At 50.0% G+C, this 228,351-nt stretch overlaps 2 protein-coding genes across 3 annotated transcripts; one reads left to right on the top strand and one right to left on the bottom strand.

The window, feature by feature from the left end:
* Positions 1-24,502: 24,502 nt before the first annotated feature.
* Positions 24,503-153,563, bottom strand: SHROOM4 (shroom family member 4). Of its 2 annotated transcripts, XM_043974887.1 has the most exons (12): positions 153,429-153,563; positions 90,845-90,996; positions 47,844-47,981; positions 44,018-46,331; positions 41,364-41,425; positions 34,005-34,598; positions 31,722-31,852; positions 31,368-31,650; positions 30,038-30,245; positions 27,820-28,089; positions 26,915-27,199; positions 24,503-26,235 (listed from the first exon to the last, which is right to left on the bottom strand). In XM_043974887.1, the coding sequence occupies exons 1-11, from the start codon at positions 153,546-153,548 to the stop codon at positions 26,936-26,938; spliced, it is 4,536 nt and encodes a 1,511-aa protein (XP_043830822.1). In that variant the 5' UTR covers positions 153,549-153,563; the 3' UTR covers positions 24,503-26,235; positions 26,915-26,935. The 2 variants fall into 2 exon arrangements, with proteins under 2 accessions (XP_043830822.1, XP_043830821.1); XM_043974886.1 differs by having other exon boundaries at positions 24,503-27,199.
* A 55,988-nt stretch (positions 153,564-209,551) lies between these two features.
* BMP15 (bone morphogenetic protein 15) lies at positions 209,552-219,404 on the top strand. The gene is made up of 3 exons (XM_043973961.1): positions 209,552-209,575; positions 211,404-211,794; positions 218,578-219,404. Exons 1-3 carry the CDS (start codon positions 209,552-209,554, stop codon positions 219,402-219,404), a joined length of 1,242 nt encoding a protein of 413 aa, XP_043829896.1.
* Positions 219,405-228,351: the final 8,947 nt, after the last annotated feature.

The following is a 228,351-nucleotide window of genomic DNA, read 5'->3' as shown; positions in this document are numbered from 1 at the left end:
GAAAGGGACTGTCATTGAGGTCAGAGGTCACTCCGACCTGAAGTAAAAGGAAGAAAGGAAATTGGGGCAAGGAAATGGCTTATTTGGTTGGGTTTGCTTTGGGGGTTTTTTCCAGATAAGAGACCAGAAGGCAACATTGTGTATAGTGGGAAAGAGAAGTGGGCTCTCATGAGAGGGGCTGGGCCCAGCTCAGTCCCTTATTGCCCACGTGAGTCTAGGCAAGTTCCTCAGCCCCAAGAACCTCAGATTCCTGAACTATACCCAACACCTCGAAGGTCCTTCTGAGCTCCAGACCTAGGATCCCGTAGGCCTAAGTCCACCCAGAAGCAAAGGAGAGATTGAAGATGCTGGAAGAGAGAAGGGTTAAGGGATGGAGCGAGGGCACAGAGAGGAAAGGCAGGCATGGCATCCAGGCCTAAGACCAAGACTGGAAGGAAAGATGAAAGAGAGAAGTGGTAACTAACATGCAGACAAGGAGAGAGGCAGAAGCTTGTGCCAGAGAGCCTCAGTTTTCTCAGTGAAAAAGGAGGCCAATTGTGAGCAAAGGAGGGGCAGGGGTTGGGAGGGATTGGGAGAACATCACCAAAGGCTTGGGCAAAGTTAATGAACACAGGCAGCAGAGGTGGTGCTGGTGGTGGCATTGGTGTCTACAAGGACCCAACTGAAGTTGGGCAACTTCATCTTTCAAAGACAAGGTCTCTGGCCTCCAGAGTTCCTGGCTGGAGTTGAGACCAGGGGCATCTACTAGTACCTATTAAGGATGCGCTTATTTCTTTCCTTCAGGTCTACTGGAAAATGCATGCAGGGGAGCCAGAAGCCTTGGGTTCGAGTGCCAGCTCTGCCAGTAATTAAGTGCTAACTGGAGGGGAGAAATACCAACAGGAGCTTCTGCTCTGAGTGGAAGAGATGCCTCAAGTTTCCTAATCTGTATAATATAGTTTCTGGAGCTATGATCACATGGTCGCCAGGGGCTCTTCTAACATCCAAATCTTATGAACTTTCGAGCTGTGTGGAAAGGAAGGCGAGACCAGCAAATCACTTGATCTATCAATAAGCATTTATTAAGCACCTACTATGTGCCAGGCCCCGGGCTGAGTGCTGGGGACACAAAAAGAGACAAAAGACAGTCCCTGTCCTCAAAGAGCTTCCAATTTAAATCAAGGGAATGCTGTAGGCCCAGCACTATCAGGGCTTAACAAAGTCTCTAGTGATATCCTTGTGAATGAGATGGACAGATGTGAGCAGGAGGATGATACAGTGGGGTCAATGAGGTCAACTGGTTGAAAAATCACATTGGGAAAGAAGGTGGGTAATGGATCTTTAATAACCTGGACATAGGTCTCCGGTGGAGTGCTACGTGACTCTGGCCCTGGCCCTCTTATAAATGTTCTGCATGAAGGCAGAAGTTCATATAGACCTAAATCTGGGACTCCATACACCATACAGTCCACATGCCCCCTAATTTTACACATGAGGAAACTGAAGCACAGGGAGATGACCAAAGTCACACAGCTGGTAAACATCAGAGGCAGGATTTGAACCAAAGCCCTCTGACTCAGAGTTGGGCAACAATGACCCCCTGGCACACTCATGCCATCTGTGAAGGACACAACATGAACAGGCATTGTTTAGTCTTTGGATAAAGGAAACAGGATACAAAGCTATTTCAACAGGATGGAATCCTGAGCCAAATCTATTGAGATGATATTGGACAGGAATAAATGGAAAGTCCTGCTCTTGGGCTCAAGAAACTAAAACACATGAGTACAAGATGGAAAGGATGTGACTAGATGGCAGATTGTAGGGAAAAGAACTGATGTTAAAAACCCCAAATGGGGTCACAAAGAGTCCTACACGACTGAAATGACCGAATGACAACAAAGCCCCAATGAGGGAGGCAGGGCAATGGAACCAGATTAAAAGAAGGCAGTAGCTACTGTCAACAACCCCAAGGAGGCTACCAGCCCCTCTCCCTCTCTGAGGCCACCCACAAACACCTCAGAAAAGCAGAGGGAACAAAGGTCTCCAGGCAAAACTGGTTGAATTGACAAGAGGGAAACAAATGAGGCTGCGGAGAACTCTTGGTGGCAGAGTAGGGCAATTCCAGGGAGTCTGTTGGCCCGGCTGGATTGTCCAGTGTTCCATGGGGAGTCTTGGGTAATAGCTTGCCCTACAATCTGCTGGAGGACTTATGCTACAGTAGACACCATTTGGAGCAGAAAATGCTGATGATATTCTTTTGGCATTCAAGCCCTTCTCTTCGATCCCGTGTCACTGGCTTCCTGGCTGTCCCCAGAACATGCCCCTCCATCTCTCAGCTCTAGGCACTCTCTCTGGCTCTCCCCCAGGCCTAAAATACTCTCCCTCCTCAGCTCTGCCTACTGACCTCCTTGGCTTCCTCTAAGTCCCAACTCAAATCCCATCTTCTAAAGGAAGCCTTCGCCACCCTCTCTTCATTCCAGTACTTTCCCTCTGGTAATGATTTCCTATTTATCCTGTAGAGAGCTTATCTTGTATATATTTGTATGTTGTATTTCCCGTTAGATTATGAGCTCCTTCAGGGCGGGGATTGTCTTTTGCCTCTTTGTCCAGCCTTGCCAAAGCCCTGAAGGGAGCTGATAGGACAGGCAAGATTAGACCTTTATCAAATGGGCTAACCAAGGCTTAGAGTCCACGACTTGCTCATGGTCCCATAACCAATAAGGATCAGAGCAGTATCATACATATAGCCTGCAGGCCTCATAAGGCACAGAACACCACAGAGGGGGACAAAACCAGATGAAAATGTCATTGGGAAACACTCGACAAAATAAATAAAAACACAATAAAATATAGATAATGTTAATATGTGGTTTTCTAAGCTAATATACTGCCTGTAGGGGGTCCTTATGTATGGGTTGGTGGCCACCCTTTCTGTTCGAGAGAAGCGATTGGGCTTGGACACTCAAGGAGGTGGTAGGAAGGAAGAAGAGGCTGAGTGACAACAACAGAAAGAGAAGTTAGACAGGAGCAGACTTGAAGAGAAAATGATGAGCCTAGGTGGGAGGTGCCCAAAACAGCACCTGGGGGAGGTATCTAGCAGGTACATGGAAATAGGGAAATGAGCGCTGGAGAGAACCAGTCCTGGAGATAGCAATTTGGAGGGCATCAGCGTCAAGCTGATATTAGATACCAATGGGACTTGATAAGATCACACGGACTGAGAGACTCGAGGGCAAGGAGATAAGAGGACCCAGGACAGACTTGGGAGATGCCCATAGGTTGAGAAGGAGCTGTAGGACAGCAAGGAAGAGAAACAAGGGAGGGTGGACTGTCATGGTTGCCAAGGGAGAAGAGAAGAAGAGAGGGAGGATGGGCAACACAGTCAAATGCTGCCAAGGGCTTAAAGGGGATCTGACTAAAGGCCACTGGCCATGGTACTTAGTGACCTTAACCAGAACAGTTCAGCAAATTGGAAATTCTACTGAGCAGGGACCATTCTGTCTTTCTCTTGGTACCTCCAGTGCCTAGAAAAGTGCCCAGCACATAGCAGGTGCTTAATCAGTCCTTTTTGGTTCATTGATTGATGGAGGCTACATTGGGTGGGGCTAAGCAGTAAACAGGAAGAAAGGGCATCAAATGCAGAAGACTTTCTACAAGTCTAGCAACAAGGAAGACCAAAGAGGGGATGATGGCTTTAAAGGATGGCTGGATCAGCATCTAGTATGAGGTAGGCATCAGTTTCCAAAGAGAAGGCTGGGCATTGTAAAGACTTGAGAAATGTCTACAGGAAAGGGGGAAGAAAGCAAGGAGAAGAGACTTGAAATGGATGAGAGAGGAGTGGCTGGCTGACTGAGGTCACTCCCAGAGGAGATGAGAGGGGATAGGTCCAAAAGCAGAGGTGAAGGGTTATCTTTTGTTTTTTTGTTTTGTTTTGTTTTTGTTTTTGTTTTTTAGTGAGGCAATTGGGGTTAAGTGACTTGCCCAGGGTCACACAGCTAGTAAGTGTTAAGTGTCTGAGGCCGGATTTGAACTCAGGTACTCCTGACTCCAGGGCCAGTGCTCTATCCACTGTGCCACCTAGCTGCCCAAAGGGTTATCTTTTGAAAGCAGAAGGAATGAGGAGAAGATGGCTCTGGGCATGAAGAGCTTCCTAAGAATGGTATGTGGGAGCTGGGCAACTCAAGGTCTTCCCACTGGGATACAAATACAGATCATTGGATCCGTATTGTATCACACCACCACCACCCCTTTGAGGACAAGAGCTAGCTCACTATTCCTCCTTGGAGTCCTTCAGCCAAGCACCAGCCCATGTACACAGAGGCAGCTTTAGGACTTGGTTGGGGTGGTACTCACTGGATTAATCAAAACAGAGAAGCACACACAGACTCCTACTGTGGCCAAAGACCAATGAGTTCATTCGTTCCAACTCTTTAGCGGCAACCACTTGAAGAGATGGGAAAGCAGGGGCAGCTAGGTGACACGGTGAATGAAGCACCAGCCCTGGATTCAGGAGGACCTGAGTTCAAATCCAGCCTCAGATACTTAACACTTACTAGCTGTGTGACCCTGGGCAAGTCACTTAACCCACATAGCCCCACAAAAAAAAAACAAAAAACGGGAGATGGGAAAGCATCCATCAGACCAAACCACAACTAGGAAGTCACCAGGTATGAGTGAGCCAAGTTCCTAGTAGGCAAGAAAGACCAATAAAGAATATTATACCCTCGGGGCAGCTAGGTGGCACAGTGGATAGAGCACTGGACCTGGAGTCAGGAGGACCTGAGTTCAAATCCGGCTTCAGACACTTGACACTAGCTGTGTGACCCTGGGCAAGTCACTTAACCCCAATTGCCTCACCCCCCAAAAAAGAATATTATACCCTCTCTCTGGGCCTCAGTTTACTCCCTCTGTAAAAGGAAAACAAGACTGGACTCAAGGATGATCTCTTACCCCAGCTTTACAAAATGAGGGGGGTGGACCCATGATTGCCAGGGATGCTGATTCTCCCTCTAACACTGTATATTCTATAGATTGAATGTCCTACTGGCTGCCTCCAACCTAGGCCTGACCCAAAGCTGCCCAAAAGAAGGGAGGGCAGAGTCACCTTCCCAGGAAAAGCCTTGGCAAAGAAAACAGCTGGTCCAAGGTTAGATGCAGACAAGGATGTGTTAGGAAGCCTTTCCTCACTAGGTAGCAGTCTTGTTGACTACTGAGAGATGTGAGTACCTATAGGGCCAAGAGGGAGCTTTGGGTTGTCCCAATGCCCAGGCACGTGCTCTTGGAGGGAGTGGGGTGGGTGGGTGTCCAAAAGATGAGGTGGCCATGGGCAGTGTATGGCTAGTGACCCTGGGGAGAATGAGCATACAGCATGAGGGGGGGGGGCGGGAACTAGGGTTACTATTTCAGCAAACATGGCAATCTGCTCCATAGGACTCTTTCCTTCTCTTTTTCTGGAATTATGAATCATGATTACATCCACTCTGACACTGTCCCTGGATGGGGTGTGTCAATTACTTCTCTCTGCCCCATACACCATTTCTTTCTGGATACCACTCCCCATTGTGTGTTGACTCCCCCACTAGAATGTAAGGTCCTTGAGGACAAGAGCTGCCTTTACTTTTTATATTGATATCCCCAGTGCTTGGCACATAATAAGTACTTAATAAATGCTCTTTTCATTCATTAATTCCTTCATTTAAGGTGTTTTTAAAATATTTTATTGCTATATCTGTTTTTATACCACCTACACTTTCTCCTATATTCCTCTCCCTTCCCTTATGCCCTGCAGAGAGCCAGCCCTCATAACCAAGATTTTCTAGACCTTCTTTTACTTGTGGGTTGGATCAATTGGAAATTGTGCAAACATACTCTTCTGATCATTTGGCCCACTAGTGAAAACTCTTAACTGCCATTGAGTGAGAGTCAGGCTGGGGGGGGGGTTGGGGTGGGAGAAGAGTTTGGCAAGGCAGAATGGGGCCAGATTTCAAGCAATAGTCCCAGGATATGGGAGTACTCACTGTGGTATATAGTGACAATCCCAGCCATTTGACCATAAGGAGAACTTGGGCCCTTGATCTGGGCTCTCCTAGGAATATGGGAATGTGGCACAGTCCTATAACAGCAGTGGCAGGAATACTAAAGCTCAGAGCTGAGCTTAGTGGGCAATAGTCATTCAGTCATTCATTCGGTAGTGACCATGTGGCAGCTCTGAGGCAAGTTGTTTAACCACTTAGTTCTTGCAGGCAAACATCTAATACTCCAAGCTACACAGCAATTGTGAGCTGTTATAGAATGGAATGGAATAAGCATTTTCTATGTGCCAGGCATTGTGCTAAGCACTTCACAAATATTATCTCATTTGATCTCATTTGGTAGAGGGAGTTTCCTCAAAAAGGGTATACCAGTGAAAAAGCATAGATTCAGACATTCAGGTAGTGGGGACAGAGAGACACACAACAGCCCTTGCCCTCAAGGAGCTTATACTCTAATAGAGAAAACAATGCTTCTACAAATGAGTCCATACAGAATATATACAAATGGATACAAAGTAATTCTAAAATCTTGGTGGAGGGAAGGGAGGTGGAAGATCATGCAAGGCCTCCAGTAGGGGTCCCCTAAACAGAGCCTTGAAGGTGAGAAGGGAAAGCATTCCAGAGAGGGAAGCCGCAGAGGCAAAAGGTGGAGCTAAGGACATAAAAAGAGGGATGGTTGCTCAAGATACAAGATAAGGAGAAGAGAGAATTCTCAATTCTTCTTCTTCCCTCTGCTGTGGCAAGAAGAATGATCTTTGGGCTGGGGAGGACCAAACCCAAAAGACAATTAGGAAATTAAAACTAAAAATAAGTAAAAGGCTAAGAAGAGAATGTCTAGCTGCAATTGATGAGTTCACATTGCCAAGCCCAGAACAGCTACCTTCCAGGGTCTTGAAAGAACTGACAGATGGGAGTGCTGGGCCACTGTGTTCGAAAGAATGTGGGGAATAAGTAAGGCATCACTGGACTGAAGGACCAATGGTCTGACTTTCCAAAAAGGGAAGAGAATGCAATGTATAGGCCAGAGATCTTGACTTAAATTACCAGCAAAATTCTAGAACTTATTAAAGAGTGATTAGTGAACATCTAGAAAAAGCAGTACACTTTAGGGTCATTTGAGCAACAAGATGGTGTACTAGCCTTCTTCCAATACCCACAACCTCTCAAACCTTTCCAAAACAGAAATGATGCAGCAAATATAAAACAACTTCAGCTATTTCCACAGAAGAAGAAGAAGAAGAAGAAGAAGAAGAAGAAGAAGAAGAATGGTTCAAAATCCACCCCCTGCATCCAGTTTCCCCCTCCTTCTTTCCAATGCCATAGAGACATTGGCTCCAGGATGGAGATGTTTGCTTGGACCTCAACAGCCAGCCTGGCCACACCCCTTCAGGAGCAAAAGCCTACTGGGACCTGCAACCCAAAAGCACCTTTGCTACAAAGCTCTGAACTGTCAGTTCTGGGTAAAGCAGTCTTTGAACTGCTGGTGCTGAGCCAGAAGACTGAGGAATAGAAAGAGAGTAGGACAGGTCGCCAGAAAAGGACACTCTGTGCAGGTGGGTGGGGGTAAAGTTTGGAGACATGGAGGTATGTGACATACCACCATACCTGAGGGAAAATACACAGCATCCAGCTGGGGCCAGTTCTGACTAGCCAAAAGTCAGTGGAGGCAGATACCTACACTGCTGAAATGTGAAATACCCAGAGTAGGAGAAGGTGGAGACACTTTGAGATCTGGCCCCCAAGGGAACCACCATAAGAGGGGAGGGAGTCAAGAACTGAGCGATAAGGAAAGTAAGGGGGAGGGGGAAGTACTGAAAATAACAAAGATTTCAGGAAGAAAAAAACCCAAAGACCTTGAACATAAATAGGTAAATCAACAGGGAAAGCATTAACAAACAGAAGGAAATGTGACCTCCAGATCCAGTAAACGAGTTCAGGCATGGATGAATAAAGACTGTAAAATGAAGGAAAATGATCTAGAGGAGACAGAGGATCCTGTGGAATGTAAGGAGAGCATGAAGCCACAATACACTGTTCCTGAGTGACTTAAAGGAGAAATGAGAATTATGAGAGCAGAATTTATGTTTTGCACAGCAAAAATGATGAGAATAGAAAAACTGGAATCCACAATGGCAAGCCTCACTAAAAAAACAAAAGAGAGAACAATAGATGGAATATGTAGATACAAAGAAGTGAAAGAAAACCTAGAAGAGAAGCAAAAACCAAGAATATTTTTTAAAATATATCCTCACTATGCAAGCTTATACACACTGAACTTGAAGACAGGCTGCGTAGAGACAACCTAAAGATCATAGATCTCCCAGAAGAACACGAAAGCATAAAAACCCTTAACACCAAAATGAAGGAAATAATAGAAGAGAACTGCCCAGAGCTTCAAAACATAGAAAATGAAATTGCAATTGAAAGAATTCAGACATTGCCTCCAGAAAAACAAAACCCAAGGCTGCAAACTCCAAGACACATAGTGGTTAAATTGAACAATTCAATTCAGAAACAACAAGAAAGACTTTCAAATACAAAGGAAAAGACATTCAAATAACATAAGACTGTTCCACACCTTCTAGAAAGAAAAATTGAGAGAGTGGAATAATGCTTTCAGAAGAGCACTGCAGCTTAGGATGCAGCCCCGGGTGACCTATCCTGCAAATCTGAGCTTAGCCATACAAGATAAAAGATAGACTTCAATAATAAAGAAGAGTTTAGAAAGAAAACCAGAGGAGCCAAAGCAGTACTTAGGGGAAATTTCACATCTCTAAATGTGTACATCAATAAAAGAGAGAATTAGGCACGCAACAAAAAAAAAAACCTAGAAAAAGAACAAATTAAAAATCCTCAATTATACACCAAAATGGAAATCCTGAGAATCAAGAGATTCATAAAATTAAAAGTTTAAACAAAATCATTGAACTAATAATTAAAAATAGGAGCTGGTTTTATGAATAAAAATAATAAAATAAACCATTGGTTAACTGGATTTTTTCAAAAAGAAGAAAACCAAATTACCATTATTAAAAATAAAAAGGGTGAATGCACCACCAATGAAAATGAAATTAAAGCAATTATTAGGGAGTTCTTTTGTCCGATTATATGACAGTAAAACTGACCATCTAAGTGAAATGGATGAATATTTACAAAAATGTAAACTGCCCAAAATAACGGAAAAGGAAATATAATATAATATAATATAATATAATATAATATAATATAATATAATATAATATAATATAACAACCCTATCTTAGAAAAAGAATTGGAACAAGCCATCAATGAGCTCCCTAAGAAAAACATCTCCAAGACCAGATGGATTTCCAAACGAATTCTACCAAATATTTAAGGAACAATGAACCCCAATATTTATATAAACTATTTTTAAAATATGTAAAGGAGCCCCCCCAAATTCCTTTTATGACGCAAATATGGTTTTGATACCTAAACAAGGGAGAGCAAAAACAGAGAAAGAAAACTATGGAGGAAAACTTCTAAATAAAATAGCAGCAAGGAAGGCAATTGGGGAATATGATGGAATAAGGCCCAAAATGACCTGGCGGTCCTGTCCCAAACAGAACTGCAAATATTGGCCCAAAGTTAATGTTGGCGAGGCAGAAATCATGAAAAGCGGGGTCAAAGGTCAGGGAGCAGAGACAGGAGTGGGGGGAGGGTGACGGGAAAGCTCTTACCTTCGGGCCTCATCCACGGGTGGACACCTCCAGGCCGATTCCGGCGAGCCCTGGGGGCGTGGGGGGTGGCGGCGGCTCGTAGGCCTCATCCTCGAGAACTTTCCCCTCAGACTGACAGTGTGGGGGTTGGGCGGCTGCTGGGGGTGCGGGGGGGGGGGGGGGCTCCGCTATGCCCCAAACGTGTCCTGCCACTGGACTCGGGGTTCCGGTTCTGCTGCCACTGACCTGACTAGGCCCTGGGCTGTGGAGAAGCGCGCATGCGCCTCCCGTGAGGCCTCTGGCCGAGGGGCAGAGGTCACCCCCAGAGAGCCAAGGCCCTGGTTTCAGGTCCGAGGCAAAGGGGAGAGCTTCCGCCTGGAGCCGCCTGAGGGTCCGCAGGGAGCAAGCGCACTTGGGGACCCAGGCTCCTGGGGACCCAGGCTCCGGCTGGGCCGTGGCTCCGGGCCATGGCTCGGGGGCAGAGCGCTCAGGAGAGAGCACCCAGAAGCCCGAGACCTTGTCCCCTACTCCTTGGGACTGCACACAAAGTTAACAGCCAAGAAAGCAACAGCTCCCCAGAAACCCAGAGTTAGCAAAAGAGAAACCCCTTCCGGGGGTGGCTGTTAAGGTGCTAGAGAAGATCCAGGTTCAAGTTCAGAAAAAGACAAAATAGGAGTGGGGGTGGGACAGCAGGATGGTCACAAGCCCAAAAAGCATTCTTGGAGGAGCTTGAAAAATGTTTTAAAAACCAAATAAGAGGGGCAGCTAGGTGGCACAGTGGATGAAGCACTGGCCCTGGATTCAGGAGGACCTGAGTTCAAATCTAGCCTCAGACACTTGCTACTTCCTACCTGCGTGACCCTGGGCAAGTCACTTAACCCTCATTGCCCTGCAAAAACAAACAACAACAACAACAAAACACAAATAAGAGAGGTTGAGGAAAAATTGGGAAAAGAAACAAGCGTAATGCATGAAAAGCAAGAACATTATGAAAAGAAAGTCAACCAATTGGAAAAAGATCCATAAATTTATGGAAGAAAAGAATTCCTTAAAATTGAGAATCATACGAGAAGAAGCCAATGCCTTCATAATAACCATTTTTATTTATAGTTTGGGGTTCCAATTTTTATCCCTCCCTCCTCCCTAAGTTGGCAAGCAATCAGAATGCCTTCATAGGACATTAAGACATAATAAAACAAAATCAAAAGAGTGAAAAAATAAGAGACAATGTGAAACATCTCATTAGAAAAATAACTGACCTAGAAAACAGATCAAGGAAAGATAATATAAGAATTGTCAGACTACCTGAAAATTATGATTTCAAAAAAAGTCTAGACACTATACTTCAAGAAATTATTAAGGAAAATTGCCCTGGAACTAGAGGGTAAGGTAAAAATTGAAAAAAATCCACCAATCACCACCTGAGAGAGATCTCAAGATGAAAACTCACAGGAACATTATAGCTAAGTCTCAAAGCTCCCAGGTCAAAAAGAAAACTATTACAAGCAACTAGAAAGAAACAATTTAAATATCGTGGAGTAAGGGTAACAAAATATTTAGCACCTTCTACATTAAAAGACTGTGGAATATATATAATAATTCGAAGAACAAAGGAGCTGGGTTTGCAACCTAGAACACCCTACCCAGCAAAGCTGAGTATAATCCTGTGAGGAAAAAATAGATATTAATGAACTAATGGACTTTCAAGTACCCTTGAGGAAAAGATCAACGCTGAACAGAAGATTTGACGTAAAAGAACCAGGAGAAACATAAGAAGGTAAACATGAAAGACTAATTTAATAAGGTTAAACTGTTTACTTCTTATATGGGAAAATGATATTTGTAACTCTTGAGAATGTTATCATTTCTAGTGTAGTTTGAAAGAATATACATAGATAGAAGACTTGGGGTTGAGTTGATTATGATAGGATGATCCTAAAAAATAAAACTGGGTAGGGAGAGGTAAAATGGAGCAAATTATCTCACACAAAAGAGGTGTGAATGGAAGAACTGTTATGGTGGAGGGGAGAATGTGGTGGAAGGTAGATAATTCAGGGAAACCTTGTTCTCATATGAACTGGGTTAAAGAAGGAATTACATATATATATTTATATATATGTATATATATATAAATATATATATTTAGTGGGGTATAAAAGTCTTCGTAACTTACACAGAAGTAGAAGAGTAAGGGGATTAGAGAAGGGAAAGACTCTTAGAAGGGTATGCAAAAAAAACCCCAAAAGTAATTAATTAATTAGTTAGTTAGTTAATTAAAATTTTTTTTTAAAAAAAGAAGGCTGTGCAGATTAAGAAATAAAAGGGCAAAGGGTAGGATAAGAGAGAGACTTAGAGATAAGCAGGGAAATATGATAAAAGGTACATAAATAATGAAGTGATATCAATACTAAACACATATCATTTACATTTTTAAAGGAAAAGATAAATGAATTACAGGTGGAAATAGATAGAATAGTGGGGGATGTCTACCTTCCCCTCTCAGAAGTAGATAAACCAAACAAAAGTAAATAAATAAAAAAGAAGTCAAGGAGATTAATATAATCTTAGATAAGCTAGATATGATAGACATCTGGAGAGAACTGAATAGAAACAGAATGAAATATACCTTTTCTCAGTGGTACACGGCACCTTTACAAAAATTAACCATATATTAGGCCATAAAAGCTTTATAGTTAAATGTAGAAAAGAAGAAATATTAAATGCATCCTTTTCAGATGATAATGCAATACAAATTACGTTTCATAAAGGACCATGGAAACACAGATTAAAAATCATTTGGGGACTAAATAACCTAATCTTAAAAGAATGAGTGAGTTAAAGAACAAGTCATAGAAATAATAAATAATTTTATTAAAGAGAATGATAATAATGAGACAACATCAAAATTTATGAGATGCAGCAAATGCAGTGATAAGAGGAAAATTTATATCTCTAAATTGTTACATCAATAAAATAGAGAAAGAGCAGATCAGTGGATTGGATATACAATTTTTATTTTCTCTACTTTTTTTTTTGGTGAAGCAATTGGGGTTAAGTGACTTGCCCAGGGTCACACAGCTAGTTAAGTGTCAAGGGTCTGAATCCAAATTTGAACTCAGGTCCTCCTGAATCCAGGGCCAGTGCTCTAGCCACTGTGCCACCTAGCTGCCCCTTGGATATACAATTTTTAAAAACCAGATAAAAGACAAATTAAAAATCCCCAATTAAACACCAAATTAGAAATATTAAAAATTAAAGATGAGATTAATAAAACTGAATGTAAGAAAACCATTGAATTAATAAATAAAACTAGGAGTTGGTTTTATGAAAAATCTTTTAAAAATAGATAAACCACTGGTTAATATGCTTTTATAAAAGAGAGAAGAAGACCAAATTGCTAGTATCAAAATGAAAATGAAATGAAATCAAAATCAAAATGGTGAATACAGCACTAATGAGGAACACATTAAAGCAATTATATGGAGTTTTTTGCACAATTATATGCCAACAGATTTAACAATGTAAGTGAAATGGAAGAATACTTAAACATAAACTACGTGGATTAAAAGAAGAGGAAATAGAATATCTAAATATACCTATTTTAGGAAAAGATATTGAACAGGCCATAAATGAACTCCCTAAGAAAAAAAGCATAAGGACCAGATGGATTTACAAAGTGAATTCTACCAAATATTTAAAGATTAGTTGATTCTAATATTAAATAAATTATTTGAAATAATCAGCAAAGGAGTCCTACCAAACTCCTTTTATGAAACAAATATGGTGCCAATACCTAAAGCAGGAAGAACAAAACCAGAGAAAGAAAACTATAAACCAACTTCAATAATGAATATTGATGCAAAAATTCTAAATAAAATACTAGCTAGGACACTACAACAATATATCAAAAAGACTACATATTACAACAAGTGGGATTTATACTAGGAATGCAGGGCTAATTCAGCATAAGGAAAACAATGTAATTGATATCAATAACAAAAATCACATGTTTATAGCAATAGATGCAGAAAAGGCTTTTGACAAAATACAACATTCATTCCTCTTTAAAATACTTAAAATCATAGGTATAAATGGATTTTTAAACCAGCAGCAAGTATTATTTGTAACAGGGAAAGTTTTCCTCTGCCCCTCATCTCTTTCTGAATTCTTCTTGGATTTGGGTCCAATTAGTAGTTTTCTTTGAGGCTTTGCTTGTAACTGTATTCACATTGTTGTCCTTATACCTTACTCATCTCAATGTACCCTGTGATACAGTGACACTAGCCTCCTTGATCCAGGCTTGAAATGTTCATCATCCTCATAGCCACCTCTTGGTTTCCCTCCCTGGCTTCCTTCAAGTCCCAGCTAAAAAAAAAAACAAACCCTTCCACAGGAAGCCTTGCTGTATTTCCTTCAATTCTGATGCCTTCCCTTTGTGATCTCCAATTTATCTGATTGATATAGGGCTTGTTTATAGTTGGTTACATATTATCCCCACCCCCATTAGACTGGGAGCTCCTTGAGAGCAGGGACTATTCTTTTGCCTTTCTTTGTATTTGCAGCACTTTGCACAGTGCCTGGCATGTAGTAGGTTCTTAGCAAATGTTTGTTAACTGACTGAGTGAAAGGCTCTAACATGTTTAGTCAGAAGAGGAGGTTTCTGTGTGTATTGGGGCGGGGGGAGAATGGACTCGATAGCTGACTTCCAGAATTTGGAAGATTGTTATGTGGGGAAGAGATTAGATTTATTCTTCTTGGCTCCACAGGGAAGAACCAGGCACAACAGGGAAAACTTTCAGAGAGGCAGATTGAGGCTTGAAGTTAGAGAATTGCTTCCCAGAAATGAGAGCAAGTGAAGATAGAATGGGAGAGGTGATGGGCTGCCTGTCCCTGAAGGTCTGCAAGGCAAAGTTGGATTCCAGTTGCTGAGGAAGTTGTAGATGGGATTCTTGGTCAGGGATGTGCTGGACTAGATGGCCACTGAGATCCCTTTGGATTCAGAGAGTCTGGAATTGCCCATGGAGTCCCTGCAAACCCATTGCCCAGGGAGGTCTAGGATCAAAGGCCATGCCACTCAGCATTCTGTAGCTTGGTCTGTTCATGAACCCCTCTTTCCATGTTCAGGGTGGTGTACCCCTTGTGACAATCAACTGCTCCAGCCCCCAGAGGCCTCACTGCCCCCAGGGAGAAGTTGATTTGGGAGACTTTGGGGAATAGGAGGTCCCTTATATTCTATCAGGCAGATCAAGGCTTAAGAGAAAAACTCATGGCAGCAGCAGCAGCAGCAGTAGCAGTAGCAGCAGTGATAGCCTGAGAGAGCAAGCCCCTGCAGTGGCCAGCATGGGTAGGAGGAAGATGTCTTTGAGGGAGCAGAGCTGTGGATCATCACTGGGCTCAGAGCTGTCAGCCCAGCCCCTTTCCCCAAGTCTCTGCATCTGCTACAGCCCTCAGCAGAGAAGGGCTAGGAGGGGAGCTTCCCTTGGCCCCACACAGAAATGTTCTAGCCCTCTAGGGCTGCTTTCTCCTCTGCCTCACTGAACATCAGGTCCCTTTTTTTTACCTCCAAGCTGGGGTGATGCCTCTTAACCATGGAGCCCCAGCTAGGTGGTGCAGTGGATAGAGCACCAGCCCTGGAGTCAGGAGTACCTGAGTTCAAATCCGGCCTCAGACACTTAATACTTACAAGCTGTGTGACCCTGGACAAGTCACTTAACCCCAATTGCCTCACTAAAAAAAAAAAGGACAGGTGTGCAGGTATAGCCACACAGGCACACACATACATACAGCACACACCACATATACACATGTGTGCACATGCACAACCACAATATATATATACATGCCACATACAGACTTCATGCGCATACATACCATACACACACAAACACAGCTACACACACCACAGTCACCCACAACAAACACAATCCACACATGAACATGCCCTCTTCTCTTCTGCCTCTTGAAGATGCTGGTCTCCCTTGGACCACTCAGGGCCCCCATGATGATTTCATATGTGGGATCTCCAGGGCCCTTAAACACACAAGATAATTGGATGTATGTGTACATACATACATACACACATACAACACACATACACACTTTTTACACAGCTGTAATGTCTTCCTCTCCAGTTGTCATCAAAAATAGAAAAAGGGAAGATTTCTCTTTTTCTGAGCTCCCAGTATCTGCTTTGGGATCTGTGCTACTTCATCAAGGTGACCCCAAAGTAGAACAGACTACTCACCCCCCCACTCCCACCCCGGGGCTGCCTGCCAGTGTCCCCCACCCTCTCAGGAAGAGCAGGTTTGGCCCAGCAGCCCCACTCAGTCTCAGGGCAGGGGAGCCTCAGTAGTAGTTAGGAGAGTTGAGTTTGAATTCTGACCCTGCTTCTAGCCCAGCCATGTGACCCTGGGAAAGTCACTTCGCCTCTTGGGCCTTTAGTTTCCTTGTCTGTAAAATGAGGGGGGAATCATTTTAGATTCATACTACCTCGAAAGAACATGAGGATGGGCCTAGGCTCATGGAATGGTTACCTCATGACCAGTCTTAGGGTAGGATCTAGGATGCAAGGTGAGAATTTGAGAAGGGTTTGGGATCTGTACTGTTGGAGGGAGCATATTCCTCAGCAGTGTCCTCTATTCATCAAAGCGCCCCATCCATCCCTCCTTCCTGGGCCTGCTGGAGGAAAGCTGAGGTTTGCAAACCTCAGAAGCCCAGCAGGAGCAGGCCCAGGGGCTGCCTTATGAGCTCCCCAGCCTTCTGTGCCCCTCCAGCCCCAGGCCAGTCCTCTGGGAGATGAAGGGGCACCCACCTTGCCTTCGGCCTGGGCAACCCTAAACTCAGGCAGCCTTTCCTCAGTGCCTCTCATCTTTGCCCAGAGGGCAGATAGCAAGGTGCTACCCAGCTCTGCAAAGCTTCTAGGCACAAAGGGGCCAGGCAGGAGGCACAAGGTTCGCTCATCAGGCTAGCTGGGGGAGGGAGCAGGAAGCCTCCCAGCTAGAAGGATGCCGCTGGGCAGAGGCCAGGCAGAGCTGGGCTCACTGCACTGGGAGTAGCCCTGGCCATGACCAGGGCGTTTCTCCCTCCTCCAAATCTGCAGGGCAAAGTAGCAAGGCTCCCCTGCCCCCTCCTTCAGAGATAGCCTGGGGTGGTGGAAAGAACACAGAATTGGTGATCCCAGGCCCTTCCCTTGAATTCTTCCTCTGCCACTGAGTTCCTGTGTAACCTTAGACCAGGCCCTTTCCCATTTCCTGGCCTGAGACTCATCGGTCAAATTAGGGGAGTAGACATGGTGGCCCCTCCTCTTTCCCAGGACTTTGCTCCTCAGAGCTTTCTAACCAGAAGTCATGCACTACCCTCAAGCCTCAGTTTCTCCACTGGTAAAATAGTGATGAAAATGCCCCCCCCCCCCGAAAGAAAGGGGAAGGGTTTGTAGAGGCCTCTACCCACTCCTGGCTCAGATCATCCTCTGAGGCCCTCTGTCTAGGCCAGCCCATGCTCAGCCTGAAGGCCCCCCCCACTAGTGCTTAGCCAAACTAGGGGGGGCAGCTAGGTAGTGCAGTGGTTAGAGCACTGGCCCTGAAGTTGGGAGGATCTGAGTTCAAATCTCACCCTCAGACACTTATTAGCTGTGTGACCCCGGGCAAGTCACTTAACCTCAATTGCCTTAAAACATCCGGGGCTGAGGGGCAGTTAGGTGGTGCAGTGGATAGAGCACCGGCCCTGGAGTCAGGAGGACCTGAGTTCAAATTTGACCTCAGACACTTGACACTTACTAGCTGTGCGACCTTGGGCAACTCACTTAAGACCAATTGCCTCTCACACACACATACACACACAAACAACAAACTTCTGAGGCCATCTCCAGTCATCCTGATATATATCTTGTCACTGAACCCCCAGATGGCTCTGGAGGAAAGAGCGGGTTGGTGACCTTGCACAGCCCTCCCTCATTTCAGTCCAATTCAATGCAAGTCATGACATCACCCGATGTCATGGTCCTCTTGGAGAATGAAAGACAAACACCAACAGCTGAAGTAAGCCTGGGAGCCCCAGGCCTAGGGAACTCAGCTGCCCCTGAGGCAGTCTACCAAACTAGAGCCTCTCTGCTCCTTCCTCCTCTCTTTCCCCTCCTCTTTCCCTTTTCCCTTTATTTCCTTTCCCCTTCCTTTCTCCTTCCCCACCCCTCGCTTCCCCTTCTCTCTCCCTCTCCCTTCCCCTCCCCCAGCTCTCGGGCCCAAGCAGAGCACACAGGCTTCTCTTCTCCAAGATGCTCTTCTCCCCAGACTGCGCACGCATAGCCCCTTTGGTGACAGCATCTCCCGGCTCTCAAGGGCCCTTAAATGCACAAGATAATTGAATGCGGCCTGCTGGGGCAGGAGAAGAGGCCCTACGGTGTGATGGTAACCATCTCCATGGGGATGTGGGGATGCAATGCCACGCCCATGAGAGGTGGTGGAGGCCTGGCCAGTCCTCAGGCTGATTGCGGTGGGGAGCCACCAGCTTCGTTCCCACCACTAGCAGTGGCAGGCAGCAGGAAGCTGAGATGTGGCTGCAAGGCTGTCCCACTGGCTGGCCTCTGGATAGGGGGGCACAGAGGCACATCTCCGGAGGGGGAGAGGGGAGAATTGAGAGCCCTCCCTATTCACTGGCCACCCTCTCCCCTCTTTCTCATTGTTTTCTAGAAGGAAAACGTATTTAAAGGACAACAAAAGTCCCCAGAGGGCCTTCCAGGAGTAGCCATTGGTCCCAGAGATGTCGGTGATCCCCAGTCACCACCACCACCCCCAAGCCCTCTGGTGGGACAGCCCCACCCCTGCCCCGAAGCTGCTCCAAGGGCCTAGGGTTGGGAAGAGGAGCATGGTGACCAGAGGCTGCCAGCCCACGCTCACTCCACCTGTACCATTCTGGCCCCAGGGGGAGGGGGGGGGGCTCCTTCTCAGCGGGGGTCTCCACGGCTCTCCTAAGACTGGCTAGAGACACCTTGATTCCCTCATGGAGCCACCCCAGGTCCCGGGCACCTTATGAGCCAAGCCTGCTGCTGGACCTCCCTGCCTCCAGCTCTAATCGGAAGGCTCCCTATGGCTTGCCCCTTCCTTGGGAGGCAGTCATGGGGCTCCTTCAAGGACCAAACAGACAGGCTGCCACCTGGTGGTGAGCACCAAGAAGTGTGGGAGGTTGCCCCTGTCCATGAAGGTCCTTCCTAGGCTCAGTGCTGAGCCGCTGGGGCTGGAATAGATCAGAAAAACAACATAATAGAGAGGAGGTGACTTGACCAAGATCACAGAGGGAGTAAGGGGAAGAGTTAGGATTTGAACCCAGGTCTTCTGTCTCCCAGGCCCAGGGCAAAAAGGACAGAGACTTGAGCTGGCACCTCCCCCTGCTCCAGGGGAGTCAGTCCTTCATAGGGTGGGAAGCCAGATTTCTATCCAGCCGCTCAACAAAGTCCCTACTTGTACCTTAGGAGCATTCATTCATTGCGTGTCACAAGGATGCTGTGTCCAAGGGAAAGACCTGAGGCAGGGAGACCAATGTGAGGCTAGAACAAGAATGTGAAGACTGAGGAACGTGGCTCCCTGGGCCTAGACTCTTGTCAGACAACTTGTTTTTTCATTTGTCGTCAGAGGGATGTAAAGTAACATGCTGTAGTGAACAGAGTGCTTGCGTTGGAAACAGGAAGAGCTGAGTTCAAATCTGCCTCAGACACTTATTAGCTATGACCTAGGGCCTCAGGCAATTCCCTAGAACTTGGCTAATAAGCCATGGGCAAGTGGTGATCACTTGAGTTGGTAGGAGTGCATTCCTATTCCAGGAGTTCCTGATGCTGACAAATTTCCAGACCCTTGGCCTTTTCCTGAGCATAGCAGAATCCCACGGGGTTTGGATTACATGGCTTCTGAAGTCCCTACTTTGAGATATTGTCTTCCTGTGAAAAAATCCTTGGCCCAGGAAGTGGGGATGGGCTGGAGGGAATGCCCAGGGCTCACCTTAGACTGTGTTCCAGTAGACCCAGGCTCCGCAAGCCTTCACAGAAGCAGAAGGGTTTATTCTAGAGGGGGATAGATAACCTGCCACCTAGAGCCACAGCCACAGCCCTTGGGGGAGAAGACAGTGCCCTGCCAAGCTGCAGCAGGGCAGGAAGCCACCTCCTGGAACACAGCCCTGGGCCTCCTCTCGGATTTCTGCCTCTGGAAATGAGGCTTCTGACAGTGAAGTGCCTCGTTGGCCCAAAGCCTCTTCGTTAATAGGGGGATCAAAGCGACTCATATAAATGCCCAAATGAGCAAATCAGCAAGGTAAGGCGGGATTCTTGGTCACAATGCCAGGAAAGTCCCCCCCCCGCTCCTTTGGGGCTACAGCCTCAGCAGTTCTCCCCCACTGGGGGCTCCTGTGCTATTGGGGGGCTCCCATACTAGCCAACTAGACTTGAGCTCACTGTCCCCATGCCTGCCTTCTTGGCCCCCCTTGGGTAGGCTGCAGTGCTGCTGTGAGGGAGTCCTGATGAAGTATCATCTGCAGAGGATTGAAAGCTCCCTAGAAAACGCTCTAAACTGCTGGGTTACTGCTGCCCTGCCTGCTTCTCAGCCTCCCAAACCCCCTCCTCCCCAAGCTCTCTAGGCAAGCTTGTCCCCTGCTTCACCTGACAGGCCTGGAGGGAGCTCTCCCGACCCCACCTCAGAAGATCAGCTTTGCCCTCTCCTCTTCTCTCTTTTCAAAGGATCAGCGATCCGAACCCAGAAGGGTTCGATGAGGGCCATTTCTTAGTGTAAACTCCTCAACTGACAGAAGAGGAAACTGAGGCACTTGCCCAAGGTCAACTAGGCAGGAAGTATCAAGGCTGAGCTTTGATGCTCTGCCTCCCTCTGTCCATCCAGGATCTATCTTACTCATTTTCAGTCTCAGGGATTCACGTAGGCCCTTCCCATTCCCCACTTAGTAAGCACGGACTGTGTGCCAGACGATGGGGAAGATGCCAAAGTCACGGTCCCTGCCCTCACGGAGCTGTCAGTCTCGGAAGGGGCCTGTACCCATCCACAGATAGCTTTGGTGTTGAACAATACACAGCAAAGTGCTAAACGAGGGACGGCTTTCACAAGGAAGGAGTTGGCACTTGAATAGGCCTTTCAAGGATGGCAAGATATCCAGCAGGTGTCTAGGGCTCTGGCCCACCTCCCCAGCCTGTTCCTCTCCTTCCTCCTGCATCTCACGTGTGGCTGTTCCCCACAGCTCTGACTTTACCCCCTCTTTGCTCTCTCTTCCCTGATTCCGCAGGATGTAGACACAAAAGTGGGAAAGCACGTGGTGCCAAGCTCAGTTGGGCTGAAGGGTAGGGCGTGTGGTGGACATCATGGAGGGTCTGAGCATCTGACACTTTGTTGAGTGGGCAATAGGGAGCCCATGAATAGTGTTGAATAGAGGAGTGCATCCCTTTTTCCAGGCTCAGCAGAAAGCTCCCCCTGGAACTATGGCTAAGCCCTTCCCTGAGCTCTTGATGTCTTCCTCGTCCCCACTCAGTTCTCCTGTTTCTCCCCATCCACAATCTGCATTCTGCCCCCCTCCCCCACTCCTGAACATTCTCATTCCAAAGTCACTAATGACCTGCTCATTGTTACATTCATTTACCTCGGTTGACAGCTCCCTCCTTGCAGCACTGCTGCACGGCACTCTCTCATATCTCCCCTTCTCGGATTCCTCTAAGGCTTCCTCCTGCCCATCCCCACGATCTCATTTGGAATCGTCACTGGAATACTGGGGCCCCGCCTGCCTAGATTTGCCCCTCAGCCCCAAACTGAGCTAAGCCATCATTATCCCGCCCACCCATTCTCCTGGGGATCGATCTGGACCCCTCCCACTTTGCATTTCACTGCTTTGCTGAGGCTAACATTTCCTAGGTGCGGGACTCTGTGCCACCTCACCATTCTAAGCCTCAGTTTACTCGTCTGTAAAATAGTGGTGAGAGAAATCTTCACACTCCCTCCTTCCCAAGGTTGTTGTGAGGAGAATGCTATGGGAACTCCCAAGCCCCAAAGAAATGGGAGCCATGACCCGGAGGCTCCAGACAGAGGGTCGGGTCGGGATGCCCCAGAACCTCGGTGAAGGAGGGGAACTTGACTCTTGGGCAGAGGACTGTGACTCTCCATGGGCCAGACCAGGTGGCCTTTAAGATTCTTTTACGATTTCCTATGGCCAGTGCACTCATTGGCACGTCAGTAATGTTGTCATATATACTTGAACCTCACAATTGTTCTGTGATGTGGGTTCTAGAAGCATTATTACCCCTGTTTGACAGATAAGCAAAGTGAGGCTCAGTTTGGTAAGTGGCATGCCCAGGGTCATACAGCTGGGAAAGGTTTGTGCTGGATTTGAACCCAGGATATTTTGCCTGACTCCAGGGCCAACCCTCATTCCACCTAGAATGAGTCGAATAGCCAAATGTGTGAATGAGCTTTTGTGGTGCAAGGTGAGGGGGTGAGGGCACCTTCCCCACTCCCTCCGTCCTCCTCTTCCCCACGTCTGGGCCCCTTCTGCCTGTGGTGAGGCACCAGAACCGCAGGCACAACCCCAGGCTCACGCTATCACTGCAGCCTGGGACCTGCCCAACAGAGAGAGGCAGGGTGGGAGGGAGAGGGGAGGGGGAGCACCAGAGTAATTCTGAGCTGTCAGCAAAGGCCTCTGGCCAGGGAAGCTGATCTGTCTCCTTCCATCACTCCCTCCTCTGGCTCAGGGAGTGCCTGCAGATTCCCTTCCCCGCCCCAGGGTGCTTGAGAGGAGCCTCTGCTGAGGGACCGCCCCAAGGTGAACAAAGGTGTGGGGGGCACCTGACAATCTGTGCAATGAGTTCGAGGGAAAGAAGCAAGGACCAAGGAACCCCTGCAGGGTCTGCCCCACTCCCTCCCGTGGATGTGCCTGCAGAGGAGGGAATAAACTTCCCCTAAGCCAGAAGTGAGCTCAGAGCCTACAGAGAGGGAAACTGAGAGCAGAAGCATTTGGAGCCTTCCAACTCCAGGTCTCAGGACCCCTGCTGTGTAGCAATGGCTTCTAGTGGAAAGAGAGCTAGTCTGTGGAGCCTGGGTAGATTTGGACTTAAATTCAACCTGTGTGGCCCAGGACAAAGGACACAACCTCTCTTGGCCTCAGTATCCTTATCTGTAAACTGTAAGTGGGTGATGAGCCCTAGGGTGTGGTGTTGTGGCTGTGGGGGCTTGTTAGTCTGGAGTCAGGAAGACCTGAGTTCAAATCTAGCCTCAGACACTCACTAGCTGTATATGACACTGGGTAAGTTTGCCTCAGTTTCCTCATCTGTAAAATGAGCTGTAGAAGGAAACTCCAAACGTGATCACAGAGTAAGACATGACTGCATAACAAGCAACTTTGCACACCTGGCAAATGCATGAATTAGAAAGAATGCTACAAGCTTGGGAATCACTTTGCTCAAAAATTTCTAGAATACATCAAATAGACCTAAAATGCTTGTTCTCTCCCCTCATTCTAGAACTGATTCCACGGCTGCTAGCTACCTGGCTATCCTGGGGCTGAGGCCAGCTCCTGAAGAGGCCACAATTGGCCCCTGGGCCTCTGCAATTACAGCTTTGCTCTGCTCTCTGTGTATCAGTGGCCCAAATAACAGTCCAACGATGCCCTCAACAAGCTGGGGGCAGGGCGACAGGCACACAGACAGACACACAGACACAGAGAGATAGACACAAAGACGCAGAAACAGACACAGACACATAGAGCCCTTTGCAAAGTTGGCCCAAGAGGACTTGTTGGGAAAGAGGTCTCCTACTCAGGCCAGGCTGGAGACTTACCAACTTCTTTCAGGCTAATCACTCAGTGACCATCTTGATCTCTCCCTTTAACACTTTATTCTGTAATACTGCCTAATGGGAACTTGGTCTCGGCTTTCTGGAGGCCACTACGATCCATCCTCTTGGGATTGCTGGGTCAGGAGGACTGGGCACCAAGAAAACATCCTTCAAAATGCACTGGGGGACGATTTCAGAAAAACCTGGAAAGACTCATATGAACTGATATAGAGTGAAGTAAGCAGAACCAGGAGAATGTTGTGCACAGTGACAACAATACTATTCTATGAGCAATTGTGAATGACAACTACTCTCAGCAATACAGTGATCCAAGATGATCCCAAAGGACTAATGATGAAGCAGACTATCCACCTCCAGAGAAAGAAATGATATTGATGGAACACAGACTGAAGCAGGCTATTTTTTGCTTTCTTTTTTTTACTTGAGTCTTTTTATATAAAATGACTAATATTGTAATGCTTTACATAATTGCACACATATAACCTATATCAGATTGCTTACCACCTCAGGGAGGGAGAGAATGAGAGAGGGATAGAATTTGGAACTCAAAACTTTAAAAATAAAGTGTACTGGGGGCTCTTTGGGTCATGAGGGCATCTAACTCAAGGCTGTATCCAGACAGTATAGGGTAGCGCAGAGTTCTGAACCCAAATTCACAGGACCTGGGTTCCAATCATGCCTCTGAGGCTACTTACCTATGTGGCCTTGGCCAAATCCCTTAGCCTTTTGTGGGCCTCTGTCAAATGAGGAGGGGGTGGGATGGGTTAGATGACCTTAAAGTCTGTTGTGTCGAGCTCAGATGGTCCTTACACTCTAGGCACCGTTGAAGGGACATCATGAAATCTGCCAGTGCCAAGTGCCCATCTGTCTGGCCCCAAGTATGGAAGGGGGCTCTTGGGGAAGGGGGTCCTCCTAGAGGAGATATGGGGGGCCTTCCCCACCACCAAAAGAAACACAAGACAAGTTCGTTCTTAGCACCTTTTAATGCAGTGGGCCCAGGGATACAAGGTAAGGGTTGGGGCTGGGATACAGATTCTGAAAACCAAAAAAAGAATGAGGGCTCACTCCCTATTGCCAGGGTCTCTCCCTGGGACTTTCATGTGGCTTCAGGCTGCTGGGCAGAGAGGCTCAGCCATCTGGGCCCTGCTTTCTGCCGGTCTCCTTCCCGCACTGTGTCTCTCTCACCATCTTCCTCCTTGGTCCCAGCCCCACCATTGGAGCTGCCCTTGGGTTTTTACTGGTAGGGTCTCCCCAAGTGGGGCGTCTCCCGCTGTGGGCTTAATGCATCTCCCTGCTGAGCAGTTGGCTGCCCAGCTGTGATTTTGTGGGTGTGGAAGCAGCCCAACAATCCAGTCCCCCCACCAGGGCTGGTTCCCAGGGTGCATGTCAGCAAGCGCAGATTCAGCAGGGTAGAAGAACCAACCTCTCCTCAGCTGGCTCCCAAGGTGTCGTGTCTGGGAGTGGGCCTCAATCCTTGGGGCTCTGGCTCCGGCTCTGAAGGGCAGGTCACAGGGTTTGACCTCTCCCCCCAGCTCACTGCTTCAGGACCAGCCTTGGTGCCCCTAAAGGGCCCACTCCGTAAGTGCCAACGCTTATTATTATTACTGTTTTGGAAGTCCTCCATTCATCCCCAGGGCCTGGTAAAGAAACCAGATGCCTGTCCTACTGCCCAGACTGTGTGCTTTCATTCATCAGTATTACATTTAACATATCCGCCTGCCCGCCTCACTTTGTCTTAAGTAAGGCCTCATCTTCAGTGGCAAGCATACTGTCCCCAGCCCTTGCTGTGGCAGAAAGGGCTTGGGGGCTGGGGAGAACATGGCTGCCTGGGCTGGGGAGTGTGGCCCAGCGGTGGGAGGGGTATCTTTGGGCCCCTTGTTTCAGTGCAGAGTCTCAGGGCCAGCCGGAAGCTTCCCTGGCCACCTCAGGAGGGGTTGACCCCGCATCAGGTCCAGTTGGCTGGATTTCTCCCCTTGGTTTCAAAGACAGTCTTTGTAATAGGGCAGCAGCCCCAACAGCGAATGCCCTTGCAGATCCCTTCACCCCCAAGCATGCCATCCCTGGGAGACCCTTCACACAACATCCTGGGGAAGACCCCAAACCCTTCCAGTTTCTGATGGATGAGGAAAAGGCCTTAGCAATCTCGGGGGCCAGGCCCCACCTGCTGTCCACTCTACTCTCTCCATGCCAGCATCCACAGGATCCCAGCCTCTGCCTGAACACCCCCAGTGAAAGTAAAGTGCTAGCTTGGGAGAAAGCCCCCATCGGCCCAAGTGGATCCAGGCCAAGAGCAGGGTAGGGCTGCAAAGGAGAGGGCCCCCCCCAACTTCTGCCACCAGCCCAAACCGGCAGGCCTTGCTGGCACAGAAGGTGCCCAAATGGGACTGAAGAAAGAAGCACTCCTAAGCAGAGAAGGCCAGGTGCCTTGGTTTCCCTCATGGGGTTTTTTGAAGGGATGTTCTGCATCCAATGTGGGGAAGGTGCTGGCCAGCACATCGACACCAATGAGGGAGAGACAACTTGTCAGACTGAAGACCCAGAATGTAGCTGTGGAGGTTTGCCAGCTAAGGGGAAAACAATCAACCTGGAGTGTGAGCACCCACCTTGCAGCAGGCTCCCTGGGCAGGCTGTACAGGTCAGGGCCATACTTTGAGTGGGAGACAACTGGTCTTTCTCAGGAGCCTTCTCTTGGGGCAAGCTTTGACTCTCTTCAAATGCCTGCTTCATTGCGGTTTTAAAGCATAAATAAATAAAATGGAAAGAACAACGCTAACATATGACAAATGAATGATGAACTCTTTTCTCCCAACTGTAATCCCAAAGGGGGAAGCGGCATGGGCCTCAGTAGACCTGGGCACCCACACACTGCAGTGTGGTGCCCTCAAGGGTAGGCCTACCCTGCTGCCTCTCCACCAATGTAGACATCTGCTGTGAGTGCTACGGGCCAGATCCAAAGGCTACGCCCTCCATGCTCCTGATGTGGCACGCAGAACATAGACAAGGAGCCCTCCAGCCAGGGCCTGCTGTTGGCTGGGGGAAGGGGCCGTTCCATGTGCGTGCACCAGGGGTAGTACTCGGTCACTGACCCTGGCTCTTTCTAGCAAGTCTCTAGGGGAAACTATCCTTGGTTTGGCTTCTTTGAATAAATGACGAATCACCCTCTCTGCCTCTAAGTCTCTCCAGGGGGTTGCCACGTGGGCAGAATGGCCCACTAAGTAGAGAGGGAAGTGGGCATAGATAGAGCCAGAGGAGGCCATGGGCACAGGGAAGCCACCTTGGCAAGTATCTGTAAGCAGGTACTGGGGCTGGGCAGGGGGCGGGGGTCTCTTTGGGTTCTCAGCGACAGAAGGCACAAGGTGAGTGGCAGAATGGAGGGAGGGCGGGGAGGGGAGAGTACCTCCCTCATGCTCCCCATCTCTCACTCGGGGCCCAGCAGGAGGCTCTCCCGAAGACACTTGAGCTGCTCCTCCCCAAGCTTGATCTTCTCTTCCAGCTTCCGCTGCTCCATGATGAGTGCTGACTTCATCTTCACGAAATGCTGGTAGTCTTGGAGCTGCTCCTGGAGCAGGTAGCGGGACACGGTGCCATACACGGCTTTCTCACGCCGGTCCACATGCTCTTTCAGCTCCTTGGCATCTTCTAGCTGCTCCGTCAGCTGTCGCTTCTTCTCCATCAGTGCAAGCTGGGGGGAAAGGGCAGGGGGTCAAGGGGCATCAGGAGCAAAGATTAAGTTCACATGAGAAAGAGCCTGAACTGGCTGGGTAACTGTCCCCTCTGCTCCCAAAACTCACGTCCCAGTCTCCAACCACTAGACTTGTCTTTCTTGTTTCACAATAAGGAGGATGCTAACCAGGCAGCAGGAGACAAGAAGACTTAAAAGGTATCATAGGAGCCCAGGTGCTGAGGCCCAGACAGGGAAAAAGGCATAGGCATTGGCTTCAAATCCTGGAAGGTCTTTCACGTGGCAGAATAAAGGGTGAGCCTGCCTCTGATTGGCCTCAGGAGCCATGGAGGAAAGAGGTGGGGAGGGGGGGAAGAATTACAGAAGAGCCAATCAGGGCAGGCTGCCTCACAAGATAGGGAGTGAGGTTCCCGTCATTCAAGGTGTTCAAGCAGGAGCTGGATGATAACTTATCAGGGACACTGGGAAGGGGATTCACCATTCAGATCCAGCCAGGCTTAACCCAGGGCACTCTTCGAGCTGCTCTTGTGACCCACCTGGGACTCCAAAGTGGCCGCCCCTCCCCAGCCCCAAGCAGGGCACACAACCCACTGCCTCCCCACCCCCACCCTGTCCCCTACCTTCTCCTGAGTGGATTCGGGATCCAGGCTATTGAGGGCATTCTCCACCCTGGCCAGCCTCCCAGAAAGGGAGAGCAGCAAGTTAAGCACCTTGTCCAGGTCACCGATAAACAGCCGAAACTTGTCAAACTCATTGGCCTTGCAGACGGCCTTAAGCATGGTCTCTACCTCCTCCCCTAGGGCCACGTTGGCGCTGATGTCCTCCATCAGCCCCCGCTGGGCCTCCTGCAGCACAGACAGCTTTTTGCTGATGCTGGAGATGAGCTGCAGCTAGTGGAAGGGAGGGATAAGGGGAGATGAGAGAAAGGCAGAGATGAAGCAGGCCCGAGAAAGGGCCCTGTGCTCGGCACCCAGAGGGAAGCTGCAGACTGGCTGGAGAAAGGCAGTTAGCCTGGGTCTGTGGGGCTCGTGGCTGGGGGGGGGTGTGGGGGTGTGGGGGAGAATAGCCGCTTCCCAATATCTGAAGAGCAGTGAAAGCCGCTGGGGAGGCTACAAGTCCCACTCACTGGGGAGTTGTAGTGGAGAGCAAGTGGGGGCTTCTGTCAGGCACAGACTGGCCTGGGGCCCAGAGCAAAAGGTTGCCCAGAGCTGCCAGTGAGGGACAGTGTGGGCCCATTTTCTGGGCAGGAGCTGTGTACTCTCCCAAGGTGGAACACACTGACTCAGGAGATAGTGAGGTCCCCGTCACTGAAGGTGTGCAAGCCCAAACTTCTGCCTGTCATCAGTCAGAGGAGCCCAGGCCTATCATAGATCAGAAGCTGGAAGGGCTCTCCAAGCTTTCCTATTCCAAGCTCCTCATTTTGCAGAGGAGAAAACTGAAGCCTGGAATAGGAAAAAGGACTTGCTCAAGACCACACAGAGACTAAGTGGCAGAGCTGGGATTTGAACCCAGTATTCTTGGACAGGTACAGCTAGGGTTGGCTAGCCTCTGAAGGCCATCAAACTTTCTCTAATCCTGGCATGGCTACATCCAACTGTGGAACCGGGGTCTTCCAAAGCAAAAGCACTTTCTGGTGCTTTGTGGGCCCCTAAGAAGAACCTCCTTGTCCCCGGGCCCCAACTCGACTGCTCTGTCCTTTCGTGCAGCTGCCTGGCCTAGGAGCACCCAAGGAGAGGGAGGAGAGAGGCCAGTGACCTTAGGCCTGACCCAGGACAAGATGCTAAGCCCTCAGCTTATTTTAATCATGTTTGGACAGTGGCTTGAGAAGAAGAGGTTTCCCAGAGGCCTCCATGGCAGCCCTGCTGACTCAAATGCTGTGCCAAATGGGAGATCTGGTAAGCATGAACTAGACTTCCCAGTGGAGAAGCAGTCCTGGGAACACCACAGCAGGGAGGACTCTGCCCCCCCCAAGTCAAAATAAGGCTTCCTGGACCCCCCTCCCTGACAGTCACATCTCTGGCTCTGGGTTTTGTTATCTCTTGGCCTCTTTTTCCTTCTTTATTCAATTTGCTCCTGCAGAGCTCATGGCCTGAGTAAGCTAGGAGCAGACAGAGATAGCCCATGTCTGTGTGCAGCTCCAGGAAACTCACGAGGAGGCAAGGGCTAGAGGCGCCGGGGTTTGCGGGCCCAGCCGGGGGCCTGCCCTTTTAGGAGCTGGGGTCACCTCCTTCTCACGCACTGCCCCCAAGAGGACCAGGGGCCCAGGTACAATTTCCAGGAGCTCTGGCTAGCAAGAGCCGGGAGAGTCGCCTGGCAAGGTTACCATGGTAACACTATTTGCTTATGAAATCGTCCGGACAGAGGGCGCAGAAATTCCAGGAATCAGATTCACAAAACAAGTTGATTGTGTTTAGAGGAAAAATGGGAGGGGGCATTGTTGTGCTTCTGGAGAGAGAACATCCCGCGTACCTGTTCTAAAGGCTCCCAATGAGCACTTAACTTGACTAATGCCTCTGCCTGCCCAGCAATTTGGACTGCTCGTGGGCAGGGGCTGACTAACAAGGCCAGCTCAGGAGGGAGGGGGGCTCATTAAGGGCCAGTCCCAGGAGGCCCTGGGCACAGAGGCAAAGTACAGGGGGCTGGGCCTGGGCAGAGAATAGAAAGGCCTGAGGACTAGGCGGGGGAGTTGCTCACCCAGGTGGCCACTTTGGGGTCTCCATGCTGGGCAATCTAAGTGCAAAGCCTACTGGGGCTAGCCTTGGTGCCCAGGCAGACCTTTCTGCACAGGTCTGGGATGCCCAGAGAGGAGGTTGCCCCTTCCCGAAAGTCTTCCCCTACCTTCTTTTGGGCCAGCTCATGGTCCACTTCGGCCTCTCCCAAGGAGTCCTTGGCCAACTGGGACAACTCCTTCATCTTGTTCAACAATTCAGCCTTGCCGGCCGAGGTGTTGTAATATGCCGAGTAGGAAGTGGGGCTGGTGGGACTGGTAGGGCTGGTGAAGCTGCCAGGTGCTGGTGGCGGTGGGGAGATGGGTTGGAATTCTTGCCTGGGGAAGTGGAAAACCAGAGCTGAACTGCAGGGAAGTGCCCCGGGGTCGACTTGGGCATCTGGAGAAAGGAGCTGAGCCCAGGCCTGCCTCCCAGGGCTCCTAAGTGAGGAGCTACCAACTGACCAAACTCTGCAAGGTTCTCCCCACTCCCACCCCCCACCGCACCATGCTAGATGCATGTTAACAGGAAGTCTGTGAGAAGCTAAAGGCTCAGGGCACATAAATCATCCATGATAGCAGCCTCTTCCCCAAGAAAGTCCCAGGAGTCACCTCGGGGCTCTCCCCAGAAGGGCAGGAAGATTTGGGGGACCTGAGCCTTGTACCTTCCAAACAAACCCAAGAAGAATCACAGAAGGCTTCTAGGGCGAAGCTTTGTCTACTCTGTCTAGGAGAAAACCCATGGAGCTTCCACCAGGACAAGTCTCCGGTTGGCCCAGACATGACCCTGACCTGCCCTTGAGCCTGCAGGCAGCAGCCCCCACCAAGGGCCAGTGATCACACTCACTCCCAGCCCCTTTTCTCCACTCCCTTTGGGCCTGGACTACAGACAGAGCCTCCTCATGGGCCTCCCTGCTCCCACAGCTGGCAGAGTGATCTTCCCAAAGCACAGGGCTCTGGTCAAGGACTTTCAGTGGCTCCCAGTGACCCCAAGGAGAAAATGTCAGCTCCTAAGCCCCCTAGGCCTCCTGCCAATGACTCCCCTTTACACAGAAAGACACGCTGGTGATTCCTCAAACGTGGCATTCCATTACCTCCCAACTCATTGCTTCCCCTTTTCACTTGCAGCTTCCTTCAGCTCACATGCTGCCACCTACAAGGAGTACCCCTTTTCCTTATTCCTCAACTACCTTCCTACTTAACTGATTACAGCCCCCCCACACTTATCTATCCTCACCCCACCCCCACCAGTTGAAAGTAAGTTCTCTGAGGGGAAGTACTGTTTTTCATTCTATCTCTTTGTCCCCAGTGTCTGACACATAGTAGGCACTTTAATATATGTTGCTGGGTTGGACTGGGGAGAAATCGGAAGGTTCAGGAGACACGGCAGCCAGTTGGAAGGTTATTCCCACCACCATCCAGCCCTCACCCAAGTCTGCCTGCTTAGAACAAAGGCCCTACCTTTCCTTGGCTACCTCTTGTCTTCTTCTGACCAAATGCCAATCCTGGCGGACATGTTTTTTCCAAGGCAGATCATCGGTAGGGAAGAGGTCGCCCATGACCTCTGCAACTGTCACTATGTTGGAAGCTGAATTCAGAATGCCAGCCAAAGACCGATCCCTGTCTGCCACATCTCTCATTAGTTCCTCTGAGCTCATATGGGTCGAGGCTGACCTCCGTGTTGAGACCAAGCGGCAGGTCTCAACCTCTGTGATGTCTTGAACAGGCCCAGATTCCTCTGTGGCTACAAAACAAAGTGGGAAGTGAGTACTTGTCTCCCAGATCTCCCAGTATCCCCCATTAGCAATGACTCACCAAGGCCAGCAGGGCTGAGCCGTTGCTGCTCTGGGCTCCAGTTAACTAGGCGGTACTGCTCCTCAGCAGCCGAACGACCCTGATTCCAGTTGCCTTTGGCTTTGGGCTGGTCTTCTACCAATGCTTCAACTCTTTGGAGGAGGAGAGAGAAAAGGAAGAGAGGCCAGATCATCAGCTCTCAGAACTGGGGAGCAAATCATTGACTCCATGGATTAACCAGGAGGTTCCCACTTAGACTACCACAATGTCAGAGCTAGAAGGGATGGAAAGTCAGACCTGGAAAAGACATGTCAGATTTGGAAGGGACTTTTGAACTTTGGAACCAGAAACGTTAGAACTAGGAGGGACCTTAGAATATAGAATGTCAGAAGTGGGAAGGACCTTAGAACTTAGAGCAAAGAACATCTGAGTTGGAAATTACCTTAGAATACAAAATATAAGCCCTAGAAGGGACTTTGAAACATCTAGAACTAGAAGGACTTTGGGACACATTTGGAACCTGGGTATCAGATCTGGAAGAGATCTTAGAATACTTAATGTAAGAACTAGAAGGGAGTTTAGAACGTAAAATGTCAAAACTAGAAGAGACCTTAGACCATGGAACACCAGAGTTAGAAGAGACGTCAGAACCCAGAATTCTGAACTGGAGTGGACCTTAAAACATGGACCAGAGAATGTCAGAGCTGCAAGGGACCTTAGAACATGGAATATCGGAGCTGGAAGGGATCTCGAAATAGGACTCAATCTCCTGAGCCCAGAAGCAGGAAAAGGGCTTTGTGGGGGAATGGGCAAAAGGTGGGGGTGGGGGTGGGGGAGAATGCCAGTGATTCCTAAAGGCCTTTACTCCCTCAAATGCTGGGAGAGATGGCCAACAAAAGACTTGAGCCTCAAAGCTCAGCCTTGCTACGAGTAACCTTGGGTCACAAGCAAGCCCCTTCCCCTGTCAGGGCCTCGGCCTCTTCTGGAAAAGGAGGGTGGGGGAATGAGAAGATCTCTCTGGTCCCTTCCAGGTCGGATGGTCTAGAATTCGAAGTCCCTCCTGACCTGCATCCTCCATAAACTCAGGGGCTTGGCTATGGATGAGACAAAGCAGCACTCTAGGCTGCCCAGTGCTTTGCTCAAGACTTCCTTGTGGTGCTCTTCCTGATGGCCCCTCTGGCCACCACTGGGCCCTGTGCAAGAGAATAGTTCTTCCCTTATGATTCACATTCATGTGTATAGACAGAGCCAGGGAAGGGGCTTCTGGGCACCATTGTTCCTTCAGCTCAGGTTAAGAGCATGGGAGTAGAGAAGCTGGGCAGGGGAGAAAAAGACCAGACGCAGGAGGTGGACGAAGGTGTCCTGCTACAAACATGTGCCCTTGACACCACCCCCATTCCTGGGGAGGGTTAGCTGCCTGCAAACAAGTAGGAGAAAAGGAGGCTAAGAGCATCCAAGACCTTCACAACTGAAGGCATGAAGAGGAGGGGAAGAAGAATGGGTGCTTGGCAGTTTATCCGCTGGGGGCTTTAGAGCTGATGTGACCTTGGGGCCAGCCAGGAGTAGCAAGATGGGCTTCAGGGAGAAAATGAGATTCAGCCCAGGCTGAGAAGTCCCACATGGAGCAATGGCTCCTCCCAACAAATTCGGCTGATCCATTTTCCAAAAACCAGCTGATTATCAACAAAAGGCCTTGGAATGTGAATAGAAGCAGTGGACTTGGTGCAAGGGGAGGGCACCTGGCTTAGTGGCCTGGTGAACCTGTACTGGCCCCTCTCTCTTAGAACTTTTCAAGGTGCCTATGACTGTAGCAGGCAAGAGCTTCTGCAGAGCATTGATGGGCTTCTGAGAGTGAACCAGGGAGTCTTGGTAGCAGGGACCCCGTTGGGGCTGGGTCACTATCTGGGGGCCGCTAGGGTGGGCAGCACAGTATACAGAGGCCTTGGAAAGATGAGGCCTGAATGAAGAGGGAGACGAGAGAGGAGAGAAGAAGCTGAAGTGCACAGTATCCAACCTGTTCAAAGCGAGGTAAGGGGATGAGGGAGACTCGAAGCCATGAGGAGCCTTGGGGTGCTTTTATAACCTTTTCCAGAAAGAGCCTGTGAGCCTGGCTGCTGTCAGACATCTGCCTCAACTGCCTGTGCTGCTCATTTTGGAGGGCACAAGGGAGACGAGAAGAGGTCCACAGCCCGATCAGGGCCAGGTTTGGGGGAAGTCGCCCAGCTCAAGGCCTGCAGAGCCAGCCTAGAGCAGTCTCTGGGCTTCCTGCAGAAAGACCACCCTGTGCCTTACAGAGAGACTTGCCTGGCTGAGCTTGCAGGGTCTGCCTTGAGGCCCGACTGCTCCGGCATTCTCCATACCCCAGCAGGCTGGTAGTACTGAGGACCGTGCTGTTCTGGCCCAGGCCTGTCGCCCGCACACTGTGGAGGGAAGTCTTTGGGCAGTGGCTCGGGAGGGAGGCTCTGGGATCGCTTCCTCACTACCTCCATCTGGCCCCCCGGGGGGCGAGGCTGCTCCAAGGCTGTGGAGTGGTGAGACGCCCGGGGGCCCCTATACTTTGCCCAGTTGGGAGGTGGGGGCCGCGGGGGAGGCGGGGCCTTCTTTCTCGCACCAAGAGGATCTGGCCGGGTCTCATCCACTTTGTCCAAGAGCTCTCTTCTCTCTCTAGCTCGTGTGTTTGGGGGATCCAAGTTGATGTGACTCTCTGAGAAGGCCCGACCCCGAAGCGGATGGGGCAATGGTGGCTCATAGACAGCACTGCCCATCAGGGGCCCCACAGGGTGATCGTAGTCGTACAAGAGGTCAAGGGAGGATGCCACTCGGTAGCACGCTGACCAATCACGCCCAGGGTTCTCGAAGCAAGAGCGTGGGCAGCCAATCTTATAATGAGTCCGGTCCCTGGAAAACAGCAGAGAGGCCAGTTGGATCCTTGACTCCCACACCACCAGAGGGCCAGAGCTGGGAGGGACCTCCCCAGTCACCCAGCAAGGCAGGAGCCCCATCCCTCGACTTCCAGGCCAGTGTTTGTCCAACAACAACATACTGCCCCCTTCCAGAAAGCACAGACATTCTTGTGTGCTATCTACCTAGTCATGTGGCTGTGTCCAAGCTTGGCAGCAGGCACACCATGCATCTACATGTGCATGGTCATGTACATGAGATATTGGGGTACAGTGGAAAGAGTCCAAAAGAGATCTGGAGTCAAAGGATCTGAGTTCAGATCCTGGCTCTCCCACTCACTAGCAGGGTAACTGGGGGAACTAGTGATAACAGCTGACCATTGCATACTGCATTAAGGTTTGCAAAGCCCTTGATAAGCATGACCTCATTTGATCCTCACAGCAATTCTGGGAGCTAAATGTCATTATTATCCTCACTGTACAGATAAGAAAACCGAGGTAGACAAGATTAAGTGACTGGCGCTGGATTTGAACTCTGGTCTCCTAGCTGTCCCTTGCCTTTGTTTCTCTAAAGCTCAAGGGTGAGGAGGCATAGCCGCATATGGTCAGCAACAGGGAGTCTGCAATGGGGACTCCACTACTGGCTCTCATTTTGCCACTTCCCAGAATTCCCTGTTTCCCACTAGGGTGCTCTGTAATCTGAGCTCTAGCCACGGCCTGCCTCAAGGCATTAGTTCCCTCTTTGCTCTCCCAGGTCCTTCACAACTCTTAATTAAGAAAAGAGAGAGTCATTGGCTTTTAGATCCTGCCCCATTGGGACGTGCAAGGGAAAAGGAGCAAGTACTTTACAAACATGGCTGCCACGGGGCCCAAGCCCTTCTCTCCAAAGATAAGCCTCCAGCCTTCAATTCATGGTCCTGCTCTTTAGCCTGGCCCAAGAAAGGGCCTGGAAGGAGGCAGGGAGAAGGGCTTGGGGCCTGGGCTCTTGGTGTCAAGTCTATGCCTTCCTAGCTAGGTGTAAGCCCTTCGGCCTCTCTAGGTCTCAGGTGGCACATCTGAAAAATGGGAAGATGAAGGAGGTGTAGCTCCAGTTCTCTGTGGGGCAGCTCCCATTTACACCACTTCTTTCACAGGGGTCTCCAGACTCCACTGTGGTTCTTCTTTCTACTCCTTCTTTGCCACCTTCTCTCTGGGCCTCACTATCACCCCGACAGCCACCACCCAATGGGTTGAGGCCCAAGTGGTGTCCAGTGGTGCCAGCTTCCTTTGGTTGAACAACTCCAAGGGGAAAGATTTTTTCAAGCAACAACTTCAGCAAGCAAATTACTTACTCCCCTCCAAACACCTGTGGGAAGGCTCTGTAGGCAGACCCTGAGTTCAAATTCTACCTCTGACACTAATTGCCTGTGTGAGTTCAGGCAAGGCATTCTACCTCCCCAGGCCTCGGTTTCCTTTTATGTAAAATGAGGTCATCTCCAGTTTCACTTCCTGGATCCTGGAGCCAGTGAAAAAGGCTGGGGTCAAGCCCTGGATCTGTCCCCTGCCATGGGCCTTCGGTCACATCTTTGCCCCTTCCCTGGACCTCAGTTTCTTCCCCTAGAGAGCTAGATGTCTCCCTCATCATCACCTGATTTCTTCCCTGCCTAACCTAGAATAGAGAGTTATTAGAAAGGGACCCAGGCCGCTCTTCCCACTTGTGTCCCTGATGAGTCTACTCAGGGGCACATGGAGAGCTGTGACCTAGATGGGAGGGTACGAATTTTCCAGACCCAGTGAGTGCTGAGCTCTCTAGCCCAGTGCTTACGGATCTATCTGTCCTCATCCTCACCCTGTGCTCAGCAGCAACTTTATTCATGATTTAGGGAAGCCACAGACAGCTTGTTTATCCAATTTGTGGGTGACATGGCCCAGGAGGGAGCACTAACCCGCTGGATGACAGAACAAGGTTCCCCAAATATCTTAACAGACCAAAATGAAGAAGCTGAAAGAAACATCACAGGCACGAATGTCAAATCCTACACTTGGGTCCAAAGAGTCATCTGCACAAGTACAAGGATAGGGGAGACAGGCCAGGAAACAGATCCTGTGAAAGGGAGTTGGGGATTTTAGTAGTTGGCAAATCAATGGCCAAAACACGGGGGAAGAAGCCCAGAACATTCCATTAGGGCCCCAATGGGTCTGTGATCTCACGGAGGGCAGAAATCGCCTCTGCTACTCCAGGTTCTTGTCCTGGTCCCAGCTGCTCACCTCCATCCTGAAGTCAGCCACACTCGGGCCACCTGCCAGCCTGCCTTCCCTCCACCAGTGGGAGCTCCTTCTTTTTGTTTGCCCCTTCCCTGGCATTTCAGGCCTCTCCTCATGCCCAAGCCTCAGGCAGCCAACTCGGAACAAGGACTGTGACTGGAAGCTTGTGTTCACTTCTGGGTCCCACAATTCAACAAGGGCATTGAGAAGTGCCATGGGGACAGACTGTTGCCATCAGACTCAAGAACTGAGGGGTCACGTTCTAGATTACTTGAAGGAACTGGAAAGGTTTAAGAGATTCAACTGCAGAAGAGCTTGCCATTTGCCCATCAGGAGTGTTTAGGTTCCCAGAGTGCCTGGCCCAGGACCAGAGCAGGGACTAAATCAATCCTTACTGAATTGTTGAAATGAATGAAAGCTGGTCAAATGGGTGGGCAGGTACCATACCCCTCCAGGGAAGTATGCTCCTTCATTCAAAGGCATCAGAGCAGGGAGCAGCTAGGTGGCACAGTGGTTAAAGCACCGGCCCTGGATTCAGGAGGACCTGAGTTCAAATCCGGCCTCAGACACTTGACACTACCTACCTATGTGACCCTGGGCAAGTCACTTAACCCTCATTGCCTTGCAAAAGAAAAAAAGGCATTCTTTAAGCACCCACTATGTACCAGAATGACCAACCGATTAACTGCCAGACCCTGTCCTGGACCAAGACAAAAGCAACACAGGCCCTGCCCTCAAGAAGCAGACATCGCATGTACAAAATAACCTCGTGGCAGGGTTGGGAGGAGGGAGGTTCATGCAAAAACAATAATGGCAACTAACATTTACATAGCGTCTGATGGCCCACAACTCACTGAAATAGTGCAGAAAGCGGCATTTCAAAGTAAGGCTAGAAGGAGGTGGAGACTGGGGACTGGTGGATGCAAAGGCATGGAGATGGTAGATGAGGCAGCAAGGAGGGCTGGCTCCTAGAGCTGGTGAAGGGGATGAAGGGCAGCTTGGAATGCTCCCAGATGTGGAGCATTGGCCTTAGCCTTGGGGGAATCACTTTGGCAGCTGAGTAGGGAGAGACCAGAGGCCAGGAAACTGATTAGGAGACCATCACAATTGTCCAGGTGAAAGGAGGTGGGGCCTGGACTAGGGCAGTGGCCCTGGGCGGGAGAAGAGCTATACATGAGACACGTTGTGAAGACCTCGAGACCGTTGGCATTGTGGAGTGAAGCCCTCTGTGGTTCGGCCACCATATATCTGCCCTAAGCACAGGGTGCCCTGGGACAAGGGGGTGACAAGGCAGCCTCCAAAGGGCAGCCTGCTCATCACGGCCTCCCCACTGGCCCACTGGTGCTCTCAGGCCAAAAGCTGGATGCGTCTAATTTTGCTGAGTGGCTCAAGTGGGCAGGCAGTGGCTTCCCTTGAAAGGAAAGCTCCCAACCAGCTGTGACCAAGTTCTGATTTCTGCCTCTGGCTCCCTGCTGTGCCAGTTGTGGCCCTCATGGGAATCCTACCCAGGCTCCCATCCTTCCCCTTTAGCATTCATGAGGGAGGGCCCGGGCCTTTCTTGGAGCTGACCAAGCAGCCCCTATGGGCTGCCACCATCCTGCTGGAATACCCAGTGGCTGACCAACAGAAGAAGAAAAGCCCAATGAAACAAACCGCCAAGGGACAGAGGAGGAGGCAGTGGAGGCAGCTCCAGGACAGCAAAGGGGAGAGAAAGCTCCTGATGCCAAAAGGAAAACTGACAGAGCAGCCAAGGGAAGGGCACTGAGCTGGCTTTTGTTGGGAAAACGGATTCTCACAGTTGGTGTCAAGGTGGACTCCATTCCCAGGCTCAGAGCTCACTGCCACTTTTTTTCCCCAACCCCAACTGGGGTTTGCACCCCAGGGAAGAAAGGAGGTATAGCCAGTTTGGTGGTACAATGCAGAGAGTGGGCAGGAGGGAGGAAGACCTGAGTTTGAATCCTACTTCAAGCACTATGTAAGACCCTGGTAAAGTCACTTAACCTCTATAAAATGAAGCCAATGATTTGGCCTACTTTCCAGGGTTGTGGTGAGGCTCCCATAAGATATGGTATGCCAAGTTCTGTGCAAAACTTGAAGGTGCTGTTGAAATGCTCACCATGGCTGTGATGATGAATCAAAGGCCTACCCACAACCCCCTTGCTTAAATGTGACTGAGCTTAGATCCTTCTGTCCTGTCAGCCTCAGGACCTAGACTGCCAATATCTGCTTGGGCCTGATCTACAGGTGGAAATCAGGACCCAAAGTGTTCACAAGGCCTAGATCTTAGGAGGCAAAGTTCTCTGGGCCTGAGGCCCCCGATTGCAACCTGTGGCTCATCAGGAATCCCCTCCCATCATTGCCGTTCAGGAGGAGAGAGCCCAGCACCTCCCCAGGAAGCCCTGAACACTCAGGGACCACTCTAATCATTGGGTAGCACCTCAGCAGTCCTGAGTTCGAGCCTAGACCCACCTCTCTGTCCCTTCCTCCCACTGCTCCTAGCTTTGCCCTCTGGGGCCAAGCAGAGCGAGGTGAATCCCCCTTCTACAAGAAGGCCTTCAGTCCATTTCCTTCCTCCCGGTACGGAGGAAGAGGGGTTTCTGGGCTGCCAAGGCTAGGAATCTCAGGGACCTATTCCCCTCCCTTCTTGGGGCTCCAATCTATAGGTTCCCCAGGGCTTGTCTCCAGCCCAGTCCTGGGGCTCACCTCCTGTTTCCCTCCTTCCTCTCCCCAACCACCTTCACCCCTGCTCCTCATTTCCTTGGTCCTTCTACTGGCACTGCTAGCTGCCTACCCACCATGCCACAAGTCTTGCCCACCCTGGCTTCTGCAATCAGACATTACTCTGATTCTTCTCTGTTCTCTGCTTCTTTCCTTGGCTCTACCAGCAGCTCTCACCACTGCCTCCAACTCACAGCCAATAATAACAGTCAAGAAACATTGATTAAGTGCCCACCATGTGCCAGGTACTGTGCTAAGGACTGGGGAATACAAGTATGGACAAAGAAAGATAATCTTTGGCCAAGTCTGCCTTCCTCATTTTAACTCCCCCCCCCCCCCAGACCACATATGCCCCTCAGTCCTCAAGTTTTGTCCACTTGTTCTCCAGAACTTCCCCCACTGCTGCCTCCTGCTCTGTCACCACCTAAATCCAGGGCCTCATCACTACCTGACCCACCACCCATGCTATGATCCTCAAACAGTCCTTGGATGATTTCGTGGCTTGGTCCAAAAAGCTTTCCATGGATCCCCGGCTCCTCCTTCACGATCTAGTGTCAACTTGCTCATCCTGGTTCCCCAGGGTGATTTTCTAATCCCGTGTCACACTTGTCTCCTTCCTGGTCCGTGGCAAAGACATGGCTATCCCCACCCTGGGCCCTCTGCTCAAACTGTTCCTCCTCCTGGACGACCCATACTAATATGGTGGCTCACGTATCTTTAGCACCATCAGGCCTAAAAGGTGCTTTTCCCACAATACCACTGGGCATTAATGAGTGTATGTATTATTGTCCCATTCATTTAAAGATGAGGAAACTGAGGCACTGAGAGGAGCAGTGAGCTGTCTGTGGTCACACAGATAATATGTGTCAGGCCCCTGGACTCTTACCTTGTCCATGAAGCCATTCCAGAGTATTCCAGCCCCCAGGCATCTCAGCTCTCTCCTTTGGGGGCTCATGGGACTTCTCGTCCTTATTTTTCCTTTGATGCTCAGCACACAAAGGCCTCCTGGGCTGTTTGCACATTTCTTCTGTTCTCAACCTGCATCCCCAAGTAGACTGGGAGCTCCCTGAGGGCAGCCTCACCTTCTCTCACACAAACTCACAGGGTAGTGCAAGTGTGCTAGGGTTGGGCTTCTCTCTCTCTCTCTCTCTCTCACACACACACACACACACACACACACCCCTCTGAGACCTTGCACATGTCCCCAAAGCATATACCCTCAAGAAACTGGGAACAGGGCTTCCCTGGGGAGGAGAGGGCTGATGGGATGAAGAAACAGATACTCTCTTAAACAGTTGTAGGAGGCCACAAGATCTACTGCAAAGGGCTCCCTACTGGGAAGGAGGCAATCCCCTCACCCAGTCTAGCTGCAGGGTTGGCATGGGCCTCCTGTTCTCCTCAGCACTAAAAGGCATGGACAAGGAGGACAGGTGTGCCCGCCTGCTCTGGGGCCTCCTGGGCAGGGTCCCCTGAAAGTGTCGCCTTTTCCCACCTTCCAGCTGGCAGAGAGAGCAGATGCCAGGCCCGAAGCAGCCATAGCTTTGTTGTGCTTTCTAAGCTTCCCCTCTGACCCCAAGCTATCCCTGTAGCACCCAAATAAAGCTCCAATTTGGGCTGTTCCTGGATGCCCCGTTGGGCTCCCTTGCCCCCTCCTGCTGTTCATTCCTTGGGGCAGTGGGTCAGGCTAGAGGATCCTGGTAGCACCAGGGGAGGGGTCATAAGCTCAGCCAACTGGCCGGCCTGATACCTGAACCATCCCAGAGACATCCCCGGGCCAGAGGTTCACTCATATGCCACCTACCTCACAGGCTGGCCGGCCTTCCTGGTGATCTTTGCCGATTCCCATTCATCTGCAGAAACTTCCTACAAAAAAGACTCTGACAAATTAGGGAGCCTGGCTCTTGTCTGATGCCTCCTCAGGCTAGAAGCGACCACCCACTCCAGCCCTGGAGGGGCCCAGGGCCTGCTCTACCTCCATGGTGGGGCACGCCATGCAGAGCCTGAGAGGGAAGGCGCTTGCGGACTGGGACCTCGTGGCCTGGGGGCCTGGCAGGGCCCCCTCTCTCCACCCCCTCAGAAGCCCTGCCCCAAACCAGTTGGGCATGTTTGCTGTTTGCTATTTGCTGTTTGCTGTTTGCTGTTTGCTCTGGCTCTCAGTGCCCCCAGCCCTCCAGCCTCACCAGCAACTGCACAGGGAACACTAGGGCCACTGGAAAAGGCCTTTGGCTACAAAGGGCCAAGATGCCAGCCTGGAGGCATCTGTCTCTTGGCTGTGAGGACTGCCTGTGGGCTCCCTTACTCTCCTGCTGGCTGTGGGTGGACCGGGGCCTTGCCCCTTTTCGCTGGTTTACCGAAGATCTAGAAACTGTGGGGATGTCAGCCTGGCCCCCTTTCTCAAGCCAAAGCTCTGTGGGTACAAGACCTGGGGTTGAATCCTGCCTCTCAACACTGCCTCACCTCCTGGGCTGCCTCACTTTCCCAAAGGCTTTGGGAAAGGCAGGGGTTCAACTAAGGCCTCCAGAGGGCTCTCCCAACTACAGATGCAAGATCTTGGGACTTAGCATTCTTCTGGCCAGGTGCTTCTAGGCTACCAGCTCCCTGGTTTGCCCTCCACACTCCCCATTGCCTGCACTCCACCCTGCCCACCTCCAGGCAGGTTCCCTTGGGCCTCATTTCCTCTAGCTGGCTCAGTTCCTTCCTACAAACTCCCACTGAGCTCATTTTCCATCCTCAGAACCCCAGAATAATGGAGCTGGCTAAGACCTTGGAGGGCCCACTTTGCAGACGAGGAAACCAAGGCCCAAAGGGGGAAGTGAGTCCCCAATGGTCTCTGGCTTCAGGCCTCCTACCTCACTCCCTTATACAGGTGTGACTTACAAGCACCATTTCTTTCTCTCACTATTCCCATGATTCTGTACTTCACATGGCAAGGCAAGGCAAAGCAGGACAACGAGCATTTGCTAAGCACCTACTGTGAGCACTGGGGGGACAAAGAAAGGCCCAGTGAGGAGGATCACCTACACCCACATATGAACAGAAGAATGTGGAGGTGATCTTAGAGGAAGGCCAACTCAGAACTTTGCTGTTGTGACCTTAGGCAAGTCATTTCCCTTCCCCAGCATGACTTTTGTTTCCACCACCAGAAAATGAGGCTGGATCAGATGACCTTTGATGTCCTTTCCAGTGCTATGCCCATGATTCTAGTGTGTCGATTCCCAACAGTGGGGCCCCAATTTCCCATCTCCAATGCCCTGTCTGCCCCCTAGGTCCTACCCCACAACCTGCTGCCCTCCCTCCCAGGCCTCCCCAACCTGCCTGTACTCCTTCAAGCCATAAAGCCCAGGGTTCCACAGGTGCTAGTGGGGACAGTGGGAGGCAATAGAAATTCTGTCCTATGGGAACTCAGGGCCCCATTTTGTGTTCCTCCAGGCAAGTGGCAGCAGCCCACCACAGTGAGTAATCTTCACAGCAGAAGCCTAAGGCAGCCACGCTTCCTAGTTGAGCTTCCCATTCCTCCCCATGTTCTGAGAAGGCAGACCCCCTTCCCTGGGCAGGGGTACCCAGAGGGCCAGGATGGAAAAGGGACCAGAGCCCTAACAGGGTCCTCCCAATTCTCTGGGTTGGGCCAATTCAATGAGGCCCAAGCTGACTGGTGGGTGGGTCAGGTCATTTGGGCCACTTTCTCCTCCATAATACATAGTGCAGAAGGGCACACCCTTTGCTATGGTGGCTGATGATTCTTAAGGACAAGTTTTCTTGGCCCTAGGGCTTGGCTGCCACTTGCCTCTCCAATCAGCTCTTGACACCATCCATCCACGTCCCACCCAAGCCTTTGGCAACCTCTCCCTCCTGCAGCAACTGTCTCACAAATCAAGAGAAGCTGAGCCAACAGCTCCTTGCAAATTAAAAAAATTAAAACAAAACAAAAAAAAAAGCTGTTGCCACCCGTGGTTGAATGCGGCTCTGGCACTGTGGCTGCCTGAGCTGGGCACTGTGCTCGGGGGCCCAGCCCTTGACTGCACTGCCCCCTCCATCCCCACAATGCGGTCCCTTCTGGTGCAGAAGACAGATTGCTCTACTAGGCCAGTGCCAAGCCTATGGGCCAAGGTGGCCAAGAGAGACAAGGAACAAGCCCTCCCCCAGGGGTTCCAGGACAAGGTGGAGCTTCATCCCACCCACTGTCACAAGAACCCCAAGCGGTGCCCGAGAAGATAGACAGACACAGGGATGGGCTACCCAGGCAACCCTGGACAACTGTCTGGGACAGGAAGGAACACGGCCTGCCTGAATGCCTTAGTAGAGAGTGGAAGTGGGGAAGCTGCTGGGAATGAGTCACCCTGAGGAGCGAGGGCTGGGCAGAGGGAAGCAGGAAGGAGAGCAGACACATAAGCCCAAGCCTCAGTTGGCAGTGGGCAAAGAGCACCCCCAACCCACTTTAACAGGCTCGCTACTGACCTTTAGTGAGGAATTTCGGGCTTTCCAGAAAGAGCTGCTTTCTTCCCCAACCTTGTGCTGGGGACCGGGGTGACAACAGGCTGTACAGCGAGCCCATTGCTGGTGGTGGCAGTGATGGTTCCGGTGGCCGCTGAGCAGGCTTCTCTTCAGCAGGACGGGGCAGCAGTTGCATGTGTCATGGCCCACGGCTCCCTGAATGCCACATGAGTAGGAGCAGGGCCGGAGACACTCGAACTCCCCACAGTGTGCCAGGGGCTGGTAACACACAGGCTGCTCCAGCTCCTTGTTCACAAAGCATTCTGGGAAAGGGGCTGCCTCAGGGGGCAGGGAGGCAGAAGAATGATAAGCTTGGTCCACTGAGTGGCGCCTCAGATCCCTGCAGCCCACTCCCACTGGTGGGAAGGCAGGTGGCTCGAGCGGTTTTGGCCTGAGAGTAAAGGGTTTACTGTGTCCAAGGGATGAAGCTGGTGGCGGCAAGGACTTGCTGGTGTCTTCAAAAAACTTCTTCCTATCAGCAAAAGGCACAAAGATGCCCTCGTCCCCAGAAGGGCCACCTGGCTCCTCACTCAGGTTTGGAACCTCGCCTGGGACTGGTGTCAGTTGAGGCTGTAGTTTTCGCTCTGGGGACCACCTCCAGCGGCCTCCCCGAACCCCAGGTTGGGGCCTGGGCTTGGAAGGGCCATGTCCAGGAGCTTTGCACCATGGGTGGAGCCCAGCTGCAGGCTGCCACGGCCTTTGGCCAGGGCCCTCCAGAGGGGTCCTCAGTTCTCGGCCTTCTGTTGCCTGGCTCAGGCACTCTGAGGATCTGGCCCTCAGCATGTTACCATTGAGTCGTGTCTGGTTGGAGAAGTGGTCTCCTGGGCTGGGCAGCCTCTGGTGAGCCTCCGCTGCAGGTGACTGCGGAGGGGTGGGCAGAGGTGGGGAGGCCCTAGGGGTGGCAGGAGCTGGGGGCTGAGGAGCCAGTGCAGCTGCAGGGGGTGGAGGCCTTGGGACCTCCTCAGCAGGCTCCTCTGTCTCCTCCACGGGCTCTGGCTCCTCCTTGTCGCCCTTGATCTTCTGCAGCTGGGCCTTCCTTCTCTGGATCTCATTGCGCAGGTTGGTGGCAAAGCGCTCGCTGCGGCGCCTCGGCTGGGCAGAGCGGTAGCGCGTCCCGCTGCTCCTTCGGATGCCTCCCGGGCGGCCGCTCTTGGCCTCCAAGCCCTCGTCGGAGCTGGACTGCGGACGAGCATCCTCCAGACCAGAGAGCTGGCTGGTGGCAGCTTCGCTGGAGGGCCCACAGGGAGTGGGGCTGCTCTGACCCGAGATTTCTGAGGCCAGCAGCCTCTTCTCACCAGGCTTATTTGGGGCTTCTGCCACTGGATGGCAAGGGCTTTTCTGTTCCAGCTGGGCACTGTGGAGGGGGGACAGGGTCCAGTGATGCCCCTCTTGCCTGGCCTGCAGCTCAGCCCCTTCACTGTCCCCATCCCTCTCAACACCGAGGTGCAGCGAGCGGATCTGGGAGGCCAGCAGCTGCTCAGGAGCACTGTGACGGTGGCCCGTCAGCCCAGCAAGGTGGGCAGCAATGGCTGCCTCTTCCTCTTCAGTCTCTCCAGCGGGGCTGCTGGACACTGGGGGCTCTTCCATGACTTGGTCCTGACCAGGCCACCCTGTGCTCTGAGGGCCAGGATCACAGTACTCCTTCCAGGGGCCCTCGTGGGACTCTAGGGCCTGGCTACAGGGGCAGCAGGGCCCAGTGGAGAGGCCTGAGGAGAGCAGGGTCTCAGGGTTCCACCGCTCCTTCAGGTATAAGGCAACACCAGGCACTGAGGCCCTCCGCTTCTCTGTCTGGTGGAACTGGGCCTTGGAGGCCCGAAGGCTGTCCCGCCTTACTGGAGGCTGGGGAGGACCTGTGGGGGCCACAGGAACTTGGGCAGGGCCAGAGAGAGGACCCTCCTGGGGGCCGGGTGAAGGCTGGGACCTGGGTGTCTGGTGATCTGATGGCCCTGTGGCCCCAAGGGTCTCGGCCCCACTGGGGCCCGAGTGTAGGTAGAGACTGTTTTGGGCATTGGGCGGCCCAAGGCCTGGCGGGCTGCAATCTGAGGCTGCCGTCTCCTCTGGCCGCAGGGGGAGGGCATAGTCTGATGCGCTGGAGCCCGCAGAGAAGGAGCTGTAGGCCGAGTCCCGCTGACTCTGATACGTGCTCTGCTCCACAGGGGAGACACGGCCTTCTTGATACACTTGGCTGGGCTGCTCCAGGCTTTCCATGCTGCCAATGGAGCTGCTCTTTTCAGTGCTACCGTGGCGGGACAGCGGGCACCACTGCATGCACAGGTCACTGAGGAAACAGAGAAGAGGGGTGCTCAGAGGTGTAAGGGCCAGGAAGGACACATTCTGAGGTGGACTCACTAAAATGCAAGGTCCAGTCTGGGCAGTGGGAGCTGAAAGGCAAGAGTGTCAACACTAGAACCACAAGGCCTGCTCAGGCATAAGTCTGGGCTCAGTGACCTTAAGCACTTCTCTGAACCTCAGTTTCTTAATCTCTCAAATGGAAATAATAACCCTTGTATTCCCTCCCTTCCCCACCCTCACACCCACCCCCCATTCATACTGCTCCAGCCTTACTGGTGACTGAAGAAGGGACCTTAGTAACTGGGAAAGACAGGGATAGATCCACAGGAGAAGGGAAAGGCAAAGAGAACAGATGAAGCGATGGTGGAAGGAGGGGGACGGAGGACAGAGACAAACAGTCTGACGCCACTGGGTCAGAGGACATACACAGCAGGAGGGTAAAAGAGGCTGAGCGTGGGAGAGTGAAAGGCCAGGGGGCACACGTCCTCCCATGGTCCTCCCTTCCCTGTGAGCCAACGATCTCCTGGCTCAGTGCTGAGGTGTGTAGGCCGTCCCCTGACCCTCATGGCCTTTGTAAATGGGGGACAGTGACAGCCATGCTCCTGCGTGGGAGTCCTTAGTGGGGGCACATTTTCTCCTTCTCTGTCACCAGGCCCATGGACACCCTTGTCACCTCTTACCCTGGGCCCCTTAGGGGAAAAGCCTCGGCAGGCTGTCAGAAAGAGCACTGAGCTCCAGGACCTGGATCTTGGGGTGGGGGAGGCCCAACCAGCCGGCTCCTAAGTGCAGAAAATCTGGCTACCCATTCCATCCCTCTCTGACAGCTGCCAATCATGTGACTCCAGGCATACCCCTTCACCTGCCCACATAGCCTCTCCCCACTACAGCTCACCAAAAGAAAGAAAAGGTTACTGGGCCAGAGCACTCCGAAGGAGCTTCTCTAAAGCCCAGCTCATGGCTCAAGAGCCTCCAGGCATCACCAACAGCCCCTTCCTGGCTCCTGGCCAAAGGCACACCTTTTCCCTTGGCTTTTGCAGGGACTTCCAGCAAGCAAAGCCCCGTCCCCCTCTCTGCCTCATTTCCCAGACAGCCAAAGGCTTCCCAGCCACAGCCTCGATGCTGTACATTACTCCAGAGATTGTGAGATTGAGGAGGGTCCTCAGACACCAACAAGTCCAGTCCCCTCATTTTACAGGGGAAGAAACAGGCCCAGCAAGGCTGGCCGAGCAACTCCCTCAAGCCAGGTGCTTTGACCCCAAAGCTTTTGACCCCACCCATCCCTGCCTCCCCTTCCCTGATACACTCTTTTGACAGATAAGGAACCTGAAGCTCAGGGGGGCCACAGGATTCTCCCAGCAGGACAAAGCTGAGAATCCAAGCCAGAGCAGAATGCTGATCCCATGCTGGGATCTAGAACATGTGGCCCCCAGGGACTGTCAGGCATAGGCTCTCAGCCAAGGGGCACTACTTACCAAGGGAGGGACCAAGTGGCACTCACCTGGTGTCACAGCCCGAATGCCAGGATAAGCTGAAGGGGTCCTCAGGAAAGTTCATGGCGGCAGCCGCCGCCTCAGAACGCCCCTCCAGCAGCTTGGCCATGTGCCATGAATGCGGCCTGGCCAGGGGGGTGGCTCTCCTGCCAACAAGAAGAGGGAGGAAGTTAGCCTGGGGAGTTGGGGCTGAAATCACTTCCCAAGCAGTTTCCGGCCCACCCCACCTCCCTTCTCCACATGCATGAGGATGCCTTGGGAGGAGGGGGCAGCCTGGCAGGATGGCCCGGCTAGCCTCGTCTTCAGCCTTCAGCCTTCAGGTGGCCACTGCGCAAGCTGCTTCCCCCGGCTAGGGAGAAAGCCATCTGGCCAGGCCCTTGAGAGGAAATGAACCTGGGGCTCAAGGAGGCCTCAGAAGAAGACTTGTGAAGATCGGCCCCTCCCTGCCTGCCCCAGGCCCCTCAGCCGCCTCCAAAACCCAAGCAAGAGCCAGGGTCCCCCAGAGGCAGCATCACCTGATACCCAAACTTCAAAAGGGGAGGGGGCATCCCAGCCACCCTCCAGGCCAACCAAAAGCCACAGTAAGGGGGCCCCAGCCTCTGCTCATAGATCTTCAGGGGCTGCGCCCCCCTCTAGGGGTGGGCTCTGCCCATGAGAATGTCATTCATGGTACGTGGCCCATATCTACCTTTTCCAACTCCCCCCACCCTCCCCAACCCCCATCCCTGCTCCTGGTTCTGCTCCCAGGGCCAAGGAAGACACGACAGCTTATCCAAATCTTTTCCGAAGACCATACTGTCCCCCTGAGTGTTTGCTTCTCCAAGTCAAACACGCCTAGCCCCTCCAAGTGAGGCTGCTGCTGTGTATTTCTCAGGAGGCCCCAGCCCCACTGCCTTCTGCAGCATCTACTGCCCCAAATGTGGAAGTCTGAACAGGGCAGGGGCTGTAGAACTGTCGTCAGCCTCACTCTGGACCCTTGGCCTCTCTCAGTGCAGCTTGGGAGCACCCACTCATGTTGGAACCCTGCAAACATGCACACGCAACACACATGTGCACACATGCGCACACGGGCACACATACACTGCCCCAGCTCAGTCATGGATGATAAGAAAAGGGCTTTCAGCCCAACTTCCTTTCACCGGACAAGGTGCACTGATATGCTGACAGCCAATCTGGTGTCGGTCTGATACTGTGTGCTGGATCAGTAGCACAGGACACCTTTGCCAGAGTAGTACCAGACAAAACACATGGTGGCTGGTGGGGATAGAGTCTAGGACCACGAATGGAGCAGGAGGGGATCTCAGAGAATATCAAGTCCAGCTCCTCCTTCCACGAAGGCCTCATTTGCTGAAGCCCAGGGAGAAGAGTCAGCTAAGGTCACACTGGAAGTGCACAGCAGACCAACAATTGGAATCCAGGTCCTCTGACCTGAAATTCAGCCCTCTTTCCACTGTACCATACAATGATGTGGTCTGTAGCCACTTCCAGAGGTGAGGGGAAGGTAGGCATGCAAGGCCCAGCTGGTGGGAAATGCCTTCCCAAGGTGCCAAGGAGTACCTGGGGAGGTGGTCACAGAGAGACCCGAAGGGTCTGGAGAAAAGGGAGGGCCCTTGCAGAGGAAAATGGGGGGATTTGGGCAAGAGCCACTAGGGCCCAATGGCAAAATATGGAGTTCCAGAATCGGAATTTGAGGTCTGGCTCTGCGCTCCATTCACTGTGTGACCATGCTAGGCAAGGTGGGTGGAACCAGGCTGGTGAAGAGAAGACATGGAGTGGGCAAGAGGGCTGCCCTCGAGTGTTTGGAGGGTCATCCTATGAAGCAGGGACGTTTGGGCCCAGACAGCCAACCCAGGAGCAGTGGGAAGAAGCAGCCAAGAGGCCGGCTGAGGCTGGTCATTGTAACAAACTTCCCAATACTTAAAGCTGCCCCAGAGGGAAATGGACCATCTCCAGGGGAAGGGACCTCCCCCTACTGAAGGGCTTTGAACCTTGGGAAGGCTCACATAGTCTGGTGCAGAATGAAAAAGGGTTAAGCAGAAAAACAATTCATTTGAGTGCCCAAAGGGTTGCAGAAACACCAGGATTCTTATCAGCAAATACAGCAACAAGCCTGGCTTTGACAGGAGAGCGGCAGGACCCAGCCTTCCCCCTATAGAGGCTGGGGACTACGGGAGGAAGCAGCCACACATCATGAGGCACAGACAATCTCCTGGCTTGTTTGGTTTCACCACACTTTTTAGGCACAGATGAGAGTCCAAGTGAACATGGAATGCTGGGGAAGTAGCAACAATGGGGAAAAGCATCAATAGAATATTTCAGCCTTTACAAGGACACACATGCACGCACACACGCATACACACACACACACACACGCACACATGCACCATGCCCACTCCTGTCTCACCACATTTGCTTAGCTTGCCTGCGATGGCGTGGCTGAGGATCACAGGAACAAAGAGTTAGAGGCCTCATAGGTCACCTGGTACAAGGGAGGAAACTGAGTCCCAGAGAAGGTGGGAATGAGCCAGTGAGTGGCAGGACTGGGATTTGCTCTCTCTACTGCCCTACCCTGTCACCTGCCGTTACTGCCCCAGGCCTGGGATGGACTGACTGCACTGAGGGAGTCTGGAGTCTGGGCCCCACCCAGTTTTGCTGCTGGCTGGCCAGGCTCGTGGCTGAAAGCTGGGGGTGTGCAGGCTGCTGTCATTAGGCTGAGGCCTCCCAAATTCCAGCCCATCTGGGTTAGAAAGCCAGAGCCCCACCTGCTTTAGGGGGACTTCGGTATGACTGTTGTTTTCATTAGAGAAGATCCAAGCTCCCTGAGGAATGCTAAAGGAGACTCTTAAAACTGAGATCCAGCCAGAGCCTCAATCACCATCCCCGGGGGCGGGGGGGGGGGGCACCTCAGCCGTGGCCAGGTGGAGCTTGGTGAGGGGGCTTGCAGAGCTTCCCACTGTCCTCGACATGGATCAGGAGGGCTCAGGAGCCAGTTAACCCAGCCCCTTCCCCAGCATTTCAACAGCCCCATCTCCTTGGTTAGCACAGAGTCAAAGGAAGAACCGTTCAGAGCAGCTGAATGGGGCAGGGGCTGGGGACAGATCCCAGACAGCCCCTGAGGCCCAGAACCTCAGAGGTCCTGCTGCCCCAATTGGATCTGCCCAAGAATCCCCACTGTTAACACTGCCCCCTCCTCAAGTGGGCATCCGTCCTCTACACCTCCCGACTGGCTGCTATCTCTTGGTTGGCCTTTCCTTCCAGGGAGCCGCTATCTGTCTCTGCACCCATGTCCCCCCCGCCCCTGCCACTTCTGGTTCTGCCCTTGTTATGGGTCATTCTTCACCCCATCAAATACTTGTCTCCTAAATCTTCTTCTTTCCATATCAGTGAGCCTTAGTACCTTCAGCCAATCGTGTGGCAGAATCTCCAAACCAGAGTCCACTGTGCTCCTCTTCCTCTGGACACTTGTCTGGCTGGCGGCCCCCAGAAGAAATCTGACCAGGACAGAGGATAGAGATAGGGACTGACACATCCCTAATCCCAGCCCTCTGTCCTGGGCTGCGTTGGCATTGGCTTTCAGGAGTATCATATTGCACCAGATGTGTTTGCAGCCCATCATGGCCCGCAGATCTTTTTCAATCACTTTCATTTACTCTAGCTGTTCAGGTCTCTTGAGATCTATAGCCCTACTGTTCCTAGCATGGCCAGCAGAGAGGCCCAGGGGTCCCACAGACAGATCAGGAAAGTCCGTCAGCATCTTTTCTAACGGTGGCAGACAAATAAGGCAGGCTTGGCTTCCCCTAGACTCACAGAAACAGAGTGGACGTGTGTAGGTCAGAGGACATTCTTCAAGCTGCTCATGTGCTAGCAGCAGGAAGCTACCCAACAGGAGCTAAGGGTAAATACTTGAATCCTCCTAGCTGAGCATCACTGCCATCTCTGGGACTCAGTTTCTTCTTCTCTAAATCCTAGGCTTCTCAGGAGGGAGAAGGATAGGGATGGGGTCTAGACCTGCAACTTCACTGGGAAAGGGTACTCCCAGTGAGGAAAATCCCTCTACCAACACAGGTTGGCGCCTTCTCTGTAACTCTGGGTCGCAGGTGGCCAGGACAGAGATAAGGGTGAAGTAACTTGCCCAGGGTCAAACAATAAGGATGTGTCAGAGATGAGACTCAACCCCAGGGCTCACTGGTGTTGAGACCAGCTATCTGTGCCATACCATTGCTGCCTCACCATAATTCTATATAATTAGGTTAAGATTATATCATGATGCCGCTAGACAATCGGTAAAACTTTTCTTTTGCCAAAAATCTCAGTGTAACCTCACTTAAGGGTCAGGTAGGACTTGGTTGGCCCACAAGCCTGGCCACTTGGGAACAAAGAGAATATGGAAGCACGCCCCCCCCCACACCTTATCTCCCTCTCTTGCCATTATCCTTGATGATGCCAACAAACACTTCCCTCACTACTCCTCCCAGCTCTCCCACTGCCTCTACCCCATGTCCACCCAATGGCCTTCCTAAGGGCAACAAGAAAGGGTCTTTAGGAAAAGAAAAGAGGAGCAAGGCCCAGGGCACCTACCATGCAAGTTACCCAGGGTGGAGAGTAGGCCCTGGAGAGCCTGGTGTCCAATTCGCTGCCCCCTCACTCAGTAAGGCACCACCTCATTGGGGCCATTGGGAGCGCCACATGTAGACCTAGGCAGAGCCTTCCAGCCCTAATCCCGGGCCTTGCTGGCTCCCCAAACAGAGAGAAGGGAGCTCGCGGGCTGGGTCGTAGCTTCTCAGGGAGCCTGGGTACCAGCATCCTCGGCAATGGGGGCAGAGAGAAGGATGGGAGGATAGGCAGGCAGCATAAACAGCACCCCCACTCCTCTGGCCCTGCCCTATCCCGGCAGCCAATGAGCAGGCTGGGCTCCCCGCCATGCCGAGGACTCAGGAAAGGAGCAAGGAAGTGATGTTTGGGAAAGATAAAGCGGGTGTCCAAAAGGAATTTTTAAAAATACACGTTTAAGTGGGAGCGACAAATACTCGAGACACAGACGCACTTCAAAGAATTCCATGGCTTCCTGGTCCAAAGGGACCCCACCCATCCAGGCCTGAGGATAGGCAGCTATGCCAGAGACTTGACTTGGGAAGGTGGGGGCACACGGAGCCAAGACATGTTCTCTTGACACGCCAGGGCCTCCAGGCATAGGAAGGGGAGGGAAAGTGCCCCCTGAGCCCACACTGGGGAGCTAGAAAGACCCTTAGTGGCACATGGCTCCACCCTCCCATTTGACAGAGGGGAAAACTGATGCCCAGGGAGGGGAACGGGAGTAAGTGGCAGAGCCAATGGACAACCCCAGCCCCATAGCCTCCAGAAAAGATGGGCTCCTGCTCCCATGCCCGCCTGGCCACCTGCCTGTCTGAGGGACAGTGATGCTGAGAGTTCAGGGGCCGGCCAGGGCTCTAGACTGAGGACCGCTTCCCAGGTTCTAAGCTCACCTCTGCTACTAAGCAGCCGCATTTCTCTGGGGCCTCTTTCCTTCTCTGGGGGCACTTCTGTAGTGTGGGATCTGAAGTTCAAGGAGCCCATTCCAATCTCTGCTCTTCTGCATGGCCTTCCCCCATCTGCACTGCCTCAGTTTCCTCCTCTATAAAAGGAGGGGTTGGAGCCTTAGCCTGGGACAGCAGAGACCTCGCAAACCCACGTTTGTGTTTCCTTTCCTGGCTGGGGGCCAGAGCTTTCCCGCTCTGCTCCCCAGCTTAGTGACCCTGGTGGCTGGCCCTAGGCCCATTGCCCCTGGGGCATCTTTCGGCCCTTGGCTCAGAAACCGTCAGGCCCCCAGCCTCCCAGGCCCTTTGCCTTCCCTGCTGTGAGGGGTCGTCAGGAAGCCCAGGGGGAGGTAGGAGGAAAGTGCACTGTCCCTCCGAGTCCAGGTCATTTCATTTAACAAGCATTTCTCAGGCCGAGCCCTGTGCTGGGGGCTGGGCTCACAAAGACAAAATCCGACCAGTGTGTTCTGGGGCATGGGGGTGGGGGCAGGGTGGCTTGATATCGTGTACAGAGGGGGAGGGGTGGTTGTCTGGAACAGAGTGTATGAAGGGGGCTGCTGTTCAGTCAGCTTACAAAGACAGGCAAAAGGACCTAGACTGTGAAAAAGGAGGAACTTATTTTTTATCCTAGAGGTAAGAGGGAGCCACTGAGTCTTCTTGAGCAGGAGACTAGTATGGTCAGATTTTGATGTGCTTCAGGAACCCTTATGAAACAGCTGTGCCAGGAATGAACTGGAGGGTGGAGAGGGGAGAAAACGGAAGCACGAAAATCGATTGGAGGGGCTAGGGGGAGAGTCCAAGCAAGAGGCGATGAGGGCCTGAACGAGGAAAAGGAGATGGCAAGGAAGTGGCATTGCCCAGACCTGGCCACCACTGAATAAGTGGGGGAGGGTGGGGGAGCAGCTGAAGGCAGCACTCACTTGGTGAGCCTGAGTGACAGGCAGAATGATGGTCTCATTGACAGAAATAGGGGACTTGGGGAGAGGGAAGATTGGCGGGCCAAGAGAACAAGTTCAGTTTTGGACGGACCCCATTTGGGACATCTGGGTAGAGATAGCAGGCCTGAAGTTTCAGTAGGGTTGGGTATACAGATCTGGGAATCATCATCAGAGATCCGAATGGAAGCAATGGGAGCGGATGAGATCATCAAGTAAGAGAGTATAGAGCAAAAAGAGAAGCCGGACCGGGACAGTCAGGTCTTTGCTTACAAGGCACTTGCCAATCCCTTCTTTGTCTAGTGCTGCCAACTTGGCAGCAGCTCTGACCCTTGGGGATCACCTGGTGAGGCTGGGCAAACGTGAATAGGCCAGCTCTATCTCCCCAGTGCTAGCTAGCTGGGGGCAAGGAAGGGAAGTGTCCTACAGCCCAGCAGCCTGACGATCCCTAGTGCCTGGTCTTGACCCCACGGTGCACTGGAGCCCCCCACTATTAAACTTCTAGAAAGAGGAGCCCACCCTCATTGTTGGCATTCCCTCAACACCCCACTCTCTGTTCCACTCCTGTCACAACAGCCCTGTGAGGTGTGGGTAAACACATTTTAGCGTTCCCCCTTTAAAGATGAAAAAATGGAGGCTCTGAAAAGCTCACTTCCTGGCCTATAGTTGCCCATGTAGAGTTAAGTGGCTGAAGCAGCATGGGAGCTCAGGTCTCCTAACCCCAAGTCTGACCCTTCAGTGGGCGATCTAGCTTCTAGCACCATCTATCCTTTGCACCAACATTCTCCCCCCCCCCCACCCCATCCAATGACTGACTGACCCCCTTGTCCATTGGTCTTTCCTATTCCTCTTCCTAAGCTGTCTGGAGAATTTGACCCTTGAACCTCCTTCTCCCCTTGGTGAATTTCTCCCCTCCCTCCTTTCATTTATCCACAACAGTGCCCCCTCCTCGGGCCCCTCCAGCTCCTCTTCTTCTGCCTGTACCCAATACTGGTTCTGTCCTAGGTCCTCTCCTAAGCACCTAATAAATGCCTGACCTAGGTTGATTGCTGATTTCCTGGGTGATTTCCTCTCATCCTGTGGCTTGGATGCCCCCTTTGAGGGGATGAGCCCCAGCTCTCCTGTCGTTCCCCCTCCCCACCGCTGAGCTCCGGGACAACAGGGACATTCTCACTTTGGTCTGTGAGTCCTCAGTGCCCAGCACATGGTATGTGCTCAAGTGAATGCACACTGATGGATGGCCTGAACACATCATCTTCTCCCCAGATAGCCAGTTTGTTAATGCCCCCCTTGTGCCCCATGTCCTCCAGAAACAGAGTCCTCTCTGCCTCCTCAGTCCCCTGTGCATCCTTAATGGCCAATCGGTTGCCCAATGCCAAAGAGTTGCCCTTCCCAACCTCCCTGGTCACCAGCCCCACTGCCAACCCTTATCCCCCCTCATCTGGACTGTAGCACCCGGCCCCTCCCTGTCTCCCTGCCCCTGCCCCTGCCCCAGCCAGCCTGCACACTCTGCCAGACTAATCTGCCTAATGCATAGTTCTCATCACGGCATTCCACTGCTCAAAATTGGCACCCTCCTTCTCGCCAAAGAAACTCTGCATTCCTCAGCTCTGCCCCCAAGGTCCTCTGCAATCTGGCTCTGACCACCCTTTGCAGCTTTACCTCGGGCACCGCCAGGGACAACTTCCTCTTCTCCAAGACCCATCCTATGCATCCCTGTGCCCAAGTTGGGGCTGCCAAGGCCTAGTACCACTGCTACATGCCCCCCCAATGGCCCTGTTCTCTTCAGCCTTCCATCATCAGAACCATCTCCTTTGGACCATACTTGCTTTGGAGCGCCCTGGAGGCAGGGCCATCTCTGGGTCTTCATCTCTTTAAGGCTCACATGGCCTAGGAAAGGACGAAGTCCCTGGCCTGACCTTACCAGGCTTTCTGCTTCTGAGCCTCGGGCACTGCTCAAAATGGGGGGGGGGCAGGGGAAACTGAGCTTCAAAGACTGAACAGTTTGGTTATTGTGTGCTTCAGGGAAGTGATGAGAACAATTCAAGGCCAGGTCAGGTCAGGTAGGGGTGGGTCTCAGCATGGGCATAAAGAATGTGGGCATGCCAGCAAGTAGAGGCACTTCCAGTCCTAACTGTCCCCTTAGCCCTGGCTTTAGGCGGGCAGAACTCAAGGCTTTGACCGAGACTAGCCGGCTCTGAGTCAGGGTCAGTCTGCAAACCTCCCACAATTCAGCAGAACTGAGAGCCAAGAAAAAAGGGGGACCTGGAGAAAAGGGAGCCTGAGGAAAAGGCCAAGAAGAAAAGGGGGCCTGAGGAAGTCCTTCTGGTCATTCACTTAAGTCATCTGACAGCCAGATGGGGATCCAAGAAGGGACTGAGTCAAGCTCACAAAGGAAGCGAGTGGTTTCATGGACCCCAGTCCAGGGACGGTGCAGGTGCAATGACAGGGGGAGCTCGGGGATTGGCAGCACTAGAAAACAAAACAAGGCCGAAGTGATCGTGCCAAGAGGTTAGCCTCTTGTGAATGCTTGAAGGATGTCAGGACAGGAAGGTGAGCAAACTGAAGCCCAGGGAAGAGGAGGCCTTAGTGCAGGATGGTGGTGATGATGGGGGTGGTAGTGGTGACAACATGGATATAGTGTTTACTATGTGCCAGGTACTGTGTTAAGTGCTTGATGATTATTATCTCATAATAACCCTGGCAGGTACTATTCCCATTTTACAGTTGAGGGAACTGAGGCAGAGAAAGGTAAAAATGACTTGCTCAGGGTCACACAGCTAGGGAGTGTGTGAGGCCAGATTGGAACTCAGATCTCCCGATTCCAGGCCCAGCTGTCTGTCCCACTGAGCCACACAGCTGCTCCCAGGTCTTGGGACTTTGGGCCCCATGCTCTTTCTGCATCCCTGAGGGCCAGGAGCCCGGAGTTCCTCTTCAAGCCCAAGGGAAAGGCAATCCAAGCAACAGTGGTTCCTGTTGCTCAGGAAAAACTGGGATGAAGTGGAGGAGGCCATAAGCTCATGGGGGCTCTTTCCTTCTTTGAAAGTGTTTGGATAAGGATCCACACAAAGGACTGGCCTTGATTAGCCATGTTTACTTTCAGTGGTTCTTCCCACCTCCCCCAAAGAGCACATTCCATGGAAACCACATGAAGGAACGGCAGGGTAACTGGCCTGGTGCTCCGGGAAGAGGACCCTGCAGAGGGCGGCCACTGGACAGAACAATGCTCTGCTTGTTTATGGGAGAGAAGAGGGGAAAAACCCAGTGGCCCCTCTTGGGAGGAAGGAGGCAGCTCAGCCTTGCAGACCTCACCCTGTGGGGCCAGGGCTGCCTCCACTGGCCCTAGTGAGGTGCTGTCATTCCCAGCTTGGGAAACCGCTTTTGAGGGGGGCACCAGGAGGAGTCAGACAAGCTGCATTGGCTTGCAGGAGCCTGTGCAAGTAATTGCCCCTCTGCTCTTCCTCAGTTTTCTTCTCTACAAATGAGGAAGCCAGACTGCTCGAACCCTGCTTCTGTCTTCTAGCTTGACCTGTGTGAGCCCATGAGCAGGCCCTAAAATGGTCCAGGAGCTCCCTTCTCTGAAGCCGATTGGCAACTCATATGCTATTTACGGATCAGAGAGCCAGCCACTAGCACTGATCGGGAGGGGTGCGTCACTTGTGTGACCAGGAGCTGGGTGTGTGTGTGTGTGTGTGTCCAAAACAGGAGTTGGACCCACATCTTCCTGACCCCAAGGCCATTTCTCTATCCATTATCCCAAGCTGCCAGCATCTAGACCCAGGTCTGCTGACCAGAGAGACAGAGACAGAGAGATAAGCAGAGAGAGAGAGAGACTGATAGACACACAGAGAGACAGAGAGACAGGGAGGAAGACCGAGAAACAATCAGAGAGATATGCAGAGAGAGACACACACAGAGAGTGACACAGAGAGACAGACAGGTAGAGAGAGAGAGACAGAGAGACAGAGACAAAGACATGCAGAGAGAGAGAGACAGGCAGAAAGAGACAAACAGAGACAAAAAGGCAAGCAGAGACAGGCAGGGAGAGGGAAAGACAGAGACAAAGAAACAGAGAGAGAGAGAGACAGGAAGGCAGACCAAGAGATAGAGAGACAGACAGACAGACAGAGAGACTTGCAACTGGCCTGGTGCTCCGGGAAGAGGACCCTGCAGAGGGCGGCCAGAACAGACAGAGACAGGCAGAGACAAACAGAGACAAAGAGACAGGCAGAGACAGACAGGCAGGCAGGCAGAGGAATAGACAGGGACTTGCAGAGACAGACAGGCAGACAGATACTTAACAGAAAACTAGATTTCAGAACAAAAACTCGGTCTGTGTATAGGGTCCACAGTTCTGAGACTGGCTCAGCCCATTAGCACTGTGGGCCAGAAGTCCTGAGAGATGGCAGTAAGACCTTGAGTGAGTCTCTTGGCCTCATTTTCCTTGTTTGTGAAAGTGATTTCTGAACTGATCTCCAAGGTTCCTTCCAACGCTGAGAGCTGATGTTCCTATGATTACCCTCTTGTCACCCCACCCCCACATGTACATTTTCTGATATGCCCATGAAAAAGGAATGGAAGGCCTATTGCTGCCTCAGTGGAACTGGCAGGCCATCTGAAGCCCATCTAAATCTCCTGCTTTCTTCCTTCCCCCTGCCCTGGGAAAGCCCCTGGGGCACCTGGGGCACCAAAGCCCACGCTGGACCTCCCAGGAGGCGGGCAGAGTTCAAGTCCTGGCTGTTTATATACACGATGTCTGGCACATGCTAAGCACCTAATAAACCCTGCCTGACTGGAACGCTGGCAAGTAACATGACCTCTCAGCATTGCCGGGGAAAACTCTCCATCATTTGCTTGTCAACACTGGGAGAGGGATTCCATCCTGTGTAGGAAATCACATCCTGAAAAAACCAGAGACTTTCCAGGTGAGGAACTTGAGGTTGTGACAGGTGACACAGCTCACCTGAGGGCCCCCAGCGAAGTATCTGGTGATGCCGGGCCTGGATCTGCCAATGCGGGCTCAGGCCTCGAAGGTCAGCCAGGAAAACAGCAGAGAGGAGGGCTGGTCCCTCAAGGGACCAAGATTCCGCAGCCAGGCCCTGGGTCTCAGTCAGCCCTTCTTTACTCCATCCAGAAGGCAGAGCTGCAGCTTTAGGACGGAGCTGTGAGAAAGCCCGCTGCCTTGGCAGACTGACATCTTTCCTTGGCTGGGGCCCCACCATTGGGACTGGTCCCCACTTTCCCATCTCTACTCGAGCCTAAAAAATGGGGACACCTGTAACGCTAACTAGCCTCAAAGGCGTGTTTGAAGCAGACTGGGCTGGGGAGGACTCCAAAGGACTCTAGTTCTCCCCCAAGATGTCCTCATCCTCCAGCCCAGCCATTGCGCTTCTGGGAAGAGAAAATAACCCAAAATGGGGGAAAATCTCATTTATCCCAAGTTCTTCCCAGCAGCATATTTCTAACAGCCAAAGATTGGAAAGAGCCCAAAGAGGAAACACTGGGGCCTGGGGCCTGGTTAAGTCGACCTGAGTTTGGTAACACGATGGAATACTCTGGAGCTATGACAAATGAGTCATCTGTGGGATGTGTCCACGCGCCGAGACACATGGGAACTAACACACGGGAGAAAAAGAGAGCCCACAAAGCTGGGGCCCACTCCTAAGGACCAGAATGCAGTGGGTCAGGGACCAAGAGGCTGCTTTCTTGGAGGGCATCCAACCCAACCCCCTTTGCCAAGGCACACAGAGAAAAAGTGGTCGCCCAAGGGTACCCAGATGAAATTCGAAGCCGGGATCTCTGGGTCAACTCCAGCTTCTGGTTTAAGAGTTCTTACTGGCTGTATGATGGTGGGCTGGCCAGAGGGGTGAGGATGGCAACACTAGAGAGCCCAAGCACCTATGGACATGGGGAGGAAGATGAAGGCCCCCAAGAGATGCCAGAGGTGGGGGAGGTTTGCTTTTTCTCCCCTTCAGAAAATCCTCTGCTTCCTTCTGTGTCCTTTCTATAGGAAGCCTTCCTTGATCCCTCTCAATGCTGAGAGGTTGTGCGACTTTCCCAGAGTTCCAGTCAGCCAGGGTTTGTTAGGTACCTCCCACCTATACTCCTATGACAGCCTCCTGGTTTCTGCCCTTGGCCCTCATCAATCCAGCCTCCCCGCAGCTGCCAGCTCTGACCCTACCAGTCCCCTGCTCAGGGTTACAGGGAGCATTATCTGTGAACCCTTGGGTAAATTACTCACCCTCCAGGCCTGGCCTCTGGCCTCTAAGGGGCCCTCCCAGCTTCCAAGGCCCTTTCCCACTCTGGCCTTCTATGTTTCATAACCCCAACTCTCAGACCCCTTCCTGCTCATAGTCCCCTCACCCTCCCCACAAAGCTTCTGAACTCATGGGCTAAAAGCTACCAATATCAACCATATTCGAAATGCAAACATCTTATTATTGTTAGGAAAATAATCTCAAGTGCACAGACTCCCTGAGAGGGTCTCACAGACACCCAAGAATCCTCAGATCCCACTTTGTGTTCTCAGGTCCCTCCCTCTCCATTCAACATTCTATGACTCCTTGCTTTCTCTTAGAACTGTGGTCCAGGAGCAGCAGGCCTGGGTTCAGGCTGCTGTGGTCATGGGTCGAGTCTGAAATGGGGGACCATCGTTCTAGTAGAGACAGGCCTGCTCACACTCACTCAGGATCAAAGCCCCATGAGGTCATTCACTTTACCTCCGTCGCTGTGCTGTGCTGCCCTCTGCCCTGGGCAGGCCTCAGTTTAGGAAGGTCACTGGCAATATGGAGAGGGCTTAGGAAGGGAATTACCATAGTACAGGGCCTTGAGTGGAGGGCAGGCATTTAGTCTGAAGAAGAGCTGTTGGGAAGAAGAGGAATTGGGCTCCTTCAGCCTGGCCCCAGAGGCTAGAACAAGGACAAAAGGGGGAAGTTCCAGAGAAGTCAATTTAGATTTGGAATCCGGAGAATCCGTTGCAAGTTGGGAGGCACAGGGAAGAAGCCCCTTTGAGTATGGGTGGCACTAGATGGCCACTGGGAGCCCTTCGCATCTTCCCGTTCTGCCTTCTTTCACGGCAAGGTACAGAGCCTGGGCCACTGTGCCTGGAAGCCTAAATGAGGGAGAGGGTGAAGTGGGGCAAGGTGAGGACAGCCACTCGACAGAGCCAGTAGAGGGCCACACACCAGAGGTTCTCTGGCACTCGGCACTGCCAAGGGCCTGTCTGGGGTGAGCTTTTGGTGGAAGCAAAGACAAGGCAAAGCCTCTGGGCTCCAAAGCCAGGGCACAAGTGAAGGAATAAATGGAGGATGGCTCTCCTGGAGAAGACTAGACTGAGAGGGGGCATGCTCACTGTCTTCGAGTATCTGAAAGATGAAAGCAGGAAAAGGAAACTGGACTTGCCTTAGTTGGCTTGGCTCCAGAGGGGCCAGGGACAAAGAAATTTCTTTGCTCAGTCACTATTAGAGGCAAAGGCTCCTCCCCCCCCCCCCCCCCCCCGCCCAGGTCCCTTCCAGCTCTAAAAGTTTAAGGATCATGGAACAATGAGAAAAAGAGCAGTTCTGGAATCAGAGGGCTCAGGTTCAAATTCCAGCTGTCATTCATAAGCTGTGGGTCCTCAGACCAGGCCCTTCCCCTCTCTGAGCTCCCAACTTCCTCCTCTGTAAAATCAGGGGGGGGTTAAACTCAATGGTCTCTATGTTCCCTTCCAGCTAAGCCTAAAGCCAAGAACAACAAAAAGACAAACGTTATTCGGGGTGTGGAAAGGGGTTCAGGAAAGACCTGATGCCTGCCTGGGGGGGGGGGTCTTGGTGGGCCACAAAAGGACTTCTACACAATCAAGAAATTCCCTGAGGCAAGCAAACTGAGTACAGGACGCCTTCTCCTTGGTGAGGAAGGAGACTGGTTGGTGTCTACTTGGCATGCGGCTGGCTCCCCTTCCCTCCTTCCCTCCCTCCTTCCCTCCTTCCCTCCCTCTGTTTTCAGATAGCTCACGTACCGAGGCCTCTAATTGATTACAAAATGTTCTACAAGAGCCCCTAGGGAACTCCCAACTCAGATATATTTATACCCACAAAGGTCTGGTGGTTCATCAAGCTATTTTCTTTTTCTTTTCAAGGACCTTGTAATCGGACCTAAAATCCCAATACCAATTTCCAACAGGCAATCTGTCGATGGAAGATGAAGCAGCCACTTTTGAGGGAGGACAAGGTCTTCCCTCTTCCCCTGCCTCCATCCTCATGGCCAGTCCCCACTTGAGTATCACTCACGCTTTCTCTGAATAGAGGTAAAATCGATGGGGTGATTATTTCGGGAAAACAAAATTTCATTTGAATTGAATTTTTCAATGTTGTCAAAATGCTGGGGGGCTAGGGGGCACGTGTGTAAAAAAGTGCACCAGAATGCAACTGACGAGGACATCCAGACACCGAGAAGCAGGGGCTGGGGTCAAAGGACCTGGCTTGGAATCCCAGCTGAGTCACCTTGGCTACTCTGGAACTCAGTTTCCTCCTTTGTAAAATAATGTTAGCCTCAATGACCTCTAAGGACCCTTTAAGTTCTAAGTCTACGACCCCATGGATGCCTACTGCTATGTGCTTAGCACAACTGCTGGGTGCTGTGGGAAAGAAAAAAAAGCTATATAAGACACCAAGCTTGCTCTCAAGGAACTTATAATCTAGGAGGAAGACCAGTCACATATGTATGTGAAAAAACCAGGGAGCAAAAATAAAAACACCATCAGACAGGATAACCTTTCAGCTTCAATTACATCTGTGTGTGTGTGTCCGTATGTGTGTGCACCACTGTAAATTTCAACCCTACTCCTAAACAAGTGGCTCTGCTACAGTGGACATAGCAGTGACTCTGAGGAAGCTGGGAACAGAGGATCTTCCTACCCAGCACTCCTCAGAAGCCTTGGAGATGTGTTTCCCAGAAACGGCGGCCCTATTTGTCTCCTTTGCTATCCCCCCCCCCAATATTCCCATCATTTCCAGCCTAGCAACTAGTCTCTCCCTGTTACAGAGGAATGCGTCCAGTATAGAATTTTCCCTTGTTAGTTCTTCCAGCTTTTGAAGGATGAAATTATCATTAAGCAAAGACGAGAAGCTATTAGCTGCTCTACTTTTGGCAGAGAGAGAGAGGGTGAGCTCCAGCAGATGTCTGGATAAGTGAAGTCTCTCATCCTTATTATTGCTGAGTACCCTCCTCCCTGCTAATCAGCTCAGGGCCCCCACCTCTGAGAGCCGGCTTGATGCTCTCTCTGGGACACTGGAATTTGATCCCCAAAGGGCCAGCCTGGGGACCCCAGCCCGGGGGCCTCCCACTCCCAGGCCTGGAACCCTGGAGCCCCTTCCCCACTGATCAGCCAAGGACCCCTGACCCACATCCTTGAGGCTGCTAGAGGGAACAGGATAAGTGTCTTCTGGTGGCTGAAAAGCCATCCTGTGGTAGAAGAATCAGCCACAAGGGCAGAGCTGGGAAGAATGGGGGAAGGGGCAGCCAAGAGACAGATTCGGGCTAGAGAATGGAAAGCTAGAACATGCTAACAATTCAAGCTGTCACCAAGGACAATGGGCTGCCTTGGGAGGTGGTGGGATCCTCTACTGAAGGGGCTTCTGGGAGGCTGGGTGAGGGACACAACTTCCAACCCTGACATTCTGAAAATCAGTAACTGGCTGATCTCAAAGGTCCCTTCCTGATAGAACATTCTGTGGTGCTAACAAGTGAAAGTGTTCAGCCAGACATGAGAGAACTTGTGCTCTTTTCTCAGACCTTGTCCTTACTGACCTCCCTGTGGCCTTTGACACGGTAGATCACTCTCTCTTTCCTTGGTTCTCCTCCTACCTCTCTGACTGCTCCTTCTCTGTCTATTTGCTGGATCCTCCTCCAGACCACACCTGCTAACCGTGGGTGTCCCCTCCCAAACTGTCTGGAGCTCTCTTCTCCTTGTACACTCTCACTTGGGGATCTAGGTTCCCACAGCTTCAATGATCATCACTGTCTTGATAATTCCCAGGTCCACTGAGGCATCCCTAATCTCTGCCTTTTGAACACCTCAAGCCAGATTTCCCATGGGCATCTCCAACTCAACATGTTATCTGCCCCCTGCACCACGTTCCCCTCTTCCCAACTTCCCTATTGCTACAAAGTCCACTCTCATCTCCCCAGGCTCCTAGGCTCCCAGACTCTTCATTATCACTCACTCCAGTCAGTCCTCATTCCCTCACTAATGGACTATTGCAGTAGTTGCTGGGGGGTGGGGTGGGGTGGGGGGGGTGGTCTGCTTGTCTCCAGGCTATTCTCCACTCAGCTACCAAAGTGATCTTCCTATAGCACACATTGCTCATGTCACCTCTCCCCCACCCCTGGTTAAGAAACTTCACCAGCTCCCTAGTACCTCCAGGACTAAATGAATCCCTTCAGTTTGGCCTCTGAAGCTCTTCACCAGCTGGCCCCTTCCTACCCTTCCAGTCTTCCTATGACTTTGCTCCCATTCACACAGTCTATGTTTTGGCTCCACTGGAACAAGGGAGTCATGTCAAGAACCTGGTAGAGTACTGGAGCACGGCTAGGAAGGATGCCTTGAAAGTGGGGAACAGAGGGGCAGCTAGGTGACATAGTGTATAGAGCACTGGCCCTGGAGTCAGGAGGACCTGAGTTCAAATCTGGCCTCAGACCCTTGACACTTACTAGCTGTGTGACCCTGGGCAAGTCACTTAACCCCAATTATCTCAACAACAAAAAAAGAAAGTGGGGAACAGAAAGAACACCTCAGATGGGTGATGCTGAGGCCCCCAACTCAGGTAGGCTCTGGCAATCGGGATGAAAGGAGGAGAGGGAGCACCAAGGTCCAACCCCTAGTTCTCACACTGAGGTCTGGAGAATTGCCGCCATACATGAGGTGGCGAAAAATGGCCTGGATTTGACATTCATTTATTCATTCAACAAACACTGATTCAGGATTTCCCGTCTACAAGGCCTGAGTGTTGTGCACTGGGGATACTCAAATTGGTAGAGCAGAGGCCCTGAGGGGAAAACCATTGTACATAAATAACTCTGGTGAGAGAAGAGCTAAGGAGAGGCCCAGACCTATGGCTGGGAGGAATTCTGCAAGGGGATGGGATGGGAGGAGAGAGCAGAGGAGGCCTGGGGAGGCTGGGCAAGGGCTTCATTCATCTGGGAGGTGGGGCGGGGTGGGGTTGGGGTGCACAGGGCTTACTAGGCCTTTAAAGAAGGGAGAATTTCAAGAAACTCAGAGTGGTGAATGGAGACCATTGTAGGGAGACAGTCTGAGTGAAAATAAGATGGCGGGCAGAGTCAGCCAATATGGGTAGAGTGTAGGAATAGGGCATAGTATGAGAAAGCTGGAAAGGCCAGAGGGCACTGTGTAAAGGCCATAGTCGGGGGAGAGTTGAGGAGGGCCTGAGCCAGGGTGGCAAGAGCAGGAGTCAAGCAGAGTAGCTGAGGCAGCAAGACTTGGCACAATGTAGGCAGCTATGGGACCAATGCATTAGAGTACTAGACTCAGAGTCAGGAAGCTCTGAGTTAGAATCTAGCCTCACACACTTACTAGCTGTGTGGCCCTAGGCAAGTCGCTAGCCTCTGTTTGCCTCAGTTTCCTGAGGTGGAGATAGGGGTGAGGTGGGAAATGGGGGCACAGGGCTAACTCTCCCAAGGAGACAGGTCACCACTTCACTTGAATGGACTAGGGTTTGTGGGGACATCCCCAGGGATCTATGAGAGGCTCCAAGAGACAAGGGGGACACAGAAGCCCTGGTTTTGAGTTTTAGCTCCAACTTGAACTAGTCGGGAAACTCAGGGCCAATCATTCACCAATCTGAGCCTCTGTATTCTCATCTGTAAAATGGACTAACAGTACTCTGAACTCTCTATGGTGCCATAGGAGCTATTATTACCATCAATGCTCTCCCGTTGAGAAACTTCCAGACCCCAAGCTTTGGCAAAGTGTCCTCCCACTAATTCCTTTTGCTTTAGCTCGCAAAGGAAGGAATGGATCTTGACTCCGACAGCGTGGAGGACCCAGAGACGGTTTCCACTCCTTTTCCCCTGGGCCAGTGGCCTGGGAAGCCATTCCTTAAGGAGGCAGAAGCACTCCCTGCCCAGCTCCTGGTCCTCTCTAACAGGCGGGTGCAAGAAAGGGCTGCCTTGTCACTGACCTCTTTGGACCTGGGCACCCTTAACAAGCCGGTGGGGACTGAGCTGCATTCATCTAGGGGGAGGGAGACAGAGGCATGCTGTCCCCTGTCCTCCACTTCCTGGGCCCCATGGCTGAGAAAGGACACTGATTAATGTGAGAACATCCAGAGAAGCGCAATCAGGCTGGTGAAGGGCCTCAACTCAAGGCTTCTCAAGTGCTAGTCGGGATGTGGCTTTGTTACATAATGCATGCATGAGGAGCTGCGAGCTGTTTGCAGAATCAATCTTTCAGGACGGAGGCTGGGCGGCTTTCAGACAGAGGAGGAGCCCCTCCTGCTCCTTGCAGGATGATCAGACATTGTTTTCCACTGTTTTGATGGAAGAAAAACTCTGACTGACAATAGTAGGTTAATAACGAGCGTAGCTATACCTAGAACTTAATGTTTAATTATGATAACTATGAATAATGATTCCAAAGCACTCAGTCTCCCCAAAGTCAAATTGGGCTGGAATGGAAAGGAGGGGGAGATGTAGCAGGACCCACCATTAGCATCCATAATTATGCATTTGGGTTCAGAAAATGAATAACTGCCCGGCAGCCTCGGGAAATGACAACAGTGACTATCGCCACGAATGCATAGAAGGCTGAGCCCCAGCTCATCAGTGCCCACATATGCCCACTGGACAGGCTAGATTTTATTGGTATTTCCGATATATTATTCCAAAGCACCATAAACCAACAGGCCCAGAATGAAAAAGGGCTGCTACGAGACTCTGCACACATCACACGCATTAAAGTTTTATAAATAAATTAATTTTTACTTCGCAGTGATTGTATTCCATGGATGAAATAAGCCCTCCATAATCAAGTGTCAATTTCTGCCCTGATACTTCATATTGGGAACACACAATTTTTTTTCAGGACTGCTTAATGCCTGCCTTATTAAACATAGCACACTGCACGGGAACCAAGTAAGGAATAGAAAAGAAGAATTACATGACTTTACCTCTGGGAGAAACCGAGTCTGCCTAGGTGATGGCAGCCCAACTTGGACACATTGCAGCATATGTCTACTTTCTCTCAGGCAAACATCCAGAAACCTAACGATTGTGGAATCATAGGTTTCAAAGTCAGAAAGTCCAGTGGTTTTATTTTAAAGAGGAGAAAGCCAGAAAGGAAACCACAAGGGAGCTGTCCAAAGATGGCCGGCTGCCTCAAGAACTAGGGAGCTCCCTGTCCCTGAAGGTGCTCAAGCAGAGGCTTGAAGATAATCCCATTCTCTGAAGGCCCTTTCAATGCTGAGAGTATTCAATTCTTAAACCTTGTTTAAAATCAACTTAGAGACTGAGTGGAACTGAGACACCAAATGCCTTTCTCCAACCACCTTAGCCATCACTCCTGCGCTCAAGGCTGCCGCCATCACTGTTGCTGACATCTCTTCCCAAGTCAGTTTGCTGTACCTATAGGTGGGCTATAGAACTGTGCATACCCCTTGATCCAGCAGTACCACTGCTAGGTTTCTACCCCAAAGACTTTCCCAAAAGAGAATAAGATCTATTGTACAAAAATATTTCTAACAGCTCTTTTGGTGGTAGCTAAGAATTGTAAATCAAAGGGATGCCCATCAATTGGGGAATGGCTAAACAAGCTATGGTATATGATGGATTGTGCTATAAGAAATGACAAGGCTCTTTCTGGGGCAGAGCCCAGATGGTGGAGGAAAGGCAGTAAGCTCTTGAACTCACGACACGATCGCTCCAAAAAACACCCAAATAATGCCAAAGGACAATTCCTGGAGCAGCAAAACCCACAGAAGAATGTGCTGAGATCATTTTCTAACAAAGAACGGCTTGGAAGGTCAGAAGGAGGGAGCTACTGTGCTGAGACAGGAGTGGAGCCCAACCCCACAGTCACAATGACACAGATCCAGTCCCAGGAAGGCCTCACCAGAGAAAGAGACCCCCAGAGCCTCTGAATCAGCTGCAGTGCCAGTGTCGTCTGGAACTAAGCTCATAGTCTGGTGAGAGGGCTGAGCCCTGGGCAGGAGGAGGCTACAGGGGTCTATGCTGGTGCTGAGGCAGAACTTGGGTTTTTCACCCCTGATGGGAACCAGGAGGTAGGCTTGAGTAGCAGTGGCCTAGGTGGGGATGGGGCACAGGCTTGTCGGAACTGACAACCACAGCAAGTTCGTCTGGGGTCATCTATGGACCAGGGAACAGGCCAGGCGAGTGAAGAACCTGATCCTCCTTAAATCATACCACCTAGGTGGTGCAGTGGATAAAGCACCAGCCCTGGATTCAGGAGGACCTGAGTTCAAATCCAGCCTCAGACACTTTACTAGCTGTGTGACCCTGGGCAAGTCACTTAACTCTTATTGCCCCACCCCCCCAAAAAAATGAAACACATAAATCATACCACCTGGGACCTCCTGAAGCTTGGGACAGTGCAGCCTGGAAACAGTGCCCCACTTTAAGGAGCTAAAAGTCAAGTAAAAGAAAGGGAAGATGAGCCGACAGAGAAAGGTGAGGACCATAGAAAGTTTCTTCAGTAACAAGGAAGACCAAGGGGCACCCTCAGAGGAAGATGTCAACATCAGGGCCCCTATATCTAAAGCTTTCGAGAAAAATATTAATTGGTCTCAGGCCATAGAGGTGCTCAAAAAGGACTTTGAAGATAAAGTTAGAGAGGTAGAGGGAAAAATGGAAAGAGAAATGAGGGTGATGCAGGAAAGACATGAGAAAAAAGTCAACAGCTTGAAAAGCCAAATGGAAAAGGAGATACAAAAGCTCTCTGACAAAAATAATTGCCTAAGAATTAGGATTGAACAAATGGAAGTTAGTTACTTTATGAGAAACCAAGACATAATAAAGCAAATACAAATGAATAAAAAATAGAGGGCAATGTGAAATATCTTCTTGGAAAAACTGCTGACCTGGAAAATAGGTGCAGGAGAGATAATTTGAAAATTATTGGTCTACCTGAAAACCATGATCAAGGAAAGAGCTTAGACATCATCTTCCAAGAAATTGTCAGGGAAAATTGCCCTGATATTCTAGAAGCAGAAGGTAAAATAGAAATGGAAAATGGAAAGAATCCACCAATCACCTCCTGAAAGAGATCCCCAAAGAGAAATTCCCAGGAATATTATAGCCAAATTCCAGAGATCCAAGGTCAAGGAGAAAATATTGCAAGCTACCAAAAAGAATTAATTCAAGTACTGTGGAGCCACAGTCAGGATAGCACAAGATCTAGTAGCTTCTACATTAAAGGACTGGAGGGCATGGAATATGATATTCTAGAGGGAAAAGGAATTGGAATTACAACCAAGAATCACATATCCAGCAAAACTGATCTTTTGGAAGAAAAATGGGACTTCAATGAAAAAGAGGACTTTCAGGTATTAGTGATGAAAAGACCTGAACTGAATGGAAAATTTGACTTTCAAATACAAGACCCTAGAGAACCATAAAAAATTGGAGTTGGGGGATATACCTGGGGTTGTACAGTCTTATGTCTGAGGCCAGGTTTTGGCTGGGGTCCCCCTGGGTCCAGGGTGAATGCTTTGTCCACTGTGTCACCTAGTTGCCCCATGATGACATCTTTAGGGTAAAATTGAGGGGTGAGAGGAATGCACTGGGGGAGGGGGAAGGACAGAGGTAGCATGGGGTGAAATCCCACATGAAAGAAACAGGAAAGGGCTTATGGAGTGGGGGAAGAGATGGGGGAGGAGCAGGGCAGTAAATGAACTTTACACTCATTAGAATAGGTTCAAAGACCTTAATCTCATCAGAATTGGTTCAAGGAGGGAATAACATACACACTCAATTCACTCAATTCGGGGGAGTAATCTATCTAACCCTGCAGGAAAATAGGAGGGGAAGGGGACAAAGAGAGAGGGGCAAAAGAAGAGAGGGCAGATTGAGGGGAGGGGACAGACAGAAGCAAATCCCTTTTGAAGGGATAGGGTGAAAGAAAATAGATAATAGAGTAAATATCATGGGGAAGGGAATAGGATAGAGGGAAACAGTTAACAATAGTAATTATGAAAAAGAGAAAAGAGGAGAGAATTGTACAAAAAATATTTATAGCAATTCTTTGTGGAGGCTAAGAATTGGGAATCAAGGGAATGTCCATCAATTGGGGAATGACTGAAGAAGCTGTGGTATATGATTGTAGTAGAATGGTATTGTGTTATAGGAAATGACAAGCAGAATGATCCCAGAAAAACTTGGAAAGACTCATATGAACTGATGTATAGTGAAGTGAGCAGAACTGGGAGGACATTGTGCATGGTGACAGCAGTATTGTTCTGGGAGCAATTGTGAATGACTTAACTACTCTCAGCAATACAATGATCCAAGACAATACCAAAGGACTAATGGGACTATCCACTTCCAAAGAAAGAAGTGATAAAAAGAGCACTTGTGGATTGAACATATATAACCTATATCAGATTGGTTGCTGTCTTGTGGAGGAGAGAGGAAATGGAGGGAAGGAGAAAAATTTGGAACTCTAAATCTTATGAAAATAAATGTTGAAAACTACCCTTACATGTAACTGGAAAAAATAAAATAAATGTTTGTTGCATTGAAAAAAACTCTTGGAAGAGGCCATCAGCTCTCTCTTTTGGTGCAAGCTTTTGGCTCCCTCTCTTAGGACAGTGTAGGTAGGTCTTATGAACCCCATTGGGTCTCCTTGAGACCATGTTCTGTCTCTCTGGGAGACAGCATGGGTTTTGGGGGGCTTTTCTCCTACTCATGCTAACTGCTATGCTGAAGCTCTCTCCCTGTTTCCTCTACCACAAAGCCTGAGACCTTGAGAAGTTAGTGAGACACACGGTTAATCCTTTACTGGTATATGATAAATAATAACATGCTCACTGCCAAAACTGTTGTATACAGCAATAGCAAAATTAATGTAAAAATACAAAGACAAGTATGTGCCTCTACCATCCTTTTCACAGGATGTCCCCCATGCCTATATTGCACTTCCTTTTCCATCTTCACCTCTTAGAAATTTTAGGTTCCTTTTTGTGGTGGCTAAGAATTGGAAATCAAAAGGATGCTCATCAATTGGGGAATGGCTAAACAAGCTGTGGTATATGACTCTAATAGAATATTATTGTGCTATAAGAAATGACAAGCAGAATGAACTGATATATAGTGAAGTGAGCAGAACCAGGAGAACATTTTGCACAGTAAAAGTAACACTGTTCAATGAAGAACTATGAATGACTTAACTATTCTCACCAATACAATGATCCAAGACAATGCCAAAGGACCAGTGATGAAGCATACTATCCACCTCCAAAGAAAGAACTGATATTGATGGAACACAGACTGAAGCAGGCTATTTTTCACTTTCTTTCTTTCATTTTTTTCTTTTATTTGAGTCTTCTTATACAAAATGATATGTTTACATATATTTTACATAATCATTTTACATAATTGAACATGTATAACCTATATCTGATTGCTTACTGCCTGGGGAGGGGGGAGGGGATTAAGGGAGGGAGGGATAGAATATGGAACTCAAAATTTTAAATAAAAATGTTTATTAAATTTTTTTAAATGACAAGCAGGATGATTTCAGAGAGGCCTGGAAAGACTTGTATGAACTGATGTCTAGTAAAGTGAGCAGAACCAAGAGAACAATGTGCACAGAGACAGCAATATTGTTTGATGAAGAACTGTGAAGGACATAACTATTCTCAGTAATACAAGGATCCAAGACAATCCCAAAGGACTATGGATGAAACATACTATCCACCTCCAAAGAAAGGTCTGCTATTGATGGAACACAGACTGAAGCATGCTATTTTTCACTTTCTTCCATTTTTCTTTTATTCAAATTTCCATATGCAAAATGACTGATATGGAAATGTTTTACATAATCGTGCATGTATAACCTACATCTGATTGCTTCCCGCCTCAGGGAGGGGGCAGGGGAGGAAGGGAAGGAGGGATAAAAAAATAGAACCCAAACTATAAATAAAAATGTTTATTACTTAAAAAAACAAAGTACTTCTGACCCCCTTTCCATCAGAGAAAACCCAACTTGGGGTCATATTTCCAGTCTTCTCCCAAAAAAGCCAGAGAGCCCATGACCATGATGGGCTAGAATGCCCCCAACCATAGTCTCATGTACCCAAGGAAACGTTGCACTCAAACCTGCTCACCAGAACCTCTAGACACTTCTCTCTGCAAGCTGCCACTTCCTTCTGGGCCCAGACGAAGGACCACCTCTTCCGCACAGCTGTTCCTAATCTTGTTACTACCCGCCCAATCACTGGGCATATAGTTTGTATTGTGCATGTGTTATATAGTCTACATGGCAGACTATAAGCTTTCTGAGGGCAAGGATAGTTTCCTTTTTTGGCTTTCCCTCCCTATTGCCTCATCCAGGATCAGGCACCCAGAAGGCATGTCATAAAGGTTCCTTTCATCGTGCCTCAACTACTGCCTGGGCTGGCAGGGGTTCACTTGAAGGATCTCACTCCTCACCATCTTTTCCAGACTCCCCGCCACCCACTGCCAAACAGACACGCCATACAAGCCTGCAGGAAGCAGAGTAGCAAAGGACCAGAAAGGAAACAGGAAGCACAATATCCTGGTTGGAGAATTCCTCACCCAGACTGTGGAGCAATGAAAACAATTGCATTTTGGATTCCATCTCTTACATTCTAATAGGACTTTAAGAAACACTGCCAAGAGCCGCCATCTCTAGATGGCATCCCCCCAAGGACTTTCTACCCCTGATCTCCTGTGACCCTCACAACAGTTATGCAAGGTCAGTTCTACAGGCAGCATCTTCCCCCTCTCCCTACTTTTTAACAGATAAGGAAACTGAGGTTCAGAGAAGTAAATTAACCTGCCCAAGGTCACAGAGCTTTGACCTCCCATTGCAGCCACTTATAAAAATAGCTCCCCGCCTTGGGTTCTGAGGCATTTAACATTTGAATCAATAACAGCATCAATTGAACACTTATTAAACTTGCGGATGACACTGGTCTGGTTGGCAGAGCGAATGATGATGGAGAGGGAAGTCAGAGAAGATGACAATAAGCTCAGACATCGGGCTGCATCTTATGAGATGCGATGGCACAGGGACACTTGCCTGAAGAAATGAATTTCCCAAGTACAAGATGGGGAGCACCAGTTCATGTGAAAAAGACCTGAGGCTTTGGGTGGATTGCAACCTCAGGATGAGTCAGCAATGTGTCAGTGCATTGAGATGCACAGAGTCAAGGACTGAGGAGGCAGGCAACTGGCTTCGCTGGGAATCCTATGTTCAGTTCTGGTGGCTACTGTTTAGGAAGGACAGTAAGGGACATCAAACAGCTAGCGAATACTTTAGATTCATAGGATCACAGATTAAAAATGGAACAGCTTCTAGCCCAATGTTCCCACTTTATAGATGCAAAGATTGAGGCCCATTAAGGGGAAGGGACTTGTCCAGGGTCACACAAGTAGTAAATAGCAGAACCAGGATCTGAACTCAGGCCCTCTGACCCTGATTCCAGCCCCCCTTCCATTGTACCTCCTAGAGAGTATCCAGAGGAGAGTACCCAGGGTCAAGGGGACTGGAAGCTAGGCCCTATGAAGACTGAGTGAAGGAAGTAGAGATGTTTAGCCTGGAGAAGAGAAGACTCAGGGTATCCATGATGCTTGTGTTCAAGTGCTTAAGAGACTATCACGGCAGCTAGGTGGCACAGTGGGTAAAGCACTAGCCCTGGATTCAGGAGGATCTGAGTTCAAATCCGGCCTCAGACACTTGAGACTTACTAGCTGTGTGACCCTGGGCAAGTCACTTAACCCTCACTGCCCTGCAAAAACAAAACAAAAAGAGACTATCATGTGGAAGAAGGACTAGCCTTGATGTGCTTGGCCCCAAAGGGCAGAGCTAGGGGCAACGGGTACAGGCTGCAGAGGCTTAGATCAAGGTTTGATGTTAAGAACACATGCCCAAGAGTTGCAGGAAGTCACAACTCAGGTGACTGGTGGGCAAAGAGCATAGTACAGCTGGGTTGTTAAAGGATCAGGGGGCAAAGAGCCAGATCTTATTTCTTTTTTAAACAAGCCTGCTCTAAATGGGTCATCTGCCTTGATGTGGATTTAATTCTCTCTCACTGTATGTCTTCTAATAAAGAGATTTCTTTATTATTATTATTTCAGCCCCCTCCCTAAAACTGTTACTTGAGAGATTGGCTGAACATGATACAGTGGAAAGAAGAAATAATTCAGAGTCAGCAGACTTGGCTTCAAATCTCAGTTCTGTTATTATGTGACACATCTCAGTTTTCCCTTCTATAAAATGAAGGAATTGGAGTAGATAATGTTTAAGGTTCCTCCTAGTTCTATATCCATGTTCCTATGCACACTGGAAAAACAAAATGGATGAAATACGCCTCTTTCATCTCCTGACTCCTTCCCTTTGCATAGGCTGTGCTCCATTTCTTGATCTTGACCTTTTAGAGTCCCTAATTTCCCTCCAAGGTCAGCTCTGGTGCCACCTCCAATAAGAGGCCTTTCTTGGTTCCCCCCTGCAATTCTCGGTGCCCCTCCCTCTTAGAATTACCTTGTCTCTACTTTGTATTTAGTTACCTGTTTGTATCTCTGTATCCTCCTTCTATAATAATACAACCAGGTCCTAATTAGTACAAATAACTAGCTCCCTGAGCTGGTTGCATATATTCAAATTTACACCCTTTAAAGTTATGATTCTGTATGTTTTGCTTGCATAATGTGCATATTTTCTTTTAATGTTCTTGGGGTTTTGCCTTTCTTCTTCTACACTGTCCTTCACTTCTGTATATTAGCATTCCCAATCCACTGGTCTCTCTTTTGTTTCTTTAGTAAGATTTGCCTTGCCATCGCAGATTCCAGTATCCTGCCACGGGATTGATCCTCTGTATCCTCTAGTGTTGGATCATTTTCCTTCATTTTGAAGTCTTTATTCAGAGATGCCCGAATTTGTTTATTGGAATTGGAGGCCAGAGTGCCTTGCCTTGTTAATTGTTCACCTGTTGATTTATCTGCTTATGCTTAAGGTCTCTGATTTGTCTTCTTCTTGAACTCTGGTCATTTCAGTCTTTTTCTCCTCATTTCCCCCATCATTGCTCATTTTCTGACTCCCTCCTCTCTTATGGTGGTTTCTCTGGGGGCTGAACCTTAAATCATCTCAGCCTCATCCCATGCTAGATGATCCATGGTTAACCAGCTTAGGTCTCTGCCACAAGTGACTTTTGGGTGCTCAAAAGGGGCCCTGGCTGGATGCTGGGCTCTTTTCCTATGGTTTGATGGAGCATTGCCCAGCCCCTCCACACAGCCTTGTTTGTCCAGCTCAGCAGTTCAGAGAGCTATGCCATTGGTGCCATTGCAGCCGCTGTTTAGAGTTTGAGTCTCCATCCATTTTAAGCCCACACATACCCTGCCCCATTCCCTCTGCTCCCTGCTCTCCTGAAGAAATCTTTTGGAGCACACGGTGCAGCCACACTGTTGGCACTGGAAAGAGAGACAGGGCCAGAGAGAGGGAGCGAGATCGGATCTTGTTGCAGGGTTGGCTTGGGTTGGGTCCTTGGCTCATCTTACTGCTGACAGTAGCACAGTGAGGAGTGAGGAGGGGTTGTGGCATGAGTGCAAGACAGGCATCAATTCATGGGGTTTTCATTTGGTTTTTACCTCCTTTGGGGTTCCAGGTGTCCTAGACCATCAAGATCATTCACGTTGCCTTCTCTAACACACAGTTTCTGCTTTAGAAAAGTTTGAGAGCTTGTAAGGAACAAAGAAAACATCTCTTGTTGATCATGGGAACTGTTCAATTGAAGCGAACTGAGTGATGATACATGGCCTGGGGGGCCAACCCACTGAGCTCATCTACCAGTATTCAGTCAGCTACCAGAGATGGACAACGAGCTGGGCCCAAGACTGACTAGGGGAAGGAGAACAGATGCGTGAAGGAACAGCGGAATACTGACACATATAAGCAAGTTAGGCAGTCCCTGCCCTCCAAGAGCCAACATTCTTTTGGGGAAAAGGAACACACTGAGGGAGATAAAGGCTGAGACACCAAGTGCCTGATGCTTTCACGAGTCTCAAGCTGCTCTTTGATGCTAAAACCCATCCTTGGAACCCACGTATTTTGCCAGTGACGCTATACAGTTATAAATCAAGAAGCGCCATGATCTCAGAAGAATCAAAATTACAAGTGACCCAAAGGGCAACTGAGAGCAGGGCAACATATGCATCAGGCCTGAGAGGTCTCAAGCTCACCGTCACTGATGCCTGAACCGGAATATAAGATCCTACTGTAGGCATACCTGAGCAGAAAACCAGGCAGGCTGGTCCTCAATCTGTCAACCAACAAGCACTTATTTAAGCACCTCCCAGTACCAGGCACTGTCATGTAGTGGGAGTGAAAGAGAGTGGCTAGAGCTCTCTCTCCATTAGGCATCAGTCACCAAGGGGCGGGGAAGGTCTCTGACACACTGGGCCAATTTATCATGATGGAGTTCAGGAAAGATGTAGCCAGGAATATCGTAAAATGAAAACATGCCAAAGGCCATGGACCGCACCAGTGAGCTCATGGATTCATTGAAGGTGTGGAAAATGCATGTCACTAGCTCATGGGATCATCGAATTCAATTCAAGTCCCATTTATAAAATGCTCATCTATAGGGCACTTGATTGCCATAAATCTCTGTGCCATCTTCAGTCCTGCATGCCTGGGAGGTCAGACTACATGGCAACAGCAGGCGACTGCCACTTGGGCTCAGTGTTTCTGAGAGATGACAAAGCCCCTCGGAGGCCGACAGCAAAGGAAAAGGAGCCAAGGACGGCTCTCAGGAGGGAGAAAAGCAAGAAGGGAGGTTTGGCCACTGAGGAGGCTTTGAGATCTCAAGCTGGAAGGAAGCTGGCCAGGATTTGAACTTGATTCCCTGACTCCACTAAAGCGACCTGAAGTATCTATTCGCCATGACTGCAGTGCAATTCCAACTGAGGGTTTTCTCCACAACATTCTTACTCTTCACACATCCACTGAGCCATCCAGCCTCTGCCCTTCTTAGGGAAGGCCGGAAGAAGGCCAGGATTAAGAGCTAGAACCAAGAACTGTAGGGGAGGCAACCCATCTTTCTGGCTTTGGAATCGTGAGTCCACAATGCACACATGCACGTGCATACACATGCATACATACACACGTGCACACACACACACACACACACACACACACACACACACACACACACACACGAGCTGAATGAGCTTGGTCAAGTCCCACCCTCTCTGGGACTCGGTTTCTTCACCTTGGAGATGAGAGCTTGCACCACATGACCAGTGATGCAGTAGCTGAGTGATAGAAATGGCCACTAGGGTTGGCCCGGATGATCCCCAAGGGTCCTCCCAGCTCTGCTGGAAGCCTTTGGGCTACTGAAGGGCCACAGCACTGGACCTGCACACAGTGGAGGTGTTTTTGCATCTGGGTGTTAGTGATTAACCAGGCCCCCTCCCTGGAGGGGAGACATCTCCCTGCTACAGGCCCTCTGGAGAGCCCTGGCCAAATGCAAACTCATCTCTGCCGTCTCTCTGTCAGTGCCAGTGATTAATTCAAGAGCAAAGTGCTTGAAAGAGATTCAGCAGCCTTCTTTACAAGATAGTCCCTTGGTGCTCACACTCATCTGCTGGGAAGCTGGGGGCAGGGTGAGGCCCTAGCTTGGGTAAAGCCCAGCTTTGGATCTGGAAGAGACCCACCTTGGAGGCTAGCACATACAGTCCCCTCATTTTACAGAAAAGGAAACTGAGGCCCTGAAAGGAGAAGGGATAGGCCCAAGGTCACAGAGATAATAAGGAACAGACCTGGAATTCAGATCCAAGGTCTCTGGCTCCAAGTCTTGCAGGCCCCTCCCCACTGTACCCAGGGGCCTCCCAAGTTTATTTGTATGAATTATTTTTATTATTGTTATGAGCAGCTGCTTGCCATTTTTTGTGTCTATCAAAAGCGCATTTTTTTTCTAGAATGGTCAATCTGTGTAAATATAATTTCTAGAAAAAAAAAGAAAACTGCCCAACAGGAAGGAAGTGGGCCTGACCTGGACAGGGAAAGGAGCTGACAGCTGGAGAGGGGGGGTCCCAGGAGGCAGTGGGACACAGCAGGGAGAGGGGGCCTAGGAGGCAATGGGGCTCGGTAGGGACAGTAGGACCAGGAAGTGGTGAGGCCCAACAGGGAGACTGTGGGGAGAGCAAGGAGGAGAGGGGGACCAGGGAGCAGAGGGACCCATCAGGGAGGGGGGACCAGGAAGCAGTGGGGCCCAGCAGGGGCAGTGGGACTCAACAAGGGAGAGGGGGCCTAGGAAGCAGTAGGGCTCAGTAGGGACGGTGGTACCAGGAAGCAATGAGGCCCATCATGGGGAGTGTGGGGAGAGTAGGGAGGGGGACCAGGGGGCAGTGGGGCCCAGCAGGGAGGGGGGACCAGGGGGCAGTGGGGCCCAACAGGGAGGGGGAACCAGGGAGCAGTATGGCCCAACAGGGAGGGGGGACCAGGGAGCAGTGGGGCCCAACAGGGAGGGGGGACCAGGGAGCAGTGGGGCCCAACAGGGAGGGGGGACCAGGAGGTGGTAGTACTCAGCAAGGGGAGGCCAGGAAACAGTGGAAGGAGGGGTAGGAAAGTGGGTAGCGCTAGGCCTGAGCCTGCCTTTCTTATTCAAATTGGTTATTCAAATGGGAGAAAACTGTGGCTCCCCACAAAGGGGATGCAAGTGGAGGCCCTTTTCCAATACCTTATTAACAAATCCCCCAACTCAGCCAGTGCCCTGTAGATCTGACTGCTGAGGAGGTCACAGCAGAGGTGACATAAGGAGGATCAAGCCAGCACCCCGTCCCCCACCCCGGTCCCCCAGAAAAGAGCTATTTTGCAAGCTGTGAGAACGCCAAGCCTCTCTAGGTTGCAGAAGCGCCATTATCTGAAAGTGTCTTCCCAAGCCCCATTTGCCTGTCCATTCATCACTGTGGTGGCACTCCTCTGGACCCTCACCAAGGTCTAGTCATTAGGACATAAAAAAGTTTAAGCCTGTTCAGAATCCTTGTGAAATTTCTGTTCACAGTGTTCTTTCTATTCCACCTAAGGGTGTGAGCCCTTTAGAAACGAAGCAAACTGGGGAAGAACTTTGTCTGAGGAGCTACGTGAAGCCAAAGCTGATGGGAAGGAAGAACCCAGACATAAACCAAGACAGGATGAAAAGGACCATGAGGGGAAAGGAATCTTAGAGCCAGGATGGGGCAGGGGGAGCTCCTCGTCTAGCTAAGGCAGCAATGGTGTTCTCTTCTTCCTCTCTCAGATACAGACAAAAGGAAGGAGGAAGCTTGTAAGGGATGGCTGACTAAGGTCTTCCCAGTGATTAACTCAGATCTCTGAAGCAGGTGAGGAGATTTCTTGGCGCTTAGGCAGCGAGCTGAGAAACAAGCAGCCCAGGAACACTTTGATGGACTAAGGCCAAAGGCTGAAAAAGCCATGGGGGAAGAAGGGCTTTGGATTCCAAGCTACAGGTCAGGGTGAACAATAGATAAGTCTTAGCAGGAAAGGTATCAAACTGTACCTTAAGCATTCGTTTTCTTTAAAAACTGTTATAAAAAGGGGCAGCTAGGTGGCGCAGTGGAGAGAGCACCAGCCCTGGAGTCAGGAGGACCTAAGTTCAAATCCAGAATCAGACACTTGACACTTCCTAGCTGTGTGACCCTGGGCAAGTCACTTAACCCCAATTGCCTCACCAAAAAAAAAAAAAATTGTTACAAAAGAATGATTTGTTTTACCAGGTAAACCCCGTATGTCTGAAGTCTTATTGTATGGGCTACATGGCTGTGGCACACTACTGCCTCCTGCTGACAGTATGCCTAAATTGCAGGTCCAGTTTCTCAAGAGGTTAACAAAGTTTGAAAGTTGAATCTGTGAGAGATAAAGACACAAAGTGATGGCAAACACCCACATTGTGGCATTGCAAATACAGTGCTCTAGTCTGACAAGTGTGAACTGTTCTGTACTCTGCTCTATACCTAACTCTCCACTTTGTTGGCTCATATTTTGTGTGCTTTGACTGTGGCCCTGGGCAAGGCCAGTCATTGTGCTTTTCTGATGGGCTCTCTTCCTGGGGCGTCCACTGTACTGGGCCTGACCACTCTTTAAGTTCTTACTTTAGTCAAAGCGTCTGGCCACCCCACCCAATGTGGTGCCATCTATACACCTAACATGACATTCCTATGTTCAACTCAAGCTTTAGTCACCTGACAAAAACGATCACCAAGGATTTTCCCTGAGACAATCCAACAACATTAGAAAAGGAAAAGCCGATGAAGTCACATCCAGTCTATCCCTCAGGGACAGAGCAGGGCCTCTCCTTCAATTATGTAACGATGTATTTTCAAGTGCATTGTCCTCCGTTGGAACAGAATGATTCAGATGATGGGATTTCCACTACTTCCCCCACAAGGTTGTAGCACGGTCTCATAATTCTCCAAAAATGTGTATATGTGTGTGTGTGTGGGGGGGGGGGTTACCACCTGATAACTGGCCTAACTCAATTTTATCTAATTACCTTCTGATCTTCCCTACATCCCTTTCTCTCTGATCTCTCTCTCTTTTCATTGTTTCCACCTCCCAAAGATACTCAGATGAGTAGCATATAAACTTCCCTCTACCTCCAGAAGAATGATCTTTTACCTAAGTTGAACAGAACCCTAGAAACTCTGAGTTGGAAGGGCCTTCAAGGGCAGCTAGGTGGTGCAGTGGATAAAGCACTGGCCCTGGATTCAGGAGGACCTGAGTTCAAATCTGGCCTCACACACTTGACATTTACTAGCTGTGTGACCCTGGGGAAGTCATTTAACCCTCATTGATCCCCCGCCCCCACCAAAAAAAAAAAAAAAAGAAAGTGGAAGGGCCTTCAACAGCCAGCTAATCTTACCTGTCTCTGAATAAGAATAAAATCCCCTTCAAAACCTTTCCAATAAGTCAACATCTGAGCTCTGCTTGGAGTCCTTCCAGTGAGGGGGAGTTCCCAAAGCAAGTCCTTGTGCCAGCTGTCATCAGTAGGCAATCTTTCCTGATATCTCACCTAAATCTACCCCTCTGCCATGTCTCCCCATGACCCCCAAAGATGAATCCCTTTCCCTAAATCTCTTCTCTAGCTTCTTCAACTTTGGGGGGTTTGTGTGTGTATGTTTTATTTGTTTGTTTGTTTGTTTGTTTTGCCGGGCAATGAGAGTTAAGTGACTTGCCCAGGGTCACACAGCTAGTAAGTGTCAAGTGCCTGAGGCCAGATTTCAGCTCAGGTCCTCCTGAGTTCAGGGCCCGTGCTTTATCCACTGCAGCGCCACCTATCTGCTCCCAGCTCCTTCAACTTTGACTTGGGACTGTTCTGGTGGTATCGGGGGCACTTGGCCATGCCCACCCCTAGCTCTGTAGCCATTGCTTTACTTGGCCCCCTTCTCCACAAGTCTCCATTTGGCCACATGCATCTCCACAAAGACTCCTCCGTGGCCTGGGCGCTAACTAGGCACTGCCAGATTCAGCCAAGAGAGCAAAATATATGACAAGCATGAAATAACAACAGCAGGCATTTAGAGAGCCCTTGAAGATTTACAAAGCTCTTCACATACATCATCTAATTGGGGCCTTACAGCAACCCTGTTAGGGAGGCCATGGGGAACAAGGGAAAGATAGCCAGCCCTGGACTCAGAGCACCTGGGTTCAATTCCTACTTCTGCCACTTCCTGTTGCCTATGTTAGCTTGGGCAAGTCCCTTCATCTGCTTGGGCCCCAGTTTCCTTATCTATAAAATGAGAAGATTGAACCCAATGGCCCCTGAGAGCAGCTCTTGAGCTCTGATTCTGGGAACTACTAGTAATTCCGTCTCTATAAAATGGGTATTCATAGGGTTATAGATCTAGAGCTGAAAGGAGCCTCAGAGGTCATTTTATACCTCCTCATTTTGCAGGTAAAAACTGAGGCCCAAGAAGGTTCGATCCCTTGCACAAAGTCACACAGGTGAGAAGCTTCTTTCTGAGCATCTGGGCAAAATATTTTCTGCCCCCCAGTTGTCCAGAATGAGCCCTTCTGGGACTTCCTGTCTGCTCCTGTGACACCTATGAGCAGAGATTCAAAGGTTCAGAACACAGATTGTCAGAGCTGGAATGGACCTTGAAGGTCATTTGACTCTCCTTTGACAGAGAAGGAAACAGAGGTGAAAGGAGTGAAGTAACCCGACCCTTTAAAGCCATACAGGTAATAAGCAACAGAGGCAGGGTTGGAACCCAGAACTAGGACAATTCCATTGAACTGCACCTGTGTGAACTGCCCTGTGCTATATTAACTGTGTGGATTTGTGTGCGTTTGTATGGATGTATATTTGTGTGTGTGTGTGTGTGTGTGTGTGTGTATTGCCTCTTCAAACTTCCTCCAAGGCAAAGTCCCACTCCCCCATCTTAGAGAGCCCTTAGGGGGGTTTTTCTTCATCCAGTGGCAGTCACCAAGTTGACCCACGCTGACAGTCATGGCTTGTATAGCAGGGTATAAACATAGTCTTTTATCTCCACAGCCCCAACTTGGCCTCATAAATAAGTGCATCCAGTCAGACACACTCTACCTTGACCCCAACAGAGTGATGTCACTTTGGTCCTCTTCAAGCATGGAGGAAAACCACCACCACCAAGGCACTTAATTAAAAGCATGATGATTGATTAATAGGCCAAAAGAAGGAGATTTCATTTCCTGACTCAGTTGCTGTTGTTCCTCAGTTAGCCTGAACCCAGTTTAATCCTCACAACAGACTTGTGAGGATGTGGGCACAGACACCATTCTCCCCATCATACAGATGAGGAAAACAAAGCTGAGAAAGACTGAATGACTCACCCAGGGGCACCCAGGGGCACACAAACCAGCCAGAGGATCAAGGCCTCCAGCCCTCTTTGCTGCTGTGCCACCATCATCCAGAGATGTGAAGAGGGGGCGATGCTCTCCTCAGGCTTGTGAGGAACAGATGAGAGTGGCCTGAGACATACAGAGGTCAACTCCCACAGCTAATAGAGTATCAGGAAGGATTGGAATATAGGTCTTCCCAATAAAGCCAAGCCCAAGCACACTACCCAGCAAACCACAGAAACAGTCTGACCTCTGCCTTCTGCTGGGCTCAAATGAAAGTTGAACATGAATGACCTGTCAGCTGGCGGGCCACACTGGAGGGCAGGCCCTGGGTTACATTTCCTCCAATGTGCCTTTGCCTCTGACTCCCAATTAAGCGCCCACTCCACTCTATAGTGGGGCCTCTCTGACAAAGGCCTTTGGCAAACATAGTTCCTTCGTTCTAGGTAAACTCAGAACACATTTACAGGATACAATCAACATTTCTTCATTCAACTCAACAAGTGCCTGCACTGTGAGTTAAGACCCTGTGCTAGGGGGATAGGGAAGCCAAATCAAACTGCCCCTGGTCTTAGGGGGCCCCCATTCCCCTGGAGGGAGGAACAAGATACCCGACTACGAAGTCTCTAAAGGTAACAAACACTGAGGCATTTCAAGAGAACTGAAGGGGAGGGACTTGTGTAGAAAGGAGCTCACGCCTAGCCAAGGAGTCTCCAAGGTAGACTGGTTCGATTGGTACAGAAAGCCCGGAAAGGAGAGTAACAGGAACCAAGGCTGGAAAGGTACGTGGAAGGCATTAAATGTCAGACTAAGGATCTGTATTTTTTCTTAAAGGCACCAGGGAGTCAATGAAGACTTCTGAGCAGGTGAGTGACATGATCAGATTCATGGTTTGGCAGCTGTGTAGATGCTTGATTAGAGATGTAAGAGAACTTAGAAGCAGAGAGACTAAGCAGAACAGTCCAGGTGAGAGATGATGAGCGCCTGAAAGAGAGCAAAGGTTGTGCAGGCCGAGAGGAAAGGATGGGGCTGAGAGATGTTGGAGGCCTAGCATCCACAAGATCCAGCACTTGACTGGCCACCCGGGGAAGATCAGCAGAGATAATGTAGCAATTCTCATCACATGGGTGTGGGTGACCTAAAACAGCAAAGAAGGGCATCATCCCTGGCCTTGAGAAGCTGCTACGTTAGAGGGACCACGGGGAAATAGGCTGAGGCAACAAGTTGGGTGCTGAGCACACACAAAAAGGGACAAAAGCGGGCCCCTGCCCTCAGGGAGCTCCCACTCTAATGTAAATAGGAAATAATTACCAGAGGGAAGGCCCGGGAAGGAAGAGGGAGGGGGGAGGCTTCCTGCCCAAGTGCAATTTGAGGCAAAAGATGTCAGGAGGCTGCTGCCATGATTGATCACTGAGGGATAACCCAGACAGGGAAAGACAGACACAGCAATCAGGGCAAGCTTCATGGAAGAGGCAGCAGGGTACAAGGGAAAGAAGCCTGGCCTGGGAGTGAGGAGGCCTGAGCACAGAATTCTGTGAGTTAAGCAGCAAAGGGGGGGGGGGCAGGTCAGGAGACACGGCAGGGTAGGCCAGAGGAGGCATAAGGGGGGGGAACAACAGATCAGCAGCACAAGAGTGCAGGCAAGCCAGCAGCCAGAAGAAATGGGGTGGGGCAGGCCAGCAGCAAGAGCAGGAGGAGGTCCAGTGGGAACCGGTTCTTTCTCACTGAACTGCGGCTTTCTCTGGGCTAAAGGACATCATTCAGTGCTCTCCAGTGGCACCTACTGGTCTGTCTTTTCAGATGACGAGGGCTTAGCCCCCAAACCGGCCAGTTCTGGCTGGCTCACAGCCATCTTCCTCCCTTCTCAGGCAGCATGCATCTTAAGGCCCAGTTCCAATTGGGCCCTTATCTTCTTAATCAAGCTTCTTGCCCCCTTCCTTCCCCACCTAGAGCATCTATGTGAGTGGGAAGCCCCCTTTTTCAATGCCCCAAGCCCCCAGACTGGAGGAGCCACCAGGGCCTTAGTGGGCATCTCGTTCAGTGCCCACTGGGAAGGAACCTCCGGGAGCCTCCTCCCTCCACAGGCAGAGGCCAAAAGAAAGCCAACAAATGAAGACCTCCAGGGAGGCTGAGCCCCTTCCCCCCAGGGCCGGCCAAAAGCTTCCTCTAGGGACAGCTAGGTGGTGCAGTGGATAAAGCACCAGCCCTGGAGTCAGGAGGACCTGAGTTCAAATGCAGCCTCAGACACTTGACACTTCCTACCTGTGTGACCCTGGGCAAGTCACTTAACCCTCATTGCCCTGCCCCCCCCAAAAAAAGGCAGCTGCCTCCAAAGGATCAGACTCGGAGATAAGGACACAAGCCTAGAGAGCATGGCTGACTTCCCCAGAACCACATAGCCGGTGAATGGGGAGCTGGGATTGGAGCCCAGGAACCTGAACTCCAAATGAAGAAAGCTTCTGAACCGTGCTGCCTGTGACCTCCTCCAAATTCAGGAATCCCTTCTTTCCCTACCAATTTTGTTGGAGATCCCAGGGACCGGTCAAGTATGGATTGGGGGATCCCTTGCATAGACCCTCTCCCCAGCAGCCCCTAGGCTGGGAGATTCTTTTCTCATAACACAGGTCTTATTCCAAGCACTTGCCATAATCCCCCAAGTGAAAGAAAGCGCCCTGCACTGGGCCTTCGCTAGAGGGCTAATTCCATTGCCCCTCTAAGTCACAAAGTACTCTAAGCCTCAGATCCCTCAGCTGGAAAATGGGAATAATCGTGCTTGCAGGGAGGATGGGTAGGGCTCTCTGCAGAGAGAACTGATGTGACAGGAACATATGAATGTGCCCTCAAGGAGAAAGATGTTCCATCTCCTCCCTCTGTATCCTGTTGGCACTGTCTTTGGCACATCTGTCCTATTGACTTGTTTATGTGTTTGCTAATGCATCTGCCCAGGGGTGCAGAGGGAGGGAGTTGGGAAACCCCCATTTCTCTTATCTGTGGCATGCTGTTACCTCCAACAGAATCTAAGTTCCTCGAATTCAGTGGCTGTTTGCTTTGGTCTCTAGGTGTTGGGCACCAAGCACAGAGCCTGGCACAGGCAGGGTGAGCTTTCTCTAACAGCAAGGCTGCAAACTCCCCAGGCCCTGTCCTCAAGGGTCAGACATCGTCCTGGGCTCTCTTTGGGGCCCACTGTCCAGGCTCCCTCTTCTCTTTTCCCATCCCCTGCCTTTTGGGGGCCCCCACAAAAGGAGAGCTGGCACAACCCTCATCCATTATTCACACCGTGAAATGGGCCTTCCTTTAGTGTTCATAGAAACTGTACATTCTAACTCTGGCTGTTATTTCTGGACCTGTGAGTTTAAAAAAAAAAACAACCCAGCAACCAACCGGCATAACCCAGATCCAATGGGCTGGAGACAGATCAGTGCCTGGGAAGGGGGGCTGGCGGGCAGGGGAGTGTGACTCACCATCTACTTGAGAATAAGGAAGTGAGCGGGGAAAAGCCAGCAGGCCCTGGCCAGGTGTGAAAGGTTTAATTGGACTCCTGGGGGCCCACAAATGGACAGGGAGTTGGAAGCGCCCTAAAGATTGAATCCAGTGGGAGGTCATGGACTTGGAAGAGGAAATGAGAAGGGCCTGGGTTTTGTCCCTCCCTGGGCCCTTCCAGATAAAGCCAGGCCGGATGGCACTTAGGATGAGGGCCCAGCCAGGAGGAAAGGCTCTAGGTGGGCCGCCCGTCCCTGTCTTCAGAGAAAATGGCACCCCTCTGTAAGTGGCCCATTGTTCCCTCCAGCATGGCATTATCCCTGTCCCCCCCCCTCCCCCACTGCTGGGAGATTCAGCTTCTAGGGCCCCTTCCATCCTCTCCGGAGTAAACAGATCCGGGTTCAAATCCCACTTCTGACACTTCAATTCATGGGACATTGCACAATCCTCTTCTTTTCCCTTGATCTCCATTTCCCCATCTGTAAAATGGGTCAGATAGACTAGCTGGCCTCTGGGGCTGGTCCCAGTTCTAGCGCCAGGACTGTCAGGCTTGACAACCTTGTGGCTTCTTTGATCCATCCTACTGTGGACACTCCAGTCGACTATTAGCTCTGACCAATGTTTCCTTTAGCAGACAGCTGCACTATGGCTTAGTGGAGAGAATACTAGGCAGGGAGATGAACTGGGTCCTAGTACCTGTTTAAAAACTTATCAGCTGCATGACCTTGGGTAAATCCTTTCACTCCTGGGGCCTTCCACCTCACTGGAAAGACTGGCCCAGGGCCAAGGATGCCAGCTGGCGGTCTGGCCACTCCTGGACTCCACACGCTATCTTTTGCCCTTTAGCTAAAGGATGAACTTGTCCTTGGACCTTGTGGGTACCACAGTCTCATTCACAAAGTAGAAGAGAAGGAACCCTGGATTAGGAGGAAGAGGTTCTGGGTTCAAATCTCAGCTCTGACATTTGCCCCTTTCCCCCAGTTTCCACCTCTGTCCAATTAGGGGGTTGGATTGCAGGACCTCTGTGGTCCCTTCAGGCTCAAAATCTAAAACCAGAGGATTTCTGCTGCTGTGCTACCAGCTGTGTGACCATGGGCAAGTCACTTTAATTCTGTAGGCCTCAGTTTGTTCATCTTTCAAATGGGAATATCAATAGCTGTGCCACATTACTGTGGTGAGAAAAGGACTCAGCTAAGGAAATGTCTGTGGCTAATAATAAGTTGAAATAAACAAAAGAAGAAAACCCTGCTCATGGGTGGCACACACAACATGCACAAGCTAAGTCCTGCCACAAGGGGGCAAGCTCAGCCCAAAAGAGTCATCCTTGAGAGGGCAGTGCAGAGTCTCTTCTTGGGGCAGAGACTTGGGTTCAGAGAACTCTTCCCAGGAGTTCTTAGAATGTCAGAGCCTGAAGAGACCTAACAAGGGCCATGAGAGAGGCAGGATGGCCTAGTGAGCAGACCTGGTAATCCAAAAGATGTATCTTTGCATCTTGCCTTAGCCACTGTATGACCCTGGGTAAGTCCTAAGTCCCTTCCCCTCTCTGGGCTGCAAAATGAGGAGGTTGAACTTGGTGACCTCTAAGGGCCCCTTCTAGTCTCTGCTTGAGTCCAGTGAGGGAGGGACTTATTAACCCCCAAAGCACCTGAATCTGTCTCTCTGCTCCAAACAAGCCTGTCCAATCCCATTCCATGTAGAGCTAAAGGCCTTTCCCAGACACCCCTGCTTTTAGCCTTTTGGAGAGTTAATTAATTAATGGCAAATTCAAGGCTGATTCAGCAGCTCAAAAGAATACTCCAATTCAACCCTAATAATGCAATCCAGGATGCTCTTGGATGTCTATACTGATTCCTATACAGAAAGGCCCAACCTGGATCCCCTCCCATGTAGACAGTACTCCTGAGGAAGACCTGGGGCTATACTCATAGCTCATGCCATAATAACACAAGGTCTCCTAAATGAAAATGACAGCAACCCGAAAAGGACTAGACTGTTCTATCATTCATACCAGAAAAACAAATTGGATGAAAAATATAGGTCACCCATGCATGCAACCAGTTGGGTAGTCCATTAACTTTGTTAGTATATCCCTTGGACAGGAGCTGCAGACAGACAAGAAAACAGACCCAGAAGTGAGTAGGCAGATGACAAATATCAAGCTAGAACATCTTTAAACAGTGCTTTCAATGATCTCAGACAATTTAGGAAGAAAAACATCAAGGCTGTTAACCCCCAGAGCAAAATGGAGCTTTGAATTAATGCTAAGGACCTAAAATTGGTTGATTTGGGGTTTTTTTAGCCATGTTGGTGGTGAGATAGAGATAAAGATAGAGGGAGAAGAGCACCCCTTGGGGCAGACAGGACAATGACAAAAAGGCATAACTATTTGAATGAAGGCATAGGTGGCACATTTACCACCTTTTCAGAAGACATGCTGCTGGGACTGAAAGCCAGGGCACTGTATGAGCGAGTTAAGACTCAAATGGATTCCAACAGGCTGGAATGATGGCCAGAATGTAATCTAAAGAAAGCCAGATCAATGCACTTTTTCTTTAGTCCCAGAGGCAATGGGGGTGGGGGTGGGGGGGTCCACAGGGGCAGATTTCAGCTCAATGTAAAGAGAGCCCTTCTAACAGAGTTGGGCTGCTGCAGGAGGCACTTCTAAGGAATTGAGAGAGAGGATCCCCAGTCCACTAGGGACTTGGTCAAATGGTCCCAATGTTCCTCCTTCTCCATCTTTTGGGACACAACTCAACTTTCATTCTACTTCTGATTTGTCAACTGAGGTGGATCGTCTCCTGCCTGGGACAATAGACTGAAAATGTGGCTTCATGGGTCCCTGAAAACCAAGGTGACCGAGGAGACAGCAAGGGTCATGAAGCCACCCTGGATGAGCCCAAGTCACCAGGCCTGTCACCAGACAACATCCCAGGGCCCTGTGACTGCTAAACCATTGTTTAGGGGAGGGAAGCCACACATCTGAGCCTGGCCAAATGTCCGGACTTTCCTAAAAGTGGGGAAACAAGGGATTTTCCACGCCATAGCTAGGAACTGGATTTAGATTCTTGGCAAAATCCTAGAATACAGAAGCAAAGGGACATTTGCAAAGAAGGCGGAGGGGAAGTGGGGAGAGCAGCCAGAGACTGGCTGGGAGGCACACATAGCCTAGCCCAAGCGGCACCTGGCTCCCCTGCAGGAATGGAAGGAGCGTCCTTTCCCAGGGACATCCCAGAGCAGAAGGATCCAGACCAATCATAGGGTGAGAATGAACAGCACCGGGCCATGGAATGGGCAGAGAACTCCCCCTAGAACAAGCACACTGAGTAGAGGTTGCTAGGGAGCGTGGACCCAGAAGAGGAGGCACAGCCCAGCACACAAAGTGCTGAGCTTGGAATCAATAAGACCTGGGTTCAAATCCTGCTTCAGACCTTACCCTTTCTGAACGTCAAGGCCCTCCCTAGATTTGCCTCCCAAGTCAAAGGCAGGTCACAATCTGCAATGGTGGATAGAGCTCCCAGGTCCCAAATGTACTGACAGAAAAACAAGGGTCCCATAGGTCAAGGAATCCCAGAGAGGTCTTGATATGTACCACTGAGCCTGCAGAGCAATCCAAATAGAGAAATATCCTCTGGTGAAGAAGTCAGGAAAGTGCGTGATGGAGTGGGGAAATCTTTCCATTAAGAACCAATTCAAGGGCAGCTAGGTGGCACTGCAGTGGATAGAGCACTGACCCTGGAGTCAGGAGGACCTGAGTTCAAATCCGGCCTCAGACACTTGACACTTACTAGCTGTGTGACCCTGGGCAAGTCACTTAACCCTCATTGCCCTGCCAAAAAACCCAACAACAACAACAACACACAATTCAAGTAAGGAAAGGCAGGGCATTTGAGAGAGTGAGCTTCATGTTGGGATGGAAAAACATCACCTCTGGCTAAGAGCCTAGTTCCAGAAGACATGTTACTCTCATTCAGACTCAGGTGGGCCTCTTTGCACCTCACCTCCTGACGATCATCTTCAGAATCCGGAAAGAGCCCTTTATGAGGATGAGGGCTTCTTGGCGGGAGCCATATAACGGAGTACCGTTGATATTCACCAGCTCATCCCCAATTCTCATCTTCCGGGACAGGGCAGCCTTGCCTCCATCTTCAATCTGTGATGCAAAGAACAGAACATTGATGTAAATCTTTAGGGCCCACCCCTCATCTCCTAAAAGCTTCTCCTTTGGCCCTGAAAAGGAGGTAGGACCCACGTCATTAAACCCATTTTACAAATGCGGAAACTGAGGCAACTTGCCAGCATTTGCACGGCCAGGAAGCGGCTGAGCTGAGCTGAGAACTCATACCCCTGGCTCCATGTCCAATGTTCCTAACGTTTTCCAAAAGGGAAACAGGGCCAGGGCCAGCCTCAGGAAGTGCTTTCACAGTGTAACGATTGGAATGACGCCCCCTGCTGGAGACTTACTGTAGAAGAGTTCCACCCATGAAGCGAAGGTCTTTCAGGGCAAGACCAGGAGTCTTTTCTTTGGAAAAGGAAGTGATGTTGGGTAGTGGGAGGAGGAAGGAAGAGACTGGTGCTCTGTCTCACGCTCTTTCCTGAGGACGTTGGTGGAGAGCGGAGCTAGAAATGTGCTCTCCCTTTAATAGATAGGAATCTAGGCCTTTCCCTCTCTCTTTACCAAATTCATATTCTCCTTAATAAACACTTAAAAGTCTAACTCTTGCTAAAGCTTATAATTTATTGGTGACCACTCATTAGATATTTTAGACAAACGAGCTAGAATTTTAGCCCTTAACAACAGAGTAAGAAGGCTCAGAGGGGCTTGGTGGCAAAAGGGCCCAACCCACCCCAAGAGATCTCTCCAAGGTCCTTGCCAGTGCTTAGACACTCTCCCTAGCTTAGCCCAAGTGGAGCAGACATGGCATTTTTTCATACATAAGCAATCCAATTACCCCCATGATAGTTATCCCTGGCAAAACTTGTTCTCAATACTTATTGATATTGTTACCTCGTCTGGCTCATTAAGCTGTCCCTTTACACAAATGAGATCTCTGTTTATTCTAGCCCAGAGTAGGGTGAAAGGAAAGACCTTTTCAATCAAAGCACCTAATTAACAAGGGCTAGGGCCAAATGCATTCACCAATCTCCCCTGATACTGCTTCCCCCCACCCCACCCCCATGCCCCAGAGCCTCCTCCTTGGACTAAAACCTCCAAAACGAGCAGCATCACGTGGTACCAGGCAGTCAGAGCTGACAGCTGAGGATTCTCCAGAGACTCATGCCCCAGAAACCCCCAAATTGCAGGTGTACAAATGACAGGCCTTAAGAGTCTAGCCTTGTCAAGTCTGAGAGACTGTTGGGCTGGACCCCTCTGCACAGTTCCCAGGCCCATTCTGGGCTTCACTAACCCCACTCTACCCCCCCCCTTTCTGACTCAGCCAGAGGCCCTACATCTTTTTCTTCACTCCCTCCCTATCTTGCCAGACTTGGAATCCTCCCATACATGGGTTCAAATCTCTCTTGCTTCTACTGATTGGCTTATCGCCAGTCAATCTCTAAGCCAATGTTCCATGCATATATTAATTTATCCCCAAATATGCAGCAGATGGCCCCTTGCCTCCAGGGGACAGCTAGACAAATTCCTTGTACAATGAGGCCCTTTCCTCATTCTAACAGCTAGAGTCACAGCAAAGGTGGAAGCCTCAGCCCCTGCCCCTGGCTGCCATTTTGCATTCTCCTACGATCCCCAAGAAGAATCCTTCTATCTGGATGGGGAAGTGAAGTAAGTCTTTGGTTCTTCCTGGGTCTTCAGTGTGGTTTCCCAACTGCATTTTAGGAATTTCTGAAAAACTTTCCAAATACAAAGACATAGCAGAGGAGGAGATTAAAATGAGGCGGGGATGATCGCTCCCTCTCCTGTGTACCAAGAAGTTATATCAAGGGTGTTTTTATGAGCCCACAGACAATGATCTTCTATCCAAATACCATTGATTCGACCACAAAAATTGATGATGTTTTCCCCCCTGATAGCATCACTTCCAGACCATTGGCTGTTGAAAAATGGTAGCAGGACAGTAACTAGCCAAGGACTACTTGTTTGTTTCTGACGAGAACAGGGTGACAAGGAGAGCGAACACTTCTCCAGTGCTTCAAGTTTGTAAAGCCCTTAAGGTTTCTTATTCCACGTGATGTCCACAACAAGGGCCCTGGAAGGTCAGAAATCCAGGTATTACTGTCACCATTTTACAGTTGAGAAAACAGGGTGAGTGAGATGGAGAGACTTTGCCCATGTGTCAGGAGCAGCGTCTAAAAACAGGCTTCCTGGCGACTCCAAGTCCAATATTTCATCTGTTCCACCCTAGTGCCCTTAGAACAGCCCTATGCCTGCCATATGAATTTGGGGAGTGAAGATCTGAGGTTCCTCATCCAAAGAGGTCCATGCACGAGCTTATGGTGGCAGTAAGAAAGAAGGGCTTGGGGCAGCTAGGTGGTGCAGTGGATAGAGCACCGGCCCTGGATTCAGGAGGACCTGAGTTCAAATCTGGCCTCAGACACTTGACGCTTACTAGCTGTGTGACCCTGGGCAAGTCACTTAACCCCAATTGCCTCACCAAAAAAAGCAAAACAAAACAAAATAAAGAAGGGCTCCCATCACAGTAGCTACTTAGAGCGGACCTTTGGTAAGGGCTGGGGGGGTGAAGAATGGGCCACGGAGACAGAGGCAGATAACTGGAGCTCCTGCTGACTTTGTGAGTCTGGTGTCTGACGCAAGAAAGGCTAGGATTCTACCCTTCTCTGGCTCACTCATAACTCGGAGATTCAAAGGCAGCTGATTCTGCTCATCTAAGACTCTGGTTCCCCATGTGGACCTATGTATAAAACAGTACAGCCCTTTACAGCCTCACACCACCCTCAACTGGCTGGCCTGGAGCCTGGGTCGGAGTTGTATGGGCGACTCCGTTGCCCAAATCAGACCAAGGGTGGCAGTGAGACAGAAGTACATGTCTGCTATGAATCAATAAACTCCCTGGTCCAATGAGAGGTGGATGTGACTAAGAGCCAGAACGGCTTTAACACAACCACAGATGGTCTGCTTACCTACCAAGGTATGTCTGCTGGAGTCCCGAGGTGAGAGGAAAACCTCTATTTGCCACAATGGAAAAAAGCCCCGCTCCTTGCTCTCCAAAAAATGACAGCAACCCAAACATCTTATGGCCAACTTTCCAAAGAGAGCTGGGGCCCCTTAACTCTTTCCCCCAAAGCCCTTCCAAATTCTAATCAAATTACTGTTAATTCAATGATTCATTAACGATTCTAGTTAGCATATTTGTTTTCAATGGAATTTATGAGCCGGGCGAGCTCTATTTTTTATGAGCTGTACGCACTTTATGGTCCATGGGAGCCCCTCATGGAATCACTGTGTGGACGGGACTAGGCACAGAGTTTTACTATTTTCAGTCATTAGAGGGGTTTATACTCCTTGTAGCTTTACTTTTACGACATGCTGTTGGTCCCAGTGCTGACTTATTGGAGGCTAAGTCCTTGACCAGGAAAGCGCTCCTCCTCACTCCTCCTCACCTCTAATGCTACCTCCCTTCCCTCCCCCCCCCCACGCCTCCACCAACCATGGTCACATTGGTCACATAGAAACAGGCAACCAGCCAGAAGTTCACTGTAATGGCAATAGTAGACTACCTGGATTCTGGGCATCCAAAGTCAACATTTTTTCATCCTTCCTCCCTTTACTACCAATGGCAAGAATTGAAGAATGGCTGTACTGGTCAAGTCCGTGGGTCTAGCACCTCCAAAGCTGACTCTGCTGACTCAGACCCTGAGAAAGTTTGTGGGAGCGCTTGTTGAGCCTCCTTTGTCAACCTTCAAAGTCAGAGGACATGAGGTACAGTGGAAAGCACTCTTAATTTGGAATCAGGGGACCTTAGTTCACATAAATCACAGAATGTGAGAGTTGAAAGGGACCTGATCAGCCATCTTGTCCAACCCATACCACTGTCCTCTGTGTACCTCTAGTGCTTAGCACCTAGTGGGTGCTTAATCAAATGAATTGCTGATGAAAAGTCACCTGAGCTCGCTCTTCCCATGCAAAGGGGGCCTTGCCAGCCTTCTTTACCAACTTAGTCCTTAGTCCTGGCCCGGTGGACACAATACTCGGAAATTCACTTAGTGTTCAGTGCTTTGGTAGCACAGCAGAGAGAATGCCAAGCCTACCGTCAAGGAGACCTGAGTTCAAGTTTGGCCTCAGATACTTATTAGTTGTGTGTCCCTGGGCAAGTTGATGAACCTCTGTCAGCCTCAGTTTCCTCAGCTGTAAAATGTGGAAGTCATAATTGCACCTACCATCCAGGGTTCTTATAAGGATCCAATGAGATAATATTTGTAAAAGTACTTAGCTCAGCACTTATCCTCTTCCCTTAAATGACTTCAAACAAATAATTTCCCTCTCCCAGGCCTCAGTTTCTTCGATTATCAAATGAGGAGTTTGAGCTAGGTGATCTCAAAACAATAGAAGGTTAAGAAAAAAGATGAAGAGTCAGAGGTGGCCAGTTAGGGAGACCCCCCTCCCTCTCCCAGCCCCTGTCTCTGCTGGTCAACAGAATGAGCCTGGCCTGCAGAGTTGATGGATGCCTGGACACTGGCTAGTCAAGCCTGAAACATCACCTACTTCATTGATGCCCACAGCACAGCCAACTCCTCAGGAAATTTACTTCAAGCATCCTTGCCCAAAATGGTGGCAGCATCAGCCACGTTCAGCTCTAGAAACTGGGCAACACAGGAGAACCAAGGGAATCACAGAAAGCAAGCAATCAGGTTAGGGGCAGTTCCCATTGCTTCCTCAGGAGTGGGGCAGCCCTGCTAGCTAGGCTGGCATCTCCCACATTGGGCGGAGATCAGAGCCAGGCCAACGTGAGCAAGTGACAAAAGTAATGAGCCAATATATTCATTAGGGGCCGCCATTTCCTTCAACAAACATTTATTAACCATCTTCTGTGTGCAAGGCAATTGGAGGTATCTCCCTGATATCTTGTGTTTTAACCAAATCCATTAGCGCCTGTTGATAAATGATAATGTGATTGAATCTCCACACATCCCCCATTTCTACAGAGCAGGAGCCCGGGCCCAATGTTTGCCCAGACCTACTGACATTCGCAAGCCAAACAGTAATCTCATGTGGCCTTAGTGACAGTAACAGATGATGACCCTTCACAACAGAACAGATGCTTCCACTCCCTGCTCCTCCCTGCTCTGGATGACAACTTGGGCTGATTTCGAAGGGGAAAGGACAAGGCAAGCCCACGCTAGCCATCTATGAGTTTGTTTCTGTCTGAAACTCCACCTAGACAGGGAATAGCGCATTCCGAAGTTGTTCCAACTGGACGGACCCTTTGAGTTCATCTGGTCCAATCCCTTCCTTTTAGGGAAGAGAAACCCAGGCCCAGAGACCCTAAGAGACCTCCCTAAGTCACAAAGCAGTAAAGGGGTTTGAACACAAGTCTGACTCTTACTCCAAATACCTCTAAAGGGACAAATCTGAAGACTCTACAAATTGGACAAAAGATGTGGGTGTCAGGGATGACCAGGAGAGCAGATGAGCCAGACATGTAGTGAGAGTGACCCCCAGGTACTCACTGGGCATCCATGCAAAGTCAAACAATCTAGAAGAAGGCCAGGGAAAAGAAGAGTGGGGGGCTGAGAGCAGAAGGTTTGGAGGGACAGCCAACATCGGTGAGCCCCAGCACGTGTGGACATGTAAGCTGATGTGTATCTTGGTTGAGTACTGCAGACAAATAACCGGGCAGAGCAGATGGGTGGCAACAGGGGAAAGCCGCCAGGCTGTGTTTTCCAAGCTGACCCAAGAGCCCCCCGTCCCCGGGAGGCAGCATAGGCAAGGGGTCCCCTCCTCTACTGAACGCACACAGGAGGATGGAGGAGAGCAGAATGTTAGCAGGCATCCCTCCAGGCAGTCACCCGTCTCTCTGAATCCACTCCAGGCCCAGGGTAGGGGGAGCCCAACATGGTCATTTTGACCCTGACTGCAAAAAGGAATCAGCCTTCAGAAGCCAGAGGAGCAGGAAAAAGAAGGTGTTACCTGAGGTCTGACAGCCCCTTGAGATTTCCAAGAGACACCCTAATTACTCCTTTAGATAACAAGGTCTACCTCAGGGCCCTTTTTTACCTAGCTCACCCCGGGCCCCTGCCTTGGCCCACAATTCCGACGCTAAAAGCAAGGCACTGAAGCATTTGTTTTGTTCATGCGGGCAAGCCCTCCCCAGCCCCGGGCCAGCCCTGAGCAACTGAGTTGGGAAACTGCTTGCTGTCCTTCACTCAACAAATGAACATCACGTGCCAACCTGGAAGACAGCTAAGAGATGCGAATCCCAGGTGAAGCGAGACACGGTCCTGCCCTCGTGCCTCTGCGGAGGGTGAAGTCTAGCCAAGGGATAGAGGGCACCCCAATCCATAAGGTACTGTTTCACAAAATGAGCTCATGGCTCAGGAGCCCCCTGAATCCTAGATCTGCCTCCCACAAACTTCCTGAGCGAAAAATCCCTCCGTCCTTTTCTCTCCTCTGTCCAATGAGGAAGTGGGTCCCATGACCTCAGAAGTTGTTTCCAGCTCCAAACCAGAGGTCCTGGGAGAAGCTTACAGAAGAGGGAGGTCCGAGCCAAGCTTGGTACCATCTGGAGGAGGCTGTAAAGGGTGTGCAGGAGGAAGTCAAGAGGCAGAAAAGGACAGAAGGTCAGGTCTAAGGAACAGCATGAGCAAAGGTATGGAGATGGGAGAGGATCCGTGAATAAACACCAAGTAATCACCTCCTGTGTTCCTTCCAGGCACTGTGCTAGGTACTGAAGCCAAATGCAGCCACACACGCTCCTAACGACAGGAGAAAGGCTGCAAGTCAACACAGCGTTTGTGCAGAGGTCAGTGGTCTTTCCCACCCTATCACACGTGCAAAGCGTTCTGCTGTCAAAGACTCTTCCCGATATCAGCCCCTGGGGGTTGGCCCGATAAATCGGGAAGCGAGTTCGAGGCAACCTGGCCAACCTCTGCTCACACATAACCCCAGCTCCCAGCTGCTATCCAGTTTTCTGGGTCCCCGGGTTTTTCAGAGCTCATCACTGGCAAATCCCTGCTAGATGTCAGGAGGACAGAGTTGCCATGGCCTTGGGTCCACGTGCCCACTCATGCCAGCTCTGGTTCCTGAAAGCCCACTGAGCCATGCCAGTCATGCCAAGATCCCGACAGTAAGGAGCAAGGGGGCTGGCACTCTTTCAGGGGGGGCTAGAGGCCAACACCGGTGCATCCCTCTATAAAACAAACAATTCATTTCCAGGCCCTGGAATCACTGGGGCAACTCTGCTTTCTAAAATCCAAAGGAATGTCCCATCACCAGCTACACAGCCCAGCACAGGACGGAGCAGGGAGGTCCCCCGTCACAGGAGTTCATTTCCACAGCCAGAACTGAGCAAGGCAAGGTCTCTCTCTGCTGAGAGCCCGCAGAGCTAGTTCCAAGCTGGCCCCAGCTTCTGGCCTGGTGTTTCTAAACTGCTCATAAAACTGCAGAGCTAACTATGGTGTGCGAAGAGCCCATGAGGCTGCCTCAGTGGCTTCCCCTGTGCCTGAGTGTCAATGTCCCCCTTTGCGGTGGGTGTCCCCCGAGGGGAGCCTCAGGCAACGGGCTTTCGCTCAAGCTGCCTCAAGAAGTCTTCCAGTGCAGCATCGAAGACTGGCAGGCTTAGACAACGACAACTGTACCGTAGCCTACGCACACCCTCTGGGTGCCCCGAGGAGCCAGCAAGCTGCCCGGTATTCTAGGGGGGGTGGTCCTAAGCACCTAGCGCCCTTTACACGGGGTTCTGATCTTCTCTTCCTGCTCGCCCCCCTTTCTCACTTCATTTCAGACCTTCCAAAATGGCAGACGGACAGGATGACGTGGGCAGGGCTGGGGGAGGGGAAGGGAAGCAGCCCAGTCCTCACCCAAGCCCCCAACCCTCGGCCAAGGCCCTTCCCTCTCTTGATCTCCATAAAATGAGGGGCTGGACAGCTGGGCTCTAAGGTCCGTTCCAGCTCTGGCATCCCGTCATTCTGTAACCCTTGATGTGTGCCGACGGCTGAAGCGAGTGCCCCCCACGGAAGCATCTACCGAGCCAGACTCCATGTGTGGATGCACAGAATGGGCCAAGCTCCTTTGGGGATCCCCTCCATCTTCAAAGGCAAGAAAGGGCAAAAAAGTCACTGAGTCCCCTTTGCAAAGCTTTGCCGATGACAGAAATGTTTACTGTTTACCGAGTCAGCGGAATGTTGTGCGCTTGGGAAGAAATCAGATGGCACACCTTTGGAGGACTGTGCCGGGCTTCCCCGGGGAGCGCGCAGAAATTACTCTCTCCTCCTCTGGCTCTCATTAACATGCCTTAAATAATCTACAACTCAGCTGGCTCTGCACATCGTAAAACATGAAAATGCATGCAAACCCAGGAGGCTGGAGGCCGGGGATTTGTTTAGTTAATTTATTGGGGGAGGGAGGGAGGGCCTCCCACCTCCGCCCCCCGCCCCCCACCCCCAGCAGTTGTGCTTTCAATAACAATTTTCCCGAGCAACACGCAGCTGGAGTGGGGGAGGAGAGGGGAGGGCCGAGTTCGGGGGAGGTGGGCATTTGGCTGCACCAGATGGTGGGAGACTCACTCCGGGGCAAAGTCGAAGCCATGTGCTCGGTCCAAGTGCCCACCCTCCTTTGCCAGTCTGGGAGCTCGTGTGTGCTGTGGGGTAGAGGGTTCCCCCCTGCTTTTTTCTAATTAGCTTTCCCAAGGCAGGGAGCGTTCAAAACTGAAGAGAATAATATTTTGGTGTGAAGCGATGTGTTGCCATGCACCTAACTTTCCTTGGAGGCCGACTTCCTTACGCGGAACAGCAGCCAAACATTCAGAAAACATTCACCTCTGGGCTCGAAATAAAGGGAAGGTATTTAACCAAGAGCCCTCAGCCCATCCAGAGCTGCCCCACCCCCACGTCCTGCCACCCAGCAGCCTCCAAGAGGGGGCTCCACCAGCCCAAGCCCACAAACTGAGGCCAAGATGCCTAGTGGCTGCTGCCACAAAGAGCCATTCATTGGCCCACGGCTTGGCGACCAACAGCCCCCTCCCAGGCAGCTTAGAGAAACAAGCAGGAGGGGGGAGGATGGGGGTGGGGGAGGATCCTGGCCTCGCCATTAGTTCTTACCTGAGGGATCTTGGCCAAGGCACTTTCTTCCCTTCCCTGGGCCTTAGTTTCTTTGTGGCCTCTGAGACCTGTTCTTCACCTGGGCTCCTCTGACCCTACGTACCAGAGTGTGCTCTCTGGTCACGCCCACATGGCCGAACTACTGTTGGGGGAGAGGGCAGCAGGCAGAAATGAAAAAGAAAAATCAAATCCTTCTCCACTAGCCAGCCTCTGTGGGCCCTGAAATGCCTCAGCAGACACCCTGGAAGGCTGGGGTCCTTCTCCCCAATGACATAGCCTTGTCCTCGCCATTCCATCGGCACGTGCTCCCTTGGGAGGGCATTGGCACCGACATGCAAGCTGGGCCTCAGCGAGCTTTGGCCTGTGGCTGCTCAGAAGTCTTGGGTGTCGTCTGAAGACTTGGGGGGGGCACCACACCCATCACCAGGCACCACTCCCTTCCCACATCTCTTATCAAGATGTTAAAGACAACAATTCTGGTCCAGATTCCTCGGGAACTGAATTCCTACAGTCAGTTTCTCCCTCCCCTCGTCAAGACACCTTCCATTCATTCCTCTACACGGGCCTCCAGCAGAATGTGCTAACCCCTCCTTGAGGGCAGAACCTCCCACAATGCACTGCACCTAAGAGACACTTGAACACGCATTGTCTGTATTCAGGAGAGCTAAACTGAAGGGAACCTACAGTTGGATCCAAAGCAGATCTCGAAACTCTAGGGGATTTGGGTTCAGGGCCCTGCCTGCAGGCAGGTGAGACAATAGTGGTCTCATTTCCAGATGAGACCACTGGAAAAGCAAGAGGGTCTCTCAGCCAAAGGCACCCAGCTCTTGGGCATTAAGATGTTTCTCTTTGATGAAAACAGCAGAACCTCATCTTTTCTCCTCAAGCACTCACAGAGATTCCCCCAATCCATTATTATTCCTCCTCCCTACACTGCAGGGGAGTGGGTACAGGCATTGTTATCTCCATTTCAGAGATGGGAAAACTGAGGCTGAGAGAGACGAAGTGATTCGCTCTCTAGTAATTCATTACACAGCTAATGTCAAAGGTGGCTCCAGCACAGAAGGCATCTAGTGACACCTGTGGCGCAACAGAAAGAGGATCTGCCTTAGTACTGGGGAACCTGGGCTCAAATCCCTCTGCAAAGTGACCAGGTGACCTTGGAGGGCCTTTCCAGCTCCAGACGAACGAACGAACGAATGAATGAGTGAGTGAGTGCGTGAGTGAAAAGGCATTTTCCAAAACTCTTTTTCTTGGTTCCAAAGTTCCTAGAATAATGCCTCTTTGAGCTGTCTGTCCCAAGCCTAGAGGTGAATGTTTCTGGAATATCTGGCTGACTGTTCCTGTGTGGAAGGCAGGGGACAATTCTGAATCACTCCCAACTCCAGTACTCACCTTTCATTTTGAGCCCTCTGTCCAACTCCCCCAGATGTGCGTGTGCAGGCATGCACGCACCCAGACATCGTGCCCGTGGCCCCACCCTCCACCCCGTGAACCCAAAAGGTCCCAGTGGTCCCAGCGTCTGGGAATTCAGGGCGGCCTCTGCTCTGCCTTCCTGTGCTCTCTGCCTCACAAGGAGGCCTTTCATTCCCCCAGCCCTGAGTGGTGGCAGGGCCAGGCCAGATGCTGGGGCCCCAAACAGACTGCAGTGTGATTTAGAAGTTAGCTTACCAGCTAACCGCCCCCCCCCTCACGCTTTCTCTCTCGATAGATAGATAGGATATAGATATAGATAGATATAGATATCTGTCTCTCTCTGTGTCTGTGTCTCTGTCTCCGTCTCTCTCTCTGTCTCTATGTCTCTGCCACATACATACACATATGCATGGGCATGCACATTTACACACACTTGCACACACATGCATAGGTATGCGTACTCACATACTCGAACAGAGACACGGACACACTCACTCACACGCAGTGCCTCCAAGGCCAGCACTGAGATTCCTCACTTGAGTCCTGACTCCCCTCCCCTTAAGCTCTAGCCCCCCTAAACCTGACCAGGTGCCCTCAGCACTAATGGGTAGGAGGTAACAGTGCTGTCTTGTTGGGTCTCATCCAGATTACCTGTGGCTGCTCGGAAAAAGGAGATGACGCTGAGTTAAATGGCTTTTTGGTAATCTGCCTTGGCACCTGCCCAAGGTCCCCTCTGCCCCCCCTCCTCTCCCCCAATCTCTGCTCAGCTGACCTCTGTCTAGGATCCAGGCTTTCCCTCCCACCAACAGTCACGATGCCAAGAGCTTGGCTTCTGAGTCTGTGGCATCAGCTGCCCCTGCTGCTTTCCTCAGGTGGGTAAAGAGCCTTGCAATGGTGAAGAGGCCCCACCACAGGGAGACTGATTACATAGGGCAAGCCAAAGGCTGGCAGCCTCTGCATGCCAAGGGAAGCCCACAAACCAGGCCAGTGACCCCGACCAGTGGGTTTCACTAGGATTCTGGTCCAGGTGCCCTGCAGTTCCTCCAAATAGCAAATGAATCGGAGACAGCCCTGGTGAGAAGGCTGGTATCAACCCAACTATGTGAGGTAACAAGAAAAAAGGACCTCCAAGTGCCTACCCTCTGGGACCGTGATGACGTTTGCTAAGCTCACACCTATAACTTTAGCTGAGACAAACAACTACACTGCAGGGGAGTGGGTACAGGCATTGTTATCTCCATTTCAGAGATGGGAAAACTGAGGCTGAGAGAGACGAAGTGATTCGCTCTCTAGTAATTCATTACACAGCTAATGTCAAAGGTGGCTCCAGCACAACAGCTGACTAGTGAAGTAGCCCAGTTTCCTAACTCACTCTGCTTACTTTATACCCTGAGACCTGCCCCCTGCCACCCTCCCTGGCCCAGCTCCCACCCCAGGCACCGGCCCCACTCATGTCTGATTCCACCTGCCAGGGCCAGCCCCTCAGCTGCCCTCCATTGCTTTCTAGGACCCAAGTTTAGCCCTCACCCTAAATTCATGCCACAGGGAAGCTCAGTCATAGTTCCTGCTGCTCCGGGGCTGCATGGTGGCCAATCAGAGAGTGGCTGAGCTCATGAGCTCCTTCTCCCTCTCCTGGTCTAAACGCCCATAACTCAGCTCGGCTGCTTGAGGAGAGAAAGTGACTTCCATGCACAACCCATTCTAACTCACTCACCCGGCTCCTGGAGAATTGTTTCTCTGGAGCATCTAGCGCAGCACCAAGATCCTGAACAAGAAGGCTCTGCACTGGCCAGATGCTCGCACACAGAGCTCACCACCCAGCTGCCAAAGGAGATGTGTCAGGACTCAGGCAGGGCACAAAGCACTGAGAGAAAGAAGACTCTTGGGAAGTCACTTTCCTTGTCCAGTCAGGGGCTTGGCATTCCGGAAACCAATCCGCAATTCCTTTTTGAAATCAAAATGTTGCATGCTGGATCTCACAGCTCTTGCCACTCAAGTTTCCTCAGGGTCCTCCACTCCTCCATGTCCCCTACCAGACTTGCCCTCTTTCTTCCAAGGGCCCTGCCATGCATTACTGCTGCTGCTGTTGGTCATCCTTTGTTTTTGAAGAGGACCAGTGACATCACCCAGTGATGTCTTGACTTTTGTGTGAATTGGATTTAAGTAGGACAGAGTTGTGCAAAGTCATCAGCCTCACTCCTTCTTCCAGAGTCACTGAAGTTCGGTGGCAGGACAAAAGTCAAGACAACTGGTGATGGCCCAGGATGACTCAAGAGTCAAATCCAACCCTGGATGACTCCCACCACTTCTTCCTTCAATCCTATATGCCTGCTACAGAGCAGAACTACAGGAAATCACATAACTGAACTGCCTGAGCCCACTATAAATTTGTTATCTAATATCAACTGGGAACTCAATGCATTGATATCCTTCAACTCCTCCCTGAGTCACTCTCCTATTCTCTACAGCAGCTATTCCAAATCTTCTCCCCTGATGCATCCTATGACACTCCCTCAGTTTAGGGTCTCATCACCCACCTTACCGAGCAAACTGAGGCCATAAACAGCAAGTTCTTGCTCTCGCCTTTCTCTTTATCTCACAAGACCCTGACAACAATCCCACTCTCTCTCCCTTTCCTCCAGTCTCTGATAAACAGGTTACTCTTCTAGATTATGCCCTTGATCCCATCCCCTACCACTTTTTCCAGCAAACTGCTATTAACCCCCCCTTCCAATCTCCAATCACTACCTACCTACTGGCTCCTTTCCAGCTACCTCCAAACACAGCTATATTTCTCCATTCTTAAAATACCCTCACTAGATCCTTCTATCTCCTCTATCATTCTACTTATCTCTTCCCTTTTTCAGCCAAACTCCTTAAAAGAACCGTCTACATCTATTCTCTACACTTCCTTTTCATCTCACTCTCTTTTAAACCTGCAGTCATCTGGTTTCCAGCCTCACCAGTGAAACTGCTCTGGCCACAGTTACCATTGTTCATATGCCACTGTATGTGTACATGTACATGTGTAAGTATACGATGTGTGTATATACATTCTCTCTCTACTGAGTTACATTCACATCAGCAACAGCTATCGGACAACTATCTCCAACTCCTAATGTCCCTCTTTTTGTCAAGGACATCAGCTTCCTTCCAGTTACCCAGATTCACAACATCAGTATCACCTCATCTCTTCACCCCACTACCACATAACCATTTAGTTGTTAATCTCTCTCATACAGGCCTCAAGTCTCTCTTCACTCCTGTCTAGTCTCCACTCACCTGCCAAGGTGATCTTCCTAAAGCTTGGGTCTGGCCATGTCAGCCCCCATACACTCAATAAACCTCAGTGGCTCCCTATTACTCCCGGGAACACTGATAACATTTGGTCTGTTTGGTATTCATAATCTAGTCCCCTCCTCCCTCTCCACACTGCTCCCACCTTGCTCCCCCCACCTCCACACTCTCTACAATCTATTTGCTGTTCCTCATGCATAACACTCTTTTCTCCCATCTTGGCACCTTTGCACTGGCTGTCCCCAATGTTTGTAATGTTGTCCTTTGACACATCCACCTCTTGGAATCCCTGGTTCCCTAACCTTCCTTAAAGATGACTTTGTCTACTTCTTTTTAAAAATATATATAAATTTATTTATTTAGAATTTTCCCCAAGTTACATGTAAAAACAAATTTTCACATTGATTTTGTTTAAAACTCTGTGTTCCAAATCTTCTTCTTCCCTCCCTCCCTACCCCTCCCTAAGAAGTCAAGTAATTCAATATAAGTTAAACATGTGCAGTCAAGCAAAACATCTCCACCTTAGTCAAGTTGTGCAAAAAAAACAGACAAAATAACTTTAGAAAGAGGAACTAACAAAAAACATTACACTTCAATATGTATTCAGATACCATCAGTTTGTTCTCTGTAGATGTACTGCATTTTTCATAAGTCCTTCTGATAGCATCCTGCTCATCATTTCTTTCACAATTACTATTGCTCTTACCCTCTATCCTATTCCCTCCCCTTGATATTTACTCTATTTTCTATCTTCTTTCATCCTATCCCTCCTCAAAAGTGTTTTGCTTTTTACTGCCCCCTCCCCCAATTTGCCCTCCCTTTCTTCACCTCTCCCCCCTTATACCCTTCCTCTCCCACTTTCCCAAAGGGCAAGATATATTACTATACCCACTTGAGTGTGTATGTTATTCCCTCTTTGAGCCAATTCTGATGAGAGTAAGGCTCATTCACTCTTCCACTCCTTCCCCATCTTCCCCTCCACTCCATAAGCTTTTTCTTGTTTCTTTTGTGTGAACTACTTTACCCCATTCCGTTTCTCCCTTTCCCTTTCTTCCAGTGCATTGACTTTGTCTACTTCTAATGTATTCTGCATATACCTTTATATGTGTGTGCTGTCTCCCTGTGAGAAGGGCAGCTTGTTGAGGACAAGCAACATTACTTCTTGAAACCTTTCAATCTGGCCAGTACATTGATTGACCAATAAGCTAGCCAAAGGGGGCACAGATGATGGATTCCCAGGACCAGACCCCTTATTGGCAGTTAGGAAATCTGCAGACCATAAGCATAGGAGGGGAGCTCTCAAGAAGACCAAAAGACACGATCTGACTTTCTGATGCAGAGATTGAAAGCTTGGGGTGAGAGTGGCAGAGGGGGTGGGGAATGATACAATGATACAATCATTCTGATGGACAAGGTAGAAACCGTCCCACTGTCCTATGCTCTGGTCCATGCCCACATTGTATTGAGTTCTGGGCACCATGAGGCAGGATGAATAAAGATAAACTGGAACAGTCCAGAGATGAAGAGGGGAGACCAGGATGGGGAGGAGGTTCAAAACCATGTCAGAGAGAGATGAATGAAAGGACTTGAAGAGTCTAGGAGACTTCAGGGACACATGATAGCCATCTCCAGGTTGGTAAAGGATGCTTATGTGGAAGAGAGAGTAGTAATTCTGCTTGACCCCCAGAGGGCAGAACTAGGCACAATGGTAGAACTTTATGAGGAAGGCAGGTTTTGACTCCAAACTGGGAAAATACTTCCAAACAATTAGAGCACTCCAAAAGTGAAATGGATTTTCCCATCACTGGAAACATTTAAGCAAAGGCTGAACAACCATTCATCAGTCAGGGATTTGAATCAGATGACCTCCAAGGTCCTTTTAGCTCATGCATTCTATTACAATCAGGCTCATTTCCTCAGGTCTATAAAGACCAAGCCTGGCAAAAATGGATGAGGCTTTTTCAATAGCCAGAGAGTTCCAGAAAATGGGAGGAGCCAAAAGAAGGAGCCCAAGACTCTGAGGAGGAAATACTTCAGCCTGGACTTTCAGAACAACTTCCTTCTTCCTCAGGAGCTATCCATGGTATTCACCAGCCTTCCCCTAATGCTCCCTCTCACTCAGTGGGCCAGGGCACTCTGTCTCTGTGTCTTCGCCTGCTCTGAACCTTCCCCTCCAGTCTTCTTCCATCCCTGATACCAGCAGCCTGTTCTCTGCCTGACTTGGAATATGGGCTCCATCCCCTCCCCTCAATGCTGCAATATCAGAAATATGGTTAACCAGTGGATGTATGCTTGCCATGCTTGAATTATGTAATATAGGTATACCCATGTAACAGTATTTTTTACGGGGCCATCAGGGTTAAGTGACTTGCCCAGGGTCACACAGCTAGTACATGTCAAGTGTCTGAGGCCAGATTTGAACTCAGATCCTCCTGAATCCAGGGCCGGTGCTTTATCCACTGGGCCACTTAGCTACCCCATGTAGCAGTATTTTGCATAGTGGACTTGTAATCATGAAGATCTGGGTGCAAATCCTGTCTCTCACACTTATTAGATGTGTGACTATGGGCGAATCACTTTACCTCTCCGAGACTCAGTTTCCTCACATACAAAATGGGTATAACACTGACTATAGGACAGCTCTACCTTACAGAATTGGTAAGAATCAAATGAGATAGATATGTGTGTGCATATCTTTGGAAACGTTCAAGTGCCATGTAAACAGTAGTTATTATTATCATATAACAATGCTGGTGAGGTTGTAGAAAAGAAGGCACTCATATATTGCAGGTATAATCTTTTGGGGGAGCAGCATGGAAGTACCCTGGAAAGAGTTATAAAAATAATCATATCCCATAACCCAATAATTCTATTACTTGGAGTATTCCCTAAGAATGCTAAAATAGGGGCATGCTGCTCTGGGATATTTATAGCAGCATTGCTTGTCATTACAAAAACCTAGAAATAACCTAAATGTTCAACAGTAGGGGAATAGCTGAACAAACTTGAATGTCTTTCAACAAATATTTATTAGACACCTGTGTGCAGAACATGGCAGTATATCAATGGAATGGCATCATATGACACAATTAAGAATGACACATTTGATAAATATTCTGTGCTTCTGTGAAATATGGCAAGGCTTATGAAATTATGCAAAATGGAAAAAGCTGAAGCAGGACAAACTACAAGTAGATAAAAAGACAAAGCAGACAGGAATACAAGAAAGGATAAAAAGACAGCAATCAGAAGGGGAAAACAAGTAGCCCATCCTCAAGGAGATCACTGAGGAAACTTTTCCTCAAGCCATAGTACACTCTCTAATGCTAAATACCGAGACCGAGACTTTATATGTGAATAAGGGAGCCATGAGCATGGGCTAGAGCAGATGAAGGCTGCTCGGTAAAAGTGGGACTATGACCTTGCCTCAGAATGAACTGGAGGCTTGGATGTGGTTTCTGCTGTAGTCCTATCCAAAGAGCCAGCCAAGCCCTAACACTCCAGCTTCTGACCCATGGAAAACCACCATCATATGGTAGAGAAATTACATCACTGACAAAAAAACCCCAAAACCAAGTAACCAGGCAATATTTCAAAATGGCTGTCCATTTCCCAGGCTCCTCCCCTAAAGTCAAGGTGAAAGTTCCCCTTTGAGGTGGAACAATTTTTCCAACACAGTTCAAAATTCCCCCTAATCTTTATGCACTGCTAGACAGGGTGGAGCTCAAGGGCAAAGAAAGAGGGAATAGCCAGCTTCTATTTCAAGATGGCCTCTGATCTTGGGCCCTGAGCCCAAGAGACAACTCATCAGTCCCGGCCCAAGGGATGGCACATACATGGCTGTAAATCCCCTTACCCTAGCCTCGTTGGCTACAAGTAAAGTTAGAATGTCCTCTGGGAAACACCTTCAGTTTGCTGGGAAATTCTGCCCCAAGGATTGACCAGCTCTCTCCAATAGAGTAGATTTCCGTGACAAGTCGGTCCAGGCTCTGCAGCTGATAGACACTGAGGGAAGAATCAAAAATAAAAGTTTCCCCCAAATAAGAGTTCATTTGGGAGTTCACTTGAAACTCCCCAGGAAATGAGAAGGGAACGAGATCCACAGACTAGAGAAGCCTGGAGATGAGTCGGCCCTCAGGGAAATGAATCCCTTCCATCCAACAGTGGACACACCTCACCCCTTGGAAAGCCCCAGATTCTCCTCCTTGGCCAGAGTCCATGGCTTCCCATCAGCCTGTGTTACAACCCACTGTGGGCAGGGAAGGGGGTTGAGTACAGAGACTGACATCCAAACTATGGCTCAAAGAGGACTGAACTAAATCCTGGGCTGCGACACTCAACCACTGGTGGTTTATTTCTGTTTAGCCACCTGTAGAACACCACTATCAAAGCAATCTTCTCAATGTACAAACCTGGCCATCTGCACCCAAACCTCTATGGTTAGGCTAGCACTTAAGGCCTCGAACACGTGACTCCAGCCATGCCAGGCTGATGCCCCTGAAGCTAGCTCATGGGTCTTGCTCTGCTCACTTATGCAGGCCACCGGCCATGACTGATCTATGTTGAGCTCCTTCCCAGCCTGCTTAGTGGTTCCATGAAGCCCGCCCCACCCTCCACTAATTCTCTGGTCCCCTCTGCTCTTCTCACGTTCTGGCTTGGCACAGAGTGTGGCACACAGAGGAGGCAAAATTCCCAGCACTGAGTCCCAGCTCAGCCATTTACCAATGCTGTGACCTGATCTGGAAAAGGGAGACAATAATCCCTGTAGTGCCTCCTAGCACCGGGTTATTGTGAGGCCCCGATGAGATAATAAGTGGTGTGGAAGCCTTCGAGTGAGAAAGAAATATTCGGCAGTTCTGTTTTCTTTCTTTCACGGCTCTGTCACAGCTAAGGAAGAATAAATGCACTGACTTCAAGGAGAGTTTCCTCCAATTACCAGCCTCCTCATCAGAGGCCCTGCAAGCTGGGAGCTTGTACAGGTGGTGACAGAGAATACGGCCTCTCCCCTTCTCCAAGCCCCTGGATCACTAACTGTGCCAGGACGGTCCCACCAAGCTGTTGGAGCCTGCCCAGGAGCCCCTGTTGCCCTGGCCATTCTCTAGTCCTGTGGAACCTCTGCTACTTCCTCTACTTCTTCAGCCTGCACGGAGGGTCTGGTCTGTCTAAGACTCCAAGGAAGAGGAAGCTGCACTTGGGTAGCAGGAATCCCGAGCAAGCAAATCTAGCAACACCTGGCGTTCTTAACAGGAGTCCATATGTTGGGGGGGGGGGGGGCACAAATTTGTATGAGAAGAAAAGGCATCTCTAGCTTCCTTTGTAATTTTCTGCATTATATCATATACCTTGAAAAGATTCTGAGAACAAGACATAAGATTTCACCAGCCTGCCCAACGGGTCTATTCCACACACGAGGGCAAGAAGCCCTGAGATAGACTAATGCCAGGAGCTTATCCTTCAACTCTATACTCTGGAGCCCAGAGGGACAGGGCAGAGAAAGAATGCTGCATTTGGAGTCTGAAGATTGGGTGCGCGACCTTGAGCAAGTCACTGCCTCTTTCTGAGTCTCATTTGTCAAAAGCAGAAGGGTTGGGTCGTCCTCGCTCAATGAGAGCGCCCTGCCAGCTCTGACGCTCTGGGATTCTCTGATTCAGCCTCACCTCAGCTAGCATATATCAGCTGCTGGCTTCTACTCTCCCTTGTTAAGTCAACCACACTCTACTCAACACAAACACACACTTGGGACAGATCCTGTTCCAGGATGCGCACTCCACTGGTGGCTGGCAGGCTGTAATGACAGCCAGCAAGGAGTCTGCCAAGGAAAACGCATTCAAAGACTGAGGTCAGCCTTTCCCCAGCTGGGCTGCATAAGCATGAGGATAAGCCTGGCTAATAATGACATTTATCCAGTGATTGCTACTTATCCAATACTTCTCCTCACCATTATCTTACTGGGGCCTTGGTACTGAGACACTGGTGTGGCTGAGATGATTAGTCCCAGTTTTCATGGAGGTAAACTGAGGCACCAAACAGGAATGACTTTCACGCTAATGGAGTAAGGACAAGTACCCAAGTCTCCTTACTAACATGAACATGAACAGAAGTTCTAATCAAGCAACTTAGAGAGTATATAGTTGCTATCTAGCTATACTGCTCCAATTGTTACAACAGCCTCCATGTCCCACAAGCCCACTATTTGTCATTTCACTGCTCCTTTCTACTAGTAATACAGCAGCAGTGCTTTGTTGTTGTTGCTACAATGACAGCTGACATTTCCTTGGAGCTTTGCAAAGTGCTCTTTTATTATTACTAACAGGCATTCAGATAGCACTTGAAAGGTTGCAAAGTCCTTGGGCCCAGGTGACCTGTGTGCTTGGGGGCCCCAAAGCAAAGTAGAGGTCGCTGAGAGAAAAAGGCCAACCCTTTCACAAGAGCCAAACACATCAAATCTCCGGAGAGGAATCATCAAGGCATATAAGGAGCCTCTGGAAAGACAGTTGGTTTGGACATAAATCCAGGAAGGCCTAAACAAATGGATAAGTTCAAGCCACTATAGCCACCAGGTTGATCCTTCACAAACGCATTTTCTAGATTTAACATAACACCAATACCAAAAGCCACAGATCAGTTCAGGGAATGAGAAAGAGTCATGACCAAATTCATATGGAAAGGTAAGCACGCCAGGCAGCTAGGTGGTGCCAGAGTGCAGACTCATCTTCTGAGTTCAAATCTAGCCTCAGACACTTCCTAGCTGGGTGACCCTGGGCAATCACTTCACCCTGTTTGCCTCAGTTTCCTCATCTGTACAATGAGCTGGAGAAGGAAATGGCAAAACACTCCGGTGTCTTTGCCAAGAAAACCCCAAATGGGGTCACGAGCCATCGGACACAACAGAAACAACTGGACAATAACAAAGCAGGCAAACTCACCCAGAAGAACTGTGACCAAGACAAGTGAAGCAGTAATAACACAGGCTACCTGGCACTGGATAATGAAAGAGAATAGTGAATCCAGATATAGAAGTCAATGTGTACCAAAGGGATCCGTGTTAGATGCTTCTTGGGAAAACCAAACAGCTTTATGATGAAAAGAAAGACTATTTTTATCAAACACATGGGAGAAATTGTCGAAGATCAAATGGAGGGCTTTGACTAAACAAAAATTTTTAAAATCTTCTCCCAACAAAAAGCGACATCCATCGCTAAAATTAAGAGAAAAGAAATCCGGGAAAATGCTTGCAGTAAATAGGAGCTAAAAGGATTCCACCATCCAGAATTGGTAAGGAAGTGACACAGATTTCTTAGTGATGTCCCAACCCAGGCAATGGTCAGAGAACATAAACAGATTTTGGAAGAAATAAACTCTTAACCGTGCCCCCCAAATGCCCCAATTCCCAAATAATCAGAGAAATCCATATCAAGACAGCCTTTAAAAATGCCACCTTCCACCCACTAAGATGTCACAAATAGTGAAAAATGATTAAGCTCAACACTGTCCTGTACTACATCAAGATGAAATTACAAACAGATTACAAACACTGCTTTTTGTCAACAGCGCCCTGAGCGCCAAGGCACACAACCTACTGTCGACCAGAGCAAGGAGGTCAGAAGAAATAATGTCATCTGTAAGTCTAAATTAGACTGAATAAGAGCTCAAATTGATAATACAAAGAGGAAAAAGGCGCAGCAACAAAGTCCTTGAAAATCTTCACTTACAGCAAGAGATGAAAGGAGCCAAATTTTACTCCAAAGGTTGAAAGGAACCACTGGGTGAAGGCAATGCCTACAAATGCCTCCTTTGGTCTCACTGAGGAAAGTTGTGTGCCAAAAGACTGACTGGCATGCTGAACTCCAAAGCTCGACAGGAGGGATCCATTTAAATCGACCAACAACCAGCCTTAGGGCACATTCGGAACTGTAAAGTGCACCATAACAGATTTGGAAAGATTGCGAACAAAATGCTGTACATTACTAAGCAAGCAGAGGGACAGGGTCAAGCTGAGGCTGCTAGATGAAGAGTAACACTTGATTACCAACAAGCAGATGAGGATCAACAGACATTGTTTGAGCACGATGGGTCAAAAACTTACAGAAATACTTTGAATGCTAGCAGTGTTTATCCCAGTGAGCAAATATAAAAGTTCATAATAGGCCCACACCACTGGCTTTGCCGGATGTAACTGAGAGCTATTTACACTGCAATCAGAGCCAGTGAAACAGCCAAGATCTGATAGCAGAATCAAAAGCCTCCTTGTGGGCACCTTCCACATGAACTTGACCAAAATCAAACAAATGGCTGAGCCATGCGTGTTTGTTTATGGAAACTGCAGGGGGGGAGGAGGGAATGACAGCAGTTCGAGAACAGGTCATTGTCACCAGAGATTAGGGAAGAGTTATCCAATGTAGATTATGCAAGCAGATGGTGGAAACAGTACAATGCAAGACTGCAAAAATCTAGCACCTATTGAAGACCTATATGACCTGATGGCTAGAATCGCATATCAGAAGCTCACTATTTTTTCATGGACTGACAGACTCCAAATACAGATCTCAAAATATCCTGGAGGGCTGAGCTTGACCAATAAAATGTACCAGAACCATAGTATTAAACTGTTGGCCACAATCACCTAGAAATCACACTGAGCCATAAAAACTTAAGAACAACATTCTGAATAGACGCTGCTACTCCAAATGCCCCAACTCCAAGTTACATGGAACACAAAGCTTTCAAACCCTAGAGACCTAACAGAAGAAAGCAAAATCCTGTAAGAAGATGAGGCGCATATAATCCTCATCATCCTGTCTGCTACTGGAGCTGTACTGAGGGTTTTGTAGTCACTTTATTCACTTGAACAACAGTCCATAGAACTTTAATGAGAGAAGAGTAGCATGACAGTGATTTATCCTACCACCATTTCTATGGGAACACCATCAAATGAGATGAAAAGAACAACTTTTCTTTTATAATAGATTTCCAAGTGAAAAGTACTTCAGAAAACTGGCTCCCTGAGTCCTCCCTTGAACTGGCTCCTCTTTTTTTTTTTTTTTTTTTTTGAGGAGCCACTCCAGAGGAGACAGCACTTTCTGCTACCACACCAACAGCAATCCACTTCCTTTGCAATGACCAGGTTCAAGCTGGCCTCCCAAGCTGAGAAAGCAGCATCAGGGTATGCAAGACAGTAAGTAAACAGTCCTTTCCCTCACCAGCAATCTAGCCAGTGCTGAGCAAAAGGATGAATGATAACCCTAACACTGATAAAGCCGGTTCAGCCTTCAAAGGACTTTTCTCTCTCACACATACTAGTATTTCATGGGATCCCCAGAAACGATTCCCCTCCCTTAATAGAGGAAGGATCTTGTGACTGGAGGCCAATGAGAGGAAGAGGCAGGCCTCCCCCTTGCCCAGTTTCTGCTGTTCTGGCCACTGTGTTCTAACACTCAGGCTAAAGGAAGAAAGATGAGGCAGGGAAGGGAGGAGACACAGGACGGCATCGTGCAAAGAGGCCTGACCTTGAAGTCAGAGACCCTGGGTTCCAATTCCAGCTCGAATACTTTAAGAGCTGGGTGGCCTTGTCCTTCCCCTTCCCTTCCTTAGGCCTCCCTTCCCTTCTACAGCAAACACACATCTATGCTGATACTCCCATGTGCGCGCGTGCGCGTGCACACACACGCACACACACACACACACACACACACACACACACACACACACCTTTCTTTGAGTGACCCCAACTACTTGAAACCATTCACTTGAACATCTCATTGGCGTGGAGCAATAGTGCATTCCTGTTAGAGTCAAAGTAAAGGAGGCTGCCTTCCCGCCTTGTGTGGCTGTGTGTGTTGGGGCTTGGGGGAGGGAGGAAGGGAGGGAGGGAGGAAGGGTGGGTTGAATCAATTGTGTTCCAATTCCAAGTCTTGAATTTTTGACACCTTGTGTACATTTCTGAAATCGAGGCCAGATGAGGAAGCAGCCACGTACGTGGCCATCAGCCGCCCATTTTCATTCCTGAAATCCCCAATGCAGCAAGGAGAACAGGGGAGGGGGCTGTGGGAGGAAGGAAGACAGACATGGGAGGGGGGTGTGGGGGACAGAGAGCAGAGCTTGTGGGGACAGAGGGAGGCTGAGGAGAAAGAGGAGGTGCTGACATTTAATCTCTTTGCCCGCTCCCCAACTCTGTAGTCCTCCCAATGCAGGTGTCATTGCCCATTTCCTGTGAAGCACTGGGTGGGGGGGGGCGCTGTGCCTGGGAATGGTGGCAGCTCAAAAGAACTTTAGAAAGGAAGTCTCAGTGAGACCCCCCAAGGTAAGGCTCCTTTACCAGGTCCCTTCCTGGGGGAGGGAGGGGTCACCTTTTTCACCTCTGCCAATGCCCCAGGTGAGCAGCAGTCGTGGGTCACAGCCATTGCCCAAGAAGGCAAAGGCCATTTCCCTGGGGAATGCTGTCCCCAAACCCAGAAGGGCACACTGCTTCCCACCCTCCCCATTTCCTTCCATTCCCCTCTTCCCCAAGTAGGCTCTCACCTTAATCCTCAGGGAATTTCCCAAGGATGGAAAGACTTCTCTTCCCCCACATCAGTCCAATGCCAAGAACTTCAGGCCTTTCCCACACTGTTCTGCTCCTCTTCTCCCATTCCCATGACCCCTTGGGAGCTTGCCCCCTCTCCAAAGAGGGCAAGGAAGGTGGACAGGCTCCAGCACCCACAGCAAGATGCTTCTCAATCCAACCCGCCAAGGACTTGGTGCTTCTTTCTTTTGTACCAACAATGCAAAAAGTAGGTGTTCACAGGAGAGGTAGCCACCCCAAGGCCTTTGGTAACTCAAAAAAGAATGATGATGTTATAATAGCATTTACTAGGTGCCAGGCACCATACCAAGCACTTTCCAATTATCATCTCATATGAACTTCACAACAACCCTGGGAGGGAGGTGTTATTATTAAACTCCTTTTACAGAAGATGGAACTGAGGCAAACAGAGGCTAAGTGATTGGTCCAGGGTCACGCTGCCCAAGATCAATGGAAGTTATTCTTGGGATTTCTCAGTAGAAACTGGGAGGAGAGGGAAGGAGAGCTCAAATCAGACTGGGACCTGCCCCATCAATGTCAACAGCTGTGTTTGTATTCGGGAAGATCCCAGTTCAAATCCTACATTGGACACGGCTGTGGGACCCTGGACAGGCCACTTCATTTCTCTGGGAAATTTCTTTCACCTTCCTCTCCTGTAAAGTGGGAATAATAGCAGTAAGAGCCTGTGAGGCTCAGATAAGAAATCACATGTAAAGACCTTGGCCAGCCCCAAAATACAAGTCAAACGTGAGCCGTGACTGCATTCATTCACAGTCCTTTACACAAGCATCCTGGGAGGTGAGCACGGCCTACGAGAAAAGCAAGGCAGGATCCAAAGTCGGCCCACCCTCCCTGAGCTGCATGGCACTACTCAGATGCCCTGGACAAGGGGTATGGAGGCTAGAGCTCCCCTGGACTGCCCCTCCAGCCCTCCCTGTTACAATCCAAGGCATCCTGGGAGGCCAGTGATACCCAGGGATCGGGGAGGGAAATCTCATGGAGAGCAAAGCCTTGGAAGGACACTGCTAACCAGCAACAACCACACCTTCCCCACCAAGTACCACCAAGAGCCTCAGTTCCCCTCTCTGTCAAATTGAGGGGTGCCACCCCAATGTGCTACAACCCAAAGCCTTGCCCCACAAGACCGGCGGTCTATCTGGCTTTAGCCCTCAGAAGAGGTGCTGAGGATTCATGGACCTGTCCCTGGGGCTGGCCTGACGTCTTTCTTCCAGGTTAGGGAGAGTTAGCTAGTTCCACCCATCCCTGAGCCTTACTTTGCCTCCAGCTGGAAAGGGAGGAGGAAGCCAGGTAACGGTTTCCTCTTTGAGGCTGGGACCCCCCCAGGGAAGCCCCTGGGGTTTCCTGACTAGAGGGAGGAGGGGGCCAGACTTTCTCTTTAGGAAGAACAATTGGCCAGCTAGGAGGAAGATGGAGGCCAAGCTTCTGGCCTCCAGTGAGGGAGGCCCTTCATCCCATTCTGCCTTCTCTGCTCCTGTGAGGGCAAGATGGGCTGGGCGCTGGCAGGCTGCTTCTCAAATGAGACCCTTGGGTTTCCCTTGGGATGTGGGGAGGGCTCAGCAGGGGAAGGGGAAGAAGGGATCCTTGCATCTCTGCACACTGCCAGCAGCAAGCTCTGCTGAGAATGGGAGCTACAGAAATGTTTATTGGCTGGATGAATGAATGAAAAACAGCTGGTTCGCTCTGCTCGGGCCTCAGCCAAATCCCCTCGGGTTAGCTGGAGCCCAAATGCCCTAGTCCCGCCTGCTCAGGAGCGAGCGAAGCTTCAGCGCCGTTCCAAACCTCCCTCAGAGACCACTGGGCCACCTCCTCCATTCTCCAGATGAAGGAAAGGTAGCGCTGGATTGGAATCCAGCCCAGGATCCCTCCCACTGCAGCTGTCATCCCAGGGGCTCAAGCTTCACAGAAGGCCAGTGGCCGGGTCCCAGCAGCCGGACTCTTCTCCAGTTCCAGCCCAAGCAGCGCAGGAATGCAGCCACCTGGGAAAGAGAAGCTTCCAACCCTTCCAACCCCACCCCGCCTGCCTGCAGACAGCAGGGGTAGGTCTCACCCACACCCTAATCCTGAGGAATGTGCTCCAACCCCACCCTGTGCCTGGGGGGGACACAGACAACCGCCTGCACAGATAAGATCTGCCACAGGCAGGGATGGATAAAGCCCTGTCTCAGGAGCCTTCCCTAGCCACCTGCACGGGATTCTCAGGGGATTCACTCACCGGCCAGTAGGGCCTTAGGAGTGGGCAGACAAGGCAGCTGCCTACAAGCCTGCCCCTGAGGCTGAGAGAAAGGAGCCGACTCCCAAAGCTCTCCTACACCTATAACAGCTCCGCAAGTAGGATGCACTGGCTGGGCTTAGAGAGACTTCCTCACCCATGCCGGGATCTTCCTGCAGCAAGGTGAGCACTGCACTCTGGCCTTGTCAGCTCCTCTGTGCGGCACAACGAGGCATGGGACGGGTGGGTAAAGCCACAGCAGCCCTCGGGGGAGGGGGCCAGTGACCTACCCCTCAGGGGCCAAGCCCCAAGCTTCTCCCTGCTGACATCTCTCCCTCCATCCTTCCATCCTTCTCTTCATCCCTCCCTCCATCTCCATCTCTCCATCCCTCCCTCCATCCATCCACCCCTCCATCCCAAGAGTGTCTGAGCCCAGAAGACAAGCCTAACCCAGAAAGCGCTCAGCATGAGTGAAGGAAGGTAAAGGCCCAGCTGAGGTGGACCTTGGGCCCCTGACTTGGACTCTGGGGTTGCCCACATGTTGTTCCACACTCTGGCTGCCCTCTCTAGTGGCCCAGGCCCCTCTGAAAAAAGCAGAATCCCAGTTGAGCTCCGGGGGAGGGGAGGGGGGGTTAGACAGGTAGATTACCTGCCCCAGGCAACTGGAAGGGCTGTTAACCCAAGAAGAGAGGAAGAAAGGGGCTGGCAATATCACCTGGGCTCTTCAGTAGGTCACTATATTTTCCATTTCTATATTCCTTCTCTGGTCATCCTTTGTTTATCAGCCCCCACCTCCATTCAGGGCTCCCTGGACCAAGCAGCAGGTGTTCGAGGGGGGCATGCTCTGTTGGCAGGCATCCACTCCCAGAAAGGCCACTTGAATGCAGGTGCCTGAGTCCTAGAAAGGGAAGGTGGACGGCACAGACGAGAGCACAATGGGAGGCATTTGAAACCAGATGTCCAGACCCAACACTGCCCACTCCACCACACTGCCTCCTGTGGAAGACGCATTTAATAAATGGTGGCCTAGGTAAACTGTGCCCTTTCAGAATAGAGAGGAGAGCAGGGCCACATGGCCTGCAATTTTCTTTGGCACTGTCCCAACAACTCTGTTCACCCCACGCCAAGATTCTCTCAAACTTTGTTCTGCTCCAACTTCTCAGTCATGAACCCAGAAACAAGAGCCAGGGACTCACTGTCGGGCTTCCCTTTGACTCACAGAATCTCAGTGTGAGAAGGGACCTCAGAGGCCAAATCCCCCAATCTTTCCCTTGGCAGGAATCCCCCTATGTCATCTCCAATAAGTAGTCATCTAGTCTCCACTTGAACACCACCAGTGACAGCCATCTCACTACCACACTAGGCAGCCTAGGTAGATTGTTAGGAAGTTTCTTTTTCTATTGATTAGGAATCTGCCTCCCTGTAACTTCTACCCAATGTTCCTAGTATGATCCATCTTCCACACATTAGCCTTTCAAATATTCGCCCCCTCCCCTCCAGAGTCTACTCTTCTCCAGGCTAAACATCTTTGGTCCTGATCCTCACATGAAATGAACGAGGGTCCTAACCCATCCTGGTCACCTTCCTTTGGATACTCTCCAATGTCCTTCCTTAAATGGGATACTTCCCCCAAGAGGAGCACAATCTTTCAGGTATGGTTTGATCATCTCTTGGGCTCATTACAACCTGAGGTGACGTTCACTTTCCTGGTCTCTTGCCCTTTTGTTTATTTTCTTTTTTTTAACAGGGCAATGAGGGTTAAGTGACTTGCCCAGGGTCACACAGCTAGTAAGTGTTAAATGTCTGAGGCTGGATTTGAACTCAGGTCCTCCTGACTCCAGGGTCGGTGCTCTATCCACTGCACCACCTAGCTGCCCCCTCTTGTCCTTTTGTGCCACTTCTCCTGAGAGACTGAGGGGAAGGGCCACTCCCCACCTGACTTTCTCACAATAACACTCTGAAAAGGAAGTGCTCCTTGCTAATGGCTCCCCAGGAGTGATGGGAATCCAACTAACCCAGACATGGGTGGTTGAGTGGAGGGAGCTCTTCCCATGGATGGCAATCAAAGCTCTCACTTGTGACATCAGTTGTCTGGTCTCCTTTGGGTCTGCATTGGACACAGGCTGGAGGACCTAAGAGGCCTGAAATAGCTTTGCTGAATTTTTGAGTTGTTACTTCTAGACAATGGGGTCTGCTGTAAATATGGAGAAAGGTTTCATCTTCCCTGAATTCTCAGTGCCCAGGGTGGCACCTAGCCAATACTCAGACTTTAATAAATGCACACTGAATGCTACAAGTTCCCTAAGACCATAAGCTGTGCCTCACTTCCCCAATGCAGCTGAACCATCTAACAGCCAACATCTCCACACAGCAGCCCAAGGCCTAAAGCACATGAACTCAAAGGCTTAGTTTGCACCTTCCTGGCCCCCAGTGGGCCAGAGGCCCTCAAGCCACTGAGCAATCTTTCTAGGGCGTTACTCATTCACAGCTTATCCCAAAACGACAAGACCCCCCCCCAAGGAGATCAAGTGAGTTTCCCCCTTCCCAGCCCTCCAAGAAGAGGCTGGACAAGCACTTGTTGGATGTGTCCTGTTTGAGTGTGGATTGAAGGACATGCCACCAAGATGCCTTCCCACTCTGAGATCCTGAAATTCTGGGCCTATCGGGAAGGGGCTAAGCCTATCTATAGCACCTACTATGTGCTGGGCGCTGGGCCAAGCGCTTTACGAAAATTATCTCCATTGACAACTCCTATCTTTGGCCTCTTTTTGTATCTCCAGCACTTAGTGTGGCACCTGGCACATAGTAGATGTTTCATAAATGCTTATTTAGGATCACAGTGTACTCAAGACAACCAGGAAGGGATGATTTCCTCTTTTGGCCATCAAAGAAACAAGAAGCCATGTGGCTGAGGAAGATGGGGACTAAGAAAGGGCCAGTGGGACTTGGGAGACCCTCGTGGGCCAGCTGCTCCAAGGGAAAGCAGACCAGATCTGCTTCTAAATCCCTGTGAGACCATGGGCAAATAACTTCCTTATTTCGAGTCTCAGTTTCCTCTCCTATAAAAAAGGAGGGGGAAGGGGGGTGGACTAGCTGTCTTTTAGGGTCCCTTCAAGTTCTGCATCATAGAAAGCCTCCCACTTTCTACCAGTGGGAGTGGGTTGAGAAGTGAGTGGGGGCCCAGGAAGAGGAAGCAGCAAATGCAGATCCTCTTGCCAGAAGCTGGGCTTTGCAAGGGACAGTAGCTGGCAAAGGCCACAGGGTGAAGAGACAGGGGCTGGTGAGGAGCAAATGACCTAATGTATGGAAAGTACTTTCCAAACTGTCCAGAGCTCTATAAATGTCTACTATTATTATTAATTTAGGAAAGGGGAGACCTTAGCATGACTGGAGACAGAAGGGAAGGAGCCAGTGGAGACAGACTGCAAGATGCATGGGAGTGAGGAGATGATTCATGGAGGGGGGTCTGGAAGAGGTGAGCAGAAATGGGATTGAGACCATGACCATTTCATTAACTTCATTCTTTGGAACTCCCTGGTTTTCTATTCAATAAAAGTATTTTTTTTTTAAATAACGTCACTGTTTGTGAAAGTTCTACAGCAAGCAGCGCCCCCCCCCCCACCGGCAATCTGCAGACAAGCCATCAATGTGTCCAGCTGGATCTTAAGGTATGGGCGCCACCCATGGCTGACACTCACTCTTGGAAAAACTCCCCACCAAGCCGCCCCCACCAGGTGCTTCTGGGGACACTTGTGTTTGCAAAGCTGCTGCCAGGGAGCTGGAGGTGTTCCCAAGGGACCTGGTAGGGCTCCTTTCAGGCCTGGCATTTGGTGAGAATCAATAGAGTCTCTATTTCAGGCATTTGTTATGGAATCTGTCTAAAACCCTCCTTAAGTTCAGTTGAAGAAGCATTTACCAAGAGCTTACACTGTGCCAGACCTACCTCCAAACCCTTCGGCCTTCAGCTCCTCCCCAAGCCATCATCCCTGTACTGACAATACTCTCCTCTCCTCCCTATCTTGACCCCCTAGGGAACTGGCACAACTCTGCGCTGGCCCCTTCTCTCAAATCCCTTGCCCCCTTGTCCCACCCCTGATCAGGCCCAAGCCTCAACCCTGCATCATGGGCCACCATCCGCTTTCTTCACCCCATTCATATGCTGCCCAAGAGAGCTGGAGAAAATCACCATCTGCCACACATTTCTGTCATCTGATCTCATGCAAGCCTTCGCTGCAGCAAGGCGATCTTTTGCACCTCCCATGACACCAATGTCAGTGACTCTTCCAAACTTCTTCTCTCCTTAAGCCTCTTCTTCTTTTTTTCTTTTTTAGTGAGGCAATTGGGGTTAAGTGACTTGCCCAGGGTCACACAGCTAGTAAGTCTTAAGTGTCTAAGGCTGGATTTGAACTCAGGTCCTCCTGAATCCAGGGCCGGTGCTCTATCCACTGCGCCACCTAGCCGCCCCACTCCTTAAGACCCCCCTCCATTGACACCTCCCAAGTGCCCCCTTTCCTTACCCTCTTAGCTGAAGAGCTCACCTCATACTTCGCTGAAAACAACTGCCTTCCTCAACTGCCTCCTTTTCCAGCCTCCCCGCCCCCAACTATCTCCTCTACCCTGATGAGGAGGTGGCTCTTCTCCCTGGCAAGGCAGAGTCCACTAAGTGTACCCGTGATCCATCCCATCCTGCCCTCAGCACTCACTCTGTCCCCTTCCTTTGCTCTCACTCCATTCCAAACCTTCTGCGGTCTGCCCTGCGACCTCATCATTCAACTCAAACTGCTCCCTCTGAAGTCACCGATGGTCTCAACTGCCAAACTATGGCCTTGTCTCAGTCCTCATCTGTGACCTCTCAACAACCTTGGACATTGCCTTCCTCCTCTTCTCCCAGTTCTCCTCCTCCTTCTCTGACTGCTCCTTCCCAGTCTCTTTTGCTGGATCCTCCTCCAGGATCCTCTTCCAGGTCTCACTTGATAATATGGTTGTCTCACAGGGCTGGGTCCTGGGCCCTGCCCTGCCCTGCCCTGCCCTGCCCTGCCCTGCCCTGCCCTCTCCTCTCCTCTCCTCTCCTCTCCTCTCCTCTCCTCTCCTCTCCTCTCCTCTCCTCTCCTCTCCTCTCCTCTCCTCTCCTCTCCTCTCCTCTTCTCTTCTCTCTCTCTCTCTCTCTCTCTCTCTCTCTCTCTCTCTCTCTCTCTCTCTCTCTCTCTCTCTCTCTCTCTGATCTCACTTAAGGAGGACTCTGGCAAGAAGCAACTCCTCAGGCATCAACTGAGCCCAGGCACTGGCCAATTCTCACTACAGAGCTTTTACTGCTCATGGTACAGGGGCTCTGGAGGCACACTGAGCCCTCTGACCCTGGAGTAAAGAGCCTCAGGTGGTTGCACTTGGCTGTCACCTGTCAGAGTGCCCACCTCTTCCACCAGTTCAGCTCTCTTCCCCCATGTCACAGAAGAGAAAACAGACACAAGTTAGCAGGCATCCCCCAGCCCTTCACCATCGTTACCCCCAAAATCCATTGTCTCATGGTCAACATGGCTCTTAATTTCTCTACACTTGGCTGACTTGTGCTGGGAGAAGAAGCGGGCAATGTCAGTGGCTATGACCAGGGGTCACCTAGGTAAGGTTATGGAAGACGCTGCATCACCCACTTTCATTTAATCTGGGGCCTCCTCCCTTATTACACTTGGTTGCAGCCTCTTTGCCAGAAACAACTTGCCTGCCCTTTAAAAGTCAATGGGGGGGGGCAGCTAGGTGGCGCAGTGGATAGAGCACCGGCCCTGGAGTCAGGAGTACCTAAGTTCAAATCCGGCCTGACACTTAACACTTTACTAGCTGTGTGACCCTGGGCAAGTCACTTAACCCCAACTACCTCACTAAAAAAAAAAAAAGTCAATGGGGGAGATTAGTACCTCTGAGCCACGTGCTTTGTGCCTACCTCCCCATGAGAAGTCCAAGGATTTCTTTCATGGTTTCCCTTCCCTCCCCCCCTTCCCTTCCCTTGCCCCTAAATAAACTAACACCTTATTGGAACTGCAAAAAAAAAGTCAATGGGAAGCAGGGAGCAAGGGCCCCACCTTAAGATGATAAGAGATCTCCAAGGGCCCTTTCAGGCTCTCTATTCTATGACTGACTAAGACCTTCAGGCTTTGATACAAAACAAAGAAAGCACAAGACTCCCCTGGGGCCAGGAGGTTTCTATCTCTCTCTAGCTTAGAGCTGGAGTCAGCCACCTGCCATGGCTCCAGATGTCCCCAAAGATCTCTCTTCATTCCCAACCTCCTTGTTCCCCAGGTGTTAACCCTGGTGCCATACTGGACTCTCCCTCACCTCCCACAGCCAATCTGCTGCCAGATCTCCCATTTTCCACTTCCTGGAGATTCCTAGACCCTCCCCCCCACACACACACACACTACACAGCTACCTGTTCAGGAGAGTCAAATTCCACTCTGGGTATCTTTGGCTAAGTCCCTTCCTCTCTGTGGGCGTACCAATGTTGGAGGGACATGCTATATTGAGAAGAGCACTAGATTTAGAGTCATGGGATGTGAGTTCAAGTCGTTTCTCTGATACTTACTCTCCATGTGCCCCTGGACAAGTCACTTACCTCAGTTTCCCCTTCTTGAGGAGATTAGATTGGATGATTTCGGCCCCAGCTTTGATGCTAAGGACCTTTCAATAACAAGTATGCTAGGGGCAGACCAGGAGTGAGACCTCCAGGAGATGGTAGCTGAGCAATTTCCAGTGAGGGAAAAGCTTTCAATCTGTGTCACGTGACTGGACAGACAGACGGCCAAAGGGTGCCCCCTCTCTCCTCTCCCCTCCAACCTCTAGAAGCATAAACAAGGAGCGACACAAGGCAGAGAAGAAAGTCAACCACTGCTACATCATTCATACAGCCTAACAGCTGTAAGAAATCTAAAGGTTACTTTTGCATAAAATAAAAATAAAAAGGTCAGCTCCGGAAATGCTAACACACTGGCTCAGTTACTCTCAGACTCCCAGGCCTGAGTCATTAAGCAGCTTGGAAAACCCAAGGGACAGCAGCGCTCCTTTGTCGAATGGGCTTTTATGAGGCGGCCTGGGGCTGGTGGCAACTCACAGACTGGCAGGGCCCTCCCTTGGGTCGTAAACTCATTATGGCACAATCGTGGGCTTGTTCTTGCTGCTCCGCCAATGACTTCATGATGGGGTGTCGGGGGCAGGAGCGTGCGCTGCAGTTCAGAGCAGCCGGCCAAAGCCAGCTCTGCAAATGAGACTTCTCGGGTTGGAAACTTCCTCCCGGAGGGCTGAAAGCAAGCTGGCTAAGTCATCTGCCCTCACCTTCTGGTTTAGCTGGTTGTGGTGCTATTCCAAAATGGCGGACCTAAGAGATTGAGACCAGTGCCCTCATTTGATGGAGAAGGAGAAAGAAGCCCAAAGAGCCTGTAACCTACCCAGGCTTGCCTGGCTAGTCAATGGCACAGTCAGGACTGGGGCCCAGCTAATCTGTCTCTACTACAACGAGATGCTTTGCCTTCCACTGAAGTCCTGTTATGAACAGACCTACTGTGCTCTTGCCAGACCTTATTTTGGAAGCTCCTACTAAGAGCCAGGCCTGTGCAAACAAAACAGGCTCCCTGCCCTCAAGGGGTTCCCACTCTGATGTACAAACAAGATAGACACAATGTAAACGGGGAGACTGAAGACCAGAAGAAAGGCAAGGACATCATCTGGGGGTTGGAGAGCTGGCTCAGAAAGGAAGGGACAGACTGAAGACTTAAGGATAAAATTGGGCAGCCAGATGAATATGGTGGGCAAGGGATGGAAGCCTCAATACTCATCTGTATAGAGCACCAGGGACCCCTCCATGGGAGGGGCAAGATTCACTTTTCTCACTGGCTGCCCTTATCCCAGCAGAGACGTGGCATTCCCATGGCACAATAACCTTGAAAACTTTTAGAAGAGAAGGGTCACCATGGTGAACAGTGCCATGCCTTCCTCCCCCCAAGCCTCCCAGTGCTCTTTGGTGATTTTTTTCCAGCTTGTGATTGTACCCTTCAGTGTGAGCCACTAGCCCCCCCTCCCTCTCTCCATCACTTTTGGGGGGGGGCAGGGCAATGAGGGTTAAGTGACTTGCCCAGGGTCACACAGCAAGTGTCTGAGGCCAAATTTGAACTCAGGTCCTCCTGAATCCAGGGCTGGTGCTTTATCTACTGCGCCACCTAGTTGCCCCCTCCCCGTCACTTTCTTTTGTAAAAACGTTTTTTAGTTTTTTTAGTGAGGTAATTGGGGTTAAGTGACTTGCCCAGGGTCACCCAGCTAGTAAGTGTTAAGTGTCTGAGGCTGGATTTGAACTCAGGTCCTCCTGACTCCAGGGCCAGTGCTCTATCCACTGTACCACCTAGCTGTCCCTCCCCATCACTTTCTAAAGAACCTTCTAAAATTCCAAGACTTCCAGTCAAATCCTCGACCTTAGCTTGCTTCATTCTGTTCAAAGCAGCCCGCCACAGTGACCAAATCAAGGGATAAGCAAAAGCAATCACACCGAGTGCAAAAGAAATCAAGAAGTTTCTGTCCAGTTACCAAGCACCACTTTGTGGGTATAAATTTGAAAACTGAAAATAAACAGAGGAGTATGTATCCAAATACAAAATACATAACCTGACTGAGCAAGAAATAAGGGAGCTGACACAGAGCTAGATCAATCTTGGTGAGAAATCAGACAGGCCATGAATGAGCTGCGTCATAAAAAGGTGCCAGGAGCAAGCAACTAAATTATTCCATACCTTCAGAGAACAAGTAATCCCTGCCCTATAGAAGCTATTTCTAAAATGAAATATGGGTATTGTGCCCAATTCTTTTTGTGAATCGGATATAGTTGTGAGCACCAAACTTAGCAAAGATGAGGCTAGGATCCAATCTTGTTAATGAGCATTGAGGGACGTGTAGTAAACACAGTATCAGCAAACAGGACCCAGCAATATAGCCAAGAAAAAATGCTCCATTTCAACCTAATATTTGTCCCAGTAATCACTGGACAGTTTGCTATTAAAAAAATAACCATCAAGAACATAAAGTTCAAGTTACCCCAATAGAAGAAGAGGGCCCCGACAGAACACAGCTTCCATATGCGATTGTGACCAGTTACCCATGATCGTGGCAAAGATGGACAATGGAGGGACAAGGGGAGTGAAGGTTCCAGGATGAAGAGGACTGACTTTCTAAGGAGGATTTCTGGGAGGATGGAGAGGAGGGATGTTGATGGCATACATCTGCACATCAGGGAGAGCAATGAGCCAGCAAAGTCAGAGTGGGCTCTACACAAAACCAAAAGCTAACATTGCAAGCAATGGAGAAGATCAGGGTTACGCTCCATCCACCATCCACCAACTGCTACCTTTAAAGCTGAAGCTTTAATAATGAAGAGGCCAAAGAAGCTTCAAGAGGGAGAGTGGGTAAGTAACTAGGGGGCAGGAGTAGAGGGGGAGATAAAAACAGAGATGGAGACAGAGAGAATGAGAATAAGGCCAGGCCTCCTCAAGGAGGTGGCACTTGAGGGGTGCTCAGAAAGAAACTGGACATTCCATTCTAAGAGGTGATGGGGAGGAGGGAATTCATTCCAGAAATGGGTGAGGCAAGGGAGAGGGCCCACTTATGTAAACGCACGGAGATGAAAGATGGAATGTTGTTTATGGGCAACAACTAACAGGACAATTCAACTAGAACACAGAGTGCATGAAGGGAAGTAATGTGAAATGGGACTAGAAAGGCAGGTGGAAGCATTACATCCTAGGGGCAATAGGGAGCCATCGAGGTATATGGGGGGGAGGAAGTGACATGGTCACATCTGTACTTCAAGATCACTGGCAGCCGGGTGGAAAATGCATTAGATAAGGGAGACTCTGGAGACAAAGAGACCAAGTAGGAGGCTATTATAATAATCCAGGCAAGAGGTGCTGAGGGTCTGAACTAGGGTGAAAGCCGTGTGAGTGAAGAGAATGATATCATAAAGATGGGATTCATAAGACTTGGCCTTTGACTGGAGATTGACAATGAGATCAAAGGAAGAGTCAGGGATGACCACAAGGCTGTGAACCTTGATGACAAGAAGGATTATGATGCCAGCAACCCAGACGGGGAAGTTTAGAGAAGGGGCAGCTTTGGTGACAAACACGAGTTTCACTTTGGACCTGTTCAGTTTGAGATGCCTATGGGGCTCTCTGGTGATCCCTAGCTGGTAATATCGGTCTAGCGGTAGGAGAGAGCTTAGGACTGAATATGTGAATGATAATATTAATAATAATAGATAGCATTTATATAGTGCTTTAAGGTTTGCAAAGCAAATGTGAATGAATGCATGAATGGATGGATGGATGGATGGATGGATGGATGGATGGATGAACGAATGAATGGAAGAACATTAATGAAAGCATTTACTATGGGGAGACAAGAAGAAGAAACAAACTGGAGCTTTTGCTCTAATTGGAGGATGGTTGGAAAGACATCTACATCTGGGAGTCTACCTACCTAGGGATAATGAAAGCCATGGGAACTGGTGGGATCATCATGAAGGAGAAGAGAAGAAAAGCTAGAACAGAGCGCACAGGAGCGTCCACACTTGGGGGAAGTGTCATGGATGATGAATGGTCCCACAAATGAGATGAAGGAAGAGTGGTCCAGTGAAAAAATGGAGGTAACAACTCCATCGAGGTGGCAGTGTTAGGAGCTAACTCCAAGACCTTCAAGGCCAAATATCACCAATAAAAGACAGGAAAAACTGAGAGAAAAAGAAATACCCTTTAGAATGGCCAAAACATTTGGGCATTAGCCAACCAAGGTTCACAAGAGGCCAGAGACGGACAGGCTTAAAGGACTTCTTGCAGAAACAAAGAATTTAATGAATAATTAGGGGGATGTCCCCTGTGCCTGGTTAGGTAGAGTTAACATAGTAAAAATGTCAAGATTTCCCAAATCACTTTATAGCTTTAATGTACAATCAAGATTCTGACTGATGGGCTATTTAAGAGAATAAGATCCAGTGACACGGCAGTCCTTCAAGGATGTGTGACTTCATTCATGTGGGAAGTTTCCCACTGGAGCAGAGCACTAGCCATCTATAACTTACAATCTCAGAGAAATGCCAGGGGGCTCTGTCTTGTGTTGCACAGCTAGCGTCAGAGGTGACACTTGAATCTGGGTCTCCCTGACTCCAAGTATCTGCCATACAATGCTGCCCCAGATAAAAAGAGCCCAGTTCATATGGAAAATAAATGACCAAAAATAACAAGGGGAATGATGACAAAAGATGAAGGTGGGGGAGGAGGAGCACTGGCAAGTGGCAATCCCCAAAATGACTTGGTACTAGATAATACTGGAAAGTCAATGGGTCACTCAGAAGAGAGAGTCCTGAGAGCCATCTCCCGAGAAGAGCACTGTGACTGAGCTACCAAATCTCCCAAACATCATCTGGGAAAGGAATTCCATAAAAATCCTATGGCAAGATGGCCGAACTGAGCTTCAAGGCCCATCTCACACTAGAGACCGTTGTCAATTCCACCTGGATCAATGAACAAAACCAAGAGCAAATATGTTTTTGAAAGAGGTTGACAAAATGGGTGAGTAGGGGAGCAGAAATGAGCTCTGTAGCTCAGCTCACATCGTGTCCTAAATCCTACCTGGATCAATGAACCAAACCAAGGGAAAAGTTTTCAAAAACCACAGAGGCAATCCAGAAGCAGGCATGAACACCAGGGTTGGTTTGAGGAAGAAAGGCGGCCCCCAACAGCAAAGGCAGAAGATGAATGTAAGACCCCAGCGAAGAGGAAGTCCTTCCTCCTCCTTTCGGTGGGGAGATGGGCACCAAGGGGTGGCCTGCTGTGGCCACTCTGCGATCAGAGCTTCGGGTCAGGCTGCTTGGCCTTTGCTGCGGTTGTTGCTGTTGGTAGATGCTTCAGCTGTTCCAAAGGGAAGGCTCGCTGGGTAGCAGATGGAGGAGGGGGCTTCCTGAGCTGACAGGGATGAACAAAAAGCCAGATACAATGTTGGTCCCTTTGAAAACTAAAGGAGGGAAGGAAAAGCTGGGGGCAAAAGAACAAAGCCGAGCCTCCCTTGTTTCCTGCAGCATCTCCTGCCCTGTTAGCTACTCAGCAAGAGAGATTTTGGGGGACCTCTCCCAGACTCTCCCTTAGGCTCCCTCTAGAAGAGACATATCAGGCCTGTTGTTGAAGAAATGGTACTGATAGCTCATAAATGGGAGCTGAATGACTTTAAGGAAGTATTTAAGGGTCAGCTACTAATAAGTGCTGCTAACAGTGGTGACCAAACCAGCTGGCCTGGGGAACCCAAGGGGGCTCCCCCAAGATGCACCCCTTCATAGCTAACATTTACATAGCGAAACCCTTCACGAGTGTTATCTCACTCCATCCTGCCAGCCACCCTGTGAGGTAGGCATTATTTTATCCCTATTTGAAAGAGGAGGAAAGTGAGGCAGGCCAATGCCTTGCCCCAGTTCACACAGCTGGGCAGGATTTGAAGGTGGATCTCTCTGCCTACCAAGTCCAGCCCCTCCAGCCAGAGCATCCCGTCAGCTGCGGCGCTCTTGTTCACTTCCCATTCTCCCTTCTCTGCAGGCCCCTGTATATTAAACAAGGGTAATGACAGCACCTACCTCGCAGGGCCGGTGTGAGGCTCAGGGAGGCGTTATTCGTGAAGCATATTGCACACAGAAGGAACTTAATAAATGGCCTTGGCCTCTACTAGACTGAGAAGCTGGAGGTCACCTGATCTGAGTACCTCCCCCCACAAACCTCTCCGGAGCCTTTCTCCGTCTGCCTTCTAGCCCAAGGGTCCCTTGGCCCTGCCAGGGCTGGCCTTTCCACCTGAGCCCTGGATCCTGTTCCCTCCAGCCTGCCTCCATCCCTCCTCCCCACTCGCCCTTGCATCAATTATCATGTCTCTCCTGTCTTCCAGCTATCTCTTCCTCATCTCCATATCTCCATGGGCTCCACCCCTCTCTGGCTACATACATGCTCAGGGCTCCCCCTAGCCTTTCAAGAAAACCAGACTAAACCAAACCAGACCAAACCAGACCAAACCAAACCAGACTGAACCATTCTCTCCCGTCTCCATCCCCCCCCCCAGCTTTCTGAAAAGGCTAATCTATGCACTCATTAGCCTCCCTGCCCATCACTCCTCAGTCATCTCCCAGCCCTAGGCCTGTGATTGCTCCAATTCACTTAAAAGATGCTTTAGGAGGGAAGAAGAAGACCAAGCAAAAGAAGACACTGATGCAGAGGAGCATGGGGTGTCAAGGCCAGAAGGGACCTGAAAGGGAAGAAAACAGGGGCTTAGAGAGTAGAGAGCCGCATAACCCACAGGGTTTCATAAAAGGATCATCAGCCTAGAGCTGGAAGGGCCCTGTGAGATTATCTGCTCCAAAACCTTATATTACAGAAAAAGAAACCGAGGCAGCTCAGACAGGGAAAGTCACAGCTGTAATCAGTAGCAAAGCTGGGATCTGAACCGAGGTGCTTTACCCCAAGCCTAAGACACCACGGAGGCAGCAGAGACAGGACTCCCAAAGACAAGGCCAGGTCCCAGGCCAGGAGGCACATTCACATATATGTGCATAAGAGAATAAGAGAAATGAGGCCTGGGAAAAGTGCATCCCACATCTGAGGCAGGGCCCCTGAAGCAAGAAAGAGCCCTTTTATGTATCTTATCTCCTTTGATCCTCACATACTCAACCCTGCCAGGCAAGTGCTAGGATTTTATTATTATCCCCATTTGACAGAGGAAGAAACTGAGGCTAGGAGGGATGAAGGGGCTTGTCTGGGGTCACACAGTTGAGGGTCTGAGGCAGGATCCAAGTCAGCCCTCCCTGCTCCCAAGGCCAGCACTCCCTCCCCTGCACCCCATCCACGGTCAGGTGACCAGAGGAGTTCTGCAGCTCAGTCCAGGCCAAATCCTCTGGGCCCAAGAGATTGATTGTTCAGCAGTGTGATCAGCTCCCTTCCCACTCCTGGCCACACCTTCCTGCGCCTCTGGCAGGGCTCGGAATCAATCTTCCAGCTTGACAGCAGGCCTGCACGCCGCAGCATCTCTAATTCTCTTAAGTCACACAAGCTAAGAAGGATTGGGAACCCGGGGCTGCAACCTGTACAGGGGCAGTTGGGGCTCCCAAGTAGTGAGGACCCCAGACAGACACAGCTGCAGACATAACTTCGGCCCCTGTCTAGTCCAGAGAGGTACACGGTGATCGTAATCATTCCCAAGGGCTTGCTGCTCCCAAAGTCCAGTCCTCCCAGGGCTACCCTCAAAGGATTCCTAAAGCAGTACTCAGGGAGGGCATACGACCAATGGCAGGCACATGACAGATGGGATCCAAAACCTCACTGAGGACATAAATGACCACGAAAGGCTGAGGCCACCACAAGAAGCCAGAATGAAAGCTAGAACCAAATGGAAAGCCACACTGGGAGCCTGAGATGCGGCCAGCAGGGCTAGAGGATCCTGACTGGTGGCATCACTTGGCTGGGCCTCAGCTTAGCCAGCCAGCCACTCTGGTGGCAATCAGATTGCTCTAAACATGTTCTCCTGGACATAAGTGCTGAGCCCAACCCATCCAGGTCTCCTACACCCTCTGAGATTCTTTTCCATGCCTCTACCCAATGCATCAGTTGAGATTCATTTCAGGACCTTGGGATGGTGTGGCTTGGGAGCAGGGGGAAGGGTCAGCTCGTCAAGTCATCTTCTCCCGGCCTAGCTTGGGTTTCAATCACTGTTCCTTCATTACACATTGGGATCAATGGAGGGCATCACGCAGTGCACCTACACTGACCTCTCTCTCCTGGGCAATGCGGTCCCCGGGTGGCTCTCCCACTATGCCCCAAGGTAACTCAGACATCACCATAGCTTCAACCAATGAAGGAAAGCCACCGACAACTCAAAAAAGGGGCCAAGAAGCCAGGGATACCAGAGGACTGGGGAACAGCATCTGCTGGGGAAACTGTGGCCAGCAGGGCCTCTGGCACCTGCCCTAAGCATGTGGGCAAGGGAGCCTCCTTCTGTGGCTTAGGGAAGGAAGTATGCAGAACGCTGGAGCTGAGCCCATGCCGAGAACCAAGGGCTGAGAAATGTGGACACTTAATTCCAGAGTGGCTTCCAGATGAGAAGGCTCGGTCACCCAAAGGAATGGGAAGGCTGGTTTACTAACTGAGGAAAAGTCGGCAACAAGCCCTGGAGCTGGGATGGGCAAACAGCAGAGTTAGTGCCTGATGAGATGGCTACGTGGGAGGACAAAGAGCCAGAGATTCGCTTCTTCACCAGGGAGGTGATCATTCTGAAGGTTGCCATACCAGACGGGTGGGGGTGGGGGGAGGAAGGAGACAGCTGACTGAACTGGGAAGCAAAGCTTGTTTTCTAAAGACGGAGTTGGTATCAGCTATGAAAGGGACTCACGGATGTTACTTAGTTCCCCCACCACCACCACCACCACTTCCACAAATTTTACTGGTGAGAAAACAGAAGAAAACTGACCTCCAGGTACACAGGCCAGAAAAGCACCAGACCTGGGGGTCAGATCCTGGAGCCAAGCCCAGCATCGCCTCCCTAGCACAGAGGTCCACCTTCTTTGCCTTTAACCCCAACTATGGAGGAGACGCTGCCTCCACCGTCAGAGTATGTCTGTGGACAGTTTATTAGTAAAAAAGCCCAATGTGAGAAAAATTAATTCCAAACAGTTTAACACTTGAATCTGGGCCTCCATTTCTTCTATAAAATCAGGTGGTTAGGCTAGAAGGTTTTTGTTTGGTTTGTTTGGTTTGGTTGGTTGGGGTTTTTTTGCAGGGCCATGGGAGTTAAGTGACTTCTCCAGGGTCACACAGCTAGTAAGTGTCAAGTGTCTGAGGCCAAATTTGAACTCAGGTCCTCCTGACTCCAGGGCCGGTGCTTTATCCACTGCAGCGCCACCTAGCTGCCCCTAGGCTAGAAGGTTTTAAAGAGAGAGAGAATAGAAAGGCTATACCATGGACTGGTCAAAGGAACTGTTAATGTTTAGTCTAAAGAACCAAAGGCTGGGAGAGATGTGAGTCATCTCCAACTCCAAGCAGCCAACACTGGGATCAGCAATGGAGAGAAGGTGCCCATTTGGACCTGTAGGAAAGGCTTCCTGCCAACGAGAGGTGTCCCAAAGTGGGAAGAACTGCTCGGAAAGGTGATGGCTTCCCTCTCCTTGGAGCTCTGCAGGTCTGGAGGAAGGGATTCGTATTCAGATGCTAGTCATCCAAAGCCCTTCCAGTTCAGACTCAAGATTCCGGGATGTCTGTTGAGTAAGTGAATCAACAAATGAATGAATGAATGCTTTTTGGACCAAGAGAGTGAGGCAAGGGAGATGGAAAGTATCCAACACCATGACTCTCTCCCACTCCCAGAAGCCAAGGCAATCCACCCAGATAATAACAAAAATAAGAATAACTATTACTACAATCCGGTGCCAAGGCCTGCCAATTTTACCTCTGCAGCAGTTCTCAGACATGGCCCCTTCTTTCCTCTGACAGTGCCACAGGCCCTCATCTCCTCACTTCTAGACTATGGAAGTAGCCTGCCTCAGGCCTCTGCCCAGTCCAGTCCATCCTCCATTCAGCCTCCAAAATGATTTTCCTAAAGTGTAACTCTGACCATGTCACCATCCTACTCAATAGCCTCCAGTGGCTCCCTATCACCTCCAGGATTGAATACAACATGCTCTGTTTGGTATGCAAAGCCCTTCATAATCTGCCCCGTCCTCCCTTTCCAGTCTTACAGCTCAATCCCGACACATGTGCTTGGATCCAGTGACCCCAACCTCCTGACTGTTCCACAAAGAAATCCCTCCATCTCTGGGCTATGGCATTCTCTCTGGCCATTCCCCAGGCCGGGAATGCTCTCCCTCCTCCACTCAGCCTGCTACCTTCCCTGGCTTCTTTTAAGTCCCAACTCAAATCCTCCCTTCTACTGGAAGCCTTCCCCAACCCCTCTTCTTTCCAGGGCTTTCCCTCTGGTAATTATTTCCAATTTTCCCTGTATATGGCTCGTTTTGTATATATTTGTTTGCATGTTGTCTCACCCATTCGATTGTGAGCTCCTTGAGAGCAAGGACCATCTTTTGCCTCTTTTTGTATCCCCCACACTTAGCACAGTGCCTGGCACCTAGTAAACCGTCTCATTTGATCTTTACAACAACCCTATTATTTTCTCCATTTTACAGCAGAGGAAACTGAGGTTTCACTTGGCCTTAAGAGAGGGCCACATAACTACTAAGTGTGTGGCAAAATAATATCCTAGAATCCAAGCCCACAGGCCCTTGGAGGCCTTCACTTTACAGAGGAGGACGCCAAGGCTCTGAATGATTAGGTGACTTGCCTACAGTCACACAAGTAGTAAGACTGAGAGGCAAGACTTGAGTCCACTTCTTTGACTCCTGAGTCAGTGTACATGACAGCTTCATGGAAACACAGAACAGCCGACCTGAAGAGGACCTCGGTGCTTCTCTAGTCCTTAGAGCCTTTAAGAACAGGAAGGCTGGAATAATGAAGGACGTATGTGCCTCAAGACACAGAAATCAGGTGGCCATTGATGGCCGGGACAGTCTTTCAGGGTCCAGTGGCTGCTTTTATCCCATATTCCAATCAGTGTCAACCAATCCCCACATGCCAAGGAGGTGGCTTCTGAGATGGGCTTTAAAGTTCAGGAAGGATTTGGTGGAGGAGAGGGGGAGGCACCTCAGAGGCCACCTAACCTTCAGCTAAACACTCCCTGAAGGCAAGGACAGTCCTTCGCTTCTTTCTATATCTCCAGCACTTAGCACAATGCCTGGCACATAGTAGGGACTTAATAAATGTTTATTGTTTGATTGATTGATTGATCTACCACATACTTTTCTTGAAGAACTCCAGGGAGGAAGAGCCCATAGCAATCGGGGTTGATAGAGAACTACACAAAAAAAGCATTCCCATGAACTACCATAGTCGGACCTCCCATCATCCAGTCTGGAGGCCAAGGAAAGCACTAGGTAACTTTTCCAGGCTCCCCCAAATCCTAAAACTCTTTGAGCAATAATACAAAGGATGTTGGTAATGTGAGTGCAGGTTCTGGTAGCATCCTAAGCAGACCAGACCAGACTGCAGATGCCCAAAGTTTTACAGCATCATGTTTCAGGAAGGACCCTGGGTTTGGAATATGAGGCCCTAGGGATCAATGCTGGACCTTGGGGACCTTGGCTAAGCTGAGTCTCGGTTTCCTCCCCTGTAAGTGAGGGGGCTGGCCTAGCTGGCCTGTGAGCTTTTCCAGCCCGAATGTTCATGCTGGGTTCCTGTGATTGATCTCATGTGCCCAACTGAGGGCAACACCAGGCAATACTGCCACATTGCAAATGTTTGGGAAGTTCTGATAATATACGATCCATAGATTTAGAGTCAGAAGGGGCCTCCTCTGGTCATCTTGTCCAGCCCCTTAATTTAATGAGGAAACAGAGGCCCAGAAAAGGAAGTGGTGTGGCCAGGGTCACACAGGAAGTGGCAGAGCTAAGATTCAAACCCAGGTCTTCAGATTCCAACCCCTGCCTCTTCCCACCGGGTTCTGTTGCTGTGCTTAAGAAAATGGAAGAACAGAAAGACGTATGGCTCCCATATGGCTTCAGAATAATCACAAACAGTCCATGCCTCCTTTAACAATAGGTCTGATGAAATATGGGAGGGAAGAAGAGGGGGCCCCATGAAAGGCGCCTTCATTTGGGCTTGTGACCGAGGCATCACGGGGAAGCGCCGCGACTCCAGGGAAAGGAAGTGCAATCATTCAGAGGGCAAGCCTCGCGCTGCTGCTCTGGGGTCTGCTTCTTGCCAATAGTTTGTACTTTCTGAGAAATCCTGGCCAATCACCAAGCACACTTTTGCAGGCAAGGCCGAGGCGGTGCTAGGGGGTGTTTGCAAGTGGGAGCAAGGCAGCTGGATTCTTGCAACGGTTCTGGCTCCAAAGAGGCACCCATTAGTGAGGGCCTCGGCAACCTGGCCTCCAAGCCATCTGGAACAACACGTATCTGACGGACATTCTCAGCAAATGCGCTCCGGGCCTTGGCCAATTCTGCACTGCAATCGTTTACTAAATACAAGCAGCTAACCACAAACACATGGCAGGGAGACGGAGAAAGAGGCACAGCAGAAAAGGCCCTTCTCCCAAGAGCCTGGGGGTGGGGAGGGCCCCACAGGCCAGGATGCTGGAGCCCACCTCCCAGAATTCTGGACAGCCAACGTCAGCAATATGGAGGCCAAGAGATGTGGCAGCAAGGACTTGAGGCTGAGGTGAGATCTCATCTCCTGTACTCACTGGCTAGGTGACCCAGGGCATGTCTTCTCCCCACTCTGGCCTCAGTTTTCTTATCTCTAAAACAAGGAGTTGTACTCAATGACCTCTCTGGACTCCTGAGCCCACAAGCGTGGTTGTGACCTGCACCTCTCGGGGCCTTGGTAAGGTCTATGGAGCCCTTCCCAGAACATGCTTAAAAGCATAAAAGTGGATACATGGGACCACAAAGGCGGTCAGGTGCTTGGCCAAAATAAAGATGGGATTGTTTCTCCAAATTCATGAACCCCATGAAATGTCTCCACAGACCCCAGCTTAAGAAGCCCTCACCCAGCTCTATGAGGTCAGCAGGGAGCAAGGGAAGAGAAGAGCTGTCAGCAAAGGCCAGAGAGGGCAAGTAGAATCCCAAGTGAGCACAGGCCACTGGGGCTGTAAGGAGGGAGAGGGAAAAAACATAAAATAAAATATAAAATAAAATAAACATTGAAAATGGAAATTGAGAGAGAGAAAGGGGGAGAGGAAGAGAGGAGGGGGGAGAAGGCCATTGGCCTTGGCCATCAGCCGCTCCCTGCTGACCTTGGAGAGAAGAGTTTCAAGAACCCAGTGTTGCAGGAAGGAAGGGAAGGAGGGCAGGGTGACGGAGAATGAGGAAGTGGGAACTATGAAGGGCCCTCAGCAGTACAAGAAGAGAGCCCCCAAGGAGAAGAGGCTGCCAGCCCCGCCCTGCCCCGCCTGGCCATGGGGGACGCTGACTAGAAGGTCAGCTCAATGAGATCCCCTCTTCCCAGGAGAGCCAGGCTCCCACAGCTGGAAAGTGACAGAACCAGGATCTGAACTCAGGTACTCTAAATTCTTGCAGTGTTCTTGGCCTTGGCCTACCATGCCACTCAAGCAGTCAGTGAGCATTTATGAAGCACTCGGTGTATGCAGTCTATGTGCTACACTTAGGTGCAGAGAAAAGGAAGAATTCCGTGCCTGGAGGCAGAAGCCAGGGCAACAATGGCACAGGACTCTTGGGAGGTCGAGTAGAGGCAAGTGCGAGCACTACTCGGCAGAGAGTCCAAGGAGATCAAAGACAGCAAAGGCACACATATTTATAAGCAGCACTGTCATGAGGGGCAGCTAGGTGGCGCTTCAGTGGACAGAGCACCAGACCTGGAGTCAGGAAGACCCACGTTCAAATGGCACTAGCTGACTGATCCTGCTCAAGTCACTTCACCCTGTCTGCCTCAGTTTCCTCATCTGTCAGATGAACTGGAGAAGGAAATGGTAAACCACTCTAGGATCTCTGCCAAGAAAACCCCAAATGGGGTCATGGAGGGCTGGACACGACTGAAATGACAACAAAACAACAGCACCACTGTCAAGAGACTATGCTCAAGGCTCCCAGAACACACTTGGGGGATTTATAGGAAGACCCAGACAAGTATTTCAGTGCCTGTCCCCCACCACACCCCTGGCTCAGAGTTAGGCACAGAAGTAGCTGGGACAATGAAGTCAAGACTTCATTCATCACATTCCTTTGATGGTACAGTTATCAATCCATCCACATCTTCTCCTCCCGACGCCATTTTTGTCTACCTTCTCCCTCTCACTCCACGTGGGGTGTGTGTGTGGGGGGGAGTGGGCTTCCTTCCTCTAGGTCTTTTAACTTTCTATGTGCACCGAGTCTTGGGGTGTCCCATCTGCCTTCCCTCGACCCTAACTGCATCGATTCCCCATGCTACTGTTTGTGCACAGGCCATCATCAGAGACATGTTTTGGCTGAGTCTGGCCCATTTCCCTAGAGCCCTCTGGGTCCTCTGTAAGATTCTGGATACAGTCTGGGGCTGTTGTCAGGAAAGCTTTGGAGGAGGGGAGGATAATTGAATACCAAGACCCAGTACTTGTATGAACATCCCTTAACAGAAGAGACATCTTCCAGGCAACTTCATTGTAAATGAACCTATTATATTCATTTTCATCTTCCATTGGCTTCATTTAAATGGCTAAGATGTGTTCTGCCAGGGTAGAAAAAATGTCACTGGATATAATGAAATCACCCTTAAGAATGCAGCAAACCTCTTATAATCGCATGTTTCAAGAAAATCTATAATTCTGATTAAAGTAACAATGATTGTCCCAAGATTAATAATCCTGTGCTAGGCTCAAAATCAGGCCCCAAATAAAACAGTTACAAATGAACATATAATAGAGAGCCCAAACGTGATCCTCACATGGCTTCCCTGTGGTTGAGCCATTGAGCCCCCAAACTCTGCCTTGGGAGCCCTGCCGGCCCAGGCCCCTCTCCCCCTCTTAAGTGGACACCCGTGCATGTAGCCATACTCTGGTGATGCCACTCCCAGGGTTCCAGCAGCCTGACATCCCAGGCTGCTCCCCCAAATGCTCATCTCCCCACATTCACTGTGTCCCCAACAGAAGGGCCCCTGCCCAGCCACCCTGTTTCTGTCAATAGGAGGAGCAGCATCCTTCTAAGCTCCCACGATTAAGAGCCTTGGAGTCTCTCAGAATCCATCTTCTTCATCCCCGCACTGAAACTGTCAAGTGCTCACCTTTCCTCCAGACAACACCTCTCCCCTGCACCCTTTCCTCTCCACTGTCACCTCAGTTCAGGGAAAACTTGGCCAAGGTCCAAGAATTTGGTGATCATCTCCCCCCTCCACCACTACAAGAGCCTCTTAGTGGTCTCCCTGCCTCCCACCCTCTGTCAGCCCCTCTATAGGCCACAAGCAAAGCGACCTCCAGAAATACCATCTTAGCAGGTTACTCACCTGCTCAAGAGCCCACTACCATGTTTCACCATTGCTCACCACACCCAGTGTGAGAACAGCATACATTACAATGGAGTTTTAAGGTAAACCAATCCTCTGCAAAGTAGGTAGCGTTGAGTATTGTTACCACATTTTATAGAGTATTAGTTAGTGAGTTCGACTTCAGTTCCTGACAAAATTCTGAACTCTCTTCCTGGGGGAGCGGTTAGTGAGCTTTGGGATCACCTCAAGCCAGCCTAAGTGCAACCAGAACAGGTCATGTGGACATCAACCAAGCTGAGCAGGAAGGACAGAAGGAGGCCCACAGAGTGAGAGTCCCCCACCCACCCCGAGCTGCCTGCATCTGCTGAGCCAACTTCTGAATTGCGGGTTCCCAGGACAGCCTTTGGAGCCCTAGGGGAAAAGTCCACAGTCCACCCTAGAGTCAGCCTGAGGTAGATCATTAGCCTGGCTTGGCTGCCCCTAGGAGAAGACCCCCCCCCTCCCCAAGGGCTGGGTAGCAGATCCAAAGCTCAATGATGGCTCAGGCAGCATCCAAGTGACCAAAACTCACCTCATCCCAGCCAAGAAAAGGGGGCATGACAAGCACACTGCTCCCAGCCACCCTGCCTGGCTTCCAAGGCACCATTGACACTTGCTCTTCTTCTTGGTTCTGTATGGTCTTCCCCAAGAGAACAGCGTCCCCTTGACAGCAGGAGTGGCAGCTCTCTGTGCCTCTGGGTCTCAGCACCAGGGCACGGCCCCTGGCCCAGAAGAGAAATTTAGGCAATGCTGGTTCACTGACTAGCAAAGGCCCCCAGAGCGCCTGGTAAGCCTGACACAAAAGCTCAAACCCCAAGCCACAGAAGGCAACAAGATAAAGACAACCCAGGGAGCCCCCAGGCCAAGGGAACCCACTCAACTGTAACAGGGGGAAGGCTGAGTCCAAGGAGCTCCCCTAAGCCAAGTCGTCATCATGCCAGTTCCCATATATGCAGGTCATCGATAGTCTCCGTTATGTCCAAGCCTGCCTTCACAACTTACCACAGCATGGCAAGGCAGACATGAGACAGCGCCAGCTGTGACCAAAGGAGACCCCAAATTTGGGTCTCAGAAGAAATCAAAAGAAGGGGGAGTGGAAGGAAAGAAGAAAGGGTAGGTAAAGAGAGACAGGGGGCAGCTAGGTGGAGCAGTGCATAGAGCACTGGCCCTGGAGTCAGGAGGACCTGAGTTCAAATCCGGCCTCAGACACTTAACACTTACTAGCTGTGTGACCTTAGGCAAATCACTTAACCCCAAATGCCTCACTAAAAAAGAGAGAGAGAGACAGGCGGCATGGTGCAACGGGAAAACATGGCCAGAATTGGATTCCAGGGGCATGGGTTCAAATCCTAATGCTACTGCTTACTTAGGGTTCCAGACCTAGAAAAGGGGAGGAGGAGAGACATATGCACCAGTTAGATGATAAGACAGCCAAAGCACAACATGTATGAAGCATCACCGGACCTGCTGGGTAGAGTGGGCCATGCAACACACTGGCAGATAATGCCATCGACCCCAGGGTGGGGGCTCCAGAGCTGAGAGGGTTAAGCTCCCCAAGGTGGAGTCTCAGGCACCTGTGGTCCAGGGCACAGGCAGGGCAGATGATGACCTAAGTCCTCACTTAGCTTACTCCCAGTGAGCCTTATATGCCAGCCCCTCCCCAGCTTAGCCATGTGCTTTCCAAACTGTGGTTCCCAGAACCCACTATAACTTCACCCAGATGGGACAAGACCAGGGCAGAAGACAGCAGGACCATTAGCTACCTGAGCCTGGTCTCTACAGCTCTCAACGAAGCCAAAATTCACATCAGTTTGGACTGCCATAATCCGGGACTGGGGTGGGGGGTGGGGGGAAGGGTCAAATTGACCTCGCAGTCATCTCGAACCCCCAGATCCTTCTCAGCTGAAGTGCTAGAGTGGCACCCCAAATTTCACATGGACACAGCTGGGGGTTTTAACCCAAATGTAAAACTTTCAATTTATGCCTATTAAATTTCATCCTATTAGACTTGTCCCAATGTTCTAGTCTGTCCATGTCATCTGGGATTTTTTCTGTCATCTTCCCAAATGTTAGCAATTCTTCTTTGCTTGAGGTCATCTTCAAATGTGATGAGGATGGCATTTATGCCAGGTCATCAATCAAAATGTTCACCAGCACAAGGCCGAGGCCAAATCCCTGGAGAGCTCATTCCAAGCTTGACTCTTTGCACCTGAGCATTCACCTACTTTCAAAGCCGCCTAATTATACCATTGCCTAGCTCACAGCTCTCCATCTTGCTCACAAGAATAGCACTGGCAACTGTCAAATGTTTTGCTAAACTAAGTATCCAGGTAAACTGTTTTCGACACCATTCCCAGCTGTGTGCCCATCTGCAACTCTCGTGGGCAGCTTAGCAACTCCTCGATCTCAACCCTGAAGAAGAATGCCAAGCCCAGAGCCTAGCATAGATCCCTGGGGCATTCCACTGGAGACCTCCCGTCATGTCGACACTGAACCATTCCCAGCTCCTCTTTGAGTCTGGCCATCCAAAGAACCTAGAATCCATTTGATTCTATTATCATCTAATCCCTGTCTCTCCATCATTCCCTCAAAAAATCTAGATAAACTTGATTCACAGCATTCCCCTTATCGCCCAGTTTGGCCATTCCTGCCAAGGGAGGCAATGATACTTGATAAAATGACGTTGGCCCCTTCCTCCATGTTCTCCAGCCACTCCTTCAATGCCAGACTTTAGGAGGGCCACAGGGCTTGCCTTTGCACGTGCCCCGATCAGCCAACATGGAAGCACCCACCCTCTTACAGAATGGGGCTCCCGGGCCTACATTCTCTTCCCTTTCTGGAGCCCATGGGCCCTTCTCCCAGTCTGTGCTGTCCCTTCAGTTTTCCATGACTTTTCCAGTGTCATCCCAAGTGTCAGGCCTGGAGGATGGTGGGTGTCTGGGTCAGGTGGCTTCACGTCTTCCAGGGCAGCCATATGTTCTCTGACTACCTCCCTACTGACCGCAGACATTGACTCCCTGTTGGTCATGTTTATTGGGGCCTTTTCAATCCCGAAGCCATTCTCGCCCCCCCCCCCCCCGCCCTCCTCCCCTCACCCAGGTAGCGGGAGGGCCAAGTGAGGCAGCTCTGCTTTCTCTCTAGCATGAATGTCTACCCCATGCACAATGAGCAGAGAGGGGGCCAAAACTCTTCTCTAAGTCTCATTTTCCATGGCAGAACTCAAGAAATCCCTGCATCCCGATGCTTTCTGTTGTCAGAGCTCCCCAAGAGCACTCGCCTTCCTCACCCTGTGCCTGAAGGATTGTGTACACTCTCCTTTTTCTCCTCTTCCCTGCCTCACTGCCATCTTCTTCTCCATAGGGCCCATTAATAACAGAATAGGAAACAGGCCCGGGACTGCATTGGCATAAGGGACTCTGGGGAAGGGAAACTCCTTTGCCCAAAGCCGTTTGGCATCTCCCTACACGAGTCTCTTAGAGAGCAGCCTAGGCCCAAGGTGTTAAATGGGTGGCCCACAACACTCCTGGGTGCAGGCCAACCAAATGAAAAGGGAATTCCTATCTGATTTGAACATACGGATGTATTAGTTTTTTAAAAAGAAATATATAGGGAACAGCTAGGTGGCGCAGTGGATGAAGCACTGACCCTGGATTCAGGAGGAACTGAGTTCAAATCCGGCCTCAGACACTTGACACTTACTAGCTATGTGAACCTGGGCAAGTCACTTAACCCCCACAGCCCCGTGCAAAAAAAAAAAAAATCATTTAAAAAGAAATATATAAATGTGGTTTTCAAAGGCAGTATGCAGCCTGCCAGGATCCTTATGTATGCTTTGGTAGCCCCCATTTCTATTTGAGTTTGATGTTTGGAGGTTAAGTGACCTGACCAGGGTCACACGGTCAGTATGTGTCAGAAGTGAGACTTGAAATCAGGACTTCCTGACTTTGAGGTCAGCTCTCTGTCTCCTGTGCTGCTGTGCCTCTCTCTCACCTAGCACCTACTAGGCAAGACTTAACAAATGTTGGGCTTATTAGCAATACGAGCCTGTGGCAACAAGTGGAGAAAAAGTAGAAATGATGGGCCCTCCCCTTTGGACCCAGCTGACCCATCCATTCCACTGGCCCAAGACTCGCCCAGCCCACTGATAAAAAGGCCCAAATGTCTGTGAACTTTAGTCTTGGGGTGATAAAGGGGGCCTGGGAAGTGCAGAGGCCAGCCCCATCACACAGGTAGGATGTGTCAGAGGCCGACGGTCACCCAGGCCTCAGCAGCCAAGGTCTGCTCACCTGCCACCATGCCAGGCCACCTCGCCTCTTAGTAAGAATCATGGCATTTCTGTAGCACTGCCAAGTCTGCAAAGTGCTTTAAATAGATCAGCTTGTCCTAGGAGGTAGGGTTCATCCACAGCTTCATTCCAACTTTACAGATGAACAACCTGGAGCTGAGAGGGGTGGACTCCCTGGCCCGGGGTCACCCAGGCAGGAAGTGAATGAGGCAGGCCTAGAGGCCAGCTCCTCTAGGTTCAGTCCCAGTCCCCGATATCTGACAAGAATGCCAAGTAAAAGGGGAGGTTCCCAGAAGACAGAACAGGACTCTGAGCTGGGATCTGGGCTCCCCTGCCTGCTGGGGGGGCTTCGCCTCCCCTCCCTGAGCTAGCCCCAAGCATGCAATCCCACTCAGAATGGGCTCCCCAAGAAAAGCCAAGGCACCTGGGCGCCAATGCCCGGCTCAGCTGGCAGCCCGCCCAGGCAAACATGCCATTGGGATGGGAGGAAGAAGGGCCGTGGCCTGCCCTACTGAGGTATTAGCCACTCTTTCCATTCAGTGGATTTATCCTGGGAGAGCTGAGGAGGGTGAGGGAACAAGGCACTCCCTTAGCCAATCTATCTGAGCAGCCCCTCAGAGCCCAGGGACCTCATCCAAAGGGGGCATTTCTGGGAGATGAACTCTGGGTCCCGTCCAGTCAGGATGCCAATCACCCAGAAGGGCCATGTGCTTACCCAAGGGTTACCTCCTAGTTCAATGGAGCTTTTGTGTGTCCAAAAGAGGCCACATCTGGGGCAGTGTGGGAAAGCTGGCCTCGGGAGGCTCTGCCACTACTGGCCTGCATGACCCGAGGCACGTCCCTTCTCCACCATGGCTGCTGAGCTTCCTGCCAGCCCTCCCAGAGGCAGGTGGCAGAGGTGCCCACTGGTGGTGCTGCCACCCCAAACTCCCTTTGCTGTGAGGAGGACCAGGGCTGAAAAAGCCATCTCCCTAAACCCACCCTGCCAAAGCCAATCCCACCAAGGGAAGCCCCCACTGTTGTTCTTCTTCCTCCTCCCTCCCTCAAAATGGCCAGAGTGATTATTCTCGGCATCATCAATACTCTCCATATTCGACCTCCTTGGTACTTCTTAATAACTATTACAGAGAACCCATTTTACAGATAAGGAAACTGAAGCTCAGAGAGGTTGAAGTGATTTTCCCAGTCACACAGCTAAGTAAGAGTCAAATGCTGGTCTTGCCAGACTTGTTCCAGGCCCAGCACTTTCGGTAGGCCCTGGGCATGAGGGAGGTGCCCGCTGGGCACGGAGTGCCCCTGATGCTCCAGGGAAGGCATTAGAGCTTTTATCAGAAGATGATTTTGTCAATCGCCCTGAGCATCCATAGCAGACGCATCCAAAATATGGGGGGAGTGAAAGAATGAATGAATGATGATAAAATCTAGAGTCGGGAAGCCAAAGAAAGGCTCATCTGCCACACAGCAGCACCCAGGCTGCAAGGCATTAGCCAAATTGCTCTCCCTCCCTGGGCCTCAATTTCCTCCTTGTCCACAAACTGAGGGGGGTTGAACTAGAGGAACTGAGATCTCTTCCAATTCGCAATCCTCTGGTCCCCCAAGATGCTGCTCGAGCCACCCCCCTACCCCGGCAGGCCTCCAGCAGCATCGTTCGGTCCATGGGCAGAAGAACCCCCAAGGAGCCCCTGGGTAAAATCCTTCAAGGGCTGCAGCTCCAGGCACTGCTGTTCCAACTTCCCATAGAGCCAAGGTTACAGGAATCCAGCTCGGGCTGCCTGCACACATCTGGCCCTCTCCTCCCCCAACCCAAGGCTCTTCCTCCCTCCCTAGCCCCCCTCCCCCCGCTGGGCCAGGCCTCCTGCAGCAGGGGCTTGAGGGGCAGAGGCCCCAGCAGCAGCTGGGCCAGACCAGCCAGGGCCCAGCCCAGGGAGAGGAGAAGGAAGGGAGAAGGGGGAGGGGAGGGAGGGGGGAAGGAGCAGAACAGTGGGGGCTGTCCTTGGAAGGGACGGGCCCTTCAGCAGTCAGGTGCTTTCAAGCCCAACCCTGCCTCGACTCCACACATGTTTCAAATCTTCCCTCGGAGGTTCCTTCCCCACTCCAGGAGGGAGGGCTTCCTCCCAGATGAGCAAAATGAAGATCAGAGCCTTGACAAAAGTCAGCGGGGGAGGGGGGTGCCAGGCCTAACTCTGCCCTCCTTCCCTCCTCTAGAAAGTGGGGGGTAGGAGTAGCTACCCCACAAGGTGCCTGCCAACCTGACCCTAGAGCTCGGAGACTCCAGAGCTTGGAGCCTGACCTCGGTATCATGTGTTTCCCATCACTTCTCGCTCCAAACCAACTCCACCAGTCTGCCCTCCCAGAGGTGCCGAGCACCCTCCTGCCTTCAAGCCAGGGTCCCCTGTTCCCCATGCCAGGAATGCCCTCCCTGTTCCCAGTCAGCTGTGGGATTCCTCCCCAGTCTTGTAAGTCCAGTTTCAGTGGCAGCTTGGTCCCCATCAGTAATGCCCCAAAGCGCTTCCTTGGGTGAATAGCTAATGTTCTGGCCTTGGACTACCAGGTGTTACAGTTCTTGTGCTCACGACTATCCCTCCCCCTCCCCACTAGAGCAGAAAGTCTTTGGGGACTGGAACAGAACCGTCCTGCCCAGTGCCTTGTAGGGAGGAGGGTTTGTTTTGGGGTCTCCTCTGAAGGCCATGGCAGCCTAGTGTTGCAGCCCTTGGAGACTGCCTCCACCCCTCTCAAAAGTGGCGCCACCTTTTTTTTTATCCTGGTTCTGAAGAAATCTAAGTGGGACCACATGGCTGCTTCCCCAAGATAATAACTCCAACGCCACAGAGCCCAGCCTCTCCACTCCCTTTTGAGAAATTCCTGGTGGAGGGAACATTTCCACCCCCCAAAGACAAGCTCAAGTGTCTTCCAGCTGGAGCTGGATTCTTTTGTTTGCCTGAGGTTGGAGGGGTGCAAAAGCATTAGCAGGTCCAGTCTTCTGTGCAGCCACGAGAGCCCAGGAACCCCAGCAGAGCAACAGGGAGGGCCCGAGACAGGGGCTCCACCAAGCCAGGGCAGGCAGCACGAGGGAGTTGAGGAGAGCAGCCGAAGTGGAGCTCAGTTCCATTGCAGGAGAAACCACAACAAGGGCTTCTCAAGAGGCCATCCCTTCCCCTGGACACAAGGGGCCTCTCCCAGGGTGCACGACGACGGCCCTTCTCCCATCCCATCACCCCAGGCCCCCTCTGGAAACTTCTAAAGGGGGCCCAGTGGAGTTCAACACTTAGCCACTAACTGGTCCCTTTGAAGTGCCTCTGACCGAGGGACTGAGCAGGGACTGAGCAGGGCCCTCTCGGGCCCCACCACAGGCCCTTGAGGGAGGAGGCTCCTCAGCCTTTCAGAAAATGGGATGGGAGAACAAAAGCCTCTTCCCCAGCTCCCACTGAGCCTCTACCTTCGCAATTTACAGCAAAAGTGCCAAACCCAGACTGAAACGAGCTTACGTGGTAGCATTATTGATGGCCTATTGGAATTTATTTTCTGCTAAATATTATATTCCCAACTCTGTTTTCATCTGGTTCAGGCTGCCCTCTGAGTGGGATGTTAGGCACTTCTGCCCTGCAGTTACAAGACTGTTCTCCAGAAAAGGAAATGGGCTCAGAGAAAAGGAACTTTTTTCCCCGAGGAAATGAGGGTTAAGTGACTTGCCCAAGGTCACATAGCTAGTAAGTGTCAAGTGACTGAGGCCTGATTTGAACTCAGGTCCTCCTAAATCCAGGGCCAGTGCTTTATCCACTGCCACATCTAGCTGCCCCCTGAGAAGGTACTTCTTGGGGTGGATTGGAATTGAGGTTTTTATGAGACCAAGCCGAACAGGCTGTTAATTGCACCATCTGGGGTTTCTCAGGCTCCCAACTGTCGGTCCCATGGGCCGCTCCTTTTCAAGTCCAGGGGGCAAGGACCCATACTCTGCCAACCCAAGACGGTTCCAAAATCCTGCCTTACTGATGTGGGAGAGAGGGATAGAAATCATGGGACGAGAGCTGGAAGGGTCCTCAGAGGCCACCATTTTACAGAAGAGGAAACTGAGGCATAAGAGCTGAGGTGGCAGTGAGTGACAGTCAGAATCTGAACCCAGGTCCTCTGAGCTTCTTCAATGATTGGACAACTGCAATTGCCCTAGAGGGCCCAGTAGTAGGGAGAACACTGGACTTGAGATTCTGAAGGTTGGCAAAACTAAGAGCAGTTCACACAATTCACTCTCCCACGTTCACCCCCTTAACCTAGATAGAGAAGGGCTGTTATCATCCCCAATGGACAAAGGCCAGTGGAGGGAGGTCACAAGGGACCGGACAGGAAGAGCATCTATACAGGGCAGCCCCTTGTTCTACAAAGGAGGAAAGCAGACTAAGAGGTAGCACTCCTCTGCCCTGGTTGGGGAGGGGGCCTGGGGAGCCGACAGGCAAGTGCTGAAGTTCTTGGCTATTTCACCTCATTCAGGGTTTTGAATTCTCCTCCTCATAATAATAACGTCTGCCAAGGACTGTATATAGATTAGCTCCTCAGAGCCCTAGGGAGGCAAGTGCAACAGGCGTTCTCATGCCCATTTTACAGACAAGAAAGCCAAGGTTCAGAGAGGTTAGGCAATTCACCCAGGATCACACAGCTACTAAGATTCAGAGGCAGGATTCAAACACGGTCTAAGTCCAACCCTCCAACCAGTATGGTGCATTGCCTCACTAGCTGAACACCCACATCCTCAAGGCTAGGGCCCGGAATGGGGATCAAAGATGGAGATGGCATGGGCTCCCTTCACCCCATCTCTCTCCAGAGCCTGTGTGTTCTGCCCCAGAACCAGAGTCTCTTACTGGGGTCTTAACTACCCCCTCCCTCCCCTTCCCCACCTATAGGAGACCAAGCTGGGGGGCGGGGGGGGGGGGAGAGAGAGAGAGAGAGAGAGAGAGAGAGAGAGAGAGAGAGAGAGAGAGAGAGAGAGAGAGATGCATGTCTCTAGAGAGCAGGAAAGAAGTTAGTACTTCCCTCCACTCAGGAAACTCCCAATGAATTGATGGGAACCTTCCAGCCCCACCCAGCCTGGCCCTGGGAATGAGGGAGGGAGAAAGGAAGCGCACTGCACACAGCAGGCCTCACCACCTATCATGGTCTGGGGGAAATCTGAATCTTGGGCTGGGCAGCCAGCTGCTCCCTCCCCAGGCATACCAGGACCCTGTGTGAAGGAGGCAGAACCCAGGTACAAAGTGTCTGAGTGGAGCAAGCCTTGGACAAGGTACCTCCCCCCGGCCCCCGGGGTCCTCCAGCATAAAAGGAGGGGCTTGGACTGTGTAATCTCTGAAGTCCCAGGATTCCAAAGCAGATGCTCCCCCACCAGAGGCACTTGGTGTTGCCACAATGGAGAACCTGGAGCCAGAAAGCCCCAAGTTCAAATCCAACCTCAGACACTTAGTAACTGGGTGACCCTGGGCAAATCACTAACCCTCTGCCTGCCTCAGTTTATTCACTTATAAAATGAGGATCATCTTGGCACCTACCTCCCTGGGTTGTTATGAGGAACAAACGAGATCGTATTCATAAAGCACACTTAGCACAGTGCCTGGCACGTAGTGGGTACTTAATAAATACTCATTCCTTTCCGTTTCACGAGTTCCAGTAGCCTCAAGCTTTGCCCTGACACCCCCAGAGAGGTGGGTGGGGCCCCCCTCCTGGGACTGGGGTGGGGGTAGGCCAGTCCTTTCAGCTAACTTGATAAATCATCCCCAGGTCTCTGATATCCATACCAGGTGATCAATAACTCAGAAACTTCCTTTCTCCACCTGGCTCCCACGAGCTAGTCCCCAGACACAGGGAAATCCTTTCCCATGTTCGGAGGCAACATCTCAGCCTGCCCCACAAGAGAGCATCCCAAATGACTGCTTTTCTCCCTCTAAAGAACCCTTTGGTCCTTGGCTGGTACTTTTCCCAGCATTCTTTGCACACCTTCAGCCCATCAGAGCAAGCAACAGAGTATGGGGGAGAGAATGCCGGAGTGACTTGCCATTGAAAGCCTGGGGGTTTGAATTCTGGCTCAACTACTTAATATTTCTATGATCTTGGGAATGACCTCCCATGCCTCAGTTTCCTCCTCTGTAAATTGTAAACTGAAGAGGCTGGAATAGAGACACCTGTGACCCAGTGAGCCATCTTGAACCCACAGACCCTGATCACAAAGACTCACTCAGAGGAAGTTCTCCCTCCTCTCTCCCCTCACTTAAGATGCTGAGCACTAAGCCACCAGCGAACCCTCCCTTCTTGGAAGAACAGCCACTTCACTGCATCACAGAGCTGCCTCCTTCACCTCTGAGAAAGGCCCATCCTCTGGGAGGGATGGAAAGAGTAGCCACATATGGACCATAAGGTGCTTGGCCAGACTTGGGGCAGAAGCAAGGCAGAGAACTCTGCCTGTTTTCTGTTCCTTTTGATTCCCCAAAGTCTAGATGCCTATTGTGGAAGCTGCCAAGACAACCCAGTACAATCTCTGCCCTCTAGCTGTTTACAGTCCTATAGGGCAGCAACCTCCAGAGCCGTGGCCTGACCCATGACCCAGCCCAAAGGGTGCTGGATTAACCAATCAGAGGGCAGGAAGATGAGCCCCATGCTAGCCTCCAGCATAGCCATATTCACCCTGGACCCTCATCCCTTCTCCTTCCTGCTCTTCTCTGGCCAAGCTCCCACCTTCCCCTTCTAAAGCAATGATGACCTAACCCCTACCGGGCATAGGTGCCGCTGGGAAAAATTTGCCCAGCACCCCTCGAACACTCGCACCCCCGGTGCACCTCAGAGAGCAGGTTCTGTGAGTTGGGTCAGTGACCAGAGAGTAAGAGCCTAGCTCCTTCCCCACTTCATATGAGAGCAGGGGGGGGGGGCCAAAGGAGCAGACATGGATTGTATCTGAGATGCCAGAGCTCATGACTTCCCCACACCTCCCATCTCTGCAGGGCTCCCTATTGCTTCTAGGCCCAAATACTGTTTCATCTTTTGTGCAAGTTTTATAATGCCCCTAACTATTAGTGCCATAACACACAAAGATAATTGATAAACAGGTAAGCATATCATATCAGAAGGGCATGCTGGAGAATCTTTATGAGTATGTATCCAAGTTGAGATGCTCCTGCCATTGAGGGCCAATAAATCCACACTTAATGAGAGCATAGGTGACGTGCACAGAAGATTGAGGGGAGGGGGGAGCAGTAAATCATGAAACTTGTTTGTCTGAGTCAAGAAGGGGGATTCTGTGTGATGGGTGAGGTGTCTTAGAACAGGGCTAAGTAGACCTTAGCTAGCCATCTCTAAGCAGAAGGCCCTTCCTCTTCCAACGGCCTGGGTTCCCCTCATCTAACCCTACCCACCCCCTCTCCTCTGCCATCCAGACCAAAGACTGCTGGGGAGCCCCCTACCCAGACTCCCAGAGGGGTCCCAGACTTGGGAAGGAGCCAGCCTAGGGCAGTAACTCCAACATCCCCGCCCCCAGGTGAGCAGGCAGCAGCTTCTGAGGAGAGAGCCATGCCCTGGGAGAAGTCAGAAGGAAGGGCCCCCGATGTCCAAGGTGGAGGGGGCGGGGAACGACTCAGTTCAGAACTTGGTAGAGAAAGGGCCTATTTGCTTAGAGAACTCCTCAGCAAGGGGCCATGTCCCCTCCAAATACATAAAGGGGAATCTTGTTTTGAAAACTATTCCCCGAATGGGAGAGGGTCTGAATAGAGGCAGCTGGGAGTCTCGCGGCACTGCAGGAAGAGCTGGCTCCGTTGGGGAACGAGCCCAAGATCGGGAGACAGAGAACAATCTCGAGGCCGGGCCTGCCTCAGCTCCCTTGTGCTCCGAAGCCTGCGGAAGCATGTGGACCCTTCTCAAGAGAAGGCTTTTCGGGCCCAAAATCAGAGAGAGGAGGTCAAAGGACAAAAGGACACCCATTATACTGAAATTCAGTTGGCAAGTGAGTTCCCAGAGCCCTGGAAATCCACCCAGGGACCCCTGAACCCCAGGGTAAGAAAGCCCGGACTAGTGTTTCCAAAGCCAAGGCAGGGGGCGGGGCACGGGCGTTGGCGGGGGGGGGGGGGGCACGGACTGGCTGCTTTCCAAGCTGAAGATTAAAACTTCTCCCCACGGAGGTGCCCCAGGCTTCCCCCATCGGGAGCTGCCAAATGCCCAAAGCCCACCTGCCATCCCTAAGGAACTGGCCTGGAACAGCCTTGACCCGACAGCCTCGGGCCCCTAACAACCCGAGGCCAGGCCAGGCCACGAAGGGAAGTAATCGTGTGAGGGATGGCCAAGGGGGCTGGGGCTTAGAAAGAGGGGGGAGGTTAGTTCCCTCCCCATAGAGTCAGGTAACCCAGTTCCCACGTCTTCACTTGCAACTCGGGTCTCTGCCCTCTCGCCTTCCGAATCTGTCTCGCTCTTGGGGGCTTTGGGACAGTTAGTAGCAAGTTTGTTTAGCCCAGAATCTTTAACCTCTCTCTGCACGCGATTCCTCAAAGTGAACTGCATTCTCCCTCCAAATGAAAGAAGCCCCCCCCCCAACGCACACACACGCGAAGTATTCTCCATTTCACAGAGCTCTTCCCCGGCCCCCTGCCGAGGGGGGCTTCAGGCAGATTCCAGTCCCGTAAAACAAACAAACACTGAGGCTTGCAGAAGCCGCCGAGGCGGCAGCGGCGGCACAGCTGGACTGCTCAGCCAGAGGCTTCTCCACACTTTGTAACTCGGGAGCCCAGGCTGGAAATCACCAAGGCGAGAGGAGCGAAGGAGGCTCCCGGGATGGAAGCGGCCCGGGGACGGCCCGGGGAGGGCAGGCAGAGATCGAGAGAGGGAGTGAGCGAAGGGGGCCTGGGAGGGGGCGCGCCAACTTCTCGGCCCTCGCCGTGCCCCTGGAGGCAGGCAGTTTGGGCAGAGAGGACCACTCCGGGCTGAGCGGGGCTCACCGCGCTCCTTCCTCTCCTCCTCCTCTTCCTCCTGGAGGGGGGGAGGGGGGGCGCATCGTCCCGGGGCAGCTGAGCAGGAGTCTGGGGGCCGGCCAGCAGCTCTGCTGGGGGCTCGCCTCCAGCCGGATCCGGAGTGACTGCGTGCGTGGGGGTCTGTGACTCTGGATCGGAGCTACGAGGTTCCCGCTGCCCCGTCGCCTCTCTGGCCGGTCCGGCTAGTGAGGTGCGCGCCTGCTTCTGGCCCGCCCGCCCGCCCACCCCGGGCCGCCCCAAGTGCTTCCAAGCCCCCATCCCGGCCGTAGTCCAGAGGCAGACATGGATGTTGTGTGGCTATGCGTCCATGTGTGCACGCTCGCCCGCCGAGCCTGCGCTTTCCCAGGGCTGGAGGGAGGCCGACGGGTCGGCGGGGGACTAGAGGTGCCCCCGGGGCCGAGTCTGCGCGCTGTGCCCACGGTCGTCCGCCCCGCGCCCGCTGCCCACCCGCCCGGGCAGTCGCCGCTTACCTTGGACACGAGGAGCGGCTCGCCGTGCTCGAGCCCCCCCTTGAGAGTGAAACCCCAGGGCGCGCCCCCCTGCAGCTGCACATGAGCGTACTGGCAGGCCCCCGGCCGGGGGGGCTCCATCCTGTCCCCTAGCCCCTCGCTGCCCTCGCCGCTGCCCCCGGGCTCCATGGCGGCCGCTAGCCGCTCCTCCGCAGCGCCGTCACCATTGCGCCCTGCCGCTGCCCGGACAGCTTGGGCGGGCTGGCCGCGCTACGCCCCCGCTGCCCCCGCGCCTCGGGCCGCCCGGCGCAGCGCAGGGAGGGCACGGGTGGCAGGGCCGGGGAGGGCAGGGCAATCGGGGCGAGCCAAGACGAGCCGAGCGGAGGAGGTGGTGGTGGTGGTGGTGGTGGTGGTGGTGGTGGTGGTGGTGGTGGTGGTGGCGGCGGCGGCGGCGGCGGCACCAGCAGCAGCACCAGCGGGACGGGACGGGGCGGGGCGGGGCAAGGGGGCGGGGCAGGGCCGGGGCTGCCTCCAGAGGGAGGGAGGGGAGCTCCAAAAAGGCCTGAGCGCCGGCCCGGGAAAGAAAAAAATAAAAAAATAAAGAGCCGGGAGGGCGGGGAAAGGCGTCTAATGGACAAGGCGGAGGAGCAATGGGAGGGGGCGGCAGCCGGGCCTCGCCTCGGAGCAGAGCAGTGGTTATATTGTTTCCTTCTGCCGGGGGCCCCCTCCCCCCTCGAGGCACGCCCTCCCCCACTTTTCCCCGGCTGGCCGGCCGGCCTGCCCGCGCTTCCAAGGGGAGGGCCGGTCGTGGGGCGCCCGCTCCTCCGCGGAGACTCAAAGTTGGCGGTCCCGAGCCGCGAAAGTGTGCGGGCAGCTCGTTCCCGCGCGGGGAGTCGCGGGCGCCCACCCAGCCTCTCCGCCCCCCACCTTCGAGGCGGGAAGGCGGAGGAGGCGGGGTGGGGGGCTGTAGGGGAGTCGGGCCAGGGTGGGCACACTCCTCTCCCTGCGCACCGCTCCCCTCCCCCCACCGCACGGGGGGCTGGAAGAGCAAGGATTAAGTAAACTATGTTTTACAAGCGGGGAAACTGAGATTCAGAGAGTTCGTGGAGTTGTCCACCTCTCGTTTTCACTACTCACTCTCCCCACACACACACACACTTCGACTAAGGAAACTGAGGCCAGCGGACTTGAATAACTTGCCGTGACTCACACAAGTAGGAAGCAGCTGTAGCAGGATTGGAACCCAAGTCCTCTGGCTCCACTGCCCACACTCTTGCCACCGCTGCCTCTGTGGTGACTCCAAAGACAAGGGTGAATATGCCCCTTTCCCGGACACTCGTGGGTTTCATAGAATGTGACCTTAAAAGATTCCCCCACCCACCCTATTTTACTCAGAAAAATAGTACCATGAAGTGACCACTGGGGAGCCAGGGGCTCCGCCGAAGGTCAGTGCGGGCCTTATGGTAGGGGGCACTTAGCTCCAGGGTCCCGACAGGATAAGCAACAGGTGGCAGGAGCCCAAGTCAACCTGGTCCCTTTCAGAGTCAGTTCAGACCGACATTTAGGAGGCACCCTGCAGCTGCCTGGAGTGACCTGTCTGTCTGGAGGAAAGGCATTGTGTTTGTAGGTAGGTAGAAGCCCTGGTTTCAGAGTCAGCTGTGGAAGCTACTCCCTGCGTGCCATCGGGCCTCCTCCCTAAAAAAAGGAAGAGGCTGAACCCCAGCCCAGATTCGACACCTTTTCTGCATCCCCTTTTCAGAAAGAAATATAACAAATGGCAGGCACACACGGGCAAGGAAAACAAAGATGCTGCTTTTGATGCTATCCCAGGCCTGGGGTGGCTGCAGCACGGCTGGTGCTGCTGGAATCAGTTTCCCCTCTGAAGTTTTTCCTCCTCCTTCTCCTCCCCCTCCTTACAGGTGTTATGGTATAGATGGGGAAAGCAAGGCACAGGGAATTGAGGTGACTTGTTCAGAGGTGCACAGCCCCCAAAGCTGGGGGACCCAGGTCTTCCTGACTCCAGCTTCAGCCCTGTATTCTCAGCACCAGGAGGGAAATGATGGTCCAGAGAGGGGCGCTGAGGCAAAGGTGGTCAGGGCGAGGTGAGAGATTGTCTCTAAATATGGCTGCCGTGTGCAGACAGAGTGAGCTTCTTTGTAGGCCAGAATATGCCACTGAATCGATGGGGGTTTGTTCTCCCCGAATGTGCATAATCAAAGCAAGACTGGCAAGGGCAGAGCCTACATCAATCACACAGGTAGTTAGGTATGTGACCCTGGGCAAGTCACTGAACTCTTCTGGGCCCAGTCCTCAGTCCAAACCAACCATCTAACTGAAAGTTAAACATTGCTTTCCACCCACCTGGGCACCTCTCCTAGGATCAGAGATAGAGAATTGGAAGGAACCTTAAAAGCTTTGGAGGCCAGCGCCACCGTTTTATAGATGGGGAAACTGAGGCCCAGAAGAGTTCAGTGACTTGCCCAGGGTCACAGCTAACTACCTGTGCTCATTAAGAGCAGGGGTTGTTGTTGCTTTTTCTGTCCACAGCAGGCACTTAAATGCTTGTTGATACCTTCGCAGTAATCTGTTTATTTACCAAGTCAAACAACAAGTTACTATGATATTGGATGTAAATGGCTTCCTTTTGCACTAATCCCAGGTTGTCCGGAGAAACAGTAAGCATGCAAGTGGGTGGTTGGGGGACTCAGGTTGTTTGGTTTGTTTGGTTCAGGGTTGGGTTTTTTTAGTAGATGCTAAGCCCCAGAGTACCTTGAACCTGGTGTGGCCATTTTGGAGATCCCCACATGTGAAAGGGGGTGTTCCCAGGGCTACAACCATTAAAATAAAGAACACTCCTGCTCTTCCCTTACCTCCGGATACTCCTGTATGTAGCTATCTACCTATAGGCTCCCCAGCACCGGGTCTGGAGTTCCCCACTTCAGAATGAGAGCCAACTTACAAACCTCATGACTGGCAGCACTGTTTGTCCTTTTGAACAAACCCACGTGGCACAGCATCTCTTGGGAAGGCCAGCAATGAACAAGCTGGTCACTTTCAAGAAAGTCAGGGCATGGTCTGTGTTGTCTTCTTCTCTGTGGGCACCTGGGGTTTGGGACCCAGAGTATCTATGCTCCTCAGTGCTCTGCCCTCAGATGAGTTGAGTTAGTGTTTTTCATTTCTATTTCTCAAATTTAACCTGGATAAATCTCACTTCCAAATAGAAATGTACAAGCCAAGCCAAATGAATAAGCATTTAGTAAACACCTACAATGCAACAAGCATTTAGTAAGCACCTACGTGCAAGGACGCATAACTCAGTGGATCAAAAACTGCCTCAAACACATATTGATTGGCCAGTGACCCCGGAAAAATCATTTAACCTCTCAGTGGCTCAGAGAACCCTCTTCAGATGTCTGGAGTAGGTCCTGCCTGACATGGGTAGAGGAAGCTCCCCCCACAGAAGAAATCACAAGTTTAGACCAAAAAAAGGCATTTACTAAGTGTTATGTACCAAGTCCTGTGCTAAGCACCAGGAATACAAATACCAAAGAGAGAAGAGCCTGTGGTGGGTGAAAGAGCAAATGACTGAGGAAAGAGGTCCAAGCTTCCAAGGGTATCCATTCAGCAAGCAGTGCATGGGAACAGGCCCCTCAGCTTAGTCCTGGGCCCCAAACACAGGGGGAGACAGGCTTTTATACACAAACAAGTCATCAAATAAGAGTAATTCATTCAAAGAGAACAATTAACTAGGATACAACACTGGGTGAGCTGATTTCTACTTGGAGGAAAGGCTAGGCCCTTTCTACATTGGGAGGAGAGTGAACAGGTGCAATTCCCTGAAATCAGAGAAGGAGGTGTCCCCCTCCCCCCAGGCATCTGTGAACAATCAAAGTATCATGGAATCGAGAACCAATTGAACAGGACGGGCCAGTTTTCAGAAAAGACACAGGGGTTGCCTGAGATGGACAACTGTGAGAAAACTCCTTGCATCAGTCTTTGGATCTGACCAGAGTTCTGGTCAACATAGCTGAGGTCCTTGGTTAAGGGTCTCCAAGCAGTAGGTAGGGGTGGTCCAGCTTCCCAGCCACGCAGGGCTGGGTTCAAACAATGAAATAACGTTTTCTCCCAATTGCCACAATTGAATAGTGTTTTCTCACAAGACTAGGCCCATAATTGAATAGAAAGGGAACTGAGCTGGGTCCAGAATTGAGTCACAGGATGGAGTCAGTGGGGTTTGCTCAATTCCCACAATTCACCACTTGCCATCCTAACTCCCTCAATTCCCTCATTTTCCTCAGTCCCTTCTCTCAAGCTGATCTTCTTCTTCTTCTTCTTCTTCTTCTTCTTCTTCTTCTTCTTCTTCTTCTTCTTCTTCTTCTTCTTCTTCTTCTTCTTCTTCTGGTGGGGCAATGAGGGTTAAGTGATTTGCCCAGGGTCACACAGCTAGTAAGTATCAAGTGTCTTAGGGTAAATTTGAACTCCGGTCCTCCTGAATCCAGGGCCAGAGCTTTATCCACTGCACCACCTAGCTGGCCCTACAAGCTGGTCTTCTAACAGAGATAGCAGATGCCAGAGGGCTCCGCCACAGGGCAGATGGAAAGGCCAGTGTTCCTTAGGGTACAGCAGCAAGGAGGATGGTAATGCCTCTGCTTTGATGTCATTTGCATTGAGAAAACCACGTGCATTTCAGATGCTGAGCCATTGCACAGTGCCAAGATCTTAGGTACTGTGAGAACTTGCCTGGGTTTTCAGTAGCTATGGTGGCTAGAGTAACCAGAAGTCAAGGTGGGTCTCTCCAGTGATTGCTCTTCTAGATGGATGATGTGGGGACCCAGCTAAAAGCAAGGCTAGTGACTTGAGTGGGTGGGGGGTGCTTCTATTCCTAGAATTCTTAGAAGGGATGCAGTGGCAATGGTTGGGAACACTTGGCACAGGCCAACTCCTAGCTCCGCCTCAGTTAGGGCGCTGTGCTGGGTGCTGGGAAATTTGGGTTTTTTTCTGGTCAAACCTGTGATTTTATCAGTGTAGTACCTTCTGGTGCAGATAACCACTTCAACAGTACAGATTAACCATCCATTTGGAATCCATAGTGGTGAATCATGGTCTTCCCAGCTCCAAGGATACTTGCTGTCTATTAAACTAGTCCATGCTACTTTTTTAAAAAGTTATATAATACAATTATGTTAAGCATATTTCTACATTTCTACATTAGTCATGTTGTAAAACTGAATAAAAGGGGAAAACCATGAGAAAGAAAAAACAAAAAGAAAGTGAAAATAGTCTGCTTCGATCTGCTTTCAGGCTACATAGTTCTTTTTCTAGATGGGGAGAGCATTTTCCATCATGAGGGTTTTGGAATTGTCTTGGATCATTGTATTTCTGAGAATAGCTAAGTCTATCATAGTTGATCATTGCACACTGTTGCTGTTACTGTGTACAATGTTCTCCTGGTTCTGCTCACTTCACTCAGCATCATTCATATGTCTTCCCAGGTTTTTCTGAAATCCATCTGCTCATCATTTCTTGATAGTTACTTTTTGGGGGGAGGGGCAACGAGGGATAAGTGACTTGCCCCCCATCACACAGCTAATAAGTGTCAAGTGGCTGAGGCCAGATTTGAACTCAGGTCCTCCTGAATCCAGGGCCAGTGCTTTATCCATTTCACCACCTAGGTGCCCCCTGCTCATCATTTCTTATAGCACAATACTATTCCGTTACATTCATATACCATAACTTGTTCAGCCATTCCCCATTTGTTGAGCATCCCCTCAATTTCCAGTTCTTTGCCACCACAAAAAGAGCTGCTATAAATATTTTTACATGTGGGTCCTTTTCCCCTTTTTTATGATCTCTTTGAGATATAGACCAAATAGTGGTATTGCTGGGTCAAAGGGTATGCATGGTTTTATAGCTCTTTGGGCATAGTTCCAGATTGCTCTCCAGAATGGTTGGATCAGTTCACAACTCCACCAAGAATGCATTAGTGTGCCAGTTTTCCCACATCTTCTTCAACATTTGTCATTTTTCCTTTTTGTCATATTATTGACCATTCTACTTTTCAGGATCTGGTAATCAATAGAAAGGAAAAAAACAGCTCCTGCCCTCAGAGAGCTTCTGTTCTACTGGTTTAAGATTCAAGAGATGTTTTCTTTTTTTCTTTCTTTTTTTTTTAGTGAGGCAATTGGAGTTAAGTGACTTACCCAGGGTCACACAGCTAATAAGTGTTAAGTGTCTGAGGCCGGATTTGAACTCAGGTACTCCTGACTCCAGGGCCAGCGCTCTATCCACTGTGCCACCTAGCTGCCCCATCAAGAGATGTTTTCAAAGGGTTCCCCATTCCCCAGGGAGGATTTTGTGTCAGTGCAAGGAGCAAGATTCCAACTCAGGTTCTGTGACTCCAAGTGCAGTGTTCTTTCTACTGCCTCATCCCCACCCTTGACAAGCTTGGATTTACATACAGAAAATGAAAACTAAAGCTGGTGTCTCCCAGGCAGAAAGGTTCTCTTGATAAATCCATTGGCCTTATCTCTAGGCGAAGTATAGTAAAAGCGGAACAAACCCCGAATTGGGGGTCCAAGCACCTGGGATTTAACCTTGTGTGTCAAGATAATGGAATGTGATAGATGAGATTTAGCAGATACTCAGGGACCCACCTGGAGACTGGTTTAAACTGATTGAATTGGATAAGGTGACTGACTGCTGACTGGATTATTGGCTTACTTCCAGTTTACTGGATTGTAAACACATCTGGCTAGTACTTAAGGGTACTTAGGAAGGTGATTGTTCTCAGAAGCTAAGAACTTTGAACTTTACATAGAGACCACCTTCGGGTCCAGTGAACCAATAAATTTGAATGACACCAGCCAATCAGCTTGAAGAACCTGCCATTTCTGGGAGGGGAACAAGAAGGAGGAAGCGGACGCTGGTGAGAGAGCTCGGCCTCTTTGGATTCGAGAAGTCAGTGTGGTGGCAGAGAACTTCAGAAGTGGGAGATTAGGAAGGCTAGGATTGCCAGGTTATAGGAAATCTCTTCTCAACCTTTCTCTTTCTTTTACTATTTTTCAAAACCTAAACTTGTTTATCAGTGATTTTAGTCAGTTTCCCCCCAAAACTGGGGGGACAGATTAGAACCCACATTTATAATTTTCAATTGCACACTTGTTACTACTTCACTGTAAAACAAGAGGGCTTTACTGAGCAGCAGGGAGAGCACTCAGCCAGAGTCAGGCAGGAAGCACTGAGTTCAAATTTAGCCTCTGACACTTACTAGCTGGGTGACCCTGGACAAGTGACTACACCTCTGTCTGACTCAGTTTTCCCAGTTGTAAAATGAGGATAGTTAAAGAACAAAAGCAAGAAGATACTAGATATTACTGGATATTATTATTAGAGACTAGCATTTGTCAGTGCTTATTCTCATCACTCATTTTCCTGCTTCCTTTCTAAGATTCTTTCTAGCTCTAACCCTGTGATCTTCGGATAGCCTTTTAGACCTCCCTATAGCCTTTGTTAACTGCCGACTGTCCCCTCCTGATGGATACTGTGGCTTCTCTGGGCTTTTGTGCTTTCTTCCTACCTAACATTATCCTCAGTCTCCTTTGCTGTCTCTTCATCCAAGCCGTCTCAGACTTTGCCCTAGGCCCCTCAACTCTTCTCCCTCTATACTGCCTCAGCTAGTGATCTCATCAACTCCTCTGGCTTCAGTTATCATCTCTATATAGATGGTTCCTAGGTAGCTATAGAGACAGAGACAGATATAGACACAGACACAGACACGGATACAAACACAGATGCAGACAAAGATGCAGGTGCAGACACAGATGCAGACGAAGACATAGACACATCCATAGCAGCCATGTGTGGTAGGGAGGGTGAGTATTATTATTTCCATTTTAGGGGAGCAGAAGCAGGAGTCAAAGGAAGTGAAATATCATGGTCAGGTCCATAGCTAGAATGTGGCGGAGCCCAGATTTGAACCCAGGTCTCTGAACTCTCTTTTTCCCCTTCTTGGGTCAATCAGGTACACACTGCCTCTTTCTCTCTCCCTCTTGGGACATTATTTAATTGTTTCCTGTCTGTTTGGGAGTGTTTCTGTCTTGCTTTCTCAGTTGATTTGGGAACCCCTTGAGGACTGGGACCATAGATGGTCCCCTATCCCCAGCACAATTCAATAAATATCTGTTGAATCCAAGACAATGCCAAAGGACTCCTGATGGAAAATGTTCTCCAATTTCAGAGAAAGAACTATGGAATCCAAATGCAGATTGAAGCAGATTACTTTCACTTTTGCTGTTGTTTTTTGGTGTTTTTTTTTTCTTTCTTGAGGTTTCCCCTTTTGTTCTGATTCTTCTCTCACAATATGACTAATGTAGGGATATGTTCAACAGGATTGTACGCTATAGCCTATAGCAGATTGCTAGTCATCTTGGGGAGGGGAGAGAAAAATGTGGAACTCAAAATCTTACAAAAATGAATGCTGGGGGGAAGCTAGGTAGTGCAGTGGATAAAGCACCAGTCCTGGACTCAGGAGAACTTGAGTTCAAATCCGACTTCAGACACTTGACACTTACTAGCTGTGTGACCCTGGGCAAGTCACTTAACCCTCATTGCCTCATTGCCCCTCCCCTCCCCAAAAGAATAACGTACTCAGCAAAACTAAGTATAATCCTTGGAGTGGAAAAATGAATATTTATTGAAATAAAGGACTTTCAAGTCTTCCTGATGAAAAGACCAGAGCTGAGAAAAAAATTTGACATTCAAACACAAGACTCAAGAGAAACATAAAAAGGCAAACATGAAAGAGTAATCATAAAGGATTTAATAAAATTAAACTCTTTATAAAAAATGAATGTCGAAAACTATCTTTACATGTAATTGGGGAAAATAAAATAAAAACAAAGCAAATAAATAAATAAATGAACAAACAAATAAATAGATAAATGAATGAATGAACAAGCAAGCAAATAGATAAACAAATACATTAATTAATGAACAAGCAAAAAAACCAAACAGATAAATAAACAAATGAATGTATGAATAAACAAACAAACAAAAACAAATAAATATCTGTTGATTCTCTGATTGGTTGAAGCAAGAATTAGGATGCCAGGTAAAGAGATATCCCAAGGAGACTCATCTGTCCTAGAGTCAGCAAGACAAAGGGGGAAAGGTATAAAAAATCAGCTGGGCTAGGTAGTGTAACGATTGGAATGATGCCACCTGCTGGAGACTTACTGTAGAAAAGCTCCGCCATGAGGTGAAGATCTCTGAAGGTAAGACCATGCGTCTTTTCTTTGGCGTCAGGAAGTGACATTTGCTTGTGGGAGGGAGAAGGGGGAGCCTGGCGCTCTGACTCACGCTTTTTTCCCTGAGGATGCTGGTGGAGAAGGGAGCTAGAAATGCGCTCTCTCTTTAATAGATAGGAATCTAGGCCTTTCTCTCTCTCTTTACCAAATTCTTATTCTCCTTAATAAATGCTTAAAAGTCTTAACTCTTGCTAAAGCTTATAATTTATTGGTGACCACTCATTAGATTTTAGACAGTCTAGCTAGAATTTTAGCTTTAACAATAGGGTGGGACTCAAGGGATAGAGGATTCTGGGCCAGGGGCTGACACACTGGGGTCCTGAAAAGTGATTACAGTGGTGCTGGCATCATCTGGTGAGCAGGAAGGGAGGGGCTCAGAGACCCCACAGAAATCCAAGAAAAGGTGACTAGGGTTCAGTGCTGGCAATGGAAAGGAAAAGACAGAGCCTAGAAGTATTTGGAAGGGAGCAATGTGAGGGCTAGAGAATAGGTTGGACACATGGAATGAGGATGATGGGATTCTAGTTGCATTTAGAGCTAGAAGGAACCTTATAGCTTATCTGGTTGACCTCATTTTATAGAGGAAGAAATTGATGAGACCCACAGAGGGGAAGGGACTCATCCAAGATCACACAGGTAGAAAGTAGATCAAGGCAAGGAATTGGAAATTGAAGGGCTGCCCATCAATTGGGGAATGGCTGAAGAAATTGTGGTATATGAATGTAATGGAATTCTATTGTGCTGTAAGAAATAATGAGCAGGTGGATTTCAGAGAAACCTGGAAGGACTTACATGAACTGATGATGAGTGAGATGAGCAGAACCAGGAGAACGTTGTACACAGTATCATCAACATTGTGTGTTGATCAACTGTAATAGATTTGATTCTTCTCAGCAATACAATGGTATAAGATAGTTCCAAAGGACTCATGATGGAAAAGGCTCTCCAGATCCAGAAAAAAAAGAACTGTGGAATATGGATGCAGATTGAGCCATACTATTTCTTTTGTTTTTGGTACTGTTGTTTTTCTTTTTTGAGGTTTTCCCTTTTTGCTCTGATTTCTTCTCTTATAACATGACTAATGCAGAAATATGTTTAATGTGATTGTACATATATAACCTGTATCAGATTACTTGCTGTCTTAGGGAGTGGGGAGGGAGGGGAGGGAGGGAGAAAAATTTGAAATTAGAAATCTTATTTAAAAAATGTTGAAAACTATCTCCACATGTAACTGGAAAATAATAAAATACTTTTATAATTTAAAAAAGAAAAAAAGAAAGTGGATCGAGAGAAGACCAGGCAATGCCAGAGCCTGTGAGAGAAATGGGTCACTTGGGAAAAGGCCAAGCATCTTGGCCCTATGCTTTCAGCTTGTCTTTGTACCCCCAGCACCAACCAGCAAGAGACCTAGCATGCATTAAGCACTTAGCAAATGCTTATTAATGGATCTGATTGGTTGGTTGGAGCTGGAGGGGATGGTACAATTCATTAGCATCCTAATATTTATTAAGCACCTACTGTGTGCCAGACCCTGCACTAGGCATTGGGAAAACAAGAACCAGAAACAAAAACCAAAGGCCCTGCCTTCAATGACCTTCCATTTACTGAAGGGAGCTACAACATTTACACAAGTAGGGGAATACAAACTGTAAACAATGCAATAGAAATTCCTTTCAAGAGGGAGGGAGGATACTAATAAGAGAGGGGAAGGCTTCCTGGAGGAGATGGCGAGGGAGAGTGCATGAGGTGGAAGGGAGGAGAAAGAGAGTACACAATCCACCTAGACTGGAGCCCATTGAGCTATGGAGAGGCTAGGCCTTCACACACACACATGCATGTGTCATTCATGCTATCCAGTCAACAAACATTAATTAAGAGCCTACTATGTGCCAGGAAACAGTAGGCATAAACAAACCCAGTAGGGAAAGATCCTCTCCTCTTGACACCCTCTCCCCTCTGACAGATCGCCAAGCCCCAGCCCACCACACACCATATTCAATGCTATTACTGAATGAAGCTGGAAGAAATCATGAAACTGTGTTGACTACACCACCACACATGTCTTCTCTAATTTCAGCTACGCCCTCACTATAGCAAGCCCTAATGGACGTATGATCCCAACCTTTTCTTCTCTCCTCAAGCCCCGCACCTGCTCAGCTGAGGCCCTTATTGACACCATTTCTGGAGAGCTCCCTCTTTGCCCCCTCTCCTCCTCTCCTTTCCCACTATTTCTAACTTCACTCCTATGTCATGTGAACAAGTGGCCCTTCTCCATGCCAAGGCCAACCCCTCTCCATGTACAAGTGATCCCATCTCCCCCCACACCTTCTCCAGCAGATCCCCACCACCACCATCACCACCATTGTCCCAACTCTCTCACATCTTCAGCCAGGGCTACTTCCCTGCTGCTTACAAACATGCCCAAGCCTCCCCCATGCTCAAAAACCCCTCCCCATGCTACCATAGAGCTTCCCTCCCTTAACTGAACTCCTTGAGAAGGCCATTGCAGTTGGTATCTTCACCTCCCATCTCCTTCCTTTCTTCTTTGTCCTCTTTTTTTTTTTTTTTTTTTGGTGAGGCAGTTGGGGTTCAGTGACTTGCCCAGGGTCACACAGCTAGTAAGTGTCAAGTGTCTGAGACCAGATTTGAACTCAGGTCCTCCTGAATCCAGGGCCAGTGCTCTATCCACTGCGCCACCTAGCTGCCCCTTCTTCCTTTCTTCTTAACCCTCTGCAATCTGGCTTCTGATTTCCTTACTCAACTGATCCTGTTCTCTCAAAAGTTACTGTTGCTGTTCAGTCCTTTTTCAGTTATGACCCTATTTGGGGTTTTCTTGGCAGGCAAAGATCCTGGAGTGCTTGGCCATTTCCTTCTCCAGCTCATTTGACAGATGAGGAAACTGAGGCAAACAGGGTGAAGTGACTTGTCCAGTATCACACAGCTAGGACACACCTGAGGCCAGATTGGAACTCAGGAAGATGAGTCTTCCTGAGTCCAGGCCCGGCTAGCCCACCTAGCTGCCCCAGACTTACTAATAATATCTTAAGGGCCAACCTACTCCTTTCACTTCTTATCCTCCTTGACCTCTCTGCAGCTTTTGCCACTGTCCATAAGCCTCTTCTCCAAGTTTTCATGGCACTGCTGTCTCCTGTCTGGCCACTCCTCAGACTCCTTTGCTGAGTCTTCTCACAGGCTGTGTCAGCCAAGTAAAAGCGGCCCTCAAGACTGTCCTGGGCCCTCTTCTCTTTCCTCTCTATGCTACCTCACTTGAAGACCTCCTCCACTCCCCCGGCTTTACTTATCAAACGACTGGCAGAGCTGGAATGGCCCACCCCAGCCTTTCTCTTGACTTCTGGTCCCGCATCACCAACTGCTGGATGTGCAATGGCAACCTGTCCAAAACAGCCCTTGCTGTACCCCCCTCCCAACCCTGCCCTCGCCTCTTTTTTTGCCCTTTCTCTTAAGTTATTTTTATTTATTTAGAATTTTCCCCAAATTACATGTAAAAACAAATTTTCACATTGATTTTAAAAACTTTGTGTTCCAAATTCTCTTCCTCCCTCCCTCTCCACCCCCCTTTAAGAACTCAAGCCGTTCAATATAAGTTATACACGTGCAGTCCTGCCCTCTTCCTCTTGAAGGCACCTCCCTGATGGCTGACAACTCCAGGGCCACCCCCACTCCTCACTCGAAGTCCCCCACATAACCAATCTATTGCCACATCTTAGCATTTTCCCCTTTCCAGCTCCTTCTCTCGGTTCACACAGCCCCCTGCCCCAACACAGGCCCCATCATCACCGCTCACCTGGACTGGGGAAGTGATTCAAGCCTAAGCTTTCTGCTGGCCCTTACAGAGAAGTGGGGCCCCGTGCCATTGCTCTGCCAGCTCTCTAGCACTGGCTGCCTTCTCCCCCACCTCCTCATCCACCAGCTCTGGGGGCAGAATAGTCCCATCACAGCTTCCAGACTCTGCCTTGTCTCTCACTCAGAAAGCCTTCCCTTCTTCGGGCCCATTCAGTCCCAGTTTTCTCCCCAGTGCAAATGATGGTGTTTGTAGCAGACTGGCCTGCAGGTGCTTGGGCCCCGGGCTCACGAGCTTGCTCTCCTCCCCAACTCCTGCTCTTGCGCAAGGAGACTTTCCCATCCATATAGATACTCCTGCCAGTTCTATGGTTTTCTGGTTCCTCAGCCTCCTTAAACCCCATGATCCTCTCCTTGCCTCCACCTCAGTCACCCACAGGCAGGATCGTGCCCCCACCTCCCATCACCCCCAAGTGTTCTGCTTCCCTAATTCGAAAGTGAGCCCAAGAGCTGCCCTCATTCTCCATCTCTGTGTGCCTGGGCCCTCCTGCTCCTCCTCTCAGTCCTCACGGTCTTCACCATCCTCTCTACCTCTTCCCTTCCTCAGGCCATTCCCCCTGGCCTGGCTTCGTTCTCCTTTTCATTCTTCCTCTTCGTTCTTCTCTTCCTCTCCAGTATATCCATAATCCAAGCTTCAGCCTCCTTTGCTCCTACTCACCAGACACGGAAGTAGACCAGAGAAGTCCCCCAACCAGGAGGATCAGGCTCTCCAACCACCACGGGTCTTTGATTCCTTCCTAATTCCTTCCCTCTCTCACCCCCCGCCAAATCTTTTGCAAACCTCCTCTTGCCTTGTCTCGGCTGTGGGCTTGGTCTCTTCTGCCCTTCTCCTCACCGCCCCCCCCTCCCGTGTCTGACAATGAAATGGCTCCAGTCTTTTCCAGCAGATTATCCTTTCAATCATCCCTTCTCTCTAATTTTCACTCTTCCTTTCAACTGGTTCCTTCCCGACTGCCTCAAAACATGCCCAAATCTGTCCCGTTCTTCCTTAGACCCTGCCACCCCTCCCAAGCGATCATCCCAGGCTCCCCGGTCCCCTGGCAAACTCCCCCAAAAAGCCGCCATTAGTTACTGGCCCCAGTTCTTTTCCCCTCAGTCTCTTAACTCTCCAAGGCCCGGCTTCTAACCTCAGCACTCTTCCGTGCCAAATATGATGGGTTTGGTCTTTTCTCAGGCCTAATCAAACTATCTGCTGCATTTGACGCTGTTCCTCACTCAGAATACGCCCTCCCTGGCCTCTAACTAAAACACCTTCAAAATAGGCCTATGCCTATTTTCCAGTTTTCTTGCACATATTCTCTAGTCCAGCCCAAAGCCCCCTTGCTGCTCCAGCTCCTGACCGTATCTTTGCACTGGCTGGCCCCTGTGCCTGGAATGCACTTCCTCTCTATAGCCATTTTTTAGGATCCCTGACTTCCTAAAAGACTCAGCTCAAATTCCCCATTCCCAGCCCCCCACCCCCACCCCAACTCCTGGAGCCGTCCCTTCCCTTAAAGTGGCCTTCCACCCCACTCTGTATGATGAGCGATTTCTTTAGGTTTTCTCCCCCATTTGAATGTACATTTCTTAAGGAAAGAGTCTGTTTGGGGCTTTTCTTTGTATGCCCAGAGCTCAACACCGGGTCTAGCACATACTTCATCATACTTATGTATGGACTCATAGAATATCGTGAGAACTCACTGAATTGCCTTTAAATGTTTTTTTTTTTTCCTTTTTTTGGTGAGGCGATTGGGGTTAAGTGAGTTGCCCAGGGTCACACAGTTAGTAAGTGTCAAGTGTCTGAGGCCAGATTTGAACTCAGGTCCTCCTGAATCCAGGGCTGGTGCTTTATCTACCTTGCCACCTAGCTGCCCCAAATGGTTTTTTAAATGATGCTTTTTTTTACATCACATACATTTCTTAATATATGCCCATTCCATAGATCTGTCTTCTTTTACAAAGAAAAACAGTTAAGCCAAACCTACCAACACAACAACCATATCTGGTAGTATATGCCACATGTGGCACCCATCGTCCCCCACATCTCTACTATGATGAGGGAAGCATGCCTCACTTTATGACTGCTAGAGCCCAGATTTTCCGGTGCCTTTCATCCCAGTTCAGCTGAGACGTGACCTCCTTGCTGATGCTCTTCAAATGGAAACAGCCTGTCTTTTTGGGTGCAAGGGAAGGCACAAGGAAAAAGATTCATCAAGTGGGAATAAACACTTTCTCTACTCGTCCAGTCCTCTCCCATACTCTCCTAGGCTTTCTTGTGTCTGAAGTGTCCTGTTCCTCACCTCTCCCAATCTTCACCTCTTGCCACTTTACCCATCCTCAGAGCCACCACTCAAATGCCCTCTCCTCATCGAAGCCTTCCCTAGCCCAGTGGATGGAGGGACCTCTTACCCAGGCTGAGCTCATAAGCTTTGGCATCCAAGAGCAGTCTCTGAGGCCATACCTGAACAACATCTCTTACCTCCCACTCCAAGAACGGGTAGAGCTCACCACCACCTAAGGCAGTCCTTGCCACTTGGGAATAGTTCTCATTGTTAGCGATGGGGCTTAACCTGGGGCTTAAATCTGTCTCTTTGCCACTTCCCCTCCCTTGCTACTTCTGGTTCTGCCGATCCCCATTCCCTGTGACAGCCCTTCAGATCCTTGATGGCAGCCACCGTGCCCATCCCTCCCCCAATCCTCTTTTCTGCAGGCTACACAGCCCCAATTGCTGGAGTGGTGTGATTTCAAGGCTCTTCATTAGCCTGGTCTCTCTTCAGCTTATCAGTGTCTTTCCTCCCTAAATGCACATTTTGTCATTCCTTAATAGCTCAATTGTCAGTCTAAGAATTGGTTACTCTTCCAGCTCTGTAATTGCCATTTAAATGATCTTATACAAGTAAGAATTATGCAAAGGGTTGGCAGGCAGCTCCATTTTCATCAAAATGCTTTCCCATTTGCTATTTAGCAAAGACGATTGCTTGGTGGGGTTCTAATCAGAGACCACCTTGTTCATTAAAAGCTTTGAGGACTGGAATTTACTATGAGACAGACAGCTGAGTTCCCAGAGGAGGAACAAGGAGCTCACCCAATGCACAGAAAGGAGCAATTTCAAAAATCCAAGTAATTCCCAAGTTGCCCCCAACTGGGGGCCATCTGGGGCATATGCTCAGTGAACCTTAGGGTTGGGTTATCAATACAAGGCCGGCCCCACATGGAAAGGAAACAAACAAATGATGCCAAACAGTTGCAAGGGACCTTGGAATTAATGTACTCCGACCTCCTACTTCTACCAAGGAGGAGCAGAGGGGGAGGAAACCCAGCCAAGGTCGCCCAGGGCAGAAAGCAACAGGGCTGGGGTCCAGACCCAGACCTTTGAACTCTCAGGCTCATGGCTCATTCTGCTTTCACTGCCCTTACTGGGGTCTTTATTTGCACAATTATCTCCTGAGAACAATGGCCCTGCTGCTCTCCTCCCTTCCTCTCTTGCTACCCATCTCTGCCTCCTCCCTTGAGGTTGACTCCGGTTCTCTGGATTGGCCAGTCTGGCTCCTGGCTGCTGTCCTGTGTCAGCCCTCCAGATTTGTCTTTTCCTTACAGGTAGCCTCCCCCCCCCACAAGCCCCACCCATATAACTCCAGTATACCTGTTGAGATCCCCTCAGACCTCCTCATTTCCCATGACTGGCACCTTCAAGCCATGTCAGGCATCCTTAGATTTTTCCCATCACCCATAACTGATCCATCACATCCTCCTCTGGCATTGCTCTCCCTTGTAGTCCTCATCTTTACCAGGCATCTCTTCCCCAGACCCCCACCCCCACCTCCCCAGTTCATCACCCCTGCTCTGGCTTCAGTCCCCTCTCTCATTTCCCAGTCTTGATGCCATAGCAGCCCAGTGTGGATGAACATGGGCCTGGCTCAGGGGCTGCACACACATTGGCCCATGCTCCTTGTATGTCTCTGCTGAGCAGTTCAACGTTATTTTCACTCTCTTCCATCTTTCAGCCTGTACCCCCTACTCCTCCCTCCATATACTCCTCAATATTGTATCTCTTCCACAATGACCTTCCGCATTCCTACTTTCCTGCTGAAATCTATTGGAAGAATGCTCACAGGGACCTCTACAATTTCATGTTCTCTCATCTCAAATGGGTCCTCGTTGATGCCTAACAGTCTTTTTTTTTTTTTAGAGAGTCAATTGGGGTTAAGTGACTTGCCCAGGGTCACACAGCTAGTAAGTGTTAAGTGTCTGAGGCCAGATTTGAACTCAGGTACTCCTGACTCCAGGGCCGCTGCTCTATCCACTGTGCCACCTAGCTGCCCCCCTAACAGTCTTAAAACTGGGAGAGAAAAGGGTTTCTCAGGTTGGCTTTGATCTCCTTTTAGCATCACTGGAGCATGTACCTTGGATTCAAAACAATTTACAGGCAGAAGATAACAGCCATCTCCCTATGACTTCACTGTTAGCACCTCTTAGATTTGCAAGGCCAAGTCTGCAGATACTGTGGAAGTTAAGCTGTCACTTCATTCACAGACGTGGTTCCAAAAGATAAGGCTCAGCCCCGAATGAGACCCAGTCAAGGGTAATGAGACACATCTCAGAGCGGGACTACTCAATGTTCTCTTAAAAAGAAACCTTTTGGGGGATGAAATGTAATCACATTAGACAACAGAACAATACACAAACATTTGCAAAATGTAATCCCATTAACTGATATGCATCTAGAACAGGAAAACAAGACACTTTCCTAGTAGTTAGCTAATTATCTTTCCCTTCTTAAACTAATCCTAGTTTTTTCTGGATAAAGCACCGGCCCTGGATTCAGGAGTACCTGAGTTCAAATCCAGCCTCAGACACTTAACACTTACTAGCTGTGTGACCCTGGGCAAGTCACTTAACCCCAATTGCCTCACCAAAAAAAAAAGAAAGAAAGAAAGAAAAAGAAAGAAAAAAGAAAAAGAAAACAAACTAATGCTAGTTTTTTGTCCAAGTCTTGAGAAGATCAGACCCAGTGCAGGCCAAGCAGTTTGCCAACCTGCTACAGAAATGGCTCGTTAGTCATCAGAGGTGAGGCTTGAACCCAAGTCTTCCCATCTGGGAGGCCAGCTCTCTTTCCACTATGGCCCGTGCTATGCTGTGTGACCCTGGCCATGTCCACCATTTCTCAGTGCCCCAGGCAACGCTCTCCAACTGGAAGTGGAGGAGTAGCTCAGAGAATTCCGGAAACCGTGAAATCACAAGTCTGCTTCCAAAGTCCAAACCCCCTACGATAGATGCTAAGCTCTGATGATCCAGTTCAGGCCGGATAGTAGTGTTCTGCTTGAGACTCTCCTCAAACAGCACCTTTGGGTCATCTTACCTAGCAGGCAGCTTCCGGTGGCCAGGGCTAACGGAAGGGACATGCAGCTTACCTAGAGGCCTGCCCCGGGCAACCACGCGGCAGTGACAGCAGAAGGAAAGCCGACTGCCAGCCTCCCCACAAATGACCACTTTGCTAGAGTGCCCCATTAGAAATGGCGTTGGGGGGACTGATAGAAGGAAGCCTCCTGGGGCAGCTAGGTGGCGCAGTGGATAGAGCACCGGCCCTAGATTCAGGAGTACCTGAGTTCAAATCCGGCCTCAGACACTTAACACTTACTAGCTGTGTGACCTTGGGCAAGTCACTTAACCCCAATTGCCTCACTAAAAAAAAAAAGAAGAAGAAGAAGGAAGCCTCCTACCCGCTCCTGCCTTCCCTACTTCCTTTGACTTGGGGACTTCTTGGGGAGGGCTGCAGTTTGCAGTTCGAGGAGAAGAGGAGATACAAACTTACTTGAAACATTTGATAGCGTGTAGGCTCTTTCTAACAGTCTCCATTCCACTCCACCCCCCTCTGCTTCCTCTGAGGCTCAGTCATCTGCAGGTCTAGCACCCCCCACACACACACACTCGCCAGCCCCTAGCTTCATTTTCGTTTTTCTAGCCCCAGAGATACAAAGATGCAATCACTATCCCTCCCTGGGTCTCAGTTTTCCTTATCTGTCGAATGAGGCCTCTGAGGTTCTTTCCAGTTCTGAATCTATGGTCATTTGATCCATTTAAGTGAGAGGCTTGGTTAATTGACTTCTAAAGCACCATAGCCAGTGCCTTGGGGGGGGGGGTAGGGTGGAGAATTGGATCACACCAGTGGCCAGGGGAGAAAAAGAGACAAATCCAATAGTCCATGTACTTGTTAATTCATTCAACAAACATTTATCAAAGAGCCTATAGTGTTCAGAGTCCTGTTCGAGGTACTGGGAGAGATTCAGAGAAAGATCCATCTCTGCCATCAGAGAACCTACACTCTAACTCCAGTGAATCTGGGAGTTCTTCAATGTAAATAATCCCTCCAATGATGCTGATTTCAACGAATCCACATCTGCCCCACCTGTGTGTCTCTTAGGTCCATGATCTTCGAAAAAGCTCATCACAGCAAGATGACTATCTGAAAAACCTGGAAAGACGTACATGAGCTGATGCAAAGTGAAATGTACTGTATACAAAATAACAGCAATACTATGATGATCAGCTGCAAATGACTTAGTTACTTTCAGCAATACAATGATCCAAGACAACTCTGAAGGACTTATGAAAATGCAGTCCATCTACAGAGAAAGAACTAATGGCATCTGAATACAGATGGAAACATTTTTGTTAGTTCCTTTTTCTAAAGTCTTTTTGTCTGTTTTCTTTCATAGCCTGACTAATGTGGAAATGTTTTGCATGACTACACATGAATTGCTTGAGTTCTTGCGAGGGGGAGGGAGGAGAGAGGAAAAGAATTTGGAACACAGAGTTTTTAAAAATCGATGTAAAAAATGTGTTTTTACATGCAATTTGGAAAACAAAATTCTAAATAAATAATATTTTTTAAAAAGCTTAGCACAGGGAGTCTTCCTTATATTTTGGGGGCCTGGATCTTAACATCTGAGAGGATCCCAGGGTAGTGGATGACGAGACCTTCTCACCATGTGCCTAACCGGATTACTTTTTCTTTCCTCATCCTTTACACGGTTCCTTCTGCCTAAAGATTTGTTTGCCACAACATCTGACAGCATCCACACCGTCCTGTTCCTCTCTCAGAAGAGGACAATGTATTTTGTCATTAGCCCTGTAGAAGCAAGATTGGCCACTGCCTTTGAGTGTCTGGTGATCCATTGTTGTGGGGACCTGTCTGACTCTGTTTCCCCCACTCTTGGTCCCCACTGGCATCCCATGGTGTTCTAAACCCTTCACAATTGTTATTGCTTAATGCTCAGTCGTATCCCATGTCAGTCGTATAGTCTACTTTGCTCAGCCCTTCTGGGGTCAATGGGCACCCACTGGATTTCTCACTTTTGGCCACCACACGAAGTGTTGCTGTGGCTACTTTAGTGGCTGCACTATTTCTTTATGTCCCAGATGCAGAGAGAAGATAAATCAACACCAGCCCAGTATGAACCTGGCCCCTGCTGTGGTCAGCCCTGCTCAACCTCTCAAATGCTGTTTTCTTCATCACTACCCCCCTCCCCCACCTCACTCCACTTGATAGAATTTCATTTTGGAGCCTTAGGGGAAAAAAAGCTACCAGCTCTCACCCAGCAAGTTCCCAGGATGCATCCCTCCTTGAAGCAGAAGGGCAAGGCTGTAGATTCATTAGTCATGTGGGCAAGACAAAGGCTCTGCCAGAGTGAAGGCCACAGCACAAGTCCTTGAGAACTCTCGGGGTGACTGGCTCATTCCAGACACCCACTGTACACAAGGAGAGAGGCCAGAGCCCCCAAATGGGAAAGAGCTTGGGGCACAGCCCCTCCCTCTCCCTTTCTCTGTAGGAGCTTTCTTTTCCCTTTCCTTTTTTCTCTTGGCCAAATTCTTTTTCAGTAGGCCAGTGAAGAAACCATCACTGTCTGTGGGATCCTGGCTACGGAGAAGCAGCCTGCTTTTGGCTCCAGCCCAGAACGACCGGGCCCCAACAGGCTGCCTCTGTCTTGGGCTTTCAGCTGCTCTTGTGAAAGGCACCACTTGCTTGATATGTTTTCTTTCGGAAAGGTTGGCCCTGCTGCATGTGCAAGCACACACACACATACATACACACTCTCAACCGTGTATACACCGCTATGCATACACACGTGGACACATGGACACTCGTACAGACTCACTCTTAATCGAGTTTGGAGATTCACAGAATGACGGCGCCCCTTGTTGGCTGGGGGCCCAGAATCCATTTGAGCCTCCGCATGCCCAAGAGTCTCCTCTACAAAATTCTTAATGAGGAAGTGTCCAGCCTCCACCCGAAGAGCTCTGGTGAGGGGGAATCACCACGTCCCAAGGCAGCCCCTACCACTTGGTCATAGCTTGGATTGGTACCAAGTTTGTTCTTATGCATAGCCTTAATGGGCCTCTGCAGCTTCCTCCCCCTTCTCACTGCCCCCCAGTGCTCCCGGCTCTGCTCTCTGGGGACAAGGAAAGGCTAACCCCCTGCCCTCCAAAAAGGCAGCATAGCCCCATGGGAAGAGGTCGGGATTTAGAGTCAGATTGATGTTTCATACTTTAGGTTGGGGCATCACCCCTCTTCTGTTGGTGAGGGCAGGGCTTGGGTAAAAGGAGTCTTTGCCTATGTTCAATGTGTAAGAGGTGCAGGAGATGCTTTGGGAGAGGCTGGATGGAGGTCAATCTGATAGCAATGTCACATCAGGGATCCCATTAGTGTCTGGATTCGACTAGAGGCAGCTGAGGTCCCTCCCACCTCTCAGTTTCTGAGATTCTGTGACATCCAGGCCAGAGGGGAGCCTAGGAGAACCTTCTCTGATTCCTGCCTGTCCCTCCCCCAAATGCTCATAGCAGGAAAAGGAAAAGGACCAGACATTAGGAGGTCCCTATTTCAATTATCTCTATGCCAGGCACTTCATCAGCTGCTCTTGGAAGGGATGGACCCTTGTGACACTGACAACTTGCTGCCCTCTGTCACCAAGGAGGTTTGGATGCCCAAGGGCTGGCTCTCTCTCTCTCTCTCTCTCTCTCTCTCTGTTTTTATGGTTTATTTTTAAATTTTAAAAATATTTATTTTAATTATTTTTCCAATTACATGTAAAGATATTTTTTGGAGTTCCAGATTTTTCTCCCCCCTCCCAAGGACAGTAAGCTGATATAGGTTATACATTACTATCTTGTTACACATATTTCCATGTTAGTCATGTTGTAAGTCTTTCTTTCTTGCCAGCTTCTGAGCGAACTCTTTCCATGTCTGGACACTGTAAAGGCATGGCTGCCTGGGGTCCTGGCCCCTGGGCCCTTTGGTAGCAGCTCATCTGAGGCTCTGGAAAGGCCCTGGACCCACCCTGCCACAGCAGCCTTGGGACTGTAGAATGGTCCAACCTCCTGCCTTGAGCATACTGGCACCATGGACAGACATCTTGAACAAAGAGCTAACCGTAGTCTTGAGAAGATCCTACCCCATCCCTTGGGGACTTGGCACTATTTCCATTGACCCTGATGTTCCACCCAAGTTCCAAGTCAGACCACTCCCACTTCCCATCTCCCCATTCTTGCAGGTGTGTCTTCTGAAGGCCATTATCATCAGGGCACAGACATTTTGAATTGGAACTAATTGGGGCTGGTGCCTTGCCGGATGCCTAGGCCTCTGTAGGCCTGATGCCTTCTTTCTGTATCGGCCTGCCACAGTGGCCCCACTGTCCCATGAAAGAGAAGCACCAAGGGAACAGTGCAGAGAGAGCTGGCCTTTGAGCCTGAAGACCTGGCTCCTGCCTCCACTAGATACACCCTCTCAGGGGCCCAGACAAGCTTAAGGGAGCTCTCTGAAGTGCACATGAGTGACCCACCTGCATTTACTTAGGGAGTGTCCACACTGGGAGTCAGCCCCTCACACAGGGCTGGACCTCACTCTGCCCACCCCCTCCAAAAACATGATTGTACTGCTGAATAGGCCCTGATTCTTACAGAACAAATGGCTCCCACATTCCCACCTATAGGTAAGCACCTTGCCCTGCTGCCTAAATGAGTCCCCACCTCTGGCAGGGGAGGCAGCTAGGAAAAGTGTCTTCTTAGACCTCCCAGGTCTTCTTGGGGGAGAAGGGCCCTTCCCTTCTCATCTCTTCCCCAAGGAGGACAGATACCTGATCTCTGTACCTACAGATGAGATTGGAATGAGGATGGCTCATCCCTCAGGAAGAAAGACCACCTTGTTCCTAGTACATAAAGTGTTTGTAACTTTAGGATTCTGGGTATCAGACTGACCAGGCTACACATCTGAATGAGGATGGAGAAATCATGAGCAGGCTGGCAAGGATGCAGTTTGCATTGGCTGGCCAGCCAGCCTGAGTTCATCCAGTATTTTGCCAGGTCCTAAACACTGAGCTATTCAACCACTGGGGATGTGGACAGATATCCAAGGTTCCCCTACCCCACACCCTCCCAGGGTGGTTGTAGAGAGGACAACTGGCCTTCCCCAAAGGAGATGTCTCTAACAGGACACTGCTATGGGATGGAGATGAAAGGGAAGGGCCCCCAAGGCACTCCAGGTTCACTCTGGACTCTGTCCTTCCCTTGTCCCAAGTGATAGCTCACTCTGTAATAGATGAGAACTCATAGGGACTGGTTGGGCTCCTAAACTTAGAATCAAGACATGGTGGCTCACTCTCTGCTATTTAGTGCACTTCCCAGAGTAACTGGGCCTGCTTCTCCTTCCTGTCCTTGCATTTCAGCAGCACTGCCTTCTCTGTTGTGCTAACAGAGGGAAAACGGGAAAGTTTGCCTTACCATGACCTGACCATGTTAGCCATGACCTAACTGAGTGCCCTGGGAGCTCTATCCCAAGCAGAATTTCCACGAATCAAACAGCTTGATTTAAGGAACTCTTTTGTAAGGGGTAGGTTTCATATGAGTTCGGCAGAGGCCATGGCTCCATTGTAGATACTGTTTACAATGTTCTCCTGGTTCTGACCCTCCAGGTTTCTCTGAACTCCTGCTCATCGTTTCTTACAGCACAATAGTATTCCATTACATTCATATGCCACAACTTGTTCAGCCATTCCCCACTTGATGGGCATGCCCTCAATTTCCAATTCCTTGCCACCACAAAAAGAGCAGCCCTAAATATTTTTGTACATGTGGGTCCTTTCCCCTTTTTTATGATCTCTTTGGGGAAAAGACCTAATAGTGGTATTGCTGAGTCAAAGGGTATGCACAGCTTCATAGTTCCAAATTGCTCTCCAGAACGGTTGGATCAGTTCACAGCTCCACCAACAATGCATTAGTGTTCCAATTTTCCCACAGCTTCTCCAACATTTATTATTTTCCTTTTTTGTCATATTAACCAATCTGATAGGTGTTAGGTGGTACCTCAGAGTTATTTTAATTTGCATTTCTCTAACCAATAGTGATTTAGAGCATTTTTCATATGGCAATAGATAAAGCTAGGTCTTTATGAGCAGGAATAAGGAATCCCTGGAAGTGGTGGTGGTGGTGATGGAATTTTCACTGCCTACTGCCACTGGGCTGGAACCTATCACAATATTTTACATAATTTATAACTTTGAATAGTGTCAATTCAAATACATGAGACCCCTTGAGGGCTTTCATGATGGGCCCCAAAGGAGACTTAGATGTATAAGCTTCTTGAAGACAGTCTGCTTCAATACTTTTGTATTTCTTTCCCCAGTCCTTAGCACAGTGCCTGGCACATAGTGAGTTAGCTAATCAAGAAATTTTTCATTCCTTCATTTCTTCATTTGTTGATTTGTTCATTCATTCTTTTGTTCATTTATTCATTCTGGGGGGGATCTGTTTGCTTCTGCTCCATCCTCAGCTCTGTAAGGGAAGCCCCTACAGGGATGTTTCTTGGTGCCTCCCAGTACAGGAAAGAAACAACTTGGCTGGGTCCTTTACTGACATCTCTGAGAACCCCGAGAGTCCTCCTACTTAGCAGTGGGATCCTTGTGAGCTCTGTTTTGGTTTTGGAAGGACTGAGTCCATATTAGATGTGGTTCACCTCCTCTAGAGCTGTGTCTTTTTTTTTTTTTTTAGTGAGGCAATTGGGGTTAAGTGACTTGCCCAGGGTCACACAGCCAGTAAGTGTTAAGTGTCTGAGGCCAGATCTGAACTCAGGTACTCCTGACTCCAGGGCCGGTGCTCCATCCACTGCACCATCTAGCTGCCCCAGAGCTGTGTCATCTTATTGGTCATTGGACAAAAACATACACTAAAAAGAGTTTGATGCTCCAGCGGAGGCAGGCACTCCCTGATGTCAGCATTTTCTCCAACCACTCAGATTGCAACCCTTCCATGGCTACCAGGCCTGGGCCATTCTTGTCAATGTCCTCCCATCACTTTGCCATAGAGCTCTTCCCCACACATAGTGAACACTGCTCTGTACAGTTCCCTTGGCATCCTCCACATACCAGAGGAGCGTGCAGTCCATTGGTTGACCCTCACCCTTATGTGTGACAAGCCCTCTTTTTCTTCTTGTTATTAGTTTCCTGCTCTCCTTTCTGTTGCTCCTCCTCTCCAATCCCTGGTTTGTCATGTCTTACAGCTGGTTCATGCCCTCCAGGAGCCCTTCCGCTATCCACTTAGTGGGCCTCAATTTCAGGGCTTCAGAGACTGTGGGTCTCCATGACTCCCAGCTGTATGGCATCATCAGAAGAATGTGGGTGTTAGAAACATGGGCCTGTGTTTCCAGGGGAAGCTTAGGGGATTTCAAAGCCCTGGCCAGTTTGCCAAAGGCCACTATCTAAACTGCTGTCTACCTCCTCCTTAACTCAGAGCCCAGCTCATTGTTTATCCTACGGGGCTGTCCAGGCTAGCTCCAACCAATTGCATGCCAGAGGCTGGGAACTGGGCACTTCATCCACTGAATTTTCTCTGTGTGGACAGTTGGGCATTAAGCATCCCAACAGCTAAATTTCTATTCATGGTTGGCTTCAAAATGATGTGGGTCCTGGTACCCTCTATTCTCTTTTTGGCAGCTACTCGGTTCAGTGAAAAGAGTGCCAGGCCTGGAGTCAGGAAGACTCATCTTTCTAAGTTCCAATCTGACTTCAGACATTTCCTAGCTATGTGACCCTGGGCAAGTCACTTCACCCCGTTTGCCTCAGTTTCCTCACCCGTAAATTGAGCTGGAGAAGCAAATGGCAAATCATTCCAGTTTCTCTGCCAAGAAAACCACAAATGGGGTCACCAAGAGTCAGACACAACTAAAACAACTGAATACCAATCCTCTTTGTTACCATCATCATTGCAGAAGGAGAGGGAGGCATGGACAACTGGGCATTGGCTGGCATGGTCAATGTGGCCCCACCTCCTCGTAGCTGGCCCTTTGGAGCTGATCTGCCCACACTTAGCTCAGCTGGACCTCTCCAACTCGGTAGGCCCTGCCAGAGGCACAATCCATGGGCAGGCCCTTTGAGAGCCCAGGATCACCCCCCATGACAAGGCCTCTACATCTGGTTGCAATGGGAGACCAAGTGTCCCTGTCCTCTCCAGGATCCCCTTCCCTTTGCCCCAACATTCACAAGGGATCCAGATTGGGCTGTCTGGAAGCCAGCAGACTGACTCTGTTTTCTCTCGGTCACTAATGACTCATCGTGCCCAGGGTGTGGTAGGCAGAGGGCAGAGGCTGGGGCCCACTGAGGCCTTCCTGTCAGGGTTTGGGCTGATCCTTGGGCAGAGGCCCCTCACTGAGCATCAAAGGCCAAACATGGGCAGAGGCAGAGGTGTGGAGGCCCCACCCCCAACGGGAGAGCAATGTGCCCCACCTCTAAGAAGCAGAAAGTCCTTCCCCAAGAGCAGCAGGGTAATGATTAACCTGGAACATGGCAAACTGATTTGCTTTGCGTACCCCCCATGGAAGTTTAGAACTAAACAACAACAGGTCAGAGAATGTCGTCTTCCCCTTTCAAAGCTGCCTGTTTTGCCCTTGGCCCACTTACTGTGTCTTTCATCCCCCACTGACTGAGCCAGCCGTGGTCAGTGTAGCATCTCTCTGCCTCAAGGCTGGATCAGGGTGCGCCAGAGATGAGCCCCACTGTGTGTTCTCTTCCATTAGGTGACCAGTGCCTCTCATACTCTGAGGGTCAGGGACTGTCATGGGGTGGGGGCTTCATGTCTCCTGTGACTGACTGATAACTGAGGGCCTTCCCTGTCTTTCATGAAGACATTCTGAATACCTGAGGTCACATTTGTGTGTGAGAATGAATGTGTGTCTGCATAGGTATATGTGAACATGTGTCTGAGCATGTATGTGCGAACATGTCTGTATATGTGGAGTCATGTGTATATGTGTGAATGTGTGCACGTGTGTCATTGCGCCTTCATCATATGCACATGTCTGAATTGTGTCTCTGTGTTGCACATGTGTCTGTATGTGTGTGCACGTGTTTGTGTCTGCATGTGTGTACATGTGTCTTGTATTGCACGTGCATGTGCATATGTATCTCTGTATGCGTGTGCTTGTGTGTCTGCAGGTATGCACGTAAGGACCCTTTTCCTTCTATTTGTGGTCTGTCTGATGGGGGAGGGCAAATGATGCCCAAACACTGGAGGTCCAGGAGCAGCTTCCTGGGCACCACAAAAGCTCTGCCCCCCGCCCCAGGCTGAGCTCCTGAGCAGCTAAAGGTCCAGAGGGGGCCTCTGATTTCTGCTGCCAGCCTGCCAGCTTCCCAGGTACTTGGAAAGGTGGCTCTGGTCCCACCTGGGCTGGGGGCAGCAGCTGAGAGGAAACCTGCCTCGATGCCATTCTGCCAAGAGATGGTGGCCCCAGGCCCAGGGCTGAACCTCTCACAGGCTTAGTGTCCACGCTTTGGCTCATTTTTCCTGGTGCTAGATACTTCCTATCGGTGGCCTTTTTAGATTAAACAGTCAAGTGTGCGTGGTCCATGGCATGGGCACTCACTAGCTAACATTGCATGCTGGGAGTTGGCATGTCTGGCTCAGCCCTCAGCAAACTGGGAAGTGAACTGAGCCTGGCCCTGGCTGGTGCTTCCCTGCTCAGCCTCAGTGGGGCCCAGGGGCTCACTGTTCCTCAGTAGGAGCTTCTGCTCTCGGGATCCCTTGAGAGCCAGGTGGGGCCTTTCTGCTGAAGGAATGAATGAGAGCGCATTTACCAAGGGCCAGCTGTTGGGCAAATACAAGCAAACAAGCTGGGCCCTGCACTCAGGGAGCTTATAGTCCACTTGGGAAGACCACCCATAAGGGGAGCTAGAAAGAGGGGCAAGACATAGTTTAGGAATGGGAAGGAAACAGTGGTGAAGGCCGTTCCAAGCCAGACAAGATGAGCTCAAGGACCCAGACAGGCTCAGAGCCTGGCACACCGAAAACCACCAATTCCCTGGCTTTTTCTTAGTCACCCAAATCAATCCCTATGTTCAGACAGCTAAGCTTGAGCAAGCATTTTTGGTCTCTGTTTCTTTCCTAATGGTTTTCTTGACACATCTCCTTGGAGACCCCTGCTCTGGTGTGGCCCTTCCCAGCAGGCCATGCTCTCTCATGAGGAACAAAAAGGAGAAAACAAGGCAGTGTGGGAAAAGCAAGCAACCCAATCAGCTTTCTGCCCCATGATCCTCCACCTATACAAAGAAGGGAGGAGGGGCCCTTCTGGCTCTGTCCTGCCTCGGTTCTTCCTCCCCTGCTTGATGCATGAATGGTGTCTAGGGTGAGAGAATGGAGTTGGGGCACCTGCTCCCCAAACCCAGGGGGAGCATGCCCAGGAGGTTGGTGACCACGTGGGCCACTCTGGCCAGCTGCAGCCAAGAGTTCAAAACCACTTTGGGAGAGGGATAGCCTCTACTCAGTCTGGCAAGAACTTGGAGGAAACCGAGCCTATTTTTGTGCCCTTAGCTGGGGGTCCCAAAGAAACATCACGGCCCATGTAAGAGACATGCCCTGAGTGACAGGAGGAAGCTGGCCCGTGGTCAGTCAGTCAGTGAGTCCGTAGCATCTACCAGCAGAGGCGGACCTAAGAGACAGTTCGAAGAAGGAAAGTTTTAGGGGATGATCCAGCAGCCATCTTCCACAGGGACTTCTTTTTTCATTTTTTGTCTTTGTATTTCCTGCCTCCCACCCCACACCGAGCATAGTGCCTGGCACATAGTAGGTGCTTAATTAATGCTTGTTGACTGATTGAAACAAAGATTTGAAGCACCATCACAAAGAGGAGGAATTGGATTCTGCCTGGCCCTGGTGGACAGAAGCAGGAAGGATGCAGGGAAGGGGGCAAAGAGGCCGATTGGAGCTTGAGGGCAGGGGAGATTGGCTCCCAATGGGGCTGTCCCAAAATGGTCTAGAGATCTGCCTCATTGGAGGTGTTTGGGCAGACCGGATGACTGCTTGGCCCTTCTGTTGTCTTGGCGTTTCTGGTTCACATGTGACCTGGCCCAGTAGCTAACTACAGAGGCCTCTCTGCTTGCCACCCCCTCCCCCAATTGAGATTCCAGACTCTGGGAAATGCCTTCCCCATGCTCTTCTCATTTGCCACGTGGGCCCATCCTTCAAGGCCTAACTTGAAGACCCCTCCTCCACTAAGCCTTGCCTGAGTTGTCCAGGCTTCCTTGGAGTCAGGGACCCCCCCTTGCTAAGGGCCTCCCTTACACTACCCTTTGAGTACTGCTCTGGTTCCCTGTTACATAGATGTAGGCCTTGGCTCTCCGGCTAGCCTCAAGCCAAAGGAACCCTTTCTGCTGCTGGGCATGCTGTGGGTGGGGTGAGGCTGGCCTGGGTACAGCTGCTATAGGTGAGGAAAGCTATTCCTCACAGGGGAAGGCCTGGCCACCACCAGGGAAATCAGGACTATGGACGGACGAGTGGGGGCTGCTCAATCCTGCCCTGAGCCATGCTGCTGAGGGGGAAGGGGCCTCCAGGAGGATACTGAGGCCCTGAGAGAGGTCTAGAAGATGCTAGAAAGGGACCCTGAGCATGGCTCTGACTGCCCCCTCCCAGCTACTGCGGGGCAGGGCCCTTAGCTCTCAGTACAAGCACTTATCTTCAGAGAGGACTTGAAGGCTTGCAAAGCACTTCCCACAGGTTGGCAAGTGCTGCTATTATGCCCATTTTATAGAGAAGGAAACTGAAGTAAGGAAAGGTTAAGTAACTTGGCCAGGGTCACTTCGCTAGCAAGTGTCTGAGGCAGAAATTGAACTCAGATCTTTTTTACTCTAAGGCTAGGATAGAGATCTACTATGGGATCTAGCTGTGTTATGCAAATGTGGATTGAACACAGAGGGTCAGTAAACTGCAGGCATAGACGTAGCTCCAAAGTAAAGTAAGTTTACATTAGCTGTTGGCAGGGATGGCTGGAGGCCCTCCGGTGTTTCATTTGGCCCCTCGGTGTGCCCAGTCATGGTAGCGAGAGCAAACTTGGCACCAAATTCTGTCTGACATTCCAAGTGGGAGCCTCCACCCACTGGCCAAGCTCATTCTAGGCCAGCTCAACGTTCCCATACACCCACACGCCCACCTTCCTTCCTGGCCTCCCTCCCTGCTGCCTCTGTCTGTCCTTGCCTCCCTCCCTGCTGCTTCAGTCCACCCTTCCCACCGTCTCTTCCTTCCTCCTGCCTCCTTCACACAGCCTCAGAGATCTGGCTGCCGGCAGTGAGACAGACAGACACCCTGAGAACCCAAGTGGGGATTTGCCAGACAGCTCACATTGTCCTCACTGTGAAAGAATTTGTTTTGTTGGAGGAATGCTCTTCTTGCCCTCCTCAGTGGTTCAGTAGGCTACAGCCAGAGGAGCTCCCTGGCCTCCTGGTGGCCCCAGAAGCCCCATAACTCAAGAGCAAAAGGCAAGATTACTGGCCTTCCTCTTGCTTGCTCACTTGCTTCCATCCTTCCACTGGCCTGTCTTGTTCCTTAATCACTCCCCCTCCTCCTTTCTCAATTGGGGAAGGGACCAAGATGGAAAAGGATTATTTTCCTCCTTCAGGATCCCTTACCTCTCTTCCTTTCACCCCTGAAGCCCCAAAGCCAGATCTCCTAGAATTGCTGAGCAGTGGGAAGAGCCCAGGTCCTGCCCTGAGAAGACCTCCATCCATTCAAAGCCAGGCTCTGCTATTCGCTGACTGTGTGGCCTTGGGTAAGTCCCTTCTTTCAGGGCCACAGTTCCTCCTCTGTAAGATAAGCAAGTTGGGCAAGATGACCTCCAACATCCCTTTGAGCTCTGATGGTCTTGTCCCTTTCTTCATCTGTAAAACAAGGGGTTTAGACTAAGTTGGAAGCAATGAAGGCTGCTCAGAGCTAGAGCTCTGAGGCTTATGGCTTACGAGGGCACTGCAAGCTTGTGTCTCCAGTGCCCCTTACCCCAAGACTTGGGGGGCTCTTGACAGGTCAGCTCTCAAAGGGCTCCCTCCAGTCTTTGAAGAGGTGGGGCCCAAGACACGGGCATGGACCCAAATGCTCAGCTAGAGTCAGAGAGCAGAGGACATTCCCATTGGAAGGGGACTTGTCTGAGCCAAGGTCACTCAGGGAGGAAGCAGCAGGATTGTGAAAAGGAGCTGGAGCTCTCTGGGGGCAGATAGAGAGTTTGTGGCTGATTTCAGGGCTCCCATCCCCTAATCTCATCCTTTGGTGGCCCACAGCACCAAGCAGGACCAGCCAGAGTGAGCAGGACTGGCAAGAATCGGGGGCGCCTTGGGAAAGACTCCAGGAAAGAGCCCAGACTTTACTGTCACAGTGTCCCCACCAAGCCCTCCAGTGCCAGCTCAGGGGCTGGAGCCTGTGTGGCCTGCTGCCCTCCTGCCCCAAGGAGCCAAGTCTCTGCCTGGGCACTGGACTGTGTCACCTGGCAACAGGCTGATGACGTCGCCCTGTCCTGGGGTGATCCTCATGGTCCATAGCTGAGCTCACATGTTGTAACTAGTGACCCGGGAAGAATGAGGCTGCCAGATTGGGTCTTTCTGACTGGCTGGCTGGCTGGGTGGGTGGCCAAGGGGAAGCTCAGGGGATACCGAGCAGGTTTGTCCAGACAGCATGTGACATCCCCCCCAGCCCACCCCTGCAGACTGCCCTCCCTCACTTGCCTTCTCCAAATGGGAGCACACAAGGCAGCCTCCGCCCAAGGCCACTGGTGCCTCTGTAAAATGAGGGAGGTGGTCTGTGGAGGCCCTTGAAGTGCCCTGCCAGGCCCTTTGGAGCAGGGACATCAGCCTAAGCCCCTGAGTCCCAGGGAGGTTGAGGAGAGAATGGGGCTCTGAGCTACTGGTCAGTGCTTCCTCAGCTTCCTTTCCTTAGGAGCCGGGCCACCCCCTCATTGGGGGTCTGCAGAGCAAAGGCCAGCTGATCTTTTGTTGGGAACAAAGGGGGTTCTCATCCAGGAGCTGATTGGGGGAGATGCCTCTGAACTCAGAACATCTAGGATTCGGGGATCCAGGAAAAGGGCATTTTGTTCGCTAGAGTACCCTGATCTTACCCCGGGGGCCTTTAGGGGATATGGGGAGGGACTGAGAGCTGTCTAGGAAGGGCAGAACAGGAAGAGAATAAAGAAGGACAATCGGTGGCACACAGGAAATGAGAAAACGGCGTGTGTTGGTTATCCTCCACAACACTGGTGCCCCTTACCCCCATGATCAACAGTCTGGGACAATAGCAAGTACAGGTTGGCACGGTGCCCTCAGCTTCCCGAATGCCAAGCCATGCCTATCCCTTCTGCTGGATGTGAGGACAGTTCATGACTCCCATCTGTGCAAGTCTTCATTGTCATAGCAGCCTTGCAAACTGTGTGTGAACCGTGAAAGAAAGGACACAGCGGGAGAAGTCAGCAGGCGGGAGAAGTCAGCAGCCAGGAGAGAAGTCAGCAGGCGGGAGAAGTCAGCAGCCAGGAGAGAAGTCAGCACACATGAGAGAAGTCAGTGTGGCCTCTCACTTTCCCTGATTCTGTCACAGATGCATAAGCTCATACACTGGAGAGCTAGAAGGAATCCTAGGGATTGCATAGTGCACCCTCTCCTTTTACAGAGGAGGAAATTGAGACTCAGATGGCAAGGGACTTGGCCAGTATCACCCAGATAGTAAATAGCACAGGTAGAGCTTGAACCCAGGGAAAGACTGATAAATGTTTAACAAACACTCCCCACACACACAAAAACCCCACCTGTATTAACAAGGCAGTTAAAAACATTTTTTTTTTATTTGCAGGGCAATGAAGGTTAAGTGACTTGCCCAAGGGTCACACAGCTAGTATGTGTCAAGTGTCTAAGGTGGAATTTGAACTCAGGTCCTCCTGAATCTAGGGCCAGTGCTTTATCCACTGTACCACCTAGCTGCCCCCTACAAGGCACTTTTTTTTTAGTGAGGCAATTGGGGTTGAGTGACTTGCCCAGGGTCACACAGCTAGTAAGTGTTAAGTGTCTGAGGCCAGATTTGAACTCAGGTCCTCCTGACTCCAGGGTCAGTGCTCTATCCACTGTGCCATCTAGCTGCCCCTATTCACTTACTTTTTTGTTGTTGTTGTTGGGCAATGGGGGTTAAGTGACTTGCCCAGGGTCACACAGCTAGTAAGTGTCAAGTGTCTGAGGCCGGATTTGAACTCAGGTCCTCCTGACTCCAGGGCCGGTGCTCTATCCACTGCGCCACCTAGCTGCCCCACAAGGCACTTTTAAATTGAATCTGTTTTATTAACATTTTCTCTATCACTTTCTTAAGTCTGGATGATCAACAAAACAATAAACTGAGCCTTGGCTTGGAGTGTTTGCAGATTTCCTAGGTGTCCCTGCTCACGATGAAAATTTAACAATCAGCTCCAACATACACTTGGCCCAAACCCTGCCCCTTTTCCCCAGCATCACTTAGCAGGAGCCAGCTTTACCCTTATCTAACCAAGGGGAAATGGGGCAGATGAGCCCCCAGTTCCTGCCACACTCCCCACCTCAGCTACTCTGCAGACCATGACTCCACCTTGCTCGGGGGACAAGAGAGGGTGGTGGTCATGGTCTGAAGATGAGGAGCCAATAGTTAGTGGCACTGAGGAGCCAGGTAGATTAGAAATAGGCAGGCTCAGCCCTGGGGACATTTTGCTTTGGGGTTGGCTTATAGATGTAGAAAAACCCAAAGCAGCTCAGGCCTGTGATCATACAGTTATGGCTCTGAGCCCCAAAACAGTTTGAGTTCTCAGAGGCCTGGGTCCTCTGCTGTGGGTGCTCAGGGCTTGTATGCAGATGGCTCCCTGCTCTGAATCCCATAACGAAGGAGATGCTGGATTTCAGTTAAAAGTAAGTGAATAGGGGCAGCTAGGTGGCGCAGTGAAGAGAGCATCGGCCCTGGAGTCAGGAGTACCCGAGTTCAAATCTGGCCTCAGACATTAAAAAAAAAAACAACTTACTAGCTGTGTGACCCTGGGCAAGTCGCTTAACCCCAATTGCCTCACTAAAAAAAAAAAAGTAAGTGAATAGGGGCAGCTAGATGGCGCAGTGGATAGAGCACCGGCCCTGGATTCAGGAGTACCTGAGTTCAAATCCGGCCTCAGACACTTAACACTTACTAGCTGTGTGACCCTGGGTAAGTCACTTAACCCCCATTGCCCAACAACAACAACAAAAAAGTAAGTGAATAGGGGCAGCTAGATGGCACAGTGGATAGAGCACTGACCCTGGAGTCAGGAGGACCTGAGTTCAAATCTGGCCTCAGACACTTAACACTTACTAGCTGTGTGACCCTAGGCAAGTCACTTAACCCCAATTGCCTCACTAAAAAAAAAAAAGTAAGTGAATATTAACTGTGTGACCCTGGGCAAGTCACTTAATTATCATTGCTCCACAAAATAAAAAAGTGAATGAATATAAAGATGCCATTTTTCCATCTACCCATAGACACCCTCTACACACACACACACACACACACACACACACTCCCCACCAGATTACAAACCCTTGGTGTGTAGAAGGAGAGGCAAGCCTTGGCTGCTGAGGCCTGGGTGACCGTCGGCCTCTGACACATCCTACCTGTGTGATGGGGCTGGCCTCTGTACTTCCCAGGCCCCCTTTATCACCCCAAGACTAAAGTTCACAGACATTTGGGGCTTTTTATCAGTGGGCTGGGCAAGTCTTGGGCCAGTGGAATGGATGGGTCAGCTGGGTCCAAAGGGGAGGGCCCATCATTTCTACTTTTTCTCCACTTGTTGCCACAGGCTCGTGTTGCTAATAAGCCCAACATTTGTTAAGTCTTGCCTAGTAGGTGCTAGGTGAGAGAGGCACAGCAGCACAGGAGACAGAGAGCTGACCTCAAAGTCAGGAAGTCCTGATTTCAAGTCTCACTTCTGACACATACTGACCATGTGACCCTGGTCACATCTTCTCTCTCTAGGCAGTAATAGATGTTCCCTATCCCCATGCAATCACAGGCCCAGGCACCACGGGCTGGGTGCTGATGATACCAAGACAAAAACCCAAGTCGTGGGCTCTTCCGGTGGCCTGGGAGGAGACAACATGAACACGGAGGAGTAAGGACACAGGAAATTCCTGAGGCAGGCAGGGAGGGAAGGAGGGAGCACCACCAGCTTGGAGTGGGCCAAGAGACGAGCTTCTAGCTCCGGATGGAAGGAGGAGGCCCCAGCTGCCTTCCTGCTCCTGCTCTTGGCTTTCCTTCCTGTTTGTGTGTGCTTGAATCCCTTGGCTCGGGCAATGGGGGGAGGGCCCTTGGTCACAAACCTGGAAGGAATTCAGATGAAACAAAGATTGGTGGCCAGAAGGCCTCAAACCCCCAATGAGACCTGCACAGTCACCTGCTCTGCCCCTCCTAGCCCAAAAGAGGCACCTGGGGAACAGAAAGGGCAAATGACTTGGGCAAGGTCACACAGCCAGTAGGCATCAGAGGTACCACTTGACCTCAGGCCTTCCTGACTCCAAGGCCAGACCTCTAGGCACAAAGCTGGGCTGTCTCCTGGGGAGAAGATGTGCAGAGCCTCTTCAGAGGAAGGTTCAGTGGCCACTGTTGTGTCTCTTACACACACACATACACACTCACACACAGAGGCTGAGAGGCAGCGGGGCTCCTTTGTAGGTGCCATTGATGTTACTTCCAGCCCTTGGGTGGCTTTGCCCCACCCCTACCTCAGCTGATCCTACCCAGAGGTCAAGGGGCACAGTGGAAAGAGTGGGAGATGGGAGTTAGATGATGCCTACCTGTGTGGGTGTGACACTCTAGGCCATCCTGTGCCTCAATCTTCTTCTTTGTAAAGTAAGGGGGTTGGAGTGGCTGCTCTAGGCCTAAGTAAAAGAGGGTGGATCTCAATCCTCCCCCAATGATGCCATGCTACCACCCTACTTCAACCTCCCCCGCCATACTCAGCCCTTGTATCTCCACCCCAGAGCTTTGCCTGTCATTAGCCTGTCCACACCCCATGGAGGGAAGGAGATGGGGTAAGGCCACACAGCCAGGCAGGGCTTGGGTCAGGCAGGACCAGAATCCCAGGCTGACACCCTGTGCTCTCTCCCAGCTTCCCAGGCCCTGTTACATCACACTCCTGTCCACACCTCCCCAGCCTCGGGCTCACCTGCTCGGCTAGTACCCAGCCCAAGGCTGCCTGTCCAGAGCCACCCTCCACCCCCATGCCAGTGACACTCTGGATGCCACCCAGGCCACCGATGGCTAGCCCAGGCTTTCACAAGCTTTGCCTTCCACCCCTGACCCAGCCTGAGAAGCTGCCTATGGGGAGAGCTTGGGGCACACCCAGAGAAGAGAAAGGGCTGGGGCGGGGGGGGGGGAGGCTGGCTAGGAAGCTCTTGGGCTTAGAAGTTCAGCCCTGGCCCACCCCAGCTCTGGCCCTGAAAAACCCAGCAGGCTTGGCCAGTTTGGGTCCCTCCCGTGGCTGGACTGGAGGTGACCCCATGGCCCACAGACCCCTGGTCTGCCAATAAAGCCATCCAGCTAAAGCCCACAGAGGCCAGGAATGCCAACCCTTCCCATTCAGCTCCAAGAAACCTGGGTTCTCTTTGAGGTTCGGCCCACATGCCACCTCCCATCTGAGGCCCTTCTGGTCCCCCAGTTCTTGTGACCCCCACCCGCTCCAGATGTTTATATCGAAAGAGATCAGCTAGAGACAGAGAGCACCATTGGACTTCCTTGTCTACTTTTGCCCACCCTGTAGGACGGGAGCTTCTTGTAGGCACAGTACATGCCTGATCCCAGCAGGTGCTTCTCCAAAGCTCAAGCTGGATCGATTTGAGGACGGAGCCTAGGATGGCCCTCAATTCCCCTGCCCTGCAGGCCGCAGGCCACAAACATGTGCAGGTCGGTTGAACTCCCAACCTGGAACCACTAGGGTCTACTATGGGCCGGACCTCGTGGCAGGGCAGCACATGCGACCCAATAAAAGGGCTCAGCTAAGTTGGCCTGATTGTGCTCTGAGGCCTGAAGCCAACGCTTGTGGGCCCTAAGTAACGTGGGGAAAGCAGGAAGTGGGCAGAGGGTGTGCAGGAGCCTGCAGGCTCCCTTTTCTTCTTCCCTTCTGTCCCTCCCAACAGGCTGCTCATTGTACAGAGGAGGAAACTGAGGCACACAGAGCTGCTATTCGGGTGCTCTGTTTCTCAATCCATCTCTCTTTCTACTGGACCAGGCTGCCTGTTTCTCACGGGAAAGCTAGAACTCTCCTTCCTTCCCTCTCTCCTTTCTCTCCCTCCTCCCTTCCCTCTCTGCCTCTCTTCTCTCTCTCTCCTTCTCTCTCCCTCTATCTTTCTGTCTCTCTCCCTTCTTCCTTTTCTCTCCCTCTCTCATTCTCTGCATCTCTCCCCCCTCCCCTTCTTGGTATCTCTCTCCCTGTCTGTCTGCCTCTCTCCTCCCCCACACCCATCAATATTCATTCCAATCATAACCACTCTGACCTTGCCTCCTTCCCACCTTCCCACCCTCTCTTTCCCCCCAAACCACAACAAAACAACAAAACAAACAAGAATCTCACTGGACTTTATGCCTGACTCGGAGGCACACCGACTTGGGAACAGAAGACCTGAATTTGAATCTCCTCTCTGCTCCTTATTCCCTGTGGGACCTAGTCATTCCCCTCTCTGGGCTTTGATTTCATTATCTGGAAGGGAGAGGGTTGAATTAGAAGCTCTCTGAGGCCACTGCCAGTTCTTGGCTATATACAATATCCATGAATGAATGAATGAAAAACCCTTATTGATTATTATCTCCTTTGATCCTCACAACCCCGGGAAGTAGGTGCTATTAGTATTCCCATTTTATGGATGAGAAAATTGAAAGAAGCTGAGGTTAAGTGAATTGCCCAGTTACACAGCAAATAAATGCCTGAGGTCATATTTGGACTTAGGTCTTCCCCACTCCAAGGCCAGTTCCTGCCCTCCAGGAGGTTACATTCTCATGAGGGAGCCAACACTGCTAAGGCCATGGGGCCAGGAAGTGGGGTTTGCCTTGCTAAGTCCTCAGGCCCTTTCCAGAGGCTGTTGATTTGGCTGCTGTTCCCAGAGCTAGGCGGGGTATGAAAATAGTGACAGAGCCAGGGTGGTGGCTGGACAGAGTGAAGCAGAGTCTGGGGGTGGCTGGCTAGAGGCAGTTGGGTCTTTGCTCTCAATGGCCCACCCATCAGAGAGGGGAAGTGGGGAGGGAGAGCTAGACTGAGTAGATCAGCTGGGAGTCCAGTCTGCAGGGCATGGTGGTTTCCAGCACAGTTATGTGCAGAGGAAGCTCGTTAGCAGCATCCACCCCACTCACACCCCATAGGTATCCACCTACTATGGAAAAGCTATCCATCACCTCCTCTTTGCATCTGCATCCTGCCTGCCATGGTAAAACCTGGCTAAGAGGAGGAAGGACTCTCAGGACAGCTTCCAGGTCTGCCAATAGAAGGGTTTGCCCCTGGGGGTGGGGTGGATAGAGCTGTAGCTCACCCAAGCCACACAGACCAATATCTTCCTCTCTTGCAAAGCCCAGGCAGTAAAAAGTCTTAATGACTCAATAGCTGGCCTGACAGTGGGGTGAGAAGCCATTTTGCCAGGCCTCCTCATTTGACAGTGGAAGAAGCTGAGCCCTAGAGAGGGCAAAGTGATTTGGTCAGAGTTGTAGTGCCAGGATTAAAGCCCATGCCCTCTCACTCCACACTGGGCACATTCCCCTGCATCATCCTGCTGGCAAGCACTCTGGGGGGACAGTGTCTGGGTTGCTGGTCAGCCCCAAACTTAACTGGACCCGGGAGCCCCCCAAGAGTAAGCCAAGCCCCAGAGGAGCCACCCCTCCCTCCTCCAATCCTCCCCAGAATTGCTTGGGTCTGCTCCAGGGGAGCTGGGGGTCTGGAGCTGAGCCAGCCTCAGCCTAAGGGGTTTCAGGAAAGCTGGTCTAGCCTGGAAAGTTCACATGTGGGACACTGGGTTCCTTGTACTAGGCTTACTCCCTCCCCCACACAGCCCTGCATAATTTCATCAGAGGCAGAGCCAAGGCTCGAGGGACAGGTCAGGACTGGCAGGGTTTGGTGGGGGGTCCAGGATGTGAATAGCTGAGGCTATGGATCTGGCCTGCAGCCCATGGGCACAGCCCAGCAGAACAACGGCTCATAGTGGAGGGGGAAGCAGGCGCCCCAGAGAAAACTGCCTGCAAGCTGCCACAGGGCCTACGCCAAGGGTTCCCTCCCTTCTGGGCTCTTCGGGGCTCCTTCTTCAGCCAGAATCTAGACTCACACTTGCTGGAGTACAGAGGGTGGGCATTTTAAAGGTGGCTTCTTCTAGAGTGCTGGATGCTGGGTCAGGAGACCTGGGTCAAACCCTCCCTCAGAGCCTTACTAGCTGTGTAATACTGGGTACCACTAGGGTCCTCCATTTCCTCATCTGTAAAATGGCTATTATAGTGACTGTAGTATTGACTGGGCAGGGTAATTGTGAGAGAAGTGTTCGGAGCCAATATCTTAGCCCAGGAAATAGGCCTTGGAGGCTCCTGAATGCCGTATAACAACAACAACGACGACAACAACGACAACGACAATGACAACAATAATATTCTGTAAAAAACCAATCGATATTTCTGATTCTTAAACCAGGAAGAGGAAAAACAGAGAAGGAAAACAATAGACAAAAATTTAAATAAAATACTAGCAAGGAGATTACAGCAATATATCACAAGGATCATATACTATGACCAGGTGGGATTTATATAGGATGGGCCAAAAGTCACGAAGGGGTTTGATGTTTTAATAACTTTTTGAAAGTTATTTTTCATTTCCTATATATATTTTTCCCTACATATACTGTATATGATACTCTGGTATTATAAATTAAAAACAAAAAATAAAGGAGTTATTAAATATTGAAACCCCTCCTTGACTTTGTGACTTCTGGCCTATCCCATACCAGGAATGCCGGGATATTTCAATATTAAGAAAACTATCAGCATAATTGACTATATCAATAACAAAACCAACAAAATTATATGATTATATTAATAGATTCAGAAAAAGCCTTTGACAAAATACAGTACCCATTCCTACTAAAAACACTAGAAAGCATAAGAATAAATGGAGCTTTCCTTAAAATGATAAGTAGTATCTATTTAAAACCTCACTAAGCATTATCTGTAATGGAAATAAACTAGAAGCCTTCCCAATAAAATCAGGGATGAAGCAAGGAGGTCCATTATCACCACTATTATTCAATATATTTCTAGAAATATCAACTATAGCAATAAGAAAAGAAACAGAAATTGAAGGAATTAGAATAAGCAATGAGGAAACTCTTTGGAAATGATATGATTGTATACTTGGAGAATCCTAGAGAATTAACTAAAAAACTAGTTAAAAAATAACAACTTTAGTAAAGTTACAGGCTATAATATAAACCCATGTAAGTTATAAGCATTCCTATACCAACAAAGTTCAGTAGGAAGAGATAGAAAGAGAAATTTCATTTAAAATAACTGCAGAGGGCATAAAATACTTGGGAGTCTACCTGACAAGATAAACCCAAGAACTATGTGAGCACAATTACAAAATACTTTTCACACAAATAAAGTCAGGTCTAACAACTGGAAAAATATCCATTGCTCATGGGTAGGCTGAGCAACATAATAAAATGACAATTCTACCTAAATGAATTTACTTATTCAATGCCATCCCAATCAAATGACCAAAAAATTATTTTGTAGAGCCAGAAAAAAATCATAACAAAATTCATCTGGAAGAACAAAAGGTCAAGAATATCAAGGCAGGGGCAGCTAGGTGGCACAGTGGATAGAGCACTGGCCCTGGATTCACAAGGACCTGAGTTCAAATCCGGCCTCAGACACTTACTAGCTGTGTGACCCTGGGCAAGTCACTTAACCCCAATTGCCTCACTAAAAAAAAAAAAGAATATCAAGGCAATCAATGAAAAAATGTGAAGGATGGTAGCTTAGCAGTACTAGATCTCAAACTGAATTACAAAGTGGTAATCATCAAAATGATCTGGTTCTGGCTAAGAAATAGAGTGGTGGATGAATAGAATAGATTAGGGACGTAATACACAGTAGTAAATGACCACAGTAATCTAGTGTTTGATAAATCCAAAGAGCCAAGATTTGGGGACAAGAAATAACTATTTAACAAAAATTTCTGGGAAAACTAGAAAGCAATTTGGCAGAAATGAGATATAGACCAACATTTCGCAAAGTATACCAAGATAAGGTCAAAATGAGTACATGATTTAGATATAAAGGGTAATACCATAAGCAAATTAGGGGGCGATAGAATAGTTTATGTATAAAACTTATGGATAAGGGAAGAATGTATGAGCAAACAAGACATAGAGAACATGACAGGATATAAAATGGATAATTTTGATTATATTAAATTAAAAAGGTTTCGCACAAACAAAACCAATGCAGCCAAGATTAAAAGGGAAATGGGGAATGGGGGGGATTTACGGCAAATTTCTCTTATAAAGGCCTCATTTCTTAACTATATAGAGAACTGAGTCAAATTTATAAGAATGAGTCATTTCCCAATTGAGAAATAATCAAAGGATATGAACAAGCAGTTTTATAAGAAGAAATCAAAGCTATCTATGCTTATATAAAAATGCTCTAAATCACGGGGCAGCTAGGTGGCACAGTGGATAGAGCACCGGCTCTGGAGTCAGGAGTACCTGAGTTCAAATCCGACCTCAGACACTTAACACTTACTAGTTGTGTGACCCTGGGCAAGTCACTTAACCCCAATTGCCTCACTAAAAAAAAATTTAATGCTCTAAATCACTATTGATTAGAGAAATGAATATTAAAACAACTCTGAGGTATCAGCTTGACTAATATGATAGAAAGGGAAATGACAGATATTGAAGGGAATATGGAAAATTAGGGACACTAATAATCAGCACTGTTGGTGTTGATCTAACCATTTTGTATATCATCCCATCAAAATCAACTTATACACACGCTCTCTGTCTATGTATGCTCCTTCTAACTGCCCTAATAGTGATAAAGTTCTTAAGACTTACAAGTATCAGGCAGCTAGGTGGTACAGTGGATAGAGCACCAACCCTGGAGTCAGGAGGACCTGAGTTCAAATCCAGCCTCAGACACTTGAAACTTACTAGCTGTGTGACCCTGGGCAAGTCACTTAACCCCAATTGCCCCACAAAAAATAAACAAACGAACAAAAAAAAAGAGTTACAAGTATCATCTTTGCATGTAGGAATGTTAACATTTTAACATTATTGAATTCCTTAGGATTTCTCTTTCCTGTTTGCCTTTTTATGCTTCTCTTGAATTTTGTATTTGAAAATCAAATTTTCTATTCAGCTCTGGTCTTTTCGTGTTCTTTTTCATTGAATATCCATTTCCCCTGAAGGATTATATTCAGTTTCACTGCATAGGTGATTCTTGGTTGTGATCCTAGCTCCTTTGCCCTTCTGAATGTCATATTCTAAGCCCTCTGATTCTTTAATGTAAAAGCTGATAAATCCTGTGTAATCTTGACTGTGGCTGCACAACATTTTAATTGTTTCATTCTGGCTGCTTGCAGTATTTTCTCCTTGACCTGGGAGCTCTGGAATTTGGCTGTAATATTCCTGAGTTTTCATTTGGGGATCTCTTTCAGAAGGAGATTGGTGGATTCTTTCCATTTTTATTTTACCCTCTGATTTTAGACTACTGGGGCAGTTTTCCTCAATCATTTCTTGAAAGATGATGCCTACACTCTTTTTTTGATCATGGTTTTCAAGAAGTTCAATAATTGGGGGCAGCTAGGTGGTGCAGTGGATAGAGCACCAACCCTGGAGTCAGGAAGACCTGAGTTCAAATCCGGCCTCAGACACTTGACACTTACTAGCTGTGTGACCCTGGGCAAGTCACTTAACCCCAATTGCCTCACCCAAAAACCAAAAAGAGAAAAAAGAAAAAAAAAGAGACAACGGATGCTGGAGTAACTGGTGAAAAAAGAAGTTCAATAATTCTTAAATTATCTCTCCTGGATATATTTTCCAGGTCAGTTGTTTTCCCAATGATATATTTCATATTTCTTCTATTTTTTCATTTTAAACTTTGTTTTATTATTTCTTGATATTTCATGGAATCATTAGCTTCCACTTGCCCAATTCAAATTTTTAATAAATTATTTTCTTCAGTGAATTTTTGTACCTTCTTTTCCATTTGGCTAATTCTACTTTGCAAGGAGTTGTTTTCTTCAGTAAATTTTTCTTTAAATTTTTTTTGGGGGGGGGGCAGTTAGGTGGCCCTGGATTCAGGAGGACCTGAGTTCAAGTCCGTCCTCAGACACTTGACACTTACTAGCTATGTGACCCTGGGCAAGTCACTTAACCCCAATTGTCTCACTAAAAAAAAAGAAAAGAAAAAAAGAAAAAAAAAAGAAAACATTGGGGGGGGGCGCAATGAGGGTTAAGTGACTTTCCCGAGGTCACACAGCTAGTAAGTGTCAAGTGTCTGAAGCTGGATTTGAACTCAAGTCCTCCTGACTCCAAGGCTGGCGCTCTATCCACTGCACCACCTAGCTGCCCCCAGTAAATTTTTATACATCTTTCCTCATTTTTTGTGCTTCCTTTACCAAGCTGTTGACTATTTTTCCATGATTTTCTTGCATCATTCTCATTTCTTTTCCAAATGCTTCTTCTCTCCTTTATTTTATTTTTTAATTCCTTTTCAAGGTTTTCTAAGAGTTCTTTTTGGGCCTGAGATTAATTCACATTTTTTTGAGGCTTTGCATGTAGCCATTTTGACATTATTGTCCTCTTCTGAGTTTGTGTTTTGATCTTCTGTGTCACTAAAGTAATTTTCTATGGTCAGGTTCTTTTGCCTATTTTTCTGGACTATTTTGTGACTTTTTAAACTTTATACTAAAGTTGGTCTCTTTAAGGGGAAAAGTTGCTCTTGAGTTGGAGGGGGCACTATCCCAAGCTTCTTGTACCAGGGGCATGGTGCCTTGCTTCTGGCCTTCACCAGGGGGCACAAAGCCTTGTTGCTGGCCTGTCTCAGGGCTTTGGGGCCTTGCTGCCAGCTTCCTGGGGTCTGGCCTACTGCTGGCTTGCCTGGACATTGCCTGCACTGGACTCTGTTCCCTTTATACTTCAGCGAGATAGATCTTTACTGCCAACCTTCTAAGTTGTTTTGGGCTGGAAATTGCTTCACTCCATCCTTTTGTTGGTTCTACTGATCCAGAATTCATTTTCAGGTATTATTTTATAGTTGTTTGGAGGTGGATTTGAGAGAGTTCAGGCAAGTTACTGCCTTACTCTACCATCTTGGTTCCATCTTCCTCCCCTTTGATTCAACCATTCTGGAGAGCAATTTGGAACTATGCCCAAAGGGCTATAAAACCATGCATACTCTTTGACCCAGCAATACCACTACTAGGTCTGTATTCCAAAGAGAACGTTTTAAAAAAGAAAAAAGGACCTATTTGTACAAAGATATTTATAGCAGCTCTTTTTGTGGTGTCAATAAATTGGAAATTGAAAGGATGCCAATCAATTGGGGAATGGCTGAACAAGTTGTGGTATATAACTGTGATGGAATATTATTGTGCTGTAAGAAATAATGAGCAGGATGGTTTCAGAAAAAAACTGGGAAGACTTACATGAATTTATGCAAAGAGAAGTAAGCAAAACCAGGAGAAATTGTACACAGTAACAGCAATATTGTAGGAATTATCAACGATGAAAGACTTAGCTATTATGATCAAGACAATGCTCTAAGACAGTTCCAAAGGACCCATGATAAAAAAATGCTATTCAACTCTAGAGAGAAAACTGATGGACTCTGAATGCAGACTGAATCATACTTTGTAAACTTTCTTCTTCTTGGTTTTTTGTCTGTGTTTTCTTTTGCAACATAGCTAATATGGAAATACATGTTGCATGTCTTCACATGTATAATCTATATAAAACTGTCTGCATTCTCAAGGAAGGGGGAGGGGGGACAGAAAGGGGGAGAGAATTTGGAACTCAAAATTTTTAAAAAGAAGGTTAAACATTTGGGTTTAAATGTAATTGAGAAAAATAAAATTTTATGAAAAAGTTTTTAAAGGAAACAATGAATATGAGTTGTTCGAGGAACATGGAAAAGCCCTGTAGGAGCTGACATATAGTGAAGGAAGATGAGCCACAAAACCATGCTGGACGAACACATGGCATCGGAAAGACAGTTTGGCTTTTGTCTCTGCCTCCTCTTTGCCAAGCACAGGACCTGACACCAAATCAGCATTTGTTAAATGCTCATTGAATATATTGAATTGAAGTGGAATATTCAATACATGCCATGTTTCCCAATTAGATTATTGGGATGGGGACCAAAGCTCATCTAAGCTATTATAAGAAGGAAAGCAGGACAAGGCAGGCACATTCCTTCAAGTGTGTGCACATTCTGTGCTTGGGGTTAACCTCAGTGGAGGCATGGGGAACCTGCTTCTGGCAATGTAGGCTGGTGCCCAGGGGAGCGGCCCTACCCTCCAATTTAGAGCATGCACAGGTATTCTGGGACTCTCTCTTAGATGGGAGTGAAAAGGCTTTTAATTGGCTACTGAACCAGAACTGAGCGTGAGTACAAAAAAACTCCAATGGAACAACTCAATCTCTGTCCCCTGGCAACTCTTTAGTGAGGAGAAAGAAGAACTGCTTGGGGCTTCAAGGTGGGGGGAGAGACCTTGGTTTTCTCTCCCACCTGGGGCTGCCATGTGGTCATGAACACTTAGCATCTCTGCTTCTTTACCTCTTTGTGTTTATTCTTTCCTGATCTTAGGTGAATGAGTATTGGAAGCAACAGAACAGATCACAATCTTGTGATCTTTGAAAGGTCAGAAGAATCATCAGAGAGGCCCAGTGACTGCAGTCCACCGTTGAGTCTGCCAGTACCTAAATTAGCAACTGCATGGCCCAACCCAGAAGTGAAACAACTGAGCCACTAAGATATCATGTCCTGAAAGCAAGCGAGAGACTTGTTCATTGGCTAGGCTGCAACTCAGAAGTGACCTAGGAGGGAGACATGTTTGGAACATCCACTTCAGGTCGGAACCTTCTCTCCCAAGGACTGAGATCATAGAAGAGAGCGTGTTCCCTGTTTCAGAGATTCTGCTGCTTTTAGGTCTTGCTATGTTTTCTCAGTAAATGTCCCTTCGTAAAAGCTAATTGATATTAGTTCACTGGTATCAAGGAGAGATTAATGGGTAAATTCATATTATGATATTCATTACTGATATCTAGGAGATACTAGCTGGTGATTGCTATTGGAGAAATATTAGCTGGCAGTGGTATTGGTGGGATCTTATGAGAGATGGTATTAGAGAATAACCCCACAAGCCCCCGGGGTCACCCCTGGAACCCTGAGGGTAAAAGTTGCCGAGTTCTGTTAGTACAAGAGTGGGCTGGGACCATGAGCCCAAGGCCTCCATACACTATCCTCTCCTCCCAATGTCCAGCATGGTGCAATGTTCACATGAGGGTCTTAAGAACTGGCTTTGTCATTGAATTCAATGGGGAAGCTATTCCATCTAGAACCTTGTGAACAGGCTTTGGGGGATGCAGGAATCACATGATTGAAGACTTAGAGCCGGAAGGGACCCCAGGGAACATCTAGTCTAAGACCCTCCTTTAATAGGAGGAGAAGTGACTGGTGACTTGGTAAGTAATGTCAGGCCCTTGAACTCCAGATCCAGCATCCTTTCATCCTAGCCACACTGTGTCCTGGTTGGGCTCCAGCTGGGGCCTTCTGGAAGATCTTCCCAAATCCTTCAGTAGGAATGGGGTCCTACTCATCCCGCCCCTTCCTGTTTGGGGTTCAGTGAGGCAGGCCCAACAGGCCTTTCTATGGACTTTTCTACTTCTTCCAGACCAACCAAAAAAGAGGGGAAAGTCCCCAAATCCCTCAGAGTTTGCTGAGGCTTCAAATGCGTTTCTTTGAGGGCTGGTCAGAGGTCTTGCTGGAGTTTTGGACCCGTCCCAGGCTTAGGCAGTCAGTGGGACCTGTACCAGGCCTGCTGTTCCCCAGCTTGCTTTCTTCCTCAGTTTGCCCTAAAAGTCAGAAGAGTGAAGAGGATCTCAGCCCCCCAGCAAGTCAGGAGGCCTCTGGCTACCTTATGCAAGGCCTTCCAGAAGTCTTGCCCCAGCAGCAGGGGAAGAACGGAAGGCAGTTCTTGGGAAATAAAAGACAAATGGCAGCCGGTCTTGCTTCTATTTGACATCAGAGGAGAAAGCCACAGGAAGAGGGTGGCCCATCTAGTTCTTTCTGGGATTTCTTTAAAGACACCATCCAGGCCTTCTCCCTATATCCCACTGTCTGGCTCCAGGGCTCAGCAGGAATCCAAGCTCTATCCTCTTCCTCTGCAACCCCTGGGGAATTTCCAGGCAGAGAGGCCAGACCTCCTCCATCAGGGTAGTTCTGGGAGATGCCCTAGGCCTTGGAGGGCCTTCCCTGAGTAGCTCAGGGACCCACTTCCTGAGTGCTTGCTTGCTTTGGCTCAGTTGTGGCCCAGGGGATTGATAGGAGCCTGGGAAGTGGGGTGGGCTGTGGATCACTCTCCTCAGGCCAAGGCTTTTGTATTAGCCAGGCCCAGAATCCTTCCAAGAGCCAGAGCCCTGGGAGATCACCTCATCCCACCCACTCATCCTGCTGACAAAGAACCTGAGGCCCTGAGAACATGTTGCCCAAGGCCACGCAGTGAGCTAGAACTGAGACTCATACTGGATTCCCAATCTCATGTGCTTTCTCCTTTGAAAACTTTTTAAAATGATGCGTTTAATGCCCATCAAGACAACAACCAAACAAGGTTGCACAATGATTCATAAAACCACATACAGTGCCCTTGATCGATGCTTCTTATGGAGTCCAGCCAGGTTGTGGCTGCCTTGTGCCCTGCCTATCCCGTCTCAACATGTCCCCTCCAGCTTCATTGGCTCTCTTTGGGTTCTCTTTGTACTTGCCCTGCCTACATAGGGACAGCCCTGAGTGGCTAATCTGGCCTCCTGGGCAAGATGGTCATCTGTGGCCTCCCAGCAGCCCCTGTTTTAAAGGAAGTCGACAACCACCATGCTCATGGCAAACATCCCAGGAAGGAAGGACAACTCTCATTTTCCACAATCTACAGGGAAGATAGAGGGGTGAGGGCATCTGCCCAGGATCATCCAGATTAGCTGGGTCTCTCACCCAGAACTCCAAAGGGGGCCCTCTTCCTCCAACAATCCCAGAAAAGCAGGGAGTATAACTCTTTGTACCCCCACTTTATAGTGAGGAAAGAGAGGCTTGCCCAGGGTCACAGAGCCAGTTAGGCTAGCCTTGAACATATCCTGTTTCCAAGTACAGGGTCCTTGTCACAACCCCCAACTTCCTGGGGCTTTGGCGGGGGACAAAGGAACCTAACGGCCCTAAGAAACAGGTGCTGCATTATCCCCATTTCACCAGTGCAGATCTGACTGAGGTGCCAGAGACAGTGTACAGTAAGCCCTGCCTCCTAACTCCAGCTCCGTTGTTCTTTCCAGTCCAACATGCCACTTCTTCATCAGGAACTCCTCTGAGCCTCTGGAAAGTGAGGACCCGATGGTAACATCAATGCCCACATGCATGTATTGGACTTCCTGTGGTCTGTCCCTGCCTATCTCAGAGGATATTTTCTATCCTTGGGCTCATCTCTTTGGGGGTGCTGATAAAGAACCAACTGCCTCAGCCTCCCCTGGCCCCACACAGTCTTTGTGTTCCTGTGGACCTGGGCCGATCTCTGTCAGAGAAGCCCTTAGCATGCCTGCCTTCCATCGTCAATCCCTCGGGAGGCCCTGCCTGCCATGCCCCCTGGGGATCTGGCCTGGCTCCCAACAAGGGAAGCAGTCAGGTAGCTATGGGAAAATTGCCCTGCCCTAGGATCACACCAACATAGGTAGAGTGGATAGGGGCTGACCTTGGAGGCCACAAGATCTGGGTTCAAGCCCCTGCCTTGGACCTAGGCTTTCTGTGGAACTCTGGGCACCTCACTCAGCGTCTCAACATCCCTAGTAACTTCTCTAGTTGCTAGGACTTTTTCATTCATCTGTTTTCCCTTCCCCCTTCCTGGAATACTCTCCCTCCTTCACCTCTTAGAATCTAACTCTAATCTTCATTAGAGGGTCAAGTTTCCACACCAGGAGTTCTTCATACTGATGAAGGCATAGGTCCCTTAAAATTTTGATTGATGGCCACTCAAAAGAGATCAGTGCCACAATCCACACAAGAATAACAAAGTGGATAAAAAATGCCCATTGGTTGGAGTATGACTTGCAGTTAGCTGGGCACCCTGTAGAGCTGATCCATGTTGGATGGACATCCACCCAAAGTAAAATAGGAGGGCAAGAATGGGTGGTTCACATTCGAGAAACTGCATAGCACTTTCAGTGACTCCAAGTTTCTCCCTGACACAGAACCCCAACTTTTCAATGCCAATGTATTCCCAGAGATCATACCTGGCTGCAAACGATGGAATGATGGAACATGGCATTCTCCCAAGAATTCAAACTATAGAAGCCCCTAAGGGCAATAGAGAAGACCTGATGGATATGACATATACAGGAAATGGTAGAAAATACCTCATCTAGAAAATGGATCATTGACAGAGGAGGGCGACCAAAGGATAGCTTCACTGGTGCCATGGTAGCCACAAGATACTAAAAGGGCCACGAAGAAGGCCCCCAGGAAGTTCAGTGGCTCTTCTGGGAAGGAATGATGGAAGGAGCGGGACAAAAATCCCACAGGACAAGATGTAATCAGCACACTGGAAGGAATGCCCACATCAAGGAGATCATGGCTCCACTGAGATAGGAAAGTCTTCTCTAGCTATTGGTCATAGAAATTGTTATTTTTTAATAATAAACTTTTTTCTTTATAGTTTGGGGTTCCAATTTTTGTCCCTCTTTCCCTCCCTTCCCTTCCCCTCCCTGAGGCAGCAAACAATCAGATAAGGGTTATATATGTACGATGGTTATAGAGATTGTTTCGATTTTGCTACTCTTACAAGGAGAAAGGAAAGACAACATGGTGTCATGGCTAGAATGGCTAGAAAGGAGCCAAGAAGCCCTGGGTTCAAGTCCCAACTCAGACATATCATGGCTGGCTGACCCTGGACAAGTCACTTACGTCTCAGTGTCCCCAGAGGCTGCACTGGTAGAAAGGGCTTGCTCACCTGAGAGCTCAAACAATGTGAGCACAGGTCTAGGCCCCAGTCCTAGATTTTGTACAGAGAGAGCACTTACACCTTTTCTTTCCGAAAGGGGAGCAAAATTCCCCCTGAGCTTGGATTCAGCTCCTTCTAGGGGTCTGTGGGACAGTTTAAGGGGCCAGGGTTGCAATGAACTTTGGGAAGAGCAGGGCTGGAGAACCCCTAAGGGAGCCAGCAGGCTTTCCAATTCCTTGTCGTCTGTTGCACCTCAGGGATGATTTGGTACTCTTGTGGCTATACTGCCGAGACCTCTGCTCTGCACTGGTACTGCTGTCATTGATGGACTTCCCTTGGCTAGGTGGGGTGGGGCCAGTGGATCTGTTCTCTCCCCTGTACCGAGACCATCAGTGATGCTGCTGGTGGTATTCTCTGCCCTGTGACTAGAAAAAAGAAGCCTGATATTGAAGGGAACATGTTGAAGTCAATAGCTGGGCAGCCTGAGAGTACCCATTCTCCCTGAAGGTCCGACCTGTTTCAGGAAATGCAGCCTGACCTTAGGTCATTCCCAGTTGGAATAACCCCATGGAGGATGAGGCTGCGTCAGCCCTGGGGATTCCAGGGCAGCCCTGTGATGGCATCAGGGGCCAAGGGCTGAAACAAATCCCTTGGGACTACCTGGAAATGGACCCGAACTTCAGAACTGATGCTGGGTTGTATTCTTAGGACAGACCACTAGGTGATGCCACAGCAGATAGTTAACCTCTCTGTGATATGGAAATACTTTCCCATGTCTCATCAGTCACACCTATTTAATCAACATATGTCAAGTCAACAAGTTAAGAGGCACCACGCTAAAGAAGGAAGACACAAACAGAGGTAAAGTCAGGTGAATATAGAAAGCCATTTGAACACCTTTTAGGGTGCCTTAACAAGGCAGCTAGGTGGCACTGCAGTGGATAGAGCACTGGCACTGGAGTCAAGAAGACCTGAGTTCAAATCTCACCTCAGACTTACTTAGCTACTACTTACTTAATTTACTAGCTGTATGACCCTAGGCAAGTCACTTAACCCCAATAAGCATCCGGGCCATCTCCAGTCATCCTGATCTATATCTCACCACTGGACCCAGATGGCTCTGGAGGAGAGAGTGAGGTTGGTGACCTTGCAAAGCCCTGCCTCACTTAAATCCAATTCAGTGCAAGTCATCACATCACCCCTACGTCTTTGGCTGAGAGGCCCTGGGTTTGAATTCTGCATGTATTGTTTATTGCCACGTGACTTTGGGCAAGTCACTCAATCTCCCTGATCCTCAGCTTCCTCCTCATCTCCCAAATGAAGGAACTGGACCAGATGGCCCATAATCCTGTGAACTCTAGGGACAGAGAGGCCAAACTGTGATATTTCAATGGCTCTGTGACATTGTTGCTGTGGGAACCTTATTCATATTGACAGTAATCATAAAGCAGACTGACAGCATTGAGTAAAGAGGTCTTTAGCCAGAGCCTCTGGCAGAAAGAGCTTCCCATTAGAGTGTGTGAAATCTGACATCAGGCGGAGGGGCATCAGTGACTCATTACAAGGACCCTGTCAACAGGAGTGCTCTACACAGTGGGGCCTGAGCATCTCTAAACAAGGTCCCAAGGAAGCATTCAGTGGCTTCCCTTGGAAGCCTTCTGTCTGCTCTCCAAGGCTGATTTCACAAAGCAACTAAGATATTTGCCAAAAATTTCTGGGAAATGGGTGTAAATTATCCAACAACAGGAAATATAGCAGGTCTGGAAGATTGTGGGAAAATCTAAATTGGGACAATCGTTACTCATCTGGAAACAGGGTGGGGTAGGGGATGGTATATAACTGGATGATCTTTAAATGTTAAAGTCTCATCAGGCAGAGGAACCCTGTGAGGGCCCAGGCCTAGCAAGTGAGGGCCCAGGCTTCTGGGGCAAGAGAGGGGCTGAGTTTAGGCTCAATAAAGTAAAGTCATAGAATGGAAACCAGGATCTCCAATCAAGGAACTCAGGACATGGGGGAAACTGGGACAGAGGAAATGGGGGTCAGGCCAGTGGGTTTCAGATCAGTTTTCAGTGTGAGATTGAGTGGGACAGGCCTAGAGCTGAGAAATGAAGGGTAAGTAAGGTCTTCTAGCCAGCCCTAGAATTCTGCTAATCCAGGCAGAACTCTGGTAGGCCTGACCTGTGGTCATTTCCATTCACAAAGAGAGCCATGGCCAAAATATTAGGGCATGGCAATACAATTGAGTCAGTGGGACCCTGGTGGGGGCAGCTGCGAGTGGGGGGAGGGAACATAGTGGGACAAAGCATGCCCGCCAGCTGTTGACCCCCTTGGCAAAGTGCCATGGGCCTCATTCGAGGTAGTTGGGGTTCTTCACAAGCATTTCTGTTGTCTTTGCCTACAGCAGGAAGCAGCCATGGCCCTTCCACTCTCATAGCCTCTGTTTCTTCAGAGAGATGGAGTTTCCCCAGACTTATGCACTGTGTTCAACACAATCAATTCCCATAACTCAAAGTGTTATGCAAAGTTTCACTCCATAAAACCAAATTGGTTGTAACAGGATGTGATAAAGAATAGAGTCAGCAGTGATAGGGAGCTGGAGCTGTGGTCAGGAAGGAAGACCAGGGTACAGACCTGGCCTTTGAGACTTGCTAACTCTATGATTCTGGGCAAGCCAATTTACCACCCTGAGGTGAATTCTTCCCCTATAAAATGGGCTACTGCTCTGGATTATCTCCCCCACAGAATTGCTACAGAGCAGGCCCTTTGCCAATGAGAATGTTTCATAGAAACGCCAAGCTTTGGGGTAGTGGTAGACTGGGCCTATGCAAATCTGGTCAGGGCTGAGGTCAGAAGGCATGCAGTGCCCTCTGCTGGGAACATAGTCAGGCCAGGCAGTCATTTACTAGTATTTGTTTAGCACCTACTATGTGCCATGCATTCTGCTAAGCACTGGCAAAAGACAGTCCCTGCCCTCAGGGAGCTCCCAGTCTAATGAGGTAGACAACATGCAAAGAATGATATACAAACAAGATATAAATAGGATTATTTGAGGATCACCTCAGAGGGACCCCCCCCCAATCATTGCCTTATCTTGGTAGAGAGGCTCTGTAGCTCAATGAAGTAGGGTTACCCAAGACAGACAAGTCATAGTGGAGAGTTCTGACAAAAGGTAATCCACTGTGGAGGGGCAGTTAGGTGGCGCTGCAGTGGATAAAGCACTGGCCCTGGATTTAGGAGGATCTGAGTTCAAATCTGGCCTCAGACACTTGACATTTACTAGCTGTGTGACCCTGGGCAAGTCACTTAACCCTCATTACCCCACCAAAATAAAAGGTAATCCACTGGAGAAGGAAATAACAAACCACTCCAGGATCTTTGCTAAGAAAACCCAATGGACAATCTTAAAATGATAAAAGAGATGACACCCAAAGATGAACCCCTCAGGTCTGAAGGTATCCAGCACATCACTGGGGAAGTACAAAGGACAACTACAATTAGCTCCAGATAGAATGAAGCCGATGGACCAAAACCAAAAGGAAGTCCAGATGCCGAGTGACAAAAGCAAAGTCTGATGCCATAAAGAGTCATATGACAAGGAACCTGAAATGTGAGCTCTATAAACCAAGGTCAGCTGGATGTGGTCAAACAAGAGCAAGAAAGCAAAATGGCTATCTGAGGAAGCTTTACAAATAGCCGAGGAAAGAAGGAAAGCAAAGGGGAGAGGAAAAAGGGAAAGAGATATACACAAGTGAATGCAGAATTTCAGAGAATAGCAAGAAGAGAGAGAGAATTCTTAAATGAGCAATGTAAAGAAATAGAAGAAATCAATAGAATGGAAAAGACAAGAGATCTCTTCAGGAAAATCAGCTATCAATGGAAGATTTCATGCAAAAATGAGCATAAAAAGACAAAAATGGTAGAGACTTAATAGAAGTAGAAGAGATGAAGAAGAGGTGGCAAGAATACACAGAAGAAGTATACAAGAACGATCTTAACATCATCAATAACCATGATGATGCGGTTACTGATCTAGAGCCAGACATCCTGGAGAATGAAGTCAAGTGGGCCTTAGGGAGCATTGCTAACAATAAGGCTAGTGGCAGTGATGGAATTTCAGCTGAGCTATTTAAAATCCTAAAAGATGATACTGTTAAAGTGCTACACTCAATATGCCAGCAAATGTGGAAGAACTCAACAGTGGCCACTGGATTGGAAAAGATCCGTCTAGTCCCAATCCTAAAGAAGGGCAATGCCAAGGAAGGAATGTTCAAATCACTGAACAATTGCACTCATTTCACACGTCAGCAAGGTTATGCTTAAGATTCTATAAGCTAAGCTTCAGCAACATGTTAACCGAGAATTACCAGAAGAGCAGGCTAATTTTCAGAGGTAGAGGAACTAGAGACCAAAATGCCAACATGCACTGGATTATAGGAAAAGCAAGAGAATTCCAGAGAAACACCAACTTCTGCTTCATTGAGTACACCAAAGCCTTTGACTGTGTGGGTCACAACAAAATGTGGCAAGTCCTTAAAGAGATGGGAGGACCAGATCATCTTCCTTGTCTCCTGAGGAACCTGTATGCAGGTCAAGATGTGACAGTTAGAACCTGAACATGGAAAAACTGCCAGAATTTTTAAAAAAATAAAATAAAATAAAACACATGATGTGAGGAAACCAGATCAAGTTGTCTGGTTAAGGTTGGTAAGCATACAAATAAACCAAATGGTCCACAGCAAAAAGAAGGCGACTGCTTTTATGGGGGGAGGGGCTTTTCTTTTCTTTTGTGTGTGTGTGTGTGTGGGGGGGTAATGAGGATTAAGTGACTTGCCCAGGGTCACACAGCTAGGAAGTGTCAAGTGTCTGAGGTTACATTTGAACTCAGGTCCTCCTGAATCCAGGGCCAGTGCTTTATCCACTGTGCCACCTAGCTGCCCCCACACTCTTTTGATATATTACTTTCCTACAATCCTGACCCCACCCCCCATTGTACTTTAATAAAAATTTTAGGCAAAACAGCCTAAAAGAGTGTGAAAAAACTGCCAGAATTAACGTTCCTAGCAGAAATCTCAGTAATCTCAGATGTGCAGATGATATCACTCCGATAGCAGAAAGTGGAAAAGAAGCCTGGTGACGAAGATGAAAAAGGACGGTGTAAAAGCTGATTTGAAACTTCATTTAATAAAAAAAAAAACCCTAAGATCATGGCAATTGTTTCTATCACTTCCTGGCAAACAGAGGGGGAAGAAATGGAAGCAGTGTCAGATTTTATATTCTTGGGCTCAACGATCACTGCAGATGGTGACTGTAGCCATGAAATGAAAAGACACTTGCTCCTTGGAAGGAAAGCTGTGGCAAATCTGGACTGCAACAGACTAAAAAGCAGAGACGTCACTTTGCCAATAAAGGTCTATCTAGTCAAAGCTATGGTGTTTTTTCCAGTAGCGATGTATGGCTGTGAGAGTTGGATCGTAAGGAAAGTTAAGCACCACAGAATCGATTTGAATTGTGGTGCTAGAGAAGAGTTTGAGGAGGAGATACAATCAGTCGATAGTTAAAGAAATCAATTCAGACTATTCACTGGAAGGTCAAATACTGAAGCAAAAGCTGAAATCCTTTGGCCCCATAATGAGAAGATGGAAAAGACCTTGATGTTGGGAAAGATTGAAGGCAGAAGGAGAAGGGGAGGGCAGAGGATCATATGGATAGTGGCATGGAAGCAAGGAGCATGAGTTTGGACAGACTTCGGGAGGTAGCAGAGGACAGAAAGGTGTGCTGTGGTCCATGGGGTCACAGAGGATGGGACATGACTGAATGACCAACTGACAATCTCAGAGGAAAAGCCTGAGAAAGGCTTTCTGGAGAAAGTGAGGAAATGAGGAGAGAGAGCATTCCAGGCACCAGTGAACATGGCCAGAGCTGGACCAGCCAGGAGGCCAGCATCACTGGATCAAAGAGTCTGGGTACATATCAGGGAGTAAGATGTAAGAAAACTGGAAAAGAGCTTTGAATGCCAAATGGAGCATTTTGTATTTGACCCTGGAGGCAATACTGAGTGGGGGGGGAGGAGGTTGACATGGTCAGACCTGCACTTTAGAAAAGTTATTTCTGGGGCAGCTAGGTGGCGCAGTGGATAGAGCACTGGCCCTGGATTCAGGAGGACCTGAGTTCAAATCCGGCCTCAGACACTTGACACTTACTAGCTGTGTGACCCTGGGCAAGTCACTTAACCCCAATTGCCTCACCAAAACAAAACAACAAAAAAGAAAAGTTATTTCATAGGCTGAATGGAAGATGGATTTGACTGGGGAGAGTCTTGAGACAGGCAGACCCACTAGTAGCCACTAGTAGGCTGTTACAATAGTCCATATGTGAGGTGATGAGGGCCTGCAGGGATAAGGGTGGGGGGCGGTGACAGTATCAGAGGAGTCAGAAGGTGTATTTGAGACATGCTGCAAAGGTAGAATCGGCAAGATTTGACCACTGATTGGATATGGGGGGCAGGGGCTAAGAGATCAGGCAGTAGAGGATGACAGCCTGGGTACCTGGGACATCGGACACCAAAGACCCTAAGCTGAGGTGGGCAATGACCAATGAGGTCAGGCCTCGATTCTGTGGGTGGATTGGATGGTTGGGGGTTCTGATTTGGGGATCTGAGTCCCTTGGCAGGAAGTATAGGTTGGAACAGACTTGACTCGCCGGCAGCCCAGAGTGTGACTAGGTAGGCTTGAGCTGTCTCTGGTGGCTGGGAAGCCAGCCTTGAGGTGCCTCAGAGCGGGCCGGGCAGAGGCAAGTCTGGCGCTTGCTCCAGTCCAAGGGGCCCTCTTCTGCTGGCTCTCCCCAGCTGCCTTCCTTAAGGGAAAGCCAAGAGGAAGCCAAGGAGAGGCCTAGAGACCTTAAGAGACCTTAAGCCTTGGTGGGCCGCTGGCTTGCCCCTTTATTAAGAGAAGGGAAGAACAGCAGCCTTTTTAAATCTCCAGCATTTTAAATCTCCTCTCTTCTCCAGGCCTGCCCTAAGGAGCTCCCATCCAGATAGCCAGCCTTCTTAGAAAAACAGCTGGAGATCATGGAGAAAGGCGGAAGGCTTCCTGGAGGGGGAGCCCGTCCCTCCCCTCCCCTCCCCTCCCCTCCCCTCCCCTCTAGGCAGCTCATAAGGGGTCTGGGGGCAGGGATGGGATCACCTGAGTGAGGCAGGAGCGGAGAGCCGGCACCCAACAGTACGGGGCTTGCTCCTTGGCCCCTTCGAGGGCACCTAGGCTGGGCTGAGCCCGGGGCTAATGCCTCCCCCCCCAAGTCCAGCTGTCTGCTAGTCTAGGTCCCCGCATGCCCATGGCTTCCCCGCAGATCCCTACCCCCCTCTTCCCGACAGTGGGCCCTGTGGGCCCAGGCTGGCTCCCGTGGGCGCTGCTCTTTGCCCTGGGGTTGAGCTTCCCGACCAGTGCCTGCGCCCAGGATGCTGTGGCGCCAGTCCAGGTGCCCACGCTGCTGCCCCTGCTTGGGGCGTTGCTGCAAGAAGCGCCCCAGAAGCCCCCCCGATGGCAGCCGACTCGCGGGCGGCCGCTGCAGTACATGCTGGAGCTATACCGGCAAAGTGCCGACCCGCACGGACGCCCGCGGGAGAACCGCATCTTCCGTGCCAATGCTGTAAGGCTAGTGAAGCCCAAGGGCCGCCGTGCGCTGCACCCCCGAGGTGAGTGGGGCAGGGGCGGTGTCGGGGTGGGAGGAGCCCTAGCGGCCAGTGAGCTGGCACAGCCCCTCATCTTACAGAGAAGGAAACTGAGGCACTCCAGGCCGCGGAGGCCCAACTGCGGCCGAGAAAGGTGCTCTCCCTCTGGGAGTCGGGGCTGCTAAGTGAGAGACGCATGCAGGCGGCCTCCACACCTGCCTTCCCTTTGTCCCTTTCTTCCTTCCTCACCCCCACCCAGTGCGGGTCTCAGGGCCTCGGGGCCAAGACGTGAGTCATCCCTTTCCCTGCAGCCGGGAGGGAGGGAGAGCGGCCTGCCACTTCCCAGCTGAGGCGCCCCACCCTGCTCCTGGAAGCCCAGGATGAGGTCAGGGAAAAGAGGCCTCCTCCCTCCTTCCTCTCTCTGCCCCCCAGGGTCCAGCAGCAAGGGCCAGAGGCTTGTTTAGGGTGTGCGGGGTTGTCTCTAGTAACTCTTGCCTAAAAGGCCGGTCTTGAAAGGCAGGGGGTCTAGTGTGGTCAATGTGATTGACTTCTGACCCCTAGATTCCCCTGGGCCTCGGTTTCCCCATCTGCGAAATGGGGATGAAAATGTCTGTAGCATATATTTTACCTCAAAGGGTTGCTGGGAGGCTCTCAAAGGAGACAGTGCAAGTAAAGTGCTTTAAATTTGAAAGCACTTTGAGAGTCGCCCATCAGTTATGAATAACCGTGCTTTTGGCCTAGACAAGATGTCATAGGTAAAGGGAGCCCCCTTTCTTACAGATTCGCACATCTGCTCTGGAATTTACAATCTTAAAGAGTTGCCCAGGCACTCACCAGGAGACAAATGACTTGCCCAAGGTCATGATGAAGCTAATAAACATTAGTCAATCAACATTATTAAGCACTTACTGTGTGTCAGACACTGTGCTAAGCACAAAGACAGGCAAAGACAGCCCCTGCTCTTGAGAACCTCCCCTGAGGCCAAATAGAGCAGTCTTAGCACTTGAGGCCGCCTCTTCGGTTAGGTTAGCGTGGTTGAGAATCGCTAAACGCAGGTCCCTATTTTCAGTTACTTACTATTGGCATACATCGCAGCAAGCTTCAGAGTAGGGATTCTTTACTTTTGAGCGACCCCGAGCCCCTTCTCAGAAGAATGTTTTCTAATGCATTAAATACAATGTGTAGGATTACAAAGGAAGTCAATTCTATTGAAATCTGGTGATAAAAATACTGTGCAAAGCAAGTCCCTAGACCCCAGTTCCAGATTTAAAATTGCAAGAGGCCTTGCAAATGATTTGCTCCAGCCCCTTCATTTTCCAGAAGAGGCCACTAAACTTCAGCCCAGAGACTTGCCCAAGGTCACACAGCTCAGAGGTAACAGCTGGGACTAGAAGCCAGGCCCCATGACTCCCACCTGCCGGAACTCTAGCTGCCTCAGGAGGCCAATTGCACCTGTGCTTGGAAGCCCCACCCCCAGGCCAATTAGTCAGATAACTGACTTTAATTGGGCTGTCTTTGTCCGGGGGCTGGAAGAAAGTGGCCTGTAGACACCCTGGGAAGGTTAATTGACTATAATGGCTAAGAGCCTGAACCTGGGAAAAGACTCTTTGGCCTTTGTCTTTGGCCTCCAGCCCTTCTCTGAGGACCCCAGGAACTACAGGGGAAGGTCCCCTCAGTCTGACCGGCTCCTCCTAGCTCTGGGGTTGAGGCCTTGGCAAGAGCCTTGGGTTGAGTGATGTCTGAGGTTCCTCCCAGTTCCCATCTCAGTCTAGGGCCTTCCAGTAGCCTTTGTCCGGACAGCCTTTGCCCCGGCTCAGCCGCTTGGTGTCAGCGTAGCCTCAGGCTTGGTGGAAAGCTGGCCTCTTGCCCTCTCCTCCCAGGGAGTGGGTGTGGAGAAATCCGGCTGCCTGGGGCTTCTCATCCCAGCACTGCCTCAGCTGAGGGAGGCTGTGAAGAGGCAGCCAAAGAGGTCGGGCGGTCTGAAACAATCTTCAGGCTGGGACCTGGGGAGAGGCAGCCAGACGAATGGAGGAAGTGAGGGGGCTGGGGGGGGGGAGGGGTAGCAGAGGAAGGGTGGAGCCTGGGAGCAGGAAGATGCTTGGTAGTGGAGGTGAGTCACTCCTTCCAGAGAGAGAAAGCAAGCTGGCCTCTGGTTATGTTACCATGTGGCCCTCCAGGGCATGGCCCCATCCCCATCCCCAAGGGCCCTTCCTACCCCACCAGACTACAGACAACTACCGAGCATTTCCAAGGTGCCTACCATGTGCTAGGCAGGGTGTGTGTGTGTGTGTGTGTGTGTGTGTGTGTGTGTGTGTGTGTGTGTGCGCGCGCAAAGTCTCTGCCCATAAAGAGCTGGCACTGCTGGGAGAACATAGACCATGTATAAAGCATGGGAGAGGCGTGAACAGGTGCAGGGCTTGGGAAAGGCGTCGTGGAAGAGGCGGCGCTTGCGCTGTGCCTGAAGGAGCCTAGGGATTGGAAGAGGTAGAAGTGAGAAGGGAGCATGTCCCAGGCCTGGGGAGCCGACCACCAGTACCAAAAACATGGAAGGGAGGGATGGCGAATCTCTTATGTAAATAACACCAAGCCTGGAAGTTTGGCGTATAGAGAAGGCTGGAAAGGCTAGCTGGAGCTATCAAAGGCCAAACGGAGGTCTTAGTGACTTATTTTCAAGACTCTAGGAAACCTCTTCGGTTTCTTGAGCTTGGGAATCGTCAAGGTTGAATCTGGACTTTTGGAAAGTCACTTGGGCACCTAAGAGAATGGACCAGAGCTAGGAATGTTAACTTGAGAGGCTAGAGGAGAGATGACAGAGGACTGCCTGAATAGAGAGAAGCAGATTGATGACAGTAGGAAGAAAAAGAAATAAAAGACTGGCCAACTGGCTGGGGGGGGTGCTCTGAGCCCCCCTTTCCCAGGGATGGGAGGGCTGTTCCTGTGGATGGGCCCTCACCATGTGACAGGCACATGGGTGCATTGATATGTGTTGGAGGGTGTGGGTATCCCAAGGTCCTGAGCAACCTGTCAACTGAAGCCCACCCCAAGGAGAACCCATTGCTTGTTCAGCAAGGAACGAGTTTCTTCAGTTCTTGGGGCAATGTGAATATCCTGATAATGGCCATATTTCTATTGCCCCTAAAAGTTTTGCAAAGGGATTTCCGTTCATTGTTTCCATTTACAAATGAAATGAGCGAAGTGGGGCAAGGGGAAGCAGTGACTGGCCCAGGAAGTCCCATGGCCAAGACTGGAATCCAGGGTCTCCTGGTGCCCACTCTTGCCTGCTTTCTACTACACGAGCTCAAAAATGAGATCTTTGGGGAAGAAAAACCAAATCTTTCTACATGCCCCAGAATGAGGCATTTCTTTTGAGCCCTCGTATTCTTTGCCTCAGTCTGCCGGACGCTGATGGCTGTGTACTTGTGAGGGATGCATGAGGGCCAGGGGATGCTTCCATACACCAGCTCCTTGACAAGTTTCTGAATGGGGTACTGGGAGCAGGGGGGCGGAGGGGGCAGAGCCAAGATGGCGGAGGAAAGGCAATAAGGTTCTGAATGATAGCATGGACTCTCTCGGTCTCTCTCTCTCTCTCGGTCTCTCTCTCTCTCTCGGTCTCTCTCTCTCTCTCGGTCTCTCTCTCTCTCTCGGTCTCTCTCTCTCTCTCGGTCTCTCTCTCTCGGTCTCTCTCTCTCGGTCTCTCTCTCTCGGTCGGTCTCTCTCGGTCGGTCTCTCTCGGTCGGTCTCTCTCGGTCGGTCTCTCTCGGTCGGTCTCTCTCGGTCGGTCTCTCTCGGTCGGTCTCTCTCGGTCGGTCTCTCTCGGTCGGTCTCTCTCTCTCTCTCTCTCTCGGTCGGTCGGTCTCTCTCTCTCTCTCTCTCGGTCGGTCGGTCTCTCTCTCTCTCTCTCTCTCTCTCTCGGTCGGTCGGTCTCTCTCTCTCTCTCTCTCTCTCTCGGTCGGTCGGTCTCTCTCTCTCTCTCTCTCTCTCTCGGTCGGTCGGTCTCTCTCTCTCTCTCTCTCTCTCGGTCGGTCGGTCTCTCTCTCTCTCGGTCGGTCTCTCTCTCTCTCTCTCTCTCTCTCTCTCTCGGTCGGTCTCTCTCTCTCTCTCTCTCTCTCTCTCTCGGTCGGTCTCTCTCTCTCTCTCTCTCTCTCTCTCTCTCTCTCTCTCTCGGTCTCGGTCTCTCTCTCTCTCTCGGTCTCTCTCTCTCTCTCGGTCTCTCTCTCTCTCTCTCGGTCTCTCTCTCTCTCTCGGTCTCTCTCTCTCTCTCTCTCTCGGTCTCGGTCTCTCTCTCGGTCTCTCTCTCTCTCTCTCTCTCGGTCTCGGTCTCTCTCTCTCTCTCTCGGTCTCGGTCTCTCTCTCGGTCTCGGTCTCTCTCTCTCTCTCTCGGTCTCTCTCTCTCTCTCTCTCTCTCTCTCTCGGTCTCGGTCTCTCTCTCTCTCGGTCTCTCTCTCTCTCTCTCTCTCTCTCTCTCTCGGTCTCTCTCTCTCTCTCTCGGTCTCTCTCTCTCTCTCTCTCGGTCTCTCTCTCTCTCTCTCTCGGTCTCTCTCTCTCTCTCTCTCGGTCTCTCTCTCTCTCGGTCTCTCTCTCTCTCTCTCTCTCGGTCTCTCTCTCTCTCTCTCTCGGTCTCTCTCTCTCTCTCTCTCGGTCTCTCTTTCTCCTCTGCTCCAGATTCCACTTCTGGGAAACTCCTTCAGCTCTGAGTTCTTCCTGTGCCTAACTTCTTACCCCCTATTTCTGGTCCACACCCCAGTTCAGTTTTCTACTAATGAGCTCCATCTTAATTAAAATGAAGTGGGGCAGCTAGGTGGTGCAGTGGGTAAAGCACCAGCCCTGGATTCAGGAGGAACTGAGTTCAAATCCAGCCTCAGACACTTGTGTGACCCTGGGCAAGTCACTCAACCTTCATTGCCCTGCCCCCCACCAAAAAGACAATTTAATTAAAATGAAAATGCTTAGAGCTCAGAGGGATCTTTGAGGACTTTTAGTTAATGCTTTCCCCTAATGTACTCCCCATTTTAGAGCTGAGGAAATGGAGATCTAGAGAGGTTGTAACTTGTCCAGGGTCTCACAGGTAGGAAATAGCAAGGTGAAATCTGAACTCCAAACTGAGTGTATTCTGAAACTCCTGGTTCACCTTCCCCATGCAGCTGGAGGCAGAAGAGCTGGGAGAAGTTCCCTTTCCAGGGCTGTGTCTTTGTTAACTATGTTCCTAATAGGTTTTTGTTCCTCCTTCTGGAGAAAATGTGAAGGAAAGACACTTAGTCAGTTCCCTGCCCCTATAGGCTCGTAGCTTTGCTTGCTTTCTTTTGGGGGAAACAACATTTAGCTTTTATTTTGTATTTGGCAAACACCAAGATCACTTGCCCACCTGTTCCCAAACACTTGCCCTTTAAAACAAAATCAAAAACTTCCCTTCTATCAAATATTTTTAAATAAAGCAAATCTTGGACACGTCTGAAAATGTACATCTCATGCCGCATCTGGTCTAATACCTCTCTGGCAGGAGTCTGCCCAGCAGCATGCTTAGTGCTCTTGGTTTTTCCTTCCATTGTTGTAGTCACTGTATACAGTGTTCTTCTAGTTCTGCTCTCTTTACTTTGTATCAGTTGGTATAAGTCTTCCCAGGAGTCTCTGAAATAGTTTCTCACATAATTTCATATGGTCCAATAATATTGCATCAGGGAGAAGAGGAGAATAAGAATATCTATAACACCTTCTATGTGCCAGGCACTGTGCTAAGTGCTTTTTATAATTATTTTCATTTGCATCTCACAACAACCCTTTGAAGTGAGTGCTATTGTTATCTCTATTTTACAGCTGAGGAAACTGAGGCAGGCAGCGGTTAGATAGCCAAGGGCCATGAAGGTAGTAAGTTTCTGATGCTGGATTTGAACTCTAGTGTCATTCCAGGCATAGTGGTTACCACTCCCTAATTGTTTCTAGTTCTTTTCCACAACAATTGAGTGACTTGCTGGCCATAGTTGGGAATTTCTTTGCAGAATGGCCGACCCATTTCTCTAGCTGCCTATGGCTGCTGTCCCAGCTTGCTGGTTAGCCCAGGGTCCTGTGTCTGCTGAGATTCCCTGATGGCTTGGGATGCTAATGAAGAAAGGGAGAGCACATCTGGTGGGTTCTCTGTACTGGCCTTGCATCTGACCTCATCTTTTCATCTTTGCTGAGCATTTGATCCTTGAAAGGTTTCTGCTTGGGGGTTTTTTTGGTGAAGAATTGGGGTAGGTAGGAACACCCACTAAGGAAAGTGATACCATAGAAAGGGGGCTAGGTTTGGGGTTGGAGGTTTTTGAATTCTGTATCTGCCAGGTCTTAGCTGTGTAGCCTTAGGCAAGTTGTTTAACTTCTCTGAACCTTAGTGTTCTCTTTCATCTCCTGTCTCCATGCTTTTGCATGAACTGTTCCCCATGCCTGGAATGCCCTCCCTCCTTTGCCTGTCAGAATCCTTAATCTTCTATGTTCTTTTCCTCTATTCCCCTACTACCCAGTTACCATTGCTCTCTCCCTCCTCACACTACCTTGTGCTGTCCTTTTCCATACACACTTTATCGCATTCGAATCCCACTCTTTCTTGAGGGATCAGGGTTGTTTTTCCTCTCCCCTGTGCCTGACACATACAGGAGCTTGTTGACTTGGCCTGTCACTGACCAGCTAATGTGGAGCTGGCTTTGAGGGGAGAAGGAAACCACGGCCCTCAATTGATCATTTGTGCTGCTGTGGTCAGGTGGGTTGGGAGGGGATACTCCCTCTGGGTGGCTGGAAGCTGACTTTCTGTTCTTCCTTCCTTCATTTTCTCTGAAGGTCCCTGGTACGTGCAAACCCTAGACTTCCCGCTTCAGCCAACCCGTGAGGTGTACCAGCTCATGAGGGCCGCCATTGCTTACCAGCCTCGCCTCCGTGTGTCTCACTCCCATCTCTCCTGCTATGTAGAACCCTGGGCCCACGAGAGCACTGTCCTCCTGGGTGGAGGCTCCCCGGGCTTTACTCTGCCTGAGGCCTGGGCAGAGATGGATCTCACCAGTTACATTCGGCAGCAAGTCTGGCCTCAGAAGGGAAGGAGAGTCCTTCACATCCAAGTCAGGTGTCAGCAGCAAGAAAGGACTGAGATTGGCCTTGGGTGGAGGCAGGTGTTGGCCACTGACACTGCTTTCCTGGTTCTGTATTTCAACAACACCTTTAAGAGTGTGCCCCAAATTGGGCTGCAAGAACTTCCGGAGGGGACCCTGAAGGGAGCTGCTGCCCTTTCCCTGGTCCGGCGAGTCCGTCAGGTGGACCCCATGAGATCCAAGGTGCCTGGCCGTTCACCAGAGCAGACCCAGTGTTCTCTCCACCCTTTCCAGGTTAGCTTCCGCCAGCTGGGCTGGGACAACTGGATCATCGCCCCCCACCTGTACAACCCCAACTACTGCAAAGGGGCCTGTCCACGGGTACTGCGCTCAGGCCTCTGCTCACCCAACCATGCCATCATTCAGAACCTTATCAATGAGCTGGTGGACGGAAGCATCCCCCGGCCCTCGTGCGTCCCTCACAAGTACTCAGCCATCAGTGTCCTGCTGATCGAGGCCAGTGGCAGCATCCTGTACAAAGAATATGAGGACATGATTGCCCAGTCCTGTACCTGTCGCTGAGTGTGAGGCCTGCAGCCTCCTGCTTGTTCAGTGCTCTTGACCCCCACATGCGCACTCCTTTCACCAATCCCAGACCCTAGCTGACCCCACCCCCACCCCCACCCCTAGGCACAGTCATTCTTTCTCTGATGCTCACCTCACTTTTGTTCCCACAATTAATTTAAAAACCAAACCTAGACCTTGAACCCAACAGTCCCTAATGATTGGAGACTATGCCTTGGGGCTCCTGCCTCCCACTCTCCTGCTGCTTCTAGTTGGGTGAGAAGTCATCTTGCCAGAAGAATCTTGGGGATCGCTATGGTGGAAGATGTGTGTGGCAGCCCTAAGTCATAGACAAGCCCCACCTTCCCTCTTCTAGAACCTTTGCTTGCCCCAGGCTGGGACTGGGCAGAGCAGCCCTGAGCTCCACAGAGAAAGAACCCTTGGGCTTCTCAGAAATATGCATTCAGTAAGGGGGATGGGGCCTCCCAGGGTAGGGGCCAGGATTCTTGGCACTCGGGCTCTTGCCTCTGTTAAGGCTGCCATCTGTTTTGGGCCCTGGCTGGGCCTTCTGGAGCCTCATGATTCCCTAGCTGCTCCCTGGGTCCTCATGGCCCATTCCTTGCTTATCAGGATGCAGAAGGAAGTAGGCTGAGGGAGGATTCCTGGGACTGATTGATTGTAGGATTCACTTGGTGGGGAAGAGGGAATGAGGATCTCATATCCCTTCCTCATGCCTTTTAAAAAACATTTCTAGGACAGAAAAAGCTTCACTGAATATTTTCTCATTTTATGTGCAAGTAAAGCCAGCCCACCAGATGGTCTGTGTGTCACTCAGTGGTTGGGTCACTGGGAGCTGGCCTTTGGGTGGGTGGAGGACCCACAGGAGGCAGCTCTAGCATGCCACTTGAGAATAGGGTGCCAGGCCCTAGTGTACTGGGCCCCAGTGCACTAGGCCTGAGGGTGGAGGGCAGGCAGTCACTCACAGCTTTGCTGTTCATTTTTAAACTCTACTAAGGCCAAGGGCCATGGCTGTGGGCCTGGTACTTCCTTGAGGAAGTTCTGACACCACTTGGGCTGGGTTGGAAGGGCCTGCTGGAGATGAAGGGGGAGGCACTGCCCGTACCAAGTGGCCTCTTTCTGACGGAGGGTAAATGATATGAACTATAGGAGTTTTCTACTTTGTTCTGTGGTCAATAAATCAACTCTTGCTAAAGAAAACGTTGAACTTTCTTGGCTTGGGAGTCATGGGCAGTGGGGCTCAGAGAGGAAGGCCTTGGTTTCTCCTAGTACTTTTCTCTGAGGAGCTTTTTACAGCTGGATGAGCTAGGGGTCTGGGATCTACATCTCCTTAGGTTGATTCTGGTCCCCCCCCCTCACTAGTCAGAACTGTACCCTTTGGGCGGATACAGTAAAAGCAGAGGCCTTTTGGTTCCAGATTTGGAAACTAAATCTAAATTGATTGGGTTCAAGCCAGCTGGCACAGGTGAGCCCCAACCACAGTGATGTACCTGTGACAAGCAAAAGGTCCCTGGCCTCAAGGAGGCTTTCTGAGGCTGATTTCGAATTGACCTCCCTTACCACCAGACATGTTGGGAAAGAACTGGGCCTAACCTGGCTGGGGCAGAGGGCTATGAGGGATGATAAAATGCACCTCCTTCCTTTCAGGAGCGGTGGGGTCCCCAGGTGCAATGTGTGGTAGAATGGAAATAATGGGGTGGTTCCTGGAGGGTGGAGCCAAGATGGCAGAGGAAAGGCAGTGACTTCCTGGAGCTCTCCCCAAGACCCCTCCAAATAATGCCATAAGACAATTCCTGGAGCAGCAGAACCCACTAAAGTATGGGGTGAGATAATTTTCCAGCCAAAGACAGCTTAGAAGGCAGGCAGGAAAGGTCTGTTGTCCTAGGGTAAGAGCAGAGCACAGACCTGTGGCCACACTGCACAGACCTAGCCCCAGCCCCAGCCCCAAAGAATCAGGCCTCGGAGCTTCTGAATTGGCTGTGTGGCAGCAGCTGCTTCTGGAACTCAACCCACAGATGGTGAGGGGGTCGAGCAGTTGGCCAGGGGAAGATGACAGGGGTCTATTTGCTGGTGCTGAGGCAGGACTCTGGTTTTGCCTGTGCTTGGATTGATGATAATTGATTGGAAATAATGCTGGATTTAATATTCAGAGGCCTGGGTTCAGATCCCAGTTTGGCCCCTTACCACCTGTGTGATCTTGGGCAAATCACTTGGCTCCTTTGGGTATCAGTTTCCTCAACAAACCTGGGTGACTGGGGTGGTGATATGAGAGAGGGGGGGATTCGAAGGGGGAGGAGTGGCGTGGGGTAGAGGCCATGAATTCCACTTGGGGTATGTTGAGCCATCCTAATGCTGTTGTCCAGTTGGCAGTAATTGAATGCATAGATTTGGGACTCATCTATGCCACGCATAGAGATGACAGTGGAACACATGGTGCAGATGAGTTCACCAAGGAAGACAATATAAAGAGAGAAGAAAAGAGGGCTGAGGAGGGGATGGGATCTCAGGCACAAGTAGAGAAGCCTTGGCAATAAGACCCCCCTCTTCCTCAGAGACTGGAACAAAGGAGGAGAGGGTGGGTGAAGATGTAAAGGATTTAGAAGGTTTGAAACCAGGGAAATAAGGGAGTTTGTGGCAGAAAACTATGGGGCTCAGGAAAGGGGAGTGTGAGATAGTGTTGAATTCCTGAATCCAACCTTGTCCAGAAGACTGAGCACACAGATTGGAGCTACACAGTTTCAAGGGAGCAGAGGAGAAGGGCCCATATGGCCCCAAAGAGGGCTGGGCTAGAATAGCAAGAGCTCCTAGGCCTCTAGGACTCCCAGAGAAGAACAAGCAGGTGGTCCTGGAGCTAGAGGAACAGCAAGGGATAGAGCCATGATGTGGGGGTAGAAACTTCAGCCATCTTGGCCACCAAGGGGTGTTTGTGCAGGTCCCTGAGGGGGAAATGGCACTCATGGAGAGGAGAAAGAAAACTGGGTATCTCCAGTGTTTACGGCAAAATAAAAGAAATCTGGCTTTCATGGGAACCAAGGTCCTTTGGCTCATTTCTGAAGAGTAGGGCAGAAAGGCATCTACTCTAATATTTTCATGGGAAGCTTGTGTTTGAGCAAAATGAGCTGAGATCTGAGGTTCCCCTGGGGAAACTGGGGGGGGGCAGATGAACTAAAGGAGGGTGATTTCTGAGAAGCTCCCAAGATTGCATCGTGTCTGTGAAAACCCAGTGAGTGGGGTATAGGATCATGGGTCACAAAAAGGCAATTCCAGAATACTAGGGTATGTTGAGGCACAAGAATGGTCTGAGTCATGAAACAGAGAATGGCAAATGCCAGTCCCCTAAGACTTCGTAGCCTATGCTAGCTATGGAGGGTCTTTGCCCCCAGAGCAGATCTTAACCCAGGCCACTGGAGGGATCAGCACTGCCACCTCAGGGCTCCTGCCTATTCTGCTTGGCTCAGCAATCAGAAGGCCAACTTGCAGCCTGGTCGATATCACTGAGGCAGGAGGGCTGGGGGGGAGAGGAATGAGAGGTGAGGAGGGACTGGTGGAAGGGCAGGGGTGAGCAATTGCCCAACACCAGCAATGTCTCAAATATTTGAACACGTCCTGCAACCCGGTTGGGGGCTGGGCCGACCTGCCTATATGAAGGAGAAGGAGCCAGTCAGGGACCACAGAAGGGGAGAGCAGAGAGCAGCGTCCTCAGCAACGATCTAGCCTGCAAGGTCTGACCATGACGAGTCTGCTCTTCACCGCCTCGGTGCTGTTCCTAGTTCTGCCTTTTCAGCAGGTGGGTCTGATTGGGGGAATTGGAGATTGGCAGAGCTTCCAGAGGCATTGAGTGGAACGGCCTGATTTTCCCGAGAAGGAAACTTAGGGCTAAGAAAGAAAACTTAGGACAACAGAATGGCAGAGCAAGGAGAATCCTTTGAAAGAATTGTTAGAATATCTTTACTCCCTCATTTTGCAGAAGAGGAAACTGAGGACCCAAGAGGCCCAGCCAAGCAGAAGCAAAGGGCTCTCAGGATGTCCCACCCCCAGCCCAGGGATTCCCATTGCCATATTTACATTTGTTTGGGGTTTTTACAATTTATACACCAGAGTCAGGAGGCTTGGGTTCAAATCCTACCTTAGACACTCACTAGCTCAGTGACCCTAAGCAGGTTATTTAATCTTTCAGAGCCTCAGTTTCTTCAAATGGAAAATAGGAGTCATTTGTGTGACCCACAAGATGTGTTTTGCAAACTTTAAAGCAAGATGTTAGGCCAAATTATTACTCCTCCTACTACTCCTCCTAGCACCTTTTGGGGTCTGGTCCTGGCATTTCTTCAGTGTGGGGAACTCCCAGTGTGTGACCTCTTTCCACTGATGCAGAGAGATGAGCAGCTGCTCCCCAATGTCTATTCTTAGAGCGAGTGGGGCCATGGTCTGCCAAGTTAGGATGTGCCTGTCAGAGACAAGGCTTGGGAGCAGCTAGGTGGTGCAGTGGATAAAAGCACTGGCCCTGGATTCAGAAGTTCCTAGATTCAGGAGTTCCTGAGTTCAAATCTGGCCTCAGATACTTGACACTTACTAGCTGTGTGACCCTGGGCAAGTCACTTAACCCCCATTGCCCCACAAAAAAAAAGAAAGAAAGAAAGAAAGACAATGCTTGAACCCAGGTCCTCCTGCTTCGGGACCAGCTCCTCTGTCTTTCATTTTCAAGAGTATGGTTATACCATCAAAGTGCTCTTAAGAGTGTCCTATCCCCCCCCCCCATCCACTCAGCCAAAAGATCAAGGATAAGGTTCAGCAACTGCGGGCGGTCACAAATCATCGGGCACATCTGGCAGACCTCCCTCCTTAGTGGAGAAACAGGGCGGGGAAGTCCAGGTGTCAGGTAGGTGATACTGTAGGAAGGTGCAGCATACAAGGCAAGTAGTGGGGGGAGGGGGAGAACCCCAAGGGGTGGGGCCTAGCTCCTAGAACTTGTCTTGGGCTTCACAGAGATCCTGGTTAAGCTGTTAGGTCTGGGTAATGATACCTGTGGCTGCCTGAATTTGGCTCCTTTCCCATCTCCCAGAGGGAGAGAATGTAGAATGTACTCGTTAAAAATGCACTTGTCAATGCTTTGCCTCTGGAGTAGTTTTTATGAGAGTCTAATCCTTGAGGGAGAGGTTCCATTTGAAAATGTATTTATTTCCAGGATGCAGATTGGCCCGCTCACAAAGAATTTAGGAACTTTTCTTTTGTGCAAAAGCTTTTGGTTCAGAAATCCAAGTATTTCGGTTTCTCTTGGAACCCAACAAGTCCCAGACAAGCCCGTAGATGGAAGAGCCAACGGTTAGCTGCTCCAGAGCCTATTTTCTTTCTTTCCAGCAGAATGGTGACATTCCCCCAAGACTTTCACCCCTCTCAGGAGCTTCCTAATCATTTCACTTTCATCACAAAATGGCTGAGTACACGTTTTGGAGGAGCCCTCAAAGGGAAGTAGCAGAGGGCCTTCCTTGTACATTATAGGGGCTGGCTCAAAGCTATCCAAGTAAACTAACCTTTCTAGGCCCTCTGGGCTATACAGAGGCATGGCACTTTACAATCTAATAATACAACTTTAGGGAGAGGGTGTAACAAAGGGCCAGGTTTCTCAACTTCGAATATACAGAGACTCAAACCAGAATCATTTGGGAATTGTTGGAAACCTTCAGTCTCTGAGGAAGAAGGGACCTAAATAGGAAATCTAGCAACTAGGTGGTGCAGTAGATAGGGCACTGGGCCTGGAATCAGGAAGATTCATCTTCATGAATTCAAATCCGCCCTCAGACACTAGCTGAGTGCCCCTGGGCAAGTCATTTAACCCTGTGCCTCAGTTTCTTCATCTGCAAAATGAGCTGGAGAAGGAAATGGCAAACCAGTCCAGTATCTCTGCCAAGAAAATCCCAAATGGAGTCACAGAGTCGGACACAACTAAAACCACCAAACAATAATGGCCAAAAACACCCAACAAGTAGCCAACCAGCCTCCTTTGTCAACCCAAGAGAGTTTTAGGGAGGCAGCAGTGGGAAGAACACTGGTACTGGAGTCAGAAAATCTGGGTTCAAATCTGGACTCTTCAATTTAGTAGCTATGTAACTGACCTTGGTCAAAGCATTGTCCCTCTTTGGGCCTCAGCTTCTTTTATGCAAAGAGGTGGGGTTGGACTTGCTGACCTCTGAGGTCATTTCAAACGGCAACCTTTGCTTCTATGACTGACACCTTAAAAGGAAGGAGGGCCCTGGCAGATGCTGTCATAGCAAAGTTTTCACCTGAAGGAGCTAAGCTATAGTGGGGGGTGGGGGTGGGGGTGTCAAATTTGACTATATTGTCAAACTGCGCAATAAAGGACATCTCTAAACCCCACCCTGGAGGCCCTGCTCCTTCTTTTCATGAATGAAGGATTGGGGATCTGGTCGGGTCCCCTGGGAAACGTTCCAATTGTAATTTTCAGGCTGAAAAAGTCATCTAATCAGGGCAGCTAGGTGGTACAGTGGATAAATCACCGGCCCTGGATTCAGGAGGACCTGAGTTCAAATCCAGCCTCAGACACTTGATACTTACTAGCTGTGTGACCCTGGGCAAGTCACTGCCCCACAAAAGAAAAGTCATCTAATCCACCTCCCTTATTTTACAGAGGAGAAACGGCTTGCCCAATGTCACACAGGGAGTAAGAGAATGAGCCGGGATTTGATGAGAATGGGCAAGTGAAGGAAAACTCTTTCCCAGAAAAATGGCAACTGGAGGGGGAGTTGTGATAGTCAGCACTATAGGGGCTATCTTGGGAGACAGTGTTGGGTGGTGACAGAGGTTTGATTCCTTCTTCAGAGCCTTCCTTGCTGTGTAAGCCCACACAGCACTAAGAAAAAAACCACACAGACTAAGTCCCAGAGTTCTCCTGCTCCTAATGAAATAATTCAATGCCTCGCATTTAAACAAAAATGAGGGAGAATCACATATAACCCAAGCAAGTGACTTCATTTCAGCTTCTTAGGGCCAGAGATTTAGGTCCTTAGAAGGCATCTAGTCCAACCCCACCCCCACCCCCTGGCCATTTTTCAGAGGAGGAAAGTGAAGTCCTGGAAGAGGAAGTGATCTTTCTGGGGCCTTGGTTTCCTCCTCCATAAAATGGGTGAGTTGGATAAGATGGCTTCTAGGTTATATTCCAGGTTTAAGTCTATGATCTTAGGAATGGATGAGCTAGAATTGGCACACAGGTCCTCACATGTACTCACAATCCTCCAATATTCTTGCTCCACTGTTTGTTAGACAGGGAGAATAAACCAAAAAGTGCTCAGCAACAAGATGAGTGCAATTAGGACTAGAGCAGGGGTGTAGTTTCATTGTCCTTCCAGGAAAATGGAAGCCGGACGCCAGCTGGTGAACCCCAGCCTGCTAGGGCTTTGAACTGTCTGCTTCCTGGGATCCCCCCCCCACCCCCCGGAAAACCATTTGCTTTTGGAACAATTTGTCTGTGTTAGGAACACTTGGAAGGTGACTGAGTATTGTCCCCCACCTAGCGAACCACATCTTCTCTTCTCCAGGCTCAGCATCTCCAGGGCCTTCGCCTGATCCCTGTACAGACGGCTGGACTCTGTGGCTAAGGAGCCACAGGCAGATCAGCCCCGCAGGATTCTGGGATGCCTCCACTCCTCAGGGGGGCCCATGGCTTCCTTGGCTTGCCTCCTCCTTCTTCCCCTACCCTCAACTTCTATTCCTCTCCAAGTTCCCATGTATTATCTCTACCCCCAGCAAAGTTGGAGCGGGCCCCAAACTTCATTGTCTCCTCCCCTGGGGCCTCAGGCTTTGGACTCAGCAGGCCTGCTGCTGGCAGCCCCTAGGTGGCTACAGGCCAGGGGCGCCACCCTCTCTCCCTCCCTTTTCCTTCCGTTTCTCTTTCAATACAGAACCAGGGCTGGGAGAGAGTGGCTCAGTGAACAGGAGCAGCGGGGCCAAAGCTGGGGTTGCTCTGCAGCCAATGGGCAGATCCCCCAATCGTCTTCAGTTTTACCAACACAGCCAAATTGTCCAGAAAGCAAATGGGTTTTATGGGGAAGGAACAGAGGGATTGTATGTCAGGTTCTCACCCAAACCTCACAACAACAGGTTAGCCCTATTTTATACAGGTGGCTTCCTGGGGTCACCCAACTGGTTATGGCAGAGACTGAGCTCAAGCTCAGGACTCTTTGGGCTCTGTGCTAGACAGATGTTGGGGAGGGGGAACAGAGACTCCTGCCTGCTGGGGGAGACAGAAGCTTGAGTATGCCTTAAGTCTACTGAGAAGGGGGGGGTGCTGTAGGCTTCGGGGCCTGTCGAGGGGGGTTAGGGGGGCAGGTGAGGCAGGCAGAGGAATTCACCTGGGGTGTGGCTGCCTATTTTAACTAATTCTTCCAGCTCACCAAGCAGCTGAGCTTGGTTGCACTGGTGGGGCCCTCTGCAATTCTGCACCCTGGGGCAAAGGCCCAGTCACCCCACCCAAATTTTGGCTTTGATAGACAGACACATAAAACTTCTCTTCATCCATTAAACAATCCTAGAGTCATGACTGTCAGCACGGATTTGAAATCTAGGAGGAAACATGGTAATATGAAAATGTGGAATCAGAGTGGGAACCGGCAGGTTTGGCCAGCTTCCATCCATGATCTCCTCTGAGCCTCCCCAGGATCCTTGGAGACAGTCAGTGGCTATTGGGAGCCTCAGAAAAGAAATCACTTCCCTGAAGTCATATGGCAAGGAAGTGACAGAGCTGAGAGCCAGCCTTCCAGCTCGGTGTACGCAGGACCCTGTTCCACTCCTGGGAAATGTGAATTGTTGGGCTCTGTTTGACATTGGACAGAGCTTCCCATCTGGTTCCCTGGACACTCAAGGGTCAAATTGTCATAAAGCCAGTTTAGTTCTTTTCTAAATTCTTATTCTGATTTTGTTCTAAAATGAGACCAAA

The sequence above is a fragment of the Dromiciops gliroides genome, chromosome X (assembly GCF_019393635.1).
Source record: "Dromiciops gliroides isolate mDroGli1 chromosome X, mDroGli1.pri, whole genome shotgun sequence".
NCBI lineage: Eukaryota > Metazoa > Chordata > Mammalia > Microbiotheria > Microbiotheriidae > Dromiciops > Dromiciops gliroides.
This window is presented reverse-complemented; position numbering and strand designations above follow the sequence as displayed.

Excerpts from the sequence above, each read along its gene's own strand:
- BMP15 (XM_043973961.1), top strand. The coding sequence starts at position 209,552 with ATGTATGGCTGTGAGAGTTGGATC. Across the intron at positions 209,576-211,403 it reads ATGGCTGTGAGAGTTGGATC|CTGTCTGCTAGTCTAGGTCC; the intron begins GTAAGGAAAGTT and ends CCCCAAGTCCAG. Across the intron at positions 211,795-218,577 it reads CCGTGCGCTGCACCCCCGAG|GTCCCTGGTACGTGCAAACC; the intron begins GTGAGTGGGGCA and ends TTTTCTCTGAAG.
- SHROOM4 (XM_043974886.1), bottom strand. The coding sequence starts at position 153,548 with ATGGAGCCCCCCCGGCCGGGGGCCTGCCAGTACGCTCATGTGCAGCTG. Across the intron at positions 46,332-47,843 it reads CATTCGGGCTGTGACACCAG|TGACCTGTGCATGCAGTGGT; the intron begins GTGAGTGCCACT and ends CTGTTTCCTCAG. Across the intron at positions 41,426-44,017 it reads CCCGAAATTCCTCACTAAAG|GAAGTTTCTGCAGATGAATG; the intron begins GTCAGTAGCGAG and ends TCTTTTTTGTAG.